This window comes from Scleropages formosus, chromosome 4 (assembly GCF_900964775.1).
Source record: "Scleropages formosus chromosome 4, fSclFor1.1, whole genome shotgun sequence".
Classification (NCBI taxonomy): domain Eukaryota; kingdom Metazoa; phylum Chordata; class Actinopteri; order Osteoglossiformes; family Osteoglossidae; genus Scleropages; species Scleropages formosus.
The window spans coordinates 21,530,086-21,798,804 of record NC_041809.1 but is presented as its reverse complement, the minus strand read 5'-3'; the positions used below and the strand labels follow the sequence as shown (position 1 = coordinate 21,798,804).

At 45.5% G+C, this 268,719-nt stretch overlaps 12 protein-coding genes across 22 annotated transcripts; 8 read left to right on the top strand and 4 right to left on the bottom strand.

The window, feature by feature from the left end:
- Positions 1–11,171: 11,171 nt before the first annotated feature.
- phldb1a (pleckstrin homology-like domain, family B, member 1a) lies at positions 11,172–84,600 on the bottom strand. 6 transcript variants are annotated; one of them, XM_018755408.2, is made up of 26 exons: positions 83,794–84,600; positions 74,258–74,359; positions 66,127–66,250; positions 64,269–64,439; positions 51,426–51,551; positions 42,331–43,832; positions 33,017–33,253; positions 32,668–32,814; positions 32,076–32,213; positions 29,346–29,474; positions 27,483–27,638; positions 26,527–26,637; positions 26,072–26,161; positions 24,827–24,952; positions 23,820–23,957; positions 22,858–23,013; positions 21,266–21,418; positions 20,851–20,964; positions 20,521–20,623; positions 20,113–20,163; positions 19,087–19,372; positions 17,958–18,048; positions 17,091–17,237; positions 16,351–16,570; positions 15,250–15,335; positions 11,172–13,510 (listed from the first exon to the last, which is right to left on the bottom strand). In XM_018755408.2, the coding sequence occupies exons 1-26, from the start codon at positions 83,884–83,886 to the stop codon at positions 13,370–13,372; spliced, it is 4,938 nt and encodes a 1,645-aa protein (XP_018610924.2). In that variant the 5' UTR covers positions 83,887–84,600; the 3' UTR covers positions 11,172–13,369. The 6 variants fall into 6 exon arrangements, with proteins under 6 accessions (XP_018610924.2, XP_029106769.1, XP_029106770.1 ...); XM_029250936.1 differs by lacking the exon at positions 20,113–20,163; XM_029250937.1 differs by lacking the exons at positions 23,820–23,957; positions 24,827–24,952.
- Positions 84,601–97,746: 13,146 nt separating this feature from the next.
- Positions 97,747–105,270, bottom strand: arcn1a (archain 1a). The gene is made up of 10 exons (XM_018755602.2): positions 105,120–105,270; positions 103,750–104,013; positions 103,396–103,575; positions 102,786–102,991; positions 102,523–102,687; positions 101,514–101,679; positions 101,228–101,375; positions 100,384–100,492; positions 99,844–100,048; positions 97,747–99,747 (listed from the first exon to the last, which is right to left on the bottom strand). The coding sequence occupies exons 1-10, from the start codon at positions 105,120–105,122 to the stop codon at positions 99,658–99,660; spliced, it is 1,536 nt and encodes a 511-aa protein (XP_018611118.1). The 5' UTR covers positions 105,123–105,270; the 3' UTR covers positions 97,747–99,657.
- Positions 105,271–108,095: 2,825 nt separating this feature from the next.
- On the top strand, positions 108,096–117,125 carry hmbsa (hydroxymethylbilane synthase a). Of its 3 annotated transcripts, none has more exons than XM_018755606.2 (14): positions 108,096–108,278; positions 108,897–108,950; positions 109,688–109,760; positions 109,898–109,947; positions 110,107–110,162; positions 110,373–110,450; positions 110,724–110,801; positions 112,134–112,209; positions 112,532–112,618; positions 112,759–112,797; positions 113,022–113,141; positions 113,403–113,456; positions 115,812–115,898; positions 116,116–117,125. In XM_018755606.2, the coding sequence occupies exons 1-14, from the start codon at positions 108,258–108,260 to the stop codon at positions 116,272–116,274; spliced, it is 1,032 nt and encodes a 343-aa protein (XP_018611122.1). In that variant the 5' UTR covers positions 108,096–108,257; the 3' UTR covers positions 116,275–117,125. The 3 variants fall into 3 exon arrangements, with proteins under 3 accessions (XP_018611122.1, XP_029106911.1, XP_018611123.1); XM_029251078.1 differs by having other exon boundaries at positions 112,505–112,618; positions 116,116–117,124; XM_018755607.2 differs by lacking the exons at positions 108,096–108,278; positions 108,897–108,950; positions 109,688–109,760; positions 109,898–109,947 and having other exon boundaries at positions 110,248–110,450; positions 112,505–112,618; positions 116,116–117,124.
- A 644-nt stretch (positions 117,126–117,769) lies between these two features.
- LOC108936082 (histone H2AX) lies at positions 117,770–118,439 on the bottom strand. The gene has a single exon (XM_018755141.1). It carries the CDS (start codon positions 118,322–118,324, stop codon positions 117,896–117,898), a length of 429 nt encoding a protein of 142 aa, XP_018610657.1. The 5' UTR covers positions 118,325–118,439; the 3' UTR covers positions 117,770–117,895.
- A 1,435-nt stretch (positions 118,440–119,874) lies between these two features.
- c2cd2l (c2cd2 like) lies at positions 119,875–138,756 on the bottom strand. 2 transcript variants are annotated; one of them, XM_018755409.2, is made up of 15 exons: positions 138,342–138,756; positions 137,169–137,594; positions 126,877–126,972; positions 126,574–126,693; positions 126,301–126,411; positions 125,996–126,109; positions 125,389–125,491; positions 125,167–125,299; positions 125,008–125,072; positions 124,347–124,468; positions 123,727–123,898; positions 123,530–123,631; positions 123,285–123,418; positions 122,590–122,836; positions 119,875–122,474 (listed from the first exon to the last, which is right to left on the bottom strand). In XM_018755409.2, exons 2-15 carry the CDS (start codon positions 137,535–137,537, stop codon positions 122,248–122,250), a joined length of 2,115 nt encoding a protein of 704 aa, XP_018610925.2. In that variant the 5' UTR covers positions 137,538–137,594; positions 138,342–138,756; the 3' UTR covers positions 119,875–122,247. The 2 variants fall into 2 exon arrangements, with proteins under 2 accessions (XP_018610925.2, XP_018610926.1); XM_018755410.2 differs by lacking the exons at positions 137,169–137,594; positions 138,342–138,756 and adding an exon at positions 127,147–129,055.
- Positions 138,757–140,013: 1,257 nt separating this feature from the next.
- On the top strand, positions 140,014–145,360 carry hinfp (histone H4 transcription factor). Its single transcript, XM_018755135.2, has 9 exons — positions 140,014–140,708; positions 141,190–141,419; positions 141,691–141,802; positions 141,956–142,108; positions 142,225–142,302; positions 142,598–142,718; positions 143,023–143,161; positions 143,512–143,636; positions 143,741–145,360. The coding sequence occupies exons 1-9, from the start codon at positions 140,549–140,551 to the stop codon at positions 144,150–144,152; spliced, it is 1,530 nt and encodes a 509-aa protein (XP_018610651.2). The 5' UTR covers positions 140,014–140,548; the 3' UTR covers positions 144,153–145,360.
- Positions 145,361–154,404: 9,044 nt separating this feature from the next.
- Positions 154,405–170,783, top strand: LOC108936254 (ATP-binding cassette sub-family G member 4-like). Of its 2 annotated transcripts, none has more exons than XM_018755531.2 (15): positions 154,405–154,428; positions 162,628–162,862; positions 164,465–164,582; positions 164,745–164,877; positions 165,171–165,221; positions 167,343–167,488; positions 167,820–167,943; positions 168,029–168,143; positions 168,276–168,421; positions 168,560–168,658; positions 168,755–168,923; positions 169,184–169,284; positions 169,371–169,529; positions 169,625–169,743; positions 170,017–170,783. In XM_018755531.2, the coding sequence occupies exons 2-15, from the start codon at positions 162,637–162,639 to the stop codon at positions 170,240–170,242; spliced, it is 1,932 nt and encodes a 643-aa protein (XP_018611047.1). In that variant the 5' UTR covers positions 154,405–154,428; positions 162,628–162,636; the 3' UTR covers positions 170,243–170,783. The 2 variants fall into 2 exon arrangements, with proteins under 2 accessions (XP_018611047.1, XP_018611048.1); XM_018755532.2 differs by lacking the exon at positions 154,405–154,428 and adding an exon at positions 155,968–156,059.
- A 10,590-nt stretch (positions 170,784–181,373) lies between these two features.
- Positions 181,374–191,095, top strand: LOC108936256 (ATP-binding cassette sub-family G member 4-like). Of its 2 annotated transcripts, XM_029250753.1 has the most exons (15): positions 181,374–181,543; positions 185,201–185,435; positions 186,827–186,944; positions 187,107–187,239; positions 187,728–187,778; positions 187,935–188,080; positions 188,431–188,554; positions 188,639–188,753; positions 188,876–189,021; positions 189,115–189,213; positions 189,322–189,490; positions 189,726–189,826; positions 189,920–190,078; positions 190,161–190,279; positions 190,545–191,095. In XM_029250753.1, exons 2-15 carry the CDS (start codon positions 185,210–185,212, stop codon positions 190,774–190,776), a joined length of 1,938 nt encoding a protein of 645 aa, XP_029106586.1. In that variant the 5' UTR covers positions 181,374–181,543; positions 185,201–185,209; the 3' UTR covers positions 190,777–191,095. The 2 variants fall into 2 exon arrangements, with proteins under 2 accessions (XP_029106586.1, XP_029106587.1); XM_029250754.1 differs by lacking the exon at positions 187,728–187,778.
- Positions 191,096–192,067: 972 nt separating this feature from the next.
- Positions 192,068–203,328, top strand: LOC108936058 (Na(+)/H(+) exchange regulatory cofactor NHE-RF3-like). The gene is made up of 10 exons (XM_029250863.1): positions 192,068–192,081; positions 195,725–195,789; positions 196,355–196,566; positions 196,919–197,123; positions 197,353–197,489; positions 197,588–197,792; positions 200,554–200,750; positions 201,106–201,324; positions 201,975–202,199; positions 203,320–203,328. The coding sequence occupies exons 1-10, from the start codon at positions 192,068–192,070 to the stop codon at positions 203,326–203,328; spliced, it is 1,488 nt and encodes a 495-aa protein (XP_029106696.1).
- Positions 203,297–218,419, top strand: ube4a (ubiquitination factor E4A (UFD2 homolog, yeast)). The gene is made up of 20 exons (XM_018755551.2): positions 203,297–203,388; positions 204,955–205,124; positions 205,632–205,802; positions 207,346–207,458; positions 207,660–207,812; positions 208,533–208,692; positions 208,846–209,048; positions 209,304–209,495; positions 209,854–210,187; positions 210,334–210,460; positions 210,692–210,999; positions 212,206–212,338; positions 212,448–212,638; positions 212,788–212,888; positions 213,057–213,170; positions 213,618–213,792; positions 213,992–214,172; positions 214,624–214,771; positions 216,019–216,176; positions 216,478–218,419. The coding sequence occupies exons 2-20, from the start codon at positions 204,998–205,000 to the stop codon at positions 216,611–216,613; spliced, it is 3,225 nt and encodes a 1,074-aa protein (XP_018611067.1). The 5' UTR covers positions 203,297–203,388; positions 204,955–204,997; the 3' UTR covers positions 216,614–218,419.
- A 1,024-nt stretch (positions 218,420–219,443) lies between these two features.
- Positions 219,444–220,845, top strand: atp5l (ATP synthase, H+ transporting, mitochondrial F0 complex, subunit g). Its single transcript, XM_018755211.2, has 3 exons — positions 219,444–219,585; positions 220,119–220,279; positions 220,641–220,845. Exons 1-3 carry the CDS (start codon positions 219,447–219,449, stop codon positions 220,737–220,739), a joined length of 399 nt encoding a protein of 132 aa, XP_018610727.1. The 5' UTR covers positions 219,444–219,446; the 3' UTR covers positions 220,740–220,845.
- Positions 220,846–225,960: 5,115 nt separating this feature from the next.
- Positions 225,961–268,310, top strand: kmt2a (lysine (K)-specific methyltransferase 2A). The gene is made up of 35 exons (XM_029250904.1): positions 225,961–226,247; positions 241,467–241,539; positions 241,809–245,263; positions 245,737–245,914; positions 247,302–247,554; positions 247,777–247,841; positions 247,937–248,440; positions 248,761–248,834; positions 248,993–249,232; positions 249,459–249,605; positions 249,853–249,948; positions 250,057–250,177; positions 250,264–250,377; positions 250,626–250,810; positions 251,622–251,795; positions 252,225–252,335; positions 252,455–252,528; positions 253,517–253,716; positions 253,884–253,990; positions 254,232–254,369; positions 254,623–254,781; positions 254,896–255,013; positions 255,214–255,292; positions 255,864–256,045; positions 256,145–256,309; positions 256,420–260,917; positions 261,021–261,083; positions 261,179–261,261; positions 261,357–261,521; positions 261,834–261,908; positions 262,011–262,185; positions 262,307–262,414; positions 262,545–262,628; positions 262,904–263,033; positions 263,416–268,310. Exons 1-35 carry the CDS (start codon positions 226,002–226,004, stop codon positions 263,689–263,691), a joined length of 12,915 nt encoding a protein of 4,304 aa, XP_029106737.1. The 5' UTR covers positions 225,961–226,001; the 3' UTR covers positions 263,692–268,310.
- Positions 268,311–268,719: the final 409 nt, after the last annotated feature.

The window sequence follows — 268,719 nt, the reverse complement described above, 5'->3', positions numbered from 1 at the left end:
AAATACGGAAATAAAAGCACAAAAGTCTGTGGACTAAAATATATAACAAATGTGAGGAAAAAAAAAAGCCGACAAGTCAATAGCATTTGTCAGACATGTGTCATATCTTGGAGTTTACACCGCTGTATGGGTACAGTACATATAATGTTTTCTAATACTTAGAAGAAATTGGGACGACCAAGATTAAGACACTTTTTTACTCAGTTTATCGCAGGGATGTTTGGATGGACAAGGATGGACACTTTAGTCTGAGGCCAAGGCTCCTGCTGACCTTTACAAGCTTGGCCTAATCCTGGGCCTGATCCCTTACCGTAGTATACCTGACCCACGTCACAGGGATATTGTCAAGAAGCAAACATTTCTACAAGGAAACCTAGTGGAAAAAAGAAACAAATTAATTTCTTTTCTTTGTACGATTTCAGTCAAACTGGCACAAATAATTAAAAGACTTAATTTGCCAAAAGTGAGCTGTGACTCCAATATGCGTCTTTTTATAAATTGCTGTATAATTATGAAATCTGTGCTATATAATCCAGATGTTTTTTGGCAGCTATCAACCTCTCACCACAACAGCCTGCCACGGACTTTCTCGCACGCGCACCTCCGCAGGAGCAGAATGTTAATTACCAGGAAAATAAATATGTACTCGCCACCTGAGTAAACAGAGCCACGTGACCCATCACGTCGCATCAAATCGGGGACTCCTGGCGACGTGACGTCCGTGTAATAGAACGACACTCTGCACGAGGCGTCGACGTGGCGCGGTCCCAGGCGGAGCTCGAGCGGTCTCGAGCGGTCTCGGGACTCGCGCCGTCTGCGCGCTCTTCAAAGTGCGCGCGCGGCACGTGCTCCCACAGGCCTCCGTGTCTGGCTCCGGCTGCAGGCTGTGGCGTCCTGGGCTGCGCTTCTCGAGAAGCGCGAGGAAAAGGGCTGTTAACACAGCGAACGCTTTTAGAATAAATAACACTCGTGAAGAGTGATTTGGCACTGGTATTATTTGCCCCAGCATCTTCATTCATTGTCTTTGACGTTATACATATACATATATAATATATATATATATTTTTTTTTTATCAAGAGTTGGCTGCAGTGGTGGAGCAGCGCTGGGCGTTCTTTGATTAAATTCCGGCGTTTGTCATGTCGTTTCTTTCTGAGCAGCCGTGAAGCCGTCATAAACGAAGTCTTTTGAACCCTGTCCTACACTAAGGGAGCAGTAGTGTCTGTATTCTCAAACCACCCGAGCTCTAGGCACTTATTAGTTTAAATGTTTCTGTTTACTCTGCCGATATTCTATTATGTTCAAAAAAAAGAGCTTGCCTTTTTGCCTTTACGCTTGGCTAAAAAAAAAAATCAAATTTCTGAAGTAAAAACTGGATTTTTTGTTTTAAGTTCAGTGAGGAATAAATCAAGGGGTGAAGTCTATTTTAACGTGCCACCACAAATTCGAAACCTACACGTGAGGGACACATCCGCTGCTGTTCAAAACACAGTTGTTTTATAAATTTACCATTTTTTGATTATTACAGCTGTTGCTGGGGAGATGAAGGTTTGTTCCTGCCTGTTCAGCCAGCTACCGCTGCCCCCCTCCCCTGGAAAAGCTCAAGGAGACAGAAGTGAATTGGTGAATTGAACAAGTGTTTTCTCTTATTTGTAACAGGCTGTTAATCCACTCCTTCCAGAATTCAAGGATTTAATTAGTTTCGAGAGTAATTTAAGTAATGTGGAGAAATGCAGAAAAAAAAATTCAATCACTAACTACATTTACTTAGCCGATGCTTTTCTCCAAAGTGACTTTTAATGGATACTATGTAGTGTTTTCAGCCCACACATCTTTTTCACCAAGGTGACTGATACTGCTAGATACACTACTTACAATGGGTCACTCATCAGTGGAACACACTCTCTCTGTGTCACTCACACACACTATGGGGGAACCTGAACAGCATGTCTTTGGACTGTGGGAGGAAACCAGAGCACCCAGATGAAACCCACACAGACACAGGGAGAACATGCAAACTCCACATAGACTGAGTCGGGATGGAACCCATGTCCTCTCGTACCACCCAGGTGCTGTGAGACAGAAGCGCTACTCACTGTGCCACCATAACGCATAATACTGTATTTTATTTTTTGCACATTTTAAATTTGCTGTTAGAAAGTTGAGCAAGGCTGTCTTTGTCTTGTTGTGATTAAATTCTAAAAGGACACATGCTGAGTAAGAGGGCCTCACAGTGACAGGTCAGTCAGAATCAGAGGTCACCTGCTCACCTGTACTGTGACCTGCGCTGTCCATTTGACCTCGGGGACGTCGGCCTACCTTGGGTCATCTCCCACATGATCCACGCAGGCGTTCTGACCACATTTAACGCTTTGACTCTGCAAGGCAGCGGCAGGTTGCTATAGTTATGGTACATAAACTTTGTGCCTGCCCAGATGTTTGTTTATGATCGGACAGTCCTGCCCAGGTGCCGCCTGGACTCCCTGAGCCGTTCAGCCGCTTGACTTGGCAAATGCTGCCCCCTTCCGAGCTCTTCGCGAATTGCAGCGCAGCGACGTGCGCCTGTTGAGAGGCATCGGCCGCTCGCTCAGCGCGGCCTTAGCGCTTCTCTCATTTTCAACAGCACAGATGTGACCAGAACACCACAGGAAGGACTAGAACGGAATGCACCTATTTCACCCGTTCCCTTTCTCTGCGTTAAGAACTGGTGGCTAAACGGCGGCACGTTCTGCGTCCACACATTTTGAGTTTAAGCTTTTCAGCCTTTCTGAATTTGACTAATTTATGATCTTGTGAATGATAACAAAGGAGGCATGACTTGACATTCTTTATTTCCCTTTATATTAAGAAGCACAAAATGATACATTTCCACTTATGGAAGTATTTATTTACTGAGTAATTCGCAGTAAGACAAAGCGAGAGGCAGGAAAAGTACCACATTCAAGGTACGGCAGCAGTGAGAGTGACGCTGATACCAGAACGTTCACCTCCAGTCCTTTGTGTTTTACGTTACCTCCTACCCCCGAAATATAGATATCAAGCACGGCAGCGTGTAAAAATATATTCAAAAAGAATAGGCCTAATATTACATGTGTAAAGCGGTAAAATCTGAACCCTTCAGTTCACAGAGGTTAAGGAAATTTGAGAAAAAATAAAAAAAACAGGCTTCATAAATACTTGGGGAAAATTCTGAAGAGGAAAAAAATGTAGAAAAATGTAGAAAGTTCTAGACTCTGTGTGTGTGTGTGTGTGTGTGTGTGTGTGTGTGTGTGTGTGTGTGAGGGCGCGCGCGCGCCCTGATCGGCTCCCTCCGCCGGGGCAGAAGCGCAGCGGTCAGTTCCCCTAACTTAACCCTTTGCCAGAAAACTATTTTCTTTCAGAAAGGGCGATTCGGTGATATTGAGCCTCAGTTTATGACCAAACAAGGTCGCAGTGACGGTGAGCGACAGCTCGCGTGAGGCTGAGCCGCGCACTTCCCCGCAGGACTCGGACCCGAGCTCACAGGACTGTTAAATCGTGCCACGCGGACAGGTCCCTGTTGTACCCTGAAGGAAAGTGCCGGGAAAAAAACCCCGCAATAAATGTGTGGTCTGTACTTTTTATAACGAAGATTCACTGTAGCTATAATATATTAAATTATATTAGGATAGGGTTGCTTGTAACTAAACGTACTGTGTACGTTGTCTCTGTTTAAAATCATGGGCTCTGAAAACCACTTTTCTTTTTCAAAATGACAGTACTAGTTGTTCTTTAAAACAGATCGGTGTGAAAATGGGGTTAATTCTGCATTTAACGGTGTGTGTGTGTGTGTGTGTGTGTGGATGGCCCGGAACTGACCTGCACCATACAGCCTTGCAACAAAGCAATTACAAAATCTACAGACAAGGGATATCTGATTTTCATCTTGATTATTGCTTAATAAAAGAAGCCAGAGCTGCTTCTGAGACGTTCAGAGCAATAAATATGAAATCCTTAATCAGAATATAATTGAGGCATTTTATGAAAACAGTACATCTGCACTGCAAGATTTCGGTAATTTATTAAGGTAATTCTCTACAGACACACCTACCAGTGTTTAACTTTATAATGATACTCCACAATTCATGTGTGAACTGTTGCAACAAACTGTCATCTGTTTTTTTTTTTTTCTCGGTTGTTTCTTATACACTGTGTTGAAGATAACTCAGTAAAGATCCAGAAAACATTGTCTCAGAAGTACCATTCCTGCTCCTGGTGCTGTGCAGAGGATCCTCACTGTCTACGGCCTGGTCCACGGGCCTTTACATACACAGCATGAACAGGCCGACAGAAATGTCCAAACAGCACAAAATAAAAATGTATTATGACAACCTGTAACTGACACACTGGGTCACAGCTGGCAGGCAAGCAAGAAGCTTTAAAGTTTGCTACTCCAGAGCAAGAAGCTGTTCCTTTCTATACACAGAGACTACTGCATATCACACACACACACACACACACACACACACACACACACACACACACACACTGACTGAAGCCACTTGTCCCAAGCAGGGTCGCGGCAAGCCGGAGCCTAACCGGCAGCACAGGGCGCGGGGCTGGAGGGGGAGGGGACACACCCAGGACGGGGCGCCAATCCATTGCAAGGCACCCCAAGCGGGACTCGAGCCCCAGACCTACCAGAGAGCAGGCACAGGGCAAACCTGCTGCACCACTGCACTGCCCCGCTGCATATTTTCTAGTCAAATTAAACACATGAATCTTATCCCACAATTGCCATTCGCACTGTAGATCTGCATTTTGTGAAGCCAGTTCTCTCAGATGTGTTTGCCGCGCGTATCCTTTGTCTCAAATTATCATAGTCGTCCCTTTTCGGGATGTGCTCGGTGACTGTGCCCGTCAAGGCAGTTGGTGGCAGCACTGAGACACTCAGCGCCCATGTTTTCGAACCAGGGGAACCCCTTACTTTTAGTCTCCCTGGATGTGGGCCATACCTGCAACATCCTTGTCTAAGAAAAGGTGGCGACAGCTGAGTTCTAGTGCTTTCTGCCGTTTTAGCTAAGATCTTTTCCGCCACTGCTTGAGTATAGAAATGTAATGGCAAAATGATGACTAGAAGATGACTTGAGGGATGAAATGTGTTATCAGTGCTTAAGCCAATGAATGTTTCAAGGCTGGAAGGCTTTTCTCAGAGATCTTATTCTCTTTCATGCACAGTTTGGCTGTTTCGCCACTGTGCTGCAACTGTTTGATTGACAACTGATATTCATTTACACATTTTTGTCAGGGGCTATTTATTCTCCTTCTTAAGTGACACAACAACCATCTCAAAACATGATCTCCTTCCTCTCCAGGGGTTTCTCTTGTGCTCCGTGAAACCAAAGCAACAGATCATGTAATTTTCTGTGGAGCAAAGGAGACTACATGAATCAGAGGCAATGCTTAACAAGCCTAATAGCTTTCTTTCCATCATATAGACCAACAAAAACCAATACAAATTAATCTAATTCATAATCTATTGGTTAATATTTATTAATCTTATAGTGAACAGTAACTATAATTAAGTGTTTCATATGAAATTATACATAAGACAGTTGCATCATACCGAATGAGGCCATTCAAGTAAATGAGATTTTGTGAAACGTGATGGTAAATTGCGAAATAAAATTAGGAAGTTGATAATCAAAATTGCTATTTATATTTATCATTGCCCGTGTTCTGAATTTCATTAAAGCTACACATTTTTGTTCTGTCTTTCAGCCAGTTTCAGAACTTTCTTGCTGACATCTGAATCTGTGTCCCACAATCAAGTGAAAATAACTTCTAACTGGGCAGGAATAAATAAAATAGGACAGGGTAGAATGTGCATCAGTAGCTGAGCAGCAAGATGGCCAGAGAATGCAAGGCAGAACGAGAACTCAAATCAAATAAACAGAGCGAGAAGAATTATTACCTGGAGAGAGGGGAAATGAGGTTATGTGTCCACTAGGATTCAGTGCAGTGGAACCTTTGCCCCACATACAGCCTCCTTTGTACTGCTGTAGAGAGCAGGTCAGTGATGGCAGAAGCAGTGATTTTCTTGGTTCAGCTCTCCTAAAAGTCGATGTGCCACCTGCTGGGCCTCTGTCTGAAGGCGGAAGGAGTTTTTCAAACAATTCATAGTAGTATTTTGACGTGTGTATGTGTGCGTGGACTGGCGTCCCGTCCTCGGTGTGTCCCCTCCCCCTTCGGCCTTGTGCCCTGTGTTGCTGGGTAAGGTTCCGGCTCACCTCGACCCTGCTCGGGACAAGTGGTTGTTGACGATGGATGGATGCATGGATGTGTGTGTGGTACGGCTGTAACTTCTTTGCTCTGAATGAACACCACATTCTGCCTCAGAAAGACGATGAGCATCATGAAAGATCACAGTCACCTCACACGGCACTTTTTTCTTTTCTGCCCTCTGCAAAGCGGCTCAGGTCTATTCGAACCCGCACTGCTAGGTACAGGAACAGCTTTTACCCCAGTGCTGTAAGAGTGTACAACACTCACCAATGTGCCACCTTTAGTAACTAGAGTTGGACTGCTCCACCCAAGCACATTGGTAGATCACATAGTCACTTTAAGCATTCTCATGTTCTGAGTTCTCTGGCTGTCTAATGGTATTATTGTTATTGCCATTACCGTTATTTATTGTTATTGCTATTTGCATTACTCACTGTCATTGCCATTGTCATTGTTTTTTTTGTGCAGTATTTCTATTGTCTTTGTCTTTGTCCATAGCCTGTGGAGAAGCATTCAAGAAAAGAATTTCACGATACTTGTACATGGTACTTGTACCTATGACAATAAACTTGAAACTTGAATTCATGGACCACGTATCTGAAGTATCCAAAGCAGGGTTTCCAGGTGCATTACTCTAACCCTATGAGCTTGCCCATGAAATCCATATAAACCACGTGAGTACACATGCACTTGGGCACAGGGATGCAGTAAGCAGGAACGTTCAGACTGACTTGAGTTGCACACAATGGCTGTATCTGTATAAAACAAACCACAAATCGTCAGGACAAACAGATCCTTATCATTCATGTTGAACTTAGAAGAGCAAGCAACTCTTTCTGCAGGATATTGGAAGCATGCACAAAGAAACAATACAAGAAGCACAAACAAAAGATTTCAAGTTCTCTGTCAAGTACTGGTCAAGAATCATGAATAAAAAGTGTTCAGGTCAAGCAGGAGGACATGAGTTGGAAGATTTCTGGATCTTGGGGGAAAGGGCTGTCTGAAGATATGTGTTTCTTTGAAGGGTCGAAGGCATTCTGAAGTTCTGAGTGAAGTATGAATAAAAAAATTAAATCCCAATGAATCATGATAATAAGACAACCATGAACCTGTAAAATGCTGCTTTTCTCTGTCCTGAGCTTGTCCTCTTGGAAAATATAAATTTATTAAAAATCCAGACTCACATAAATAGTCTTGTTAGACACTTGCTGTACCGTGAAACTGTCCAGTAATGACATTCCCTCCTGATTCTTAGGAAGCCTTTGGATCAGACATGTTCCCGTCTTTCACTTAAGATTTTAAGCTACATTTTCTTACATGCACTTTCGTTACAGTTTTTTAAAAAGTTCAATTTATTTAAAAAGTAAGAATAAAGAAACGTAAAATATGACACCGTTTTCAATTTTTTCACAGCTCGCATCGTCTGCTCTTCAAAAGTGTTATTCTGGTAAACTGCAACTGTAGGTGGCAACTGTAAGGTAGACTGTATATAAGGGGGTGTGAATATATAACGGATTAGACAGGGACATCATTGTGGTTACAATGTAAACCTCTTCTGAAGAACAGGTAACACTTTCGTAGTACAAGAATGAAAGGTATTCAACTTTGTTAATCCTGCTCCATGAAGAAGAGTGACATAATTGTCTAACCCCTTTTTACTGACTTTTATTTCCCATAAATATTGATACTGACAGACCCTCTGCACCAAAGTCAGTCATGGGGTGGTGTTCACTGGACCGTGTGAAACCATCTTGTGGTTCACTAATGCACTGCTGCACTGCGCTCAATCTTTCTTAGTAAGGATCCCTGGATGAAGAAGACAAAGTCCCGTCCAAAGGCTGCCCCCGATTGGCTGCAAGGCATCCATACCCTGTGGCCACACTTCTTCATCCAAGTCGGCAATCACGATTTCAGGAGCAGGGCAATCATCCTGCAGAGGCACCATTCTACACGATATGTGGTTTTTCTGTCATCGCCTGTGTAGTGTGAGATTCACCAGAATCCCAGGGGTAAGACAACATGTGGATCCGTAGTGTGTGGCAAAGGTCCATCAAGCATTGATCATGTTTTTGCTTACATTAGAGGCCACAAAAGGAGGCAACTGTTGGCATGGTGGTTAGCACTACTGCTTTTGGACTAAGCAAGTGCAGGTTCAAGTCCTACCTTCTTCTATATCTCTCTTGAGCAAGGTATTCACCCCGGTTGTGGAAATGGGTAAATAGTTTTATGTAGGTTAATGCTGTAATTTGCTTTGGACAAAAGTGCCAGCTGTGTACGTAAATGGTACCTTTAAAACTAGACAAAAAGCTCTTTTGTGATTTGAGTTGTACTCCAGATGACATAGAGCTCAAGTTACATTTTCCCATGAAATTAGACAACAGGCAAAGCTTCCGAAAGCATCTGCTGTTTACAGGTGACCTCTGTCAACGAGAGTGATCTGGCGTTTAGATAACCTCTTTTGTGCTGGTAGCATCTGCTTTTTGGTCCCCTCTCATCCAATACCTCCAGAAAGGGAGGATTCCTGTACACAGGAGCCACTGTTGGAGGCTATGCATGTGGGTTCATCCTCAGCAAATACCAGAGGAGGACCAGCTGAAGGAGGCTCCCGGGGAAAACAGTGTACAGAGTGGAAGGTCTGGAAGGTTGTTTCTTTGCTCTACGTCTGTGTTCAAGCACTCTGTGTCACTGCGTGAGAAGAGCGCTCTATAAAAAATAAATTGAATTGAATTGAAGGTCAGAACTGCACCTTTGTGCAGGTGAACGCTTACCGGTTCTTACCCTGCAGAAGGGAAAACACATAAAAGATGTAGATGTCAGGATGATCAGCATGAAGATCCTGTCTGAATTCCACCTGGACAGAAACCACCTCAAGAAGGTGAGTTACTGCAAGAGATTGCCCTGCTTTCTTGAACTTTCCATCTATGAAGCATAGCTCTTCCCAGGGTGGAGACATAAATTTTTTTCCTTCACCACTTTAGTTGTAAAGTTAAAATAGCATGAGATGTATTGGACTGGAGAAAGAGGATGTGCACAACCACCGGAAAACACTAAGATCACAATTTGCAGTAAAAACGACATGTGCTGCACCCCGTTAACTGTATAAAGATCGACAAGTGTCCCCCATCTGAATGAATTGCACCACTTTAAACTGGAAATAAATCATTATTTCAATTGGTTGGTCATTTCATGGTACCTTCATGGCACCTATCAGGAAAATGTTTCCCGATACCTTCAGCTGAAGAAAAGGGCCCAAAGACGCTCTCTGGACAGGAAGTGCCTTTCTTCCAGCCAACTGTGGGAACCCCCCAGTCAATGAATTAACTCAGTCACACTCCAGCTCTGCACTCCCCAAGACAAGGCGTATTGAATAGCGTGATCAAACAGCAGAGAGCAGAAAAGGACCCCTATGAACAGAATGGTTTCCTTCATTTTCCCGGGTAATGCTTCAGTGAGCTGTAGTGAGTGTCTGCAGTTTTGAAAATGGGTAACATGTCATGTTCGGCAAGGTTGAAGGTCAGCGCAACTGGAAAGGTAACGGATCGAACAGCTACGGATGCCACTATTGCGACGATTCTCCGTCTCGCTAAAGACTGAACGCATTTCAGGTCACCTATCCACAGAGTCGCCATGAGTCGATGGCTCTTAGAAAGAGCTACTGCAGCGCTGCCCACCAGCCGCATCTATTGAAACCAAGCTCCTTTCATCATTTAGTTCTCTTAGGAAGTCTCTTGGGTTCAGTGGCCAGAACCCTTAATCCACTCTGAGCGGCTGTCAGGTATTAAGTGCCTCTACTTGACACAAGTGTGTGGCTTTCAAGTGGCCACCCGTGATACGGGCACATATTCACACCCTAAGATGCAGTGACTAATGAGCATGTGGCTCAAAGTGTCCCAGCGGTTCTCCAAAGGAGAAGGGAAAACGGCATCCATTACATTCCCCCCGCTTGGGAACGACTCACGCTGGGGAGATTGATGTGAATCGAACAGCCATGGTGGAATAATTTACATCCATCCATTAAGCATAAATATTAAACATACCTGTAGGAGAGCGGGTGATTCTAAAGTGATGTTTTCAGCCTGACGCCCTGACCTGAGTCTGCTTCCTTCCAGGTCATGAGGTAAACTAAGAGCGAAAGAGCAGCTTGAGAAAGTCCTGTCACATCACTCGCCCGCCTGAAGAAGTTCCAGCTGTGCATTTTTTTTGAACTGGAGGTCCCTCAGAGGTTGTACAGCAAACCAAAAGGCTCATTTTTCATCAGACAGGAATCTGAAATGTTGATCAGAGGAACGTCAATGGTAATATATTTATTTAGGTTATGTCTTCTTAGTAGATTCTTTGATCCATAGCTATTTTACTGGACAAAAATTAACTCTTCCTACGCTATACAGATGGGGGTGCGGTGGCGCAGCGGGTTTGGCCTGTGCCTGCTCTCTGGTGGGTCTGGGGTTCGAGTTCCGATTGGGGTGCCTTGCAATGGACCGGCGTCCCGTCCTGGGTGTGCCCCCTCCCCCCCCCAGCCTTGTGCCCTGTGTTGCCGGATTAGGCTCCGGTTTGCCACGACCCTGCTTGGGACAAGTGGTTTCAGACAGAGAGAGAGAGTGTGTGTGTGTGTACTGTATACAGTGACATAGTTATTGAACCAATTCAAACTAAACGTGTAAGTTCCACTATACCGTAGCAAGCAATAAGAATTCAGAACCCCACTTGAGATGGGCCCTTGGAAACATGCCTTCTTCAATCTCAGAGGGGGTATTGCTGCGTTTGTTCTTATTGCTTTTATTTTGGGTGTGAGCAGAAGAATTCCGAGAACGTCGCAAACCATTTTTTTTTTTAAAGCTCGTACTCTTGACGAAATCACCAACGTGACAAAGTGAACACGCTCCACAGAGGCTCATTTTTGTAATCGTTTTTTTTCTTTTTATTTGTCCTGGGAGTATACATACGATGAGCGGGCTCCGCATTTGCGTGACGGGGCAAACACATGCCATTAGAGACTAGAAAAAGTTAGCTGTCGCAAAGTTTCTGTAACAGAGCCAATCTGATTCTTAGGAAACACGCGGCCTGCGGCACGGCTGCCGTTCACGCCAACCAAGGCGGATGAGAGGTAACGGGACACTCGGCACCATCTCGCGGCGAACGGTCTGCCCCTTGCCAGCATCTGCCTTGACACAAACAACAAACGTGACACACACAGAAAGGCATCTACCTCACAGAGTGTTAACACTGCTTAAAAACGGAAAAAAAAAACTAACACTGGGTGTGACTGGAAACAGCTGCGATGAACAGACACGCTATAGACCACGTTGTCTCCGTGTGACAGTACTGGGCGGAGCGGAGGAAGTACCTTTGGATCGGACGGGATTAGGATTAAACACACTCCGTGTTGGGATCGCCGACCGGTGACGGTGCGAGGATGGGCTGCACGGGGGGGGTGTCCTCCCGCAAATCAAGGAGGAGAGGCGTAAACGAAACCGCGACAGCAGAATTCCAAAGTACAAACACAGAGGCTAACCTCGACGTTCCAGCTCGAAACAGCCTCACAACTACAGATAAAATATTCACGTTTTCAAAAATACTTTCTTGGTTCATTCTTCTCTTCCTCTACACATGCTCAGTAAGAGGAAACCCCTGTGTAAATTGACTCCTGCTTGCTTGGCGGCGCTACCCTTGGATGGAGACGCTTCTCTTTCGTCCCGATGTGCCCTTGGAAGGGTGAACGTTGGAGCTAGCCGGTCCCGCGTGGAATTATTAGGCACAGCAGCAATTCCCAAACGACTTACGCAAGTGCAACTGTCGCTCAGAAAAAGCCAGAAAACAACATGAGAAGTTCCCCGGCATTGTCATTTATACAAAATCCAAGACTGCTAATCCACCTGCTTATCCGCATATTGCACTGCAATTTAACCATAATTAGAATATATATATTCACTCGAGACCCCCGCCCCGTAAGCCTCAGCTCAGAGTCGACGAAAGTTTTCAAAATAAAAACGACATTAACACATAGAGATGCTAATTCCAATAAGCTTTCCACAAGTAATACAGTTCTTATAAATCCCTGGAGTGATATAAAGGCACATACATATATATCTATCTATTGAAATAAATATAAAGATTATTTTTCCTATGAGGACTTCTGACATTACAACAGCGCTGCTGCCTTTCTGTGTATAAGCAGGTCACCGTGGCTGAGGTGGAGGTGCAGGCTGGCAGTGTTTACGGTAAAGGATAGAGCTCCGGTTTAGGAGTTAAAGCAGTGCGTGTGTGTGTGTGTGTGTGTGTGTGTGTGTGTGTGTGTGTGGTTTCACTGCGTAACTGCAAGTGGGCAGCACTCCGAGACGGACACAGTGAACCGGTGATCCCGAAAGCCGCACCAGTGCCATTTCCGACAGCTTCCTGAGATGGAGCGGAGCTTTGGTGTCAGCGCAGTCATTTCAGGATTCGTGTTTTGTTAGTTGGTTATCCGGTTAAAAAAAAAAAAAAAAAAAAGATGAAATTTGTGAATTTATATAAAAAGTGATATAAATTGTGATTACAGTCACAATGATGTAGAATATTGTGGTCATACATATAACATCCATGTTCTGGCAAACAAGTGACTCGGTCTCACGAGAAATGTCTGACGGGAAACGGGTCTGAGGTCGTTGGCCCACTGCTATATCCCATTCGACTAGGAAAACAAGAGCGTAAATCATTTCTAATAACAATTTCCACCACGTAAGTGTCTTTATTCGAATGGGTCCTTTTCCGAACGAGGTCCTGTGAGCTAAACGGAATCTCTCCGTTGGCAACGAAACAGCGGCTTTGCGTTTTCCCGCAAAGCCTTCAATTTAAAGGTTTGGCTTTTGGCAATTTTTACCATCCTCAGTAAATCCCTTTTTCCCCAACTTCAGGCAGAAGCAGACAGATAAAGGACACAGATGAACAAACAGGACTGCATACTGTTCCGTGAACATATAGTTCTTAAAAATTATTTAAAAACCGCAGGATTTAAAAAGGCTTCCCCAAAACCGGGAGTTTGAGGCCCGAGCTGAAGGCTTGAGTTCGATGCCCGAGTTTCTTGATATGTTCCTGCCGAAACACTGTCCTGGGCAGGTTGCACCTCAGCGCCCACGACAAGGGGCGTTCGCATCAGTTCATGAACTGAGTGTAGCCCTCGGCGCCTGTTACTATGACATCCATCCAGATGCGCATGGCTTCCGCAGAAGGGGCCACCATGTAGTAGAGTCGATCGTGCGTCTTCACGCAGAAGGTCAGCGAGGGGTTGGGGCTCTGGAAGCAGAAGGAGGAACACGTCATCACGCGTCGGTGCAGAGTCCCTCGAGGGCGCCCCTTAACCCTCACCCTCACCCTCACCCTAAACCACACACAAAAGTGCTGTATTTGACTTGTCGGCTGCACAGAAGGCGTCAGGGAAGCATCAGCTTTGGACTGCGTACCGAACACAACTTGAACGAAACTACAGCGACTTTACACGTTCCCTGTGCTGGGACCACACCTGCATTCAGTGCAAAACCACACGCAAACGCTGCGCAATGATGCCAATGTAGACATCCAGGACGAGATGTTACAGTGCGGTTAGATACCGGAGATCCTCCAGGAATATAGGAATATCCTGCACAACAGCTGACAAGCAAAATCTGAATTAGAAGGTCTCACACACATATACTTGGACACTAATGGCACCCAGGCAGAGCAACTGGACCCACCTCTCTGCGAAACTGGGGGGGCAGCAGGTCTGAGAGGTGCTAGAGGGAGGGAGAGGGACCAGAGGACAAATTCAAGGGGGGGAGGGGTGAAAACACACACACACACACACACAATGGCAAATAGCCATGCAGTCACACAAGTATCACCACATGCCCATAATTGCATCTTCTCCTGCAGGCCTGAACACACAAACACACATACAGACACACACAGATACACACGTAGACACACACACAGAGTAAGAAGGACCAGCACCTCATGTAGTCACTAATGACATGACAATAGCATTGCTTCAATTTGTCAGAAGGTCTTCGATTCTCAAGCTAATACAGTGCTGCAGAGTTAAAGGGTGTAAGGGTCCCTCTACCATGGTAAACCTCTTTCATCTCTATGTTTCCATCTGGCTGCTCTTTGGGAAAACGCATGCTGTGAGGTGTGGGGTGAACTGAGGGGGAGCTCTCATGCCCGTTCCCTGGAGGCGATACATACATTGGCCAAGTTCAGGCTGAACAATCCCTTCTGTGAAGGCGGTCAGTGAAAGTGGAGGACATGTGAGCAGGTCAAAAGAGCAAGGGAAAGACATGAAAAGAGAGAAGAGCCAAACCGAAAAGAAAAAATGTCAAAAAAAGACAATGGGAAAAACAGAAGGCACTTTTTAATGATGAACAAACAATGGGCAATAAGTGGATTCCGATAAAATACCTATAGAGTTTGTATGCGAATGACCGCTGATTAGCAGAAAAGAAGTTTAAAAGCAACTTAAGGTTAAAAATGAGCTGATCAGTAATTAAATGGATATAAGTGGATAACTAATGAATGGGGGATATAACTGCTCTTGTCAAATCTAATGGTCGCAGGTTTGAATCTCACCTACTGCTATAGTGCCCTTGAGTGAAGTACTTTCCCTATATTGTTCCAGTAAAAATGACCCACCTGTATAAATGGGTAAATAACTGTAAGTAGCTTAATGTTGTAAGGTGCATTGGAGAAAAGTGTAGGCTGAATGTAAAAACCTTGTATGCATGACAAAAAAAAAAAAAGTAGTGCAGTTTTTTTTTTTTTTATTATTTTATCAGTTTTTGAGTTAAAAGAATTTACGAGATCCTCATTTTGGAGTAAAACGGAAACCAAACTAAAAGCAATTTGATAAAGCAGAAACACACAATAGGGACGCCGTCGGAACAGATGGAAAGACATTTCAACTTGTGTTTCTCATTCAGTGTTTTCGGAGCGTCGCCACTCGTCACCCTGGTGGAAAGAAGGCCGAATTCCAGCAGGTGCCGCTTTGCACGATCCCGTACCTTGGTGGCGCTGCGCAGGTGGTCGTAGTAGACCTCCTCTATGGCCTGGAAGTAGATGACCCCTTTCAGCTTGGTCTCGTGCTTGTCTGGGGAGGGAGATCACAGGAGGATCACAGTCGGGTTCTTTCAGGCCCAATTTCACAAACTAAAGAGAAAAACTGGACCGTGGTGGGTTCTTTCCTCCAGGTGGTGTAGCTAACGGCTTTTGCCCGGAGATAAATTCATTTTAATTGAATTTAATTGACGAGTGTTCGTTAGAGAGTGTTGCTGGGATATTTACAATGCCAACTCCCTGGCCAAGCCAAGAGGCTCCAGAGCTGTAAATAAGAAGGACATATCAGCAGTAAGAAGATAGCCAATCTGTCACGCTTTACTACGATGATCAGCCCCCGCCCACTTTGTTTCATTATGGCTTTTGCTTTGTTGTGTCAGTTTCGCGGCTCCACAGCCAGGCAGCGGACTCGACTCGATGCGGATCCGCAGCTGTGTGATGCGAGTTCGCACAGAGTACGTTCTCTCTTCAGGGGACGCCGTCTGAGAAAGAGTTGCAGCCTATTTCATCAGCATCAGACGGAGCAGAGGGAGGAGGTTCAAGGGTTATTCACACAAGCTGAAAGTGGAGAGCAAAAAAAAAAAAAAAAAAAAAAACTCCACGAAACCAAACCGTCTCGCTATGTACACAGGGAGCCCCCATGTATTACACACAGCTATTTATCAAATTTGTTTTTCTGACACTGCCAGCGTTGTAGGATTTCAAAACATGGAGCCCACAAGCAGCTCCTTCTGATTTGACCATTTTTGATAAGATCGATGGACTTGTTCAAGGCAATGTGAAACTTCACTGGGTTTTTCGCTCCAGTCTCACATGCAGTAATATTTGGCATTTCTTAGGTTTATTAACGGAATGGTTTACTAACGTTGTCTTAATCTAAACCATTTTGGAGAACTGAGAATTTTTTTATACTGGAAAATATACGGTTCATTAAAAAAAAAAAAAGACTGGATATTAGAGTGAAAAGACTGGTTATTCTGGTTATTAACATTGTGTTTGACAGAAGAGTTAAAGGGGTCACAGGCAAATTCAAGGAAAACCTCACTTACCTACATAGTAGGAGAACGTCCTCTTGAGGCGGTCAAAGACAAACCAGCGCTTCTTCCATGACTTGATCTTGCCACCCATCTTGACAAGGTAGCCCTTACACATCTTCTCCGTGAGGATGACGTGATAGCAGGTCTCCACGTTGTGGCCGGATGACTCGATGTGGGCCCGCAGGTCAAACTCCTCCTTCCGGATGGGTAGGTAACGGGTCATTGGGCGTGCCTGGAGGGTGGCGAGGATTTAAGATGCTCTTAAGCTCCCCGAAGGACTCTAAATGTTGTTCAAAATTGACATCTTTGGGGGACCGAGGTTCTTCTTCAACAAATGGCACTATCCATTGACACCAGAGAAGAGAACCCTTAAGCATGAGTACAGACCAATATTTAAATACAAAGTCAAGGTGAATATAACTGCAGTGATTTAGTTTATGAATCCCTTAATAAATTAGTCCATGTCAACATGCTATACCCAAAATGGTACTGCTGTATCACGTCTCTTCTGTGCTCTTAATGTGTTTCACATCTTGCTTCCATAGTGAGCTTTTAAAGTGATAGTTATCACAGCAATTTACGATTTTGAAATGTTGCATTCGATTGCTTGGTCCTTACTGATGAAAATCAGGACATCAAGGGTACATGTAGACGTTCCCCTCTAGCGTTTTGAGCCTTGCTTCTTCCGATCGCAGATACAGCCATGTAACCCCTGCAGCTTGACATAGAGCTGCATGATTGGTCACACCAACCTGAGAGAACTGCTTCTCCCGCAGCTTCACCTCCTTCTCAATGAGCTGCTGTCGGTGCACTGCCTCATCCTGGAGCCTCTGCTCTGCCTCCTCTCGCCTCCTGCGCTCCTCCTCTAGCAGCTGACGGCGGGCCTGGGTCTCCCTCTCCTGGGGAAACCGGGACAAGACCGCATGAGATGGAGGGAGATTGGGGTGAGGAGTCCGGTGGATGGTTTTAATACAACGTGATCCACGCTGAGTGAAAACCTCTGCCTATGTGGTAATTTTTTTCCCTGCACACAACACCAGAATTCTGTACAAGGCAAATGTACCTTCCCTCTAATACTCCAGTATTTCTGATGGTCTTTCATATTGCTGCCATTGATTTATGGTATCCATAGAGAAACTGCATCACAGGTAGCTTCATTAAAAACAGAAAGAAAACATGTTGATGTTCCCATGGACCCTGCTCTGCATCTCCTAAATGACCCCCGCCCCCCAAGTTCCCCATCATGGAAAGAATTTGAAAAATATGGCAGTCGAGAAGTTTACTGTTCAGCGCTGGATACATAATTTATCATTAAAACACAAACCACCTTTATTATTGGACATCCTCTTTTTACTGAAGTGAGCATCAGTCTTCTTTTGTTAAGGCTCTGTTTTATTTTACCAGTCCCAGGTTAGAAGGGGATGGTTGTTTAAGGGATACAATTATTTGGTACGACCTTTGTTCGTTGTAAGCCGTTACAGTAAAAATAAAAAAAAAAAAATTTAAAAATTGATCGCAAAACAGAGTTACAGAACACAGAAACATAACACGTGCACGTTCAAATTTAGCAGCGTATGTATACCCACACAAACATCTACTTGTAGGTTAATGGTGTTTACCCGACTCTCTATTAGCCTGGCTTTCTCCAGCTGAGCCTCCTTCAGCATCTTCTCCATCTCCTCGATCTTCAGTGCGTCCATTCCGCTAGCACTGTGAGGCATCCACAACATGGTAACAGAGGTCAGCGAAGCTCAATGAGACACAAACATAGGGCCACAATATCTCAACACAGGGTGGTGGCACATCTGTCCATGATTGCATGTATTAGTGTGAACCAAGAGCAACAGCGGCCCCTAGTGGCCCCCGAGTGGATGACATCGACCTCCATATTCTTGAACCCTGTCATCCTCCGTAAACCCACTGCACTTTCATTCCAGATTTAACACAGGGTTAGATACAAATATCCTCAAAAAATTGACCTAAATTTGTTTCCAGAAATTCCTGAAAAATTTCTAAAAATCTTGAAAAAACTACCTAAATATCCCATAAAATTTTCTAAGTATCCTCAAAAATGCCAAAATATCTATATAAATAGCTATATTATTTTACAGAATATGTGTTGTCTACGAAAGGATGAGACTGACAAATAAATGCATAAAAACAGTTTTATTACATACTTGAAATGACTTGAATCTCAGAACTTTCATGCCTGATTCAGATTCCAGTGCCCGAGTGGGTTGGCAGAAAAGTTATTAAAGTTTGGCGAATCCAAAACAACAAAGAACTTGTTTACAGATCCTGGCTATTGTTGGATTTATACACTAAGGATCAGCATTCGACTAATCATTACTGATAGGCTAATAATCATTACAGCAGTAGTCAATCATGTAAGTGCTTAGCGGACAACTAGAGTGAGTCCCGTTCGAACAACTGTTAACTCGTAGCGTCAATGCCTCAGTGGAATCTTCTAGAACCTCATTCTGTTGATCGCCAAACATGGTGGCCAGTAACGAGAAAACTCTCTCGAAAACCCTCTCGAAAACCCTGGAGCTTTGAGACGATCTAAAAGGGACACCACTTTGTTCTCCCTCACTGCTGTACTAGTACTGGAAGTTTGAGCTTCGGGGGGTTTGCCTGTCATCACGATCTATATCCTCCACATTGGATTGCACCTGGCATTGTGGGTACATTATGAAATAGTAAAGCTGCTGGATGGTTAGCTTGCCGACTCCGCCTTCGGATTCTGACCTGGACATGTTGTCAGGGGAGCAGGCGGAGTTGTTTCCCGTGGAAACGCTGGTGTCCATGCTGTCTGAACTTTCCAGGCTCACTGTGTCGTAAGCGCGCTCTCCAGCCTGAGGTGGCTGGTGGTGCAGAATGGAGTGGTGCACCATGGGAGGCCCAGCCGAAGGGAGGGGGACATTGAGCTGGGTTTGGGAGCCGTGTAGCGCCTCCCATTGGCACTGCGCCTCCACCGCTGCCTTCTGCTTGAGCTCTGCCAGGCGCCGTCGTTGCTCCTCGATTACCTGGTGGCCTGAGAAGTCATGGAAAAGTGATGAGGTTCTTCATGATCATGAGAACACACACACACGCACACACACACGTGGGCTCTCAGGGACGTACAATTAACTTTATAGACTAAGTCAAATAACACGTCAGGCAGTGCATGCAACAAACCACTCAGTTCACGTCTGCACGCATCACAAATACATGCCGAGACAACGTGTTCCTTCCCCAGCATTAGAACACACTCTGCGCTGGCTACAGAAGAAAGCAAAGCGGTTTCATCTCAGAAAAGGTGAAATCAGCTACAGCTTCAACGGCAAAGCCACGGCATGCATTTGGCCCGCAATCATCGTCGACGCCACAATGTCCACGCAGAAACAGACCGGCCAGCTGCCTTTTTTGGCATTGTCGTGCCCCACACATACATAGCAGACCATGTATGACCAAGGGACTCGCACAGAAAGGCCACAGTCCAACACATCAAAGATGTGTTCCAAGAATAATGTGATCTCATTTCCACTACACGCAGCTGCAGGTTCATCACCTATCCATCAGCATGGGGTGAACTCTCTTGAAAAGACCCCAGGATGAAAAGAGAAAGCAACTAGAGAGAAATTAAACGTGGGCCAAAAAGATGGGTGATACATGCAGTGTTTGCTTTCTGTGCAAGGATTTGGTCTGTTCCTTTCTGGTCCATCAGGAGGAACCACCAAAAAGGGTACAAGCTGAGCTGCAAGGCAGGCCCACTCCCAGGCCAGGGGGGTCTACCTGTGGGACTGTCGCTGCTGGGGTGAGGGTCAACCGAAGTGGGCAAGGGCACTGAGAAATGGGCGTGCAACCATATGGTAGGACAGGTGGAGAGACGGGGAGACAAAAACACTGGTTACAACAGGAGGCAAAGGCCATACAGACTGATGGTGGACCTAAATGGAGGGAGATGGAGATGAAAGGCCTGGTTCTCAGCTAAAGGGTTGCCAGGAAAGGGCCCTCTGAATTCTTCCCACAATGACACCATGGCTCAACAGGGTATCAGCAGATATCCCACAGTCAGTACGATGCTGGGATCCATCAACGGGTCCATGTGGGAAACAGTCGCGCCACAAGCCGAGTTCTAGGGAGAAGGCCGAGGATGGTGCCGTGGGGCACCTCAGTGAGCGGGACGAAGAAATGGTTTACCTTTCTGCTGCAAAGCCAACTGTCTCTTGGTCTCGATGTCCTGCAGGGTGGCTGCCAGGTTCCGGGGTAGACTGCCGGTGTTATTAGGTAGCGTCATGGGACTCTGTAAGGAGAGGAGTAAAGGAATGGAGCCACCACCTTTGGCCTGGAAGTACCCAGGTTCAAATCCCACCTTCTGCTGCAATACTTTTGAGCATGGTATTTCCCCTGAATTGCTCCAGTAAAAATTACCCAGATGTATACATGGGTAAATCAATAAATAGCTTAACACTAAGTCACTCTGGAGAAACATACATGCAACTGTACTTGAGTTGATTGTTTCCATCTCACCTTGTTTGCTGTACTTCGACCCAGTGTGGAAGCACCGTACTGCGGTGAAGCTCCGGTTCCAACTTTCGTACGCAAGGCTGCTGGCCCGCTGTCGTCCAGCTTGGACCGGTACACCTGACAACGTAAGTGGTGAACCTTAGCAGTCGCGAGCTTTTGAGATACAGTTATGAGGTTTTCTTGACCCGTTTCAACGAACACCCAGCGAGAGGGAGCTGTAGATTAACTCATCGGGAGTCTCCCTCCTTACTACAGCCCAGCCACTTACGCAGGAAAAACATGGTGCAGTCCTTAGAATGACATGACAATGATGTCTGCTGGTCACTCCGTGGAAGTGTTCGGAGAGGAGAACGACAGATAAGAAGGATATAAAAAGAAGAGGTAGAAAAGGAGAGTAGGAGCAGTCGCTAGGAATTACCTGTGCTGTCCGGCGAGCAGACAGCGATTTAGCTGGGAGAGGGGGAGGGCAGGGCTGGCTGGTCGAGAGAGGGCCAGGCTCCCCAGTAGCCATGACCTCCTGGTACCAGCGCTCTAAATCCAGAGCGGGGATCTGAGGCCTGCCCCAGTCGGGCTGTCAGCCGAGCGGCGCAGGGTGTCCGAGGACGAGGGAAAGGCGGAGAGAGCAGGGAAGGTGAGAAGAAGACAGGTGTCAGGAAGCAGGAGCAGAGAGAAACAAAGTGTTTCAGTGAGGAAACAAGAAGGTTTGTTCGCTTCCCGATGGACTGTGGACCCAACATGACGTTTTTGTCGATAGTTTGCACAGCACAGTTATACTCCACGTTGCTACTACACGCCAACCTTCGGTCAAAACCAAGCAGTAACTGCCAACATTAGAGACACTTTGATTCGGACGCATATGAAATGAACCAGAGCTTCTAATTATGGTCCTGGAGACCACGATGTCACGCTGCGGGTGTAACCGCTACACGGGGCTAAACTCTCCTCCGGCTGCACTAGTTTAGTTTGCTCTCTCAGTTCTCGGGTCGTTACTTGCTAAGAAAGAGAGGCGGAAACTCCACGACTAGGAACGTGTCACGCGAAACACAGGGACCCAAGGGCAGCGTCATTCGTCCGGAGTCGAGGGATGAGGCGAGTTCACGGTGTCGGGGACAGGCGAAGGGTCGGTCGATCGGCGGTCAGGCCTGACTCAGGGTCAGAGCGAAGATTCATGAGCGAGGTCAGGGGACTTAGCGAAGGGTCGGTTGAGCGGCGAAGAGGACAGGAACGAGGATCCGTGGACGTGGTCGGGAAACGAAGCGAGGAGTCGAAAACCTACGGAGAACGTGAACCGAGAGCTAGCGAAGCGTCACGAAGAAGGGCGGTCGTCCCTGACGAGATTCCGCAAAGGTATGGGAACTGAGGAGGGTCTTTTAAAGGGTGAGTGATCAATCAGGTGCAGGAGCATCATCGGGCGCAGTCGGTTGCGTTGTGGGCGCGGACGTGAAAGTACGAGGATCTCGTGCGCTACGTACTTTTTTCACCATCAGCCGAAAAGCCTGCGTAACCGTCCATTTTTACGACGTGTTTATCGAAACAAACTGCAGCGAGCTGTTGTCTTTTTTGGCACAACCGCTGAAGTGCAATGCAAGGTTTGCGGTCATCTGAAAATGCAGCGAAAGCATAACGAAGCCTGTCATTTCACCAACCATTACTGATGGTGGGACGTGCAAAGCGGGCACACTAAATGGCACTTAAGAAAAAAAAACATTTGAGCCTGCATTTGCGTAACGGTTCCCACTGCTCGGCGTGAGGGTGCACTCGTCCGCGTACGCAGTACAGAACGGCGACTCCATTAGAGGCCGTGGAGGGAAAAGGCACCGAAACACACAGAGCGAGACCCTATTTCCTGCTGATCTGTGCCTCCCGATGACATACACGCTCAGACTCGACAAAAAAAGCTGGCTGCGCTCCAAGAATCGGCTGCATTCGGGCCGGCGGAGATGCGACGTCAGCCTGTGGAAGTCTACACGGGTGGGTTTTAGGGGGAAGGACTGGGGGGGGGACACACACCTCAGTGGAGAGAGAGAGGGAGGAACCACGGGGTGTGGCGTGGCAGAAGGCGGGGTCTGCGGCAACAGACTGGAATGACTGGATGGGAGAGGTGGGGGAGGAGTCGACCTTCGGCATCCCGAAGATCTGGTTCACTTGGCTCAGGGTGAGGTACTCCTTTCCGCAGGCAGCCAGAGGGGACAAAGCGTGCAGGGACAGAGAGCAGGACAGATTAGGGTGGACAGGTGGAGGAGAGAGAGCAGACTGTAAACAGAAGGAAACAAGTCTCTGCAGAAGAAGTCTGCTACACCACGTTTTCGAAAAAGTGGCCAGCAAACTGACCGCTTTAAAAAAAAGCCACACGATGGCGTAAAGCAAAGAAAAGACGGCGCTGGAACGAGGCGCGTCGATGCCTCATCAGCAGAGTGTCTTTCGACAGCTATTGAAAAACACCACGAAAACAGATCCGAAGCAAAAACAATCACAATGCTTTGCAAACACACTCGGCATTAAACGGAAGTACAGTGCAGCAGTTAAAGACGAGGCTCGGTAACGGAAGGCTTCCGGTTGAAGTTCGACCCCCTGCTACTGCTGCAGTACCCCGGATCAAGGTAAATAGCCTGCTGGTACAGTAAGAATACCCTGCTGTTTAAGAGGGACAAATACTGTAAAATGATTAGGACAAAAGCATCCTCTAATGAAGAAGATACTCTCTTTGCGTTTTATATTACAGGATTAATCAGATCTACTCGACTAACAGAAACTAAGAGCACGTTATCTCCATCGCACCACACGTACAAGACGACAGCCGTCACGCCCGCGTCACACCTTACTCTTCCTCCAAATCTACAGAAACAATTTAACGCCAGCAGGCGAATAACGCATCAAAATAGGTAAATAAAAAAAGCAAATTCAAAGCACGCAGGCCAGGGTAGGCAGAGTAACAGAAAGAGAGCACAGAGAGACAGTAAGCACAGATGTACCTCGCGGGGGGCAGCTGGGGCTACGGCAAGCGAGAGGCAGTGCGACGCGGGGGCAGTAGCGGTGGTGGCGGCGGCGGTCGGGGCTTCGAGACACCTGCTCCCATACATCTTATAGACGTCGGAGAGCTTCAGGTACTCCTGAGAGGGCAAAGCCCCATGCAGCGGTTACAGGACGAGAGGCTGTCAGTTCAGTCCTGGCACACACACGCTTTCCATCACTCAAACAGTGCATTTCAGAGGTGCATCACTCAGCCTCACTCTCAGAAATTACGATAGAGCGTTAAGCACTATTACCCGCATGCGTGTTTTTCATACAGGCACATACCACGTGCACAAGACACTTATACGTGCGAGCGCAGCACACAGAAGCAGATGCACAGCATTCCGAGACAAACAGACCAAGGCGTTAGAATCGCGGTTACGAAGCTTTTCCAGCGGCACAATAATCTCTCCGTGCCGCACGGTCGCGTCTGCACGCAGAACCCGGAGTAACGTTAAGGCCGGAGGTCCTGGGTTCTGAGACGACGCGCAGCTCGGTCATTACGGATTTCGTGAAGTCCCACAACGGATCACAGCCGAGCGCGTCCGCCTCAGAGTCTGAATCCGTGGAGAGGTCTTCACCGCTCGTGACGCTAAAGCGGAGCTGCTTAGAGGCGACATGCAAGCGACAAACGGCGAAAAATATTCAGGCAGGACGAGAAGCGGAAGCTGAAAAACAAGCAAAGGGGAAAGGATCAAGCGCAGGGCAGGAGATTCCAAACTCAGAGCTATGCGGTGAAGGAGCAGCGTGGGCAGGGACACGTTTTCACGGGATGTTGGCCGCGGTTTCGGGGCCTTCACACACACACACACACACACACAGGGGACGGCATGCGGGCGCCTCTCCGCGGCACTACCACACACCGATGGATGCGGCAAACGGCCAACCAGGAGAGGGGCCACACGCTGCTACAGGTGGTCAGGAAACTCGGGGAGCGCCTAGGCTGCATGCAGTAACGTCAAATTACCTCGTGAGGCCTGATGGGATATATCTGAGAGGAGGACGTTTGCAAGTAGGACGTGGCGGGTCGGCAGAGGGAGTTCTGAGAATAGGCTTCCTCGAGCTCATCGCATTCGCTGATGTGAAGTATTTCCTGTCCAAAGTTTCCACAATCAAAAGCTACTAAGATCTACCTGCAGATCAGCTCGACGACTGATGTTCCTTTTAAGAAAAGACACGTTCTTTTAACATCCATAATGTAACAGCCAGTCGGCGACCCTTCCCGAGCGTCCGGCAGCGTGGGCCGCTCATCCGACACTCCGTCCGTCCGCGTTCGGAAACTGTCGCTCGTGGCAACGTTGAAAGGTAAGACGAGGTAAACGCAAACCGAATTTAAGCAGCATTAGAGAAAAGTTTCCTAAATCGCTTGGTGAGCAAATTCACAGTTTTATGATGTTATTGCAGTTTTAGTGGCCACATTTACTAAGAAGGGACCTAAAATGCTGCACCGAGCCCCATTTTTTTGGAAACATCAGACATGATCCCGCTCCCTTCTCCCATTGTCCCACCAATAGCGCACTGTGGTTACTTCACACGAGTGACATGTACGCTGCTCTCAAGACACCGACTATTCACACGCCAAGTCGTACTGCGTAAATAACCCCGGCAATAGAATTCAAGGGTGTACAGCCAGCGCTCCGTCTCGTTCAACTTCCGAAAGGAAGCGAATCCACCTCCAACTTATCAGATACAGTCTCCGAGAACAAATGTCCCTCCCCTTGAAAAATTACTTGTGTTTGCTTTGGAACCATCTTTTTAAAAGTCTGGAAAGCCAGGCACAGGAAAAGTTTCTTTCCTCAGGTCATCTACCTCATGAACAGCTAAATGCCCCCTAGGAAGGAAACTGATGCAATAAACGACGCTATTTATATTTATTTTTCACATCATATCTCTTACTTTCCCTTGCATTGTATATAACATACCTGTACAAATATATAATGTCTAGTGTCTATTTTGTATATTGTGTACTTCATACTCTATATTTTTTCTTTTATTAGCCCACTCTACTTTTATTATCTGTGTCTTTTCACTGTCATTCTGTCTGTGCTGCGGAAGTTCCTGTCACCAAGACAAATTCCTTGCATGTGTAAACATACTTGGCAATAAAGCTCATTCATTCATTCATCCATCCATCCATCCATTCATTCATTAAAACAAATACCGCATTTCTAAGCATAGTGCTACGAAGAGAGAGGGACTACGATCGTCTCACCTCCTTCATGGTCGTGGAGCTCTTAGGGAAGCTCCTGCCGCCGTTGAGGCGAAGGTATCTCTTCTCGAGGGCAGACAGTCTCTCCCTCTCCTGTAACGCGGCGAAGCGTGGAGGTCAGTGTTTCGGAAAGGGCGCGCGGCGGGGTGTGATGCCTACCAACACAAATTCTCTTCCGCAGCATATAACACGGGGTACCATCTTTGTGCCCTTCGATCATGGTACTCACAGTGCATTAACAAACCCATTCATGTTTGATGACATCACCTCATACGGAAGAAAGGATAAAGGAGCATTTTAAAACAGGAAAATGAAAACTGTGTAACGTAAACTGGCAGTGATGTGGCAATCCTCTCGATGTGGAGACATAACATGCGGAAATCCGTTGCGTGTCTCATTAGGCCATTTCAGATAAAGGGAAAAGAAATAGAATTATCCTGCTCCTTAAGGGGGCGTACCTTATGAAGCAGCTGCACAGTGATATTCCTCTCCTTGGCCAGCCTCTCACACTCCTGAGCCGCCTGCAATCCCAGCTGGTTGGCCTGACTTTCCAGCGCGGCGACCTTCTCCTGGGGACGTGGGAGACAAATGACTTCTGATGATTCCGGCAGACAAAATTCACTAAGGGGAAAACGCTTCCTTGGCAGAAGTCTTAATGCCTCTTCTCAAATTGCTTCTGTAACCTCAGAGCATGTTCATCCTCTGAAGACCTCAAAGAGTGCAGCGTTCCTCAGGATCTGTCTTTTTCACCTCTTGAAACGTACTCTGCGTGTTATTCTCAATACACACACGCGGGGTCGCGGCGAGCCGGAGCCTACCCCGGCAAGTCAGGGCGCAAGGCCGGAGGGGGAGGGGACGCACCCGGGACGGGACGCCAGTCCGTCGCAAGGCACCGCAAGCGGGACTCGAACCCCAGACCCACCGGAGAGCAGGACCCGTCCAAACCCGCCGGCGACTGCGTCCCCCACTATTCTTAATACTATTTGCAGTATTGTAGTTACTGTCAAAGCTCTGAGGTGTCTGCAAGTTACAAGGACCGGGTTATACAGCGTTCACATTGACCTGGTAGAGTGTGTGTGCACTCTGCAGGTTTGCGCCACGCTCCCGTTTCATTCCTGCTTCATTCCAATCGATTTCCATTCGCGCTAATGCTACCCACAGATGGTTGAGACCCCCTCCAGAGAGCCAACTGGAACTGGGCACAGACCATTTCTCATGGGCAAAAATGCTTTTCTGTACTGACAGAGGAGAACATGTTTCTGGATACACAGTTGTGTTTGTGCGTGCATGTATGGTCCTCACAAACCAAAAGGCTGGTAAGGTCAATGTCTGAAACTTTTTTTTTTTTTTCCCTGGAACCCCCTCAAATGAGGAAAACAAGCAAACAGGGCACCCATGTGCAACAGCGGCCCACCTTCCTCTTGGCCACGCTGTTGTGGTACTCGGCTCGCTCCTGCAGCAGCTGCTGGCTGATGGTCTCCCGCTCCTCCTCCAGGCTGCTCTCGCGTTCCAGCTGCTGGAACTCCATGTCTTCGAACCGCTTGGTTCCTGACTCGAGGGCCTCGGCTTCCTGCAGATAGCCCGGCGTGAAGAGGGAGGTGGGCATTGGTATGGATGCCACCAAATAACCAGGCTTGCCAGAGACCACACATAACCAAAGGTCCCAGAGCCCCACTGTGCCTCTGCGGCAGCCAGAGCTGTGAAACTGGGCACTTCAAACCTCCAAGACTGACTGTCCCTTCAGGACACTGCTTTGTTCCTTAAGGTAGTACTTCTCATTTTACTCAAAGGGCCCCGAAATCGAAAAAGAAACACCGGCACACTAAGACGATACAGTTCTGCTCCTTCATGTCAAGGACTCTGCTAGGTCTCCGGGAACGAGGTGGCGCTGAAGAAGCCGGAAGAACGCGGACTTCCGCGCCCAGGTGGCATCTGATCGCTCCGTTCACGCCCTTCCCAGCCACTCCCGAAGAGCAACGCTGCGTCTCGCCTCTCAAAAAGTCCGGCAAACAAGTCACATGACAGCTTCCGTAGAGGCACCTTTAAGCGTCAAAAACGGCAGCTGCTGGGGGAAGCTGCGCGACTGTGTCGAGGCAATTAGGGAAAATTACTGGCATGTGCCCTTGCGTTTCCAAAACTAATTTTAGAGAACAAATAAACGGAGGCATCAATAACCTACTCCAGAATATTTCACTGAACTTCTGAGTTTTGTGCTCTGCGCAACTTCAGAACAAAAACGAAGAGCAATCAAACAAGTAGGTATCTACACGGACGCTGGCATCTCATCTCTTCCTTGGAAAGAAACTGGAAAGCAGCACTTTGAGACAATTTTCTCTGAATAAAACCCGATTCCTCTAACCGACTTCGGTACACTGACAGACAGCGTTGCCGCTGTGATGCAGGATCCCCCTGTGGTTTTCAGAGACCTAATCACAATTATACCGTACCGTGCGCTTGCATAACTACCGACTCCATGTTTACCACAGTGACATATTTTCATAACCAAAAGTTGCACAATTTATGCTACCAATAAAAGCAAGGCAAAGAGAATAGGAAATCAACTGCTGCACCCAACAGTGTTAGTTATTAGATCAAAAGATTAGCAGCAAATTGTTATAATTAGGAGCTGGCACAAACAGCAAGGACTGAGACGGGAGCAAAAACAACCCAGAATACACTCATGTACAGATGGAGGAGCTACTCCGTTATCAGGAGGAGTGCAGAGAACCGCTGCGATACCACTCTCCACAGTCGCCTGCTGGGTCTCTGATTCCCACCTTGTTCTACTGCTCTACGAGGGGCAGCGAGAGGGGGGTGGGGGGCAGTGAGGTGCGCGAGGGGCGGAGATTTGAAAAAACCAGCAGGTTATTGCTCTTCATTGTGCGCGACTGGTAAAAGCAGTCATCAACACCAGCAGGGGTGGGGTCTCGCTGCACTGCTGATGATGGTTTTAAGGCACACACCAACAGTGTTATGGGAGAGAAGGTGGGCTTCACCATTATTTCACACAGCAGTGCCTTTCACATGCTGCTAAACACACTTCATATTTAAGTGTAGTACTGTGCTCTATATTGCAAGACTTCTGCCAGGCGGAGATCCACGTGATGGTCCAGACATGGGGAGTAGGGGGCAGCAAGGGGGGGACCGTCGCAGCCGAGCCATTGGTTCTCTGGCTGAATATACGTAACACTGGGAGGGTTGGGGGGTCGGAAGGCATTGAGGATGGGTGTCAACGGGTCAAACCAGGGACTGGGGTTGGTGGGATGGGCAAACTAACCCTTCGGAGCTCCTCCTGCAACTGCTCCCGCAGTGACTCAGGGCAGTTATGCACCTGGCTCTTCAGCTCATTGTACCCGTCCCGGAGCCTCTCCAGGGCCTCCCGCTCCGCGTCAACGTGTGCCCTCGCCTGGAGAGAACACAGACCATCCAGGAAGGAGTGGAGAGGCAGAGAGAGAGCCGAGAGACAGAGAAAGAGAGAAAGAAACACACTGCTCAAATCCACGCCATGCAAAAGCTTCAGAAGTTAGAGGTTACACACCCATGGGAAAGCCAGACTTGAGGGGGCAGGGTGGGCCATGGGGGGTTGTGCATTACACTGATCTTTAATGAGATTTGGTGGCCAGTTTGGTGACAAGCTGGTCTTAAGGGTAAAGAGACCTGGACTTTTCTTAATGTTCATCTCCGGTTAACAGTGGCTAAGGTCACCACAGATTTCTCTAGATGAAAACACGGAAAATTTTCAGCGGACGCAAGGCAGGACCTTTGAATACACTGGATAAGGTGTGGATTTATGAAGACAACCCAGTCTCTTTGGCAAGCCCAACAAAAGCATTGGGTCGTATTTCATACTGGAGCGCAATGTTTAAAAAGTGCTGTTGGCTTTAATGTGTTCATATTGAATTTCAACAGATTTCCAATCTCTTCAACAGAAAATTGACTTCAAATTTTAGGAGAAACTTACGGCTAATGCTGTGTGTGAAAATTAGGAGTATATGGAATATTCTTGCTTCCTTCCATCAGGAAAAGCCTTTATTTCCTCATCTATTAACGAGGCACATTTAACCATATTTTCAAGTCAAAGTCTTCATGCTGTAATAGCGAATCGATTTATTTTCCGGTCTTACAAAAGTGTTCTCAGTTAGCCTAGTGAGCACCGTTACAGAAAAGAGGCTCAGGTGTAAATCGAGAAATGCTATCCCCTTCTGGGGCTGCTGTGGTTAAGAGGAAATGGGACAATCAATAAAAATGCTGGTAGAAATCAAGTCATCTACACGAAACACCAACTTCATCACTTGAGATGGAAGGCTGGGAAAACATCTGATTCATTTCATTATATATTTACATAAACAGATGCTCACATCCTGTGCTGAACAGCTGACAGCAGGACACTGATCTCATAGAGTAGAGTCAATGAGAAGAATGCTGTTCATCTTCATGAGAGACTGAGGTGTAGTTATAAAAACCAATAAAGGTAACCGTCCTCCTCGGTGGGAGTTTGCGTAACTGGACACCCCATCTGCCCATCGACTCATCTGACTATGTTTATGAACAGTACCGGTGTGTGGGGAGGGAGGGAGAACCCCTGAGAGTGTGAAACCTCTTCCATCGATTATTAGGGGTTTTTGGATTTACTGTTGGGTGTCAGTAAGGAGTTAACAGTCTGAGCTGAGTCTCACACGCACGCGCGCACGCACGCACACACACACACACACACACACACACGCACGCACGCACACAGAGTCATGAACACCAAGGGCCCTCTCATTACCTTTAACACCCTCACACAAGTACATGGCAGGATGTGCACTATGTAAAGTTGCCCATGAGCAATAAATGACACAGAAAAACACCAAAAATACCATAGAGAACAATTGTGAGAGTGCGTGAAAGTGCCAGGCAGGTTCACTAAGCCTATGTTAGTTAAATCCCAGTGTGACATCAGAGTAATTCCTTTAACTGAGTCAGGTCTTCAGCAAAGAGGGTGAACGTTGTCTGAGACAGTAAAGGGTTTGTGGTTCATTGGGCCACGGCTTCGGCGTCTTGACTCGGCTGGACTTGTTACACACAGAACGCAAGAGAGGACCCTTGAGGCCACCGTCACACACCGCAACAAGCGTTAGAGATTAATGGAGGTAGGTTAGAGGAGCCAAGCGACAATGGAGCCCCAGTCAGGCACAGAAGACGAGAAGACAGGAGCAGAAGAGGGAAAGGAGACCCGGCCGTGTGCACAAGAGGAAACACCCACCCGAACCCCCTTTTCCAACTTGTCACACAAACACTGGTCTGTCACCAGCAGCGGTCTGCTCTAGTTTACACAGCACCACGGATCCAAACGAAACAGGTCACGGCAGACCGACACACAGCTCCATTTCCAATCTACAGTCTACACCCGTTGGATGGCGAAGCCAACTAGACCGGGTCGTAGGGGCCATCCTGGACAACGAACATCAGAGACCAGAAAAGGGCCCTCGTGTCTCAGAGGCCGAACCCATAAGAGAGACGTCCAGTTAAAGGGCTGCTCGACAGTAGGTGACAGTAGACGTTTTAACGCCCTCCCCCAAACCTTACTGCTCTTTCGTGAGAGGACAACAAGGTGTATAAGCCTGCTAAACGTTACCTTCACCGGTACAGGACAAGCAAAAACATCTGTAAATACCATAAAGAACAAGAAATCAGTAAAATCCATTCTTTGAAGCATTCAATGTCCTCTTAAATTGTAAGACGGAATAAATCCAATGCAGATCATTCATATTTTACAGAAGTGATCCTCTTAAATGGAGTACGTTTTGCGCTTTCTTCGTTTCCACAATCTGGATGTAAATTAGGACTTTCGACACTGAAACTGTTGTCCGAGGGCCAGACTTGGTGTGCATCTGTGTGCAGGTGTGTATGCATGTACATATTTGTATGCAGTAGGCAAGTGTGTGTGTGTGTATATATATATATATATCAATGTAGGTATGCATGTGGCTTAAAACAGTAGGGATGGGACTGTGTGTTTGTCTACCTTGTCCTTTTCCCGCTGCACGGCGTTCTCCAGCTCGCTGAGTTTGTGCTGCAGCTGAGTGATGATCTCCGTCTCGGCCTCAATCTGCTCCAGCTCGGCCTGCCGCTCGCCCTGCAGTAGCGCCCGCTCCATCTCCGCCTGGGTGGTAGGACACGACTCAGACAAGACCCAGGCCTGGAGAGGGTGCTCGCAAGCTTCCACCGAACTAACTTACGCTCACTCGCTCACTCACTCGCTTGCTCGCTCACACTTGGTAGAAAAGTTTCAGATAAGTAAAAAGGGCATCGCATCATTTATGCATTTATTAATTTAGCTCACACTTCCCTCCTCAGAAGCTCACAATGGCCTACCGGTTCATACAGCTGAGTAACTTTTGCTAGAGGAATTGAGGTTAAGCACCTTACGCAAGGGCACTACATCAGGAAGCGGGATTTGGACCTATGACCTCCGAGTCCAGAAACGGCAGGTCTAACCAATTTGGCACCTGTTGCCATATCGCACCGACATGGATCATGGATCACTATTGCAATAGCCCCGACCTTCCATTCCCGATTTAACGCTCAGATTTTTTCTTTGCTCCTCTGACCCTCACCTCCTGCCTGGACTCCTGTAGTTGCTGCTCCAGCTCCGTGACACGCGCCTTCAACTCATCGACCCGGGCGAGGACCCGAACCCGCTCTTCCTCCAGGTAGGCCAGCTCCTGTCGCCCGGCACCGCCCGACACGGAGGAATCCTCATGCTGCAGGGAAGACGAATTGAGAGAGCAGGTTCTGAGACACTGTAAAGCTTCCCTTAATGTTCTCAAATCCAGGGATGGGAAGGAACATCCCAGCTGAAGGTCTAAAATCATTTATTTTATCTTCAGGTGTTTAATCCATAACTCAGATCTATTTCCTCTCATTAGAGCTCCAACTGGCGGCAGTCTGAAAGGGCAGGCCCACCTCCTGGTGCGTGCTCTCCGTGCTGCTGCACTCCTCCTTGAGGTTCTCCTCGTCGCTCTCCCTCTGCCTTACCGGGCCCCGCGGCGACACCCCTGCAATCTCCATGGTCTGCCTGCCGGCCCCCACCTCGCCGCCCCCCATCTCTTGGAAGGCCAGCCTCCCACCCTCCCCGCCGGGGACGTCTCCCTTGTTATACTCGGCGCACAGGTTCAGGATGGTCTCCAGCCGCTGCCGCTCCTGCGGAGACACGCAAGCACAGGCTGTCAGATGGAGGAAAGGGGGGAACAAACAAACTATCACTGCCCAAAGGATCCTGCTCTCTGGGTTTACCTAAGAACATTCATGAAGAAACATGGTTCACCTGCAACCGTCAGAAACACTCAAGTGAATGCTGTAGAAAGAACAAGAACCAGGCAATCTTACCGAGTACAGTCTTAGCGTTCATGAATATTCATAGGAATGTGCTTCCAACTGAGCGTCCCAGGGCCAGTAATGAATAAGCACAACTCTCCATGTTTAGCGTGCAAGGAGCCTTTACGCATCATCAATAATCAGGCCTCCTGCGGTCCTTTGCTGCATTTATGACCTCACTCAGCTTTATCTGGGGGACGTGAACTCGATAACCCACTGCCTGATTCCACACCACCAGACTGGAGGGGCTTTTCAAGGTGATGAACCTTATAAAGACAAACATGTGATGTCACTAGAGGTTCTCCAAGGGCATATGGCAGCCTGTAAGCTTTCCCTGTTCCACGAAGATGGCAGGACTCTCTTTTGAACAGGAGGCTTGTAGACTCCTTGCTGCTTACACTGAGGTTATTGTTGTTGCATCTGGCTTCTACTCTTTGATGTCTCAGCTCTCCCATCCTCCACATACCCCCCAGAGATAGGGTGAAGCAGCTGCCTTTGGGAGATCTCCTCTCCTCAGATCAGCTAGAGCTTCGTGACCCCTGCTCTTGCCCTAGCTGACCCTCGGTACGTTTGTGTCAACTGCCGTGTACAGACCGAGAGCCTCCACCTGGAGGGGACAGCTGCAGGCTGGCACGGTGGTCAATGGCTGCCACTGATTCAGCCGTGACATTTACGGGTCTCTCGGACCAGGAGCCTTGCCAAGTGAACATATGCGGTTGACAGTCTAAAAAACTGCCCTGCTGACAGTCTTCATAGTCATGATCAAAAGTGTCATCAACACCCCGTTTGTCTGAAAACATTTACACTTAATCTAGCTGACACCTTTTCCAAAGCAAATTACAATGATTTCACCCATTTACTCAGCTGCGTAATTTTTACTGGAGCAGTTCAGCGTAGGTTCCTTTCTCAAGGGGATAACAGCAGGAAGGTGGATTCAAACCCAGTTCCTTTGAGTGCAAAGCAATGGCTGTAACCACTATGCTGCCTGCTGAAACCGAAACATATGCAAAAGCATAACAGAACATGCGGCTGAATGATCACTCAAGGTGAATAAAGGAGGGCAGGACGAATACGGTCACTACTGGCCTGGTGTGAATAACACTGTGAGTAATACTATTAGTAATACTATCCGGAGCACTCCGTACGGGCATATAGCACACATGCAGAGTTATAGCAGTTTCATCCAGCCATTACACTCAAAGTCTCCTTCCAAGGGTCATCTGCTTTCAACTGGCACCACCAGCTGTGCCGAGGAACAGAGACACACAATCCGGGCACCACAATTCCCGAGGGTTAAACTGGATGGCTGTGATCATAATGCAAATATAGGAGCTTCCATCTCTGTCGTGGTAAGAGAAGAATCCCCTCCCCTCCCGAGGCAGAAAAACAACACCTCCGAGCCACGATAACACACGCCGAAGAGTCACTGCTTTGATTCAATTCCCTTCCCTCTTCAAGTATGACTGAACACCAACAACAGACCGGCTTACTAAGCTACAACTTCTTTCCCTCCGAAATGTACGCACACGAGTGTGGATCGCGGCAACTCGCGTCACCGGCTCGCATTTGCGCGCACACTTGCGCTGATCAGAGCAGCAGGATACAAAACACTTGCACCATGTTGGCCAAAACATGAGCCGGTTTATCTCGCGGTGGCGAAGAATTTACTATCAGCAGAAACCACCCAGCAGACACCGCCCGAGTTCAGATGATGTTATTCTCAAACAGCATGCTGAGCATTTCATGTACACAACAAAATCAAAGCGCTCAAGTGTCGCCATGGTAACACATTCACTCCAAAACACAACACGCACGTTTCATCGAGTGGCATTCCTTCCTCACGCTCGACAAGCTGGCCGCGACCCACCGATCGTCAAGTTAAACTCGATGAAAAACCCACGGCGCATTTCACACTCACCAGCATCCCGACCACCCTGAGTAAAACACTGGTTCTGACAAGCAACCTGCTGTCATGAGCATCTGGAGAAACAGATGAACAAACAGTGCTCACCAAAAGCCCCGCCCCCAACAACCATCCCTGCCCAGCCCCGTTTCAATCTGAATCTGCAAAGTTGGGCACGATGGTTAAGGACTTGTGTACGTAGCTCATCTAAGCTGTGACAAAACCTCGCCTGGACTCCCACACGTATCTAGCCCTCCTTGTGCATCTACCCACAGCCTCCATTTCTGCACATGTGTCATTACTTTCAAGGCAAATTTCAAGCTCATGAAAGGATCAGAATCTAGCTGATACAAAAAGATTCAGTGCAGTTATTCTGTTTAATGATGATGAAAAGCTCCTTCCTTTGGCCACGGGCTTCACCCCGTGTCTGATCAGCGGTATGTAAAAGTGATTTAAGTTCCACGCCCCACAAGATACTGCACTGCAGGCATGTCCATGTCCCTCCATCTGCAGAGACCATTTATCACCAAGGCGAAATCTAGTCGCAGCTCAGGCATTCCAGGCTGTTCTAGAACGACAGTGCAAACACGGCAGAAAGGAGTCTGTCCCAAGAGGGGCACTGACCCTAAAGACAGCAAAATATGTCTTTAGTATGTGCGTATTCTCTCTGCACCAATCACAATAATGTCAAGATTTCCTCTGTCTGCAAGCAGCACCCTCTATGGACCAAGCAAGTGGTTTTGTTAAGCTGGAACGGTCATCAGGGTCTGATAAAAGGGCCATAGGTATGAGATAAACTCCTTCTTTCGGGACAGCAAGGACTGGTTTAGATGAAAGCAAGATCTCAGTGCACTATTGTGACATTTGCAGGGTTTACAAGGGCCTTCAGGTTCCTTCGAGCAGAACATGGAACATCTACTGACCGTGACCGTGTTCAGATTGCCTCTGATGTGGTGCTCAGAGTAACACAGCTGACGCTGTTCATGCTATTCGGGTTCGGTTTATCTAGGGGTGGCAATTTCGTACCCTTGTCTTTATCTCCATTCTCAAATGCAGAGCCCGAAAGAAAAGGAACGTTACAGAAATCCCGCAAAAATCAATGCAAGACAGGACACATCCTTCAGACAGGCATCACCCCATGTGGAAGAAGGCCTCAGAGGAGCCCGATTAGTTTAAAACCATCAGTGAAATTGGGTGGGGGGGGGGGGGCTATTCAGGGTTTTCTAGTCCTTTGTTTCCCTGGTAAACAGTGGAATGAATGGCACCACACGCTCACCAACTAGTGTATAGAAGCACATAATCTAATGATGTATGGAGTCCAACAAAGATGTCAACATCTTTACAGTGAGTTACTGAGCTTCATAGCACAGTTATTCATCTTCATCTAGCAATTTTACTCATTCATCATGCTGTATGGAAGGAATCAGGGTTAAGTGCCTTAATAACCATTACAAATTCTGTCCATCTTCTAGGATTTAAACTAGCAAGCTTGTAGATGGCTGGCAACACATTTACCATAACGCAAGAAACCGAAATACAGGTTTGAGTAAAACTATACAATATTGTAAATGTGAGAATCTGTTAAAACGAAACAACGCCCAATGCAAATTCAAGAGTACTGATGTAAATGATGCCTGACTCTGCATGTCACTGAGCTGAGAGTCATATGAACAGGAAGACCTTTAACACACTGAGGACTAAGGCATCCACTGTAAACATCTCGAGACCTGAGGGACGCTGAGCAACTGAGACATGATCTCAAACCCAGTTCCCAGGAAGGACATTTCAACAGACATCCCCTCGCGGGGACTGTGGGTGACTTCAACCCCTGGGCTGAAACCTCCGACCTGATCTTATTACACCATTAAAGCTCGGTCATATTCTGGTAAAATAACCAGTAAATTAAAGAGTGTTGAAACCTGGGTGCACAACAGCAATGGAATTAAAGAATTTCCAGTCATTTAACAGCCCCTCAATAAGATTTCGTGTTTCACGCCGTTCGCATAAATCTCCGCACATTGATACAATCCTGCTGAGCGGCACCAAAACTGGAGCTTTTCCACTTCTTCCAGCTGAAAACAAATCGAACAAACAGACTCTTTGTATGAGCATCTATCTGGACAAGGAAGGGCTGCACAGCAAACTGGTTCCGTGTGATGGGGACTGTAAGATCTAGGTGTCCCGGTGAGACCAACTGGTCCTGGAAGAGAAACTTTGAGCTGCTCCTCAACACCTACTGCATCCTTACAGGACTGATGCTTACATTATCCCCAGAGTTAAACTCAATAGACAATGGAGTCATTTATAGTGATGCATCTATGTGCTCTTAGCACATTTCCAGAGTGTTATATATAAAAAAAAAAAATCTATAGAAACACTTCAGAACACTTTGGTAGTAGAATGGTTCTGTTTTACCTTCAGTACGGTGGAAAAGTTGTTTAGAAAGCTTTGCGTTTCCTGGGTCAGAGCCAATAAATAGGGTATGTTCTGTTCTCTGAGTTGGTCCATTCTGCGTGGCACCAATCCTGCTCAGCTCGGTTGCAACTGATTCCTCCTCCAATTGCATCTGAACACCAGTTCTACAAACTCTGCGACAGCATCCAGCTCGTATGTCCTCACACGGACAGGAGATCCTACAACTGACACTGAGAAAGACTGTCTGGATGGGAGGGGTTTTCTCTCCATGGGGGGCGGGGTCAGGACTACAAACAGGGTCTATGAAATTCACGCAAAGGGTCTGAGCAGGATTAAAACTGACAGTTGGCCCTTTACCTTTAGAGTGTTGCACATATTTTTCATTCAGAGCAGATATTAGCTCATAGTGAATTAATGTTTTAACTGTGGCCCAAGTGAAACTTGAAAAATTCACTTTTCTTCAATCTCACCTAAATAGATTTTGGCGATACAGTGGCCCCTGGTGGACAAACACCTAACTGCAGCTCCTCGCAGGTCTAAGGATGCAGACCAAGGTGGAGCCTTAGAACCTGGTAGAAGGTTTAACAGACACTTGTTCCCCATCCAAGTACCTAGACGAGCCCTACAGAAAACAATTTACAAGTCGCCAGCCTCTGTGACAATGTGACTGACTGCTCTAGCAATACTTAAGGCTCTAGTGCAAAGTCAGCGCTGAAAACACGGCATCCCGTTTAAAGCCCAAGTCGTTAAATCGGCTTCCTAAAATACGAATCAGAAAACAAATTAACCCCTGACCCTGATTATTTTCATTTCAGGACTAAAGACAGAGAAACCAAATCACGTTCTCTTGCATTTGACCTCCCTCTTTCTCAGTCACACCCAGGACCTCGCACTGTAACAATTGCTGTAATTTGGACAAAACATTACATTTAATCAGACGCTGACACAAAGCAAGCACACGCAAACACAGTAAAATGTGGTTTTTTTCCATGTGCCCAATCCATAATTATACATAAATGACATTTTTTCACCAACGCAAATAAAATGAATTGGCTTTTCTTTGTAAGGATGCCAACGATGTGGGCAATGGCTGTTGAGCGGTTAAGCAGCCGGAGCTTCCATTCATTTACTAGATTTTTCCATCCCATTCATTTAAATAAATAAAAATAAATTCCACCCCTGACTTCGTTCTTCTTTCAGGACTTGGCGCACGGGTGGAGTGCCTGCTCTGTGAGGTAAATGTACCCAGACACAGACAAAGACGGTACTCATACTCTGGTCCCTAAGGGAGGGGGAAGTATCATGGAAAACCATGCCAGGCATTCCTCCTCTGAGTAAACACACACACACACACACACACACACACACACACACACACACACACACACACAAACACAAATAAAAAAACCACAACCTTTGCATTTCCCCATGACAACTACCCATCTTCCAGTTTGCCAGCTCAGCACATCCAAATTTACAATCAGAGGCTGGGAAACAAAGTAAATACCCATATCCCAGTACAGTATTCCTGGTCTCACAATACAGTGTGACATAATACATTTTAACCCCTTTTTCACAGTGTAAACATTAGTCATGAGTGCAGGACCAGGGAGGGGCTGAGACTTCAGTCCAGACAGGAGGTTTTTTTGGCTGGACGTAGATGGCAGGGACGTGCTGCCCCCGAGCAGACACATGAGCTCACGCGTTGGAGCGGCGCGGAGCTGAGCGCTGATGTCACGGCTAAAACGGCCAGCACGGCAGCGAGGCTATTAGGGGAACGACAGGCTGGCGTCGCCAGCGTTCTGCTGTGCTCTGACTGGCACAGGGCAACTCTGTGAGACGGATGCCACGTGCCAAGTATGCCGGCCAAGGCCGTCGCTCAGGCAACGGCGCGGAACTCGCCTGTCTGGCCGCGGGTTAGATATACCATGTTGCGGCTGCTGGCATTTCATGGTTCCGCTGCAGATACAAGAAAGGTTCAGAAACACCAGCGTTAACAGAAAAGGTCTAAAATAGAATGTAAAATAGAATTTGACATTTTAAGAAAACAATATTTTCTAAGAAATATCCACCCATGCAATTTCAATAACTGCTTGTCCTGAGCAGGGTGGCGGTTAACCGGAGCCTATCCCGGAAGCATTGGCGCAAGGCTGAGGGGGCTACGCCCTGGATGGGATGCATAAGAAATACATTACATTGGAAAATATAAAAATGAACTATGAATGCAGCTATTGTATGCTCTGAAAGTCCCGGTGACTGCACCAATGCACTGTGTCACGATCGCTGTACTTCTGCGCTGTTCTTGCAGCCGTGCTCAAAGCCCCAGCTCCCAAAATAGCACTGCCAGCTGTCAGGGTATGGTATGGTATGGTGTGGTATGGTTGCCTGCTTCAGCCCCAGAGAGGCAAACAGCTGCCTCAGTGCGACGGGGAGCTAAGGAACTGTAACACAGGTGCTCTCGGGTAAATATAGCCCTTTAGATGCCTTTCTGTGGTCGGAGGGCCTTTAGACACCAATCGAAATCCGCAATGCTGTGTCACTATGCCATCCGCTACAAGGAGGATCACTGCAGGGGCCGCTTAATTTCTGCGCTCTTCCATAGCGCCACATATTGGTGGGAGGCACAACAAGACAACAGCGCCACAATTCCGACTGATGCCGAACCCAACGGACCGACCGTTCCCCCGCGGTCCTGTCCGGCGAGATCCGCACACGAGGGAAAGGGTTAAGCCGGCGGTCACTTTAAACCTCCCTCGCTGTGGGGTCTGGAACCTCAGTAATCAGGTGTTCGGACTGAAACGGACGACCAGCCCCCGAAGACGCAAAAAAATGCCCACAAGAAGCTACAGCAACCCATCAAGGTCCCGGCCTCCCACCATCCATACCGTAGGCTCTCAAACTGAAAGATGTATAAATAGCGATATTCCCAAACCGTCAGAGTGGGCATATCGGCGGGCACGTAGACAAACATGCTCTGGAGTTTAAAAATGTTCATTGGGGACATAACGGCTAATAAAGCTCCCTTTTAAGGCAGAGACTAGACTAACAAGATTCGCTCAGCGTCGGGAGTGTACCCATTATATCTTAATGTGTCCTGTTACTCTTTATAAATAGCAACGCGCTGAGCTGTGGCAGACAATAACTGCCACGAGTATGTAAACGCATCACAACAAGTGCCATGCCTGTGGCTTCTGACCAGGTCACGGACGCAGTGGGGACGGGGCCGAACCCGCAGATCGCTCCTTCGCCTCGTGCATTCGCATCCGGCTTTGACCTCTCCGGGCCGTTCCCATTGTGTCTGCAACTGAGGCGTGTCGGAGGCTACCCTAACTACCTCCTCCTGACCTTTCATTCTACTTTGTCCTGGAACCAACGAGAGGAAACAAGAGGGTGTAAAGAGAAAACGCTGCGGGTCATCTCATCCCCACACCACCCACTTGCGAGGTAACAGGAGGAGGCTATACTTGGCTCAACGTTGCAGCACACCTATGCACAGGTCACATTAACACACTCCGGTGCCTAAATTGCCCTTAGTGTGTGTACGTGTGAGTGAATGAGTGAGCGTGTAATTGCGCCGTGATGGGCTGATATCTCGTACAGGGTGTACCCTGCCTCACGCCCTATGCCTCTAGGTTAGACTCTGGATCACCATAACTCTGCATTGTACAAGCAGTTTTCGACAATGAATCGGATGCTATACAGACCAGAAGTACAGCAGGAGACCTGTTCTTCAACATGAACGTGGTCCCTATTGCTTCAGAACTCAGATTCCTTAACCATCATGCCACGCACTCCATTTTCAGTGCCAAAGCCCTGAGGAAGAACGTACGAAAGCACGCTGTGATCAACGGTGAGCATCACTGATTTTCAACGGCGAATAGAGGGTCCCCTGCCCGTCAATCCAGAGGGTAAGGGCCCCTCCTAAAAGCGCACGGGGCCTCTAAAAGGCACACAGATACAAAAGAATTCTGGGACAGTGTCTCAGTCACCAACAGGCTGGACGTGACTGCCTACTTTCCTCTTCCCTTGCCCCACCTCCCTTAAAGCGAGACAACAAAACAATATGTTGCCATGGAAACGCAGTGCCTCCTGCCACAGTGAAATTCTGTTCATTCTGTTCATTCCACCATCCCTCAGAAGGACAATGAGAAAGGGACTGGCGGGCTTCTACATTCACGCTACATACTCAGTACGGCCTCCTCTTCACAACGTCTCAAGACAGGCAGCAGTGACGGACACTGTAAAACGGGAACGAAATGGAACTAAAAACATTTTACAGGATGAAAGCCTTTTTTGTGCCATTTGCATTACTAAATCTAAGGTGAGGCCACACGCAGAATAATGCTGTCAAACTGTCTCAAAGAAAACAAAAGTCAAGATTTTCAGTTTCTCAGAGAAATTTGAATAATACATGAATAAGTACATACCCTCCCCCCCCCCCACACACACACACACGCACACACACAGACACAGATGAAACACCCAAAGCACATGTATAGGACACCTCAATATTCAAGCATCTAGCTCATTGGCCACTGTATGTGGGTCCTTGGTGCTGATTGGCTGTCAAGGCCACCTCACTCACCAGCCTCTCCATCTCCTGCTCACGCATGCGCTCCTCCCGCTGTCGCCGGTGGTACTCCAGCAGCTCATCTTCGTTGTCGCTGATTTCCGTGATGCTGTTCTTGCGCTCTCGCATGCCCATGTAGCTGGGCCTCCCCCCCTCCACCGACGCCTTCCTGTGGTTTCGGGGGCTGGGCAGCGGAGAGGTGCCAGGCAGGGTGCCGAGGACGAATCCCGGAGCGAGGCCACCCGCGTAGCTGGCCTTCCGTCCGCCGCTCTCCGTCAGCAGGCCGGAAGTAGGCGAGGGGCTCCGGGCTCGCACCCCTCTGCTCCCATAGCCATCCTCTTGGGGGGAACTGGCCTTGCGCCGTAGCCGGGGGCTCTCTGGGACAAGCTTGTTCGCAGTTCTATCTGCCGGACGTGGCAAGGGCGAGGTTCCGGGCAGTGCCCCCGGCAGCACTGGCACCCCACGCCTGCTCAAGGAGGGGCTCAGAGGGGGGAGTTCGCGCATGCTGCTCCCCCCACTAACAACATCCTGGTTCCTGCGGGCTAGCCGAGGGCTCTCCGGAGGCTGCAGGGACCGCTGGGGCACAGCTCCCTGGACAATGTGGACAATGGGATCCAGAGGGGGCTGGTAGGCTCTCTGGGGCTGGGGCTGGGAGAGCTGCCTGGAGGGACTGGAAGCCAGCGAAAGGTCAGCTGACCCTGTCTCTCGGAAGGGGCTTGGAGGGCGATCCTGGAGGAGGGCTGCTCTCGGGCCGATAGAGACCGGAGATTGAGAAGGGCTAGAAAACTTCGGGGCGAGTCTCGGACTGCCGGGGACCGTATGCCTGTCCGGGGACCCTATATCCCCAGGAGCCACTGAAACGGAGACTGAAGGCAGTCCTTGATTCAACCTGGGACTGCCTGGACCTCTATCCTGGGCCAGGCCCCGGCGGGCAGGGGTGGGACTTGGAGGGGTCTCCAGCAGAACCTTCCTTTGAAGCCTGGGACTGTCAGGCACCTTCGGCCCTCCGCCAGCACCCCCTGTGTAGCCGGGCAGTGTAGTCCGTGGCTGGGGCACGGGTGGCTGCATCACGTGGTTGTAACTAGAGGAGCGGATGGGCACTGGGGGCAGGGCAGGGCTCTGGTCCGGGCCACCACCTGGGGAAGGGCTGGTATAGCTGCCGCTGCTGGCTGCCGACGGCGACGAAAGTGGGGAGAAGGGCGGCGAGGCATTTTCGTAGCTGGAGCCCACAGACATGGCCCCTGGGCTGGTGGGAGGGGAGAGCAGGTACCGACCGCCACCATTCACCACGGGGGAGACGGGAGACTGAGCGGCGGCGTGCTGGGAGGTCGGCTTTTTGGGCCGGGTGGATGAGGAGGGCTGGGGATCCTCCATCGCCAGGGAGTCCATGATGTCCTGTAGGTCCTTCTCAATGGAGTTGACCAGTGCACTGTGCTCAGGGCGTACTCGTTCGCGAGGGACAGGATGCGAGTCTGGCAGCCCCGCGTGATGGTTCCCATTGACCAGGCTCTCAGCATCTGTCAAGGGAGATAGCCATGTCAGCTCTTGGATACACACACACACACACACACACACACACACACACACACAAATAGGTCTACACGTGAACAAGGACATACACCCACTTTCACCACAGCTCTATGAGATACCGATCATGCTTTGTGTGCATTGCTTAATGCAAACTGCTTGGGGTTTCAAATGTAACTCAAATGCGAGCTTCCTAAGAAATAACATTTAACGCTAACTACCACCTACGAGCGAGCGAATTCAGAGCTGCACGATTATGTACGCCTTCTCCGCTCAACCCTCGAGCATTTCCAGAGCAGAAAGCTGCACTTTGCTTTTGTTTAGATTTTCGGCTATACGGTACTTTAATCCTCCGCTGATCTGCAGCTGCTAAATTTAAAACAGCAGCTCAACTCCAATTTACACCAGATGCAATCTCTCTTCCGGAGGGGTTGGGCACCTTGCAGACGACCAGTAGCCAGAGGGGAGCGATAGACGAGGTCCAGCCGAATGGAAGGGCACCAAAGCACAGCTTGCACAGAAAGAAAGGCAGGATGTAGTGAAGGGCAATTTTTACCACACCTTATGTTTTGTCACAAAAGCAGCTGAGATATAGAGCTGCGCATGACAAGACCTGGAAGTCGCAGGGTCGGGACTAAGAGGGCCAGTTTTTCAGTTACTCCTTCATTCAGGGTGTCCATCAATCAATCAGTTATGAATCAATCGCATCACTGTAATATACTACCACCCCCCTGCGTCCTGACCCGACCTGATGGCAAGTGATCCCTAACTGTGCCGGAGTCCATTCAGACATTCAAGCACATCCGAAGCTTTCCAACCACAGAGAAGGAAAAACGAGAGACACTCGGTGGTCCGGTGGGTCACATTTCACACGATCATGTGCCAAAAATGGATTCGGGCCACCTGCTTCGTGCAAACAACACACTCGACTCGCGAGGAGGGGTCTTTAACCGTGATCTGGACTGGAGTGCTCAGTCAGCACCGTATCTTCACAAACTCTCTCACACACACACACGCACACGCACCGCTCGCGCTCACGAGTCGCACACTGTGTACAGTGTAAATGATCATGTGTCGCCGGAGACACACGGCGGAGTGGGGGGGGGGGGAACTCGGCGCAAAACAGCGCAGAAACGCGGCGCGATCGCCGAGCTGCGCGGGAAGTAACACTGACTCGGAGTCCCGCTCGCTGTCACGCGGAGACGCTCCTTTGTTCGCGAGGCTAAATGACATCTAACGTCGCCGATCGGGCTTCGCCAGTCCGTCGCGCTCGCGCGGTACTAACACGCGCGTTCCGTTTCGCCGCGGGGGGCAGAGCTCGGAGTCGGATCGCCCTGCTTCGCTTCGCTTCGCTTCGCTTCGGATGATGATGATGATGATGCGCAGCGCGGATGCCCAGTACTTACACGCAGCCAGGGACTGGAGGGAGCAGCTCCGATAAAGCCCTGTGTTTAGGCTGATACTGAGACCCCGGAGGAGGAGCGATGTGACTCAGCGCCGGGACCTTCGAGGAAACGGCGTAGTGACGGACAGGCAGGGCACAGACAGGGCAGAGCCGCAGGCAGCGCGCGGCCGACGACGGGAGCCGGGTTCCGCTCTCCGCTATCCGGCCTGCGATGTCCGGGTACCGGGCGCAGCTGCCCTGACGGAGCGCTCCTTTCTCCCTCCCTCCTCCTCCTCCTCCCTTCCCTGCTGCTCCCGCTCCTCCGTCCGCGGTGCTGATGTGACAGACGGAGGCGGGAGCGAATCGCCCGGTTCCCTTTTAAAGGGCCCCGCAGCGCATTTCCTCCGCGTCCGATTTACATCTCACGCGACTTACATTCGTTTAGCGGCCCTTTTCTCCAGCTCCGGGTAAACGAGCGTGTGTTACAGCAGCAGACGGACAGAAACTGACTCAGACAAGTCAAGTAGAGTCCAAGAACAGTCGTCTGATCCGATAGCGCCCTTTTTGCGAGCTACAATGTCGCTGAACGTGTGGGTGTCATCATCATGTCACTTTCAGAAATGTTCTGCTCGGTGACTGAGTGTCATAGAGCATATGGAGTCTAAAGCAATTTGTAGGAGCTCTTCAACTGCATATTTGTAAGGGCAACTACACATTTAGGTATACGCACGAAAGGTGAAGCGCGGAGGTCTCGGTTCTGGCCCTGTTGTGGTGGAACGACCTACCCCTCTCACTCAGAACTGCTGAGTCTTCGTCCACGTTTATAAAGGGTCTTACAGGTCATCTCTTCCGGACTCACTTCGCCCACGATCTCCTAAGCTCGTGTAAGGTATAACTGTTCAAGATCACGCTCGGATCGATTCTTTACAGAGCCACTCCTGCAATGTAATGTAAATGTTTACATGTATCTAAAAAAAAAAAAAAACTACTGGGAAGGTGATTAGGAATCGGCGATATTCTGGTAAAGTTTGATGAAGCTACTTGTCTGACGAACATCAGTGCATATGGTGAAGACAACTAACTGTACTTAATCGTATGGTGCAACTATGTCTATTTTTCCTAATGTAATGCACAAATTGTATTTTCTATGAGATGTACGTCGCTTTGGAAAAAAGCGTCTGCTAAATTAATAAATGTAAACGTAGGTACAACCTGCATGTTGATGAGTAATACATTTTCGAAGTTTTCAGGTCTTTCCCAAATCACCCTGCAGAACTGATAGGGAGTATATTTTTAACTCACTATGACGGGCAAGTTTATGGCGCACAACGGACACTGAAGGGAAGTGGGTCCAAAAGGCATGTGTTTTGAGAGCCTTTTCGAAAGATGAGGTGGATTCAGCAGTTCTGAGTGGGAAAGGGAGCTCATTCCACCTCAACAGAACTTTTGATCTTTTTGTGAGAAATAGTGACACAGCAGTACATCCCAGACATAAAGACCATGTGAGAGAGAGAGCAAGACAGTTAATGTGTCTGCTTTGAGAAATGAATGGAGGGCAATTAATTTGTTTTATATATGCATTAAAGTCAAAGGCCAAAAGCTGTAACCCCTCTCTTGAGCCACTAAGTGAGCAATACACTGAAACATTAAAAAAATAAGATATTACTTAACGCAGTTATATATAAATACTGGGGTACACACTAGGCTTACAGTACTTATTATCCCTCCTTTGTTACCTCTGAAATCAGACACAAAACATAGCTGTACCACAGAGCAGAAATGATTATATTCAAAATCAGCCAAATTCTAGACTAATATATTTGATCATTTTCAAATCTTACAGTCTAAAGTTAACACGATACACACAGTTAAGACAAGGGCCATAACGACAGGAGATACTGAGGGAAAGGAAATAAATGCTGAGAAAATGTTTGAAGATTAAATGGAGGAGAAAGCAACATAGAACTGGTTCCAGGAAAACCAGTACAGCTAGTAAGTAAAAATCTGTATTGTTATTTATTCATTTAGCTGACACTTCTCTTCAAAAACACTTACAGTGTTAATCTACTTGCAATTATTTCTCTGGTTATACAGCTGGGTAATATTTACTGGAGCAATTCAGGGTAGGTACCTTGACCAAAGGTAGGGACAGCTGGTAGCATAGTGGTTAGTGGTGCTGCCTTGGACCCAAAAGGTGTAGGTTTGAATCTCACCTCTGGCTGTAGTACCCCTGAGCGAAGTACGTACTGTAAATTGCTCCAGTAGAATTACCTAGCTCCATAAGTGGGTAAATAAGTGTAAGTTGCTTTAGAGAAAAGTGGCAGCTAAATTCATAAATGTAAATAGTGCAGGAGCTGGGATTTGAACCTAGGGCCTTCTGGTGCTAGTCAATAGCACAAGCTACTATTTTACCTGCTCCTCTATTAGCATCCCATTTCTTAATCATGTTAACTGTTCTAAAACCCAAATTTGTCCATTGTTTCATTCGTTTCAACTGAGCTGCCTCTTTCTTTGAACAGCCCAGAGGGAAGAAAGAGGAGGACAAGCTGTGGACGAGTCCAAAATAGACAAAGGAAGGGCACATGTCAAATGAGAGAGCAGCAGTGTGAAATCCAGGAGGATGTGCAGAATACCAACAAGGCAAAGGAGTTACGGGAGGGTCTGCAGTTAAAAATGACTCCACTTCTTAGGCAACACTGAGCCACCAGCCCATAGCACTCGCACCCCCACCCTCAAGTCCTACCCCTCAGCTGTCACAGGCCTCATTTCAGAGATGCCTTTGACTCCTTGGGATTGCTGCTCCTTTGCATGTTATCAATAACGAGAGAAAAAGGTAAAGTTAGAATCGGTGTCATCTATCAAGAAATGAATACCCCCCACACACACACAGGCTGAAGCTGCTTGTCCCAAGCAGGGTTGCGGTGAGCCAGAGCCTGGCCCGGCAACAGAAGGTGGAGGGCTAGAGGGGACACACCCAGGATGGGACATCAGTCCATCAGAAGGCACCCCAAGCAGGACTCGAACCCCAGACCCACCAGAGAGCAGGACCAGGCCAAGCCCACTGTGCCACTGCATCCCCTACAAAAGGAATACCATGGAGAGGTAGTTTTACTGAAAACGGAGAAATCGTTACTCAGTCAGGTTACAACAGAGTATACATAACATGCTCCTAAAATGATTTTTCTGCTCATTTTAACCAAAGCTTGGGTGTGACAGGTGTGTTGTCAGCAAGGGGGAACAGAGAGGTAGTGAAGGAGAAAATTGGCCCAGCAGAGACTCCCAGAATCCCCCTCCATTTCCTGGCAATGTGATTAATAAACCATCTAGGGGACCAGGGCACTTCTTTCCCACCAAGTGCGTTTCCCATCCACTCTCACCCTGCTGAAGCCAATCAATGAAACAACTGTCCACTTCATGCACTGGACAGTTCAGTACTGAACTGTCCAGTGCTGCCCTCTACTGGCCAATTGTGTACTACAGCATGTCTCCACACACACACACACTTTCAGAACCGCTTGTCCCTTACGGGGTCACGGGGAACCGGAGCCTAACCCGGCAACACAGGGCGTAAGGCCGGAGGGGGAGGGGACACACCCAGGACGGGACGCCAGTCCGCCGCAAGGCACCCCAAGCGGGATTCGAACCCCAGACCCACTGGAGAGTAGGACTGCGGTCCAACCCACTGCGCCACCGCACCCCCAGCATGTCTCCATTTCCACCCAATTCAGGCCTCTCTGGAAAACAGCTGATCCTTCTCCTTGTCCCTCCCTCTCCATCTATCCCTCCTTCTTTGCCTGGTCTGCCACGTAGAAACAAGTCCCCATTTAATTAGACACCAGGCATATGCTGCTCGGTGATCTGTAATTAAATGTGACGTCACGTAGGTGCTCGTATTTCTCATCCGCTCCTAGGTCGAATGCGGAGCTTATATGCATTTGTGAACCAGGGGGTTTGGATGTTTGAGCCTGGAGTGCATTTACATTTATTCATTTAGCTGATACTTTTCTCTAAGGTAACTTGCAATGTTAAAACGACTACTTACCCATTTGGACAGCTGGGTAATTTTACTGGAGCAATTTAGGGTAACTACTTTGCTGAAGGGGGGCCGCAGTGGCGCGGCGGGTTTGACCGGGTCCTGCTCTCCGGTGGGCCTGGGGTTTGAGTCCCGCTTGGGGTGCCTTGCGACGGACTGGCGTCCCGTCCTGGGTGTGTCCCCTCCCCCTCCGGCCTTACGCCCTGAGTTGCCCTAGGCTCCGGTTCCCCGTGACTCCACTCGGGACAAGTGGTTTCAGACAATATGTGTGTGTACTTTGCTCAAAGGCACTACAGCAGTAGTAGATTCAAACCAGCAGCTCAGACCACTACGCTACCAGCTGTCCCTGTACAGACTGTGTGTGTTTTCTTTAATAGCAGGGGTCACTGACACACAGCAGTAAGCAGCCTATTTTACACCTCAAGGAGCTTTATGATTGTGTTATTTTGCCCATCCTGTCAGTACAGTGAAGAAACATGAAAATATTTATTATTAAATGCTTCCTTGTTAATGTTAAAAGCACAAAAAGGTCCACTGTTCACCATCTCTGCACATTGACCCTATAACCCTCAGAGAATTGTAGTTTGCATCTACAAAACAGACCTGCTGAAAGATTTGTAAAACTTCCAAATCCGCCAATAGAATTTCCCATACCGGAGCAGCTCTCTAATTACAGGCTGAGCGGCGCAGAAGGAAATTATATGAGCGCACAGAGCGAAGAGAGCTTGTAAACAATTTATTGTCAAAAAGGAAAAGCAAACAACCCACAGCCTGGCTCTCTATCACAAGGTTTGCCTGCACACAAAAGAACTAGTAGGGGAGATCTCAGCCATCGGTCACCTTGGGTCATTGCACCCTGCCCTCCCTGTTTGCACACCGCACCCTCCCACAACAGGCCCAGAAAGTTCTGGGGCACACAATCTCATTTGCCAAGTGTGGACAGGCTGCATGGTGTGACGAGAGCAGAGCACACAGAGCAGATGGCAGCTGGAATTCTGTTTTTCTATCACTGGGGTGTCCAACCAAAGGCCACAATCAGTACTGTGAAATGCTCCTAGGACCGCTCGTATAAAAATCATTGTAAGCGACATATTGAATCGTAACTGCATAAAGCAAAAAGTTATTTATTTTATTGCATTTTATTTAGGTTCGGTGTATGTCTAACTGTAGCTATTATTGTGTGATTTAATGTATTTACTAGTATTTATGGGAGGCATAGCGCAATATATATTAAAAATTTTACAAATGTTCTTGCAGGCTGCATTAGGTGAAATGAGTGCCCCTGTCCTAGGAGACCCATGGTTTGAACAAAAGTTTCAGAGAAGGGTTTGTATGGTGCATGCTCTTGTCTCTTTTTCACTTTTCATTATGCACGTTCGCTGGAGTCAAAAAGTCAGGTCAATTTGTCCACACACACAGACAGACCCCCCCACCCCTTGGTCACTCGGCTGTCCGACAGCTAAGACTGCGCGCTTCCCACAAAACACCGTTTCTTCCAACGCGCAATGGTGCCCTTGGCTTATATAAGTGAACCCATTTGATCATGTGTCTGAAGTGTATATTTAAGTATTTAAAACATCGAAACATGGAGATATTTTCTCAAGATGTCATTGAGGTGTGATAAATATTTCAGAATGTTTATCGTGAAATGAAAATAAACATAGTCTAATGCCAGATGGTTAAAAAAACTCTGCATTTCATCCCTCTCAGTATAAACCCTATAGTCAGATCTGAAGTGCCATAGAGAATATAGACCAGAATGATGGATTACGACACTTCAAAAGTCTCAGTACATTGAATTAAATGTCCTCACATGTCTACAGTAATCTGTACCCATAACTTTGTTATGTCCTTCTGAACAGTAAGCAACACAAGGTCCAAGAAGGGTTGATTTGGAGATAGCCCCTTAATCTGAGCTTAACGCGCAAACAAGTGCCGAAATGTTTTTGGAGTCCCTGGGTTGCTGGTCTAACCACAGTAGGATGCGCCTTTCCCTGAGAGGAAGGAAATGTAATGAAGCAAACACTTTCCTTGGGGCACAGCGGAGAGGGACACTAGGGGACACATTATTACATGATATATATATAATGAATGGCTGCAGAGTGAGAGGGACTTGATGATGGGTGCAAATTTTTTTGACAGCTAACAGCAGGCTACAGTGGTTACCTGAGTGGGTCCTGAAGCCCCCACTGGGGATCTGGCTTGCTCCAGGCATCATGCTCTTCATCCTGAAGGCCTCCTCTGGGTGGTTGAATCGGAAAAAGGCCGACTGACCGAAACACAGCATACAGCCTGGCCAGAAAGAGAGACAGAGAGGGAGGGGGAGAGAGAGAGAGAGAGAGAGAGAGAGAGAGAGAGAGAGAGAGAGCGAGAGCACAGCATGTTAGGGACAGTAGCAGCCTGTGGCCAGAGCTCCAAACATTACGAATGATTTTAATCTGAAGAATTTTGATATGAAGACTACAAAGCGGAGTAGAAAATCTGCCATGGAAGACTGTAAATGACTTATCTGCTCTCCAGTACATTCAAACAGGAAATGAGGGGGAAAGAATACCCCGGTATTTGACAAAATTCTGCTCAGTGTGTTGCTCACATGTCTCACTAAGCCGACGATGATCACTATTATTAGTTCGGATATCATAAGGTGGGTGAACTGTGCATCTCCTCTGAGTGAAAGATCACATGCTTTGCAGTCAATTGCGGAAGCTGTTGCTTAGCTGACTGGCCATGGGAGACTAGAAGGCGCCCCTTGGCAGCCACATGCACCCTGGTGTCTGTCTCTGAGCTGGAGACAGACTGCCAGTGAACCCCGTCACGACATCTACAGAAGACATTAACACCCATACCTTTTGCTTCTAGCGAAACACCAGCCTTTACTGAGAGGCGATTATCATTTCAACACCATCTGCATGGCTGTAACTCCCCACTAGGAGGAAAAAAAAAAAAATGTATTGCCAAGGGGTGCTAACCTGGTCCTAAATGCGCTAAAAGATGATCCCGTGGCTGTCTGGTCGGAAGAGTCTGCAGCCTCGCACACGTAAGATGGACCGGAAAAGAACCTGCTGCGCACGCTTCGGTAAAGGTTACACGGAAACTCAGCAATCAGAGAGGACGTGTTATGGAAATAGAGACGGCAGATGTCCTTTTATTCCCAGCTGCAGACAGGTCGCCCGATTGCCTCACAGGGCCAGGCAGGAGATAGTGTCCATGGTACACAGGCAATCAAGCATCTGTGTCAACTGGCAAAATCGTCACTATGATGCACAAGCAATCGTCAGCGCCATAAAGAGTCAAAAGGCAGGTCATTTTTAGAATGTATCTGTTACATCTCATGTTTATCTTGGAAAGATCAGGTTGGACATGTGGGATTATTTGTCAAGTCAACTAGTTTCCTAATTATCCTTTCTTGCAAAGAGAAGCGAATGACAATGTAGATGTAGACCGTTCTATTCACCAACACACAGTTACAACAGATTAAAGCCCTCAAATTGAGTTTATATGTGTTTACTTGTGAAGCCGGGATGGTGTGAAGACAGGGTGTGTTATGTAAACAGACCCATTATGAGAAGCAACCACATGTACCTGGTGATGGATAGGTATCCCTTGTGGTGGGCAGAAGTAAATTAAATCACTTTCAATGGAAAGGAAAAACTCCAGTTGACTGTTGGCATGGTGAGGGTTAATGAAACATCTCACAACTTCAACTGGAGCAAGAAGCTGAAATGGAGTCTAGTGGGGAAGGTCTGTGCTTCTGCTGGCACTACCGTTGACAGTAGAAGCACAGACCTTCTGGGTGTGCAGACGTGGCTCCATCTACCTAAACACGACCGGAGCTCAGGCACATTTGGTAAATGACGTGTGTTCATCTGACAAGCTTAAGGGGGACATATTTCTAGCACACACACACTCATGCCTATTAACTGTACTCTAAAATCACATGTCTACATCCAAATCTCTCCTTCTGTCGATGTAATGCACTCTTCGTATTTTTCTCTGAGATGTACAACGCTTTGGAGAAAAGAGTCTGCTAAATGAATAAATGTAAATGTGTAGTACTGGAGAATCTCCACAAATACATCTGCTTAGGTTTCCTGGGTGTGGGAAAAAGATTTACATACCGCTTCAGTAAGATACCATTAATTAAATACTTACTACCCTTTAAGGTCACAATGTAAAACAAAGACCTTACTCTTAACAGAATTAATTAAATTGCCTTCTCTTCACATGGAGGGGACAACAGAGACCTCTTGGTCAGGCATAAATGAAAAAATACACGTAGCAGAGGTCGGAGGAGGTAGGTCACTGTGGCATGCAATGGTTGGACCAACTGACCTATAGGACCAAGATTCGAATGCCCCTCCTGCTACAGGACCTTTGAGCAAGGTACATGTACTGATCGCTACAGTAAAAATTACCCAGCTGTGGAAATAAGTAAAGTATTACAAGCAGCTTAACAACATAAGTCACTTTGGAGAAAAGCATGAGCAAAACATATACCTAATAAGTAAAATTTGGCCCGGGGCCACCACATCCAGAGCAAAATGAAATCAAAGCACTCCTCTGTAGGGTGGCTTAAAGGAGTCAACATATGTGGGATAGCTGTCAATGGTCATCAGAGATTTACGAACCACCGACACAGGGCTCAGGCACTATCCTGCAGCATGACGGATGCTGCTGTTGCAGAAAGCGCTGTGTTGCCCTTGAAACACTTGCAAGAATGAGCTGTAAACCAGAAATTCTGTGCTTCCGGTAACAGAGGCAGGGCCGAGCGCTGGAGGCCGCATTGTTACGGCGCACTTAGCCCTCTAAGGGCACTGCTGGGGCGCCATGCATCTGTACTCATACAGTGCCACCCTTGCAGCTGTCTTTTCTGCTGTATTATGAAACATATCATTTTTTGCTGGCCAAGCAAACCAGCAGCACGCACTGCTTTTCCGCAGTTTTACAAGAACCCTGGGCAAAGAAATTTGATCGGTGACAAATTTTCAATTCCGCATCTGTAACAGGAGCCAAATCCCAGTGAGAAAAAAAAAAGCGACGAGGACACAGTTTTCCCCGCAGCGCTACGGAGAATAAATTTAAACACGTTAACGTGTAGCTTCGTTTAAAAAAGCAATTCGTTAATGAGAATGGCTGTCCTCTGGTCCTCCTTGCCTGAGGCAGGAGGAAATATTGTCCCCATAGATCTAGCCCAGATCTCAAGGCTGTTGTTTACAGTCCGCCGGCAATTTGCACTGGTGACGTGATCTTTTCTGACTGTGGTCTCTGAAGGTCTGCTGAAGACAGACCAAACAATACCCTGTCATCGGCAACTTGTAGTCCAGCAAGGTGTGAGCCACAGGGTATCAATCTCAACATTCACACACACACACGCCAACTGCAAACAGGGCTCAGCATTCACATCTCATGGGCCTCAGGCCCTTATCTCCATGAGGATATGAGCGTCAGGCTGGAAAAAGGCTCAGTAAAGCAGGGTAGCAACAATTTCAAAAAGTTATCACACACATACACATATGTAAAGATGGCATTCAGCACACGACAGAAGGGCACTTTGTCTACCCTTTATCTATTTGTGCTTCTCTGGCTGTATTAATTTAGACAAATTTCACCGCCGAATCCGCTCTCAGGTTGCACACATTGGACATGTTCCATCTAGCAGCTGTAACGCAGGGAGTAACAGTGCTACAACAGCACTGTTACCGCCTCTATTGCTAGCGTGAATAGCGGCGCCACCACAACCGCTTCTTTGGGTACGCACACCTTCAACAGACAAGACTGCTGTTACAGCTGCTAACGGTTTGCAGTGTGAAACTATTGTTGTCACTATGGTCACTGGCACTGCTGATCCCACTGCTTTACCGCTGCTTCAGGTACAGTACTGTAGCTACCACCGCTAACACAACTTAGATAATAGCCGTTGACCTGCTAGCGCTGCTGGTGGCTACAATTAGCACTTGTGCCTACTGAACACGACGCTACTGTGACCCCAAGGGACAAAGGCTTCTCGCGTTTTTTTCTAATGATCCGAGACCCACGTGGCGAAACGAATCGGTCCAATGTCACAACAACGGGCACTCCCCTCTGGAGCAAAACGGAGCAACAAGGCTCAGCGCTCAGAGAGCGTTTTCCTTGTTTTCACCCGGCTCCCGCGCCATTCATCTGGCTCGGACCCGAGCGCCGCCCCCGCGTTTAATCAGCATCTGGCTCTTCGGAGAGCCAAGTCAACAAGGTGAGTAAAATACGAGCCTTTTCCAAATTAAAATTCACAAGGCCGTTTGCATGCCGACAGCTAAAACAATGAAAGACTGAGGAGCTCACAGACACATAAATCTGTGTGGGCAGCAGAGCGAAATACCCCGAGATCCAGTCCACTTCATCTGTGCTCACGGGCCACGTCTATCCACCCAATTACTAATCCACACACAGTTACTCATAACAGTCAAAGCCAGGATGCATTTCAATAAATCAAAGTCATCTGGCCCTTCTTTAAATAACGATTGCACATAAAATATTGCGGATTCGATTATATTAATATGCAAATAATATTTTATAGTGATAATTATACCACTCACCTTAATAAGCAGTGGGAGATTTATGACTCTGATACAAGAATGTGAACGTGCAGCCCTGTGGTTCTCTTCTCGTTTATTACTGTAAACTGTTTCTCTTTCTGTTGGCAGGTTCAAATCTCCACTGTTACACTTATCTTTCAGCGCTTCACAGAGTTCCTGTGATACCTTCATCAGTATCAAGAAATGTTAAACACCAACACTTTCACATCGAAGTTTTCTTTTCCTATATTTTAATGTAAACAGCTGTCATGTCTACAGTCATTTTCAGTCTTGTCAAAGAATATGGCACGAGATGGGTAGGGGTCAGTTGTTACAGTCAAGGGTCACTGGCTTGATCACAATAGTAGCCCAGTCTATACTTTGCATTTATTATCAGTCTCTCAAAAACACACACACACACACACACACATTTTCAGAACCGCTTGTCCCATACAGGGTCACGGGGAACCGGAGCCTACCCGGTAACACAGGGCGTAAGGCCGGAGGGGGAGGGGACACACCCAGGACGGGACGCCAGTCCATCGCAAGGTACTCAAAAACACTGAAATAAAAATAACCGATTATGGACTCCATACCTTCAAAAACACTAGTCCAATGGATCCAGTATAACAAATCCTAGTAACTCAACATATGAATACCCCTACTTACATTTCCCCTTCACCGCGCAATGTGGAAAAGATGGTGCAAGCCCTAAAGTCAGATTAAGCACGGATGGCAGAGGACAGAGGAAAAACAACACTAAACAAGAAGACCACTAAAACAAATGAATGCCTGAAGGTATGCGGCCAGTTACCATGTCATCTGCAGAGTTTACTGTGGGAGGAAATGTCCTGGAGCTGGAGAGGTCCACTTAAATCACTCCACCCTTGGGCCAGTCGAGTGCGCGTCCAAGGTTGCCGCAGTGTTCCCAGGAGAAAGCACAGAGTTTGAGCCAGTGGGTCCAGATTTAGCTCTATGCTCTATTGGGACATTCACACCCTCTGAAGCTGTCTAGAGCAGTGGGTGTTTCTCCTTTAAGGGATGCCTTTCGTTAAGATCATAAACCCTGAAATGGCTACCATGGCACTTTCTGACAACCACACCCTGATCTGTTTAGAAATCAAACCATCTACCATATCATTAGGATTCCATATCACAAGATAGCTTAGAGTAATTTCTGGGGATATGGCCTGCCCCAAATTGTAAATCTGCCCACGGTGTCATTTACCTAAATTTACGCACTTCAAAGTTAAAGACGTAACCTACAATAAGTTTCTGTATATTGGGGAGGCCCTTTAATTTACCCCCTAAGAGGGTTTCAAACATGGTTCAAATCTCATCTTTACTTTTTTCCTGACGGCACAGGAAATGAAGAGACCACCAATCAAGAAGAGATAGCATCCCCCAACTCCCACATTTGACTTCCCCCTTCATGTGTTTCTGGAGGCTTCCTGTCAGTGTTATCTGAAGCCCCTGTTATTAAAGATGGTAGATAAATATAGAGAGTACACAAACACTGCAAACATCCAACTACCCAAAACTGAAGAATTAAAATACACAGATACTTGTTGATGCAGACTGGGATTCATTCATGGGTAAATTTGGAAGCTATTCCTAAAAAATATGCTTAATAGCTTTTTTGGATACTGATAACTTAAAAAAAAAAAAGAAATCAGTAAGCAGCAGGAGGATTTTAAAAATGAGGCAGTGGAAATGTGAAGTGAAAATCCTGCTGGAAATAAACATATGGATAAATCTGAACAAGCAAGTGCTACTTGAAGAGCTAAATCAGTGTCCAGTCTAACAGATGTCCAAGCGCAGCATCTTCCTGAACTAAATAAAAATCTATTCATGTTTACAATGGTCTCTGCAACAGATGGCTGGATTTAAACATAACAATCACATACCCTAATAGCCTATATTAACATTTACATTTTTAATACAGCTATGACACTGACAGGAAGCCCTGAGAGGTATTTGTATTCGAGTTACTGCCACAACCTGGAAAGCTGGCCTCGGTAAGAGTCGATGATCCATCTCTGGTACAGTACAATATTTACTCAATGTGTTCTATGTTTAGCTGGACAAATGCAGTCAGTCTGCTGGAGCACAAGAGTGTGGCAGTAAATGGCAGCAGACACTGGTGTTATACAGGGGGTTTTTACAAACAACCGCAAACGATCCTAGGAGCTGAGAACATCTGTGGAATAGCCCAGGTTGGAGGAGCAGGATCTGAGGATATCACCTAACCTTGCATTTCAGCTGTATGTCCAAGAAGGTAGCAGATTAGTCGTTTACAAAAATGACGGTAACTTGGTGCCACTACTATGGACTCACTCAAAGAATAGGCAGCAGGTGGTCTCCTGGTTAGCATTATCACCTTGAAGTCTGAAGGTTTCCAGCTCAAGTCCCACTCTTGTTGTAGTGCATCTGATAAATGTACTTTGCCCCAGCTGATAAAGTAAGAATACACTGTTGTATGAAGAGGCAAACAATAGTGAGACATCAAACATACTAGGCTGGCTTGGACAAGAGGACAGAGAATACTGTAAAGACACAAATAAACATTACTCTGAGACAAGTATAAAAGAGTACAAACTGAAAGTGTGCAAATAAATGAAGGTAAACAGTACTGACAGCTCAATAGCACTTGGGCAAAAAGAGGTCAGTGTTACCCTAACAGCAGGAAAACTCATTATAAAATATTTTCAGGCAGAAGGGGGGGGGGGGTTCAGTGTGAGGCTAGTCAAAATAATATAGTTTAAAAACTTCAATTAACTAGCACCACCCTGATTTGAACACTAGCTAAGCAAGATCCAAACAACCAGGGTTTGAACCAGTTAACGCAGGGGTGTTCAACCTTATCTGGCCAAGTCACAATTATTATTGGGCCAGAGGTATAAAAATCATACTAGGGGACATACTGAATCTTAAATGTCTAAAATAGAATATTATAATTTCTGTTATTTAGGTGTCGTATGTGTTCAAGTGCATGTCTGACTATAACAGTATGCAATTCCGCAGAATCTATAGCATTTATGGTAGGTATAGTGAAGTGTATGAATTTTACAAATACCCTTTTTAAAAGAATATTTTATTGGGCTGCATGTTGGACACGCAGAGTAAGTGAAACCAGCAGATCAAGCTCCACACCACCAGATGAGGGTTTATAATGTCATCAATAGGGTCAACGTTCGTGAGGAAACCCGAGGAATATATCAAAGCAACTGGGCCAAAGGGGTAAAATGGACCACAAGCCCAACAGTTCAGAAGGTGTTGGACATCAGACCCACTCCACACAAACCCAAACACACACACTGTCTGAAACCGCTTGTCCCAAGCAGGGTTGCAGCGAGTCGGAGCCTAACCTGGCAACGTAGGGTGCAAGGCCGGAGGGGACACACCCAGGATGGGACACCCCAAGCAGGACTCGAACCCCAGACACACCAGAAAGCGGGACCCAGCCAAACCCAGTGCACCACCGCACCCCCTTCCAAACAGCAGAGCTTAACCTCATGTCCTCACTGAAACGATCAGAAAACAGAAGAGTCCTTAATAATCGTTCGCATCAAGTTATTACTGAAACATGTCAAATCCTCCGAACACTCCTATGGATTCCGGGCCCCGGGTGCAGAGACCATGGTAAGAATGACGTCACGAAGGGAAGCCGCTCAGAGAATGAATGCACGTCTGTCGCTTTCTTCCCACAATCCCACAGTTCTGCTGACCCCCCAACTGCGAAGCCAGGGGAAAAAATAAAGCACGCACGAAGACAGGTTTGACACGAGTCCTTAGTCACCCTGCCAGGAATAGAAGTGTAATAATATATTGGCTGGGAAAGAAGGAGGCAGCGAAAGGGGCCCGCGGTCCACGCCTCCGTCCCTCCGCCGCACCACTAACATAGACATGGGCTGCTTGACCTCGCAATGCGTTTAGAGGCGCTTTTCTCCCGGAAGAGGAAACCATTCTGGACAGAAAAAAAATGTGAACTGATCGCAGAGTCTTTTGATGTTCGGCTTCAAGAAGAATGGCTGAGCCAATTAGTCATCGGTCAAATGAATCATCTTTAGTCGGGAGTCCAACACACCCTGAAGGTACATAATAAAAGCGGTCCGGGACATGATCCTGGCCTCACACACACATCACTAGTATGTGATTCACGTAAGTTTATATAGATCGCGACCTGCAAGGTTGTAACTATTTGCTTCGACTTTGTTTTTTACTCATCCAGACTGCGGGGGCCCTAAAGCAAACCTAAAATATGACTAATTCATCCTGTGCTCTTTGTCTAGTGTATTTAACTGTTTATAAAGCTCCAAAGACATAAGCTGCCCTGGATGTTTGGGAAGATCTAACAGCCTTTTTCTCCTGCAATGTTTTTCGCCACCTTAGCATCCTAACAATCAGTCAGACACCATGAAGTTGTCACCTGTGAAAGCAACTATTTAAAACCTTCTCGAATCGACTAAATTTAATTTCCATTTTCGACAAGTTAGACAAAACACGCGGCATTGATTGCAGTGCTGCCTTATCGTAACATTATTATTGTTTATTATCCTATTTGGCGGACTTCTTCGTCCAGTGCGACTTACGTATAATACTGATTTATCCCTTAGAGCAGAACACCGCATTTGTTAAGGATAAGTACGATCTGTGGGGATTCGAACCAGGAACCTCCGGATCATAAATCACAGCCATAATAAAAGATCACGCTTCCAACCGCCACCCTCCCTGCCAGCACTCTTCTCGCTATTATAAACACTAGAGGTGAAAATACTCACGCTCAGAAACAAGGAATGGAAGTCGTGGCGTCCTCCCAAGTGAACATCTCACGTGCCCTCATTCCGAAAGTACTTTTTCTGCTCGCATTTTGCCCGGAGAGATGGCCGTGCGTGGTGCAGCTCGTCCGCGCCCTGCCCGTGTCTTTGTGATGATAATGCCACTCACCCAGTATTCTCCCTCAGCAGCACAAAACAAAAGAGCGCAGATGTCCACCTGTTTCATTGTAACACGTCCCCCTTTTGAAAAAACACCATCCGCGCGCAACTGTCTTTATTCCCAACGCGGCGGAACAAAACTCGTTTCAAAACCGTGCAGTCCGAGGAGGATCAGCGAGTTCGCGGGATCCGAGTCTCCACGCAACTTTCGCGGGGAAGCGATCCGAGTAAATACACCGCCGGGGTGTAATTATGAAGAAACTGCGGTTTCCATATGCGGCTCGATCTTAACTTTTGCACGATTTTAAAACGGGGTGTGTGTGTTCTGTTGTTTTCAGTGAAGGACAGAGTCAGGCGCCTTGCTTGACCTGCGGATCATGTGCGCTCCGGCGGTAAGCTGATCGCGGTGCCACAAGCTTCTTTCTGCCTCTCCGCCACACGTGTCCAATTTAATTATTTTCACAAATCAATTTATCGGCGGAAAAGAGAGGGGCGACGACTGCAGCAGGACGAAGCGGGATCTCGGCTCCTGCGCGAGCCCGGCGTGGAGCGGGAGCGCCAGGGAGGAGGGGCGAGCGATGGCTCGGTGGGGGTCCAGCGCTGGGTCAACACGCCCCTTCGCTGAAGAAATAAAACCTGTATTGTACTACCTCACACGCAGCTATGACTGACTGTGTCCTAGGTGTGTTGAACCCCTCTCTCTTCCGCTTCCCTTATGATGATGGGGTTACGCACTGAGTTTATTCTCCATGCATTTTTATGGCTTTTAAGTTAATAGCTTCCATTGTCAAACATTTTTGCAATGACTGTCCGTTTTGTCCCTGGTCACATGTCGCTCAACACTGACTTGTTCATATTTGCACCCTTCCCTTGTACACTGCAACCTACCGTCCTCACATGTTCTGTATTCTGATTAAAACCGATTTCCATATAATTGCTGTATTGTAATCTGCCACAGAGAATCTGCTTATTATACGCCTGAGACATGTTTGTTTCTTAAAATCAGTATTTAGAGTTAGATGAGTATTTTATATTTTTTCGCACTTTCACAACAGTATATTGCGCCTTCACGTTCCTAGGGTCATTTTAGAGATCTGTACGGCCAAGCAGGTCGCAGTTACGCAAATCAGTTATGCACAAAATAGGCCAGTTAACCATTTATAAAAAGCGGTTAATATTTAGAAAGTCGTCAAACATGCGATGACGCTACAAAGAGGCTGACGAACGCTTTCTTGCTGTCAGCCAATTGCAGGCGCCTGCACGTGGAGACGGAGGCCAATAGAAATGAAGAACGAGGAGCGGGATTCTAATTGTCTTTGTGAAGTCTGGACCACGTGCCAGGTCGCCATGGAAATCCCTTTCGACCGTTATGTCCTGGATCTATGGTGGGAAGTTAAGTCACAGAGCTAAGAAGTAACAAAACAATTATTCAATTACAAATGGTAGGTCACATAATATCAATAGTAATGTGACTGGAAGAACTTTATTAGAAACAATTCTCCTTCAGTACTGCTACTCTGTACCCACTAGTAGTATGAGAAATGGCTACAAACATTAAAAAAAAAAAAAAAAAAAAAATCTACCCATCTTTTCCAAATGCTCTTCCATCCTAGCCGAAGCGATAAAAGTTTATATCCCATGATTCCCAGTTAACACATTTTATATTGGGCAATGAAATTTGGGCTCTGCGGAATAGCTAAATGAATTAATTTGTGGGACAAATTAACTCGGTAACTTGGCAGCCCTGCGGGTAGCGCGGGTTCCTCACAGGATGTAGGTCTGATCATCACTCAGTGTGTGACGAGTCCACATGTTCTCCACATATTTATGTAGGTTTTCTCCCACAGTCCAAAGATGTGTTTCAGGTGGACTGGTGACCCCAAATTGCCCGTGTGTGGCTACCCTACAATGGCCTAGTGCCAGGGTGTACCATCCCTTGCACCCAGTGCTCCGGACCCCCAACACTAGACAAGCAGCTGTATAGATAATAAATAAATGAATGACAAAAATATGTTTTGGCTTTTAGAAGGCTTATCGGTTATAATCAAATAAAAAGTCAATTGAAATTAATACCACACTATTTTTGAGGGAGGACTAGCTGGGTTAATCTGTTATTACCATTACTTTTTTGTTCAGTTAATGGATTTAATGTTAATTGATTTGAATTTTGCTCAGCAAAGAAATCCACAGTGTTTGAACCTTTATATCTAACAGATATAAAATAATCTCCCTCTCACTTAAATCTGCTGCACTATAATATCAAGCCCAAATGGTTAAACACTACCTGTTGCCCAGTGGTTAACAATAAAGATAAGCTAAGGAAATTGCTCTGTCTGGTATGTCTGTGAGTCAGGCTGAGGCTGGAAGAGGGCAGATGGACACCAGCTGCCTCATCTCATCTCAGATGGGCCTCTTAACTCAAGCAACCATCAATTTCATAGGTGGCTAAGAAGTGAAGGTGGTATTTTAGGGCTAAATAAAAATAGTATCCCAGGCGCTCAGATTTCCAAGAGAATCCAGGTTCCACTAGCAGGACCGAGCATACCCAGCCCTTCTGTGGAAAACAGTTCATCCTGTTCTGACACAGGCAACACAATGAAGAATGTGGTTAGAGGGAATTAGCATGCTATATATGTACCCAAACCTGGGAAGAGCATGATACCTCAACTGCATGTACTGTATGAATATATTTTCCCTTAAATTCGGTGAATTTTACAGTGTGAAATACCAGCCTTTCAGAGGTGCTGAACATTTTTCTCAGAACTCATCTGAATCTCAAACTTATATTAGTTCACATGGTGCCCCCAGATGACAGGCAGTGCCCCCTCCCCTTGTGAGAGAGTCTTTGTTCAGTCATCCCAGCCTCCTGAACTGCTTGCGGTTTTAAATTCATAAAGGACCCAAAGAGAACTCAAGGTCATTTTTCATTCAATAATATGGGAGGAAAATGCAGAGGCACTTGCAAGCCAGAGTACTCTGATTCCCCAAAGTCGCCCTGTATTGATCTTGGGACTAGCAGTGCTAGTCTCAGCATGGAGGATGAACATTGATCCCATAATAATTCACAACATTTGCACTGGATAGACCAACATTACTTCCAGTGAGTGACTGTAACAAAATTAAAGAACAGAGGCTTCCTCTAGATTTTGCATTTAGGAAAAATAGTGGGGGAGTAAGCACATCCTTCCCTTCCCCTCACTTGTCAAAAATGTTTTTGGTCCAGGGAATAGAATTGCAATGATCTGCATTCTATGCCAAAGCTGGCCCGATGACTGACAGGTTCACATATTTGGTGCCAGAACTAACAGCATCACATGGTACCTTGGTGTCTATTCTTTGACACTGACCGACAGTTCTGGACTGTGGCCTAAAAAAGCTAGCATTGTGTCAGAGTACGTTGTGTCAGTGTTGCTAGTAATAAATTAGCTTAGATTTACATGCATTCATTTAGCTGACTAAGTCTGACTAATATTAGACATTTAATGCATAAAGTTAAAAAAAGTCTGTTGGCAGATCCATACCTTGTGACAGCTGGACCGGTTTCGTGACAGGGAGACCGTCAATGGCACACTGGTTTCCACAGGGGTGGAGGGTAATGACTGCAGCTCGGTTCTCAATAAAGCAGTGCTGAGCTGCAATGCCTGGTCCCTGGATGCTGATGTCTGTGTTTCCACTGCCCAAACTCGTCCGTCCTGAAAGATCAAACCCCACAGAAAGATGAAAACTGATGTCCTAGAGGGACGTTTATGTATATAACTCTGTCATCACAACTGGGGATTGAAAAAACTGCTGGGACTATAGCATTTGGGGTCTGTAGTCTACTAGAACAAGGTCCGCACAGATCCATGATAGCAAAACTTGAACTGCGAAATAACAGAATTTCCACTGGAGTCATCCCTCGCCTGCTCCACAGTTAGAGATAAGATAGAACCTTCTGGAATGTCTCAGCAGGATGCAAGAGGCCTTTTCACCTATGCTCTCCACTGAACCTTAACTACACCCACACATTCATTCCACCATAGTGTCAATTCCTCCAGAGTGTTAGAGTTGACAAGTTCTACCCAAAGACAACAATAGAAAACCAAGATGATCACACTGATGTAGGTGATAATGTTACCTGTGGGAGGAATGATGGCGACTACACAGATTTAGGCTTAGACCTAATGAACCCATTCCTTCCTCACAAAGGTACTGAAGTAGGGGTGACCCCAGGCTGTTTACCTGGGCAGCACTTTAACATATGTTCAAAAATCCAGTATTCTGTAACCCTGAATCATAGATTGTACCACAGAGGTAAGATTTAAGACCCACTGTACTGCATCAGCTGTAAATTCTTGTCTTTCTGCTGACAAAGTGTGTCTCCTAATTTCTTACTTTGAAATACTAAACTCCTCTCTTTATCATCTTTGGGTTGATGAGATGTGGCAGAAAGTGAGCTCCAAAGCGTAGTCATTTCATTTCCCCTTTCTGCCCCGATCAGTGCTGCGCATCACTTAGCGCTTTGTTCACAAACATTTCCATAGTGCATTACATTTTTCAGCATATGGACATTTTTCCATTTTCCCTTATCTTCTCCACTATCTTTTGAAATGAATAGGCAGTACTGTTAATCATTATTTGAACAGTCATATTATTGTTTTAATTGTGCTGCAAATGAATGGAATAACCCTAGACACATTTCTAGATCATGTCAAGACAGCTTGCCTTTATTTACTGAGAACTTTGAAACACTTACATTTTACATTTATTTATTTAGCAGACACTTTTCTCCAAAGCAACTTCCAATGAAATCCATGTTACCAGCCCACACACCTTATTCACCAAGGTGACTTACACTGCTAGATACACTACTTACACTGGGTCACTCCATCAGTGGAACACACTCTCTCTGGGGGAACCTGAACAGGGTGCCTTTGGAGTGTGGGAGGAAACCAGAGCACCTGAAGAAAACCCACTCAGACATGGGGAAGAAGATGCAAACTCCACACAGACTGAGCAGGGATAGAACCCACATCCTCTCGCACCACCCAGGTGCTGTGAGACAGCAACGCTACTCACTGTGCCACCATGCCACCCTTCACTTGTACCTGAAGCGTTACAGCTGTGTGGGCAGGGTTTCAGATCCACTTTTTAAGCCCTTGAGTCGTTTTAATTAGTGCTTCATTCACACCTGAATCTTTCAGGGATGCAGAAAACTCATTATTAACTTTAATGGAATATGGTAGAGCTGAAGTTAAGCGAAAACCAGTAAGTCCTGGGCCCCTCAAACTGGAGTTCAGTAGCCATACTTTAGGTAGAGGCCAGCTCACAGTCACCCAATTCTGGTTCAGGTTCTGGTTACCGGAAACATAGCTGAAGTAAAATCAGAGTACTGCTCACCTTCAGGAAGGGGCAGGAGCGTGATGGCGGTGCTCAGGCGGCCGCTTCCCAGACTGACCAGATGAGGGCGCTCTGCTTGAACCTTCAGCCCCTTGCCAGTCTCAATGAGATCCAGGGGGGTACTCTTGAGGGGAAAAGAACAGAAATTTCACTACTCCACGAACCTCAAAATCAGCTTAAAACTTAACATCTGTCACACAAAAATACTAATTTTATCTTCAGATTGATAAGAACAGGTGGCATCAATGTACTGTAATTCATAAACACACTCGCATAATTTTGCCATATTTTGACTTCACCTATTCTTAAATATGTGTTGCGTAATATACATAAAGAGAAGAGAACGTGAAAATCACGTTTTTGGTTATCCACAGTGGATTAAAAGAAGGCAATTAACAGTCTTAGGAGTATGAGTGAAAACTCAGCTTTCTCAGTATATCAGTGAAAATTACACTATGGTTTTACAGTGTTTTAAAAAAACTGCTGCCTTTTCATGGTCCATAAAACTGAGTCTCCATGAAGCCTGCTCCTGGTCAGAAATCCTGGGATTCTTTCCTGCTTGAGATCCCCATAATTCTGCACTCAGACCAACATGCCTTCCAGAGCACATCACAGAAGAAGTGTCAGCGCAAAAGTATTTGCTGTAAACCACTGGAAAACTTACGCCGATGTACACGTGTGCCTTAATGCCAATGTGAAACAAGGGTGGATGGTTTTATTTCTTCTCTGATTTTGTTCATAAAAATGACCAACTTCTTTTATGGAACAAACGTATCCATTTAAAAAATAACACATGATTTACAAAATTATCAGGCTCTGCCTTATTTTGAAACGGAACAAAGATTTCCTTAAGAGTCAAAAAATTCTAGGTTTTAAATCGATGAATTCAGTGAATCTTCTGTGAAATTGTTTAAGAATAAATGTTGTGACCATTACAGTGTACTAGTCAACAAGGGATAGTTTTAGGGGATCATTTAGCTGCACTGGCTCTGCATTTTGGAACCGCTGCAATTCTTTGTGACGTTGACCTATTTTCTCAGATTTTCTGTCTTTTTGGGCGCCGTTCATTAAAGCCGTGGATATGACAGAAGCGCAGATCAGATGCACACATGACTCGAGTCTTGTTCAACCATGTGGAGTGAAGATGTCAGGATTCCCATTGCAGACTGATGAAAAATGCGCTTCAGAGCATGTCTGACATTCACATGTCCCCCTTCTGAAGCTTCCCAGCTAGTAAAGCACACTTCCCGCTGGATTTCTGCTCGTAGCTTCCGAAAACAGGATTATGCGGATCCAATTAGGGCGATCGGTTAATGCGAGGAAGGGCTAAGAGGATTTTATGCAAAGATAAAGTCCCTGGGCCAAGGGTGATCTGTTACTGAGGGGTAAAAGGTCTCCTGTGGGCCACTGTCTCATCTCCTCCTTCTTTATTTCCAAGCCGAAGTTCGGAAACACCTGAAGACTTGCTAGCGGATACCTTCATGTCCTTTCATTGACATTGTGAGTCTTTGTCAAAGCAATTCAGACAATGTCCTCCATGTGCATAAATCCCGAGGCTTTATGCTCCTTGTGACACTTGATACTCAAGCCTGAATACTTACCAGTCACCATGAAAACTGCTGTTGCTGCAGTCTGGTCTCCTTACTTTTTTAAAGTTAAAAGTTCATGACAGAAAGGGTTCTGTATGTCTTAGGACAAGCTCTCTCTTATCTGATCAGAGGCAGAAAATATAACCTGGGGCAAGAAAATTCTCTAGAGTAACCCTGGAAATTCCAGAGAGTCTCAAAATTCTGCAAAACGCTCTCTGCGCCGTGGTTATTTTAAGGAATTTAATTAATTTTAATGAAATTAAAAGGGCAACTCAATCAAAGCAATCAAACCAATTCTAAGGAGACACATTTTTTTTGAAGGAAATAAGGAAAACTGGAAATTTGGCATTGATAATGTAGGAACACAAATGTGTTCTGTGCTACTGATAGATAGATAGATAGATAGATAGATAGATAGATAGATAGATAGATAGATAGATAGATAGATAGATGAAAGGATCCTTCTGCTCGGGGGGAAGGTCTACGATCAAAGGTAATTCAATGCTCATGGTTTCCCAAATTCATTGTTCCACACTTACGGTTGGGTGTGTCCTTGCTGTCGGGAGTTTGACTACAGGTCTTGTTCTTTGCTGCTCAGCTAAGGACCTCTTAGAACTTCTTCTGCTGGGATTGAGAGTCAGGGGTTCCTGTCCACTGTCAGTCCCACCGGCACCATGGTTTTTTCTATAGCCTGTTTTTCCACACCCGAGATCTCCTGACATTTGTGGCCATATTATTACTGCCTGACATTTAGCTTTAACTTTGTTTATTGTCTGCCTGGGAGCTTCTCTTTGCCAAATTGTTTTTAACCTTGACCTTTTTTCTCAGTTTATGAACTGCAGGACGCTTCAGCCCTTGTGTTTCCAAGACCTTTACCTGAAGGCTTCCTGGTGAGTGTAGCGTCCGGACAGGAGTCCGACACGGACGCGCGTTGCTATTACGTCCAAACACAGACGAAATATATAATGACTTCACGTGCAGTGTGAGGTTAGACGTGTACGGTGAGTATTGTAAGACACTCGGTGGAAGTGAAACAAGAAACACGAGACCAGGAAACACACACGGTGTTGGAACTACGGTGAACAGTGAAACGCTAATCTGTGAGTCTGACCGCAACCCTGAGACGTGACGAAATACCGGACAGGAACGATGGACCAGGACTGAAGAACAAGAGGCAGGAACTGACGGGACGGGCACTCGGGACTGGAACATGCACACCTAGGAAACAAACTGAGGGAACAAGAGACTACCAATCGCCAACGAAGCACAAGAGAACTGCTGATTAAGAATCCGCGACTAGTTCTGCTCCGCTGGCTCCTTTTATACCTCCATGTCCTACGAGACTGTGAGGTGATAGGTAAGCGTTAGCTAGCGGCACTGAGTGGCGCCGCCTCTGACCAGGAGGGGCAGTGACCCCGTGGGATGTGACAGTACCCCCCCCTCCAGGGGCGGCTCCAGCCGCAGAACGCCGGCGGGTAGGCGGTCGCCCCCGCCGTCGCGGAGCAGGCCGATCTGGATGACACTCATGGAAGTCCTCAATAAGAGCTGGGTCCAAGATGTCCCGTGCTGGTACCCAAGACTGCTCCTCCGGCCCATAGCCCTCCCAGTCGACCAGATAGTACAGCGTACCCCGTCTCCGTTTGGAGTCCAGGAGGGCCCTGACGGAGTAGGCAGGAGAACCATCCACATCCAACGGTGGAGGTGGAGAGACTGCTGGGCTCTGCAGGGCGGAAACACAATGGGGCTTGAGGCGCGAAACATGAAACGTGGGACAGATACGATAATGCGAGGGCAACTGAAGACGGTAAGAAACCGGGTTGATCCTCTTCAGGATCTTGAAGGGGCCGATGAAACGGGGGGCAAGCTTCCTCGAGGGCAAATGCAGTTTGAGATCCTGGGTGGACAACCATACTCTCTGCCCTGGCTGGTACAATACAGTCCTACGCCTTTTGTCGGCCTTCTCCTTTTGGTGGGATACCACCTCCTGGAGACGGACATGTGCGGATTCCCACACCGACTCACTCCTCTTGTACCAGTCGTCCACAGCTGGCAACCCACTGGTCTCCATCGTCCACGGGAACAGCGGAGGCTGGTAACCGAGCACACACTGGAAAGGAGTTAAGTTTGTGGACGAATGGACCAGGGAGTTCTGTGCGTACTCTGCCCAGGGGAGGTATCTGCTCCAATCCGCTTGATTCTGAGCACAGTAACTCCGCAGGTAACGTCCAACCTCCTGGTTGAGGCGTTCCACTTGCCCATTAGACTGTGGATGATAACCAGAGGAGAGGCTGACTGAGACTCCTAAGCGGGCAAAGAAGGCCTTCCAGACTCTTGAGGTGAACTGGGGTCCCCTGTCCGAGACGACATCCTCTGGCAGGCCATACAGCCGGAAGACATGTTGGAACAGCAGTTCCGCGGTCTCCAGGGCTGTAGGTAGACCTTTCAGAGGAATCAGTCGACAGGCCTTGGAAAAGCGATCTATGACGACCAATATGGTGGTGTTTCCATCAGAACACGGAAGATCAGTAAGGAAGTCCACCGCTATATGGGACCATGGACGGTTGGGAATCGGGAGTGGCTCTAAAAGCCCTGCTGGCAGCTGCCGTGGGACCTTGGCCTGGGCACATGTGGTGCAGGCAAGGACGAAGTCTCGTACGTCCTGTTTCATGGATGGCCACCAGAAGCGTTCAGCGAGAAGCTTCAAGGTTCGGTTGACCCCTGGGTGTCCTGTACTTGGACCATCATGGGCCCAGTGTAGGAGCTCGGACCGAACAGTGGACGGGACGTATTCTTTGTCTTGGGGCTGCTCGTTGGGACCGGGTTCTTGACGTTGGGCTGCTTGGATATCGTCCAATAAAGCCCAACGGATAGGAGCCACAAACTGCGTCGGGGACAAGATGGTGTCTGGTGGGGAGAGCTGAGGCGATACCTCGAACAAACGGGACAGGGCATCGGCCTTGCCGTTCTTGGAGCCAGGACGATAGGTCACCGTGAAACGGAACCTGGTGAAGAACATGGCCCACCGCGCCTGTCTGGAATTGAGCCTCTTTGCCTTCTGCAGATACTCCAGGTTCCGGTGATCAGTTAACACTAAGAATGGGTGCGTAGCCCCCTCTAACCAATGTCTCCACTCTTCTAAGGCCATCTTTATGGCTAAGAGCTCCCTGTTTCCTACATCATAATTCTGTTCAGTAGGCGACATCTTGTGTGAGAAATACGCACATGGATAGAGCTTCAGGGGACTTCCCTGGCGCTGTGAGAGCACTGCCCCTACCCCGGCCTCAGAAGCATCAACCTCCACAATAAAGGGCAGTTTGGGATCAGGGTGCTTCAGGATTGGGGCAGAAGTAAAACGCTTCTTTAGGTCTTCAAAGGCCTGACTCGCCTCAGGAGTCCAGGTCAGGCGCCTAGGGGCTCCTTTTAACAGAGCAGTCAACGGGGCTGCAACGGAACTGAAGTTCCTTATGAAGCGCCTATAGAAATTCGCAAAACCTAGGAACCGTTGCAGGTCCTTTACTGTCTTTGGCTGGGGCCATGACAGAACTGCCGAGACCTTCTGTGGATCCATCGTGACCCCGTTGGGGGTTAGGATGTACCCCAGGAAATCCACAGAGTGCACATGGAACTGGCACTTCTCCCCTTTCACGTACAGCTTATGTGCTGCCAGCTTTTGCAACACCTCCCTGACATGTCCAATATGCTCCTCACGGGACCGAGAAAAGATCAGGATATCATCCAGATACACTAATACTGAGCGATTAATTAGCTCTCTGAGTACTTCATTAACAAAAGCCTGGAATACGGAAGGTGCATTCGCCAGGCCAAAAGGCATGACCAGGTACTCATAATGGCCGAGGGCGGTGCTAAAAGCGGTCTTCCACTCATCCCCTTCCCTAACGCGAATCAGGTTATATGCGCTCCTAAGGTCCAGTTTCGTAAAGATGGTAGCACCGGAAACCTGTTCGAGGGCCGACGTGATAAGAGGCAAGGGGTGCGGGTACTTCACAGTAATGGCATTTAGCCCCCGATAATCAATACAGGGGCGCAAACCCCCGTCCTTTTTCTCAACAAAGAAAAAGCCAGCGGAAGCTGGAGAGGTAGACGGCCGGATGAATCCGGCTTCTAGTGCCTCCGTTATATAAGCCTCCATTGCCTGATGTTCAGGTTGAGAAAGAGGGTATACCCGCCCCCTAGGGGGTGTAGTGCCCGAAAAAAGATCTATAGCACAATCCCAAGGTCTATGAGGAGGCAGTTCTGCAGCCTTGTGTTTGCTAAACACCGCCACTAGATCTGCATACTCCCTTGGAAGCTGCAGGGGCAGATCTGCATTAGGGCTCTCTATGGATGTGGAGTTACAAGACGTCTCCAGGTGTTTGGGACACTGCTGTCCCCAAGACAGCAGTTTCCCCTCACTCCAAGAGATAATAGGGTCATGGGTGCATAACCATGGATACCCCAAAATAATGGGGTTATCAGGGGACTTAATCAGATAGAACCATATCTGTTCCTTATGGAGTGGCCCTACCTGCATAGTAACGGGCTCTGTGCGCTGTTCTACACGCCCCGACCCGATTGGAGCGCCATCAATAGCTTTAATAGCCAGGGGTTTTGGGCATCGGGCACAGGGCAAGCCCCAGGACGCGGCCATATCATGATCCATGAAATTCCCTGCAGCGCCACTGTCTACCATAGCTTTCGTCTGCTGCTGCTGGAAACCCCAGGATACTGTAACTGGTAATGTCAACAGGGAGGTATGGAGAGATACATCACTCACCAGTAAGTCGGTCCGTTGGGGTCCACGGGGTGGCCGCACTGGACAGGAAACCTGAACGTGATCCGCAGCTCCACAGTAAAAGCACAAGCGTTGCAGAAAACGGCGCCTCCTTTCCTCCTCTGTCAAACGCCCGTTACTGAGTCGTATTATTCCCTGTCTGACGCACTGTTCTTCGAGCCCTGCACAGCTGACAAGGTTGCGTGCTTGAGCCGGCTCACTGTCCACAGGGCTGTAGGGCACCTGCTGCCCTGGCGGCGTCGGGGTCCGGCTGGACCCGGAGTTGCTCCGGTAATCCGGCGAGAACTCCTGAGAGAGTGGTCTTGACAATCGGGGGCTGGATGTCTTCTCCACTGGAGACCAGGAACGCGCCTGAAAACTCCTGGTGCTGGGGAAGAACTGTCTCTCTGTCTTTCTGTCTGGGCTAGAGGGTGACTCAGGAGAGTAGGGCCCTGGGAGCAGAGAGGCTGGACTGGGGATTGAGTATTCTGTGTAATTCTGGTTCTCACCTCTGCTACCTTGCAAAGCCTCCTGGAAGGGAACGGACAGCTGCTCAGTAGCGCTGATCCCATTGGTCTGCACAGGGCTCGTGGGCTCCGCGCGAGGACCCGAGGAAGCATAAAGACGATCAAAAAGACATGTCCGCCAATCATCATGCGTTTGCGAACTGGTCGGATCGGCGCCCCGCCCACCGTGACTGAGGAGTCGTGTCAACTGCTCAAACTGATCTGTGAGGCGGCTAGCGGCGTTTGTGCAAACCAGGAGTCGTTCTTGGTTCGCCTCTGTCAGATCCGCCAGCTCACGCCATTCCGCTGAAGTCATATTAGCAGGCGGATTCTTCTGTAGCGTCCGGACAGGAGTCCGACACGGACGCGCGTTGCTATTACGTCCAAACACAGACGAAATATATAATGACTTCACGTGCAGTGTGAGGTTAGACGTGTACGGTGAGTATTGTAAGACACTCGGTGGAAGTGAAACAAGAAACACGAGACCAGGAAACACACACGGTGTTGGAACTACGGTGAACAGTGAAACGCTAATCTGTGAGTCTGACCGCAACCCTGAGACGTGACGAAATACCGGACAGGAACGATGGACCAGGACTGAAGAACAAGAGGCAGGAACTGACGGGACGGGCACTCGGGACTGGAACATGCACACCTAGGAAACAAACTGAGGGAACAAGAGACTACCAATCGCCAACGAAGCACAAGAGAACTGCTGATTAAGAATCCGCGACTAGTTCTGCTCCGCTGGCTCCTTTTATACCTCCATGTCCTACGAGACTGTGAGGTGATAGGTAAGCGTTAGCTAGCGGCACTGAGTGGCGCCGCCTCTGACCAGGAGGGGCAGTGACCCCGTGGGATGTGACAGTGAGGTAGTGTGTCATGTCACTTAAAATGAGTTTGAGCCTCTGCAATTTGTGTTCCCAGCGTAACATTCTTATAATCTTAGTTCCAGACCATGCAAAAAGCTCAAACGGGAAAAATATAAAAGGCTTGAATTTTTAAGAAAAAGAATAACAAAAATCAGCGTGACAATTTCCAAGACATCATCTAACATTTCACAACAACAGTGCTTTTGTTCACTGTCCTTGGTGACTTTCAATACCCTCCCTCCCTCCCCCATCTCGTTCTTGGAGAGAACGTTCAGGTCCAGCTCTTAGACCGCAATGCTGAGGATGTTCACTTCGGGTCGGGTCTCAAGGTGTGGGAGAAAAGCGTTTGACAGCGGGAGGGCCGATTCAGGGCTCCACTGCACAGCTCACCTGTAGCACCTGATGGGTCTGCCGCCCACGCTCAGGCAGGTTGCTGTTCAGACGGTGCATGTCCACGGTGTTGTCGATCGGCCCGTCCGACGCATGAAGGTCCTGCAGACAGAAAGCGCATAAAAGTGACACCCCGATGGTAGATGGCTCAACGTGTACATACTTAATAGTCGATGGAGTGGCCTAGATCTTGCGTGAGCATTACTGTTTTTCTTTTTTATTGCCTCTGGCTACATTGTCAGACGCCTGCCAACCGCCCTCGGAGACTGTCACACCTGAAAATACATCTGAATTTGATTTTTTTTCTTTCTTACATTTCAGAGAGTTGCCAGAGAGAGAGAAAGCAAATTAGAAACATAAAATCCTTCTGCTAGTTTGTGACCCGATACTCCGCAGACAGAAGTTGTGCGACCCATTTTGTGCGTCTCTGGCACGCAGCCCTGTCTGGACTGGATTAAACAGATGAATCAAGTACATAGAGGAAACCCATTTATTGTCCCTCGGGGAGTTTTTTTGAAACTTCTGAGGTACCTCTACAGCCCCCCGTCGCAGTCAGCCCAAACACAGTAAGCACGCTGCCAGGATACGGATGCTCAAAATATTTAGTTTGCCAGAAACAAAGAGCTAAGTTACTGCGTGTGTCGGCTCACTCGACGGGAAGTGCTCGGATGGCTGCAAACGTGGATGCGAAGTCTCCTGAGCGAAGCGCTAAATCGCAAGCCGTGGCGAAGCATCGCCGGCCAGCTCACGCTCGCCGCAGGGCTGTTTCGGCAGATAACTGGGCACATCTGCATCGGCGGCACGGGGAACAGAGCGGGTGGAGGGGGGGTGCGCAGACCCAGCTGGTTTGAGTCACGCTGACTCACACGTGTCGGGTAGTTTGTATAAACAGATGCAGCTGAACTCTACTCACCAGGCAGCACCTATGATAGGGGGACCTTTACACTTACTAGGGAGTTCCCAAAGTGCACCTAACTGGTCTTTCTCCCTGGGCTGGACCATTAAGCACATCTCTCTTACTCATTGGTCTTTGCCAGTGAGATACAATCAGACATGAAATATCTTGCATGGGTTTGTTACAGTGCAATTTGTGCACATTTTGGATGTTTCCAGATGCAAATATCTGTGCTGGGGCATCTCCATGTAAGAGTATTTATCCATCCATCCAACTATTATCTTTAACCACTTGTCCACTGCAGGGTCATGGTGATCCTTAGCTTATCCTGGAAGTATGGTAGGTGACACTCCAGTCCATTGAGGGGCTGTCACACACACTCATTAAGTAATATATACATAGACTAATGGCAAATCACAACCACCAGTTAATCTGAAATACGTCTTTGTACCATGTGAGAAAACAGGAGGATCCAAAGGAAACTCATGTTCACATCGGGAGGACATGTAAACTCCACAGACGCTGAGCAAGACTGGAACCCACATCTCAACCTACAGCACAGAAGCTGTGAGGACCCAGTGCTACCCATCTCCCTATCATGCCATCCCGCGAGCATTTAGACGCCCAGGATTTCCCTTGACTCAGTGCCACAGTTTAGGCTAAAATCATTCATTTTAAGCCCTGCAGCATTTTCTCCTAGGATTTGAACACAAGCCCTTGGTTATAATTCTAGTTCCTTAACCACTAAACTATTTAATTTGCCTTTTTTGTGTGCATCACTGTTTACATATCATTATAAGGTGCCCCAGAAATGTGTTTGGATGTCATATTACATATCTGCTTCATCAGAAATCCAAACAAAGATGATTAAATAGTTTCTTCAGTAATGACAGTTTGTCCTATAGCGTGGTTTTCAAAAACTATGGTAATGCATTGCTGTTGGATAACAACAAAACTTCAGTAAATTAATTACCTTTTGGCAGTTGTCCAGCATAGACCTGCTCTCCATTGCTGAGCTCTCTCTGGCTCAGCACACTGACAGTACGAATTTGATATGTAAACAGAGTATTGTTCCTCTTCTTTTCCCACGAGTGCAGCTACACTGAGTTCTCAAGCAGGACAAGCACAACTCGAAGTCTACTAATTCTTTCTGTGCCTGTCTCTCCGTGAAAAATACCTGCTCCCCTTCGCAGAGCTTACCTGTCTCCGCTTGCTTCAAGAAGCATAGTTTCACATTCCTGCAATATCACTGATAAGAGATGAGCCAGGAGAGAGAGGGCTGGGGTATGGGATAGAACGTGAGAAAAGCTGGAAGGGAGAAAAGAGCTCAAACGCAGGAGAAAAGCTGCATACAAGACCATTCTGCTGTATGTAGGCCAATCCACATGTGGATTAAACCAGTGTTGAATGCATTGTCTGCTTAAATGAATGCATGTGACTTCACTTGCTTCAGCTGGTCTCCTAAACCACCTGCCTTTAGCCTCAGAGTTCCAGAGTGCATTCTGGGTTGAGGATCAAGAAGAAGAGGGGACTCAGAGGGGACTCTGCCAGGGATCATCTGCCTTGACAGCGAAGCAGACTGGTCCAAACCGAAGTCCAGCACACACATTCCGGGGGTAGCAGAGCTGCCACATGCAGCTGCTGTGTGAAGGCTGGCATTGTCCGTTGTTCGACACGGAGACTGTGGGACTGCTGTCTTTGTGGCAGATCATTGAGCACGGACCCTGACCACAAGGAAAAGACAGCATACCCCATAGAGAAGGGTGCGGTGCACATAAACCTGAAGTTCCATGAGCGCGCTGATTGCGGACAATAATGCCGTATTGAATCTTCATATTTAATGAATTCATGCTGTATTTAATCATCACCATAAATTCAACAGTTTAGCGAAGGTGGGGATATACATTTGTCTTTGGTTACTTCTCCTCCAGGGGGTGCGGTGGCGCAGTGGGTTGGACCGCAGTCCTGCTTTTCGGTGGGTCTGGGGTTTGAGTCCCGCTTGGGGTGCCTTGCGGCGGACTGGCGTCCCGTCCTGGGTGTGTCCCCTTCCCCCTCCGGCCTTACGCCCTGTGTTGCCGGGTAGGCTCCGGTTCCCCGTGACCCCGTAAGGGACAAGCGGTTCTGAAAATGTGTGTGTGTGTGTACTTCTCCTCCTCAGAGAAGAGACAGTCCTGAAAACGGACCCCAGTTGAACTCCTCATGTCAGCGGTCATTACTTCCCCTTTTATATGATTTTGTCATATACTTGCATGGCCATTTTCTCTAACTATTATATAAAAAATATGGTTTCGATACTATTCAAAAGGGTTATTTTGTTTAACATTTGTTCCCGGGATGAGATACTAAATCGTCCTTTCTGGTGTGAAGTGGGCGGGGGGCTCAGTGAAATGCACAACAGCCGAGAGGTAACTCTATTGCTTCCTTTTTCAATTTCTATCTTTCTATCCGTCTTTCATTTGCTTGTCAGTCATGCCATCCCCCCCGAAAGCAACACAACAGTTCCGTGCACACAAAACAACCATTCCCCAAGAGCACGCTGGGGTTGAAGCGTGCCAAAAAAGACTCCGACCCCAGATAGCACTGGTGTTGTGTGCTGCTGTGTTTTGTCCCAGGAGGGGGTGGCTTTGTTTACTCCCCACTGGCATTTCCTACCCCCACATCCGAGAGTGCGTTGGGAATAGGCACGGAGGGGGAGGGAAAAAGAGCAATGCAGAGATTTTTCTCCCACTGGTTATCTCTCTGAGCCAGAAGCCTGCTCTGTTACTCCCGCCCACCCTGTCATGGAGGAATGTTTGAGGAATCCCCCCAACACTATATCAGAGGGTGAAATAATAATACCCCACTCTTCTGTCCTCCTGTCAATCACTGATACTCTTCACTCCAATTCCTTGCACTCCCTCCCCCTCTTTCTCCCTCAGCTCATTCCCTGATGTCATCTCTCTAACCGGCAATTGGCCCGAAAAGACTTGGGAGAAGCACCGGGGAGAACCAGTAGGATCTCTGGGAAATGAGGTAATTGTTTCTCATTACCGCTGTTATTATTGCTGTTATTAGTAGGAATTTCAGTGGAACTATCAAGAGCTGTTGGAGTAGCTATAATTGTTATAATACCTATTACTCCAGTCTTTATTTTCATATCTTTAATCTTTATCCATGGAAACAAGATATTAAAATTTAGCAGAAGCTAAAGCTGTTTAACAGCTGTGCTGTTTATAGTATCTTCATATCAGAGTTTTTTTTTTTACCCAGTAGACCTTGTGATCTCAGCCATGTGTTATGGGTGTCAGTCCAGATCCTTAGCTATTATACACGGTACCGACCAAGGAACAAGCACATAGTCAGTTGACAACAGGGCAACTACCACTGCTGCTTGTACTGCAGTAAATTAGTGCACATTTTTTTTGGATGTATCTTCATGTCTTATGCTGAGTAATAATAATATGGAGAAACTATAACAGTAATAGCCATTGTTATCCTAAGAACAAAAGGCAATTAAGTGTCACAGAGCCAAGGACGTAAGGACTGGGCTATCTCATGCTCCTTATCTGAAAAGACACAATAAAAAAGGACGTCCATTAGGCTGCTGGCAGCGGCTCCTCTATCGTACCAGATGACTCGATGGCATGAGTCCAGTTATACCCTGGAAAACCGCCCAAGCAGCCCATCCCTGTCCTTCACTATTAGTAATACACTGCCCTGGGATCTATGCACAGAGTACATCATCCCTGCCATGGCTTGCCCTGGGTCAGTGCTACATCCTCCCAGTCCTTTAGGAATTCTGGGTAATCGGAAGAGAGGGGCTGTTCTTCGGTCAGCTCCGTACCATGACAACATGGATTCAAACAGCGAAGAGGCGTCTCGCTAGGAGGCAGAATGGGTGAGAAGTTCAACAGTCCTCCACATCATATCATCACAGCTGCAATTATACCCCGCAGCGAGTCCTGTGGTGGCAGGAATAGATGTGGCTCACCGCACAAATCTTTCCATTTTTACATTAAATTACATAACCATGCAAACCAAATGCCCTGTGGGAGTATATTTAGGGTTCCCCATGTGGAACATCATAAAATCTACCAGAGAAAATGCATCTTCCAGCATCTAAATAAAATTGGCGGGTTTTGGGAGATAAATGAGGCAAAGGTTGAGGTTTTATTTTTAGCAGATCCTTGAAATATTTGTGAGAGATCCAAGTACTGTAATAGCAAATATGACTCATGTTTGAGTTAAACACTTGGTTCTTTTGGGGGTGATAATCTTTTATCTTTTGTTTGACACACTCCATGGTTTCTCTCCTTTCTGGGAATGAAAATGACATCTATGAAGGAGGTGAGTTAACAGCAGTGATTCTAGAATGTGGTCATACAGATTTCGACAGAATATCATGCGCACCGTCAAACCCCAACGCTTACTGAGGCCCAGGGAGGAGACAGACAGAAGGAGAGAATGTTTCTTTATGTTGTATAACAGCTATGGAACTTGTTTAAGATGGGCATTTCTTGAGGAAACATTTCCAACGTCCACTTCTATGCATGTAATTCACTTTGTGTAGAGTACTATGCAAACTTTTCAATATACCTTTCAATTTAAAAAAAATCACCCATTTTGAAAAATCATGCATAAAATGAATAGGCTATTTATGTGGTTCTTCCACTGTTTATAGTTATAGTGGATACAGTTGCTATCTTTAAAACTGGTGGTAGAACATTCATCTCAAAAGTCAGGGAAGCCACATGGCCTGGAATGGAAATCAGCTCAGTTCTAATGCTCTTGGCTAAGCAATTTCTTTGTGGGCTATCAGCATTAATTCACAATTCCAAGCAGGGAACTGGGGGCCATGACGTCATGACTGGTTGTTTGAATGAGTCAAACTACAACTCCAGCCAGACATTTTGGCGGAGATAAACCTAATGTGGTGAGATTTAAAAAGAGAGCACTTAATCTGTCAATTTTCTGTGCTTATTTATAGCAAAGCCAGGGCAAATGTTGCAGTGCCCTTGCTCGATAAACTACAACGGTGCCAGGAATCCAATGAAAATGCATTTCTTTCCAAAGAAAAGGAAATCAAATTGGCCTTGTTCTGCCATCAGTTAACCTCCTATGCCTGGAACTGGAAATGTTCACAACTGCCTCAGAAGATAGAACGACCAATCTGATACTGGGATGTCATTAGAGGCCCTTTGTTATTTTTCCTTGATAAACATATTAAAGAACATGTATTGTGAACGAAACAAGGGCCAAGAAAGAGTCGTAGTTGTGCTGCTTAGTGTTATGGTCGCCATCTATCCATTGTCAACAACCGCTTGCCCCCACACACACACGCAGTTGCTGAAGCCGCTTGTCCCAAGCAGGGTCGCGGCAAACCAGAGCCTAACCCGGCAACACAGGGTGCAAGGGGGTGGGGACACACCCAGGACGGGACGCCAGTCCATCGCAAGGCACCCCAAGCAGGGCTCGAACCCCAGACCCGCCACACAGCTGGCACCGGCTGAACCCACTGCGGTATTATGGTCTTTTCATAAAAATTTGATTATAACGTGTCCCTTTTCTGTTTTTCAAAATCCCTCCATTACAGGAGTGGAATTCCACAGGGTTACTTCCCACTCTGACCTGGCATTGTGACCAAGGTCTTTTCCCATCGCATTTTTTTCAAATGCTGCACGTGCACAAATGTTCTATTTATGAACATCTTAAAAATGGCATCTGCTTAAGCTATCACAACCCACCTATTGATGTAAATAACAAGGGTTGTCACGTTTGTAGTGATACATACAGCATTTTTGCGACATATGAGTTTATTTTAGAAGCACTTTTATACTGTTCAAGCCTAACATTAAATTGCATTTGAAAAAAAGGCATCAGCCAAATAATCAATGAAATTACTTTTAATAATGATGAACTGAAGTGAAATTAGTCTAAATTTTGATACTTCTTTGCCTCTTACTTTAATCAAAGGTCTCTTGTTAGCTTTTGTAAGATGAATTGCATGTACTTCAGTTTCTCTTAGTGTCTCAGTAATTTTGAAGAGTGTAACAAGACTCAGGGAAGAGTCACTGGATAATGGAAAACAAAAAAAAGTGCTAATTATTACCATACAGCGCAAGACGCATCAGTCTCATCTGTCTGGAGCAGGGAAAAAAGGTAAACAGCAGGGGATGGCCTTGAAAAGACACACATATACTAGATCCACAGAGGTTTCGGGGGAAGGAAAGACAGTGGGTGAGAACACAGGAAATCAATGACAAACAAAAAGAGATGCAGTGATTAAGAGCTCGTCCGCAAGGGAGTTATTCCTCTATGCGTGGACTTCCTACATGTCCTACAAAGCATGGGTGTTTCCTGTGGGCCGAGGCCTTGGCCCAACAGGCCTCTGAGGGCTGCCCTTCCCGAAATGGAAACACTTTCATGATCTCCGCCTGCTGTCCAGGAAATGAGTCGAAAGGATACTGATTGACAAACGAAAATTCCAAGGGACAATAACCAGAGAGAGACAGGCTTCTGCAAAGAGGGCTGAATGGAGATTCAGGCCACACAATGACCACCTTATTATAGTAGTCTGAATGAAAATCACACCTCCCGCTGTCATTACGATCATAGATCCATCAGAATTTCAGAAGTTTTGAAAAAGTCTTGAAAAGTTTAACCCCATGCTAACAAACTGACACACTACTAGAGTGACAACATCACGTGGGATGGCACGGCCCAAAGTGACAGGACTGCTACAACAACTCCAGCTGGCACATGAACAACCTAAGCCATTCTGGTAATCAAATATGATACCAGTTCAAAAATCAATTTTTGGCAATGCCAAAATTAAAGCTATATGGACATGCCGAAGCAGCGGGTTTGGCCTGTGCCTGCTCTCTGGTGGGTCTGGGGTTCCAGTCCCGCTTGGGGTGCCTTGCAACGGACTGGCGTCCCATCCTGGATGTGTCTCCTCCCCTTCCAGCCTTACACCCTGTGTTGCCAGGTTAGGCTCCGGTTCGCCTCGACCCTGCTCGGGACAAGCGGTTTCAGTCAATGTGTGTGTGTGTGTGTGTGTGTGTGTGGACATGCCGAGTATTTACAAAAATGGAAAGAGGCTCCCAAAGCACCATTTCAGACATTTCCCATCTTATGCAAACTCACATTAAGACTAATCCCAAGACTAGAACCAAAACCAAACGGAGCCTTTCCAACCAGGAGTCCCAGGGACCTCGACATCTTTGTTTCTGTTGGGCACGACAGAACGCTGCATTTCAGCTTTCAACATCCGCCACAATACATGTGGGTCCCATCAACTGGAAAGGACAGATAACTAAACAAATAACTGCAGTTTCTCCAAGAATACAAGCCCAGAAAGCATCAAGCTCATCCAGAACCCAAAAGCCCTGGCCTGGAAAGTACAACTCCATGAGTCACACTTTCTTTGGCACAAGCTGTGCTCTGTGTTGTTATTCAAAGGCGGAGTGAGGGGGGGGCGGCGGCGACTCTACCGGGAGTGGGGTTTGTGAGGTGGGAGGTGGAGTGGCGGCAGAGGAGGGCTGGTCGGTGCGAACACAGTATTCTGGGACACTTTTGCTCAAATTAACACATGCATTCCGTTGACTTTGGCCGGTCGTGTCACGGCGATTCAGGACTCGGCCGGCATTCCATCCCACCCCAAAGAGCACAAAGAGCTCTTTTCAGTGTGGGTAATCCCAGCCTGGCGGTTTCCCAGTGCACCTTACCGAAGGCCCAACGACGGCAGCGCTGCACTCAGTAGCTCAACTAACCGTGTTTGGATGCAGGGGCCCAAACTAATTGGCACCTGTCAGAAGGATGAGGCCACCTGCGCTACAGACAGATGTGAAAAGAGACCTCGACTGCTGACTGCAGAAAACGGTGCCGCGGTGCAGTTCGTTACCTTGCCCCCGCTTTCTTTGTCACTGTTTATGTGTGAACTATATGGGTGCTTTGTCACCTTGCTGAGAGGAGCACTATATTAAATTGAATTGCTACATGATTCTTTATGTCTCCGTACGGCTGATTTTGTGTTAACAGACTGGCATCAGCTGATATCGCTGTTCTTGTGTGACCTTGTGAGCATGTTTCGCTTTGAATTAACCTAACCCTGTTAAGTCACCTGTAAGGTGTCAGCTAATTAATAACACTAATAATAATCCATCCATCCATCCATCAATCCACCCATCCATCCATCCAATAACTATTATCCATTTCAATAACTATTTGTCCTGATCAGGGTCACAGTGGAGCTTATCCCAGAATCACTGGGCACAAGGCTGACAGTGGAACACCCTAGATAGCACTAGTAATAATAATAATAATAATAATAATACAGCAAAGACTACTTCCTGTGCTACATTTTAGTGCAGCATTTAAACCACATATCATTTTAAGGTGATTCTTCTCGTTTAACCACAATCTAAGACAAGTACAAGTCCTGTCTACGGTCTCTCAATAGCACCGCTATGCCCAGCTGGGCTGGAGGTAATAAATAGCATCTGTTCAATCCGAGGTGAGTGGCGGAAAGCAGGAAAGCCTCAACAAAAGAGAACGGAACAAACTGCACCATCCGCTTCTCAGCTTTCTTTCACCTTTCCCTGCGGTTTTAGGTTCCTCTAACTCTTGCCCCCACCCTTCCTCTCCTTTTCTTCCCTTTTACCTCTGGGATGATGTGAATTTTTGTTTTCAGCAGGGAGGCCAACAGGATTCTGACTCTGGGGTCGCCTTGGGCCGAGGGGAAGCTCTGGGTCATCCCCGGGGTCAGTCCATTTCTGCTACAGCCAGCTGCTCTCTCTCGGGGTAGACAGCCGTCTTCGGCTTTCCGAACGCCTGCGAGCGAAGTCCGCAAAGTAGCTCCGAGTTCTCCTTCAGCTCACAAAAAATCCAGATGACTAAAAAGTTCCTCTCTGCGGGCACTGATGGGAGCTCAGCAAAGAAATGGAGAGCGAAAACCCTCCCGCCCTGTGCCCCAGCAGCATCAGGTGACCCCAGGCTGAGGTGCAGGGCACTGCCAAACACACTGCTCCTCAGTGCCAGCTCAGCCTTGAAAGGAAACCCTTCTCCAGATTTTTTCCACCCGAGTACGAGGTCGACACGCTAATCCCCCCTGCCGCTTGCACCGTCCCGGTTCTTTTCCTTCTCCTCTCCCAAAAGCACAGCCAGAGTCAACCCGGCGACAAAGAGCGGCAGCCGCCTACGCTTGACAAAAACAAAGCAGGGCCCTTCTCCTTCTCCTCGGTCGTCCCGCCGTGTTACATGGACCCTTTCACCTCGCCTGGCAGCCGGCAGACTGCCGCCCTGCTGTTGCCTCCTTCCACTCCCCCACCCCCACCGCTGCGTCGCTGCGCCTCCGCGTTCCGCAGACTCCGAAAAGCAGCGACCGTTAACGCTGGGAGAGTTCAGAAGGGGTGACGTCCCCTTTTCTCCAGTGCTGACACGGAGCCGGGTTCCCTATGTCTTAGGCAATGTAAAAGCAGGCACCGTAAGAAGGAGCCTGTCTCTGCGCAGACTGCCCCGTGCGGGTACTGTAAGGGGAGTGTGTGTCGGTGTGTATGCTCTATTTCAGACGGGGAGGAGAGGAAGTAACAATGGAGGGAAATCCACAGTGGAAAGCAGGCCAAAGTCCTCCTTCCTCTCGAGTTCTGCTCCCCACCGTGACTCTGGTCCCGTCTCCTCCTCATGCTGACACGCTCTGGGTGAGGAAAATGAATAATCTGAACTGTATGTAAAGTGGAGAGTGTCTGCTGGCCCCAAATAAGTGACTGACACCGTGTGAAACGGGAGATCGTTCACTGGCCTCACAATAGTGGATGGCACACGGCTCAGTGCCAGGCACCATCGTTAAGGGTGGGACGGCTTGTTCCTATGGCAACGCTCCTGTAAACACTGCTTCAACCAGCACCAGGCACTTCTGCCCGATCACATGCGCGCAGAAACAAACGAGGGTGTCCAGTCGCTTCAGTGGACTGTCACCGATGACCGCTTAAAATACCCCTGAGCCCATTTCAGAAGAGCCTAACTTTATGTGCTAACATATGGTATATGCCAGTCCATTGACATGAAGCGTTCGGCAGGATTTAAGGAACCAAAACGTCTGGTTTTCAGAATGAGAAAAAGATGCAGTTGTTATGGCGGGGGGGGGACAAAGGAAATGAAAATGAAAAGGCAGGCTCAGGCCTTTGCTGACCTAAGCATCCAGACCCAAACAGCACGGAATGCAGATGTTCCCAGCGGCCGAAAGTGTTGCAAACCTTACAGAGTCTAACAGCTGCGTGAGCAACAAATAGACGCGCCCACTCCAGTCTGGGAAACAATTCATTTTAAAAAAAAATAAAAACAGATGTGGAAGAAATAAGCAGGGCGTTAGTGGGCCCATGGTTTCAATCATCCCCATGCACGACATCCAAAATAGAAGTGTCCCTTCAGAGAGCTCGCCGCATTTGGCCCGCAGTCACGCCAAGCACTTTAGCTTCAGTCCTCAGAATCCAAATTCGACCCGAAATGCGCAACAGTGTTTTTTTCCTGCGAACCATCCGTTCAAATCTTGTGACTGTTTTCTGGCTCATGCAGCAACATATTATATTTTAAACAACTTTTTGCTGTTCAACTTATATATAAGGCAGCTGCTTGTTTCAACCGGCGAAATCTCCCGGATGTAAGACGTGCTGTGTGTGTGCTTGGTAAATATGGATATCTTAGCGAGGCATAGCGAAAGAGCCCAAGCGTGACAGCTTAGGAAAGGAATGCTCGATGACACCTGTATGGCACGGGAACTGGGACACAGGAAGCTCAGTCCCCTGATGGCTGCCAGTTCAAATACCCGACAGGATTATTTCCTTGTGCCCCTCTGGAACGCAACCTGAATTTCGCTCGTGAAATATCCAGTTTAGGAAATGATGGAAATTGGAAGTGTCACCTTCGATAAACCTGCTGGTTAAGCAATGAAATAAAAACAATGACAAGAGAGGGCCAGTGTCTCTCCATGGCTGTTTCCACTGTTCCTTGACAAAGAAACCAGGCTTCAGAATACAAAGGCCCAATTATTGAGATGGAGCCCAGAGGGCCGCTGTGTTGCCGTTGACCTCAGCGGTGCCTCTGACCACAGTTCCGTCACTCACTGTCATCCTCCCTCTCTTCGGTCCTGTTCCGCATTCTGCATGGCTTAGTATGGTTGACGTGATCTCTTGCAATCTGTCCCAGAATTCTCTAGTGCACCTCTGACAACATCACTCAGGAGAGGAGGGATGTGGTTTTGTGGAAACCTCCAATTAGACACCCATAAAAAAAACTATAGTGAATCTCAAGCAAGAGAAATATTAGCAGGTAATAAATCAGAAGTACAGGTCCAACCCTGGAAGAACAGGAGGGGAGCGTAAAGGAGGACTCTTTATCCAGTGAAGGTAATCACCATATTGTCAGAGTAACAAAGTTTGCGGTATAATGGCAGAGAAATATGACACATAAGCCGCCCTGATAATCACTAATCACAAATCTAGACTGACATTTTAAAATAAGAGCTGACCTGCTTTTACCTATAGAGCAATGACACGCTGTGATTTAAATCCAGCTGAGCATACACAGAGCTTGAGGTGCGCTGCAGCGCACACACTTCTGCTGCCACACACAAAGGTACACTGGAGTAGTACATTACCTATAGGGAGACCTTCAGTCACAGGTGAGATCAGGGATTCAGTCCAGACAGAGCATATGGTAGGGTAAAAAAGTGATCGAACGGACAAATCCAATGAGGAGGCAGGAGAGCGGTTCCGGGTGCGTGGCTGTCTCACTGTGGTGCCTGCAAATCTCCCTGGAGCTCGTCCTCAGACTGGGGGAAACAGACAAAGGGATGAGCCTTGGATGGAGATGGGGTAGAGTCGGCCTCCCCTCTTCGTCTCCCTCCCTCTCTCTCTCCCTCCCTCCCGCTCTCTGCCTTCCTGGCTGGACACAAGGCACTCTTTCTTCTTGGCTGAAGAAATCCTTGGTTGTTCAGAAGCCGGACAAGACTCCCAGGCAGAGCGAGCCAGAGCGACACTGTTCTCTTGGCTGAAGACGCCGAACAATGAACAAAAAGCTTCAATATTAGCAGCGCTTCAAACTAAGGAAAAAAGGGGTGTTCTCTACAGAGGCAATGTGTGCCACATATTTGATGGGGAAATTCTGCTTCTCAGCAAGTTTCTCGCCCACCAGAAGAGCCCGTCCAAGGCGCGTCCACCGGGACAGCCACCCAAAGCGCCTCCGCTGCCCCGGACTCACAGGTGTCCGCGTCTTTGTATAAATCTCCTTCCTGCTGTCGGTTTAAATCACATTCCAGCAAAAGCTCTCCCTCCCTCTCCTTCTCTCTTCCTTCCTCGGTGCTAAAAAGTGCAAAAAGCGGTTCACTTTTACGACCTGCTCCTGGCTTGGAGGCACGGGGCACCCAAAAATGCCCGACACCAGGCCAGATTTTAAAAAAGGTAAAAAAAAATGCACCATCACATCAAGCTCAAAACACTCTGCGTTGCGGTTAAAGACTTCGGACTTAAAAACAGAAAGAAAGTGCAAATGCAGCCCAGAGATTCTTATAATGTTTTTTTCCTTCTTTCTTAAACGGAAATTGCAGGCTGCTGTTGTTTTTGGACCCATAACCTCAGCTGTTATAATTGGTTCAAGCTGCTGTGATTTGGTCCAGTTAGGCCGCTTGTTGTGCTGCCTTTGCTGCATGTAAAGTAAAACCACATGTTCCATAACACCTGAACACGTGCCCATAACACACGCACACACACACACACACACACACACGCGCGCACCACTCTACCTCCTTCTAGCGACCAAACGCATCTCCATCCTCCTATTCTGCTGTGTGAAAGCGGTGAATTTAGGTGGAAATTTGACGAGCGGCAGCTCTGGAAACTAAAAAACATTTGTTAACAGATGTTATTCGTTTCAAGAGGGTACAGCTATAAAGCCCGGCGAAACTTGGCACTGCTGTCGGTTAATTCCCTGGCTTCGTACCACCGTTCCTCCGTTCCTTTCCAACAGGCGATGCTCTAACCAGAAGGGCCTAATAACTACTGAGAACAGGAAGCGGCGTGATGTTCACAGCAGTGGCCAGACATCTCATTTTCTGAGTCTTCACCTGGGGACAGCACTTCTTTTTAAGTAGTGAGAGATTTAAGGATACAGCAAAACACAGCTGACATGGGGGAAAATAATAATCTCAGTTGTAGATACAGAATGTGGTTCTCAGCCTCTGTTCCGTCTATTAAGCGGCTCCCTATGAGGGCTGCGCTGCTCTTTATTAGAAGGAGAAGTGGGCATTTTTCAAAGCCCACATGAGGCACACTGCTATCAGAACCGAGAGAAGTATTTGTTTATTAAGTGGGCTGAGAATTTGAGTGCAAAGGCAGTCAGGCATCATGGATGTGTAGCCTCTTTCTGCTTTAAGTATCTGTTAAGCGCAGCTCCTCATGGTACGGCGAGCTAAGCACTGCTCCCTGGCCCAAGCGGCAGTGCGTACGGCTTTCCGTATATAGAGACTTTAAGGGCCATATCTGCCTTGCATATTTCAATGAATCCTGCTCATGAACTTTGATGCATAGACTTTGGAGTTTACGCTTTGCTTTATAATATTTTTGCATTAAATGCATGCAGAAAATTGCTTAACTGAGGTGGGCAACAGGTGACACATTTTATGGCTTATGCATTGTCATATACTGTACAGTGTTATATGCTGAACATTGTCTGGTGACATTTATTCCTTGTGTACAGAGAAAATATTATAGCATTTTGCACATTAGAGACTTAAGAAGAAAAGTTTGGGGAAAATATGAGTGATTAAAATCAATTTGCTCTGATTTGACTCTCATTTAGGGAAGTCCAGCATGGGTCACTCCAAAGGTCACATGCAGAGGTCACCGCAGTTTGAAATACACAGAGATGGACAGGTTGTGGAACTGCAGATGTATGGAAATGAGGTGTATGGAGTTAACCTGTCTCTGAAACTGATGGCTTGAGCAAACAGCGACAGCATGTTGACAGCAGTGGTGTGTGTGTGTGTGTGTGTGTGTGTGTGTGTGCATTGAGGCTGTCATTTATAAATACTTTTCAACAGAAGACTTCATGTCCATTCAGCAGTTTTTCTAAGCCTGTCTCAGCTTGATCAGCAGGCTGTTGGGAAGAAAAGGGGAGCGACGCAAGTGGAGAGTTTATGCTGGCAGAAGAAGATCAGTCACAGAAGGACATCCTAGAACCCCTCTTGTCCCTCTTCAGTCTGCTGGCTACAGTACAAGTATTAGCAATGCACACTTCCAGGAGCTATTGGGGCGAACATGTTCATTAAGAAACACAAAAGACAGGCAAGCTGGGAATGGGTTTGATTACCGCTGCTGATGTGAGTCTTTTGCAGAGCCGCTGTCTGTTTCTGCTGCGCTCCCCATTCCAGCACGGAGGAGGGGTATTGTCTCCAGTGAAGAACACTCCAGCGACAGAACTTAATTGACTCCATTAATCGCACTGCAATCAGCGTTTGCGTCAGCTTAACAATAAAGCTAAACTTTTACAGATACACAATACGTCTGTACCAGGGTTGAATGAACGTGTCTTAAGCAGATGGAGGTTGCTGGTAGTGTAGTGGTTAGAGCTGCTATCTTTGTATGGGTATGTTGGAGGTTCAAATTCCAGCTCTAGAACCCTCACCTCCACACACATGCATTGGCTGAAGCTGCTTGTCTCAAGTGGGGGTCATGGCAAACTGGAGCCTAGCCTGGCAACACAGGGTGCAAGGCTGGAGGGGACACACCCAGGACGGGATGCCAGTCCATCACAAGACACCCCAAGCGGGAGTCGAACCCCAGACCCACCAGGGAGCAGGACCTGGCCAAACCCGCTGTGCCACTGCATCCCCATTACCCTCACCTACTCCAGTAGAATTATGCGGTTGCATTCATGGGTAAATAATTGTAAGTAGCTTAGCATCGCAAGTTTCTTGTAGAACATCAGCTGAATGAATAAATGAACTGAGACTTTGTCAGATCTCAGTCACATCTGACTTTTCCCACACTGAAACATGTTGTGCGCAACGATGAAAAGATGAGCGAATGAGACACAAGTCAACAGCAGAGGTCCTGATTACGCATCCTTTTTCAGAGCAGACGTAGGGTCGGCACTTTACAAGGTGTCTCACAGACATATCTGGCACTCATAGCTGCCGCTGTGCTGAGAAGACGAAATTCACATTTACATCGAGTCTTCAAATGGTTTTCTTCACAAACCAAAGAATTTGGCAGGAAAAAAGTTTCATTTCCAGTCAGAGTTATAGGAGTTATAGAAGTTCTCAGCATCTTCTGAAAATAATAAGGATCAAAGCTCTTTCCTAAGTGTCCAGGTCAACCAGGCAGCCAACCGATTTTCCAACATCTCTGACCTCCAAAAGACCAGCGGAGGCAAACGAAGGCCGGCAGAGGCATGAGACAATACTGTCCTCTAGTGGCCTTCTCTGCATGTTTGTTGTGAACTTCTACCCAACTGGTACCTACTGCCCCGCTTTGTCTCCCAACTGCATCTGTCTACAGCACAGGGGCCCAATGTTAGGTTCACACCGCATCAGTCACTTTAACAATCAGACATAAAACCTCACACTTGAAGGCGGAATGGATGAACCATCCTTAAGAGTGCACGCAGCTTCTCACCTTCCCTTTGACACAACGAGTCAGTCCATCCAGAGAGGGGCCCTTATTTCTAGGGTTATTGCAAAGGCCAAGAGTTCAAAAGGTGGCAGGAGGTCATCGAGATGTTCTGTGGTCCCCTGGATGTGTCGGCATGCTCGAAAGCTCCAAAGTGCCCTTTTCAAAGCTCTATGTTTGTTTTACTAACTGAGGTTCTCTCTCACACCTTGGTGAGAAGACAGAATCACAGTTTACTCCAAAACTCAGGTCATTTGGAAAAGACACAGTTCCCACGCCTTCCGTTTGACTTTTAAAGCTGAGGCATTTCCTGCAAGGATTCCTTCTGTATTAAGCTCAGGCCTGAAAGGGTTAACAGCACTTGTGTTTTCTTTTCGCTGGTCTTTTCTTTATGAACTCGGAGAAAAATAGTTAAAATACTCAAAATAGTCCAGCAGGATTCTTCTTACATAATTAATTGGTGTATAATTGGAGTATTGGCATTTTAGAGAAATTTTGTAGAGGTCCTCCTGAATTAACTGCAGCTGCATTTGTGTCATAAATTTCATAATGATATTCATGTAACTTACATATAAAACAGTGCTGCTTGAAAACATGCCCTAAACCCTATAAAGATGGGCATTATTCTTGTATAACATATTAAAATAAACTTATGAAATCTAAATCATAAAGCTTCAACATATAAAATGAATTAATGGTTATGATTTACAGTCCTGATTCTACTCACCTACTTGGTGTAACCAATGCAACTTGGGTTTCACTCATTTTTGCACCTGCACTACTTCTGTTTTTCGACTACACACGATTTCCTCTAAACCAACATATGGAATTGATAGTTACACACCAATTATGTTAGGTAATAACGACTTCTTCTCATTAAATAACCTTGTCGTAGCGAAACTAGGGGACAAAGAGGGTTCACATAGTTTCGAGCAGCACTGCGTTTGACACAAAAATGATAGTACTGCACTAACACACACACACACACACACACACACACACACACAGAGTGACTGAAACGGCTCGTCCCAAACGGGGTCCCGGCAAACCGGACCCTAACCCGGCAACACAGGCTGGAGGGGGGAGGGGACACACGCAGGTTGAGACGCCACTCATCACAAGGCACCCCAAGCGGGATTCAAGCCGCAGACCCACTGGAGAGCAGGACCCGGACAAACCCGCTGCGCCGCCATGCCCCCCCACTTTTTGCACTAACATATAATTACTGTACATTGTTTACTGTGGAGGTTAATCTCCCGGGAAGACGCCGCCGTAGATTACAGCACAAAACCTCTGCTTGGCCTCTAACAAACAAGCACAGAGCCTGTTGCTGCCACAATGCAGAACCTCAGACCTCAAAAACTCAAGCAGACCGAGAACATTTCGTTTTCTATTTTTGCGTGGTAGTGGCGTGATAGGGTGCAGTGTTTGCAATCAAATTGGATCTCAGCTGCCTTCACTGTAGCCGCAGGACCCGGGTCCACGTACCGCTGGGCTGGACTCTCTCCACTAAAAGGGTTCTTTATGAGAGCCCAGCCCTGTAGGGCAACTACACAGCCGCCTTCCTGAGAAAAATTTCCACCGGAGTCTGTTTCTCAGCAGGTAGAAGGACCATGAATGTGGCACTTCATGCAGCAAGAAAACAAGGAGTCATAGAGGCCAGACTGGGCCGGCTTGGCTGGGCGTTTGGGCTGGACTCTCAGCCCACAGAAACAAGCAGGGCATTCACACACTCAGCAAAACGTGTCATGCACAGTGTCATGTACAATGATGCTAAAAAACAGATCGTGACTCAACCCGAGGCAAGTTACCCTGGGTCTTGCTATTAAGATTCTTTCTTGTCACAACATATTAAGTAGAAGTACGAAGGACAACGCTAGTCTTGGCTAAATGTTAACCAGGAGCCTCCCAGTTCAATACGGTTCGGGTCATGGGTTTGACACGAGTGGGGAAACAGAGAGGAAGGAAAAGTCTAACATATCTGAACTGTACAAAACGAGCGTAAAATGATGATAATCCAAGTTGGGTTGGAAACGTACATCTCACAGTGAGTTACACTCTTGCTGCCAAGTTTCACACTTACTTTCTGCACAAGTTAGGCACGTGGTACGTTATTGAATGTGAACATTATTGAGACGAAATGAACTGAATTGAATTGAATTAGTGCAGTGGGCTGCGCAGAACAAGTCCCGTAATTTAATAAGGTGCTGTGAAAAACCATCAGACACACATACCTTAAATCTGACCTTCTTAGGCATCATCTCGGGTCACTGATGGACTTCTTGACTGTAACTACAGAATCCCTGGATGGTCATACACCTCTGGGTGCCCGCATGCATGTCATTGCAGGACAGGAAACATCGAGATGATCTCCAGGCGACGTGGGAGCTTCTCTCTAAGAGAGCTTCCTGGCCAGTGGGTCACCACACAGCGGGCGGGAATCGCGGGTTTGAGGGTGGACAGCGATTTGGACGGCCTCCTGAGGAGCACAGGAGAGCGAGCCCAGGAGCCGTGATGGAAAAAAACAACAAACACAAAAACCCCAGCAAAGTCCAGCTCAGCAGCGATGACAGACCTGTCTGCTGAACTTATTGTTCTTGCCTTGTCCTCTGAGTCCGTCCAGCTCTCACATGAGACACCTCACGAAGCCAGAGCCGGGACCTAACAGGAGACCCATTCATTTGGAAAACAGCAGAACACACCCTCCTCCCCTCCCTCCTCCCATATAAGGACATTCTCACACACTGGTGGCAAATTCTCCTCCCCAAGTCATCCTGTCCTCTGTCCATCTGTTCTCGCACTACACACACATTGTTTGAAACCGCTTGCCCCAGGTGGGGTCGCGGCAAAACGGAGTCTAACCCAGCAACACAGGGCGCAAGGCTGGAAGGAGAGCGGACACACCCAGGACGGGACGCCAGTCTATCACAAGGCACCCCAAGTGGGACTCCAACCCCAGACCTCAAACCCACTATAGTCTTTTACCATATGAATCCTTTTGTTTTGTTTTCAGTCTTTTCACTTTGTCATGTCTAAATACCAGCTCACCCCCCTTCCTCCTTCCTCAGTTTCCCAGTCCCCTTCCCCCCTTCTCACACAGCCCACCCCATGGCCTTGCCCCTGCCACTTACACACTCTCATCACCCCAGATTGCATGCTATCCAAGTGTAACGCGGGTCAGGGAATTAATCTTTTACTTATTCATGCGGCACTGCCTTCACGGCCATCGGGCACAAAGTTCAGAGATGAAAAAGCCGTCTCCTGTCCCTCCCCCAACTGCTCTGCTGCTTTAAAAATCTCTTTTGTCGCGTAACAAACGAGATCACGAGTTATTTACCATATTCGGTCAGCGTTGCACCGCGTTGTACTGCCTGGAAAGATAATCAGTTGTGACATACAGAGGTCATGGGGTCAGGAAGCGAGAGCGCAGTGAACACACACAGTGCACCTCGGAGCCCCAGGAAGGTCAAAGGGCGTATGTTACACACGCCGATAACAAGCTCCGCACTAATGTAACCCTGTGTGAACGAACGTTTGGACATTGTTCAAGCCAGTTTTATTTGCATTGATGTTGTTGATCAGTATAACATGTCCGGTTCGTACAGTCACACCCCGGACACGCACATTCGAATTAGGAGAATTTCACTTTGCAACAACTTTGATTTAATACCCCTACTTCATCTAAAAGGGCATTTCTGTGCATTAACTGAATTCAAATTTTGCACACCTCCTCACAGCTGAGAAGCATGAGACATTTACAGTTTTTGTTTATAAGATGCTTTTCTTCAAAGCCCGGTGGAATAATTAATTTGTTGTAATTATCTGACACCTTTGTCCAAGGTGACCTACAGTGTTAGATAGACAGGATTGAAATCTTTACAATCATTTACACCTCTATACATCAGAGCAATGTAGCACACACACGCGCGCACACGTGCGCACATCGTGCCAGAAGGGGAGGGGACACACCCAGGACGGGACGTCAGTCCGCCACAGGGCACCCCAAGCAGGACTCAAACCCCAGACCCACCAGAGAGGAGGCCCCAGTCCAACCCACTGTGCCACTGCGCTCCCCTGACAACAGGTCATTTAGTTCAAATTAAACACATCTTTGGACTATGGGAGGAAACCAAGACACGTGGAAGAAATCCATGCAAACACAGAGAACACTGAGCGAGATAAACAGCCATACAGTATTTTAGAGTAAAGTGTAAAGAGTGGAGGGAAGCTGCCCTGTTGCATTGTGTTATGATAATTAAATATCAACTATTAAATAATTGTGTCCACTTTGATGGAATCTATTGATATTTTTGTAGAAATGGGTGATGGTTTTGGATCATCAAAATTTTGTTGAGTTTTCAGAATTCACCTTACAAAGGGTTTTTCAGGAATTAATTGCATAAGGTGGGGGGAGACTATTTTCATCATCTGTTTGATCATTTATTTATAGTCCCTGTGTCCGGAAAACTGTCCTTTAACTGCACAGTACAAGTTAAGCTGCAGAAAAAAACATTTTCCCATTATATTATATTTGTTACATTATTTTACAATGATTTCCACGTAAAAGTGACAAGAAAATACACAAAAGGAAAGAAAGTATATGTACTGGTAGGCAGGTGAGGAGTGATGCAATGTATTCACCCACTGCTCCATCCATCATCAATAACCGCTTGTCCACTGTAGGGCCGAAGCCTAGTCCAGAAGTATAGGACATGAGGTGGAGGGGGCTACACCCTGGAAGGGATGCCACAAACTCATTCAGTCACAAATACACACATTACAGACACTTTAAAGTCACAAATGTATCTGAAACATGTCCTTGGAGTGTGGGAGGAAACAGGAGCATCTGAAGGAAGCTCACACGAATACGCGGAGAACATGTAAACTTCACACAGACTGAGCTGGAGTTAAACCTATAGCCCCAGGAGCTGTCAGTCACCAGCGTGAGCCACTGTGTTTGTACACCACCCACAAAATGTTCTTCCATGCCTATACTTAGTAAGAAGATGGAAACGTTAACAGGTGAAAACACTTTCCTCACAAAGCCCACCAAAGTGGTTTTCATACAAGCTGCAGCAGAGTGTCTCTGCTGCTTCTTTGTTTAGATGCTGTATTTTTTGTTATTTTTATTTTGATTTTTCTGACAGCACTGGGTAGAGGCAGCGCAGTACAAGCAATTGCAAATAGGTCCACATACAGTATACAGAGCGAGGGCTCAAAGGTTACAGTAATCACAGGTGTGATCATGCAGAACACTGTAATAACTTCCAGAACGCAAACGTTCCATAATTTAAAAAAAAATTGTAATAGAACTCAAATGCTAATGTTCTCCAGCAGCAGAAATTCTTAACACTTCATTGTTTGGACACTTTAATAGGAACTTGTTGCTGAATGATGGGAATTAAAGGCTTTAAAAAAAAATTAAAATATTTTTAAAAATATTAAAAAATAAAAATAGGCATGTAAATCAATCATTTATTTTACGTGTTTATTTTAATATTTAGCGTTTTTGAGTTTATCATAATATTTTGTGCAGGAATAATGACCATCTCTATAGGGTTCACATATCTTTGAGCAACACTGTACCTCTGATATGAAAAACCTGGACAGTTGTCTTATGTTTCTCTACTGTCTTATGTTCATCTTTCAATAATGCTGGCAGGTTGAATATAAAGTAAAGACTGAAACAAATTCTTTCTAGCAAAGGTGATTTTCCAGGATATAAAATGTGAAAAAAAAAAAAAAAAAAAACATGTAGAATATGGACATTAGCCTTGGTTCCTGGACAGGAAAAAAATTTCCAAGTGCATTCATAGAATCGAGCTTATTCCTGTATGTCTTCATAAAGTATTTACAGGGACATCTCAGTTGTGTTTTTAATGTAAGGCTTTTTTTCTGAGCACTTTGATGCATTTATTCTGGGAATGTGTTAAGACACTGGAACGGTGTTCACTCAACATCTTAAAAAAAAATCTGTAGCAAAGTTTTTCTTCTTCTCTAACTGCTCTGACTTTACGTTAAAGCACAACCCAAATTGTTGCTTTAGAAAGTTATGGAACATAAGCTGATTATTCTTACATACATGGCAAAGAAATGTACTGTATTATGATCTTACCTGAAGTTCCTTTTGTAAAAGTCAAAATTTTCTTCCGTTTGAAGAATTTGACTTGGTCTACATGACACTTCAAAGGAATTCTAGGATATCTGGACACCCTTCTGGATCTTATGAGACATTGCTACGTGATCATACTTGTGAAATATTGCAATCTTTTGACCTTCCGCCCTTGCTCTCTGTATGAGGATGTATTTGCAATTCCTCATTGTACTGTTTCTGCCTCTGTGTTGCTGTGACAGTGCTGTTCATAAAACTAATAAAAAAGATTTATTGGCTGAGCAACTGGAACCCCATAAAGAAGTCTTATTTGTTTCTTAGTATTATTTTACGTACTTGGTAAAGCAACAAAAAATGCATTCAGATATAACCACAGGAGATGTGGGGCAGTTGTGCAACGGGGCTATTTGGGAACTTTCAGCAGTTATACACATGTGCTCCTCTGCTGCCGTTTGATGCTCGGAATGAGAAAAAGCTCATGTGTACACTCATTTATTGGTGGACTAACCATAGCTTCATATTTGTGCGTTTACTGGAGCATTCAGATGGTGGGTACTAGAATGATCAGCCATAGGACGGTTGCTCCCAAGTTTTTATTTGTGTTACGTTCTCTTGTTGATCAGCTGCAGGCCAGGTCTGGCAACTAGATGTGAGGACAAGAGCCCAGTCTGTGCCACTGACTGCCAACAGAAGCAAAAATGAGTCTCCATGGTAAAGACTATCAGGCACATGTCTGGCACAAAACAACCTGGCCTTGGATGAAGTACTGAGGCCCTGAAGGTGATGCTTAATCTATATATTATGCTGTTTAACCAATACAAATCACACAAACAGTCATTGGTTACTCTATGAGGTTTTATTATACACTTTTAAACTTATTTTTACACTGGAATGTCATTAATATCCCACTATCTTTTACAGGGTAACAAAAGATTCAAATTAACCTTCCACTGCCCCAGCGCTGTCCACGCACTATCCCAAACCCCAACATTCTGAAAATACAAACAAACATTTTCATATAGTTCCTCCAACTAGACTGACAATCAGCGCTAAAACAACTCTGAACAAAGTCAACGGAACAGGTGCTGAGGTGTGTTGCTATTCACCAGACATGGGGAGGTTGGGTGGGGCCATGGGCCTGGGGCAGATTTCGGAGGCACTAGTCGCCCGTGTTCTGCATGAGAAAGTGCCTCATCGACTTGTGCTGTTAATTACCTTAGGATATACACTGATCAGCTGGGAAATTCTGGTTGAGTGCTATACTTTTGAGTTGGGTGCAAGGGAAATATGGAAAACCATTCTGATACTGAAAAGGCAAACGATTTTTGTTAGATGCTTAAAATGAAATTACCAGTTCACAGCAGTTGAAAACTTGCACAGATGCTTTAAAAGTGGCACAGTATTTAAATTACTTTTACCCTCGTAATACTTGCCTAACACGTGTTGAAAAAAACAGACACGACAGGCTTTTTGAACTTCATATCTTGGAAAAGGAGCAGATGCCGCATCTGATATATGTCCAATCACACTTGTATGATGTTCGTGAATGACGACTGACATGTAACGCGGTCTATCCTGAAGGTCATTTAATTTACTCAGACATCCAGACCCAACGGACTACAGATGGCCATTTAATTCACATTAAGTCCTAAAGCTTAAAATTTTGAGATTTAGGTATAACAAGCTCTGCTGGAAAGTTAATTTTTCAAGGAGGTGAACCAGGAATAAAATACACATACTGAATCTATTTTGATTAGGATACCATAAAGAAGTACAAAGGGACCATCAAGAGCTTGTGGAAAGACTGAAATCAGCCCAAAATTAGACCAACAGCAATGATTCTTCACCTATATGAAGCAACTTTTCTGATGTCAATCATTGCAGCAATTTGCTTATTTCCCAATTTCCCCTATATAAAACTATTTCAAAGGAAGAATTTTGCACACAGGCCATTTTAAAAGAACTAAAATTTAACAAGATGTTATATTTAACAAACATAATATATACAGCACTACTTGAGAATTCTTTTTGCTTTAAAAAGCTAAACAGACACTCAAGTCTCGGTAGGTCAGATTATTTACACAGAAGGAACACAACTTTTGCGAGCACCCTAGAAACAGCTTCTGAAGTCTGGTAATATCCAACAGAGTGAGGCAGCACATATTCTAGTACAGGTCCTAGTCACCATATTCACTGTAGTGTTTTAACAGTAACATCATATGTTTACCTTAGGAGGGCACAACTCGCTTAAATGAGGCCACTTTCTGCCTGAGGGCTGTGTCTGGTGAAACATGTGCGCGTGATTTTTTTTTAATGCTTTCCGACCAAAGCGAGAGTTAGAGAATTTGGAGAATGTAGTGACTGGTAATTTTGTTTCCCTTAAAACGGATTCCGCATGGCACACGCTGGGAACAACGTGTTGCACCCAGTCTGCCCCATTTGCATTAGCACCAGTGCCCCCCCAACCCCCATTACTTTCAGGAGTGATCCTCACAACCCCCACAATCTGGTTATGTTTTACAGTCCCCTCTTTGCTGATGCAGCACATTTTCTTGTTTCCTGTTCACTCTTACGCAGCATGTATATTTCATAGTTTCCTTTTCATCATATAAAGGTATAAATACACCAAATACTGTACACCATAGAGAGGAGGGCTTATGAAGAGCTCACTTCCATGGGTGTACTGTATGAGAACAGGCTAGTATCAAATTCTCCTCATTGATCTTGCTCCCCTGGGTCGATGGCCTCTCCTTTACAGTATCTCATACTTGTCAACGACCAAGGATGTCTCCATAGAGAATCTCACAGGGCTGTCTCCATCTACTTGAGCCACTTTGGTAACCTGAGGAGCAACCAGATAGGGAGAGGTTAATGGTCGTCAGGCACGCAAAGGACATCAAAAGGCCACACAGATCATGAAGAAGAATGCTGGACTTGCCTGTATGTCACAATAGTTGCTCTTAGAGACAAAGGAGACCTGGATGGGGAAAAAGTCACTAGGCTGACCAGCAACACTGAACTCCAGACTGCCCGTCTTGTTTTTGACATCGATGACAGGAAGACACCACTCTAGGATATTGCGACGGCCATCATGCCGGTACTCTCCATCCAAGTCACCAATCACTGGGGCTCCCACTCCTGACCTGTAGGGGTGAGGAAGCACATGTACATTAACACAATGCAGTGGAGTTTCAATAGCTGTCTGTGGAGGTCAGATTATAACTGCTGGTTTAAACAAACATTAAGCCCATTTTAATGCATTAGTCAAATGTGTTGCCATCCACACACACACAAACAACTCTGAGCCTGATCTATACTTTCCAAAAATATTCCCAAAATGCCATGTTCTTGTAATACATGAAGAGGGGAGGGGAGGGGAGGGAGGCAGCACAGGCACCACTCTTTTGTGGATGGAGTTTAACATCAGGAGTTCAGCCTCACTGAAAGTGTGCACATGATATGAGAATGCAGTACTCACGGAACTGGGATAGCAATGACAACGTCGTTGAGTTCCAAGCCTTCTTCTTGCAGCTCATACTCAATATTCACATCGCAGCCAGTGCCACTTTCAGAGGGCCAGCAATTTACTGCAGAAAACAGGGACAACTTAGAGATGTTCAGCTGAAAAAATAGGTTGCCATTACTTTATGTAGGGCTCACAAATGCACATACTATATACAGGACTACAGGAGCAAACAGAGTTCAAAATAGAAATTTAAGAACTGGACATTTTCCATGAACTCTTAGGCGGGACTGTAACAGACTGGAAATTAACTTACAGATATAAAACCAGTTCCACCTGCTGCCCACTGAGAGAGTACTGCTGCTCATTAAGCAGGCAGCTGCAACCTTTTTGGCAAACCTTGACCCCCAGTACAACGTAGCACCAAATAATAGAGAAGTGCTACCAAGTCTTAACCCAATGTGACAAGTTTTTTGATCTGCCACAGAGCCTCTTTTGCCCTATATTGTCCCTTGAAGTCCTAGTGATCTCTGGAGGTGCAGGCATGCGTGCCAGTATGTGTTGGGGGCCAGACTGGCTAACACCTTGCTATAACAGCATGATGATTGATGGCTGCCTCTGCTGGGCTTTCTGCAGTGGTTGTTCTAGCAAAGGAAAGAATCCAAAAACAACAAAAAAGACACACAGCGTTAACTCTGTCTGCCTCAGTAGCCACTTCTACTAATGGACTGTGATTCAGCCAATTCCCAGCCACAACTGGGAGCAAAGGGGCATGAAGCAGAATGGAAGGCGGGTTGGCTGGTTCACATTTTAAGGGGGGCGTAGCAATGTTGATACATAAGTGACAGAAGGGACTAACTTGTGAGAGGTATGAGGGACTCATCTGTGGTTTGCAGCCTCCACTTCAGCACTCCCACGTCATTATGGAGGGGGAAAGACTTGTCAGGGTTCTTCAGGCTGATCACGGACTCTGTTGTGAAAAGCTTCTTGTCCACATTGGGGTGGGTCTGGCAGAGCAAATTAGACCAAAGCAAATGAAATCACATTGCTGGGAAGGACACAGTATGAAATTACCTACAACAACCAAACTTCGATCTTAGCTGATGGGGGGGACTGGCTTCAACTACCCCCACTTCAGAACGCACCTGCAGCTGAATGCCCTTCTTGTCATTGTTGTTAACATGGAGTCGAATGCGGCCATTCTTCTCATCCGCTACCCTTAGGGTGATCATGCCCAGGACTTCCATGTTCTGTAGTCCCCCATCCCGCCCACAAGTCAGGGAGATCTTCTCTTCTATTCGCATGTGAACGCTGATTGACAAATGCACAATATAGGAAAAATTAATGCTGCTAAAAAGCTTTTTGGGCTTTGTGTTCAACACCTTATCAAATTGCCTTTTCCATCCAATGAAATAGAGCTGGAAGAACTATTTGAATAATTTGTAGATTCTTATAACAAAAGAACCAAGTTCTGTTCAGCTCTGCTTCATTTACATTTATTCACTTAGACGCTTTTGTCCAAAGCGACTTACAATGGATAATATGTAGTGTTACTAGCCCACACACCTTATTCATCAAGGTGACTACACTGCTAGATACACTACCTACAAGGGGTTACTCATCCATGCATCAGTGAAACATACTCACTCTGTGACACTCACACACTATGGGGGAACCTGAACAGAATGTCTTTGGACTGTGGGAGGAAACCGGAGCACCCAGAGGAAACCCACGCAGATAGGGGGGAGAACATGCAAACTCCACACAGACTGAGCGGGGATTGAACCCACATTTTCTCGCGCCACCCAGGCGCTGTAAGACAGCAGCACTACTCACTGTAGCGCCATTTCACTCTTTCCTTCAAAAGGATCTACCACCTGTTGTAAGCTGGTAACCTTTCAGCCATCTGTTACTTGATACCTTAATTTATAGTCTTCATACACTACCAATTCTCACAATGCAGTACAAAGGAGCTCCTTATTTCTGAATGCCAGTGTGAAGAGGACAAACATGAAAATGATATTATAAATGATAAACTGCTACAGCTTTGAGGATACCACAAGGGCAGCAAGGAGAACAAAAAAAAGTAGAAACAAAATACTGCTGTGCATCATTCAACAAGATGCATCAGGACACCCCTGATGCAGTGTTTACCTTTCCGTGTTGACTGGGGGAGCAAGGACTTTGGAGGCCTCAGATGGTCTCTTTCCTGCACTGGGCACCATGATGTTTTCTCCTTCAGACTTCAATTTGTCCACAAAATCATCAACCTCCTTACCCCTGGCACCCAGTTTTAGAGCCTTACTGGGAGCACTAGGTCTACAAGAGAAGCACATCAGTTCAATCAAAGTCACACTCCAGAACTGCTAACAAAAACATGCACATTTTACACAGTATTTCGCCAAGTTGTTGCACACCTTGCGGGTGCCGATGCCACCTTGGGCTTCTCGGGTTCAATAAGCGTGTCTGTGATAATGGTGGCCGAGTTGCTGCTAGTCATGCCTGAACTGCCAAAGCCTCCAAACCCAGGCGCTTTCTTTCCAGAACGCTCTGCATCACGACGTGCTTGCTGCAGCTCCTTGGCTTTCCGACGCATTTCTGCCTTTGCCTCACGTTCCTGAGTCTAGGGGATAAGGGGGTCATTTAAAAATACTGACCAACAGCAGTCTTCACTTCAAGACTCCCAGTGGGGTTAACTTTTATATAATTTTCCTCAGTTAGCAACAGTTTGCATTACACCATGATCTTCGTAAGTCTACAATTATAGTCATTAATATTAGCTTTAGTTGTCACTTCCCTCTAAAGTAACTTAGAATTAAAATTTAACATTTTGCTCAGGCCACTTCATAAAGTAAAATGCCAGTAGAAGCAGCCATTGCCATTTTATAATAACTATAAATGTATTTGGTTGTGCCCTGTGTAACTATAACCACTTGACTCATTAACTGACAGATTAACAGTATAAAGCAGTCTATATGTTACCAAGATTACCACCTATTAAATTCACACACTGATTTCAAGACTTACCTCCCTAACTGCACGAAACACCTTCTCCTCATGGGAGTCCATCTCCGTGAAGGTGCGAATCTGAGCCAAATTCACGTTCTCCCTGTAGCCCAGAGCTACAATCTCGTCAAAGGCAAAGATGAGGTCAAAACAATGCTCCGAGATCTCCCCTTCCTCCAGAACTCGACAATACTCAGGGATCTGCAGAGAACACGGACGGCTAGAATGACATCGCTGCAGTAAGTCAACAGATCTTTTCCGCCGCTCATGTTCATCTCGCTTTTCAAAAAGCGAAACCTTTACTCACATTGTCAATCTTATGGAGCAACAGACCTAATTACTGTCAGTACCTAACGTACACTTGAAGTGTCTTACCACACGGGAGAAGAGTCTGAGCGTTTCCAGGTCCTCCAGGATGTTGCTGTTCTTGGTTGTGATGAGCACCATGTACAGCTTTTCCAAAGGCTGGTAAACATAGCGCACGCTCTCCGTCTCGACAAACGTGTGCTGCTTGCCCGTGTTCATGAGCTTGGGGAAAGCTGCCAGCAAGCCTTCGATGCGCGTCCGTGTCATCTCGACAAACTGCCGCGACACAATGGCCTTACCTGCCTTGGTGCACACCGCTGCTGCCAACAGCACCTGCATTTGAGGGAACGTAAAGGGTGAGGGTTAAGAAGTCACACTCGAGAGGTTAGGGGTCTGGAGAGGTGGAGGATTGGAAGTTATGGTAGCACTTAAAAGATACATCAACTTATGACAAATGCATAACCATCTCCATTTTTTGTTACTGAAAAATCCTGCAGCTCAAGAATGATTTAAAAAAAAAAAAAACCAGCAACAGATTAAAAATATAACATGATTCACTGAAGTATCAGATATTTAAAAAGGCAGATAATATTCCATGTGGTCTTTCTTAGGAGAAATATGTGGCAGCAGCAGGGACTGTGGCATTAAGTTGTGGTCTTACAACCTCAAGGTTCCTGCTTCAAGTCCCCTTCTTGATCATGGAACGTAATGTCAAGTATTACAGTAAAAATACCCCGATTTTAATACGGCAAACCATGATGATCCAGTTGGTTGGACAACAAAGCTGGTGTGAATTTCCAGGTATATATATGCTGACCCATTACCAAATAAAAACAGCAAGCAAAATACCATTCCGATTCTCTCAACCTCCTCATGTGCAACACGAACTCCCTGAGAAACTTGAGTGAATCAATGAACACAGCGAGAAAAAGGCGGTAAACACACGGCTGTCGGTTCAGTCAACAACAGATTAGATGACAGACAATGATTTTTTTTTTCCCATACGACACCTCAGACTGTCTCTGTCACAGGCACAGCGGAGGCAGACAACTTGCTTCATTCAGCCCTAAGAGTGGCGGAGAGCCGGGCGGACCGCGGTGGCCGCTACACCACACGGCTAACTCAGCTGCTCGGCCCGGGCCGCGGCGGAGCTCCGTAGCGGATGAGCAGGCTAGTCGCTAAGCTAGCATTAGCACCTAGTGACTAGCCACAGCCAACCCATCGCCGGCACTGCGCGTCGCTCCATCTATAAACAACCCGCGCAGACAGACACCGAACTGCACCCGAACACTGACATGATAGGTTCGTTTTTTTAACCTACGGTGTTGTCACAGCGACTTTTATTTCCCTACGGAACCACCCAAACCGGAACAAAAAAAAGAATGGAGTCGGTCATTTTCTCGTCGTTGTTAATAACTACAGACCATACCAATACCCACCATGTTCGGTCCAAACGGTCGATTCTGTCCTTAAAATGCTGGCTTCGTCGGCCCGATTCAGTATCAGTGCTTAGAACTCCACTGTTTGGCAATATTCCGTCTGCTGTATCCGAGGAGCTCCGCCACCAGCGGCTCCAATATGGCAGCAGTCCACGGCCACGTCTTCAACCGGAAGTGACCAAGACATGGGTCACGGGGGCGGAGCCAACCGCACACAGTGAACACGTGGAAGTTGGAACATCAGCAGCGGCGTATAGGGCGTTGTTCGGTGCTGTGTTACCACGTGGTTCTGGGGAACATATATGCGTCTTACATATTTTTTCATTTTTATTACTCATTTAGGTTGGTACATATTTGTGCTTTATCTTAATTAAATCATCTTATAGTAGTTAATAAAAGTGTATCCACTAAAGGGGCAGCATGGTGGCACAACGAGTAGTGCTGCTGTTTCACACAGCCTGGTTATCGATGGTGGGAGAGGACATGGGTTCGATCCTCACTTAGCTGAGGGGAGGCTGTGTGGAGTTTGCATGTTCTGCGTGGGTTTCCTCCTACAGTCCAAAAGGCATGCTGTTCAGGTTCATCTATAGTGAGTCTCAGCAAGAGTATGTTCTACTGATGTATGGATGAGTGACCCCCCCCATTGCTGAAAGTAGTGTCTCTAGCAGTGTAAGTCACCTTGCTGAATAAGGTGTATGGGCTGATAACACTACCTAGAGTTTACTTGAAGTTGCTTTGGAGAAAAGTGTCTGTTAAATAAATGAATGGGAAGTGAAACATCTTTCATTTTTCTCCCAGGAAAAAAAGAAAAACATACGTTAGAGATAGTTGCAAATCCTGCTCCCAGATGATCTGTAAAAAATAGTGCAGCAAAAGTGAATTCAGGCATAACTTGAGGCATGGTGACATCAGAAAGTGTCACATCCAATTGTTTATAATCATAGTCCATCAAATTTATTTGAGATGTTTTAAACAAAGTCGTAAGGGGGTGCGGTGGCGCAGTGGGTTGGACCACAGTCCTGCTCTCCGGTGGGTCTGGGGTTCAAATCCCGCTTGGGGTGCCTTGCGACGGACTGGCGTCCCGTCCTGGGTGTGTCCCCTCCCCCTCCGGCCTTACGCCCTGTGTTACCGGGTTGGCTCCGGTTCCCCGTGACCCTGTATGGGACGAGCGGTTCTGAAAATGTGTGTGTGTGTGTGTGTGTGTGTGTGTGTGTGTGTGTGTGTAAACAAAGTCGTTTTCTCCCTCCACCTAACAAATTCAGATATAGTATGTGGTCGGGTATATTTTTACATTTAATCCGTCTTATGGTTCGTAATGAAACTTAAGTTAGTAATAACTATACCATTTAATAAGAATAAATGCACCATTCTTTTGAGAAAAGTGATGACTAAATAAGTGTACGAACAAAAGTTGTTGTTTCTCATAGTCTGATGGAAAATCTATCAAATTGTCCATAAAAATAAGGTTATTTTACCATTTAAACGTTAAAAGCGGTTATTTTTACGTTCTACGAAAAGGGCTGTCAAACTCGTTTCAAACTGGCCAAATATGAATCATGGCGTCTGCGGTGGCCTCGTTTAATGCATCACATTTTGTATAATACAGACAATGACTAGCAGTTATTCACTGGTATTTAAAAGTCATTAAACCTATATCCAGGCATAGTCCAGGACGCAATATTGTTCTTTTATGTTTGCACAAAAACAACCTCTGAGAAGGTGGTGGTGGTGGTGGTGGTGGTGGTGCTGGGGGGGAGGGGGGGTCCTTGAAAAATCGTCTATTATTATTAAATGTTTCGCTAAATCATTTCTGGAGGTTATTAATAGATTGAACGATTCAGGGATACCTGCTATGCCGCAAAAAACCTTCCGTATGGTTGACATCCCTACAATTATCCACTTGTGTTTATTTCACTCATCTTTGTTATTTTTACAATTACATTTACATTGACATTCATTCACGTAGCAGATGCTTTTCTCCGCGACGTACATCTCAAGAGAAATACAATGTGTGCATGATGACATTAGGAGAAAGAGACATAGAGCATGCAGATGTGTGACCCTTACGTAAAGTTAGTTTGTTTCTTTCTTTCCAAGGGGGTGCGGTGGCGCAGTGGAGCAGTGGGTTAGACCGGGTCCTATTTTCTGGTGGGTCTGGGGTTCGAGTCCCGCTTGGGGTGCCTTGCGATGGACTGGCGTCCTGTCCTGGGTTTGTCCCCTCCCCCTCCGGCCTGCGTTGCCGGGTTAGGTGCCGGTTCCCCGCGACCCCGTATGGATGAGTGGTTCAGAAAGTGTGTTTCTTTCCAGTATATGCTGCAATATTCACCGCACGAGCAGCTGCGTAAAACTCAATAGACGATTCCTGATCACCTTCCGACAATATTTTTTACTGAGATACACAAACACGTACAATACTAGGAGAGTAACGACTGTCTGAGCATCATAATCATAAAGTTATGGTGCATATTTACACCTTAGCTGAAGAGGTGAGTTTTCAGACCCTTTTGCGTCTTAACGACCACATTGTGATGGTAATGGGGAGGATCAGGCATTTAATTGTTTAGTGATCTTTTTTCGTGTTGCCGGGTAGGCTCCGGTTCCCCGTGACCCTGTATGGGACAAGCGGTTCTGAAAATGTGTGTGTGTGTGTGTGTGTGTGTGTGATCTTTTTTTTCTTTACCCGATTTGAAAGGTCAAAAAATGAACCGAACGTTCACCCCAAATTCGTAGAGCTGATGAGACACACAGCTGTTACAGCTAAACGATGTGTTTCACGCACATATCTCTGTTCAACTGTGCTCTACCAATATTATACCTCCTACTCTCACAAGGATGAGCGGGGGGGAAATGCGATGTATTAAAACGCAAATATTGCGCTCCTCACTACACGACGAGATGACGTCACAGCGAAACGTCAGCTGTGAGCGTGTCTTCGCCCGTCGACCTCCAGGCCTGCAGGTGGCAGCATAGAGTTAAAACAATTCGGCTGCGTGCGTTTCGCAGCGACGATGAAGGCGAGCTCTTTCGCACGTGCTGTACGCGCAAGAGACCAACTGTCAGAGGTCGTAACGGGGAGACGTGTGTTTAATCGCAGACTGGGGGCGCAGACACTTAATAGCGGCGCAGAGGTGCGGAGGGATGTCAGTTCACAGCGCTCAGGTGGGTAAACCTGCCTAACTAGAGCCCGCCCACTGTGACGAAAAACGACCGATTCTCATAAATGTATTTTTGGCAGCTTAACTTAAGTAGCGCTGCGGACGACGATGAGCAGAGCCGGGCCGCGCCGTCGAAGCGCTGGTTTTAATTAAGACACTGACAGTATTACCAGAAGGGAGAATAAAACAGGCGGATTTCAGTGCGACTTGCTTAGTTTCTGTCATGTGGTTGGTAAAAAAGACACGTAATGTCATTAATAGAGCTGACTGGTGATCCTACATGTCAACACTTAGACCTAATGACGTGACCTCATGTTTTTGTCACAGTAGCAGGAGCCCAGCAGCAGTAGCTGATCGGACTCAATAGGGAACACCCCCACCCCCACCCCCCCCCTTCCAGCCCATAACCATTAGATAGTTTCTGTTGGTAATACTATTAGTTGTTGGTCTCACCATGATCCAGATTCTGTCCATGTTTGGGCCAACCTGCTGGTTTTTACTGTTGGCTGAAAAAGCTCTTCCTTTCCTTTCAAACTGTGGTTGTGTGTTTCTGGTACTGTAAGAAAGAACTATAGTTTGTTAGAGTCTTCTTTTTTAATTTTAATACTTTTTTTTTCCACAGGAGGGGAATGGCAATGTCAGAAGGGTTATGAGGATTGGGACCAGGAAGAGTCAGGTAGGATGGCAAGGGATCAAGTGTTCTGAAGGACCAGTCCAGTTATATCTCTCACACACACACACATACACACAGTGACAGAAACCGCTTGTCCCAACTGGGGTCGCGGCGATCCGGAGCCTAACCCGGCAGCACAGGGCTCAAGGCTGGAGGGGGAGGGGACACACCCAGGACGGGATGCCAGTCCATCAAAAGGCACCCCAATCAGGACTCGAACCCCAGACCCACCAGAGAGCAGGCAGAGGCCAAACCCACTGTGCTACCGTGCCTGTCTTACCAGTCCAGTTATTCACATTTTAATGATTTCTTATAAAATGTAGTTAAAACAAGTCCTAGAAATGTTTAAAACTATTAAACGTTGGTGCTCTGCATTGTACTTGAGCTCATTTAAAATCAAATAATTTAATTTGTACTGGATAAATCTTTATTTGCTACAGGATGTAGTGTAATGGTTAGAGCTGCTGTCTTTGGACCCAAAGGTCGCAGGTTTGATCCGCACCTCTAGCTGTAGTACCCTTGAGCAAGGTACTTACCTTCAATTTTTCCTTTAAAATTACCTAGCTGTATGAACTGTAGGTTGATTAACATTGTAAGTTGCTTTGGAGAAAAGCATCAGTAATATGAATAAATGCGAGAAGTGTTGCATTTTAATTTGTTCAGTGTCTAATACATTTGTGTTTATAAGGCCTTTTTGTATGGGTATGGTTTTGGTTTATTCACCAATTTCTGTATTCCAGCTGGCTCGCATACAAACTGACAGTGTGGCAGGGAAACTGAAAGAACTGTACCCAGATGTCCACCTCGAAATAGGTGAGAAGTGTATGGTTCGGTTTTATTTCTGAGCAGAAGTAATTGGAGTGTAATGAAGAGGTCTAGACGTTTTTTTAAAGCTCAGGTGGTATTGCAGTTGAATCTTTTATTTTATTTTTTTTTTTTACGTTTCCTAGTTGCCATGTCCACAGTTGGGGACAAAATCCTGGATAAAGCCTTGTCAAAGGTAAATTAGGGTTTTTTCAAAAATAGCAGTTATAAGTGAAGTTGAAGTGGTGTATATATCTTTACAGGGGCATTACCACATGGGTCTTTATAATGAATGAAAAATGCAATGTTCACCTGAAAAGGGAATTGTTAGAGATGTTAATTTTGCTTCCTTTAGATTGGAGAGAAGAGTCTTTTTACAAAGGAGCTGGAGAATGCTCTGGAAAGGAATGAGTAAGCCTTCCCTCAGCACACAATCAAACCAAAGACATGTGAAATACCAGTTCTCTAAGATCCACTTTTCTCTTCTGTTTGGTAGGTTTGCATCCAGCTCTTTTCCAGATAAATGTTTGAGCTCTTTACAAGGACGTGTATAATTTTGACAAGAACTGGGCTTAGTTATGATGTACGGCTCATGCCTCCTGTGTGGTCCTTGCCTCTCAGGGTGGACCTGGTAGTTCACTCTCTTAAGGACCTGCCTACCTCGCTGCCACCAGGATTTACTATTGGAGCTGTGCTCAAGTGAGTAGCTGCCCCAAAGCAGTTTGTCCTCTTTCTGTCTAAGCTTAGGTTGTTATTGTTTATTGCAAGAGGCTGCTATTTATAGATATTAGTTTTAAGAACTGCACATTAAACTTCTGATGTTGCAATGTGCACAGATGCTCATAACAATATCATAAATTAATATAAAAAGGATGTAAATTCTCATTTTGGAAATTGATTTTTCATCTTGGTGGATGTCCATGAGTAATTGCAGCCTACTCATTACTGTAAAATGGAAATGATTTTGTTTAGGCGTGAAACTCCCTATGATGCTGTCATCCTACACCCAAAGAAAGCAGGACTGACGCTGGACACTCTGCCAGAGGGAAGGTAAAAACAAGCACACAAGAAAGGCTAATGTGTAGCACACGTGGATTAAGACACCATACTGGTGACCAGAAAGTTGTACATTGAGGGAAAAAAAAATGACTTAATTGTAATTATTTGTTTTATTGCATATGAAGCTGTATCAATAAGTAAAATTGTTAACTGTAAGCAGCACTTTACCCACACACACACACTGTCTGAAACCGCTCGTCCCAAGCGGGGTTGCGGCAAACCGTAGCCTAACCCGGCAACGCAGGGCACGAGGCTGGAGGGGGAGGGGACACACCCTGGACGGGACGCCAGTCCATCACAAAGCACCTAAGCAGGACTTAAACCCCAGACCCACCAGAGAGCAGGCCCTTGGCCAAACCCGCTGCGCCACCGCACCCCTGGGTAATACAGCTAATCAAATAATGAAAAACGATGCACATGTAGCCCTTGAGTTATGAAATATACGATTTACTAAAATCTGGAAATTTCATTGGCCGTTACATTAATTGTATAATTTTTGCTTCCTGACATTTGGTTTTAACGTCTAAAGACGACTGCTCCTTGTGCTGTACGAAAACAGTAGCTGGCCACGCTGTCACAAGGCACCGTATTTGTTACCGTTTGGGTCTTTGTCGGTGTTTGGGTGTCTAGCATTGACTGCATTTTAGTTTTAAAACTTTGTGATCAAGTTACTTTTTATTTAAACTGACTAGCAAGCAAAAAAGTGAATACTCTGATAGTGCTGAAAGTAGAAAACAAAAGACAGTAGATTTAGAAATGAAAGTGAAAATAATTGTTTGGTATGAAAATATAATACTGTACTCTTATATCCTGCTGGGGGGTGCGGTGGCGCGGTGGGTTGAACCGGGTCCTGCTCTCCAGTGGGTCTGGGGTTCGAGTCCTGCTTGGGGTGCCTTGTGATAGACTGGCGTCTCGTCCTGGGTGTGTCCCCTCCCCCTCTGGCCTTGCGTTGCCGGGTTAGGCTCCGGCTCCCCGCAACCGTGTATCGGACAAGCGGTTTGAGATGTGTGTGTGTCTGATCATGGATAATCAGTGAAATTAGCAAAATTTTTTTTTTTTTTTTTAAAAGGCCATTTATCCAACATGGCAGTTATGCATGTTAATTGGTTATATGTCCTTATAGTTCATAAAATATAGTATAAGGGAATTTTCTACTTACAATGAAGTCAACTTACTAAAGGGTGATCAGAGTAGAATCCTCTTGTAAATCAAGGACCACCATATATGATTAACTTTTGTGGCTAAGTTGAGGTGCATTTAGTTTAAAGAAATAAGTGGCTTGATTGGTTTTAAATTTTCCCACACCTTTACCTTACCTTGTAGTGTGATCGGCACCAGCTCCCTGCGTCGGGCAGCTCAGCTGAAGAGAAGGTTTCCTCACCTCGAGTTCAAAGACATTGTATCCTTTTAAGATGTTTTTGGGAGTTGAGACATTTACATTTATTTATTTACCAGACACTTGCATTACACCATCTAGATCTCTGTCTGTTGCTGTAATATTAACCTTAAAGGTTTTTAGCTTCGTGCTTGATTTCTGAGCTGTTCTTTGGCACTGAGTGAATTAGTACTTCATTTACAAGGTACTACCTGACTTTAGAGTATTTAACAGTGACTGAAGGCTGCGGGTGGCTTAAACTAAGTTTGAGAGGTGTCATGTTGATGTGCGGGGTGTAATTGCTTGACCTCAGTCTTAGAGAGGGAACCTCAACACACGCCTGAAGAAACTGGACGATCATGATGACTATTCTGCCATCATCCTGGCTGCTGCTGGACTGCGTCGCCTGGGGTGGGAAAGCCGGATTAGCCAGGTATCTTCCATCACATCAGCCACCAGACCTCACATTTTAAGGAGAGTTTATTCCAGCCGCTTTCCCCTTGTTTGACAAAACTTGGGGAAAGTCTTTCCTCTCGCTGATCCTCTTCCTCTGTTTGTACTGCTGTCTCACAGATCCTGACACCTGACGATTGTATGTATGCAGTCGGACAGGTGGGTAAATTTTGCCTGGGGATCAAGCTTGTGAGTGAGTTTGAGGGCCAACGGGGTGGTGACCTCCTGCAAAATGTAGGCATAAGAGGAAATGTTTATCATCACGCCTGTGTGTCACTGTCTTTGTTAGTATTCCGTCACGACAGCAGCCTGGTGGAGAGTGTCCTGTTCACACCCTTTTGGCAAAGTTGCGAAGCAGGCATCTCTCTGGGGTTCTCTCGCAGGGTGCTCTGGCAGTTGAGGCGAGGGCTGGAGATGAGGACATCCTGAAGATGCTGTCTGTGTTGAACGACACCGACACCGTGTTACGCTGCGTCGCCGAGAGGGCTTTCCTGAGACACCTGGCAAGTCTTCCAGCTTCCTTGAGGCAGAATCTCATGGGTCTCATACATAAGTAGACACACACATACACCTTCTGAAGGAATGCTTGGAGCATTGGACACTCGAATGGACTGGGTCTTTAAATTTCAAGACCACATCTTTACCAACTTTGTATATAGCTGTGTTGTTTGTGACTTACTGGCATTGCTAGCGGAACAGGTGTTTTACTTTAAAAGTATCCGTTCTCATAGTGAAGTATGCTTTACTTTCCTTTCCTCTCTCAGGAGGGGGGCTGCAGTGTGCCGGTTGCAATCCACAGTGAAGTGAAGGAATCCCAGGTAGTCATCACCTCCTACATCAAAATCCACGTTGCTTCTGTCAGAACGCTGCATTAAGCACCTGTAATGGAGTGCGTTATTTCCAGTTTCTCTACACTTTCCCAACGCATGGAAATGCTGAGTTGTCAGTTACACCTTTAATGACTTTTAGTAGCCTTTATTTATTTTAATGTGTGTCATGATATTATAACATAGGGAAATGACTAATTGTCTTGTTTTAACTTTGACATTGTACCTTGAGGCACCTACTGAGTCCTTGTTTAACTAGATCTGCAGAAGCACCCCACGGATGCTGTGCAATGACACACTCTTCCCTCACTCTCTGCTGCTTGGTTAAGCCCACCTGACCTTTCTGGGTCAATAACTGGAGAATTTACCAGGTGGCTACAGCCATCTGTTCTACCGCACCTGCGCTCAGAATCCTGCACTCCATAGCAGGACCCATATTCTGTGTTCTAAGTACACTTCTCTTTGTAGAACTAGGTGCCACATCCGTTACACAGTCCGTTTCTTGCTCTGTATACTTTCCAATTTGTGACATGAGTTGTGTTTAATTTTATACAGGGTATAATAGTTCCAGTTTGCCACACCCACAAAATATCCCAAGTCAGTACCTCATCGTTGTCTGCAATGATGAACTCCCCACAGTCTGGGCTGACCTTCAGAAAACTTACAGCACCAGTTTCTGTAGCTGAGTTCCAACTGGGTTCCACATAAGGGCAGCATGGTGGCACAGATCTGCATTCAGTCTGTGTGGAGTTTGCCTGTTCTTCCTGTGTCTGCATGGGTTTTGTCTGGGTGCTCTGGTTTCCTCCCACAGTCCAAAGACATGCTGTTCGGGTAGATAGGTGACGCCAGGTCACCCGTAATGGGTAAGTGGACAGAGTGTGTTTCACTCTGTATGAATGATTGACCCATTGTAAGTAGTGTATTTAGCACTGTAAGTCACCTTGGTGAATAAGGTGTGGGTTGATAACACTGCATAATGTTCTTCGGAAGTCACTTTGGGGAAAAGCATCTGCTAAATGAAGTAACATAAATGTAAACAATCCCCAAAAAGAAAAGGCAGCAATACTTTTTCTTTCTTTTTTCTTCCAAACTTCCAAAATAAATTTCCTTCAGTGAAAAATAAATGCAATAACATCGTACAGAATACAGCACCTGGAAACAACTGAAAACAAATGGCTGTTTACACACCAGTGTGTTTCACACTGGCCTTTCTAGGTGTGCAGAAAGAAAATTACATTGACACTCCTTATATGACAAACTCCTGGCAACTATTCTTCATAAAAAAAGCACTACAGCTCTCTTAAATATTCAAAGGCTCTAGTTACACAATACAGTTAATGACACTTATCATGAACGCTGCTACCAGAGCGTGCTCCATAATGTGCACGCAGCGACCTTGGATAGCTTAATTCTTTCCATTATCTTGTCAAAGTTAAGCACATTAACCATTGCATTTTCTTCCAGAAATGTGCAACAGATGCAGTCTCAGAATATTGGCAGGATGGTAAATTGCAACCGAATTTTACTTAAACGGAACTGTGTAACAACAGATGACTGTGTGGAGGGCATCCTGCTAGTTTCTCTCTACTGAACAGTAATCAAAGAAACGATTGCACGATTCATTGAACTGTTTTACGGGACCAGTGGTTAACGCTTCAAATAAATATACGTAGTCCCTGATGCGATCGTCGTGAGCCCCTTCAGTCATCAGATTGTTCAGTTATGGTGCATAAAGATACCCTTTTAAGGGGCCTGTTAGTAACTCCTCAACAAAGTGATGCACAGGGTGTATTGAGTACCTTGAGTCATTGCACTATTTTATCTTTTTTATTTTTGTTCTCTTGTAGCTTGATTTATTTTTTTTTTGTTTGATTTATTTTCAAATTATTTATTATTATTTATAACTGTGCTTTATGTTGAACTGTTGTGTGTAAATTTCCCTGCAATGGTTAATAAAATATTATTCTATCAGAACTTAAGTTTAGAACTTGTTGAGCTTTTGATCTTGTACTGATTACTTATTTCAGAGAATAACACACAGTTTTCCTCTCTGTCAGTCATCTGAATGCATGTATAATGAATGGAAATCCTGTGTAGACTGATGGGGGGGATATAATTAAACTTGGAATTCATACCAATCCCCTTAGTAATGTAAGCAGAGATCTAGATGTAATATTCTGTATTCTTGGAGAACACTGGAGAAGCTACTTCCTCAGCACCAGTAACAGATTTCTATTCCACTTTAACATACCCATAGTCCCTCTCAGCAAATTACAAAGAGAGCAATCTGTGGTTGAGTCAATCTTGGATTTTTATGCTGATAGTTGTGCACTTTTGTTTTCTCAGCTATATTTGACTGGAGCTGTATACAGCCTGGATGGCTTGGACAGCCTGAAGGAAACCATGCAGACCAGCTTCACAACAGAGAACCAGGTACACTGGACCCTTGAATTTCTTTCTTTTCCTTTTGTAACTAATAATGTTCTGAACAGGTGATAAATTATCTGTAACATCACAGAATGATTCTGCTGCTGTTTATGGTTATGAGACTGGTATTTATGCTTGTAATTCACTTTATTGTTCAATAAGACTGAGTGCATACATATATTTTGGTGTAAATCTGAGCCGTACTCTTGTTCTGCTGTGCAAGGTGGAGGAGAGAGTTCACGTGGGCATCACGGCCCGTACCGTGTTAACATCTGCCCAGGATGCCGCTGAGAAGCTGGGGACAGACCTAGCAGCACTGCTACTCCATAAAGGAGCCAAGAAAATCTTATCTGTGGCCAGGCAGCTCAATAATGCCCGTTAAAATTCCTAAAGCTCTCATGGAGAGGAACAGCATGACACTGCAACCTGCAGGAAACCGTAACCCAGCTATACTACAGATGTGGGATTGGGATCCCTCGAGTCCCCGATGTATCAAGGTGACAGCAAATCTGTTGTGTATTTGTCTTCTCAACCTTGAAGCCTCAGTAGACATAAGCGGAGATCTCTCTGGCATTATTCTTCAAAGACCCACAGAATGTTTCTTTTTTTTTCCATGTTTATGAAAAAAAGTCATCTAAGGCTAGAGTACCAACAGTGTGCCAAGAGCAATAAAATGTTTTTGACTATGACTACAAAGAAAAAGTAAAAATGTAAGGAGAAACAACCTTTTGAATTTGGTAATGCTTATGAACTGAAGGGTATAAAGTGCTACTCAGGTATAATATGCAGAACGAATGTATGAAATAACCTTTTCTAGTTCTTTGTTCAGGAGATTGGAAAATGAGTAATACTTAAGTCAAAAACTTTTAATTTACTATAGAGTTGTCTGCTCAGGATGTACCATGAAAACCTTGCATTTGACCCAGTATGAGGTGCACAATTGGCATCATAAGTGGTTTACTGAGTATTCAGTGTTTTGGCAAAGCTGGTGTAAATAGCACTTTGGAAGAGTTCATGCAAACTACAATTAATACATTATCTTGTATTTTTGGGCAAGTTCAGATTGTGTCATAGTTATAAATCAAAATATTGCTTGAAAGTCATTGTATTAGATGTTTGTACTCTTTTCTTAACTCCTAGCAAATTATCTGAAAGTTTTATGTTGTAAACAATTCCCCAAAAATTGAGTTTTAAGTGTTTTTATAACCCTTATTGTTGCATCCTCTGGTATTGTAATGAAATCACTTCTGCTGGAATAAAATTTTCTTCTAAAGTTTTATCATCTTTGTATTTCTAAGTTGAAACTTGGTGCTGTAAACATTCACTGCAGCTGGTGACAGTTGTAAAAAAAAAAAAAAAAAAAAAAAAATGTGCACACCTGCTTTGTGGTTGTTTAGTAGGAAACATCTGTGTCATGATCCATTTACTTTAATACATCAGCCACAGAAGTGTCCTTAAAGTGATCAGCACTTATGTAGTATACATGTCACCATTTTTATGGTCATGTGACCTAAATATGCACCAAAACTACCCCCTATTATATTCTATGCTTAATCAGGGCAACTTGGAGAAATTCCCTCCTACAGTAGTGGTCCTCTTCAAGCTAATTACCATAGTATGACTACCTGCTGTAGAAATAGCTAAATATCTTTGGAATAATTTCAACATTCTATAGCCTCTCCTTAAAATTTAATGGGTAGGTATGACAGAGCTAGCTTTGAGCCTTTATGGACACACACCCCTCCTTGCTCCTGTTGCATCTTGCTACTTGCCCTCCACTACTTACACTGTTTTAACAGATACAGCACTTTAAAAAGCTAAGTAAGTGTAGTAAAGATTGTTGAGCAACACATACATACAGAAAACACGTTGTCCACAACTCTTTATTGAGCACGTGTGACCCCCCTCCCCCGCCCTCCCTTCTGGCGGAAATCTGCCCTCTACAAAGAACACTTGGGTGGCCCTTAAAAGGGCCTTTGTGTGGATGGAGAGTCTCCGGGCGCTCAGTACTCCTGCGACTGCTGGGACGCCTTCTTGCCCGACTTGCCGGTGGCGGGAGCCGCCTGGCCGGTCTTCTTGGGCAGCAGGACGGCCTGGATGTTGGGCAGGACACCGCCCTGGGCGATGGTCACGCCGCCGAGCAGCTTGTTGAGCTCCTCATCGTTGCGGACAGCCAGCTGCAGGTGGCGGGGGATGATGCGGGTCTTCTTGTTGTCCCTCGCCGCGTTGCCCGCCAACTCCAGGATTTCGGCGGTGAGGTACTCGAGAACGGCGGCCAGGTAAACCGGGGCCCCGGCGCCCACTCGCTCCGCATAGTTACCTTTCCTCAGGAGACGGTGAACACGGCCCACGGGGAACTGCAGTCCGGCTCTGGAGCTGCGGGTCTTAGCTTTAGCTCGGGCCTTGCCACCGGTTTTGCCTCTTCCGGACATGTTTCCGAATCGCAGCTCGTCCGAAGCAGCCTAATCGCACAAGGAAGATCTGCAATTATAACCTGTGTCCTGCTACTGCGGCTTATATCCTTTTCCCAGTCAGTAACCCCGCCTAAAAATCTTATTGGACAGTAGACTGAGAGCGCTATATTGTTTCGCTGTAGGTGATTAAGCCCTGCCTCGTTTTAGGGCTCATTGGCTGATGATGGCCATCCATAAAAAAACTCAAGTACAGCGCACCAATCACAATCTTCAGCGCTGGAATGCAAAAATTCATTGGATACAAATCGGTGGGCCTGTGCTGTGAATGGAAGGTAATGTTGTCCATCTAATTTAGGCGGCCTACATTTGGCCAGTTAAAATTTCTCCCTCAAAAATTTAAAACAAGAAAGTTTTTTGGCGCAAATTCAGTGACGAATGAACGATGCAAGTTTTACACATTCCAGTCTGTTTAAGGTAGGTGTCCGTCTGATTACCAGTAATACACACATTGTGAGATACTACCGGGTTAGCTGAATTAAATGAACATGAGGCTCCGAGACTATATTTTTGTATCTTTATGTCCCCGTGTCTCATTTTACCGACGATGTAGGTTTTTTTTTTTTTTTCCCCTTACTTCCGTCCATCCATTGTAAACAACCGCTTGTCCCGATAAGTAATTTTAGTTAAACATAAAGTTTCTTCACGCGTTCCTGAATCGTTTGACGTGGGTTCACCCATCTCGAAAAGTAGTTACAGATCTATTTCTCCGTTAAAAATGTAATCATCAGTATTTATGGTTTCGGATATATAAGCTGTGCTGTATTATTTAATGTTTAACTTCCCCCCCCCCCCCCCCCCCCCCGACGTTTAGTCCCCTGAAAACGAAGATGGCACATGTGATGCATTTAAGCATTACTATTCACTCAATTCTCTCGTCGTCGTCCATTGTGACCGGTTTGTTCTCCACATCCGCTTCGTTTCCCTCTTCAAAAATATGTTGTAGTCCTCGTCTTATTAATTTTCTCTAGAAATGTGATTTAGAAAGCCACATGTCCATGCCTATTGTACCACGGCCATGATACCGTATTAAAATAGATCAGTATTGATGGATGAACAAGAGCTGAATGTCAATGTCCCGAAACACGTGGCCCCGGACCGGAGTATCTCCGCTGGCTGTTTCCTTCACACACGGTCAGCAAGGGACAGTAAAATATATGAAAGTCAAGTAAATGTGTATTAAAAATAAGAATGGGCTTTATGTGAGCTTTCCAGACTCATTTCTACTTAAAAGACGATAAAATGCACCGAAACGTACGACGATATTATATACTGGAGAAGCGTAACTGTAATTCTTCTCCCGTCATTATTACTCTTTTGACCAGAGATATAAAACCAAAAAAAAGTCGTGGCATGTTTTCTGAAATAATTTATTTTCAATAAATTAACAATTCAAATCATTACAGTTCAATATAAAGCAGACTTTAAACATTTGAAAGAGGATACCACTTTTTTTTTTTTTTTTTTTTTTTTTTTTTTTTTTATAAACTAATTCCAGAAATAATGAGTGATCTCCTAGAACATCCAGACTGTACTACACTAGTGAGGAGGGAAGGAGAGGGGGTCCACAGCCAGTGGAGGAAAGCACATTTCCCAGGGATGTTCAAGCAAGGTTCCACCATGCAAGTCTAAGAGAGCCCCTTCACCAGAAAATGCAAATAACAACAACAAGAATGATCCGGAATGTGTGGAAATATACTGGGCACCAGAGCAAGAAGCAAACCTTACAGGGAGCACAGAGGACTCTGCCATATTTTGAATGCAGGAAGGGGCTTCTGCAGCACTTCTGCAAGAACTTCAGCTACAGCAGAAAGTCAGAAGCGATTCTTCCCTGCTGCCAAAATAGTTCTATCTACAGTGGAGTTGGCCAGATGAAGCTGCACACTGGACTCCTCTACCAAGCTTGCACAACTGAAACTGAGCGATGACACATTATTGCCTCCCTTCTTAGTTTTATAAAATCTTACGAAAACCATTTTATAATCACAATTGTCTATACATTACTCACGAACCTCATTAATGGCCAAACAACAAAAAAAGAAGCAAAACTGCACAGATTGAGAGAACAAAGGCTTTTCTGAACCGGTATGTAAAACATTCTTGCAGTTCCTTTCAAGGTTTCCTTAAATCCCCGTTTCTCAATACAAAGCTTCCCAAGTGTACATGCAAAAATGAGTTCAGCAGATCAGAATTAGAGCAAATTCCAGTTCACATTCTGGTCTTTTTTGGAACTTCCATTTTGATTGCGAAATGAGTGCAGTTTAGTATTTTAATTAGATTATACAGTCTTACGAAGGCATTGAAAACAATGATTGTGAGGTCAGAGGGATTGTCTCGCATTTAAATATTTCAGAAGCAAGAAGCCACAGCTAATGGTTGTGCTAATGCATTTTATTCTCTGTATGTTATTCTTCAGTCCTGAACACATCCTCTATCTGCAGTTGATTCAAACCACATTTACACTCCCCTCTGCAGCAAACTAAACTGTACATGCAGAACTTTCATTTGGATCATGCCAAACATCACTGAAGTACTGTTTCTTCCTCTGATTTTGCTAAAGTCTGCATATGTGCATAAACTATGTGATATGCAAACATGAACAGCATTCTTAAACAAAACTGTGTATTTTGACAAATTAATAAATTTGCAAGAAACGCCTAAAGCAACACCATCATCCCAGATTGAAAAAACCTCTTTTTTTTTGTCCATCTTTAGTGCTGCACAGAATTTAACAAGTACAGGAGATAGAAGTATAGAAAGGTATGTCCCATTTTGTTCCACATTTCATTAAATGCACTTTGTTGTCCGGGGAATGTAGCATATTATTTTAGTGTGCCACTCAAGAATGACAATAAATAGTAACAGTAACAAAATTAGCCTTCCACTATTGTAAACATCCTGATACAGATGGAAAGTGCAGCCTTTTAGAAAAAATACATTTAAAAAAAGTAGGCTAACTTGTCACACCACTGTCCCCTTGTGCTCAATGGCTCAAACAGTTTGTTGCATTCCTTTCCTGTTTTATTTCCAGTTACCCTTTGCCAACTCCATTGCCCTTCATGTCACAAGTGTGGCAGGGCCTTCCTAATAAATTATACGTTCAAACAATCATATTGTCCTTGCAAAAGAAAATAAAAAAAAAAAAAAAAAAACAGGAAAAAAGTTCTTTTGACCTATTCTACTCTACCGCAAATGTTCACTGAGACGCGGGCAAAGCCCTATGTACAAAAACAGCCAGAAACTCCAGAGGCCTTAAATAAAGTAAGACTGCTTACAGATGACGGTGGAGGAAATAACAACACAAAGTGCCATAAAATCAAAGGAGTTCTTTTCTATCCATCTGAAGAAAAGCAGAAAATCCTTTGTCTACAGTGGTGGAAGGGCATCTGCTGTTCAAAATTTATGGCAGGAAAGGAGGACTCGTGCAAGTTAAAAGTGCTTTATCCCTTTGCTGTACCCAGTTCCTGCCTGTCCTACCCACCAATTGTAGTGCAACTGAACAAGTCTTTTCAAACAGTCCCTTGTGTTTGTGATGGTGTTGAACGTGATCTTCCAGGAGAAGCGAAAACTCTGAAATCACAACAGAGATAACATCCATGGTTGCTGAAAGTAAAAAAAAAAAATCAGCATTCTGTCCTACAGTAAGAGTCCCATGCAAGAAATTCAGTGTAGGGGCTGCCACGCGTAGCAAGAGGGTGAAGGCATGTGGCACGTGTGAGCAAGGGAGCCAGAGTGTCAAAAAGCATTGCCCGGCGCAGCTTGCCTCCCTCCACCCTATCCTACCCTTCGCTTCTTTGGAACTCCAGGTGCAGAGCATAATGTCTAACAGGGACAGCAGACCCCAACACCATCTCCTGCCCTGGCCGTGCAGTGGTGCTACTGCTTTAGTTCTCAGAGGTGCCAGCCTCTCCGTTAGCGCTTGCTTTGCCCTTCGACTTGGAGCGGAAGGAGAAGCGCTTTATAAGGCGGCGAGAGAAGCTGCCAGACTTCTTGCGCACCACAGAGCCGTTGCCCAAGTTGGAGACATCTTCATGGGACTGACTGTGGCTGGGGTCCTTCTGCCGGTGCCGCTTACGAAACAGAAGCTTGGTTCCACTGCGGAGGAAGCCCACTATAAAGTGAAGAAGGGACAGCGAGAGAGAGAGAATGAGTGACCATTTTCATCATGTTATTCATTCTGTTTTATGGTGTAGCCAGTGCTCAAAGTGAAAAATGATGTCTGGCACCCTTATGATCCTTGAGGCTGCGGGTCTCCAGGGCCCCTGTTGACCCAGTCTCAGACTCGACATCATCCACAGAAGGCCGTTCGGAGATATCAGAGGGTGTTGTCTCATCTGTCTCCTGCTGCATGTGTCCATGGGCACCAGCTCCATGGTGGTTACCAGACCCTGGAGAGTGTTCCCCTTGTAGGGCAGCATCCATAGCTGCAGCATAGCCCATAGACAGAGCAGATTCATCCTCTGCAATGGGAACCTAATGACCAACAACATGGGGGAAAACCATTCAGCCAAAAAGGTCAGGAACACAAGGCTCACCCAAACAAAAACCTGATAACTGCTTCTGTTTGAGACATTTCCCATTAGCACACACACGAGCGGAATAGGCTAGTATAGTAAAATACCATGCCAAAAAAACAGCTTGCACAGCTGCATGATATTTAGCCTCAGTTGCTGTGAACCAGTCGTATCTTATTTTCTAAGTGCCAATTTTTCTGGGTTTCTTGGAGAATATGAGGTACTGCAGAGAGAATCAAGGAGTTACTGTGTTTTTTCCTTTGTGTTTTATCACCTTGAATAAAAAATGAATAATATTTGCCTCTAGCTCCTAATTACAGTCATGGTACTAGATGGCCACTTTGAAGAAGGGAGATAACGTGAGTGAATTTATGACAAGTGAACCATGATGTCATGGTGACAGTGACCTTTGAAACACCGGAAATGATGAGCGTGCTCCTCTTGGTGGGCGTCTTCCTCACGGGCTTGCTGGCTGATTCTGTCAGTTGCCTGATGGCAGTTTCAGCTACAGGGTCCAACCCATTGGAGAGCTGGCTGCTTGCTGCAAGTACACAAGAGAGTAAAGGTTCCCCATTCATTAGAGAAAGAGGCTTTCCAGGGTAATAAATAAATTTCTGACAGAATGACAGGAATGCAGTCCATCTGGTCTTACAGCTGGGTGTGGGACTGATGCTGTCCTGAGAACTGTCTGGGAAGATAGTTGGCTTCTTCTCTGTTACTTCTACCTTAGAAGGAGAGCGCGAAGGGGACTCTCCTGAGGAAACACAGAGAAAGAACCAGAGTTTCCCGCTGCACTGCTCTGCATGAGTCCCCCAGCAGCTTGGAAAACCTCCAGGTCCACGTCCCCACCTAGTTTGCGGTCTAGTTTGGGTCGCGATTGAATCGTAGTCACTGTGGTGACAATGGTCCCATCTGGCATGACAGTGCGGTCCATCTCCACTTTCTTGGTGGGGGTCAGGGAGGACCGTAGGGGTGTAGGGGCTGGACAGGCACGAGGGTCACCTGGCTCCAAGAAAAGAAGCTGAAGACAAAAAGAACACACAGCCAATTACGGTATTCTCCCCAATGGGCCCAGCAAGGTACTTCACCCTGTTTCTGTTCAGGAAAATGAAGAGATTAGACCCAACTAACTTTCTCCATGCCATTGCAGTAGTCAGGATACTTACAGCAGAAAAGTGAAACATGCAGAGAGACAAATGCATGAAGTCATATGTAGCATGTTATCAAAAGGGAAGCAAGAGTGTGTCATGATATCAGTATATTTTCAGGAATTTTTTTTTTTTTACCTGAAATAAACTGATCACAGTTTAGTACTATAAACTATTACAATTACTAATTTTTACCGAATAAGATGTAGTTAGAGGTATGGATAGGAATGTATTGTCACAGTGCGACATCCTGTATTTGGGTGATACAGCATATATAACAGATGTCACAAATGTGTCTTCAGTGCCTTGGCTGTCACCTACCTCAAAGGTGACGGTGCCAGTAGGTGACAGCCCGTGCCCTGGACTGATGCTCAGCACTTGTCGACCGGTAGGACTCTTCTGCAGAGGATCCAGTAATAAGGATGCATGGCCAGGCAGGGGCTCTAACAGTGAAAAGGTAGCTGTTGGAGAACTCGGAAAGAGCAAGGCAGACTGCAGCGGGGTCCGTGTCCACTTTAAAATGTGGCAGAAGGGTCATTTCAAACTGAACACTGTGCCCACGCACATTTCCTAATAATAAATGTGGTACTGTAACACTCTTCCACAAGATGTGTGAATACAGCTGGTAAGTCTGGTTTCAGTCTTAAATACGATATTTCACACACGTGCGCATGCGAGCGAGCACGCCAGCACGCGCGCACGGGGGGGTGCGGTAGCGCAGTGGGTTTGGCCAGGTCCCACTCTCTGGCAGGTCTGGGGTTCAAGTCCTGCTTGGACGCCTTGTGACGGACTGGCATCCCGTCCTGGGTGCGTCCCCTCCCCCTCCAGCCTTGTGCCCCGTGTTGCCGGGTTAGGCTCCGGTTCGTTGCGGTTTCAGCTAGTGTGTGTGTGTGTATGTACACACAACACACAGACAAATATTTGGTATGTACGTGACGCACAAGCACGGTGTCTGACAGGTTTGTAATACAAAGTGCCTTACGTTCTCCTTTGCTGCTGCGTTCCACAAGCCTCACTCTAAGCTCCTTTGTGTCAAGGCCCACGTCTCTGAGAACACAGATTGGTAGCGGTTACAAATGGACAGGTGGAGATATGCAATCCAGATCTGAGAACAATGGCTGTTGACGTTCAGATTCCTTACAGCGCGATTTCCTCATTCCAATCCAACCCTTTCCCAGGGCTGGAGGGATGAGGCAAGAAGTGTGTCCTCTTTTCCTGGGCCGGTGGATTCAGGTTCAGGGCACAGCACAGCTCTGCCCAGCCACCCTGGCTCCCTGCAGACACAAAGCAACGGCGATCAACGCAAGGACGCTCCCCCCTCCCTTTCTACCCCTGCAACTCTGCACCCCCACTGAATACACACCTCCTTGAATGCTGGTGGCCCTGAGCTGGCGCACCAGGAGCCTTCGAACTGGGCTACCTCGCAATGCGGAGTTCAAACCCAGGATCAGCTTCTCTCCAGAAGACTGAAGGGATAAAGACAGAAGTCAAATCACACAGCCCACAGCACTGATCCAGCCACTATGGAAGACCGTTCATCCCCCCACAACAAATGTAGTTAAGAAGTTAAGGACTAGGACAGCATAACCTCACCTCATGCACTGCTAGTGTAAACCTTTTGAATCCTCACCTCATGACATATGCTTCTATGTTTTTCCCCAGGGCAAAGCATTTATCGCACCCGGCGTGCTAATGAACATACCTTATAAAACAGGCACCGCGATGTGGACTAAGGCATGTAAAAATGGAGCGGCAGCTAACGTAGTGGTCAGCGCTTTCGCCTCGCACTCGAACGACCCAGGTTTGAATTCCTCCTCCTGCTGTTGAACCGCTTGAGCAAGGTACTTACCCTGAGTTCGTCCATTTCATATTTCCCAGATATAAAAATTAGCAAATCATTTTCAGCAGCTTAGTATACAAGCCAAACAAATTAATAAATACGTGATAGAAGCAGGATTCCTGTCACTCACAGCAGGGCTGGACATGCAGGCTTTCAGGTTGACGATCATGGCGGGTTGGGTACTGAACAGCGTGTCCTCCACCAGGTCCCTGATGACACTCAAATCGGCCTTTTCGTCATTCCCCTGGGCAGAACGCATCAAACCGCAAGAGAGGTCCTCAGCACAGCTTCGCTAACCAGACCAGTGACAATAAATTGACGCTTCCTGTTGGCTAACCCCTTCCCAACCCAACTGCATATCTCTCTCTGCGCACAATTCAGAACCACCACATCTGATGATGCTCTCTGATAGTGCATCCAATTCAGTGGCCTGACCTCTCTCTGCACCTTGCGGGGGGACACAGTCAGTGAGAAAAGAGGCTGTTGGGAGAAGTTCCAGGACACCAGCAGACCCTCTTCCTCCACCTCCTCCAGACACACCTTGAGCTATAAAGCGAGAGGATCGAGAGGGACGGTGTCTTCCTACTAAATTCATCATCTCAAAATTGAACACAAAAGTAAGTTTAAGCTTTAGCTGGTTCCCTCTTGTAACAATGACTGTGGAACACATCCAAACTCTCAAATGCAAATTCCATCCGCTGGTGTTACCTGGGCCTGCATCGGTGCTATAGTGATTTGGTATGTATCCATGGAAACGGTTGCAGGTGACTGCTGGGTGACGGTAACTGGAAATGTTACTGTGTCAAAAGAACAATGGCACTGCAAAACCTGAGGGAAGGCGGGGGAAAGAGAAACTGATGTTTAAGTGAAATATGCAGTGTACGCCTCTACAATATGGTAAGACTCAAAGCGCTGAGTCATTGTTTTGAAGAGAAAGGGAGCACTGTATTATTACTTTACATAACAGGGTTTTCGTGAGAACGCGCTGGGAACCGTACTGCTTGCACTCACCATGCTGTGCGCCGACTGCTCAGCGCAGGTCACCTGAGTGATAGAGGCTGAGTTTGTGAAGGGTAGACTGTCATTGAAGGTAATCTGGATTGAGCTCTGCAGAGAAGGCAAAAATCTCTTAGCGAGGATCAGCCCAGCGAGCATAAAAATACAAGAGATGGTACAAGATCAGCCTTATTTATGGGTTGTATAAAAAGCTCTCAGTCATTAAATACTGAACACTTTGCATTAGATGAACATCGTCAAATTCTGAAAACACGGCTTTATTACCTTCCCTGTCTGCACCGCCATACCGTATGGCGTTCGGATAACAGTGTGGTGGAGGAACAGGACGTTATGTGTCTTTAACAGCAAGGGGTGAGGACAGAAGCGTAGTGATTTGGTTGAGGTCATGACTGGCCAATGAATGAGCAGCACCGTTTCGAGCCCAAACTAGCTCAGCGCCGGAGCTCCAGGCTATGCCAATCTCAGTGCCACAGCATATGGTTCCTCATCGCCTTAACTCCGCCGTCGTCGCATAAAACCGCGTGGATCCGCGAACCGACACGAGGAGGGTAGAGAGACGAGCCGTGAACGGAGCGGCGCCGTCCAGCTGCGGGACTGGGTCCGCCGAGATGAACGTCTGAGCTAAAGCCCATCTTTCGCAAAGCACCGCTAAAACGTGTCAAGAAGCGCTCGCTCGTAAATGATCCTCCTCATCTTGCCAAACAAGCGCTGCATCTGGCCGCTCGAGCAACCGCACGTCGAGCGGTTCAGCAGCCCGGCGGTTACCCACACACCGAACGATTAATCTGTTTTCAGGATTTTGATTTTGAGATGTGCAAACACATGTCTGCTGAAGCCGGCACCATCCGGGCGTTTGGGTAAAGCCGATTCAAAGCAACGTCTCGGCATTAGCGGAACTCGGCTCATCCTTTTCAGATGATCGATAGTCTATTACAGCTTCCGTGCCAATTTAAGCACTCTGCGGTCCATTTATAAATCCTAGAGGAAATTCATTAGTCCTAATCAATAGTACATATTTGTTAATTGCTTGGCAGACACTACCACGATATTCACGCTGTAAAAAAATAAAGGCCCACGTTATTTTTTGTTTGATTAGCTACGGTTTAAGAAACTGCTACGCTGTGAGGAAGCCACAAGTAAGATGGGTTACTGCAAGTGAGTACTAGTAGCGTTCGGTGTGTTTTCCTAAGATGGACCGTCCTTCTACGTCAGTCCCAGAGTCGCGCCTTTCCAAAGCATCGGGCAACGCGTCTTTCTCCAAACGGACGCTGGCGATGTCGCTTTATGTTTGTCAGGGACCCGGAACACCCCCCGCCCCGTGCCTGTTTTCATGCTGAACAAACTCAAACAGGCAGGCAGACCATCCAGAAATATCCCTCTGCTTTCGGCAAACTTCGTTTGGCAAGCGCACACCCCCCCCCGCAACAGACACCCCTCTCCGGTGTCCTGAGGGTCAGCGCGAGTGCTCAGATGTAATGCCTCTTACGCAAAAGCTGCTCTCGAAAGAGCTACATTTCTCACCCGCCTGGAGGATGCTTTCGACAGAGCGCACAAACACGGACAGGGGCGCGCAACCCAACAGGAACCCGCTGTTGCCTTTTCGCTATTTGATGAGTGGTTTAGGAGCGGCACAGCTTTGAAAACAATCCAGCGAAATCACAGCAGATAACGATGCTGCGGACGCGAACTATAACGTGCTTCGCCGACTGCAGAAATAACACACGCTCTCCCGCAGCCAACGTACTATTGCAGATTTAAACAATTTACCATGGTAAAATTTGTCTTCGGTTACAGGTTAGTTACGATATTACGGGCGAGCTGCTTCGGTCTCATCGCCATGGCTTTCGTGGGACGGCGACTCCACGGAACGGTTGAAATGGAAACGGACCGTGATGTCTAACGCTGTACCCGTACCCAAGGCGTACAGATGAGAGGTTCTTCAACTTGAAGACGACCTGACTGGTCAAACAATCAGAGCGAGGTCAGGCAGCGTGACAACATCCACAACAGCCGTTCCTCCATGGATGTACTTATTAGTACATGCGTGATCATGTGCGAAGAGGACTTGGCACACTGTGGTATACAGTGCCGTCTGAAGGAATGTGAACCGCTCGTGCAATTATGGATCCCTCCTTTTTTTTTTTTTTAAACCACGAATTGGTTATGTAATGAGAAGCAGTCTTTCACATCTGACCCAACAGGTGTGTAATGACCAATTCCATGTGTTGCTGTAGAGTAAATCATGTGTGTAGTAGAAAAATGGAAGTAGTGCAGGTGCAAAAATAAGTGAACCCCAAGCTGCATTGGTTAAACCGAGTAGGTAAGAAGAATCACAGTGGCACAGCACCTGGGTGGTGTGAGAGGACATGGGTTTGATCCCTGCTCAGTCTGTGTGGTGTTTGCATCTTCTCCCTGTGTCTGCGTGGGTTTCCTCCGGGTGCTCTGGTTTCCTCCCACAGTCCAAAGACATGCTGTTCAGGCTCCCCCATAGTGTGAGTAGTGTGAGTGACACAGAGAGAGTGTGTTTCACTGATGTATGGATGAGTGACCCATCGTAAGCAGTGTATCTAGCAGTGTAAATCACCTTGGTGAATAAGGTGTGTGGGTTGATAACACTAGATGGAGTTCATCGGAAGTCACTTGGGAGAAAAGCATCTGCTGAATAAATAAATGTAAATCAGGTGTGCAAATCATAAACTTATAAAATGAATTAATTATTTTTATATTTTAAACAAGGATGATGACCACCCTTATCTTTCTTCTTTAATCCTCCTCACTCCAGTAGTAAAATAGGGCCTTTACCGCATGTCTCCAACAGACCATCCCCATAGGGTTCACATACTTTCAAGCAGCACTGTATGCACTCGACACATAGCTGTTCACCACAAGATGCCTGCAAAAAATGCTTCAATAAGTTTATACGTTTATAAGCACTACTGCCTCACGGTGAATCAAATCACCCTCAAATGCAGCACAAAACAAACTCTGCAGCATCTTTGAGAGTTACCATCTACAATTCATAATTCATATGGTGAGGGGTGCGGGGCAAAGCGGGCTTGGCCGGGTCCTGCTCTCTGTTGGATCTGGGGTTCGAGTCCTGCTTGGGGTGCCTTGTGATAGACTGGCGTCCCGTCCTGGGTGCGTCCCCTCCCCCCTCCAGCCTTGCGCCCTGTGTTGCCGGGTTGGGCTCCGGCTCGTTGCGACCCCGCTTGGGACAAGCTGCTTCAGTCAATGTGTGTGTGTGTGTGTGTGTGTGAATTCATATGGTGCTACAAGGCAATAAGTGACGCAGTATTAATTGAAAACCAATTAAATCACATTACTGAAGGTAGCCTACTGCATGTCTAATGCATCAGAGTCTCAAAGAAAAACTCACTTTTCATGCGTAAAATTTATTTCGATCAAACTGATTCACAATTTCACATAACCGAAAGCGTGCTACACGTAAATTAGTAACGGAGCCGTCTCCGGGCTGTCTCCCGTGAATAGTAAACACGACAACAAAGAAATGTTTTAATTTTAAAAAGTTACGAAGAAACCTACGATCCACAGGGGGAGGATTAAGATTGTATGGAAACGCCGTTTAACGGTTTGGTGTTTGATTCAAAGAAAACGGTATTTATCCCATTTTAAATGGTTCAGCAACAAGACTAATATTTCAAAGCAGATGTATGAGGTAAAAATAAAAACATCCCTGTTGTGTATCAGCAGGACAAAATCAGATTCCATGGAAAACAGGGTAGAAATATTTACTCAACTACAAACATAAGCATTAGTTTCAGGTGAACATTCCTGCCTATACTTACTTCTCGTAAATGCCACCATGCAAATCCACCAAGTTTATTTGAAATATGGAGTCGCTTAAACAGCACATCAGGCCAAATCCAGATCCAGCTAACTTTGAATGTATTTTTTTTTTTAGGAAAAACAAAACTCTAGACTGCCTGTTTGCATTTAAAATCAACTGGAAGAGAAATCTGCAGAGGTTGGCACCTAATGAAGTGGGAAGAAATCTAAAACCAGCACATCATGGGGAAGTCATTTGTTTCAATAGGCTAAATAACAAATAAATCTAAGCCCAATGCACACATCAATTGCTACCTTCAGTTCAGCTCTATTACAGATCAGGCCAAGCATAGATACCAGATCTCTCCACTGCTTGGCAACCGCATGGCCCCAGCGACAAATCATTTTGCATGTGCATTCAAATACACAGGTATCGCAGCGTGGCCTCCGTCTCCCCACCGACCACACACAACACAAACACAAGACGACAAACTATAAAACTGCAAAACTATAGACACTATTTTTTTATTTTTTTAAATTTCAACACATTTCGATAAGAAGTGAAACCATCATGAGTTGCATGGTAATAATTATTTTTACTCACTATATTTAACCTGATGTGACAATACCTTATACACTATACTAAGCTACTGTATTACGATATCTACCCATCAACACAGCAGAGTAATGTAGCATAAACACACAGACGCACGCAGGAATGGCAATTTAGAGTCACCGATCCACGTGAAACACAGCTCTTCGGAGTGCGGGAGAAAACTGGAGGAAACCCATAAAACACCCGAGAGAATCCGTCGGCTCCGCACACGCTAGGCTGGATTCGAACCCGTGCCTGACGCGACGGACCGGGAGCCGGAATGCCTTTTTTGCATCTGTGGTGTCAGCACGCATGAACTTGTTTTCTCACTGCTGCAGCAAATTCAGACAGTTTTCCTGTTGTGCCGGTCAGCGATCGGTGTTTCTACAGATCTGTGTAATGCAAGAAAGCATCGCTGTTGTAATGCTTTAAAATCACATTAGCGTAAGTGCAACCGCGCGTGTGTGCGTATGTGTGCGCATACCCCGGAAGAGGGCACCGGGTTTTGATGTCCATGTGCGTGAACGAGGGTGTTCGGAGGGCGTCCTTCTGCTGACATCGCCGCACGTAACACATCTGCACTGCCACCCTCCGCTAAATCCCAGGATTACGTGGATAGAAAGCCTCTTAGCGGCCCACAAATCACAGCCTGGCGTGGGAGAGCGCACAGCTGCGGCGCTTAGCGGCGTTCCAGCATGCTCTCCATCACCCTCCCTCTCGCCCCTCTGTGTGCGGGGACATCGCCGCAGCTTCCAACCATATTGACGACACCAAAGATAATAACAGCAATTAAAGGCTTCGACCCGAATGCCGCCGCTGCCGCCGCCGCTGAACGGGGAGAGAAAGAGCAGACGCGCACACGCCGTTTTGCCAAAGCACATTGCACGCAGTCGGGAAGGTTTTCAGGGTTGGTCTTGGCTCCGGTTTGCGTTTCCTCAACTGCTGCGTCAATGCATCGACAGCAATCGGAGAGAGATCAGATCATGCACATACCTCACTGTAATCTGACTGAAAAAAAAAAAGCATCGTGGCCTTTTTTTACACCGTGTCGAAATGTAGCTCTTCCACCTCTCGCCCCGCCTCCACCCGGTTACACCACCATCCCGCAATCAGATGCTTGCCGGAGCACCGGTGGGCCCTCGTCCAACCGTCTGAACAGACAGCACCTCCGCCGGGTGTCAGAGCGACAACCGAAGAGCAGAAGGCGATGTCGCTCCCATCGTCGGTACCTTCGCGCATCTGGCGACACGTCCTTTCCCTAAGGAGAGTTCTGAACGGCATCTCAGCGGCCCGGTATGGAAGTCCAGGTGGGATCACCGGATGCGCAAGATAAACCAACTTTGACAGTTCTCCCCCTCGTCGGAGGACGACTTTATTCTTTATCATCAAGCCGAGGATCCGTTCCCTGGTAGCTCAAAGGCCCGTCTGTTCCACAGCTCGGCTTTATTTGCCCGCGTGTTATATTTTACATTCCACAACAGGTCTGTTCAAAGGCCGTCACCGTGGTCCATGGGGGACAGGAGGAGGCCGTTTAATTCATGGGGAGTGACACGCAGAGTATAGCGTGTGGCAATGCTGACAGGCAGGGAGGAAGAGGGGCCGAGAGACAGCTACCAGCAAAGCGGTAACACTCTAGTCATTTTTATTTCGCCACAAGGCACTCAAGCTCACATGCCGCGAAGCGGCGAAATCACCTTATGCGCAGCGCCGCCCGAAAGTATGCGAACCCATTCTTTCCCTTCGTTCATCTCGTATAATAGGATGAGAGGTGTGCGATTACCACAACTGCGGGTTTACAGGAAATCGCGCGCGTCGTAAAAAAACGAAAGTGGCGCGGGTGGGAAAAAATAAGTGAACCCCAGGTTGCATTGTAGAACCAAGCGCATAATCATTAATTCGTTTTATAAGTTTCAACATTTCGATTTTATAGGTTTGATTTTTATATTTTACACAACAGTAACGACCATTCATATAGGGTTCACATGCTTTCAAGCAGCACTGTAGATAAATAAGAACTTTGTAGATTCCAAAGGAAGCTGCACAAGGATGCAGCAGCATTCATGCAGCAGAGCAGCGACAGGAGACACAGTGAAGACGCAAGAAGAGGCACACATGACACCTGGGAGACCGCAACAAATAATCAAACAGCGTGCAGACACACGCAAGTCAATACTGACATCGAAACTAGACAAGTCCGCCCTTTCAAAAGTATTATTCTGGAGACCACACGGACCGCGCTGGGGAAATCTCGCAACTGCGGTGTAGACGGCGTCACACGTCGTCTCCGTGCTTACAAGCAACACAGCGTTCAAAGCACACAGGGGACACGGTACGGGCTCACGGCAACTGTAGTCAGCTCAAAGCCCGGACTGAGGATCCACTCCCCAACCGCGGTATGTGCGCAGTTACACCCCCCCCCCCGTGCTCATCTTGAAAGGGGACGTGCGTGCCTGCATCTTAAAATTTGTGTCTTTAGTCTGGATAAGCTTGGCGACTTCACCGATTCAAATATATCACTTTAGGCAAGACTGCAAACGAGACCACAGTGTATCACTAACGTTGGATTAGTGCTGCACAAGCAGAAGTGGACAACTGCATTGCCAAGATGTCTTAGTTCATGAACTGACACCAATGGATGCAGTAGAGAAGAGAAAAAAAAAAAAAAATAGGGCAGAGGAGGAAGATCGACTTTCATTTACAGACTGCATTCTAGGGCAGGTTTTTCAAGTTCACTAAGTAAAGGTTGTTACGGCGGAAGGCGGTACACCCGGAGCCTTGACCTCCGTACGCACTGAAACATGGCTAAGAGTACATGGCGCCAACGAAACGTGAAGCCGCGTGATGTCACGTCCTAATGCAGTAACACGACAGTCCATAGATGCTGGAAAGATAAGTCAAGCTCGTAAAATGACACCCGTCATCGGGTGACTTGTGACAGGTGGCTTTCAACCAGAGCGAAAGAGAAAACAGCTTCTGCAGAGTATGCCTGCGCTCCCTCGCTCCCGGTGCACAAGTCACGTATGAGCTTTCAATTAAGTTCGCGCTGCTAAATTACATAACGTTCTCACCAATGACAGAAATAGAAATTGTTTGCCAGGCATTTCCATTAGCGCTTTTGCCATTAAGTTCCTCCCACTACATTCATAATGTATCGATTTTAGTCATACGCATGGAGAGCATCGGATTGTTCGGGCAACGCTGGGAGACCGAACGAGGCACATTCAACGCCGCGCAGTTAGTACTCCCTTTCACATGAACGTGATGCGTCACCTTGCTGATGAGGAGCACTGCCCACATCGGATCAACCAGGACGACGGCGATTCAGACAGACACGCATCACCAGGCCTGCGACTCCAGGCCTGACTCAACCTCTCTGCTGCACTACTGACAGAGGAGAACGTGGGCAGGAGGGACCTTGAAGATCAAGCAACCCAGTTATTCATCAGGTGTCGTGAGGGAACCTGCCTTTACACCTCAGAGAACTGTACTCACCTCAAACTGGCTCAGTGAAAACATACGTCTGAAGAAAAGGTTAAAAGCGTCAATGCATTTGATGATTTTTACGAGTAACATCTGAGAAACCGAACGTTAATTACAGTTGCAATAGCACGGTTTCGCAGCTGCAAAGCCGGCGCCTTGCAATGCCTGAGCCGCGCGTTCCGACGCAGGTTCGATTTCGGCTCAGGGTGTGCCCAGTTTGCATGTTCTCCTCACGTTCACGATCCAAAAACATGCACAAAAGAAGGCGAAAAGCACTTCCGTATCCTCCCTTTCCGTGGAAACCATGCAAGCGGTCGCTATGAGTACAGTTCAACTCAACGGAACTTATCCGATCAACTGTAATAACTCGTGGACGTAATTTGAGCTGACATTAAAGGGGTCTTTAGAAATGACTGGGAAACGGGGAACATGCTGTTGTTCTGCGCCTTGTTGGATGGCCCGTAGAGATTGGCTCTGGGGTCAACGCAGGGAACTGAGAGTCCGGGTTTTGACACCGTCCTCTTTCACCCCAAGGATGAACGACAGAACTCTCTGAAATCTTGGAAGATGCGGGGGAAAACGAGCCATCGTTTAATAGCCTCCGCATAGGGCAACTGCCATGCTGCTTTGAGAAGCACAGATCAAACACAGGAGTTTCACAAGGAGGAACACCTTGAGAGGGTTCCTCCAGCAGAAATCGACCAGGGAGACGAGCAGTTAGAGATGCGCTAATGAGGCATTGTAAACGCTTGCCAGTGAATGAGACCAAGTGCATCATCGCAGGCAGTTAAACAAAAGTCTACACCTCAGGGGAAAAACAGGTATATTAACAGTGTGCACAGACTGAGAGCGTGGTAAACACTAGCAGCTCTACAAACACTCCACAGGGGCCTGAACCAAAGTCACACAACACTTGCTTTCCAACAATTCATTTGGTTCCATGAGTTTCTTCCATTTTCCTCTTTGTTTCCATCATATAACTACTTTAACTTTAAATGCACCAAGTACAACCATATTCATTACATTAAGTCATTTTTTCCTGGTAATCAGTTTGGAAACTCTGCCAATGCCGGTCCAAGCCCAGATATAAAAACAGGAGGGTTGGGCGTGGGGCAAGCAGCCCAACCCTGTAAAAAAACTGTTACAGAAACACCAGCAGAAGTGATCCAAAGACCTCAGAAATGGAGGAGAAAGAATCTTCATTAAGAAGATGTTATTACGCCGTGTAGTGAACGTCAAGCATGCAGAAGTCATAAGGCACATTCTCCCTTTCACGTGGAATTAACTCTAGAAGACGGCACAGGATAGAAGTCTTCGGCGAACTACTATTGGTGGCCTTTACCCCACTCACGGTGACGGGCAAAACTAACTAATCAGCTTGGAAGATGGAATCCATCAAACCCATGTCCTTCAAAATAGATGGCAAGGCACACCGCGAATACTTGCATGCGAGCATCATGATGATCACAAACTACTCTCATCTTCTGCCAAACATTCATGCCAGTTTGGTAGCAGCATCTGTACAAGTACACAATGACTTGACTAAACCCTGCGTATCCTCACTCTCCAGCTAGATACATTTACATTCATTCATTAGGCAGACGCTTTTGTCCAAAGCGATGTACATCTCGGCAGAAGTACAATTTATGCATTACATTAAGAGAAAGAGACAAAGCTGCAGACGTGTGACTCAAGTAAACCTAGTTTTTTACCTACCACTTGCTGCACCGAGGTTCATCGTTCGAGTAGGTGCATAAAAACACAAGACAGACAAATCATGATACCCTCCTGCCAAAAATGTTTAAAAAAATCTTAGTTATTATTAGTTATATTATTATTAGTTATTATTGATCTATTTGTATTATTATTATTAGTTATACTAATTATTATTATTTCACTGTCAAGTACCTTGACCTGAATTCCAGAGCCCACACACACACACACACACACACACACACACACACACACACGCCGTCCACATGCAAACCTGCATAACCAGCCTACGATACATAATATACTGGTCACTTTAAATGTTTGAGAGGTTTTTGCATACTGACATAACCAAATCAACCAAAATGCAAAGGAACACATAAAAACCAAAAATATTATTGTGTGAATCATGTTTCTGTTAACTAACTCACTTAAAATAAGTGTTAATTTTGGGTTTTATCTACTGGGACACTTAGACTGAAGGTGATTTTTTTTTCCATTCTAAAGAATGCAGGTTAAAGTTTTAGAAAACCAGGCATGAGATAATACATATTTTCTTCAGGGAGAATTCGATTCTCTTCCTTCGGGAAATGTTTTGGGAACGCTGTCCAGGTTTATCATTTATCATTCTTTCAGATTAATTATGCAACACCTCCTATTAAACTGTGTTAATATGACCAGTTCAGACACTATGTCCACATACAGTGAAACTCACCCCATTTCTGCATGCCTGCTCATTAAGAGCTCGAACCCAAGCTCGCTGCCAGTTCTCCCTGAACGATCTGAAGGAGAACAGCGATGACAGCAGTCCCTTCTCCGCTGTCTCGCAGCTTCCTTCGGCCCCATCTCGTCGCAACCTCAGCCTGAGCAGCGATCCCCAGATGCCCGCAGCCCGGATGTGCTGTGACAAGTTGTCTTGCAGTAAGGATGGACTCCGGCGGCAGTCGTGGCCAGCTGAGCTGCGGCTCTGTCTCCGCACACGCAGTACGGACTGTGAATACTGGACCAGCCAGAGCAGTACGATGAGCAGGGAGGCGAGGAACAGCAGCACCAGGAGTGCCCAGCTAACGTCGTGTAGAACCATCACTGCCACCGGCCTTCATCCAGAAAAATCTCCAGCGGTAAGGGTTAATCGGCAGCGCTGGAGAAAACGACAATGTAAGTTTAACATTAAAACACAGTATTCTGAAAAGATGGAATATTTGTCCAAGAGACTTGCAATGTTAGATATTCAATTTTCCAAAATTTGCACATCTTTACAGCGGGGTAATCTTACTGTGGCGGTTCAGTGCAATATATTGCTGATTGCTAGAGCAGGACTGGGATTCAAACAAACATCCTTCAGATCCCAAGGAGAAAGAACCAGGACACTACCTGCTGCTCTTATTACTGCCCAGCCATCATCATATTTATGGTCTATAGTGACAGTTTCACATCGTATGAAGCTCTTACTGTGGTATTTTTAGGTGCTACCACAGCGATACACTTGATGATGACGGCTCACACTTTTCAGAGTGCCAGCATGATCATCATTTGTTTATTTATTTAACATTCCGAAAACTGCGCGCACCGACGATGGCGACGCGCGCTCCCAACACATGACGATGGAAACAACTAAAACCCGTCCTTCTTTCCACCTGCTTTTTACTCCCGTTTTTCACCCCATCTGACGCCTTAGGCTTAGGACGATTCTGTGCACGTTTGCTGTAATAAAATAGTGGAATTATTTATTACTATCGCATTCACACGTCTGCGTCCTCTTAGGCTAATAAATGCTGATGTCCCAGTCCGTCGCCGCGCAGCGTTTACACACACACAGTCCTCGGTGAGTTCAGCGTACAAACACCCAGCAACGCCGCCCGGTATGGATGAAGGAAACGCTCGTTACCGGTTCTTCTCTCCGAGGAGCGCAGCCGCACCGTGAAGCGCCCCGGCCCGCCGTGCCGCGCTGCGCCGCGTTAACGCCGGAGAGGCGCTCCGCGGTGACACATCGCTGGCGGACTGGGCTCTGCACACACTGTTCCAGCGCGATCAGGGGACGCTCCGCTCCGTCCTCTCACTCCTCCTGCTGCGGCTCGCGCTCATCGTCATCGGGGGTTTCCGTCATCTACCCGCACGAGGCGCGGGGTGAGGAAAGATTCGTTGTCTTAACTCCGTCCAGGAAGAACGTCGCTTGTATATCGCCGACGGTCGCCCCTGTCAACAGCAGCCCCGGAATAGCGACCGAACTCCTCCTCCCAGCATCGACAGCGCCATAGTGGGAAACACGCAAGAAGGAGCGAGCTGTCAGATCGCGGCGCGCGCACTGCGAGGCGCGCGCACGGGACGGATCAGTTAAAGAGACAGAGCGTGTTTTTTTTTTTTTTTTTTTTTCCCCCCCTTCTCTACGCCCCCCCCCCCTCCCTATCGAGCAGGGAGCTCGTCGGAGGCTTTGTGCCGTAGGTGTAAAAGGATGAACTTGTCTCCTAAATATTTGTACGTTTGTATTTTCAACATTGAGTACTAATCATTTTTTGCACCCTCCCCAAAAACCGAACATGCCACATTATGTGGCCCACATTCATTGCTTCTGTTTGTACGGAAGATACGTAGGTACGTAGATTGTCTGAATCGGGCTGTGCAAAACAGGGTGAGTTAACTCGCGTTCCCCTTTTCAGCTTTTTCGTTGTTGCCAAATATAACGACAAGAGCTACACTTTGCTGGTCACGTAAACAGGACATTATATAAACAGTTTATATGATGGCCCCCCCCTTTCCCCCTTTTTTCTCACTTTTCCTACGCTGATGATGACAGGACGACGTCGGTTGATGTTGAAACGTTTCAATGAACCTCTCACCCCAGCGTGCTCCTAAGGCTAAGAATCAAAGCTAATCCTCTGGGAATATCAGTATTCTTTCTAATTTCTAAAACATTAAAATGCATTAATTTAATTTTAATGATTAAAATGACTTGGTCGCTTGACACATCATCATGATCGGGCTAATCGACGGCATTTCAGTTAATCATTATCCTTGTCAACTTTGCTTAAGTGAACAATCGTGTTTTATAAAGACTTTAGGAATATGATTTAATTTGGAATAAGCAAGTCTTTATCTGTGTTCGAAATCACAACCTGATGACTTCAATTAATTTCGGTAGAACTTAATTTCACTCAGTGTTTTACTTAGTTTCATCATCATGTGCATGTTCCAGGCATGATATAGATATCTTATACATTAAATAAATGTATAAAAACAATGGTTAATTTTTCTCCAATATTTATTAATATTACGTAGGGCGGTCGTTCTTCCACAGTCCTTTGCTTTAAAATGCACGTCTCCAGGGGCACTTTACAAAAATGAAACGAAAACGGGACTAAACAACGGACCTACCGCAGATAAGAAAACCCGGACGAAGGCATTTTCTTATTGGATGACATGCTTGTCACTTAAGGTCTTGTTTCCTTTCATTGGCTAGCATCCGTAAATTTCCATATCTTTGAGTGCGGGAGACATATTAGGACCAGGGAGTCCTCCTAGTAGCCTTTTATTATTGGATGGTATGCTTGTCACTTAAGTTCATGTTGCCTTTCATTGGCTATACTTTTTGAGAGTCGTGCGTAATTGGTTATTTCTCAGAGTGCGGGAGACATACCAGGATGTACCGGAGAAAACCTTGCTTTTGGTGTTGTTAATGGTTTCCTTGTGTTTATCTAGTCACGTTCACGTTTCTGGAACAGTCTCTACGCGGGATTCTTAGCTGCTGGCGTTACTTTAACACGCTCGGTGCTCAAAACCACCTAAACGGTTCACCTGGGGCCGTTTATGAAGAAGCTAGTTTGTGTGAGCTAACGCACAGCAGATAAACTGTTGTTGTTGGTGAAACGGAGTAAACATTCAGTCAAACATCACCAGCCTTTACCCTTTAATTTAGCGCGGGCTAAGCGGTTAGCATTAGCATCTGTCACCACAGGCAACTCGCGGCTGGAGTCGAGACTCCTGTGACTGTGAGTGACTGTCATGGACGCGCTCGGCTCGTTAGCTTAGCCGCCGGTTTTGTGGGGGAAAGCTGTGTTTTGGCTGCCGGTGCAATGGTGTGACAGCGCTCCGGGGTCCATGGCTCCGAACAAGCGGACGCGGCGGGAGGACGCGCCGCTGCAGCTGCTCTGCGAGTGGGGCTCCTGTGAGGAGTCCTTCGGCAGGATGCAGGACTTCTGCCAACATGTGGACGAGCACCTGAGGACCCTGCAGCTGGACGAGGAGCCCGACTCTCTGGGTTAGTGATGAGTCACAGCAGTGACACCACGCACTTCTCTAGTCTCTTTTATCTCACACGTCGGTCTGATCATATCTGTTGTTTCCGAAACCTTCGTCTCCTCCACACACGCTGCTTAGGCCTCAGTCTGTGTGGGAGGAGGAAACTTTGACAAAACTTTTGAAAACGACCGCTGGTGATGAATAACCCTTCGGAGTACGCATGGTTTTAAAAAAAAAAAAAAAATCAAATTTGGCAAACAAATTCATCAACAGAGTAGCAGAGCAATAGTAATGTTGTCTAGGCGCAAAGCATGCTGGGAACGGCCATCACTTCCCATAGTAATTTGTCAGACAGAATGTACAGTAGGCTCTACATGATATGGCACATAGCATTTAATTGCATTTTGATGTATTTAACTCGGTGAGCTGTTGTCGTGATTTTTAGTCGCATAAGGGATGAAATGGTTGCGATCGAGTCTGAGGTTCTTTGTCCCTGTCAGCGGAGGAGCAGAGCTGCCTGTGGCGGGAGTGTGGCTTCTGTGCGGTCGAGAGCCCCGGGGAGCTGCTGCGGCACGTCTACTTCCACTGCTACCATACCAAGCTGAAGCAGTGGGGCCAGGCTGTGCTGCAGAGCCAACCCGATCTGGGCTCCTGTGCCCTGGGCCCGCAGAACCGCAACGTCGTGCCTGACATCAGCGACAACTTCGTCTGTCAGTGGGAGCATTGTGAGGTGAGCGTTGAGTCCCGAGTTACAGCAACCTGATACTAACCCATCCCATTTTTCCCAAATTCCTCCTCCCCCCCCCCCCCCCCCCCCCGGTTCAGCTGTTGTGATTTTACTCGGAAAACCACGTCAGCATACTTCGGAATCCCATCCAGTACTGTATGGACTTGTTGCCTTGACGTGTCTGTGTCCGGGCAGCTGTGTTGTTTGTTTTTTCTAACTTGAGAAGGCGCAATTTGTTAATCCTGTATGGGCATATCTCTGTATTCTTTCACAGACTTCCCTGGAGAACCCAGAGTGGTTTTATCGACATGTGGAAATGCACGGCCTGTGCACGGAGATGAAGTCCAACGGCAGAGAAGAAAGTGCGCTTCACTGCGGCTGGAAGGGTGAGTGAGGCAGCAGCAAACTGTAGAAAAAGACAGTGTGGTTGTCCAAGACAATTCCAGGGCCACCTTTATATATCTTTGTATAAGATGATGAGCAGTTCTTTTTTTTTTTTTTTTTCTTCTTCCTGACTATGTCCACCTTCTGTGCCTCAGACTGCGAGGCGACTTTCAAAGGTCGGTTCAAGTTGCGAGAGCACCTGCGCAGTCATACGCAGGAGAAGGTTGTGGCCTGTCCCATCTGTGGGGGCATGTTTGCTAACAACACCAAATTCTTTGACCACATCCGCCGCCAGACTGCTATTGAGGGTAAGAGATGGCAAGGCAGACACAAAGTTTTTATTTGTGAAGGCAGCAAGAAGAACTTGTGAATTGTCTGCCCTCAATGCTACTAGCTCCTTTGTGTCTGTGTGTGTGTGTTTCAGGCCAAAGGTTTCAGTGCTCTCATTGCTCCAAGCGGTTTGCTACAGAGAGGCTACTACGGGATCACATGAGGAATCATGGTCAGTGGTTGTGGAGCCTTTGAATACTTAGTCTGAAATGTATGAACTTGTCAGCAGCATGCACATTGAAACACCTGAACACACATCTCATTCCACAGAAGTCTAACAGCAGCATTGTGGTCACCTTGCATAGCACTGGAAAGTCCTGGAGTTAAAGTTTAAATATTGACATTCAGTTTAAATTTAGGTGTTACCCAGTCGTTAACCTAGGAGTGTAACTACCATAGAGTGATGACAGGAACGTTGAATGATTGCTTCTGGTCTGATCAACCTCCCATTTCTCTCTCACGGACAGTCAACCATTACAAGTGCCCCCTGTGTGACATGACGTGCCCCTCGCCCTCCTCCCTGCGGAATCACATCAAGTTCCGCCACAGCAATGAGAAACCGTACCGATGTGAATACTGCGAATACAGGTAGGGTCCACAGCGAAGCCCAGCTATGTATGTGTATCGGGGGTAGTGGTTAGAGCTGCTGCCTTTGGACCCAGATGTTGCAGGTTTAAATCCTACCTCCAGCTGTAGTGCCCTTGATCAAGATACTTACCCTAAATTACACCAGTAAAATTATCTAGCTGTGTAAATGGGTACCTAATAGTAAATAGCTTAACATTGTAAGTTGCTTTGGAGAAACTCGTCAGCTAAATAAATGAGTGTATTTCATGCATGAAATAGAAACATAAGTTAACCTGTCCCTCCCACTGCCAATCCCACAACCTAGCTGTAAGAACCTGATTGACTTGCGAAAACACCTGGACACACACAGCAGTGAGCCTGCCTACCGATGTGATTTCTCCGACTGCGACTACTCAACCCGCTCCCTCCACTCTATCAAGTCCCACTATAAGAAGGTTCATGAGGTATGTAACAGGAGGCGTGTTTAAATAGCTAATGAAGCAGTTTTTCTTCATTAACATTTCAGAGCAGCAGATTTTAGGTGGATAATTTATGATGTTATTAATTGGCAAGAAAAGGAAAAATAGAAAACTTTCTGGGAAATTCTTATCTGTGGCATGGACTTAATTTTTACCTGTATTCCTGGAATCATGTCTGCTTCTTGTAGTACTTAAAACATTGATTAGTGCTGTTATCAGGTCATCACAAATCTTGAATTATGGTGGACTTTTGGTTTAAAGGAACGTGTTTAAAGGCATCTTTCCTTCTTATGTGATTAGGGTATAGCGGTGCTTTACTTTTTGATTCGCTTCAGGGGGACTTCATGCCACGCTACAAATGCCATGTGTGTGAACAGTGCTTCACCAGGGGCAACAATCTGACCTCACACCTCCGCAAGAAACATCAGTTCAAGTGGCCCTCAGGGCACCCACGCTTTAGGTGAGTGCTTGCACTGCAGCAGCACAATCTGAACTCCCAGTTTAAATGTGTACCTGGAGCATAAGCAACCTGTGCAGTTGTATTAAGTATGTCCCGCCCCTCAGGTACAAGGAACACGAAGATGGATTCATGCGGCTACAGTTGATTCGATACGAAAGTGTGGAACTGACAGAGCAGCTGATGAAGGAGAGGCAAGAGGCCCGGGACAGGAATCCAGAAGGGGAGGAGATCCAGCCAGAGGCCCTGACGCAAGGAGTAGCAGAAGGTGGAGCAGAGGAGGGTACTGAGGGGCTCAGGGGCATCTTGATTGACAGCGGACAGGCTGGCGGGAGTGACTCTGGGGCTGTTGTCAGTCCAGCTCTCCATGTGAATGAGCAGGGCAGCGACGTCTTCTACATGCTGACAGATGGCTCCCCAGAAGCAACCGGTCCCCAGGTGGCCTCCGAGGTCAGGGAGGATAGCGTCATGTTGCAGCTGCAAGACACGGCCCAGCAGTTGGGCATGGAGGTGGTGTAGGTGTCCACGCTCTGTGCTCAGTGTTTTCCTGCCACCATCTGACTGTTATACATAGTTTAAGGGAGAACTGAAACTGCACCAGAGTGTAAAACACCCCTGCTTGCAGATGTGAGACTTCTGAAGGCCAGACAAACTTTCTGAAATTTGGTACAAACCTTCCTCTTGGTTGCATTTAATTTATGAAATGGCCTACAAAATGTAATTTCTTCACTTTCGCAGTTCACCGTAACAGTTTGGTGTGTTAAATGGGACATCTGGCCTGCATTCACTGGCAAAGGATGGAGGTCTAATTTTACTTCCGAAAATAACATTCATATTTATACAGGCTGTTGGACCTAATTGGTGATATTCACCATCAATCTCTGTTACTATTTTGTACAATTTGCCTTTTCTGTGTACAAGAGTGCTATTTATGACACATTTGTATTCACTCAGATGTGTAACATTCCAACACTCTGCGTTTGCCTATCATTACAAGGTGCTGAGGCCTTTAAATTCTGAAACATCTCATTCTCGTGGTTTAGGAAACAAAACATTTCTTCATCAATCCAGGAAAGCCTGTACTTTTTAGGGTTAACGGAAGCTGATTAGCCGGCTTACGTCCAATGCTAAACTTCTGAAAGAACAGTTTTTTTCAGGTGGTTGTGGAGTTCTTTGCTTGCTGTTAGGTTTCACTGCAGCTTCTGCATCCCTTCGTACGTATTTGGTACAGCACTGGCCGTTTTTCTCCACCAGGGGGCAGCAGGCTTTTTTTTGCAGTAGGCCTGGATCACTTTGAAGTGCATGAATAGTGTTTCACTAGATTGGAAAGCTAGGAACAGTATGAGGCCGGACATCCCCCTGAGAAGCTTTTAGCTTTTGATACACACACTGTCCATGTGTAAAACCTTTGAGCAATTTTCTGATTTTGACATAATCTGGAAGGCCTTCCGTTGCATAAGTAAAGAGGACAGGAAATAATTTTGGTGCCTTTACACTCTTATGTCCCGTCCTGTCCCCCCCTCACAGAGGCCAGCAAATAAAGTTCACCCTTTGCTTGTCACTGTCCTGAATCCAGGCTCATGTTCATTTTGAATGAATGCAAGGGTGTGAGACACATTGTCATCTAGTGTGTATTTTTTTTAAAAATTATTTTAAAGTTAGTGTAGCATCTGACATACACTTGGTGTTTCTCTTTCATTCTGTCTTTTCGTAATAAATTATAGCTTGCAAACATACCCTGTATGTTTATTTTTCTCATTTATAGAAATTGCTATCAGCTAATGAAAATATGGTAGGTGAATCTGTATTTCCGCAGTTTAGCTAATACAGATGAGGGTGCAGCCGTTACACTGCAGCTAATCCACTTAGTGTATCAGTGACTTAGCCCCTTTAGGTAATTCTCCAACATCCCCTCCAAAAATCTGTGTCCTTTGTGTAGCACAAAAAGGCAGCAAACCAGAACTGTGAAACCTGGTTCTTGTAAGAAGTCAACCCATATTCTATACCTCCAGTTATTTGCCATTAACCATGGTGATTGAGAGTCCGCTGTTTCAGCCCTCAGGAAATCACAATGGATTTCTGTAATTTCTATTATAAATGTAATGTTGGGTTTTTTCAGAAACCTTGTTTAGAACCCTAATCTCATTCAGTGCTCAGTGCCACTTTATAAAAAAATTTACCCCTCTAAAATGAATATTCACAAATTTTGTGTGTGAAACCCAAAGCAGGGCTCTTATCAAAATACATTGTGAACTCAATTTGCCAAAAAAATGACCAAAAATATTTGAACGCATCTAAGAAGGTAGAGCCTAGAATATAAGCCAGCACATCATGTCTGCCAAGAAGGCATTTGGTAACTGCCGGTCTGTATGTACCTCTTTCAGTGTGAAGAACATAGAATAAAAAAATCTATTGTACGTACGCACCCATATATATTCTGAAACTGTAATGAATTTTCCAGTGTTTGCAGCTTACTTTGTCCTTCCTCGCACTCCTCATGCCACGTCAACATTCTTTAAAAGATTAACGGCCTGGAGGCTTAGCATAAGCAGGTCTCCCTCCAGTTCCTCGAGGTCCCGACCAGAAGGCCCTACTAGTCACAAGCTGCTGGTCCGCGAAAGGTGAAGACAGGCAGAGGAGAGCCTCACGCTGCTTTATCTGGCTGCGGAAAGCCCATGACGTCCGAGGGGCCCTTCAGCCGAGCCCCAAGCCCTTCGATGCTGCTCTGATGCCTGGGGATGGACAGGGAGAGGCGCAGCATGAGGTTGGAGGTGCTGCTGGTCCTGCTGCTTGGTTCCTTACACGGGATGTTCATGCAAGTGCCTGTGGAGGAGGATGCTGAAGAGGGCAGTGGTAAGATGGCTCTGTCCACCGTATTTCACTGCGAAATGTGTTACCTGCACGGTAGATCCTGCGGGGGCTACCACAAAGGTTGTACTGCTGTACACGGACCTTGAAATCTGAATTATTTTTAGGAAAACATGTTAATGTGGATGACTCAAGGGTGAAATTGCTCCCGTAAATGCCAAATGCTCAAACCAGTTTCTTCCAGTTTTGCCCCTCTTTCTTCTCTTCACCGCGTTTATACTTCTCAATCCCTTGCCAGCGGTAATTACCTCTGGCATCTAAACCACTGCTTTGAATGTGGTCCAGGTGGGGGGGAGGAGGAGGAGGAGGAGGAGGTGGAGGCAGAACCTGACACGTACTGGTCCGGGACAGCGCCCCTGTGCCTGGGGGGGTGCCGAGGGAAGCACCGTGAGCTGAAGCGGGACCGTTGTGGAAACTCCAGCTGCTGTTGGTTCGGCTACAAGTCCCTGTGCAGAGGTAGGGCCCCTCGTCACTCGGGCCCAAGGCGACGTGACCGAACGAGTTCCCATCCAGGCAACTCATTTTGTATGCTCTTTTTGGAGTGTAGCTTTAAACAATTTTGAAATCGGCAAGGAACAGAAATCAAGACAAGAATGTGTATAATGCATGACCCTTTGGGCATTTTTATTTCGACATTTCCTTCGGTATTTACTCTGTGCTGTCATATTGCGTGTATGCATGTATTCGTGTTATTGTACAGTTTCTGGTTCAAACAGGAGAAGCATCATCACCCGCTGGAGCAAGGAGCTTCTGTGACACCAGAACTTGGTTATTTTCATTTTTTTACTGTCATCTTTGAAAGGGGCATGGTGGCGCAGCGGGTTTGGTCAGGTCCTGCTCTCTGGTGGGTCTGGGGTTCGAGTCCCACTTGGGGTGCCTTCTGATGGACTGGCGTCCCATCCTGGGTGTATCCCCTCCAGCCCTGCGCCCTGTATTGCCGGGTTAGGCTCTGATTCGCTGCAACCCTGCTTGGGATAAGCAGTTTTAGACTCTGTGTGTGTGTGTCATGTTTGAACATTAGTAGCCAGTTGTCATTTAATCTATGAAATCTTTGTAGTTAACCACTGTCAGATGTAATGAGTTACATTTACTCTCTGATAGTTTTTATATTTACACAAGCACATTTATAAAGGCAAAAAGTATTTTTACAATATTACACTTCTTTCACCCTCTTCCTTTTTCTTTTATAACATTTCACAATCCATTTTTAATATTTTTTCTACCCGAAATCACACACACACACACACACACACACACATTGTTTGAAACCGCTTGTCCCATATGAGGGCACAGCAAACCAGAGCCTAACCCGGCAACACAGGGCGCAAGGCTGGAGGGGGGAGGGGACACACCCAGGATGGGATGCCAGTCCTACGCAAGGCATCCCAAGTGGGACTCGAACCCCAGACCCACTGGAGAGCAGGACCCGCTCCAACCCACTGCGCCCCCGACGCAAAATCAGTCAAGTCATTGAAGTGCAGTGTTAGTAATTTACATAAATTTTTATATCATTAATTTGTCATTTAGCTGATACCTTCATCAAATGCATCTTACCACTAAGTATTCATTTATACAGTGTGGTTCTAAATGTATATTGAAACACTTCAAGATACAGTAAGTGCACTGTAAAAACTCCAGTGCCTCATCCCTGATGTCCAGCAGGAGGGAATCCGTTTACTACGTTTACTAAGTCCAAGCTCGCACTTTCTGCATGGGAGTTCGAGTCAAAGACTGCTCTGCTAGAAGCCGACTTCTCTGGAACCCCCGACGAGGCTCTTCGCTAAGACCCCTTAGCGAGGAAAGTGCCGTCCAGTGTGTCCGGTGTATATGGTACGGTCCTTGTGGGACAGCTCCCGGTGCTGAACTGCCTGTCCCACTGGGGAGCTGTCCGGGGTTCTGATGGTCGACTGCCCTCTCCGGGTCACGCTTGCCAACTATTCACTAATTAGGAAACAAACTCTCTGTGCGTTCTCACCAGAATGTGGGTGTGAACATTACGAAGGTATCATCCCCTAAACAGCTGCCAGATGACATTTAGATAACTGCTATTAACTCCCTGTATAACGTGTTCAAGGCAGTGATTTTGCAACCATCTGATTTTGAGGTATTAAATGAGCCATTGTCTAACTAAGCAGATGTTAGATCAGCTAAACTCACCGAGTAAAGCAAGTGTATAAAACATGTCTAACCAGCTGGTTCACTAGAAGACTGTGGTCTTTTATGCAGCTACTCCTGTGATGAACGTCAGTGCATATGGTGGAAAGAAACAAATGTAACCGTACTTTAGAATCATGCGTCGGCATCCAAGTCTCTACTTTCTCCTAATGTAATGCACACATTGTATTTTCTATGAGATGCACATCGTTTCGGAGAAAAGCGTCTGCTAAGTGATTAAATGTAAATGTATTTCCTTTCTACTTGTTCGCTTAGTCTCACGTATAACATCAAATCGTATCGCAGAGGCAGATTTAATGTACTGAAAAGATATATACAGTACAGGTATATTTTTTTATAAGTCAAAACTGTTAATATTGCTTGTGGGAAAACATTAGAAAGCCTCATCTGAATCAAAGTAATCTGGTACTTTTTCATCCTAATTGTCACACCTTGTAATGATCTTTAGTTCAATCACAGCATTTCATTGGTAGTTCATTTTCTTCCTAACTGGCTGTGGTACTGCAGCCATACTTACATTTATATTTACATCTCCCTCCAAGGGATCACTTTTTGTGTTTGTGTGGCAGTGAACTGCGGTAAACCAGACGCTGACTACAACAGCATCGTATACGGGAATGACTGGTGGGTGGGGTCAGTGGTGAGGTATGACTGCCGGCCAGGATTCATGCTCATCGGGGACTCGGCCAGGGCCTGCCAGTCTGACGGGAAGTGGACTCCGAAGCCTACGTGCCTCCGTGAGTACAGCTCTGTCTGAAAGTGTGCTGACAATCAGACTAAGAGTTACTCACGTTCATCAGAAAATATCTTCAAGTTCTAACCTCCTTTTCTCCCTCTTGTTCTCAATGAGGGGTGTGTCAGCGGGGCCGGCTGGAGATAAACGAGAAGGATATTGACGGCACCTGTTCCTCTACCTGCCCGGCAAAGACGTACGCTGGAAAACCAAACCACGGCTGCATCCGCATCGACAACTGCATGACCAAGCAGTCAGGCTGGAAGCGCTGGTTTGTGCGCTGTGATTTCTGTGAGTGCGACTGCTTAGTCCCCTGTGGTGAGTGCCCTTCTTCTTGCTCCCTTACACTTTACATGTACAATATTCTAATACTGATCTCTTATCGTTTATTCATTTGCCACGGAGTCGAGTGACTGCAAATTTTTTGGTGGAATAATAGAGACCTTTTAAAACTTTTTTTTTTTTTTAAAAAACCACAATCCCGTGTAATGTGTGTCTTCACAAACCATTGTCATGTTTTCAATATGAACCTTATCACATTACCTTGACGTTCCCCTTTCATCTTTTCCTTTCAGCTTCTTCGGGTTAAATTGGTACATTTCATATTTTGACCTAAATTCCTGTGATCCCCCCCAAAAAATCACTAGAAAACCACAGACACAAAATACCTGGCAGTACTGCTTGATCACTTGCTGCATTAGATGTTTCGTATTGGGACTCTTCATGTAAAGTTCAGGAACCGTGCTGAGTACCTTTCCTCTCAAATCTGCTGCCCCTGACGTCTTACCTTCATTCAATGGACTTCACAGCCAGCCTTGGCTTTGGCTTCTCGGACTCCCACCTCCAATCTAAGGGTTTGCATCTGAAGAAGAACTGGTCCCTTTTCTGAATGCGGCCCACGGCGTTTGATCTGCGGAGACAGACCTGGAAGACTTTGCCATGGACTATGGCCATAGGGAATGCAAGTGCAGTGCTTATTGGCTGGTACCCTCTTATGACGGAGCACACTTTCCATCCATGGAGCTGAGCAGCTTCTCTGTGGCACCAAGTGTGAGAGGTGTTCACACAGGGTTAAGACTCCCATAGTCCTCACCCCACCTGTGGACTGAACCCTTTTACGTGTAAGCCTTGCATGGAGCTAATGTAGTAATCCTGTTACTGCTGCAGGAGACTGGGGAGAGAAGGAGGCACTCACTACTAGTGAATCCCAGGCTGGGAGACTAAGGAACTCTGATTTGTATAATGCACACGCATTACACACACGTCGTCTGAAACCGCTTGTCCCAAGAGGGGTCGCGGCGATCCGGAGCCTAACCCGGCAACACAGGGCGCAAGGCTGAAGGGGGAGGGGGACACACCCAGGACGGGACGCCAGTCCACTGCAAGGCACCCCCAGTGGGACTCAAACCCCAGACCCACCAGAGAGCAGGCACAGGCCAAACCCGATGCGCCACTGCGCCCCCCTCCGTATAATGTCTCCATTTGTATAATGTCTCAACAAAAATATATTTTATTATCTATATACATCCTCCACCCATTTAGAATTACTGTATACTGTTGACCCCGTGCTGATTTCAGTTTAATTTTCTTAAAAAAAAATTAGTGTACATTTTGCTGATAAAGCTTGTTGTGTAAGTACAAATTTCCCACATATGAACTCGTGTGATAAAAATGCTTCGGAATATTTTCTTACATACAGTTCAGGCACTGTGATTTTCTAATTATTCTCCTTCAGCTGTAGAAACAAAGCAAGACTCGCCTTTCTTTCAAATACAATTTTGTACCTTTCCGAGAGTCTAATATCATGAAATGCCTTTCGTAAAAACTGATGGGGATGACCAAAGCGATGAAAGGATCCTGACTTTCAGTAAGATCAGTAAACTGATTTTTCTGCGGTTATGTTAGGTTATTACTATTTAATAGAGAGTGCAGTTTCATGATTTTAGCTACCCAGTTATATTGTTAGTCAACAATGTCCTTGGGACAGGAGACGATCTGACATTGATTCTGTAGCAAGTTTTCTGTTGACATTATCAGCTTATACATATTTCTAGCCATTTTAACTACTGGGCAGCTTTGTGTGCTATTGAAAGTGAATAGATCCACCTCCATATCTTACTTTAATTTATGATTTTTTAGCTCATTTCTACCCAGTTTTCATACATTATAATGACTCCTCTTTCAAAACAACAAGAGAAGACTAAAGATATAATTGATATATCATTTATACTTTTTAGATATTTTGTTTGAGTAGTTATTTGACAGGCATGCTGTTCATTTACTTGTTCTGTTAAGATTACAAGAAAACTGGAACAATAAAAGTGAGTTTTCGGATTTTTTTTTCTCCAGTGCTTTTGCCGTAAGAGCTCATCAAGATAGAAAACAACAGGAATAATTTTTTCAGATACAAAAAACATTTACTGTTGATTTATTTTACATTTTATTGCATCATGTATTGCTATTCCATTTTGTGTTTGTGCATAAAAATAAGACTATACACCAAAACTTTCTTATTCCATGAACAAGGTCAGGCGTTCGCCCAAGTGTTGAACTTCAGGATGTTTTTCTTTACTTTTGGGACAGTCGCTCTACTCCTACAAGGACAGTCCCACAGCTGTTAACTACAAGTGCAAGCACCAATTTCCAAGTATAAGTAGTGTTATAATCACGGTTATGTAACTGCTTAACTACTTAAAAGCTGAGTTGATTTTTTCCATCTTTGTGTATTATAACTTACAGGTACTGAGATTGCTGTACACAAACACATAGTAATTAATAGAAAGGTGGCACTGAGAGTCAGGTTTACGCTTGTTGCACATAAACCTAACAACGAGCAATTTAATAGTTGTATTATAAAGAATCACTTTATTACCCTTGGACCAGTTTGGTTACAACTGAATTACATTTATTCATTTAGCTGATTCTTTTCTCCTGCGCAACTTACAACATTGAGGAACCTACATTTTTTTACCCATTTATACAGCTTGGTAATTATTACCAGAGAAGTTTAAGGTCAATACCTTTCTCAAGGGTACTACAGGTAGAGATGGGATTCAAACCTGCCCCCTTTGGGTCCAAAGGCAGCAGTTTGAACCACTACACTACCTGCTGCTCCTGTATAAATGCAATGATTTCTTAGTTGAAGATTTTTCCATTGATGTATTTTGACCATTTTAAGAGCTCTGAGTAATGTTCATTCATCCTGCACCTCCACATTTACTGTATGTTCATCAGTACTATTCAGTTTGGCTGGCAGGGGCTTGTCAGCAGTTTCCACTGTGTGCAACTCGATTTATGCTCTCCAGAGAAGGGGCTTCAAATGACCCACATGAGAAATACTACTGGAAACGTGCAAGAATACACGCATCCTAATGCAAAGTCGTTGCTGGTCTCCAGCAGCCTCTTTGGGTCTCTAGCAGTCTCCACCTTCTTGGTTCTGTGGATTTTTTTCAACAAGTAACTTGAAATTGTTGCACTTTTATCAATAAAAAGTACTTTTTGTAAATGTGTTCAGCGTACTCACAGTTCACTTGTACACATATTCACTAATGCTGTTATCCAAGATGTGACTTCTGTCTCAATGTTCAATCTGAAGATATTGAATTTGACAAGGCAAATGAATAGAATGAAATAAATTAGCCTTTTTTTTTTTTCATTTCCATAATCATGTTGAGAAGCTTGGCAATGGTACAAATGCTATACTAAAATATTGCTTGACAAGCAGAAGTTAATGGAGAGGTTGGGTACGTGACTTTGAAATATTTCATATGGCCTTTGAAAAAAAACTATTGTCATCATATCTATACCACAGAATTCAAATTATGTAAAGATCAATGAAAAAATGGGTGTTATTTTCTTTTATAATAAGTATTTATTTACAACAAAAAGACACAGTTATGTATATTCAGGGAATGAATTTAAATATATTTGAATTATGTGTTATTTTTTTTGGTTTTTTTATCAATGAAACCAAACAGTGAAAAGCGAGTCTAGCTGTGCTGTTTAGTTATTGTTTCACTTTCATTTTGCTGTTTCATTCATTACATGTTTGGACTTTTACCTGAATTTCGGTAATGAGTTTTCACGAAGACGATGAGTTACATTTTATTAAATAAAACATGACAAAACAGATTGCTTACATTTTTTGTCACTCACTCGCTCGCTTACTGCAGAGATCTTTCAAACTTCAAAGGTGCATTCCTTACAATTTCTAATACCTCTTTTTTTTCCCGAAGGACTGCTTACAACTTCTCAGTGAGAGACCTGAGAATGACATATGATATATTTCGTTTGAAATTACTCGTCTCGTGTCGTTGCCATTGGAGTCGGGTTTGGTGACCTGCCATTAGGCTGTGAATAGAAATAAACTGTGAGGGGGCCGCTATTAACGCGGTACATTTGGGGGGGAAAGGTGCCAAGTGCCAGTTATTTTGAAACATTTTACATGACTGTTACGGTGGGAAATACAGAAATCATGATCGTATATATACTGTACTTTTCTGTAAAAGATATGCGCAAAAGCAGAATATTCTCTTTTAGAATCACGAGACAACCCATGATTTTAAGCAAACACATCATCATGAAAACATTTTTGTTTGATGACTTTCACAGCTTCTAGTTAAAACGCCTTCTGCCGCGCGTCTAAAGACTTAATATTTGCGAGGTGAAGCGGGTGTGTAAAGCCAGATGCGGTTGGGGAAAAAAAGGGGGAAACATCTGCGAACAGCGCGATCTCCTGCACATATTGATTATTTGCGCGTCGTCGCCTTTTGCACGTGAATTACGCAACAAGAACGCGATTCGCCTCCTCCGCGCTCTTTAAACGAACGCGCAGAATCCAACGTGTCGCCCCTCGCGCTTCTCTGAGCTCCCCGGCGATGCAGAGGAGCCGCGCGCTGAACGCGAGTAACCTCGCGCGTTTCACCGAAAATAACCCGAGCACTGCAGCATCAGCATCACCAGCATCACCGGCAGCATCAGCAGCTCCGCGGCGGCGGCGGCGGCGGGGCCGCGGCACAGGTGCGGCTTTTAAAGAGACAGGCGTCCCCAGAACGGCGCGTTCTCAAAACGGCGACGCGTTTTCTTTAAAAGCAAACGGAGACGTTTATTTCATTACCACTTTTTGACGTTACGTCTCGTCCCTCGGCTTGTTCTCCGCTCTCGGACCGCGATTTCAAAAGGAGGGGTAATTGACTCTCGCGGCAGGCTTGGTGGCTCGCGCTCTAGCTCATCTCCGAACGCGACCCTATTACAGAAATACACCTTTAATGGGAACGTTTACCCCCTCTGACTCAGGTCACTGATAGACGCTCTTGGGACCGTTACTTCATGTGGACAACCTAAACATTCTGATGAGATTCGTGTGCGAAAACGGCGCGTCCCTTTAAATATCCATCAAATACTAAGCACAGGAATGATTCAGTTTTCATCCCACCCGATAATCATGTGCGTTATACCAAAAAAAAAACACAACCCCACACCCTTGTGTAAGTCTAGCCTACAATGATTTATGTGAAGTGAAATCGATGCCTTAACATGCTCAGTTTCTGTCTCCATCGACAAAGTCCACTTGACTTCAAAAAAAATGTCCAAGGACGTTTTTGGGGGAGGAAAAATTCTATCGGCAGTATTCAGCGGAGTTATACAGAAATGTCAGAGCCCGAAATATATTATCAAAAGCGCTGCGGGGAATTATACAGAAATATCGGGGTCCATCAAAACATCACGAGCGCCGGGAGTCAGTTGTGCACAAATCATCGTGTACATGTTGTTGTGGCCCTGCAAAATATTATCAACATCACTGAGCAGAGCAGAATTGTTCACAGGTATTAGGGAACCCCCCCCCCCCAACCCAACCCTGGTGTAATTGCAAATGTGTAGCCTAGGCTTAATAGGAGGTCATACGTGTACGCTTGACTTATCCATGCTTTGAATTTGGGTTATCAGGGCGGGCGATAGGTGCACATCTGCGTGCGAGTGGTTAGTAAAAACAGCCTCTGGCTCTTTAATTGGCGCACAGAGACGGAGCCCCCCTGCAGATGTATATGCGCTCCGAACGGAAGGGCTGCCAGTAACGCCCTGCGCCGGAGACCGGCTCACAGCGGACGTGCCGGCGGGCGGGCTGCTCAGCGAGCCTCCGTCCACTGCCTGGGGTCGGGACCAAACCCTTACACACCCACGGTGTCACAATGACACGAGCTTCGCGGCTGAGGGCGTAAAAACGCTGGTTCCGTGCCATCCGGGATTTATTATTAACCTTGAATGCCAAGCAATAAACAGACAGTCCGACTGCGATCTCGAGCCCTGCCTTCGTCCTTCCCTCGAAATGAATCATCATCATCATCATCATGCAGCACTGATTTGGTACTTCGTTGCAGCCGGCGTTGCGGGATTTTGACATTTTCGCGCGAAAGCCGCCTTTCTTTCTTTGATCTTTCTCCGTGGACCGGGTCGTGCGCCTTGCTTGCCTGCCGCCGGGCTCCGGACTCGGGATAAACGCGCGTTCCGCATCGCCCCGCCCCGCCCCGACACCGCGCGGACATGGACCCGCGCGCGCACTGACCGCCGCGGCCCCCGCACGACACGCGCCGGTTTGCGGGACAGAAGTGACAGCAGAGGGACAGCTGAGCATCACTGCACGATACTCACAAGTAATACGACTGTTTCATATGTGCATGTCTTTTATGAAGGCTGAATTTTTTTTTTATTTATTATTTATATATAATATATATGCTATGTATGTATGGAATATACTAATAATTACTAAGTAATAACATTGTGTTGAATTATTTTCACCTGATGTTAATTCTTGCAGTGACATTCAGTGTACCTTTAAAACTGTGTTAATTACGTAAAGCTAATTTGTAATGTGTGTTTTTATTTATGATCATTTTTGAGAATCTGCCACATCATGTTTTTGATGTGGACAGTCAGTGTGTGAACAAGGTGAGCTGTCGTCTCCGTTGTCTCTGGGTCTGGAGGAGAGCGGATGCAGAGCAGACAGGTCCTGATGTAGCACTGGTCTCGCTGTGTGTTCCAGTGCTGTCTGCTTCACGGATCTGTAAGCTGATCAAGATCCTGCATTTTGAAAAGGTTATGTTGCGCAGAGGCCTCTCATCCGGGCCCTGGTCCCCCCCCCTTTCCACAGTTTATTCTTCCTGACAGATGTAGTCTGCTCCATTTATGACTACTGTCTTCAGGCCGATAGCTTACAAGTGCCCAAGTGCCAGAGCATCGCCGTTCAGTGAATTGAGTGAGTGCACAACGCTCTCTAAAATAATTAACAGGTGTCCTACAATAAAAAAAAACCCCTACCGTTTTGTTAGAAGCAACATTACAGGGCTAAGGCTGTCATACATTTTTTTTTTTAAACATTAAGGCTATCGAAAGTTGTCTTTTTGTTCTGTCAAATGTGTTTGCTTATATTACGAGGAACTGTTTCTTGGAGGGAGATTTACTGTAAGTCATTTCCTACGACAGAATTTTACAAAGCAGAACAAATGAGGGCAGTTTGCTAATGACTGGGTACTGATGTCTATACTCATTCTTAATTGCTGGGAAGAATGAATTTAGAAACATGAGAGGACTGTGTCATGACGGCCTCAAGAGACCTGATATCACAAAAGTTGTGATGATTTTTTTTTTTTTTTTTGGGTGGGGGGGGGGGGCGTATGAATTGATGAGGTAATGCAGTTGTAACAAAGCTCTTTCCATCACCGGTGTATATGGACGTGGCACTCTTTGTTGTCCACTGCTTGTTTCTTGCAACACATTCGAAGCCCATATTTACTGTGACACCTTAGACGTTAAAGATATGGCTACATTTTGCTGCCGTGTGTCATCTTGTGCAAGTTAGCGGTGCACAGCCGTTGATCTGATGCACACGGGCGTGGTGACGTTTGGAGGGCAGTCGGCGATTGCGAGCTCACAGTGTAATTAATTTTGCACTTTTCCAACCCGCAGCACTGTATGCGCTGATAGAAGTCGTTCTAATTGGGTAAGTCAAAAAGTATCCGTGATATTGTTTTTTGACGTTTTTACATATATATTGCGGATACTTTGTGACTTGCTGCTTGGTGCATACAAGGGTAATATAGGCCAAAATGCAGTGCTCATCTCAGATGCTGTGGGGTCACAGGAACCCAGCGTGACATGAGACCACAATTCAGAAGTGGCTCTCACGCCATTGTGTCCTGTCCCTGTTTCCGTGGGATGTATCCTGCTAGGGGTTTTTGCAGAGGGAGGTCCAGAACTGTGCTAGACAAAGGAAGAGGTATAAAAAAGCAGCGGAGCTCGACCACTCGGGTGGCTGGTGTCAAGTACCATCTACGGCTGACATCACCACCACGTAGGCCAGCTCCAGCAGGGGAGGGGGGGGTGAGTGTGTTCTAGACTGGGCATCATAAGAAATGGTGGGGTGTATAAGTGCTGCCTGTGGACCGTGGTAGTTGGCACACCAGTATTGTACTGAGGATCTCTTGGGGGTGGCCTGTTTCAGGTCAGCTTTGGTGTGTGAATACTCTGGCTCAGCAGGTAGTGCTGGTGCCCCACAGTACTAGGGCTGTGCATTTGAACATGGCATGGGTGACAATCTAGTGGCTTTTGCACGTTTTCACCATTTTTGCACGAGATTCCTCTGCGTGTGTCTGTTTCTTCCAATGGTCAAAAGAAATGTTGCAAGTAAATTGGGGAATCTAGAACTGATCTTAGTGTGTGTGTGTTACATGACTCTGCCGTACAAGTGGGTGAATGGCATTAGAGATTTTCGTGCAGTGTATCAAGCATTGTAAAACACCTTGGACAAAGACGTGTAGTATCAGTGAGGAACATCCGAAGCTGGAAGGAATCACGAGGGCTTCCCAGTTACACTACAGCGGCCAACACGGGCACAGTACTAGTGGAAACGAATGTTGCATGGCTGGGAAAAATGTAATAACTGCTGGCTTTTTGTATTAGACTAAAATGAGCGTTGTTCCGTATAAGCAATTCATTATTTATTTGCGTTCAAATGGACTTCTTATCCGGTTATCGTTCCATTTACTAAATTATTCGTGCTAAAGTGAATTTGATTAATGTGAAGATGTTTCTTTCTGTGCATTTCAGTGACACAAAGGATATGGCAATAAATCCACTTTATTTAGGTATGTTTCTTTTGTGCCAGTGCTGTTGAAGCAGACATGTAGAACTAGGTGTTAGCATGATGTAACTCTTTCTCAGCAGGACTGTTGTCAAAAAATATATATGAATTGTCACTATAGTGAACTAGGGGACCAAATTGTGTGTTTCTGATAGGCTGATTCAAAATAATGCTAATACAACAGGAGGGGTGTGGTGGGGCAACGGGCTTGGCCAGGACCTGCTCTCTGGTGGGTCTGGGGTTCGAGCCCTGCTTGGGGTGCCCTGCAATGGACTGACATCTCATCCTGGATGTGTTCCCCCCCCAGCTTGGTGCAATCCCGCTTGGGACAAGCAGCTTCAGACAATGTGTGTGTGTGTGTGTTAACACAACAACACATGTATTTGAAGGTGTGGTGGGTTTTGTGAAACTTGAGCTTACCTTTGACTTTCATTAACAAACAGTATATGTAATGTTGTAGATGCTTAGCATCCCTCAGGCCGGGGTTCTACAGACTGTCTGTTTTTGCTATGCTTAGTATGCTAAGTCTGTTGTGCTCCTGTCTCCCATGTCATAACTTTTGTCTCCTCGCACTGACATCCAGGGAATTGCTGGCTCGCAGACATTTTGGTGATTCATCATAATGTTGCATCTTATGTGAAACAGGATCCAAGCGCAGAAGTAGACTGGGGGTTGTGTGTTGGGAGTGGGTATGTGGCAGAGAAGAGCAGAATAAATGGGTATGTGTGTGGCACACAAGTGAGGAGTGAACACATGCAGCTGGTTACCATTTCTCCCTGACACATGTTCCTTGCTACAGTAAACAACCATCTAGTGGCCATGACTCCCATTTGCTTATTTAAACCTCTGGTACACAGTGAGAAGGTACTGACTTACATAGACCGAAAAAGAGAGTGACCAGAGACCACCAACATGCTTATGAACCGTTTATGGTATGAAATCCATCATGAGATCTGGTGTGAAGGAGTTGGACCTAATGATATCCAGAACTAGGTACTATGGCTATGACTCCCTTTTTATTCATTTGGCAGATGCCCATTCAGATTCAGTAACTCATATACTGTGCTGCTTGAAAGTTTGTGAACACACACACACACACACACACACATTTTCAGAACCGCTCGTCCCATATGGGGTCGCGGGGAACCGGAGCCTAACCCGGCAACACAGGGCGTAAGGCCGGATGGGGAGGGGACACACCCAGGACAGGACACCAGTCCACCGCAAGGCACCCCAAGCGGGACTCGAACCCCAGACCCACTGAAGAGCAGGACCCGGTCCAACCCACTGCGCCACGGCACCCCCCAGTTTGTGAACACCTTATGCAATTATAGATTGCCTTAGTTTTACCACGAAATTGTTATTTAATCAGAATCAGTCTTTCTCAGATAAGGTTATGGGTGTGTAATTTCCAATTCTGTATATTGGTTTAAAGGAAACCATGCGTGTAGTAGAACATTGAAGTAGTGCAGGTGCAAAAATAAGTGAACCCCAAGTTGAATTGGTTACACCAAGTAGGTGAGTAGGTGCGTAAATCATAATCATTTTTACATTGTATTTAGTTTTTTTGATATATATAAGTTCATTTTAAGATTTAACATTTAGATTTTGTATGTTCATTTTAATATTTTACGTGAGAGGAATGACAATCCCGTTAGGGTTCACTTACTTTCAAGCAGCACTGCACTGTCAGAGTGTCAGCTTTGAGTTCACAGTTTCATCCCCCGTTTTACAGTTCTGTACCAAAAGAATGAAAAACCACACTGGCTTGGTGAAAACAAGCACAATATACAAGTCCTCTGCTCTGTCTGAATGTAGCTCTCTGTGGGTAAATGATTGATTGATTATTGACTAACAGAAGTGATGGGGTATCACACAGATGTTGCTCTGACTGAGCACAGGAAGGGATTATGTCCTCTCTCTGAAGACTCATAGGCCTGGACCATAACTGCTGTCTCCATAGACTCCAGCTCTGTGTTGCCCATTGTTCCAGTGTGATATAGACACATCCACATAGGCCCTCTGTTCTCACATTAGAATTCCCAGGAGGGGTGGGCGACCACTGGCACTTGGATGCTGAAAAATTTATTTCTCTCCTGTTATCCGTGCCTGGTAGTTTTTTTGTTTTCCTCCCCTCGGCTGCCAGCTGGCTTACTTGTCCAACTTTGTAATACATTTGCGCAGTTTCTCTCACTATCCTCACTGCTCTACATCTCTCTGCTGGGGAGAGCCCTCTATAAAAATAAATTGAGCCGAATTGAAAGTCCATTAGAGCCTTCCAATAAATGGTTGTCAGTAGACAAATGCTTAGACTTTTTCCCCGCTGCATCGTTGCATGGCCGTCCTCCCATTATCAACAGATTAGGAGACTGGAATGAGACACAAGCTGATCCATTGCATTGAAAATAGCTAAATATTAACAATTTCATCAAGAACTGGACAAAAAAGGCTACATGGAACAGAAACCACCTACTCCACTCCACAGTCTGAATGGAGACGTGATATTTTCAAAATATTCCCATTTATCAACAATAATATATGTTGGGCATCATTACATTTCCTTGTTTAGCTGACACTTTTACCCAAACCATCTTAAAATTACTTACCCATTTACTATACAGCTGTGTAATTTTTACTGGAACAATTTAGGGAAAGTGCCTTGCTCAAGGGTACTAGAGACGGAGGTGAAAACTGAACGCGCAACCTTCAGGTCCAAAGGCAGCAGCTCGAACCACAATACTGCCAACTGCCCCCTGTCATGCTGAACTGTTTTTATTTTTTGTTTGTGCAAATATTAAGGCTACAAGAATGAGACAGGCAGGCAGCAGACTCCCTTGTAGTGCAGCATGCCTAAGATGGGGTGGGTAAGTGGCAGCCCTGTATTAATCGCACATCGGTGCCCTTGGTGTCCCTCTGCTGCACAGAAGCAGATAGACAGCAGATAGTTTATAGAAGCGGGTCTTTGGTTTTGATCAGCCGTAATCTGCAGTGCTTTGCCAAATTGATGCACGTGCCTCTGTGCTCCTAAAACATGCATTTATCCAGAGAAAATCTGCATTTTACAATATACTATCCCAGGCTGAAGGAAATTCTTGACAAAGTTTTCAGACAATCATCCCAGAATAAGGGATATGGAGATTGTGTAATTTTTCATGGTCGAAGACATACTGCAATAGTTTGTTCTGTTTTTTGATCATTTTGAACCATAATCAGCATGTATTCTAGCTTTTTTTTTCTAGTGAGAGCTAATAACATATTTTAGGATGAAAATGGTTTGCTTTCATACTGTGTAAAATGTATTTTCTGAGTGAATCCATTGCTGAGTGTCTGATGTATGTGATGAATCTTTGGTGTCATATAAGGGGATACACACACACGCACACATATTCTGCCACCCATTTCTGCCAGGGACACTGCTAAATCTACAGTGTAACAGAGAAAAAAGGCAGTGAGACTTATACAAGCATCTGAATCATAAAGTTACAGTCCAAACTCAATGAAATGAATATCAAACATATGCGCAGAATATGTTGCACTCGTCAATAATCACCTTTTCAACATAACACACAAATCTGTAGACATGAGCTGCTGTTTCTCAGTCTGTTGCGTGGAAGAATTGTGGAATAATACAGATTTAAATTTCTTTTACTGTCTGGAATAAGTTACACACGCACACTGGCTGAAGCCACTTTTCCCTAGCGGGGTCACGGCGAACCGGAGCCTAGCCAGGCAGTGCAGGGTGTGGGGCTGGAGGGTGAGGGGACACACACAGGATGGGACACACCCAGGACGGGACGGCAGTCTGTCACAAGGCTCCCCAAGCAGGACTTGAGCCCCAGACTCACCACAGATCAGGACCCGGCCAAACCCACTGCGCCACCGCACCCCCCTTGGAGTAAATTAATGAATTAAAATATATTTTCGCTGTACACCCGTGGTACGAGTTCTAAAGAAATTATAGAAAAACAATTCTATGCCGTGTATCTTAAAACTGCATACAATGGAATTTCAATCTGCTCTATGGCATTTTTATGAAATCTGTCAACATAAGAGTAATTATTCCCATTTCTCCTCTTTTCTAGCACATTGGTATGGCTGAGAAATCTCTGGAGCCTGGAACTGTTTCCATTCCCATGGAGGAGACTATACGCAATGGGGGAGGCCAAGAGCCACCGCTGCTGACGCACCTAAAGAAGGTGGAGAACCACATCACAGAGGCCCAGCGTTTCTCCCACCTCCCCCGCCGCTCCGCTGTGGACCTGGAGTTCATTGACCTGTCCTACACCATCCGTGAGGGGCCCTGGTGGAGGAGGAGAGGTAGGACGTCCTAGGAAGAAGTCAACGCTTTAAAAAAGGAGTTCCACTGGTGGCTGTGCGTAGTATGAGTCACTCTACAGAGGAGTCGTTGTAATACCTCACCCGTTGTTTGCTGTTTTTTTGGCCTTGCGTTTTTGGGATTGTTTTCAAGTAACCTCCCAATGCAGTAAAAATATAGAAGCATAGAATACAGAAAATAAAGAACACTTCATATAGAAAACCTTCTATATTTGTCACGGTGTACTCAGAAAGCCAGTTGATGGACTCGATAGCAGGTGCGTCTTTATTAGTCGAGGGCAGGCGAGAGAATGGTCAGGGACAGGCGAGGGTCGGTGGATCTTTGTACTTCGTTTCGGGGAACACACGGAAGCCAGAGTCAGGAGAACGTAAGCGGAGGGTCAAAAGAGCAGGTGAGCAATCCACAGGAACAGAGGGGAATGAGGGAGGTAAACTGGGTACAGGACTGGAAGCGATGTCGAAGCGCTGCATTTTCTCTCGTTGAGGTTCCGCGGTGTGGAGTGTCCGGGCGGCCTCTTTATACCCTGCCTCCTTGAGTAGTCACAGGTGCAATCGTTGGGTATGTGGTTGGGGGCGTAACAATATAGAAATTCTTACAAAAATGTATTTGTGTAGATGGTCATCTCAAATAGGTATTCTTTTTCGAGTAACAGATTTTGCATTTTGGATGGATAATTTGTGGTTTATTATTACTTTATGCGGTTATCCAAAGCAACTTTACCCATTTGTACATCTAGATGTATGAACTACATCAGCAGCATTTCAGTCTAAGCAATTTTCTCCTCATCCCCTTCTGAGAGATTAAGTATCAACCACAAATTCTTGTCCTTAACAAATATGCTGTTATTACTGCTACTAATGGTGTAATAATGACCTCTCCTCTGAGATTGGCGTTCTTTTTCCCTTTGACACAATAAAATAAAGGACAAATCAGAAACATGGGGAGATTACTGTTGCTTCTTGTCTTTGTCTTCACCAGATTATACTTTTCCCTGGTAGAGCATGTGTAACCACTGTCATAATTTCCTTTTACCCAGAAACCTCCAAGCCTATGTAATGGGCATTCCTTCCCACACCCCCGCATGCCCTGATGCATTGTCACCGCTGCCTTCTTTTGGCAATCTTCTTCACGCCAGAAATGTCCAGTGCAGATAACTACACCTACAGACAGGAGCTGTAACTGTAATCCCCAGTCTCCTCTGCACTGTCACAAGTTCTCCTGAATCTGCGTTCTTCTTGAGGGTCTTCAACAGAAAAAAATGACGGCCTTAATGGTTCTGTGTGAGAAAGCTGAATAAGCATCTCTCTTAGATACTTATTTATGGGTCTGTTATTACTGTTTGTTTTCTTTGCTACATGAAAGAGCATTAGATGAACATTATCGCTTGCAAACACACAAAAGTACATGATGGAATGTTAGATAATGATAAATAATCATTTTTGCAGACTATGTATAGTCTGAATTAAAGGTGTTTCATTGCTATTGATGATCTCCGGCACAGACACTGTACAGCATTATCAATAACTGTTGTGTTGGGAAAGTATTGTTGGTTATATCTGTACCTGCTCCTCCAACCCTCGCAGGCTACAAGGCCTTGCTCAAGTGTCTGTCGGGGAGGTTCTGCAGTCGGGAGCTGATTGGCATCATGGGGCCCTCGGGGGCCGGCAAGTCCACCCTTATGAACATCCTGGCTGGGTACAGGTGAGTTTTGGGGCCACGATGGACGCTCTTTAAAAACTACGCTTCAGGACTACAGGCAGTGAAGGTAGAGTTTGATCCCAGCAGGCTGGCTGGTTTTTGGTGAGGTCTATTCCAGAACAAAGGTCACCACTGGGGTATTGATTGTGATGTGTTCACTGGCAGGGAGACAGGAATGAAAGGGCAGATCCTGGTGAACGGGAAGCCCCGGGATCTGCGTACCTTTCGTAAGATGTCTTGCTACATCATGCAAGATGACATGCTGCTGCCACACCTCACCACACGAGAAGCCATGATGGTAAGATCCCTTTAATGAGATCAGGATTTGATGCTCATCAGTCTTTTGCATGCAGGAGAGCTGGAACTTTTATTGTCAGTGATGCTGAGAATTATGTATAACAAGAAGTAGACTGTCCTCTGCTGGTTATATTTGTGCACATCATGCAATGTTAGTTTAGTCTTTTTTTTTAAATCAGTATTATTGTGATGTAATATAGTGTTTAAGATCTGTAGTCTGTTTTTGCTAAGTTGTCTTAGTGTACTTTTTCTTACAAGATATGCAATGAAATGTAATTTCCTTCTTACATTCAGGTGTCTGCTAACCTAAAGCTTAATGAGAGCATGGATGTGAAAAAAGAGTTGGTAAGTTGATGGTGAATGAGCAACTGTTACACTGTAATCCTTCATACATTGGGCAATCAGAAATCTCATCTTATGTTTTTAAGGCTAACCTATATGTAACAATCAAAAAAACCTTAAAAATACATCCTTCAATGTATTCACTGGCTAGATTCTGTGAAAACATCAAAAAAGGCTATAATGAATGGGAAATTAACAGGGACTTTTGTTTGTTCTGTTTTCATCAACTGCTTATACAGTGCAGGGTCTAAGTGGTCTGTAGTCTTTATAAAAAGTATCAGGCACACAGTATGATACAGCATGGATGAGATGCCAGGCCATCACAAGATTTTCATTTCATTGTCTTTCATTTACGTGAAACAATACTAATGTTCAGCCTACTTGATAATGACTGAAAATAAAAAAAAATGAAATTTCCACACTCTCTGCAATGTGCTCTGCTTTATACATGCAAGATAGTTCCTTATTCCTCCTGCACATCAGGTAAAATAAGAGAATGAAATGGTGAATGAATGGAATGTGTCTCATTTGGAACTGGCAAGACAACAAAACTGGTTACAGGGATGGGACTGAGTCATCACGTAAGCGCAACATTCGTCTGCATCTGGGACTTTTTGGTGTGCTTTATTACCTATAAAATGGAAAAAGAGTAATAATAGATATGTACCTCTGTTTATCTGTTGGGTAGTTTCTGCAAAAGTCTCAGATATAGCCACTTCCGGAGCGATAACTGGGAATTAGGACTTCCAGGTGGGTCTGTTAGGTTTTGGCTGGCCAGACTGAATGTTGCCTGCCCATGCCAGCTGGCCGGCTGTCGTAAAGCATTCAGGTTTCACTCACAGCCTAAATACTACATTGCACAGCCAAGTCTGTATCTGCAGTAATTTTGGGAAATGAGTGTAATAAAATAGACATCGATGTAAACATGAGCCCAGGTGCAGAGTTTCATTTAAAAGAGCGAATAGTGCAGGTGATGGGTGGTGAACTTGAGGACAAACACTGAAGGTGTGGTGACTTGGGAACGAGAAGGAGTGTGAACTCAGAACGGGAACATCGAGGACATGGGCGTGCTGTTGTATTCACGGTGCTTCTTGAACACAGGTTAGTAGGTGTGTATTGTCTTTTGAGATCCTACTGCGTCTGTCTGTGCTGCTCTCCTTTTTGTGGGGTGAGCTGATGGTGAGCAGGTACCAGTGATTGAGTGGAGGTATGAAGGGAGTTGTATTCATGAGGAAAGGCCTCTTTCAATTGGGTAAACTTGTAATTTGTCACGTGGTGACTCTATGAATTTGGATTTTGAAGTGAATTTCACCAACAGACAGAGAGACTTAGATGTCCACAGCATTATTAAAAGTACATATGGAAATAAAATATTCAGTGTTGACAGCTGTGGGGCAGAGGAGGCCACATGCATGGGATAGAGGCCCAGGACCTGGATATAGCTTTAATAAAAAAAAAATAGGTTCTAAGACTGTTTATTTTAACATTTTATTACCTCTGAGCTATATTAAAGGTAACTTAAAGTGACAGCATTCATGGTTAGCTGATACTTTTCTCCAAAACAATTTACAATGTTAAGGTACTGACAAATATTTACCCAATTTTACAGCTGGGTAATCTTATTGAAGCAATTCAGGGTCAGTACCTTCCTCAAGGGTAGTACAGGTGGAGGTGGGAATCAAACCTGCAACCTGTGGGTCCAAAACTATTAGCTCTAAACACTATGCTACTAGCTGTCTGCCTAGCAACCCCTCTTCACTTTTATTTCAGTGCCAACTGTTGTACACAAACATGCATCAGGAGGCAGGAGGTGTAAAAACTGTGAGCTCAGAAGCATAAGGAGTCAAGGAATCCTGTACTTCTATTGGGATTTCTGTTCTGTCTGATTGCATTGTGCTGCCAACTAAAGGCAGAAGCATGAAGAAGATGCAATTAAAAATAGACATGGGAAATACAGGCAATATTCATAACTTCCAAAATTTCAACGTTCATAGCACGAGGTGCCAGTGTAGCGTCATCAGCTCTGTCACATGTGAAAACTCAGATTCGTACTAGCCAATGTCATGTATCCAAAAGAGTTTCTCTCCTGTTCTGCAAAGTTGTCTCAGTGCATGTTTCTGCCAGGTGAAGGAAATCCTGACAGCACTGGGATTAGAAGAGTGTGTTCACACCCGCACCACCTCGCTTTCGGGGGGCCAACGCAAGCGTCTGGCCATCGCCCTAGAGCTGGTCAACAATCCCCCTGTTTTGTTCTTTGATGAGCCTACCAGGTAAGAAAAAATAAAACATGGATTTGGCTATTAGGGGACCCAGTGACAGAGGAAGTTTTCCTTTGTAAATGTGTGTAAATTTGTGTTCAGCTCTCAACAACTGAAAAAAATTACCATTTAAAACTTGACAAAATATTCATGATGCTTCATCAGATATGTAGGGTCCATTGTACAACAATTCTGAAAGCCTAGAATTCAAGGCTCAAAAGAACTGCCTCTTACCCTCTCTATATTGCCATACGATTTTGCGAAAGCTCATACAGCGTTGTAGTACTGAAATGTACTTGAGTGTGTCCTGCATCCCCCGTCTTTGTGTCCTGGGTGATCTCAGCGGCTTGGACAGCACCTCCTGCATCCAGGTGGTCTCCCTCATGAGGTCCTTGGCCCAGGGTGGACGAACCATCATCTGTACCATCCACCAACCCAGCGCCAAGCTCTTCGAGATGTTTGATAAGGTGAAGGTCACCCCCCATCCTTGAGTACTGTGAGACTCTACGTCTCCAGTGTCTCTGTCTCATCCCTGTTTGTGTCCACCCCTAGCTTTACATTCTGAGCCAGGGCCAGTGCATCTATAAGGGGACTGTACCATACCTCATCCCCTACCTGAAGAGTCTGGGCCTCCACTGCCCCACTTACCACAACCCTGCTGATTTCAGTGAGTGGACCAGGATGCATAAATGATCTGAATATGTTCGTAAGAAGCTGTTTGAAAGGAAAAGAGGTTACCTTGTGTACGGCCTCTGAACTAGTGAATTCTTCATTGTTTTACTCCTTGTCTCCTGCTAAGTCATTGAGGTGGCCTCAGGCGAGTATGGAGATCTGAACCCTGTGCTGTTTGAGGCTGTCCAGGGAGGACTCTGCTCAGGAGAGGGGAAGAAAAATTCCAGTGATAAGAATGATCCTGCCTCTTCCAGCCTTTCCCAGTGTCACAATGTGAGTTCATTGAAATGACCCTGCTTCCTCCAGCATCGTACTGTAAAAGCTCGTAACATACATACTGAAGTTATCTTGTTTTCCTTTTGTTACCTCACTGTACTAACCAGACCTATCACCCTCTGCTTATCTGTTTAGGATTCAGGGTACATTGAGAAACATACATTTACAACAAGCACCCTGACTCAGTTCTGTATTCTGTTCGAGAGGACTTTCATCACCATCTGTAGGGACACGGTATGTGGTCTTAGACACATAAGTTTGATTTTCTCCAATATATTGACCTTGTAAAAATGCTCCTATTGTAAATGACTATTTAATTTTTGTGTTCAGGTGCTGACCCACCTCAGGGTGATGTCCCACATTTGCATTGGGGTGCTGATTGGCCTGTTGTATCTCAACATCGGCAATGATGCCAGCAAGGTCTTCAATAACACCGGATTTCTCTTCTTCTCCATGCTTTTCCTCATGTTCGCCGCTCTGATGCCCACTGTGCTGACATGTGAGATGCAAGGGTGAATGGGTGGGGCCTAAAAGAGAGGGTGGTTTCTGTGACTGGAAAAAGGCAGCATCTAAACAGAAGACACAGTAGACAAGAGGTTCACAAAAAAAGAGCAAGGATGACAGGATTTTTCCTTGAACTCCTTTATGTACTGCATGTAAAAAAATGACTGTCAAGTGATATATCTCTGAAGTTATACAGCTCTTTCCAAGCTTAAAATGTTATATATTGATGGAAAGCAAAATGTTATTTTTCGGCAGTCCCCCTCGAGATGTCTGTGTTCTTAAGGGAGCACCTCAACTACTGGTACAGCCTGAAAGCCTATTACCTGGCCAAGACAATGGCAGATATTCCATTCCAGGTGAGCTGGAACCAGAGGAACACGCTAAGTTTATCTGTTGCATGGCTCGTAAATTCAGGCTAACCCTCTCTTTGGCTCTTCCTCAGGTCATCTGTCCCATCATGTACTGCAGCATTGTCTATTGGATGACTGAGCAGCCCCCAGAGGCCAGCCGCTACCTGCTCTTCATGGCTCTGTCCACCTCTACAGCCCTTGTAGCCCAGTCCCTGGGGCTCCTGATTGGAGCAGCATCTACCTCCCTTCAGGTAGGCCTAGCTCACTGACTAAATACTGACTTTAAACCATGTGCTTGCTGAAGATGCCCCTCAGGAACAACACCTGAGACATTTTCTCTTTTCAGGTGGCTACCTTTGTAGGTCCTGTCACAGCAATCCCAGTTCTCCTCTTCTCTGGCTTCTTCGTAAACTTTGACACCATCCCCAAATACCTCCAGTGGATTTCGTATGTGTCCTACGTCAGGTGTGTCTAAAAGCAAAAGTTTCAGCCTTAGTTTCATTGCATGGAGTAACAAGGGATTTCTAAGAGCTCATCAGCCAGACATCAATGGAACATGCTGCCTTGTCATTCACCGTTGTGCTTAATCTCCTAACAGCTGAAATCCATTTACATATTGACATGAGCAAGGGATGCATGTATCCAGGACCAGTGTTATTTTTGAAGCCGAAAAAACAAACAGAAAAAGAGCTTAACCCCTACTTCCACAAACCTGAGCTTCCACTGTCTTTTCCCCAGGTATGGCTTCGAGGGTGTGATCCTGTCCATCTATGGAATGAATCGCTCTGAGCTGGAATGTCCAACCAAGACATGCAAGTTCCAGAAACCGGAAGAGGTCTTGCAGCTGCTTGATGTGGAGGACGCCAAGCTTTATGTGGACTTCATGGTACTTGGCATCTTTTTTCTGGTGCTGAGGCTGGCTACATACTTAGTGCTACGCTATAAGGTCAAGTCTGTGCGATAGGCCCTCCACAGCTCTGTCCTCTCTTATCCAGGCCTTGTTCACATTGGTAGAAAGCAGTCAGTCACCAATGGTTTCCATGTTATCTTTTATACCTTCAGTAAGTGGGCTGTCACGTTTTGAACACTTCCTCAATTAGTGTTTGATTTTTACACTTGTGGACTCTGGCTGGACTCAGATGGTTTTAGGGGGAGAAACTGAGCAAATCATCAGAAACTTATTTCTTCCTGGCAACTTTCATTATGTTCAGCATCACTGAGACCAAGGCTGAACAAATGGAGCTTCTTTTAGAGAACGGTTTAAGTGGGACTATCTAGAGGAATAAGTGATGGTATGGAGAAGCATCAGTACAATCATTTAATGTGCTGCCAATCTGGTACAGAGAATTGTAGTCACTGGTTCAAAGAAATTTATGCCTTATGATTAAAAGATACTGCATTTGATCAGTGATATTTCTGTATTGTATCTACTGTCAGAACCCTAAATATGTTAAAAGACTAACTGCTTGAATACTGACTGAATATGAGTAGTCCTTGAATAGTCCTCCCACTTTTAAATATATTTTTAGTATTATTAAATTATCAGTCACTTTAACAGAAATTTTATTTTTATTTAAAAAGAACAAAAATACTGACTTTTAAGTTTTTTTTTAGAATTTCGCCTTTCAGAGAAAATCTTCACATACTGAAGTTGTGATCATTTAGTTATCTTGAAAAAGTAATAAAAACTGGACATCTTGCCGATAATTTTTTAGAACAGTCAGTCGGACTGCAGTAAATGCTCATTTCAGAGTTGATTAGAAATGCAGAGATTAAGACCACTTGCGGTTTGAACCTGTTATCCCCTTGCAAACAGAATGACGGACTCCAAAATTCCTCTTGTAAATGATCTTGTGAATCACAACTTGGTATTAACTGAAGGTAAATGAATGTGCAGCAATTATTTCATGTCATTTTTGTTTGTCTTTTTGTATGATGATGTACAAATAGCAAAGGCTGTTGTATTTAAAGGGAAACAAATGTTGCCAGACTAAGCAAGCTAGCAAGACAGCATGTGGACTGCCCTGCTATTCCCATTTGATCACCTCCAGCGCACCTCAACGTCTTGTTTCTGCACTCACATTCAAACACATGCAACACGTGGACACACATGCACGCACACACACATGCTGTGCTTATATACATACGTCCCTATATGCTTCAGCGCAATGCAGACATATTGAAAACCAATAGATTTTATTGCTATGAAAAGATTATATGAATTCATATCCCTCATTAAAATGCCAGTAATGACATGAATATATAATGATTGTACAGCAAGTATGTTATGGTCTAAACATGTACATAGGCACTTTTGTTTTGCCTTATGTGTGTTGTATTTTTTATTTTTCCCTATTAGCTGTCAGCTGAAATTAGCTGTGATTGCAGGGTAACTATAGAAGGTAATACTGTGTAATCCGTTGAACGGTTGGCAGATCTGCAATGACATGTTAATTCAATAAACATGTTGTATGTAATTACAAAAATCAGTTAACAACGTTGTTACAAATCTGATGCAGAATTGCTAAATCTGAATTACATTATAGGTCTAAAAAGTTTGCGTTTACATTATTACCCTGTTTTTAGCTGATGCATTTTTCTAAGGTGACTGACAATGTTGAACGATTTCACAGTGACGTTTATGCAGCAGGATTTTACTGGACATTTTTACCGGATCAGTTGCGGGCAAGTATTTTCATCAATGGTACTACAGCAGGAGCAGGATTCAAACCAATGACTTTCAGAGCGCAAGGTGACAGTCCAAAATGCTGTGCTACCTGCTGCCCGATATGTTCTACACAGCCATTGTATCAGCCCATCCATTTTCTTGAAGAACCTCTCATACTAAATTTAAGTATGAGAAATAGGTCTGAATAGCTTAAAAAAGGACCGCCAACTCCAAATGATTCTTCCTATAAATTCCAATTAACCCTGTAACTGAAGGTATATAAGAACCAGCAGCCTGTGTTACATGGTTAAGGAGTTTGACAGGAGAATTTAACAGCAGCACTCCCAGGGAGTTTAACATGTTCTAATGAGAGCACAGTGGAAACATGCTGAACCACAGGCATGTATCACACTTTCCAGCATGCTCTAGCATGCGCTCCCATGCACTCCCATGTCTGTTCACGAAAATAACCGAATGTGAAAGTAAGTGAAATAATGTTATCTGTACTGTTACAAGCAGCTGTAATACCTTATTCATTTTTAGTTGCAAAGGTGTGTAGTGGTCTTCACTTATGACCATGTTTGTTCTTGTTAGTACGTGTTAGTATTTGCTTCCAGATGGATCAGGAGTGTAGATAGTTTTATGCTATCTTAGTGCAATGCCCACTTTTGAAACTGTCATCCTTAAGCAATCTAAATGATGATGATGATGATGATGATGATGAAAAGAAATAACTCTTGCTCATTCATTGTTCTGTTCTTTTCTGGGAAAAGATCAATAGCCCGCTGTCTGAAAAGAAAATGTGCTATGCTGTCTGACTGTTACCTTACAGTTTGACCCACTATCTGCCAAGGAAGAAAACACTGATGTATGTATACAATCTGCTAATTCCCTTTGTTGGTTCTTTGAATAACAGTAGAATTCGTGCAATATGTCTGGAAGGACAGGACCTTTCAAGACTAATCTTAGCGGAGGGAATGACACTTGAAGCAGGAGGTATGAAGGAAATTTCAATAATTTGGGAATATATTCAATAGTTATAAGACAGTATAATAAAAAAGCCAAAGTATCTGTTGTCAGCTGGTGTCACCATTTGTCTTTTTGCTATGATAGTCAGAAAACTTCTTCGGACTTGAAATATTCACAACTGCTTTTAAATTTGCAATATACTTTGCATTGTTGCATGTGTGCGCTGGAAAACTGATACCAAAATGAAACATGGCTTTGTGTGGTATTACTGTTATCATTACTGTTGTTACCACCATTACTCTTCTTTTACTGCATTTTGCAGTGTTCGAATATGGTTGCAGGTCATGTGCACGCTAAACTGCAGACAGCCACCCTTCTAGTGGTTATTATAGATACAGACTCGCCTCAAGAAATTGATAAAGGAATTGCATTATGTTTGTCACATGATGTGGTGTCTTCATTAGAGCTGCTATGTCGAAGTGGTGATTGAGTGACACCTGGTAGAACTGCACCATTTGCACAGTGTGTGAGGACCTTGCCCCCCCAGCACAGCGGACCAAGCACACAAGCTGGCCTGAAGTTCCATTCCATAATTAACCATTGCTCATCTCTTTCCTCTTCACGTTTGTCCAACTTTCTCATCCACCAACATGCAAGTTCTATGTACTGAATTCTGTTCAAATGGTTACAATAAAGGCATATATTTATATGGTAGACCTGTGTCTTTGAAATTAACACCTTTTCATTCCCAGTTATTGGCTTGGCTCCTTCAGTTTATCTGTTACAAACCACACACCACCCTGCCTTTATGCCTCAGGAAAGAAATACATGTATTCTTAGACTGTTAACTGTCTCTTGAGTAGGTTCCCACCGATATGGCCAGTGCCTCAAGTGGCTTTATAACCCTCTCCCAGTTTTATGAAGCAGCAAAGTTTTAAGTTGGACAATTGCTCAATCTCAGTGCTGGACTTGTTGACACGGCAGTCTAGACTGTTGCTGGTGGGTCAGTTAGGTTTTCTCTGACTGCACAGAAAATTGCCGACTGTGGGTAGGCATTGCACATTGGGGCGTTACCTGCTGGCTGTGTGAAACTTACTTCCTGTACTGCCCACAGTATCTTTGTTCTCAAGCCCTGTTCTGAAGACAGCAAGGTTGTTGGGAGGTATCAGTTGAGGACAGCCCGGGCTGCAAGTGGACTGGCCGGGGACCATAAAAGGCATAGCTCGAATGAGAGGACCGAGGGAGTTCCTGGAGACCTTCTTGGATATCTTTGCAGCAAGGGTCAAGGACTGTACCCGGACTGATCTGGTGCAGCATCACATCAACTCTAGCGGCAAGACCCCAGTCTCCTAAGTGCATCACAAGACATACTGTGTGTTATAAATAAACTAGTTGGGATGCCCCCCTTCTTCCACAATCTCGTCACATGTACTCTCTGCAGCAATTTCTCAAGACAGCCATATAAATTTTGGCTGTATATTTGTTTTGAGTTACCACAACTGACAGAATCCAACATGTCTCGTTTCAAGGACGATAAGGATTAATTGATTTTTCTCCAACATGTTCTCTGAAAGAGAAGAGACCTAAAACAAAATTATGTGACATGTACTGCATCAAAAAGAAGATTGACCATGTAATTTGAAACAATGTTGTATATATGAAAAAGGAATTTACTACTTGTTTCCAGGTGTTCTTACATAATGATGGAGATAATCTTGATGATGCTGAGATATGGAATAATTTCACTGCAGAACAACAGGACAGATCAGATCATTCTTCAAGAACAAAATCAAAAAAAATTAGTGTTTTCCTCACATTCTTCAGCTGATTGTTGGATGTGGGCTTAAAGAGACTAAAGTAGAGTTCAGCTTTCTCCAAGGTGTGAAGAATCAGCTCTGTGCCTTGCCCAAGTTCTTCATTCAAAGAAGAGTCTGTGAAGGAATTTACCCTTTATCGCAGCTTCTCCTGGTACCCACTGGAATTCAGCATTGCAACAGCTTAAAGAAGTCCATGTCTGCAATCACCAGAGATTGTCTAAAGCACTTGAAGCTGGGGGATACAACAAAGCTGCTAGAGACTGGAGTCAAACTGAAGATCAGGGTGGCATTTTAAAACCTTTTGGAGAAGCAGCAAATCTCACATTTGGTAAGAAGGAAGTAACGGTAAGTGCTGTTGTCCCCTGTGTGCTCTCACTTAGAAAAACACAAAGAGCAAGAGTGCTACTAAACTAACTTTGTCTTTGGTTTTCAAAAGTCGCATCATTGGATATTCAAAGGCATATTTGTTTTGTGAATGTCAAAGTGGCTGAACACAAGGGTGGCAAAGAAGCATCACCCTTTTCCAATCCTGCCTTTGTCAAGGCTGCTGTACTGGATCTCTCATTTGGCTCCAACTTTTTTTTTTTTTTTTTTACAGAGTAGAGTAAGCTGATATACTGCCTATTAACACATTGGCAGTGAACTTAAGATAATTTTCTCCAATTTTCAACTATTGCCTTTCTAAGTATTGTCTTGAAATACACTCTAATTTCAATGTTTAATAACATTTTTCTCTGCAATGTAACTATTTTCTATATTTTTGCTTCTAGTCACTAGATATGGTCCTAGAAGAGGTGGTTGAGGTTGAGCACACCTAAATGCAGCATACTACATCTTTTGACAATGAACCAGATGAAGAGGATGCTGGTGAGTCAGGGCTGTTGCATTGTATCAGAAATAATAAAATCACTTGCAGTCCTGTAGCTCAGCTATACTGCTACATGGACATTTATGATGACCAGAGCAGTCTTCTGTTTTGGGCCATGAACAAGCAGACTCTCCCAGCATTATTCACTGTTACAGTTAGAGTATTGGATGTATCTGCATCCAGATCATCTGCTGAGCATGTGTTCTACCATATTGGTGTGATGATGCAGCTGCATTTGTCTCAGCTTAGCAACAGAATGTAACGATGCAACAAAAGTTCCCAAAATACAGAGAACATTTTCATTTTCAAGGATTTTTATTTGTGCTTTTTATTTTTTTTATTTCCATTTTTAAAGGATTTTTTGGCGGCCACTTGGGCCATGTTCGACAAGCAAGTAGTGTGCTTCATCCTAGGAGCCGCATTACTAGCAGACTGCTGCTCCTCCTCTGAACATCCACCCGGGGCAGCAGGGCTCTTCTCGGGCCTGGCCGCCTCTTCTGTAGGTGAGGTCATCGTCGCTTCCACCCTTACAGTTGTCATCTCCTCCCTCGTTGACTCCGCCGCCACGTTCGGGTTCGCCACTGCCGCCACCTCCACCACCAACCCTCCTCCAGCCGGCGTCGGCATTGCAGCTCCCTCGATGAGGGGCTCCGACGTCTCTTGATGGTTCTTCTGCTTGAGGGGAGCGCTTCCGTGTGGGCGACTCCTCAGGGAGAGCAGCATAGTGCTGCTTCCCTGGAGGAGATGGCCTCACCTGACCCCCAGCGATCGTCTTCATCCTCGCTGTCGTCTTCATTCCCGTCGCCTGCATCGTCGTCGACCTCCCCACCAATATCTGCGATGGCTTCATCTCCCGGTGCAACCCAAGGGCAGGTTGAAAGTGCTGTAGAGAGCCCTTCACAGGGCTGTGCTGTGGAAAAGCTCTCTTATGCCCCCTGACAACAAAACCACAGTACTGCACTCGATTTTAGCCGAAAGGCCAAGAAATGAGATATTACGGGCATTGACAATAGGTTCCGTGAAAACGTAAACTGAGGCTTTCAGTAGCTTAGTGCGGACTGGGCGTAAAGGACAGCTAGTAGTACCTTTAATGGTGGAAATTAGCACGGTGGTTTCCGCTACAGTAAGTAAATGGGAGCTAATGAAACGGCGCGGACAGAAAATTGTGACGTGCAGCACCATGGATTTAGGATTGGGCGAAGAAGAACGCAAAGGCAGCATTTATCTCGAACGTTTTAATGAACATCAGCACACAGGGAAATAACGCTCCCGGTCCCATTAATCTCGAACATTTTAATGAGCCCCGGCACACAAGGAAATAATGCTCTCAGTCCAAGAACTCAATTTGTTTATAACTTCAACTTCATTAAAATAAATATCATACACAGTTAAAAACAATTGTCAATAAGTTTACAAGTAAATTAAAAATAACTATATTTCCTATGGCTGATCAACAAAACTTACCAAGAAATCATTATTAAAAAACAACACACACCTCATTTCCTCCAGAACCTACACCTCAAGCCAGCATTTTGTTACCCTGTCATTTCCCCCAGAAATGCCCCCAGTGGTTGTACGCCTACATGCCACATTTTTCCCATAATGCAACTATTTACGCCAAACACATCTTCCCGCCTAAAGAAAGTAATGCGGGTCATTACAATATCATCATTGCCAGAGGTCCTTACACTGGCCTTAGTAATTAGTAATTAGTGGCAAAAAAACAAGGATTATTCCGATTTTCACCATTTATAGTTAATGCGTGTTCGGATCTGGCATTAGTGCTTTTCTGTTTTTAAGGCAATGGGACCAGGCTACATGCAATTAAATGCAATTTACAATCTAATTATGGCATTCTTTGTTACACAAGTTGATTCGTTGAGCCACGGCGAATTTATTAAGTTCGAATAAGTTTTTTTTTTTTAGTGGAGCCACAGATTCTAAGGCGAATTTTACCACACCGTTATATATAGCCATTTGATCGAGATCTGCATTCATTCCAAAATCAAATTTTCTCATGTAATCGATAAATTTAGCACTATTTTCATCAATATGGTGCACGATTTTGGTCAATATTGTCAAACGGCACCAGCAGGTATAGATTATAACTTGAGGAAAACTGATGGATTTGAGAGACATAAAACAAAGAGAATCCGACTATGCCGTGAACAAAATCGCCCATAAGATTATTTTAGTCATGAGTAATGACTAAATCGGCTATAAAGTTACTAAATTCATCAAGAAGAGTGGCTCTGGTGGATGGTAAATAAATACAATTCATTTTCGACTTCAAACCAGGCAAATTGTTACGCTGTCTGTGGGTTATTTGTAATCCATTGTTGTGGAAAAGAACGCCGACTCCATCTCCACGAGAGCAGAGCGAGATTTATAGAAGTAATAATCCAGAGCGGTTTCAATGATCGGGATATTATCGTCGTGTCGGAGTCGCTGAGCCAAGTCGCAGTAAGACAGAAGTGCTTGAACTTGTCACTTAGTATTAAATCGTTTATCAGAACAGCTTTATTTGTGAGTGAGCGGATATAATAGACAGAATTTTAGTTTATTGTTTGAAGGTGGTGGTAAATTGAGAGTATTTGTTCTGATGTATTTTACCGTACTGGTTTGAGCGCTCCTACCACTAGTCTATAGTTAAACGCGTGATCTTATGCTAGTTTGCCATTTGACTGCAAGTACCACTTGCATTTATGGAACTAAGGTCCACACTGGACAAGGCACAGGAAACCCCATCACATGACATCACTACTCAAAAAGAGCTAAAGGAGATGTCCTGCAAGTTGGCTGAGTCAACCTTGCATGGGTCAAGTTCTGGGACAGCACAGAAGAACTCCCTCCAGTTGAGGTGTACACCATCACACCTGGAAAAACCCAGGCTTTCCCTAGAAATCATCCCAGTTGAGGGGGCATGGTGGCGCAGTGGGTTTGGCCAGGGCCTGCTTTCCAGTGGCTCTGGGGTTCAAGTCCCCCTTGGGGTGCCTTGCAACAGCCTGGTGTCCCATCCTGGGTGTGTCCCCTCCCCCTCCAGCCTTGTGCCCTGTGCTGCTGGGTCAGGCTCTGGCTCACTGTGATCCTGCTTGGGACAAGTGGCTTCAGACAGTGTGTGTGTGTGTGTGTGTTAATGAACAATATGTGATTAGAGTGGCACTGTGTCTCCAGCCACCTGTTAGAGGACACCAGTCTACTGTACACTGTCCCATATGAACAGTCTAGGTAAAAGACCAGACGCTACCAGATTCCCACACTTATAGCTTTATTTCACATAGGACTAAAGTGGCTCTTTAAGACCTCAAAGTGCTGATAATGAATATTATTATCACCAACATGCACCATTAGAGCTGACACCGTATTATCAGCCAGGGAACTTACAGAAGCGTTGATGCTGGACATGTGTGTGTGGGGAAACACTTCACTTTTACACTTTGATCCCCATGCCCTGAACTTTAACATTTCAAACAGCTGACTCTCCCAAAATAAGCACATCCCTATTATCATTATTATTATTCTCAAGCTCAACAGGCAACTGCTAAGAGCTGAATATTGTTTTTTGGTTCAGACAGGAGAATCAGGAACCCGTCTCTTAGACTTAGCTTTACTTAATTTACTCCAAAGGGTAACCCAGTTGCCATGAGAGTGTTCCAGGGTCCCAGTCTTCTCATTAACTGTACTTGGGCCTATGAGTGTCAACAGAGTTTGACACCCTGGTGGCATCGGGACACCAGTAGGGTTCAGCCAGCTCTCCGTCTCTCGAATACAAATCAAACACTTAATTTGCCCTTTTAAATCATGGACTTTCTGCACCAAGTCATTATTTGTCATGCATTTTGAACAGATGAAATTGTCAACATCAGCAGATGCAACTAAGCAGTTCATGCTGCATACGCAATACATAGGTTGGCCGTCTGGTGAAACATTCAGCATGGAACATAAAACGGGGATTCTGCCATTCCTTAGATGCTGTCTTGACTGACAATATTTGACTCGTCGCTGTGGACACTCTGCCTTGCTGCGCATGTGAAATTCTTATCTTTGTTTTGATAAACACACACACACACACACACATCTTCAGAACCGCTTGTCCCTCACGGGGTCACGGGGAACCGGAGCCTACCCGGCAACACAGGGCGTAAGGCCGGAGGGGGAAGGGGACACACCCAGGACGGGACGCCAGTCCGCCGCAAGGCACCCCAAGCGGGATTTGAACCCCAGACCCACCGGAGAGCAGGACTGCGGTCCAACCCACTGCGCCACCGCACCCCCCGTTTTGATAAACAGTATATGCAAATTGTAATTCCACAATAAAACAGTTAATTGTAGCACTTGTGTGTAGCCTTTTATTCCCTTTTGGATTCTGTTTTCAGTTAATGTACAGAATTATTTTTCACATCCAAGTTCAAAATATGATGCAAAGCAGTAGCAATATAGTAGGTACAGGTAGTACAATTGATTAATTAAAGGCAATATAGTGATTTTTGGCCACCATGTGCTTTTTTAGAGAAATATGCTTTCTAGAGGAAATGTATTCATGGCTCTGTGTAAACATGTCATTCTTTGGACTGTTCAGATGGATTTCTTGTCCAGGTGTAGTACAGTTTTTCCACATTATTCACAAGTGAATGTAATTAATTTGAATGTTTTTATTTTTTTATTCATATTGGTAATGTCAAAGATATGGAAATAGAGCTTTTCTCATTCATTTTCACAAATGCCTTGTCCTGATCAAGGTCGCGGTGGTCTGGAGCCTATCCCGGAATCACTGGGTGCAGGGCAGAGGGGGTACACCCTGGATGGGATGTCAGTCCATTGCAAGGTAACCACACACACACACACACACACACACACACACACACACACACACACACACTCATCCATTCGCATGCTATGGGCAATTTATCTTCACCAACCCATCTCAACTGCATAACTTTGGAATATGGGAGGAAAGTGGGGGAAAACCATACAGGCACAGGGAGAATGTGTTTTGAAACCAGATAATTCTGACAATCTCATTAAAACAGAAGTGGTGTTAACACCTAGGTGTTAGTATTAACTCTTACTCAGCCAGCCATTGAAGCTCCCATACATAAGAATTCTCTTTCCTGAATTAGAGGATCACACAGTGTTTCTGATAAGCAGATTAGACTAATTCATTTGAATGTGTGGAGGGTTTTTTGAAACTGGAATATCATTTTGACTTTTGTTAACAGTGTACAGGGTGTCCCATCCTGGGTGTGTCCCCTCCCCCTCCAGCCTTACGCTCTGTGTTGCTGGGTTAGGCTCCGGCTCCCCATGACCCCGTATGGGACAAGCGGTTCAGAAACTGTGTGTGTGCGTGTGTGTGTACAGGGTGTGAATGTTTAGCGTGCCATGGGCTGGGATTGGATGGACTGTGCGTTTCTCACACAGTTCTGTCATCCTGTCGTCACTTTTGTTTCCCTCTGACCGACATCCAGGGAATCACTGGCTCGCTGACATTTTAATGATTCAGCATAATACTGCATCTTGAGTGAAATGGGATCCAAGCACAGAAGCAGACTAGGGAGTTGTATTAGACGAGTGGATTAGTGGCAGAGACGAGCAAATGATACTGATCAGCGTGTGGCACTCAAAGGGGGAAGGAACACATTAAAACCTGTAGCTGGTTACCATGCCTCCCTAACACATTCACTTAATTATTGCAGTTACTGTAAACAAACACTTGTAACTGGTTACCGTGACTCCCTAACACATTTGCCTGGCTACAGTTAACAAACACTTAGTGGTCGTACTTTCCACCTGCATACTTAAACTTCCAACCTCGCGCAGTGACAAGGTGTTGGAGAGAAAGAGCAAGTCTGAGTGTTTGCTGCTTGTTTGCCCTTTTTCCCCCCATCTTTGAATTAAAAAAAAAAAAAAAAAAACATCCAGAAGTCATCCAGAGAGAAGAGGCAGGTAAGTGTCACACCTGTGTAGTTGTGTGTATCAAGTAACCCTTTCAGGATCTGAAGCTGAAAAGCACAGCTGGACATTATGGACTTACAGTAAGGGTTTACCCTTTAGGGTATGGGCTGTAAATCTCAGATGTTACGCATTTTCCCTGTGGCATACCAGGTGCTCTGGCACTGGGTTCTTCAGAAAGCAGGCTGCATTCATCCAGACAGACCACCATATTTCAGTAATTTTGCTCTTTATAAACACAGGAAGGGAATATATGTCTTCTATCAAAAAAAAGTTTCTACTAAATGGTGATCAGTCTTTTAAATGGCTGTTGAAGGTTTCCCCCTTTTCCCCGCTGCATTGTTGTATGGCCGGCCTCCCGTTATTACTTGAATTATTATTAGGAGACAGTCGTCATAAAATCCTGACTATACTGGCCATGCAGACGGGACCAATTTATCGCATAAAGATGTTCGTCAATATCTGCTCACTTATCCCCAAACATCAAAGAGTATAATAGACATGTATGACAATTCACTGTAGCTTCTGTAAAATTTTTCATATAGCTATAGTAAAAATATGTTGGATGAAATCACTCCTGCACAGCTTCAGGAAGATCTTTCCTGTCAGCATGTTTTTTGCAGTCATTGCAGCCAGTATAAACAATATTTTCACGAAATTATAGGAAATAGAACACTGAAGAAAATGCAATTTAAAATAAACTTGTTAACAAAAATGTCCGTATCTCTTTTTCATTGATTGCAAACAGCAACGCTGGAGGGAGGGTGGGGTGCAGCAGGTAGTGCTGTTGCCTGACAGTGCCTGGGCTGTTCGGGTATACGTATGAATTGAACGTCATCTGTGTGGAGTTTGCATGTTCTACCTCTTGTTGTCGTGAATTTCCTCTGGGTGCTCTGGTTTCCCAGCAGAGTCCAAAAAGATGCAGTCCGGGTTAATTGGTGACTCTAAATTGCCTGTAGAGTGTGTGTGTTGCCACCCTGAAATGGACTGGTGTCCTATGTGGGGTGTTCCCCCCACCACCTTGTGCTTAAGTGGTTAACAGAAGTTGAGTGAGCGAGCAACACTGGGCCACCACAACCTAGAAACAGCAATCCGGCAAAGTTATGAATGTGTCCAAATACATAAGGCATGGACAAAAAATTACAATATTCCAAAAGTGTGATCAAATACCTTTGAGAAGTCTACTATTCAATATGAGTTATCATACATATTAAATGTTAATTTTTTAATCCTTAAGGTCATGAATACACTTGTTAGTGGCCTTCAGGTATGAACCACAACAAAATACTGAACAAAATGCTACTGGATGGTGAAGCTAAAGGAAATAATCAAATTTCATCCTACTTTAAAGTATAACATTGCAGCTAGTCATTTTAAATGCAAATAATTTTACTGTAAATCTAAAACAGGAATGTAACCCCAGTAGTGCAGTCATGAAAATGAAAACCTGAACACATGACCCAATGAAGTAGAAACAATAGAATAGAACCAAAAATCCAAGTGTAAGCTATGAAGAAAATTTCTGTCCATCCCCCCAGGGAGCCTGTTAGTCACCAATTCTTTTATGGGTACCGGGCAAGGATCACACCTCCCAACTCCTCACTAAATCTCCAACTGCACCCTTTCTCCAGGACCCCTCACATATAAAGTAAAAAGTGTAAACCCCCATGCAAGTAAAAAGCACATATAATAAAGAGTAAAGTCCATTTAAAAACAGAAACCAGAAAAGAAAGAAAAACTTGAAAATAAAGCAGCAGAAAAAGAACAGGAAGAAATTGAACTCCATCAAATGCTTTTATGAACCAGTCAGCATTCAGGAGTGAAGAGAAAAGCAGCGCTAGATGCTTAGCAGTCAAACAGGTAGATCTTCCCTTTGTGTACACTTCTCGGTCAACAGGGGAAGCAAAAACATGGTACTTTGTGTTCTTTAAAAGATTTTGCAATCACTGAATCATCATTAAAAATGATATTGTATTTCTTTGCTGTGGATTTTTTAATGTCTTTGCCACTGTGGATAAGAATGCTCCTCAGACATGCTATTGGTAGGCAAAATATCAGGAAAATTAGCCGATATTCTAGGAAGGTAGCTTGTCCTGCACATGAGAGCAGCGTTTCATTCAGCATTCTCCGGTAAGCCATAATTCTTAGATTAATGCAGTGGTTTATATATTGCACTTGGTCCAATTCAACTTTTTGCTGTTGACCGAGCCTGTGATTCAACCAAATCCTTTAAAGTAGAGCTCAACCAATCAATCCCGACAACACAATTTTCACAGCCATTAACACAAATGGTTAAATTGGTGAGTTTTATTTCTATAGCTGAAATGGAGGGAAGTTCAGTACTGACAGCATCCACTTTATTCAGCTTTTGCACATTGTCCCACTCATTCGGTCAAACACCTTTCATAGAGCTGATGTTCACTAGAACAAGTATCGTTTTACCAGATAACTCTCATCCATGATACCAAATCTGAGCTTATCTTTAGCACTCATTTTAGAAATGGCAATGTGACCAACAGACCAATTTTTTCAGATACTAAGAGAAAATCATGGTTTCTTCAATGTGACACTAACCTCCCGTATGATGGCTGCAGTTGCCTTGAATTTGAGTTCTTTTTGAGTTCCATGATTTTGCACCTTGTGAAGAGAGTTTGACGGGACAGGAACCAGGATCGATTCTGCACTGTTTCAACAATCAAGGAGTAAGCCTCTAACTATGGTTCATTTGAGGATCAGAGCCTTAGAAACAGTTATGTAAGAGTGACAAGGCTAATCGATTTTTCTCCAGAGGTCTTCAGAAATTTCCCTAGTACATCACAATGTGCCCCTGAATCCGCTTTGGCAACTTGCCTTATTGAACTGAAAAAGCTGATTCTAATTACATTGATTAAAATTAGAAGACTTAGTATTTCACACCTATGATTGCACTTTTTTCTCTCTCAGGCTCTATTTCACTAGAACTTATAGGAAGATCTGGTCAAATTTACTATCAAGTAGCTCTAAAGTAAACTAGAAAGGGGGCAAAATTTTGAAAACCAACCAGATGTGTAAGAAAATTCCAGATATACACTTAACCTACCAACCCTCATTGAAAAATCAGTAGAGCAGAGAAAAAAGGTAGCGACATCACTTGCTTAACTCAAAAGTTGTGGCCCGGATTCAGTGGTCACAATATGAAAAAGATGTGCCTGCACCTGCCTGCAATTAACTTGACGATGTTACACAAAAATCTGTAGACATGTACTGTACACTGTGTGGAAGAATTGTAGAATAATGCAGATTTGAGTTTTTTTTTCTACTGTATATTGTAAACCTACTGCAATAGTATTTGATGTCTACTGTATTGCATATGGGGGGCGTGCGGTGGCGCAGTGGGTTGGACCGGGTCCTGCTCTCCGGTGGGTCTAGGGTTCGAGTCCTGCTTGGGGTGCCTTGCGACGGACTGGTGTCCCATCCTGGGTGTGTCCCCTCCCCCTCCAGCCCTACACCCTGTGTTGCCGGGTAGGCTCCGGTTCCCCGCGACCCTGTACGGGACAAGCGGTTCTGAAAATGTGTGTGTGTGTGTGTGTGTGTGTGTGTGTGTGTGTGTATATTGCGTATTTATAAAATCTGTCAATTAATAACAATTATTCCCCTTTTCCATCTTTTTAGCACATTGGTATGGCTGAGAAATCTCTGGAGTCTGGAGCTGTCTCCATTCCCGTGGGGAAAGCTATACGGCCTTTGGGTGGCCAGGAGCCACCGCTGCTACCACGCCTGAAAAAGATGGAAGACCACATCACAGATGCCCATCGCTTCTCCCACCTTCCCCGCCGCTCCGCTGTGGACCTGAAGTTCATTGACCTGACATACACCATCTGTGACGGGCCCTGGTGGAAGAAGAGAGGTAGGATGCCCTAGGAAGAAGTCAACGCTTTAAAACGGCTTCCATTTGTGCCTATGAATCACTCTGCAGAGGAGTAAGGGCTCACCCCTCGTTTGTCTTTCATCTTGAACTTTATTGGAAGTGCTTTTAAGGAATCCGCCAATACTGTAAATGTCTATATATGAATAAATACAGAAAACTCTTACAAAAATGTTTTGTAGTCTTCACAAATGGACATTATTTTTTGAGTATTAGGTACTGAACACATAAGTTATGTTTTATTTTTTGTTTAATATTTTTCCCAAAGCAATTTTACCCATTTATACAACTGTTTGTTTTTCCTGCAGCATTCAGGGAAAGCACCTTGCTCATGCCTGGGCTCCTTCTGAAAGATTATGTACTGTATGACAACTGCAAGACATTGCTTAATATTCTGGCACTGCTGCCACTAATGGTCTTATAATGACCTCACCTGTGAAAGCAAAAGTTCTTTCTCCCTTTGACGCAATGAAATTGAGTCCTCTGAAACATGGAGAGCAGGGGTGGAGTGGTGCAGTGGGTTGGATTAGGTCCTGCTCTCCAGTGGGTCTGATGTTTGAGTCCCACTTGGGGTGCCTTGTGATGCACTGGCATCCCCTCCTGGGTGTGTCCCCTCCCCCCTCTGTCCTTTCGCCCTGTGTTGCCGGGTTAGGCTCCGGCTCCCCGCTACCCCGTATGGGACAAGCGGTTCCAGATTATGTGTGTGTGTGAAACATGGGGAGATCTGCTTTTGTTTCCAGTCCTTATGTTTTTCCATGACACAGCAGCATGTGTAACCGCTGCCATAATTTCCTCCTGCCCAGAATCTTCAAAAATCTATTGCTGTTACCTCCAAGTGTTTATAATGAGCATTCCTTCCCACAACCCCCTCATGCCCTGATGCATTGTCACCGCTGCCTTCTTTTGGCAATCTTCTTCACGCCAGAAATGTCCAGTGCAGATAACTACACCTACAGACAGGAGCTGTCACTGTAATCCCCAGTCTCCTCCACGCTGTCACAAGTTCTCCTGAATCTGCGTTCTTCTTGAGGGTCTTCAACAGAAAAAAATGACGGCCTTAATGGTTCTGTGTGAGAAAGCTGAATAAGCATCTCTCTTAGATACTTATTTATGGGTCTGTTATTACTGTTTGTTTTCTTTGCTACATGAAAGAGCATTAGATGAACATTATCGCTTGCAAACACACAAAAGTACATGATGGAATGTTAGATAATGATAAATAATCATTTTTGCAGACTATGTATAGTCTGAATTAAAGGTGTTTCATTGCTATTGATGATCTCCGGCACAGACACTGTACAGCATTATCAATAACTGTTGTGTTGGGAAAGTATTGTTGGTTATATCTGTACCTGCTCCTCCAACCCTCGCAGGCTACAAAGCTTTGCTCAAGGATCTGTCGGGGAGGTTCTGCAGTCGGGAGCTGATTGGCATCATGGGGCCCTCGGGGGCCGGCAAGTCCACCCTTATGAACATCCTGGCTGGGTACAGGTGAGTTTTGGGGCCACGATGGACGCTCTTTAAAAACTACGCTTCAGGACTACAGGCAGTGAAGGTAGAGTTTGATCCCAGCAGGCTGGCTGGTTTTTGGTGAGGTCTATTCCAGAACAAAGGTCACCACTGGGGTATTGATTGTGATGTGTTCACTGGCAGGGAGAGGGGGTGGACAGGGCAGATCCTGGTAAACGGGAAGCCCAGGAACCTGCGTACTTTCCGTAAGATGTCTTGCTACATCATGCAGGACGACATGCTGCTGCCACACCTTTCCACACGAGAAGCCATGATGGTAAGATCACTTAGATCAAGCTCTGATGCTCATTATATTATATCTATGTGTGTGAGTGACAGAGAGAGTGTGTTTCACCGATGTATGGATGAGTGACCCATTGTAAGCAGTGTATCTAGCAGTGTAAGTTACCTTGGTGAATAAGGTGTGTGGGCTGGTAACCCTCCATAGAGTTCATTGGAAGTTGCTTTGAAGAAAAGTGTGTGGTAAGTAAATTAATGTAAATATAAATATGTCTTCTCCATTGATGGGTGGTGGCATTTTTATTGTCTGTGATGCTGAGAATGTTACATAACAAGAAGTAGGCTGTCCTCTAGTGGTTACATATGTGTACCTCATGCAGTGTTAATTCAGTCATCATTTTATCAGTACAGTATTATGTGGTACAGTGTGTAAGATCTACAGCCTGTTTTGTTTGCCTGTCTCATGTTGTGATTTTTCAGTTTTACAAAATATGTAGTGAAATGCAATGTCCTTCTTGCATTCAGGTGTCTGCCAATTTAAAGCTTAACGAGAGTATGTCCGTGAAAAAAGAGCTGGTGAGTTGAGAGTGAATAGCATGTATGCTGTAATACTGTATCTTATCAGCATTGCTTCCCATGCGAAGTCACACAGCTCTGTTCTGCTGAATACCATGTATGCAACTGCGTCCCTTTTGTCTCCTGCAAAGTTGTCTCAGTGCATGTTTCTTCCAGGTAAAGGAAATCCTGACAGCACTGGGATTAGAGGAGTGTGTTCACACCCACACCATCTCGCTTTCAGGGGGGCAACGCAAGCGACTGGCCATCGCCCTAGAGCTGGTCAACAATCCCCCTGTTTTGTTCTTCGATGAGCCTACCAGGTACAAAAAAATAGAACATGGATTTGGCTATTAGGGGACCCCATGACGGAGGAAGTTTTCCTCCATAAATGTTTGTAAAATCGTGTTCAGCTCTCAACAACTGAAAAAATTGCCCTTTAAAACTTGACAAAATATTCATGATGCCTCATCAGATATGTAGGGTCCATTGTACAACAATTCTGAAAGCCTAGAATTCAAGGCTCAAAAGAAGAGCATAAGCACAAACATACTGCCTCTTACCCTTTCTAAATTGCCATATGACTTTTCCAAAAGCTCATACAGCATTGTAGTACTGAAAGGTACTTGAGTGTGTCCTGTATCCCCCATCTTTGTGTCCTGGGTGATCTCAGCGGCTTGGACAGCACCTCCTGCATCCAGGTGGTCTCCCTCATGAGGTCCTTGGCCCAGGGTGGACGAACCATCATCTGTACCATCCACCAACCCAGCGCCAAGCTCTTCGAGATGTTTGATAAGGTGAAGGTCACCCCCATCCTTGAGTACTGTGAGACTCTACGTCTCCAGTGTCTCTGTCTCATCCCTGTTTGTGTCCACCCCTAGCTTTACATTCTGAGCCAGGGCCAATGCATCTACCAGGGGACTGTGCCATACCTCATCCCCTACCTGAAGGGTCTGGGCCTCCACTGCCCCACTTACCACAACCCTGCTGATTTCAGTGAGTGAACCAGGATGCATTTCCTATCTGAATGTGTTTGAAAGAAGCTGTCTGAAACCAAAAGAGTTTACTTTGCATACCTTGTGGCATCTGAGTTGTTTCTCTTTTTGCCCCCTGCTAAGTCATCGAAGTGGCCTCAGGCGAGTATGGTGATCTGAACCCTGTGCTGTTTGACGCTGCTCAGAAAGGATTCTGTGCAACAGAAGGGGAGAAAACCTCCACTGATAAAAATGACCTCACCTCCTCCAGCCTTTCCCACAGTCACAGTGTGAGTGTCACTGAAATGATCTTGCTTCCTCCTGCATTGCACTGTAAAAGCTCTCTGTACTAACAAGGCATGTCACTTACCCTGTCTACCAAGGATTCAGAGTATACTGAGCAACATACATTTGCAACAAGCACCTTGACTCAGTTCTACATTCTGTTCAAGAGAACTTTCATCACCATCTGTAGAGATATGGTATGTAGTCTTAGACAGACACATGGTGTAATCATCCACATTATAATGACTTTATGACCAATGCACCTGTTTCAAATTATTTTAAACGTGTTAAATGTTTGTGTCCAGGTGTTGACCCATCTCAGGACGACATCCCACATTTGCATTGGGGTGCTGATTGGCCTGTTGTACTTCCAAATCGGGAATGATGCCAGCAAGGTCTTGAATAACACCGGATTTCTCTTCTTCTCCATGCTTTTCCTCATGTTCGCCGCTCTGATGCCCACTGTGCTGACATGTGAGATGGAAGGGTGGATGGGTGGAACCTAATAAAAAAGGGTGGTTTCCATGACTGGGGTTGGGGGAAGAGTTCAAGATTTTAAAAAGCTAGTTAAGACATCAGGATTTGATTAAAATGAAGTTCTGGAAGTACTATACATGACCATGCTTGTCAGATAATATATTTATTTATGAAATCAGCCATTTGAAGGCTTAAAGGTTTATATTGATGGAAGGAAAAATGTTTTTGGCAGTCCCCCTCGAGATGTCTGTGTTCTTAAGGGAGCACCTCAACTACTGGTATAGCCTGAAGGCCTATTACCTGGCCAAGACAATGGCAGATATTCCATTCCAGGTGAGCAGAGAAACCCCTTAACTTGACTACTGCATGGCTACAATGGTACCTTCTCATCAACACAAGCTTAGTGTATTTATGGCTCCTCCACAGATCATCTGCCCCGTCATATACTGCAGCATTGCCTACTGGATGACTGGGCAGCCCCCAGAGGCCAGCCGCTACCTGCTCTTCATGGCTCTGTCCACCTCCACAGCCCTTGTGGCTCAATCTCTAGGGCTTCTGATTGGAGCAGCATCTACCTCCCTTGAAGTAGGTCTAGCTCACTGACTCTAAACCATGTGCTTGCAGAACGTAACTCCTAAGAATGACACCTTTCTATTGTCTTTCTCAGGTGGCTACCTTTGTAGGTCCTATCACTGCCATCCCCGTCCTTCTCTTCTCCGGCTTCTTTGTAAACTTTGACACCATCCCCAAATATCTCCAGTGGATCTCATATGTGTCCTATGTCAGGTGTGTCTAAATGCAAAAGTGTCAACCTTGGTTCCATTGGAGTAACAGGGATTTCGAAGAGCTAATCAGCTAGGTGCCAATGATACATGCTCCCTTCTATTAACCATTTTGCTAATCTCCAGCTAAATTCCATTTACATATTGACATGAGCAAGGGATGCATGTATCCAGGACCGGTGCTGTTTACAGAAAGGAAGTAGCTTTTGTTAAACTTGCAGATGTGCCCCTTCTTTCATAGACAGGAACTCCCTCTATCTGCTTACCAGGTATGGCTTTGAAGGTGTGATCCTGTCCATCTATGGAATGAACCGTTCTGAGCTGGAATGTCCAACCGATGCGTGCAAGTTTCAAAAGCCGGAGGAGGTCTTGCAGCTGATGGATGTGGATGACAGCAAGCTTTATGTGGACTTCATGGTGCTTGGAATCTTTTTCGTGGTGTTGAGAGTGCTTACTTCTCTAGTCCTACGCTATAAGGTCAAGTGGGCCGTCACATTTTGAACACATCCACAATTAGTGTTTGATTTTTACACTTGTGGGATTTGGTTGTCTTGCTCAGATGGTCGCTGGAAGAAACCAAGCAAATCATCAGAAACGTATTTCTTCAACTCGACTGTCCTTATCTTAGACAAAGGTTGAGAAAAAAACAGTTCAGTGGGACTGTATCGAGTAATATGTCATGGTATGAAGAAGCATCAATACAATCATTTAATGTGCTGCTGATCTGGCACAGAGAATTGTGGTTGCTGGTTCAGAGTTTATACCTTAGAACTGAAATATATTGTATGTAAGATAATGTTTCTGTACTGTATCTGTCAGAACCCCATATATGTAAATAAACTGTTTTGAATGTTGACAGAATTTGAATATTTCTTGGAGACCAATTTATTGAATTAATTATTTTAAATACATGATAATGATGTATTTTCTTCCCACTTATATTTTTTTCTAATCAATTTAAATTCAATTTAAAGTAAAAAGTACTAACATGTTTTCTAAGTATCTTGCCTTGTAAAAATTCTTTTATCTTTAGAATCGGAAGTGCAGAGATTAAGACCACCTGTGCTTTGAAACAGTTAACCTCTGACAATCATATACTTCGATATTCATAGACAGTAATTATAATCATAACTTGCTACTCATAGAAAGTAAATTGAATGTGCAGCAGTTTCATGTCACTCAGTGTAAAGACATTTGTATATTTGTATATTTTGTATGCGTTGCGGTGGCACAGCAGGTTTAGCCTGTCTCTGGTAGGTCTGGGGTTCGAGTCTCCCCTCCTGCTCCAGCCTTGTGCCCTGTGTTGCCGGGTTTGGCTCCGGCTTGCCACAACCCCGCTCTGGACAAGTGGTATCAATGTGTATGTATTTTTTGCTATGGAGAGAGTGTAGAAATTAAATTGCCAGTAATGGGACAGTCGGTAGTAGTTGGAGCTACTGTCTTTGGACCCAAAGGTTACAGGTTCAAGCCTCACCTCTGGCTATAGTACCCTTGAGCAAGGTACCCTACAATTGCTCCAGTAAAATTACCCAGTTGTATAAATGGGTAAATAATTGTAAGTTGCTTTGGAGAACAGTGTCAGCTAAATATAATAATAGATAGATTTTACAGTTGTTATGGTCAAACGTTGCATATAAGTTCTTTTTTTCTGGTTTATGTTCTTGTATTTTTTGTTTTTCCCTGTTAGCTGTCAACTGAAATTATTTATAATTGCAGGGTAGCTACAGAAGGTAGTACTCTATAATCCTTTAGCAGCAGATCAACGATCACGTTAACTCAATAAGCCAGTTTTATGGATATACAAAAGTCACTGAGTTGACAATATTATATAAACAATTTCACAATCATTTTCTTATTTATAAGTAGGTTATTCTTGTTACTATAAACACAATCAACAGTTCTATGGCACCAGCCAGATTCAAACCAAGGACCTTCAGACTGAAAGGCAATAGCCCTAAAGCCTTTTACACCTGCCCCATATATTTTTGACATCAATTCCATCAGTCCATCTATTTTCTTGAAGAACCAGTATGTTACCTATTTCTAATTTTACGCTGAATAAGTCAGAATAGCTTAAAAAACCTCCAACTCAGTGAATCTTCCCATAAATTTAATCAACTGACTGAAATGACATATTTAAGAATCATCATCCTGTTTATATTTACATGTAATGTGGTTCAAGAGGGGTGCACGGTGGGACAGTGGGTTGGACCGAATCTTGCTCTCCAGTGGGTCTGGGGTTCGAGTCCCACTTGAGGTGCCCTGCGATGGACTGGCATCCCATCCTGGGTGTGTCCCCTCCCCCTCCAGCCTTACGCCCTGTGTTGCCAGGTTAGGCTCCGGCTCCCCACGACCCCGTATGGGAAAAGCGGTTCAGACTGTGTGTGTGTGTGTGTGTGTGTGTGTGTGTGTGGTTCGAGAGGTTAGCAGAAGAATGTTACTGCAGCACTTGCAGGGAGTTCAACATGTTCTAATTGGAGAACACAGCAGAAGCATACTGAACCATGTGTATATAAAAACTTCTCAGCATGCTCTAGTAATCAATTCCATGTCTGTTTAATGAAGTATTTTATTAATCTCTACTGCTGGAGTTAGAACAGCGGCGATTGATAAATCATTATTAGCAGATCAATAAATGGTGAGATTCACCCTCTCAAGATATAATCACCAACACTACAGAATTCTATAAAATACCTGCAACTTCGACATTTTTTGGCAGCTCTCGAAAAGCCAAATTAACTCTTTTTTGCAATGGACTTGGATAATGGCAGTTGATCACTTCTGAGAAACCCTGTAATCTGCAATCTTTGATTTACACTTGGAGTTGTTTTCATGCTCTATTCTAACTTTTTATAGTATACACAGTATTAATGGCATCTTTGTACTTAATTTTTTCATTCCCAGTTATTGTGAAATGATGACTACTTGTTTCATTTTACCCATTGCAAACCTCATACCACCCTATTTTTACTCCCCAAGACAGCAATACATACATTGTAAGGTTGTTGATTGCCTCTTAGATCGGTTCCGACCAACATGGCCAGTGCCCCAGGCAGTTTTATAGCTATCTCACAGTGCAACACAATTATGTGCAGCAGTAAAGTTTTATAAGGGCTCGACTGACTGGGACAAAGAGTCCAGCGGCTCCGGTTAAACATTAAGCTCATTGTGGCCACCTTACACAGGCGGAGTCTCGGCTCTGCTATTAAGTATATGAGAATAGGGAAGAAGTGGGACAAACTTCGGAGCCATCTCCTGACTTCCCTTCCTGCCATCCAGCTGTCCCTGGAGGCACACTGCCACACGGACCACAGGTAACAGAACTCTGCCTTCTTGTCTCTCATGTCCCTCTCTTTTTCCATACCTCTGCCTGCAACCATATTCCTCCACATTCCTCAAGCACTTATCACTGTTACTTCTCAACTGTTCTGCGTTTTGTAATCAGTAGAAAGGAATGGCGTTCTGTCAGCACTCACTCAGGTGTAAATGGGTGGCTGTGCTCAGCACTTTCTATTTTCCTTAAACCACTGATTAACCAGAATGTCACAACTCATACAAGCTTCAGCGGCAAAGAGAAATTTCAATTTAACTGGAAAGCAAAGAGTATGGATTGATGTGTATGTGCTGCATAGCTGGTCCCAGGGTTTATTCTGGGTAGATGTTCCAAAGGTCACGATCAGCATCTCAAAGCAGCTGGAGTAGCTCGAGGTCTATGATGTCAGTGTTGTGAAAGCAACTTCGTCTGTGTCTTAATGTTTGTTGGCCTCATAGGCAGGCCCTACGAGAGAGGGATCAGCAGGGCGACTTCTGCTGGGCCTCACCTCACAGGGTTCGCACCTCAGCCAGGGATGCAATATTGTACTATATAATATACAGACTCATTGAGGTAGAGAGCTTAACGCTAAAGCTAAATAAAATAATATCATAATTTATTGTATTAATAAAAAAGTTACATGTCATTCTTCACCTTGAAGTATTTTTACCGCTCCTCTTAAATGCACATGCAGTATGCACCTCTCCAAACCTAGGCCCAATGATTCCTGGATAGGCTCTGGACTGCTGCAGTTAATGTGAGTGAGTGAGTGAGTGAGTGTTTTTTAGGATTAGAAAAAATTTTTCACAGTCAGGTTAACAAATTTTAAAATATCTTGAGTTTCATGACATTCTAGTATTTCTGAAATACCCCCGGTATTGTGGACTTGAGTTGCTCCCTCCGGGTTAGGGGGGAGCTCCTCCCTCAAGTGGAGGAGTTTAAGTATCTCGGGGTCTTGTTCACGAGTGAAGGAAAAATGGAGCGGCAGGTTGACAGACGGATCGGTGTGGCGTCCGCAGTAATGCGGTCATTGTACCGGTCTGTTGTGGTGAAGAGGGAGCTGAGTCGTAAGGCGAAGCTCTCAATTTACCGGTCGATCTACGTTCTTACCCTCACCTATGGTCATGAACTCTGGATCATGACCGAAAGAATGAGATCGCGGATACAAGCGGCAAAAATGAGTTTCCTTCGCAGAGTGGCTGGGCGCACCCTTAGGGAAGGGTGAGGAGCTCAGTCACCCGGGAGGAGCTCGGAGTAGAGCCGCTGCTCCTCCGCATCGAGAGGAGCCAGTTGAGGTGGCTCGGGCATCTGTTCCGGATGCCTCCTGGACGCCTCCCTGGGGAGGTGTTCCGGGCATGTCCCACTGGGAGGAGGCCTTGGGGCAGACCCAGGACACGTTGGAGAGACTACGTCTCCCAACTGGCCTGGGAATGCCTTGGGGTTCCCCCAGAGGAGCTGGAGGAGGTTTGCGGGGTGAGGGAAGTCTGGGGGGCTCTGCTTAGACTACTGCTGTCCCCGCGACCTGGTCCCGGATAAGCGGAGGAAGATGGATGGATGGATGGATGGAGTTGAAAATCCAGTATTAACTGGCTTGAGATCAATACTGGAGCAAAATAAATTGATTCATAATCTTAAACTCTGGAGTAATTTACAGTATTCTTATTTCAGGCCTGCGTGATGCAATGGAGTTACAGTAAGTCACTAAGAATAATTCCCTGTACTTTTTCTGTTGTTTCACAATAGTGACAAATTTTAACATTCAAACCAGCACTGTACATAGCATGTATGATCACTGAGCTGTAAAATAACAAAAAACCTAAACCATAACCTATCATTATGAAATTGCTGACAAGCAAATATATAAAAAATTATGTCTCCTACAGTGAAATCTAACCATTTGCTACCTCTGTGTCGATAAGGCTTCATGTGCCCTGATAAGCGCTCATTTCTCATAAATTAAATTCACTGTGAATCATCCATGATTCAGGAAGTAAATGCCAATGATGATGTTACCTGTTAGAGCCGGGATTTTTTAGCCGTAAACAGTGTGTGACAAATTTGCTATAATTACAAAAAACAGCACTCAGTTTTGGTACATTGTGATGACTCTTAATAAAATAACTTTTATATCTTCAGGAAGTTCACGTTCAACCCCAAGGAAGGGATTGACAATCCTGCCCTGGTGATCTCAGATGATACAGGTAGATTTGTAAGCTATGCAGCATGGAGAGCAGCTCTTACTGAGCTGTAGGAGCCTTAGATCTTGCTTTCTTTCATTCCTTTCTCTCTTTTTGCAAAATTGTATGTGAACATTTCAAACAGTAGCATTTCATGTTCCTTTTATGGTCCATCCTATCTAACCTTACCAGGGTCCAGATTTAATTTGAGAGCAAAGAGCATTGTGGCAAACCAGGGGGTCTCATGGTTTAAGGACTTACACACACACACACACACACACACACACACACATTGTCTGAACCGCTTGTCCCATACATGGTCGCTGGGAGCCAGAGCCTAACCTGGCAACTCAGGGCGTAAGGCTGGAGGGGGAGGGGACACACCCAGGACGGGACACCAGTCCGCCGCAAGGCACTGGTTTAAGGACTTATTCAGACCAATCCAAATCCAGCCCTCATGCTGCAAGTATAACTTAGGAGAACTAAACTCTAGGTATTTTTGCACCTGATTGAACCTAGAAGATTGTTACAGAGAGAGTAAAGCCAGTTTGTTCCTCTGCATCTGACTACAAACCCTGCACCTCTACAGAATCAGCTCTGGGGCCCACCCCACGCTTGTGTGTACTGAGACGTGGTGAGCGTGAGAGCTTCGGCTTCCAGCTGTGCAAAGAGAAGGACAGCCGGGACCATGTGGTCCGCCAGGTGGAGCCTTGGAGTGTAGCGCAACGCAGTGGCCTAAGGGATGGGGACCGGCTGCTAGAGGTCAACGAAGAGTTTGTGGGGGACGTTGGACACCTCAGGGTGAGGGAATGAGACGGTGCATATGACAGTACAATCTAATTAGTCATAAAGTTTAAAAATGAAAATATTTTTTGCAGCTGTACACTTTCTGAAACAATTCATGCTTCCTGCCACACTCAGGGATATATCAGCTCTTCTTGATTTTACATACCCTACCTTTGGAATTACATATGTACCCAGATCTACTGTGGCATGCAGGGACCTTTCCACTACTGACAGATCACTCCTGCATTGTGCATCCACTTCTCTCAGCTTGGCTTTGTTCTGTAGCTTGCAGCAGTATCAGTCTCTCTACTGCTGCCTGTATTGAAACCAATCCTCTTTTTTCTGCCTTTCCTTTGAGTAAAACCAGGTAGCCCAGAAGATACAGGTGTGTGGGACTCAGCTGTGTCTCCTGGTTCTGAGCAGTAAGGACTACCAGTGGGCTATGTCAGAGGGCTATGACCTTCGTGAGCTGGCCAGGGCTCACCATGGAGAAGGCTACACCCGTCCACGGCTTTGCTACATCCCCAAAGACCCCGAAGCTGGCCTGGGCTTCAGCATCACTCCCGTGGAAGGTAAGCGGTTGAAGATATTGAAATACTAGTTGGAGAACAGCTTGGTCGCCATCTATTTCAGAGTAAAGCATCCACATCCAGCTACGATTGATTGATGAGTCGTACGGTGCCATGATGGGCTAGGTTAATACTGCACCTGTTTTAGTGTTATTAACATAATGAATGGTGTAAAGTCAAGGAACTGGGGGTGGGGATTGCAAAGGAGTGCTTCATATGACCCTTCCTGCAGGAGAAAAGGGTCGATACTGGGTGAACACAGTGAGTGGTGGCCCTGCAGAGTGGGCTGGCGTGTGCAGGGGAGACCGGCTGGTATGGATCAACGGCACCTGGGCATCAGCACTCACCTACTGGGCTCTCAACAGGATGGTAGGGCTAGAAATGCAAGTAGCGCCACCCTGTCCCATCTTTACCTTTCCACTTTTGTTTCCATTATGCTCACCTCTTGCTGGCTGCGTTCTTCTCAGGTAAAGAAGTGCGTGAACCATGTGACAGTTCTGGTTATTGACCATGAGAGTGAGTGCAGTTACATCCGTCGCCAGCTACCCATACTGCCTGCTATGGCCACCACCCACAACTTGCCCCATCAGCCCACAGACTTGGACCTGGTACAGGGGCCCAATGGCTACGGCTTCTTGCTGAGGCAGGAGAGGATCCGTTCAGTGCACACCGGTGAGGAATGTATGTGCACATATAGACATACACATACGCACAGACACCACATATGCTAACTGGCCATTTTATTAGGTGCACCTACTTTTTACCAAAATAACTCACCTTTTGCCTCCAAAACAGCCTGAATTTTTCAAGGTGTGGATTTCACCAATGTGCTGGAAATATTCCTCATGAATTTTGGTTCATGCTCACTCAATAGCATCAAGCAATTCATGTAGATTTTTTGAGTTCACATTCATGCTACGACACCTCCAGTTCCAAATCATTCAAAAGGTATTTAATTGGGTTGATATCAGAGGATTGTGCAGGCCGCTGCAGTACACACAATTCAGTTTCACGTTTCTGAAACCACCTTGAGATAAGGCACGTTTCGTGGTATGGTGCATTATTTTGCTATAAGTATCCATTTGAAACAGGATATACTGTGGAAAAGAAAAGGGTGCATAAGTACACTGCTTAGGTATGCTGTGGCCTTCAAACGATACTCTGCTCACATCAACGGGTCTAATGTGTGCCAGGAATCCATTGCCCCTACCATTATACAGTACCACCAACCTGCACATTTGATACAAGGCAAGATGGATGCATTAATTCATGCTATTGATGCAAATATCTGACCGTGCCACCAGCATGTTACAGTAAGAGCTGATATCCATCAGACCAGGTGACATCTTTCCACTTCTCATTCATCCCATCTTGGTGATCGTGTGCCCACTGTAGCCTCATCTTCTTGTTCTTAGCTGACAGGAGTGGAACTCAGCATGGTGTTCTGCAGCTGTAGGCCATCCACTTCAAGGTTCAACAGATTGTGAGTTCAGACATTCTTTTCTGTACACCACTGTTGTACTGAGATGTTATTTTTCCATTGATGGCCTTCTTGTTAGCTTTAATGAGTCTGGCCATTCTTCTCTTCTCTAGTCTTTCTCATTAAGAAGGTGTTTTTGCCCACAATACTGCTACTGAGTGGACACTTTTGTTTATTGTACCATTTTTTGTAAACAGTAGTCACTGTAATGTGCAAAAATCCAAGGAGTGTGGCTACTTCTGAGATGCTGGGACCACCTCATCTTAACACCATACTATATTCAAAATTGCTGAGATCATGCATCTTACAACATCTAATCCTTAGTCAAACAGAAAATGAAATGCTTAAACCTGTCTGCATGTTTAATGTATACATACTGAATTGCAGTCTGTAATGTCCAAGTCCAAATGGTTTACTAGTGGGAAGCAGGGAAAGCAGTAAACCAGGCTGAGATGCAAGGAAATAGCTGAGTGGACCCAAACAGGAAGAACTGGCCTTAACTGGGAGCATCTAAGCTATGGTCTTCAGCTTCCAAAAAAGAGAGGAAAGAGATGGTTGCCTCAGAAGTTGTCAGGATGGAGAAGGAGGAGTGTAAAATCATGACAGACAGACAACAGCAGCAAGGCTCCTAGACAACTTGAGAATATATGATCAAAAATGTCATAAGCTGGTCTGACATGTGGCGAATACACAACTACAGGCAAGACTAAGCTTACTTATCAGGGCTTCCTACAACACCCTCCCTAGCTCCAGCAACATGCACTGGTGGTACAGCTCCAAAGAGAAGTTCCCCCTCTGTGATGCCCCAAATGCAAACCTCCAACAGATCCTGTCTAAATGCTGGACTGCAGTGTCCCAAGGTCAGCATAGGTGACAGCATGATAAAGTCCTGTAGAGGCTGGCAAATGTGCTGGAGATGAGCAGACAGGAAGCAAGCAAAGGTCACCCTCTCCCGCAAAAATGCATGATACACTTTGCCAAGCAAGGAGAAGTACCACATGGCATCGCATGGAGGAAGAATGGAACAATCTTTTCTACTGAAGACAACTGGTCCATCAGAGTAGACCTTGATCAGCAGTTCTGGTTTCCCACCAAAATTATTACATCCCTTCTTGTTTCAAATGTTGTGGTATGGTCTACGACAGTCAGAACACTCAAAATGATTGAGCTGACCATCCTATGGGATGCTTATAGACAGCCCACCAGAGGAAGACACAGAAACACTCAGTGCTTGTGGCCAAATGCAGGGAAGGAGGATGGAGGGAAATCATCAGTCTGGTGGAGGTGGGATGTCAAGGCACAGTGGGGACATCTACTTAGCGTTTAGTGAAGCAAAACAGAATGACAGGAGCGAAGCTCAGGAAAGTACTGAAGAAGCTGGCCGAGGAGGCCGAAAAGAAGAGCTTCTGTGGTCAGAGAGAAAGGACAACACCGGGAAGTGATGGATCCTAAGGTCAGCTACAAGGTGTGGCAGGGAGACACCACGTTACCACCTGGAGATGTTTCAGGATTTAAGGGATGAAACATTGATGAGGACTGGCTCTGCAGCTGGTACGAAGGCACTGGTGGGGGTGTGACAAGCAGTATTGCTCAGAATGAAATACACCCAGCTGTATGCATAACAACTGTATACTGAGTTGCAGTCACATGATTTGCTTCTTGGTGGATCAGGCTGTCCGTGTTAACAAAATGGTGTACCTAATAAAGTGGCCATTGAATGTATATTCACGTCACTCGTATACACATACAAAGAAAACTTGTGCTTATACATACATACATCCCTAATCAATGTGATTTTAATTCTATTTATTGTTCTGCTGTGCTCAGTTGAATTAATTCTCCATTTCAGCAATAAGTATTATTCTTTTCAAGCTAATAATGAAGCCAGTGTCACTCAGCTCACATATCTTAAGTGCATGTGTCTGTGTCATTGCGTGTGTCTGTGTGTGCCAGCCCACCTGCTGCGTGATATTGATGTGGGCAGCCCTGCGGAGGAGGCTGGAATGCAGGAAGGGGATATGCTTCTGGCGGTAAACGGTGAAGCTGTGGAGACCCTGGAACATGAAGACATTGTTTACCGTGTGCGTCACAGCGGTCAGCGGGTCACCCTCACCATCATCCATGCTCAGGGCAGGGACTTCTACTTAAAAGTGAGTCAAAGACAAACAATCCACAGCCAGCCAGGCATCACTGCTATATTCAAAACATGGTCAAACTCTTATTGTCTCTTGAAGTATTAAGAGGAAAATTCTCAGGAGAAAAAAATCTGCTTTGATATTATATACTGCAAATGTTCTGCGGAAGCATAGCTTAGACATTAGAGTTTATTTTGGAAAGTTCCGCATAGCTGCTTTAATATTTAAATGTGTTTATTGAATTCTAAAATATAGTCATTGCTTATTATCTATTCCCTGTTGTAAATAACAAAAAGATCGCTGAATAACATGTAATAATAATGTACTAAATACAAGCGATAACATTCCAATTAATATTTTTGTTTTACAGCTGGGACTGTCTCCTCTGCTTTTTAGCCATGGCAACCGTTCTGAAAAATACAGGAAACAGATGGAACAAGCTGAAGTGACAGCCCTTCCTACAGAACTCCCTCAGCAGTTTCAGGCCAGCTTTCCCTGTCCGAGACTCTGTGTACTGGAGAGAGGCCCGAATGGATTTGGCTTCCACCTAGGCTGTATTCCACATGAGCCAGGGACCTTCGTAGGTCAGGTACTGTCCCTTTCAATGCCCACAGTATGGCTATACCAGTATGGCACTCATATAGTATAGTAAAAGAATTAATATAATGCTTACGGGGGCACAGCAAGTAACGCTGCTGTCTCACAGCGCCTGGGTGGTGTGAGAGGATGTGGGTTTGATCCCCGCTCAGCCTGTGTGGAGTTTGCATGTTCTCCCCGTGTCTGTGTGGGTTTCCTCCGGGTGCTCTGGTTTCCTCCCACAGTCCAAAGCCATGCTTTTTCAGGTTCCCCCATAGTGTGTGAGTGACAGAGAGTGTGTTCCACTGATGTATGGATAAGTGACCCATTGTAAGTGGTGTCTAGCAGTGTAAGTCACCTTGGTGAATAAGGTGTGTGGGCTGATAACACTGCATAGTGTTCATTGTAAGCCGCTTTGGAGAAAAGCGTCTGCTAAGTGAATAAATGTAAAGAAGTGAATAAATGTAAACGCTTACAGACTCACAGGACACATTTTCAAAAGCAAGAGGAGGTAACAGTGGCTATTCTGGATTGCTTCACCTTAACATTTTGACCGCTAAGCAGCATCAAGTGCTGAGAAAAGGTTTGAATTCTTTGCCCTTTCTACTCGTTGTCAAGTGTGTTAGCTGAAAAATGACAGAAGTTGCAACACCCGTCACGCAGGTGGCTGCAGGAGGTTCTGGTGAAAAGGCTGGCCTGTTCGAGGGGGACGTCTTGGTGGAGGTTAATGGGAAGAACGTCGAGGAGGAATACCTGGAGGATGTGGTCATGTTGGTGAAAGAGGGCGGAGGTTCCCTTCAGATGCTGGTGGTGGAGAGGTGTGGGTACGAGAGGCTGAAAAGGAGCGGCACACCTATAAGACCCGGCCTTGTTATTCGGAGCTCTCAGGTAACGAGCACAAATACACGAAAACGTCCCCAGAATATACGCTGTAACATACACAGCCGACGCACTGAACACTGAAAAAATAGACAGTATACACAGAAAACAAACAAGCATATATACAGTACATATAAGATAAAAACTACTTCCTGTAATACACTACTATGTCATATAAAATTTTTACCTTGAAAAACCATGTTCCTTCTGCTGCTGTTTTCTGAGGGTTGCCACAAAATTTCATCGCGTTGCATACAATGACAATGATGTATCTTATCTCTTATAAAGAGAGGGATCAGAATAAAGCGGCTGACTGACTTCATTGTGGTTTTCCAGGTGGAAGAAACTACACACAATTCCTCATTGTGACAGAATCATTATTTTTTTTTTTTTTTGCAATGAAGTTAAAACACCTTCTCAACAACAGCAATGGTTCATCTGCTCTAGAAAAGGGTGTCACACAACTGCGGTGACTCTACTGGGCTCCTGTGGGGACGCAGACCCAACGTTCTACTTCTGTGAAGTCCCTCTGGGTGCTCTACGAACGAAGATGCAGATTTCTTAATTTACTAAACACTTTTGAGATAATGTAGATATTTCCTTATTGTTCTGAGGGGAAAACATCATGTTCGGGTTTCTGTTCAACATGATTTTCTTGCTTTTTAGTTGTTTGTTCCTTTATGTCTGCTTGTAACTTTTCATTCTTGAAAAACATGCTCTTCCGTCTGAAAGATGTACAAATAAAGTTTATTGTTGTTATTGTTATTGAACTGAAAATGTCTTCTCCCCATGCATTTTTTTCCAGAAAAATGCACTCCAATAACCTAAAATATAATAATACTTAAACTTAATAGTGTGAGGTTCACACTTTTACTGAAGTATTATGACACGCATCAAGCATGGCAAAGTGTTGGGAGTACACATATAACTAACTAGATATTCATACAATAATTCTCCCGCTTCTTTCAAACGCTGAACGACACCATCTTTGCGAAACATAGCCGCGTTGCTTATTTTTCCCAAACCCGTTAATTTATCGGCAGACACCGCTGTGACGTTTTAAACATCCCCTTTAAAGACCCTTTGCCGTCCACTATTGATGACGTTTGACGCAGCTCTGTCTGTTCAGGAACTGTAGACGTACCGAAGCCGCAAAGAGCGGAGAAATATACCTGTTTAAAGAGAACACAACAAGCAGGTAAGGCGACGAACGTTTTGAGACACTCGGTTTTCTATTAATTAGGTGTTATAAATTGCGTTGTCACTGTTGTTTGGACGGTTACGGGTTAGTAAGACACGGGAGACCGTCTTGTTTTGGCGGTGCCGACTCAGTCCCCCCCCCCGAGCCAGCCAGCTGCAGCTAAGCAGCTGAGTTCTCGAGGGGAAAAAAATTTGAGTGTGACGCGGTTTGTTTTCTTTCGCGGCCGTCACTGAGGAGATTTAGAGACGAATTCAGACTGTGGTGTCATGCTAGTTGTGCCACAAACTAAGGTCCCGCGTGTGTGTTCCGGGAGTGCCCTGCTGTGTCGACGACTGGTGACAGCCTCAGACAGGCCGACGACGCAGAAACAACGTGTTCGTTGGGACACGACACCGCACTCCCTTTCGCAGTACTCTGTGACTGTGTTTTGTTACACACCTCCTGATCGGGGGCACTCGTCCTGCTTATGTTTAATGATACATTCATGTTTCCCGCCGTCCCGTGCCGGCTTAATTCATGTCCAACAAGTTCTCGCTGCACAGGACTGAGGACAGAGTTCATCATGGCTTCTTGTCAGAGAGTTGTTGTTGTTGTTGTTGTTGTACACACAGTATCAGCGTCGTCGCTATACAAGTTATTATTGCAGCGAAACGACATGTAACTGATATAATAATAATAATCTTCTTCTCGTAAGCCTAAGTAAGGTAGTTGAAAATGTCTTAAGTTAATGATTTGAATTGAGCGAAGCTGATTTTCCCGCCGGCCCGACGCTTAACGTCGTCGTCGTCGTCATCATCATCATCATGTCATGATTTTGCGCTAAAAAAATTTGGAGCAAAAATATCACAATTAAAACATTGCAATCTAAACATTTTATACCAAAATACCTGTATTTTATTTATGTAACTTATGGTTTTGATAGTAAAACGGTACATATTAGGAGCACAAAGAAAGAGTGGGAGGCAAACACGTGTTCATCGTCATAAGTCAGTGTAATTGTAGAAAATATCAATAGAAAACTGGCTTTTTTTTTGTTGCTTTCGATTTTCAGTGTTCTGGGGATAAGTGTTGTATAGCAAGACATGATGGTGGTCATGTTGGGAGAGAGATGTATAGCAGGGATCATCCATTGCTGTTGTGGTGACTGGTGGTTTTTTTAACCTTGGATCGATGGAACCTTTTTATAAATTGATTCACGCAGATTGTGCGTGGTTTGAATTTGTTCATTTTGTCATTCGGGTCTCTTTTGTAGACATGGCTAAACGCTGCGTTTCACGCGCGCCAGACGTTTCGTGTCGCAGGTAATGACAGCATTTGTGTCGCCTAGGAGGACAGATAACCCACAAATTTGTCCTGGAGAACAATGACATGTGTGTTTTTTCTTTCCCTTCTGGTTTGCTTGTCTACCCTGTGGTCAGTATGTAGTATGTTATCAGTCTCAACACAAACGGAGGAAAATTGGCACCTTTCCTGCAAGGCTGTCTTTCTCATGTTGACAGACAGTGACTGCACAGAGAACAGGTGCTCGCATTCTGAGTAGTCTGTGCCTGCCTCTCCATCCAGGTTGGTACATGTAACCTGTTAATGGAGGGCTGGTTCCAGTGAGATGACTGACCAGGGCAACAACAACCAGAACATCTCCAGCAACCCGTTTGCGGCCCTCTTCAGTTCTCTTGCCGATGCCAAGCAATTTGCTTCCGGCCAGAAACAGCTGGAGCACCCGGGGCTTCCCTGTGAGTATCCTGTAGGAGATTTCTTCCTCCACTGTTGTCATTCAGGTGAATCGAATTCCTGGGCTCAGGTGCAGCAGCGTAGGGGAAGGTTACTGAGCTCTGTGTTCTCATAGCAATATATGCAGGCTCTTGTGCTATCCCTTGTGGGATCTGTTGCATTTCATGACGCAAGTCATTGTTTTGCTCTCAAAGTAAAAAAAAAGTGTATAACAAGTTCCAATAATGTGTGAAAACTAAGTACTTTCATGTTCACAAAGTATATCTAAACCTACCCTTGTTATTGAAATGCTTTTTGTCATGAAATTGACCAGTTACTATTTAATGCGGATGTATGTTTGAAAAATGCTGTTAAATGGTATGTAAGAAGGAGAGTCTGGTACTTCTGATCTATTTCCATTGTGTCCTTAGTGATTTTATGTGTTTATTTCACCAGACTTTCTTTTACAGTGTGTGTAATTGATGTCCATCTAACAGTCTGACAGTAGTTTGGTGGTATGTGTGTTTCAGCGGACGACTCGGTGGAATCAGAGTCGGAGGACTCTGTGTCGGACAGCATCGACGACTACGATGACTCGGTCGCGGAGATCAGCAGCTCCTTCCGCTCACGGCAGGAGCTGTGCGAGCAGCTCAATGTTAACCACATGATCCAGAGGATCTTTCTCATCACACTTGATAACAGTGAGGGCCACTCTTCCAGCAGAAGCTGGGTTTTACAATCATTACACAACTGACTAGGAGGTAGATAGATGTGTAATAATAACAAGTTTGGGTCTCATCAGTGGTGCTGGTATTAAATTTTGTGTCATTTTCTTAACCTGATAAACTTCAGTGGAAATGTGTATTCTCATAACCAGATACAAAGTTAAAAAATGCCTTGCATCATTGGGCATCTATTGGTAGTGTTTTAGTCTTAACCACTGGTAAAGTGTCAAGCAGAATGTCATCTTTTTTACAAGCTTCTGGGAAACACTACCCTTTCTGGCAATTATCAGCTGTTTTATTTTCATAACTTTGTGAAGTGGAAGCGTAAGCTTGTGCAAACTTAAGCCTCTTAAGAGCATGTCTGCAGAATGTCTTGTGGTTAAGTAGCAGCATTCCAAAAGGTCTGTAATAAGTCCCTTTGGGGTGCAGAGAATGTGTTATCCAGGGTTTGTACTGTGCTGCAGGCCTCAGTAAAAAGAGAATATAACTCAATATGTGCTCTGGTAAGGTAAGGACTCGGTGAGTGGTTAAGGAACTGCTGTTGTTACCTGGAAGTTGTTGGTCAGTGTCCTGGGAGGAAAAACTGTTCTTGTATTCCATACTGAAGTACTTCAAACAAGTAAATTTGAGTAGATCTGTAATAATATTAGAAACATATTGATGTAAAAAACAGGATATACTCTCACAAAGTGCAGTGACGATAATAATAGTAATGATAATTCTTGCAGACACTGCATGCTGATGTAAGTGGGTGGGTTCTGTCTGAGCTGTCCTGCAGTCAGGCAGATGATGTAATCCTGTTCAGAGACAGGAGGGGCTCCGAGGACCCACTCTGCCTGGCAGGCTGTCACCACGCCAGTGAACTGATTGGGTTGCTGAGCAGTGGGTCGCTAGTGTCTGACTACGACAGTGCAGCTCCTGTGGGCATGATACCCCCCATCTGTGTCAGTCCAATCAATATAACACACCAGCACTTCTGAAAGCCTTTATTTATACTCTCCTCCCTCTGTCCCCTCTGGGAGATTATGAGTAGAGCACTCTGACAACAGGCACAGGGTCCAGGAAAGCACTCAAGAGAATGTTTACTCAGTACAGCCATCATATCTGGTACCTGACACTAGTGATTTATTCTGATGCTATTGCTTTCAATATAAAAGACAGGCAAACCCCTGGAGCAGAAATTAGCATAATGAAATGTCAGGAGGTATGCAGATTTAGGGAAGTGACAATATTGTGTAATAACCTCTGTTGTTCAGACCCCAGTAGTGCTAATCAAGCTTTCATAATGGTGGTTTTTTAACTGCTTTCTTCACTGTACAGTTTTAGTGCTCGAATTTTCAGAAAGTGTCTTTTTTGTTTTGTTTTTTTTTTTTTTTGGCTATCGCATAGTCGGGTACTCGAGTACAGCCTGTGGATGTGCTCAGCTGTTGCTAACAAAATTTTTCTAGGAGTCACTGTCTGCACAGCTCTCTTTGTAACCTGGCTGACCATGTGCCCTTGTTTGTGTGTGTGGGTGTAGGTGACCCAAGTCTAAGAGGTGGTAATGGGATCCCACCCCGCTGTGTCTACTTGGAGGAGATGGCAGCTGATCTTGATGGACAAGACTGGCTGGACATGGATAACATTGAGCAGGTTGGATTGAGAAGCAAGTAGACCTGTGTGAGATGTAAACCAGCAAATGCTGAGCAGAGACCTCTCTGGTAGAACACATTTTATGTTAGTGTTATATCAGCTTTTGTTCATTCCTATCTGCTTGTTATAGCAAGGCTCTGTTAATGCTGTGCTTATGAAATTCCAAACAGGGCTGACTGTGTTTTCTGGACTTTGTTTCAGGCTCTTTTCAACAGGTTGCTACTTCCAGAGCCAGGGAATCACCTCATTTACATGACCTCCAGCAGTGCGGTTAACTTGTCTGCTGATCGAGATGCTGGGGAGAGGTGTGCTGTGCCATACCTATATGCCTGCTTTCAGAGAGCCAAGGAAGAGGTGAGCTCTGAGCCCAGGGTAAGGGTGGTCTTATTCAGTCAGGAGGTCTGCGCCCTAAGTTAGGTTTTGTGTTTTTCCTCTAACTGGCCAACTAAGGAGCTGGAGCATTCTTTAAGTAGCATGTTCTTCACAGCATAGGTGGCAAAAACAATACTGATGTAATTTTTTTCTCTGACTCCATTCATGTACTACTAGAAATGACAAAAAGGTCTGATCAAATTTAATGTCATAAAGTTGCAAAAATACAGAGAATTCAAATGGAACAAATACTTTTTTCCACAGCGGCAAGCCTTCTTAAATAGCTGAACGCTGACTACATTTACATTTATTCACTTAGCAGATGCTTTTGTCCAAAGCGACTTACAACGCATACTATGTAGTGCTACTAGTCCACACACCTTACTCACCAAGCTGACTACATTACTAGGTACACTACATACAAGTGGTTACTCATCCATGCATCAGTGAAACACACTCACACTATGGGGGAATCTGACTATGTTAACATAAGCCATCCTGAAATCGTGTCTCAATTATTTACCCAGTTAGGGAGCTGTTAGGGACCCCTGTTGGATACAGCACCATGATCCAATGTCTCAGATACTTGAGAGTGGCCCATAAATGTGAAACTTATTAAAAAAATGGCCTTCACTGGGTTTCTACTGAAAACAGTAGGAGAAATCTGTTCCTAACACTGTCCCAAAACTTCATGACTTACAGATCACCAAGGTGCCAGAGAAGCTTCTCACATACGCTGTACGCTGCAAGAACCTGACGGTGTCCAATGCTCGCACTGTGCTGCTCACCCCAGAGATCTATGTCAGCCAGAATGTTTATGAGCAGCTCCTTGACTTGTTGTTGGAGGGGGTCAGTGGAGCACGTGAGTGTCCTCATTATAACCCACATTGAACTGGAGCTACACAGATGTGGCTTTCATCTCTAACATGTACAAGAAGGGCTCTCTCTGAGATTTTTAGAAGTGCTGGGGAAACTTTATGTGTGATGCTCTTAATGTGTGCTGCTGTCCATCCAGAACTGGATGATGTGCTGGAGTTTGTGGAAGAGGTTATTGCCGCTCTTGTGGCTGACCAGGAAGTTCGCACCTTTGGGGAGGTCATAGTGCCAGTCCTGGACATCTTCCAGGGTCGCGTGAAAGACCTGGACCTCTGCACGCTTCTTCTGTATTCCTACCTGGATATCTTGATCTTTTTCAGTCGCCAGAAGGATATTGCTAAGGTCAGAGGTTATTGGTGGGCACTGCAGTTCATTTTTAAACTGTCCAGCTTTGTATTCTTAATATTCCATAGCCCCCCACCCCCCTGTAATCTGTCTGCTCTTAAATGAGAGCAATTAGTCACACATGGTGATTTTACTTTATACAGCATTATATGTAGACACCATTTGTCTCCAGTGCAACTATGCTATTGAAACTATTGAGAAAATGTATTTGATTTAGTCAATAAATACCTGTTGCGCTGTTGGAAATCATAGGTGCTTTTGGAGCATATTCAGCCAAAAGAGCCCAACAATGGACTGCAGTACCAGAAGACTGTCCTGGGCACTGTGTTGAACATCTCCTGTCTGCTAAAGACCCCTGGGGTAGTGGAGAACCATGGCTACTTTCTGAGCCCCTCCCGCTCCAGTCCGCAAGAAATGAAGGTCCAGGAGTCCAACATACACCAGGTGAGAGCACTGAAAACAAGGCTTTCATTAAATGCTGCATTTAATAAAACAGAAATGCAGGGATAAGTAGTTAACTTTCCTTGCCTGAAGTTTGCTGAAAAGCTCTCACTACTGCTCGTGGTTGTCATGAATATGCAGCTTATTATGTTGAATTTCTTGGTTATAGATCATGAATGTTAGAAGCAAAAATTGTAGTTTTTCAGATTATTTGTTCTTAAAGTGGTAATGTATTAAACCCTGAACCAGCCTTGTTGAGATCAGTACATTGATGGGATAGTATCAAACCAAAGTGGCCCTTTAATGGTGCAATGCTTTCTGTCCCACCTCTTCTTCCATCATCCCCCTCTTCATATGGCAGTTCATGGGCCAATTTCATGACAAGCTACACCAGGTCCTGAGGAACTTGTTGCAGCAGAGTGGTGACACACGCCACCTGCTACTCACCTGGCTGGGTGGATGCCTACATGCCAATGCTGGACGTGCCAAGATCTGGGCCAACCAGATGCCTGAGGTCTTTTTGCAGACATATGCTTCCGATGCCTTCTTCCTCAACCTGGGTGCAGCGTTGCTTCGGCTGTGCCAGCCCTTCTGCCGCCCACTGTCCCCCAAGCTGCTCACCTTTAACCCCACCTACTGTGCCCTGAAGGACTTGAGTGAGGAGGAGCGTCGGAACCGAAATGTACATGCCAGAGGTCAGAGGCTCCCCCTGGGAACTCGGACTTTTGTTTCCTGAAACTTCTTTATTTACATCAAACATACGAGAGATTGTGGAGAACGTGTATCATAGTTTGTGTTTGTCTCATTAAAGATGATCCTCATAACTGCTCTGACTCCCTAGGACTGGACAAGGAGACATGCCTAATCCCTGCTCCCCCTCAGCAGCAGGTGGAATTTGCACAGTCCTATAACCTTCTTACAGAAAACCTCATCCTCTGTCAGTCTGCCCTGCACCTAGGTTTCCACAGGTACCTCCCCAGTACTGCCTTCTTTCACAACATCCAGATGGGGCAAATGGGTATGTTGCCAGCTAGGTGGGCAGCAAATTTAACCTGACACCAGACTGTTTCAAAAAGGCTTGTCTCCTCTTGTGCCTGTGCCCACGCATGGCTCTCTGGATTGGATTGTCATTTCTCAAAAAAGGTTAAAAGTCAATTTTCATTAGTTTTTTCTCATAACATTTACTACTCGTGCTGCAGACTCCATGACCAGATGGTGAAGATGAATCAGTCCTTGCACCGGCTCCAGAGTTCATGGCGGGAGGCACAGCACAGTGTGGGGCCAGCTGCTGAGCAGCTGCGTGAGCAGTTTGAACGTCTCATGACTGCATACCTGTCCACCAAGGCGGCTGCCACCCAGCCGGCCATGCTTCAGTGCTGCCTCAGCCTGCAGGCCTCCACTGCTGCCCTGCTGGTACAGTTCAGTTTGGGTAACCAGGGCTCTGAGCATGTCCCCCTCAGCTTCCCGCTGCTGCCTCTGCCGAGCAGTTTGCTGAGCTTCGTACCAGGTACCACTCGCTGCAGCAGCTTTCAGCTGGCTTCACTTGTACTTCAAACGACAGTAGTGGCCAACCCTGGTGCTTAAGGGAGAAGCGAAACAATGAGTTCTGGTTAATCACAACTAGAATACTTTGGCCCAATCAAGCAACTGCCCTAGTTATACAAAGTTTCATGTAAAAAGGTATAAAACAAAAGATTGTTTTACTGAGCAACAAAAATATTCAAATTCTGGAAAAAATATTTTTTTAAAAAATTTCAATTTAATATATGTATTAAATGCACATGTATGTTTTATTTAACTGGTGCTTTTTTCCAAAGCAACTTGCAATGTTAATCTATTTACAAGTATTTACCCGTACACAGCTGGGTAATTTTACTGGAGCAATTTAGGGTATGTACCTTGCTCAAGGGTATTACAGCTGGAGGTGGGATTCAAACCTGCAACCTTGTGTCCAAAGGCAGTAGCCCTGACAGCTATGCTTCCAACTGCCTGCATAGCACATGTACTTCAGTTAATTATAATGGAGAAATTCATTGAGTGTTTTTTGGATATTATCTTCCTAATCCCTGTTCCTCTTGCTGCTTGCTGTTGTGTCACACGTGTGATTGTAGATTTCAGGACTTCTGTTATTTTCGCCAGCCAGGGATGACTGGTATTAGGAGGCTGGCATACCTGTTCATTACTGACCACATAAATGGAGCGATCACAAGCACCATCTGTCAGTCACTATCCCAATTAAACAGCTTGATGTCCCAAATAAGCAAAGCAGATGTTGGTTATCTTCTCAATTTGTTTTTGTTCTTAAAAATTCCCCAGATAAACTACTGCCCAGGTAACCCGATTGCCCAGTTAACCAGAACCTACTGTGTTTATTTTTGGGCTAATAATTATTTGGCCAGAAAGTCACTTTGACCTGAAGGTAACATTTGTTATACTGTTTTCTGTAACACTGGTTGCACTATGGTCTTTAAGTACCAGAGTTGGCCAGCCCTGACATAAGAGGGCGATTCATAAGATTAAGTATTGTAAATGGGCAGTTTATATTCATTAGTGACTTTAAGGAAAATGTAGAAAAAAGTAATCCGACCTATCCATCATGCAGTATTGATTCACACATAAGTTATGAGCAAGTTTCTGACAGTTGTTGGCCAGTGTTAGTGGTTTTCTTAACTTCTGTATCTTAATTTTAAAGTATTTGCTATGTTTCCTGCAGAATTTTTCGCTGAGAACCTAGGAGACTTCTTCATTTTTTTGCGCCGATTTGCAGACGAGGTTCTGGAATCTTTGCCAGAATGTCTTGAGCAGGTTTTAAACTTCATCACTGTTTTCATGGGAAATGTGGAGAGGTGAGTGTGAGGCTATAAGGGAAGTGTGTGTATCTGTCTTTGCATTTAGTTAGCTACCCCTGGATCTGCTGCTGTTCTTAATGCCTGCATCTTGTGTCTTCCTGTGCAGGATGAAGAACCCCCACTTACGAGCCAAGTTAGCTGAGGTGTTGGAGGCGGTGATGCCCCACCTAGAGCCAGCTCTGCCCGGCACGGTGCAACCCATCATGTTCCAGCGTCAGAGGGTCTTCTGCTCATACTGCCATGCTGCCTACCTGGCGGAGGCCCTCATCACTGTTTTTGTGGACATCGAGTTCACTGGTAACTACTGAACAGTGGGGAATATAATTCAGCAACTACACTTTGCTAACAGAACCCAGCCAATCAGAATGTGAAAGAGTATATTTACAACTGTTTGCCATATTTGAAATTGACAGCTTTTCCATCAGTTCCTCTTTTTGTCCTTTCAGGTGATCCTCACCAGTTTGAGCAGAAGTTCAACTATCGTCGACCCATGTACCCCATTCTTAAGTATATGTGGGGGAAGGATAATTACAGGGAGAGCATAAAGGCAAGGATCTTTCTGGGAATGTTTTAAAAGGCAACCTCTGTTGTCAGTAAAACTTTTGTCCAGAAACATCCGTTGAACCAGCCCTGAACATATTCGCTGATATTATCTATCACATTGCAAAACAAGTAAATTGAAAAGCTAATGTCCTTTTGCTGTGTCATTCTACAGCACTTGGCTGACTATGCCTCGGAAAACCTTGAGGCCATGAACCCCCCTCTTTTCCTGAGGTTCCTCAATCTGCTGATGAATGATGCCATTTTCCTGTTGGATGAGGCTATACAGGTGAAAACAGAAAATGAGGAATAGAACTTGTTTACTAATGTTCTCTGAGTGGTTTTAGTTGCAGTGTTGTTGCTGTTTATAGTGTAATACCTTAACTTTTATTTACTGTTTTCCTTGACCTTTTGACTATTGACAATTCTACTTAATTGGTTACTTTTGTTTTTGAATGAAATTCATCATGAGACACAATGGTTTTAACAAGGGTATCACATTTAATATAATGTATGTGTCACATGTAATTCCACAAAATGTATTAAACCTTTGTCATGTCAGTTTGCAGAGTTAGCAAGTGAACCCTAGTAGATGTGTGTATGTGATGTGTGCTGAGGCTGCTTTTGAGTGCAGAAGTATGTCTTTGGCACAATTTTGCGTATCATTTTGGAGAGCTGCTAACAAATCCTCACTGCGTCCCCATCCATCCCGTACCTTCTCTTTGACTCTGGCCAGTACCTGAGCAAGATCAAGCTGCTACAACTGGAGAGGGATCGAGGGGAATGGGAGGGCCTCACCCCAGAGGCCCGCCGGGAGAAGGAGTCCAGCCTCCAGATGTTTGGTCAACTGGCTCGTTTCCACAACATTATGTCCAATGAGACCATTGGCACTCTGGCGTTCCTTACGTCTGGTAAGAGGCTGCTGTAGGGGTAGAAAAAGGATTTCTATCTACCCTACAGAAGCTCAGTAATCAGCTGCTTTGAGAAAAGTTTGTGTTTTTGTTGTTGTGTTCTCATGCATTTGAAGTGTGGCACTGGAGTGTTGACTATAGAGTTAATGTAATGACAGGCTGAATGGAGTTTACATTGTTTCTCTTCCTGGTAACTCAGAAATCAAGGGGCTGTTTGTCCATCCCTTTTTGGCTGAGAGGATCATCTCCATGCTCAACTATTTCCTTCAGCATCTGGTGGGCCCCAAGATGGGTGCTCTGAAGGTGAAAGATTTCAGCGAGTTTGACTTCAAGCCCCAACAGCTGGTGTCTGATATTTGCACCATCTACCTCAACCTTGGGTATGAAATCTGTGCTTGCCTTCAGCTAGGAACTTCTCTTAGTGTTTGAGGCATTTGTATATGTTGAGGCTCGATGTATCAGTTGCAAAATTACAGAATACATGTAACAGGCTGGGATTACATGGAACAGATGGATGATGCAAATGTGGGCACAGTTTATCGGTGTCAACAACAGCACAGCTGGCTGAATTTTGGGCATGTTTGGCCAGAATGTCAAGGCTTAGTCTTGTTAAGGCCTACTGACTGCTGTAACTGCAACTATAAAATAATTCAGTATTACATTTCTTGAATTGAAAATCAAAATAATTGTGAAAACAAAAGCTCCACTAAAATGAATTGTACATTTTGGTTAATGAAATACTTCTGAGTGTCACTTATACATTTTGCTAGTCACTTGCTAACTTTGTGTTAAGTGGAGCCTACTTCAGAGCTGAAATCTTCTGCTTTACAGTGACGAGGAAAACTTTTGTGCCTCTGTGCCAAAGGATGGCCGCTCCTACTCCCCTACCCTCTTCTCTCAGATCATCAGAGTACTAAAGAAGATCAACAAGCCTGGAGACATGATTGTGTCCTTCAGCCTTCTGGCAGACAAAATAAAGGTAAGCCCCCCTCCCTCCTCATTTCATTTGAATTTAATTCATTACAGATTGTCCCTGACTTATGATGGGGTTACCTGCTTTTAATACATCTAACCTACCGAACATCATAGCCTAGCATACTGTCGATGGCCATTACGGGCTTGCCACTTTCATGCTGGGCAAGTTTCTCCTCAATTGTAATTGCCCTCCTCTTCTTCTTCCCACCAGTAGCAGGAGACACAGATGGGCATTTCTGTGACATTATGGATGCACAAAACCCAAAGTAGATACAGGGGGGTAGCTATATAGCAACCGCGTGACAGACTGGAAGATGTGGATTGCTGCCACTGCTCGGCATTGCGAGAGAGTATCACGCAGTGTATTGCTTGCCCGGTGAAAAAAATCTAAATTCAAAATTCGAAGTACGGTTTCTACTGAATGTCTATCGCCAGCTCACCGTCGAAAAAATCGTAAGCACCCTACCCAACAATACCTCTAAGGACTTAATATAGCAAAACACAGGAAGACATGTAAAATCGGCATTAATAATAATAATAAGTGGTGCACTCTTAGAAACAAATGGGGAGGAAAGGATGAGAAGATGATACAAAACTTATAGCTTTCTTTCAAGAAGAAAAAAGGCCTTTTTATTTGAAGGACAACTGGCTTCTCAGACTTCTAGGCCAAAATAGCACATAGTTGGGGAAAATGGTGTTTTGTGATTTTTGTGGTTCTGAACCAGTCAAGTCAGCCAGACTGTGGTGTGTAGTTTTAGATGATCAGACATGGCAAACACTTGCAGGTCAGAATATGCTGCAGTTCACCTCAGGTACCCTCAGGCCCTTTGCGTAGAGCATTCAGAGGAAAGAATAGCTACATGTAAATACTACACAGTGTAACAGATATCAGCATGGACAGCATTACCAGTATCTATATTACTAGTTTAATAAAGAAAACTAGTAAGCTTTAAAAAGATTTGAATACTTTGGCTGAAAGGGAATCGCTAACCTTGCCTGGTAAATCATTCTGTAGCATGGGGGCCCAATAACTGAAGTCTATTCCCAACACTTGATTATTTATTCAGTGAAATTTCAAGAAAGGCTCTATTAAGTCATAAAAGATGTGCATATTAATGAGTGCAACAGTGCCTCTATAATTCTACCAGATAATCCTCTTTTAGGTTTTCAATGATAATAGTCCTTTATCCATGCAATTAATCATCTGCACTCTTAAAAAGCATTGGATTATGTTTGTTTTCTTTGTCTTAGTCACTTGCAGATAGACAGCAGCAGGAAGAGGAGACCTACTCAGATGCCCCGGATGAGTTCCTCGACCCCATCATGTCCACTCTGATGCTTGACCCTGTGTTGTTGCCTTCCTCTCGAATCACCGTTGATCGTTCCACTATTGCACGCCACCTTCTCAGGTTGTCACTAAAGTGCACTAGCCAGCCACATTATTAGATTATATTAGATTGTAGGCCTATAGATATCATTTTATCCAGCTAGGTGAACTTTTTTTCTGGGGCATGTTAAGTTGCTCAAGGGTATAATTTTTCAAGGCTACTACTTAAGAACTGCTCCAGAACCCACAGCCTTCAAGTTACAAATTCAAATCCTTATTAATCAGGCTACTTTACTTATTTGATATAAAATTGTCAGTTATTTTCCCCCCTGAAACAAGGTTCCTTGGCTGCCGCCTTAACCAATTTATCTGGTTTTCTACAGCGATCAGACGGACCCCTTCAACCGCAGTCCTCTCACCATGGACCAGGTTCGGTCTAATGAGGAGCTGAAGCAGCAAATCCGACAATGGCTGACTGAGCGCAAGCAGGAGCGGTTGCAGTTGGGCCCCAGTGGTTAGCCTGCAACTTTAGAAGTAAAAACAGTTTTAAAAAAAAAAAAAAGAGGGTGAAACAGTTACTCCCACAGCCCACACCATCTGCCAGCTTTATGTCCTCTCGCTGGGCCACCACACAAAATGATGTGACATTCTTGACTCTCAAAGACTTTTCTAGACCAGGGGACAGCATCTTTCTTCGGTACAGCTTTGAGTGCACTTTTAGGAGCCTCCACCATACATATCTTAGAATGGACTGAGAGACATTTGAATTTTCAAGAATGAAATGGAAAGCCTGGAGCTGGTTGTATGGGTTAGTGGAAGGTAGGAAGAAGATAAAGAATGTCAAACTGGACACACATCACCCTGCTACAGTCCCTGCTGAAGGCTTGTCCTGTGATTCATTTAAAAGGCTGTAGTGCAGCAGGCCAGAAATGAGGTTTGAGATGTTTTGGAGATTATGTTCTAAGCAAAATGGAGTGGAATTAATTTCTTTGGTTTCAGAAGTGACATTTGTGGATTAGTTTAATCTTGAGTAGATGTGCTGTCAGTCATTCTGCCTATCAACACACTGAGTCTGATTAATTATAAATATATTACAATTTACATAGCTCTTTTTCTGAATATTTTACAATTGAGAGAGAATGGTTTACAGAGTGTATGCAGAAACCATGGTCTTATAAATTAGTTACATCCCAAATTTAACAGCATTTGCAGTTTTATTCCCTAGTACAAAACACATCAGAATCTTTTTTTTTTTTTTTTATAACCTTTAATGATAAAGGTGATGTAGACAACATAAATGGAATGATGAAAGTGGATATCTATTCCTTCTCAAACTTGTTACACATCTAAACTGGATACAGTACTTTTTTTTTTTTTTTGTGTGCATCCAAGGTTAAGATTTTTTTAAAATATTGTCAAAACTACAACTATTTAATGGTATTTTTTCTAGATATAAGGAAATGAGAGAAACAGCAGAAATGTAGATAATTTTGTGTGACCTGTAGTGCATCCAGAATTTGTTGGTCATGGGAAATTCTACTTAAAATTGACTCAAACTGTGTTAAGGGATTCTTCTGCTATTAATTATACTTCGTGTACAACTAATGTTAAATAACATTTTTAAAATATAGATAAAATTATTTTTTAGATCTGCTTATTTAGTTATTCCTCACTTTTTCCAGTTTTCCCCTTTTCTAGCAATTTCTAGAGCCTGGAGCTAATGATCCAAAAAATAAAAGTCTATTCTAAATTCTCCAGCCTAAGCAGTCCAATAAAACTCATGTCCGTACATTACTTCTGATGTTACACTGTACTCATAGTTCCCGTCAAAGCATTTTTGAATTGATTTTCTTAATGTCATCTTTTTTTTTCAAGGTCTGTTTGTGGAAAGCCATTTCCCTGATTATTTAAATTGTGACCTGTTAAAAGACACATCAGATGCATTGTACAGAATTTAATAAATACAAGCATGATGTAGTTCACGGCTAACCTGTGAAAATAGCAGTGATACTTGCATCTAATGTTATCAACCAGTTTTAAATTATAGGTAAGCCCTGTACAGGCTGTAACTCTGACAGTGTAACTGAGAATGAGGGCGATTCCACTTGAGTTATTCAAGAGGAAATCCCCCACTTTGTTCCTGCCTGCTAGAATGTCTGGGGATTTCATACAGAAATATGCTTCTGCGTTAGCCCTTTCATCCAATGGCCTACACTGATGTGCTTTGCTTGCCCTTTTTCTGCCTTCTTGGGTGTGTAGTGGCTCACAGAATTATGCTGCTGAAGTCTGAAGGTGAGGCAGACAAAGTTTATACTGTATGAATGAAAAAATTAAATATGTATATTATATATGAAAAACTATACAAAACTATATTGAAATTAACAATAAAATGTCATCAATCCTAAGTGTGCATTTAATAAATACTCGACTGTTGTGCTAGTAGCAGGACACGCAAAGGGTAAAGCCAGTGGAAAATTGTCAAAGTCCACATGCACAAAAAGAACAGGCTCTTCAACAGGAAGAGCTGGTGCTAGGCTGCAGTGACTTGCTGAGATTTAAAGAAAACTATGCAACTGCTCATTTAATGTACTGATTTATACAGTGGCCTGTGACAAATTGTACTCAAGAATCACGTGTCTGTATCCAGGCCTCTCGAAGATGTACGTCGCTTTGGAGAAAAGCATCTGCTACATGAACAAATGGAAATGAGATGTGTCATCCTTAGGGTGGAGGAGGATGACAAAGGAAAGGGACTGAGACGGAAGAATAATGAAGGATGTGGTGTGAGGGCTTCTAAACCAGAGTAATGCCAACAGCTTTGTGGAATAGGGATCATAACTGTGCTGAATTCCCCTTCACATTACAAAAGACAATTTCAAAAGTTCAGCTATATTCTGTAAAATGATACTGAAATGTTGCAAAGCAACTAAGACTGTGTTACACGATGGTAGACTATATTTTTTGCTACAAGTAACTTACGATTTCCGTTTGAACTTTTTAGTGATATTTATGTAAAGACAATATATATATATACCTTAAAAGTTAAAGAAGTGCTTTGACTAAAATTGTGTTATAAAGTTATATCCTCCTGCTGTAGGGCGAAGAATTTGCTCAGTCTACGGCACTTCTGTCGCATCCTAATGTTAGGTGACTTGCCATTGCCTGTTATAAATATATGCGATTGTTTTTATTATGACATCTATACACTCCAAATAAACACGGGACATCTGTCTTGAAAAACTGAGGTGTTATAAACAGGAACTGTACCTTTTTTTTTGTGAACCCGGTACAAATGTTTCTGTCGCCCACTTCCGCATTTAAAATCAGGCAATTGCGTAGTCATCTACATCATATGGTCCTTCTTCGTGGAGGTGACATTCAGTGGGCTGCAGCCGGGAAAGGCAAGCGAAGTGAGGAAAATAGATACAAGCGAAAAGTCATGGCACAGACGGTACAGAAAATGGTGGCTAAGGTGCCACAAATGATAAGTGGTAAGGAATATTAAGTCTTTATTTTATTAATTGTATCTTTACCGTAAATATGTAGTGATTAGCCTACCCTTAGCTTAGCTTAGGCCGCCGGCCGTGTCCACACACTCAGCTAGGTGACTCTGACTGACCCAAAGTTTGTGATCTTAATCAATGAGTTGGGAAATTCTTACCTTTTTTCAATTGTTATGAGAGGCGATGAATTATTATCATGAATTATTTCCTGTAAAGTTTATATACTTAATTAATACTGAGAGCTGTGTCGTCGTCAGCGCATGATGATGATTCATTATCCTGCTCAATTTCTAAATTTTTGAAGGTATTTTTTTTAAAAACATACTGTTAAGTAAATAATGACATTGTTTTATTTGGCATATATTTGAAATATCTATGTATTCCATGTATGTATGTGCTTTCTGTATGTAGTGATTGTTGGTGACATTGCTGCTGCAGGAGGACTGCTTTCAGTTGAACTGTAATTTGGGTGCTGCTGCATGCAGAGTGATATTTTAATGTGCCAAATGTTTTCTTTTCAGCTACAGTAACTTATTCCAGACCAAGGCTAGCCACATTTTGGCATTATGCTCGTGTTGAACTGGTACCTCCTTCACCAGCTGAGATTCCCCAGGCCATCGAAAGCGTCAAGGGGCTTGTCAAGAGCTTCCAGTCAGGCCGTCTTCGTCAGATTACCGTTAGAGTAAGTATAAAACCTTCACAGGTGTACAACTTTCTAGTGTCAGTGGTCATTTTGGATTGTGCTTGTTTCTGTGGAATTGCAGTATGGTCTTTCTGCAAAGTATTAAAAAGTTTTGTAATGAATCACCATTTCAGTGAATATTGCATGGCTTAGCTCATGATTTTATCCAGACTGGTTTAGTTTATTATTAAAAACACCTAGATGTTTTTTGAAGCGGTTCTAGGTTAAATGCCTTGCTCCAACTTTTAATGACAAGCTGCCATAAAGAAAACTGAACGGCAGATTTCCACTGTGTGCTATACCGATATGCAACCTAGTTGTAGGTTCATTGAAGTTGTTTCAATACCCTTTTTTTTTCTAGGATGCCATGAGAAATGGCCTGGTGGCAACAGAAGTGCTGATGTGGTTTTACATTGGAGAAATCATTGGGAAAGGAGGCATCGTTGGATACAATGTTTAAACCTTGGACTTATATTGTGTTGGCTGTTGTCTTCTTTTTTGTCACTTTCACCCCTGTTCCAGATAATTTGGGGATCCAATAAATACATGGATATTGTTAAACAATGCTATTGTGAGATTTTAAATTTAATGTCCATCATTAATATCTGCTTGTCTAGTGCAGGGTCCTGGTGGTCTGGAACCTGTCATAGAAGCATAGGCCACACACACATTTTCAGAACCGCTTGTCCCATACGGGGTCGCGGGGAACCAGAGCCTACCCGGTAACACAGGGCATATGGCCAGAAGGGGAGGGGGGACACCCAGGACGGGACGCCAGTCCGCCGCAAGGCACCCCAAGCAGGGCTCGAACCCCAGACCTACTGGAGAGCAGGACCCGGTCCAACCCACCGCGCCACCGCGCCCCCGCGCCCCCCCACCATAGGCCATGAGGTAGGGAACATCCTGGATGGGATGCCAGTCCATCACAGGACAATCGCACTAATTCACTTACACATGCACACACTATAGACAATTTAGTCACCAGTTCAGCTGAAATGTATGCCTTTGGACTGTGGGAGGAAACCACCTCAAGGAAATCCACTTAAATATGAGAACATGCAAACTTTGAACAGTCTGAGTGGTATTTAAACCCAAGGCCCAGGAGTTGTGAGGCACTGTGATGCCATTAAATTTAACATTTATTTCTCTGCAACACAATCAGGCTTGACATCTATGATTTATATTTTTAAGATGGCATATGCACACTGGTTTTGAAATTGCATGTGTGAAGAGTAATTTTTTTTTTTAATTGTTTTTTTTTTTTTGGATGATAAAGGCAGTATGAATGGATTGTTCGGTTCCAAAATACTTGGCATATGGCAGTGTATTTGTTTTCAGTTTGCACAAATAATATTGCAACCCTAGCATTGGCTTAGACCAGGCATTAGAACTCAAGTAAACAATGAATGAGGGAACTTTAAGAGCCAATTAATATATATTCTTTCAGTGTCTGGAAAGGTGACTTTATGTCCAAATAATGATTTTATTTGAAAAGGCAGTGTGTATAGTGAAAACTAGTGGAACCGTTGTCAGTATTCAAGGACTAATGTGTTCCAATCGTATGATGTATTGATTTAGTCAGTAATGTAGCACTATTAACTAATGTTACTGGTCAGCAATTGTCAGTGTACACTCAACAAGCTAATGTATATTTTAGAGTTAATACTTGCCTGTTAGGGGGTGCAGTGGGTTTGGCCAGGACCTGCTGTCTGGTGGGTCTGGGTTTGAGTCCTGCTTGGGGTGCCTTGCGGTGGACTGGTGTCCCGTCCTGGGTGTGACCCCTCCCCCTCCAGCCTTGTACCCTGTATTGCCGGGTTAGACTCCGGTTTGCCGCAACCCCGCTCAGGACAAGTGGTTGTAACCGTTATGTGTTTGTGCTATATTATGTAAGCAACAATACAACTAAACTGTAGCAATTTGTGTTTTAGAATTGCAAAAATATATTTAGCTGAATACATAATGTAAGCAAAATTTTAATTGCACATTTGGTAGAAATTGCACAAACCAGAAGGTACAGTGATCAGCTAATGTAGTTATTGGAAAGCCCCAGTTCATTTAGTTATATATTTCAGCCTAAATCCTTCATATCTGGAAAAATGGAGTCATGTAAAATAATGTCCAATTACAGTTCAGACACTTGAAAAGATTTGATTGACTTGACCACACATTTGAAATATTTTACATCATCAAAGTTATCTTCTGTTGTTTATTACCTCTATTCTCAAGGAAAATTGATGTTATGGATTGTAATATGCAAGTGACTCATCCCACCGTAACAGGTAATTCAGGGTAAATCATTGCCTTTCTGATGCAAAGATACATTCCTAGGCATCTTTAGTGAAGTTATAGTTTTTTAAGTGTGCATTGCTGAATAGACAATAAAGCAGTTTAGCTTGTTTGCTCATTCCCAACATACGTAACTTCTGTAATATGCAGACTAAAAAAGTTATGTATCAAAGATGACAGCTGCAGGTACAAGTTAACAAATATTCAAATATTAAGAAACCAATTTTACAAACTACATATTGTGGTTTTAGTTTGATGTAATCTCCTTTCTGAGGTTATCCTTTCAACTAGATTTATTTCATGTGTTGTAATTTGTAATAACCATACGAGACCAGACATGACAACTTTGCAATTATGTAATGTTTTCATTGTACATTTTGACCATCTGCATATATTTCAACCATACTGGTAAATAACTAATTTGTCAATGACAATAGAGATGCTTTTTGCCTCTTGGGTGGTTTACATTTACATTTATTAATTTAGCTGATACTTTTTCTCCAAAGCAAGTTATAATGATTTACCTATTTATATAACTGGGAAATTTTACTGGAGCCATTTAGGATAAGTACCTTGCTCAAAGATATTACAGCTGGAGGTGGGATTCAAAGCAGCAGTGCTAGCCACTATACTACCAGCTGCCCCAATACTTTCTGATTTACTAAATAGTAATAAAGTAATAAATAGTAATTCACCATAGTTTTGATGTACTAATTGGCATAATACTCTTTCCTGCATGTATCAGAAGGGTAAAGTCATCATCCTAAGCTTATTTTTTAAGAGCATTTTTGTGAATTATCATGTCATTTTACATGAGTCCATTGTAAAGATAATATGCAAATATTTGTAAGGAACATCTGACATCAGCGGAAATGATGACATGTGGAAAAGGTAAATGAGTTGCCGGATGAAGACTCCATAAGGACAGTAAGTCTTTGAACGGTAGGTGTAATAAGGAAGGATGTATCCCCAATGTCCAAGGAAGTCTAATTTGATTCCCATTACTTGTGTATAGCTCCAGTATGAACTGTTGATAATATTTTTGACTCCCTCCCTCCATATCTATTCAGTGCAATTCCAAATGTTTTGGTTACCTTCTTACCTGACAAGTTATTACAACTTTTCTCTGAATACAGCCGTGTTTTCTGAGTAAACGGAAACAAAGTCGAATTTAAATAACCTACGTGGAGGTAAGGAGACCGATGCTGGTGGTGGACTTGTAGAGGCCCAAGGGTTTAGTGTGCCCTGTGAGGGCTGATGGATGGAGGTGGAGGTAGTGGGGACATACAAGTACATGGGGGTGTTGAAGTAGACATGTAATATAGAGACCCAGTACAAGAAAGGACAAAGTTGTCTTTACACCAAAAGGAGGCCTGGGGCCTTCGGAATATGCAGTCACTCTTGCTGAATTTGAAATTAAGGCCCATCAACATCTCTACTTCCTCAGGCGCCTGAAGAAAGCCAGGATGTTCACTTCAGTCCTCACCACTCTCTACAGGTTATAGTGTGCTGTGGTGTCCGTCCTCACAGAGTGTATTATATCCTGGTGTGGTAGCTGCTCTATACAGGACAAGAAAGCCCCACAGAGGGTGGTCAAAACAGCTCAGTAAATCATCAGCACACAGCTACCAGCGGTCCGGGACACCTACACCACACGCTGCCTCAGAGAGACGATGTGCATCGTGAAAGATTACAGTCACCCGGCATGGGCACTTTTCTGCCATGTGGAAAGCAGTTTAGGTCTATTCGAACCTGCACTGCTAGGTGGAGGAACAGCTTTTACCCCACTGCTGTAAGAGTATAGAAGACCCACCAAAGTACCACCTTTTGTAAGTATCCTAGTTACTGCATACTGTTCCCTCCAAGCACATCGGCACATTACTTGCACCGTCACTTTAAGTATTCTCAGTTCTAAGTACTCTGGCTGTCTATTGTTATTTATTGTTACTGTTTATTGTTATTGGCATTATTTGTTATTGTTTTTGTGCAGTACTATCTATTGTTTTTTTGTTGTTTATAGTCTGTGGAGAAGCACTCAAGAATTTCATGGTACTTGTACTTATGACAATAAACCTTGAACTTGAATGTTTTACAGTCAGTTGCAGGTGCAATCTTTATTGTGGCAGACTGATAGGGCAGTAGTGTTGCCAGGTGATACCGACAGACTCAGGTTCATCAGGAAGGCTGGTTCTGTCCTGGAAGTCACGCTGGACTCTGTGGTGGAGGTCACACAGACAGAGTAGATAAACTTCAATCCATCATGGAAAATGACTCACACAGCCTCCACACCCCCCAAAGTAAAACATAGGAAGACTTTTCAAAACAGGCTGGTCCAGTTGTGCTGCTCCAAGTGCTACCAGAGGTCAGTTCTACCATCAGGCTTTGCAATGAGTCCTCACTCCGACCTCTTGATGACCTAATGGCACTTGCTGCTCTGTCCCACCACACCCCGCACCTCAACTCATCGCGTCACTTCAGTCCACTTGAATTTAAATGTCTACCCTATTCTTTCACTTCTGAGCTTATTTTTCTATTCCTTTCACACAACTTATTTATGCATTTCGTTATTTAACATGTATATCGATGTACGTATGTCGTATGTGTGTGTATAATAATGAATGTGTTGTGCGTTCTGTGCAGCTGCAACCTACGTTAATTTTCCTGTGATGAATCATTTCTAGTTTCATTAGAAAACTCTGTTTTGGGGAATTAGATGTTTTATGCAAAACGAGACAGCACCAAAGGGGGAAAAAAAAAACAGAACATGCATTCAACTCTTGTACTACGTACGTAAGTCTTAAAAGGAACGGAACTAGGATAGTATTATGGCGCGTGTTCGTGCGCAGTTAATGAACCGTTTGGCGCGCGTATGAATGTACGCGTTCTGTCTGTTGACCCTTCGGGGCTCCACTGATGTGGTCTCGAGCAAAGAACCCGGACAACTGTGACCGATGGTGGGTCACTACCCTTTTCCGCGTTAGTCCGCGAAAACGCTGCCTTTTTGTGCTATTTATGCTACCGGCTACGCATCATTTTATAACAAAAATAACATTTTTTAAATAGACGGCGCTTTAAACGTCTTGTTTCACTCAATCCATCCGCGAGTTGATACTACTTCCTCTCCGCAGACACGAACCAAGACTGTGAAATGAACACCGTCCCTCCTTGTATATGTGCAATTTAACCTGCATGGAGGTTGTAGTGGATCCGTTTTGTTCCCGGGCCTGGCCCCGGACTCTGGGTAGGAAATAACTCGTACAATCTGGATGGCGATGTTTGAATAAAATGCAGTATCCGGGTTCCAGTATGTCGCGCCCCGCAATATGAATAATCTATACGTGTTCCCTGAGTGGCTAATCGTTGTTTGTTGAAAATACAGGTTTAGGGCCGCGCCCCCTCAGCACTCTGATCTTAGGGCAAGCAGGCAGAGTGCAAAATGGCGCACAGCTGTCGGTGGCGGTTCCCTGCTCGGCCCGGTGGGATCACCAACGCGGGCAGCGGGAGGAGAGCGGGCCGGATACGGGTCACTGCTTCCCTCCGAACTGGCACTGGGACCCACCCGAACGCGAGCGGGCTCGGCCCGGGTTTTGATGCTGCGTTGCAAGTTTCTGCTGCCATCGGCAACAACCTGCAGAAATTTCGGGATGTTTTCGGGGAGGCGAGTGGCTCGAGCAGCGGGGAGGTAAGATAACCACTGCCGGAGATGGGGTGCACAACGCGGGCCGTTCGCTTTGGCCTTTCAGCGGTTATCAGTAAGTAAATGGCTCAGATTGCTGTCGCTCTAACTTTAGCGAGTAGCTTAGCTGGCTAGTTAGCTACACAGGGCCAGTGAGATCTTGAATCACATTCACAGTGTGCAGTTTTTCTTCACAGCGCCTCAGTGAGGAACTCGTTCAATCCCCTGGCCGCAGGTCTGAGACCGTTCCCAGCCGCCCGTACTGTGCGCGCTGAGGAGACCAGTCGTACCGGCAGCTCAGGAGCGCCTGGTTTGTTTTGATGGAACCGAGACGCGCTGGAGCTCTACAGAAGTTTATTCACCCGCTTATGGGACGTAGCGGGGCTGGCCAGCCCACATCTGCTGACCTGCTGCTCCTCTCCGAAGTAGGCGAGAAAAACAAGCGCGCCGTAGACGGTGGAGGTGAACCGCGGAGCCCCGCTCCTCCTTCCTCCCTTCACACACAGAGCGTTGCTCTTTTCCATTTCGAAGTGCGTGTGTCGCTCCGCTTCCCTTCACTCCCAGTCCAGTGCGCGGCCAAAAACAAAACATGTCAGCGACGGCGCACATCCACACACGACACAGCCTCATGTGCACACACTTTTCTTAATAACAGCATAGCTAGGGCCCGTTCGTGCCATTGCTCTGGATTTACACGAGGAGTTGAGCCACGCTATTTGACGGAAGGGACCGTTAAAGTAAGCCGTCGCTTATTTTTCACTCAGTGATGTCGTTTGGTGAAGTAGCCGTGTAGCTCGCTTGGCCCAATGAAACACCACTACACCGCACGGATGGGGTTTGCTCGTTCTGTGCGGACGAACCCGTCAAATTGCGGTTAGAGAAATTGAGATGAGGCGAATTTTGTCTCCGCTCTTTTGGGGAGGGGAGGGGGGGGTTTGCTCTTGAAATGCGGTCTGTGTGTTCAGTTGGAGCACGCAGTATGATGGGAGATTGGAGATTCGCGGAGCTCGTTGCGCGCGCGCGCAGCAGCAGCAGCACGCCTCCTTCCCGCTGCCTCGCGCTGCCCCGCTCGCAGGCCACCTACCGCGCCAGTGATGCGCACCACACTAGAGGTGGACATTTTTCTTCATAACACAGTGCGTAGTAAAAAAAAATGGATGCAGAAACGTGCTGCTGCCGAGGGGGGTGGGTCGGATATGACGACTGTCTTCCCAAAATGGTTAAAGCGTGCATAGCGACCCCATAGAGTCCATATTTACGATTTTTGATACGCAGTTTGGTTCCGTTGAGTGTGCAATATACAGCGCACCGTGTGGCAGACTGGTGTGTGTGTGTGACACAGGTTTTGAGTGTTTGCACGTTGTTTTCCTGCTCACAAACGAAGACATTTGATTTGTGCGTTTCAAAACAAACACTGTCCGGTGTATTAAGAGTTGTTCTAGGCATAAAAATTTTTCTAGTTAATGAAGACAGTCAGTCACCGTCTGTGGAAAATGTCATTCGATTCTGAAGGCCATTGTATTGTATACAGTACTAGTTTAGCTGTGTTAAAGGAGTTTGGGCGGTGTTGCTGGAATGTTTACACTGTGGAACACCACTGTTTAGTACTGGGTCTTTGACAACTGATGGAAACTCTTTGCAGGGTCCTCATTTTAGTTCAAAAGTCATGCCTTTACCAAAATCTAAAATTATGTCCAACGTGGGCAGCAGCAGGTGTATTCCGGGTAGTTCTGTCATCTTTTGGGTGTTCCAGGCTCTGCTGCTGTTGTGTCCCTTGCATTAGTTACTTATTCTGAACTGGTACAGTAAGAATACCCTGCTGTGTAAATGAATGAACATTTATGTAACTTTGCACAAAGGTGTCAGGAGGAAAAAAAAAAAGGGTCAGGATATTCTGCTAATATGTATTATTTCCTTTGGAATCTATCTATGAGCATTGCTGTAGTCATGTTGAGTAAAACTTGCACAGAATGATATGCTTGTGTCTTGGTACTAGAGTGTTATTGAGGAAAATGCCTTTTTTCTTTGCAGATGTGATTTTAGCTAGCTTGAGTTGGGGAGGCAGACTTGTCACACACTGGCTATGGAAGTAAGTGAATGGAAGTTGTAATGCAGAGGTCTTGTAGAGCAATTTTATAATCTGTCTTCTCCCAGAGACATTGCATGAAGCAAAAAAGCTGTGCTCCATCTGTCTTTTGAAGAAGCCTAATCTGGGAGGAGAAAAAAAAAAATCCCAAAACATAATTTAGGATCTGCATGCACCGTGCTGAGAGGCAGACGGCCAAACCCCCGGTGGAGCTAGCTTGTAGCCTGTGGAAGTTGCGGACACAGCATTGTGATGTCATCCAAAGGAGATGTCGCGCCAGGGCGGGATTGTTTCATTTCACCACAGCCTGGTTAGCTCACAGAGCAGCCCTGGGTCTAGCATGTGTTCATGAACCAGAGGGTGCAGAACCCAACTCCACCCTGCCCTGCCAAATCCTATCAAACATCTACTGACTCTATAACATTTCTTCACTTGTGGCTTCGCTCTGTCCTTTAATTAGTTATTAAAATGGGAAATTGAGATAATTTTGGAACTTAAGAGTATTACTTAAAGTTTAGGAAATGTGCTGTAGAGTTCGTGCTGATATCTGAACTGGTGTCTGCAGTCTTGAAATGACAGGGGATGTTAAGTTGTGGCTTGCCACCGTATGACTAACAAATTTAGTTTATTTGCATTTTGATCTTCCCCCAGATGGGAAAGGGGGGAGACATGTGAATAGTTATTCCCAAATGTTTTATAATGAGATTAAATTTTTTAGTGAATGGCACTGACTTTTGGCAGACTTGGGGAACATTCATATTAAGTGTCATGCTCTGTGTCTTTAATAACTGTATGTAAATCGCAGTGAGCTTTTTTGATATTGAGAATGAATAAAACTAAAGTTAACCAGTTTTGATGAGGTGATGATTGCAGCTTGTATGGCAACAGCTTGTTGACCAGTGTTGGTGCTTCCCATACGTTGCTTCATAAAGGTCAGTGGGGCAGAAAAAAAAACACCTTTTGTCATTTATGTTGCTCTTATCTGTTTGAGAGAGAGTATTTTGAAGTCTGGAAGTATGTCTTTATTTTTTTTTTTGTATGTGTGTAATATATATTTAATATAAAATATTGTAAAAAATCTAGAAGTTTGGCTTGTCTGCTATTGTAGGTAATCTCTGAGCTTTTGATAAATAAATCTTAAGTCTTATTATTGATGAGGTAAATAAAATGGAAGCGGTCCAGCAGGTGCTAGTCTGCTATTTATGCATGGAAGCCCCCTAACCCCCGCCCCTTCGTCTCCGCCCCCCAGACAGCGTGTGGATCATAGCGGGAAGCTTTGTGTCTGCTTTTATCCTTCCTTTCACCAAGAGCAGGCGGTTGAAAGCACACAGGCGTGGGATATCAAAGGGTGGGCAGCGGACCCTGCTGCCCCTCACCCCACACCTCCCACTCCTGGGGTCTGCGCTGGGAGGAGAATTAGTCACAGACTCTCCCATCCACGGCTTTATTCTGCTCTGCCCAGCGGGCGGCGGGCTATCACCTCTGCATTCAACACTGCAGGGTTGGTGGCAACTGTGCAGGCTGGTGGGCTGATCTCCCCCCCACCCCGCATCCCCCAGCCTTTATGTGCTTCTAGTAGCAACACAAATGAGGAAATCCAACACTGTCCCATGCCAGTTCCAACTAGTTTCACTGAGCCTTAATAGCACAAACGTAAACTTTCAAGTAGGGGAATGGTGTGACTGTTCACAGGTCTGACAATGTATCACTAAGGGACCTGAGGATGCAGTCAGTGAATAGTACAGTGAGACTGATGGTTCCAAATTTAACAGCACATTATTTTAACACTGTACAATGCTAAACACTAACATACTGCAGATGAAAACAAATGATTATTCTTCTTGTAAATGCATAAAGGGGGGGGGGATCTCTTTTTGATGCAGGTTACCATCAGCAATGTGGTGTTCATCTGTTCTTTCAACACAACAAGAGCACCCTCATGACTTTTTGCTGTTATTGATACAGTAATATGTGGGAATGTCTTCCTCCTTGTAAAAATGTTTGCAAAAGCCACATCACACTATTACAGACTAAACTGACCACATCTGAGTCAGTCAACAATTCAGAAGATCCCCTCTTGAATTTTTTTTTTGAACAGACATCTTGATTTTAATCAGACTGAAACTGAGTTACAGAAAACTTCAGAAAGGGTTTTTTCCTGGGTGAAAACTCCTTAAGTTGCATGACAGTTCTAGCTTATGTTTCAGTACTCCAGGAGACATGCAAGAGGACAAGGAAACTGGAGCACACAGGATAAGGGTTTTACAGCATCAAAACAAAGCTTTTGACATCTTGAACCCTTTGGATGTTCATGTAATTTTCATGTCTGTCAAAAAGAAGTACTTCTTGAATTGTAACTCAAATGAAAAAAGTGGAGTGTTGGGCTGTTTTTACTGACTGTATCCTACACATCTCCATTTGCAAACAAAGATTGCTCATAGAAATTTAAAAATACTGAGAAAGCATTATCCAAGCTTGATAATTTAACTATTTATTCATAAATTTAATAAATATGAATTTATTAAAGGATCTGAAATTCTTCTAAAGATTTGTTCAAGAGTTCTAGTCCATACCACCAACAATCTAATCTAGTTCCCAGATATACTGTAGTTCCTTAGCTGTAGTTGCACTCAAGCGTCAGGAAGGAATCATAGAAACATACTCTGAAGAGCTCATAGAGAATGTTTCCCAATTACCTTTGTTCCAAGAAGCAAGTGCTTTGGGCCACTCTCTTCACCTTGCCTGGATAAAGCAGATCCTCACTTTTCTTGGCACTCTCCTTGCAGATCCTTATGATTAGCAGTATGGCAGATAACTCTGGGACAGGATCTTGTATTTTTTCCAGCTTGGAAATCCTTGGCCTGAGGATCTCAGGCTATTCTTCATTTATATTGACCTAGTCAGCATTCTGCTTGGCGGGCTGACTGTTCATAACAGGTTTGGTCTGTAGGACAGCTGGGGATCTGCTGGGATAAATGTTCACCATGACCATACTCACCAAAAATTTTAGGCATGTGGTTGAGTTTTCACTTTAATGTGTACTCCTGGGTTAAGGGCTGATGAATTTAATATACAGAGTATACAGTGTCATTGTTTTGATCAGCTTACACCACAAACTCTCATTGCTGTGAGACAACAGCCTCAATAGATATATGTCAAAGGGCATCAGTGTAGCTGCAGGTTGGTGATTTTTATTGGCAGACTCAAGATCAGAGTCACTGGGCTCACCCAAGATATGAAGAATCAACCAGGACAGACCAGGGAAAGAAATCCTGGGGCAGTGCTGACATGAGCAAAGTTTGTATTGCACGTGAGCTAGTGAACTTAGCCCACTAGCAAAACTACACACTCACACTGACTGAAACTGCTTGTCCTGAACGGTGATGCGGCGAGCAGCAGTCTGCCCTGGATTGCCAGGGTAAAGGCTGGAGGGGGAGGGCACACACCCAGGACGGCACACCCAGGATGGCACGCCAGGCTGCCGCAAGGCACCCCAAGCAGGACTTGAACCCCCAGACTCACCAGAGAGCAGGCACAGGCCAAACCCACTGGGCCACTGCACCCCCACACAAAACTGATTCAAACTAAAAGTAGTTACACCACCATACTTTTCTAAAATAACGAAGAAAATTAATCTGTCTACAGTTGTAACCCAAATAACTTTAAACATGAAGTTATTTGAGAAACCAAAAACATGTCTTACCCATACAGAATCCACCACACTTTTAGAGAAAATTCTAGATGGGTGCCTTATGTAGGTGCCTCATCAGTTAGAGCCCCACCTTAAACAACTGCCATGAAACTGAACTTTCTCCATACTTAAGTCTATACTAGTCCTTAAAGCAAACAACATAAATATGTGCAAACGACAATAGTTTTGATGAAGGTCATACTCAAAAAAGCACGAAAGGCAATACTGTAGTGATTTGGCAGTGCTGATGGTGCTTTGGCAGGTTGGGAAGAAGTTTAATTTTGCTTCCTGCTGTGATGTAACGGAAGACATCTCTGATCCAACTGACAGGAGTTCCCTTGTATCTGGCAGCCAGTTTCTGAGTCAAGATAACCTCAGTAGCAAAGGTGGATGATCTTATCCACTACTGAAATTTGAGGCAGAAGTTTTTGGGACTGTAAATCAGGGACAGGGTTCCTTGAATTTAACTCTTGAGTTAACCAATTTGCATTTATCGTAAGGTTATGCAGTCCGCTGAATCTGCTTAATGTTTCCTCTGTTACAAACTGTAAATGTACATGATTTTGTTAGCTATTAATACAGTCATCTCTGGCTTTCAAATAAAGGAAATGTAAGGTTCTTATAAATGCGGTGACTTATACAGTCAGTGTATGTGTTTCTTTATAAATACAACCCTTTACAATCCATCTGGCTGTCTAAGCTTTTAACTGTGATTAGTCTGGATTTTCCCTAATTGTTTTCACTTTATCACAAGGACAAGATGAGTCAAAATGCAAACTTTTCTTTCCGATTTATATTGACGAGATATTGTACTGGTGAGGGTAAATAAGAAATGGTTGCCTTTCATGCTCAACATGTGTTCTAAGAACCAACAGTGTAAGCTGTATTGCATTTATCACATTAATTCACTTTTTTTTTTTTGCTAGGTTTTCACTTTTTGCACTTATTTCAGTCATACTGAAACAAACCTCAGTAGCTGTAGACTGCCTTTGAGTGAAAGTTACTGAACTAACTAACAGTGTCATTGTGGAAATCCCTACTTCTTTTCACATCAGTCTAAGAGATGAAGGCGGTTGAGGGACAGCCCCTGTATATCTGGGCAACTTCTCATTGTACTGGCAGTGAACCAGACCTGTAGAATTGTAAGATTCAATTTCTCTTCCTGTTAATGGCCTTCCAGGGCTTTTTTTTTTTTTTTTTATTTCAGAGAAATGTGAATACTGTTTGGTTAGTTTTTAGTTTTTTTTTTTTTTTTTTTTTTCCCCCCCTTCAAAAAATCCCTCGTTATTCTGAATCTTTCATTTTGGAGCATAAAATAAGACAGAAGCATTGTTACTTAATAATCTGGGGAAAAGTAAACTTGCAGTATGTTTCTCAGACCTCTAAGAATCTCAGTCGTGCTGATCACTGTCTATTTTTTGCCATTCTAAAGTGAAATCCACCACATGTCTTTCTTTAGCATGTCCCTTTATCTTGGGAAACATGCTTTCCTGGATATTTACCCTCTGGCCAGCACTATAGCCAGCTGCTTTTATGTTGATGTATTCATTGGTTTTCTTTTCCCTTCTTACAGCTATTGTATGTTTTAACTCTTCTTGTCACTGGACTGCATTAGTAGAAATGCAGTTTTTTTTTTTTTTTTTTCCTTTCCCATTTATTTAACGGTGTCTAAAGCTTAGTTGTACAACTGCAGTTACAGGCTCCAGCTTTTAGGTTTTCCTTCCAGCTCCCTATTCCACTCACTTGCCCTCCTGGGAACAATGGCTGTTAGGAGCAGAGACTTGGGACAGATGGGAAGAGTCTTTGTAAGAAATCATAAAGCCAGAATCTGCCTTTTGACCTTGTCTCTGGACCAAATCTGGGGGTCCACACAACTTTAAGTGAACCACTTTTATTTTTTTTCCCCACTTAAGGTGCGAGTACACTTGAACATTGTTGCATGTTAAAAACGTTTAAAGATCCAGACCATTTCCACCTATTCCTGTAAGGCTTGTTTTAATGTGTTTTTTTTTTTTTTTTTTTTCCCCTTTTCCTTTCCCCCCTCCTTTTTTTCTCAGCCAACACCCCCGCCCCCCTTCAGGCTCACTAGAGTCCTGTCTGTCTGCCTACAGTAATGGAACCTCTTTGTTTCTTGTCATCATGGACTCTGTGCCAGGGGGCAAGTGATTACCAGACTTGCTGGTGTCCCTGTGCCCTCCCCCTGCATAAAATGTCTGAGATTGCATGTATGTGTGAGTACGCTCGCATATGTCCGTCAGTGTCTAATAAATTAAAAAGCTCTTCCTTCTGGACTTGGGGCAGTAAGTTGCTTGTTAAGAGTGATATTAGTCATCCTCAGTTGTAGCATGCTGTCATCATGAGAAAATATGTTCACTAATATGTTTGGGGACACGTGTACGTGGTAGCTCGTGGTCTCTTCTGCAAGGCTGTCATACCTGTGCATCTGTAGGGCAGCTGCAAGAAAATCTATAAATAAATCATGAGGTCATTGAATAGGGAACAAAGGCCAAGCTGCTGGCTTGTTGGTGCATGAACAACAAAAGCCCCTTTCACCCTGCCACCCCAGCTTCCCTCCTTCTCATTCCTTGAATCCGCTGGAAAGTGATAGTCGCTTTACTCTTACGTTTATTAATTTAGCTGACACTTTTCTCCAAAGCAACTTATAACATTAAGGTCACAATTCCAAAGTTAGTGATTAAGCCGGTTATACATCTGCATAATTTTCCTGGAGCAATTTAGGGTAAGTGTCTTGCTCAAGGGTACTATAGCCGGAGGTGGGGATCGAACCTGCGATCTTTGGGTCCAAAAGCAGAAGCTCTAACTCCTACACTACCAGCTGTCCTCTCTTACCCTCTTACATTCCAGGTCACAGATGCAGGTAGTGGTGTATGTTCTGATGTTAATTTTACCTTCAGCCTCCCTTACTGTTACATCCCCACAATAGTATGTTTACCTTGGTTGCAGAATTCCTCATCCAGACTTGCACATTTGCTGGGGAAAGCTACTGGAAGTCCAAAAAAGGCAGAGGATTTTTGAAGGATTTCTCTGCATGCTCCCCATCAGTAACTGCTTGTCCAGTAGAGGGTTCTGGTGGTCTGGAGCCCATCTCTAAAGCGTAGGTCCTGAGGCAGGGTAAGCGTGGAAGGGCAACCCAGTCTACTGAGGGCAGTCACACACACACACATACATACATTCATTCATTCATAAATACACACACAGCAAGGGCAATTAGTCACCAGTGCACCAGAAACACACATCTTTGGACTGTGAGAAGAGACCCACATGACCATGGGGAGAACATTGACTCACTCCCACATCCGCAGTCCAGGAGCTGCGAGGCACCAGTGCCATCTGCCGAGCCACCAATTCAGTCCATCCCATTGTGTAAAAGATGTATATGACCCCTATGCTTACAAAGAACTGCTGGATCCATGCTGCTGTGACAAGTTTTCAAGTCATTGTGGCTGCATGATGAAGAGGAACACTTGGCTAAATGGTATTCTCATACATTTTTTGTGCATGACCTGCAGGTTTTGTTTATAACTGAACAGTATTTCTGTGGTTTAGTGGGCTTTTTTTAAAATGAAAGAAAAATGAGCTTGAGTTCATGGTAATAAAAGGGAACTTCATAAAGCTGCGTATAGATCTCCTGGACCAGCCCGGTGAAACTGAACCTGGGATTCATACCGGCAACTTTGGTCTGACATCCGCTTTTCTTACCGTCGCAGTACAAGGGTCTATTTATTGCCCGATCCATACATCTTGCCAAGCTCACTTCTGAAATTTATTATGGCTCCAATTATCTGCAGCTGAAGTCTGCTGAGAGAACACCCAGTCTTAGCACTGCAGATGCCCAGAATTTCAACACACACACAGAAGCCACCGCATGCTCTGCAGTGACATCTGCTCGTGTGGTGGCTTTATAGTTTGATTTGTTTTCGCTATCGTGTCCTGTCACTCATTTTTCCAAGTGTCTGTTATTTCACTTAGAAGGAGCCTGGAACTATAATTCATTTCTCACATATACACATTCAGAATTGTGAATAATTTAGAAGTCAGTGCAACTGGTGTTCAGTCTAGACCTCCTCAGTGCTATGAAGTCTTCACGGAGGATGTGATCCACTCAAGTAAGGAATTTTTTCTAGGTAACAGAAGTGGCTATCAGTGCTCAGTAGCATTAAGTTAAACTATCTTTTAGCGCATAGCACTTCCATCCACACTCCCTGCTGCACTCTATGGGGGCCGGTCACCAGCAGATGGGGTAGCGGGGGTTAGCTGACGCAGCTCGGCTCTGCTGTCAGTCCGAAGGCTACGGTACGTGGATTACCTGTATTGGAAGTGTTCGTGATCAGCTCTGTGACGTGATGTGATTTAGCGACGTGGCATTCGTAGCGGGCGTGGAGCTAGGCGATTGTTGCCATTAAATGCCTAAGGTGGAGCTTCACTCAGTCCGCCCCTCCTTTGGTCTTTTCTCTCGTTGCATGACGCTATACAGCAAGTCCTTAACAGAGATGAGCGCCGTATCTTAACATTATGAAACTGCCTTTGGCTGAGAACTCACCTGCATCAAAAGTTCGTAGTTTTGTCACATAATTATCCAGGTGCATACACATCTGGAACATAAAAAAGACCGCGGAGTACATGTGGAAAGAACTTGCACGGTGAAACCTTGGTGACTCATGCAGATGTCTTGCTGATGGTTTATGCTTGGTCTAGAGGGGAAAGCAGAATAAAGCCAGCTACCTCGGTGCCTCACCTGGCATTTTGGACAAGGCTGTTGGTCTTTTTCTCAAATGAATCATCTTCATGAACACACTTTCCTCTGACTCGGCAGAAAAAGCCTTGTGTTTATGGTACGCGGTGGCTCCTGTTCTGCGCTGACGAAAGTCGGGACGGAATGCGCTCCCACCCCGTGGATATGTGGTTTTCTCAAGGCATGGAACAGTCGTTTCCAATAGATGGGAAAACCATATGGAAGTTGTGGCCGGGCCACTTGTTGCCGAAGGGCACTTTTGCTGCTGACACCATAATATGATTTTATTCTTAGTAACAATGCATACTCATGTAAAAGGGTTTTTTTTCTCCTAAATATAGCTGGGAGTGAGCTGCAGTTACCCTAGTTGAACCATTGGGTTTAGTTTGCAATATACGTTTGCCTTCACAATGACCAGGTCAGACGGAACAAATTTTTATATGATGATTGATTGATTGTTTGATTGTTTGCTGTAGCTGCATTTCCTGGATAAGTTGATATATGGGATATTGTGACATGAAGCATGCTGTAGGGGAATGTACCTCATCATCATACTGCAATGATCTCCCCTTCTCTCTCAGAACTGCTGAAACTCTGTCCACGTTTAAAAAGGGTCTGAAAACTCACCTCTTCCAGACTCACTCCGCCCATGATCTCTTAAGCTCATGTAAGGTGGAAATGTTCATGCACCATAACTTTACGATCATGCCCGGATAAGCCTTCGCACAGCCGCTACTCCTGTATTATGCCTAAATGTTTGTGTACCTTTAATAAAAAAAAATTGTAAGAAGATGATCAGGAATCATCTATTGAGTTTTATGCAGCTGCTTGTGTGATGAACATTGGTGCATATATGTAAAGATACTAACTTAAGAATCACACGTCTGCAACTGTCTTTTTCCTAACGTAATGCACACGTATTTTCCGTGAGATGTGCATCACTTTGGAGAAAAGCGTCTGCTAAATGATTAAATCTAAGTGTACCTGCTCCTCTGAGAAAGGAAGCATGGTTTTGTTATTGTTGTTACTTCTACATTCTAGCGATGGAGACTTATGAAGAATGCATTTACCTGGCGGTGTTATGTGGCTAAGTATTTTTAGTTCTGGAACAAACTCAGTGCAGCAGCAAACACCTAGAGCGTCAACAGTGGAAATGAGTGTGGGAGGACTAGGAGCAGAAGTGAGTTAATTAAATGATGAAGTCCTTTTGTTTCTACCAGATAAGAAAGGATGGGCGTAACCTTACCCAGAAGTCCCCCTCGCCGTGCAAGACAGAAACTTTGAAAATGAGAGAACTTTTCACATAGGAGAGGCGTCGTGCCCTTCGTGCACCTTGCTGGAACCTTGCTGGAACCTAGCGGTCTTCCTCGCCGATAAACGCGATCGGCGGATTAATTAGAGAATAAAGGAGAGTACGGAGAGCTGGGAGACCTGCCAAATGCGGTCACATGAGTGTGGTGTTTGTAAGGGAAGCAACAAATGGATCAGGCATGTTAACTCAAGACTGCCACAGGGCCTGAAGCGATGGGTGTGGAAAGATGTGAGGCCTACTCTCAGGATGACTCGGCAGCAGCAGAAACCGTGATGGTTCTGTGTGGCAGACGTCCCCCTCTGCCGCGAAGGGGTGAAGTCGCAGCAGTTGTCTTTAAAGCATGGCCGAGGTCACGGAGGGATTGTGTGTAGCTGCTGGGTGTCAGATGCCTTGCATACAGCAGATTTTGTAGGAGGTGCAGGCGTACGTTTCCTCCGCTCAACGATGTAATACTTACTCTTGGCTCTCACTTTCTTCTTTCCTTACGTGTTTCTTTTCATGTTTCCTGAACTGCGCTGGATGTCAACATCTGAGCCTTAAGCGAATAGAAATGCAGAAAGTGACAGGGAGGTCGGCTTGTGAAACGGGAGGCAAGTTGAGCCTCGACTTCGCGATGCCTTGGTGAACACGGTGCGGCTGCGCTGATTTTCGTGGCTGGTTCCGCTCCGAAGCGCGACGGTTCCGTGGAGCTTTTTCGAGATCTTTTACTGTCAGTTTGTTTCTTCTCCGTCTGCCCCCTGCCCAAGCGCAAGAACCTCGTCTTTACCCCACACTAACCCACAGCAATGCTATTGCATTGCATTGTTGCTGTATGCCAGGACGTGGCCTGGACCTTTCAGGCTGTTCTCTGGCCTCGGGGTTTGGGGCAAGAAAGAATAAGTCAGAAGGGGCCAGAGATGATCTCAAGGTCTCTACCTTTACTTTTTACACCTGGCTGTAGTCATTGCGGAGCTGCTCTGAAGTCTGTCTCCTTGGCTTTTTGTGTCGTGTGCCTTGTGAGATCAGGTTATTTTCATTGCTGCACTAGATGGACAGGAAGCTTTGTATGTGTTTTATCCTTTCTTTATGGTGAGGATGAGGGTCTCGGATGATTCTTCCTGGTCTTGTAGTTTCTGGAGATGTTGAGGAAAATCCGGGTGATGTTTGGCTCATTGGGTAAGCCCGTGTCCTAGTAGATGGGGAAGCGTTTGGTTGGTTGTTGTTCGATCGGAGTGGGTAGAGCCGAGCATTTTGGTGTAGGCGTCGGTGGTTTGCAAAAAAGAACCAATTTGGAGTCGTCTGAAACGGGGTAAATGCCCAACGAGGCAAAGGCATCAAACTGTTCTTTTGCAGCGTTCGCATCTATAAGCTTCACAGCGTGATCTTGTGGTTTCAAGTCACCTTTACATTTTCGTGCTTTTGTGGAATGCAGGCATACAAAGGCGGAGGGCACGGCGTCAGGCGGCGAAAAGTCGGCAGGCAGGCTCGCTCGCTCGCCGGAGCTCGCCGTTCCAAGCTGCGCAGACACTTCACGCTCGCTTTTCTTGCCACAAGTGTTGAGGGAGTTGTTCACAGCGCCCCTCCCCCGCTGCCATTTTTTTTTTTAATGTTGTTCTGGGAAGTGACGAGCGCTCCTGTGGCGCTGACCCGGCTTCGCTGGCTGTGCACAGGTTAGGTATCCTAAGCAGCAGGAGCTGTTGCTAGGCTGCGTGACGTCACTGATGATGTCACATTTTTGGCCTGGTTTTCTAACAGCTGCCAAAGCACAGGGTGGGTGTGTGTAGATGTTACCAGGACTTTGTTCTTTTTAATTTTTTTTAAACTGTATGATGACTGATTTTTTTTTTCTTCTTCTTTCATAGGATGCTTAGACCCAGGATCTGTAATCAGAAATAACTTGGATGCTTTTGTCTTTAAAGTTTAACACCATCTATGAAGCGGTTCTGAGTATTTTGATATTAAACATTGCTGAGAAGTACGGTAATGCTTAATACAACTTCTTTCACGAGCAACTTCTAGGCAGAAGTGAAACCAAGCACATGCATATTCTAGTTAAGTTTTAAGCCTACTGAATATTCCTAAGTGTAAAATACATGAAAGTGCTCCAGGCCATACTTTCGGTGCCCATTCAAAAGTTGAAAATGTTAATTAACTTTTACTTGCCCCGTTGCATGCTTTCTTCACTTACGACTGGTGTTGGAATCTTAAATCGTAACGTTCATTCATAAGAGAAGTCACTTTAACTGGATTGTATTTCAGTCAGCCTAACTCCAGCATCAGTCAGTAGCGGTTAAATGGCCAAAGTAGCACATGGGTTCATAGCTGATGGATCCGGCGTGAAACCAGATTTCTGCAACCGTGAGCATGTCCTACGCATCTGCATCATATGTAGAAAGACTGTCTAGAGTCCGCTCTTAGAACTTCGAGGGAATATCAGCAAATACGTAAGATTCACGTGAGGATTGTTGTTACAGGCAGACACTGCTGTGCTGTAGTCAGGTTCCTTCTTCTCTAGACTTTCCCACATCGCGTACACGTGCAGGGGTGCGTCACAACTCCCGGTGTCTTGTACCCAGAAGGCCAGCCCCGCGAGGTCTTTTTGCCATAGTCTCCCTAGCTGTGAGGGGCAGCTATACACCGAGCCTCCGCTTCACAGGTAGCTGGAAGAACACGTTCGCGAAAATGCAAACTCTCGGTTTTGCTATTCAGTTGTGGCTATGGGACTGGCCAGTAGTTAAATCATCATTCCATTGCCCCCTACCACCCTTTGCGGGTGTTGTATCAAACTTGTCAGTTAGTAATTGCTTTGTGTATCTTGTGTATTAGAACTCCATTGTGATTTGGTACAGCTTTTGGGTGTATTTTTGATGAAGGGAAGGTCTCTGTCTTGTCTTGGAGCCTGACCTGGCTGCCCTGCTGTTGGCTGAGACAGAGGAATGGAGGTTATTGTGCTTTGGGGTTCCACAGTGGAACAAAAGGCTCTGGCAGTGGGTCCCGCATAGTTAGGCTTCCTCACAATGGGCAGGGTTTCTGTTTAAAAGGAGAATCATTTGCGTGCTTGAGTTATTCTTGGGAAGCTGAGGTGCCTAATCTTGAACTTCAGGGAAACTGCTTGAAAAGAGTCCATTGAGTCTGCAGGCAAGATGGAGAGGTAATGATAATTCACCTGCCACAATTTGAATCATTTTCTTAATCCTTTTTCTTCCAAGTTTGAGTTTTTAATCCTAGTTGCACTAGCATGAGCATGAGCCTAACCTTTTCAATCTCATTCCTCAGATATCATTCCAGCTTTCCTGAAAGTTGTCTGTTTGAAAATTAAATCAGTTTTTGTTTGTTGTATTTCCTCTGTGTCATTCTTGCTGTGTTGCTCTCTTTATTTTTTAAACTCTGGTTCTGTTTTGCAGGAAGAGCCCTTCTGTGGATTTGGTACGCACAATGAAACTAGAAGAATACAGAGTTCAGTCAGGACCCCCACAGGTATGTTGTAAACACCTGCAAATCATACTGTTCTTTTCAAGCCTGGAACTGGCAACTGATAGTTTTTGCTCTTTGTTTGAGTATCTGCTCTATGTGCCCTGCCTGCATGACCTCTGCTGCTTTGATTCTCTGTGTAACTTGACAGGCTGGTAAGCAGCAGTTAAATATATCCTGAGCCTATTTGATTTCTTATTCCTTTCCAAAAAAAAAAAAAAACCCTTAATATAGAATTCATCCTATATATTTTTCTTTTTTATATTTCATTAAAGTCAAGTCCCCCCAGCAGAAGAAGCCAAGGGGGCGCCCTCCACGAGCCTTGGCTGCGCAAAGGATGGCTGTGGATTGTGGCCCTTCTCCCATGCCTGCCTCCACCTCCCACGGCAAGCCTGAGGGGACAGACCGGCCCCCAGAGAAAGTTAAGCGCCCACCAGGGAGGCCCCCAGGGACCGGAGAGAAGAGACGAGGCCGGCCTCCAGCTTCTAGCAGCCTGAAGAGCTGGCAACAGAAGAGCCAGTCCGGCCATGAGGATGGTAGGGACTCGGCTCAGGATGAGAGGGGCAAAAAGGCCGTGAGGAGGGCGCCATTAGCCTCTATGCAGCAGCGGCCTCAGCAGCTGCAAGAAATGGCAAAGCTCCCCAGGGGTCCCAAGGTGGGTCGTATCTCCAAGATCACCAAAATAAAGCGGCTGCGGGCAGTAAAGTTGGCGCCGCTCAAGTCAAGGCTGAAGGCTGTCGGGAGGAAAGGTGTCCCAGTCCCAGTGGTACCGAGGCGGAGGCGGGGTCGGCCCCCTTCCGCAGAGCGCCTGAAAGCGGAGGCTGCTGTTGCCGCTGCCGGTGCCTCGATCCCTCAGTCGCCCCTTCTGGATATTTCGCAGGCTGGGAAACAGAAAGCTTTCAGGTTACGTCGAGAGAGGCACTTAGGCCCCGACACTCCTCAACATCTAAAGCTCCAGGTCCCACATGCCGCTGAGGAGATGGTGGTCGGCTCTGACCCCCATAGCCCTCTGTCGGCCCTGTCAGCAGACCTGGCCTCCAGGCCAGGGAGACCTGTGGGTGTGAGGCAGAGCCCTCGACGCATCACACCTGTGCGCATAGTCCCACCTTCGAAGCGCACAGATGCCACCATTGCCAAGCAGCTACTGCAGCGTGCCAAGAAAGGGGCGCAGAAGAAGAAGCTTCTGGAAAAGGAGGCGGCAGCAGCAATTGGAAGTCAGAGCACGGCCAACATGGAGGCTGGTATCAGACGGAAGAGGAGGACTCAGCTGAAGAACATCCGGCAGTTCATCATGCCCGTGGTGAGCACTGTATCCTTGCGCATCATTAAGACCCCAAAGCGCTTTATTGAAGATGAGCCCAATTTCGGGGCTCCACCACCCCACCTCAAGATGCCTAGGGTGGATGCAGTGCCCTCAGTCGCAGGTCCCCAGCCCTCTTCCCCACCTCTCACCATGTCGTCATCCACCACGACTCCAGGGGCGTCCGGATCCGCTGGGGCTGTGGCCTCCGCCAGTGCCCCCCCTCCGCCACCTACCCCAACCCAGAGCATCACTGCAGTGGCTGGCGGAGGCTTGCTTAACAACAGCAGTTGCAACAACAGCACCAGCAACGGGCGCTTCAGCAGCAGCGCAGCCTCCTGCGGCTCCAGCGCCGTGTCTCAGCACTCCTCACAGCTATCCTCTGGTGAGTCCTCGCGCTCCAGCAGCCCCAGCCTGGACTCATCTAGTGACTCCCAAGCATCAGAGGGCACGCAGGCACATTCCGAGGAGGCTGACCGCTCCCCTTCTTCCCAGGGTGAGAGGGAAGCTGGCTTACTTCACGTGTCGAGGCCTCCTTCCCCTCCCTCGGAGCCCGAGCACGTTTCAGTAATGGAGCGGAGCCGGAGGGGGCGTCAGGGACAGGGAGTCGGAAGAGGCAACTTGGTGGCTGGCACTCGGGGAGGTCTTGCTAGCGGTAGGAAGAAATCAATCATCAGTCCAGCAACAGGGGTGCTGTTGTCTTCCTCTCGAACCGGGTCGAAACAGGCTTCATCAACAGCGTCGTCCTCCTCCTCCCCACCACCTCCCCCTCTTCACCCCCCGCCGCAGCCGGCAGCCTCCACCACATCAGCCATCAGCGAACATCATCCTCACTCGCCGTGGATTATGCAGCACCCCATTGCCCCTTTCATCTCAGCCCCAGTGCTCTCTCCCCTCCAAGAGAAGCGGCACTCCATCCTCCGGGAGCCCACGTTCCGCTGGACGTCGATGCCTCGTTCAGAGCAGCACTACTTTTCCTCGGCCAAATACGCCAAGGAGGGCCTCATCCGCAAGCCCATCTTTGACAACTTCCGCCCTCCACCCCTCACTGCAGAGGATGTGGGCCTACTTCCCTCAGGTGCTGGCGGGGGCAGTGGGGGTGTAGCAGGTAGTTTCCCTGGACCAGGAGGGGGCCCTGGGCCAGGAAACCGGCTATTCTCGCATCTACACCATCACCCCCACCAGCATCCTTCCTCCCGCTTTGAGCCACCACTGCACAAGCGCAGTCCTCTACTCCGAGCCCCCCAGTTCACCCCCAGCGAGGCGCACTCTCGCATATTTGAGTCAGTCACCCTTCCGTCGTCTTCTGGGAGCAGCGCTGGCTCTGTGTCCTCCCTGCAAGCGTCGTCCACGGCTGCGAGGGTGCAGCGCCGCAGGAGGCGGAGGACCTTCGGGCCACTGCGAGGCCAACCCAGGTCACCTTCCCACTCTATGACCACTCGGAGCAGCCAGTCAGGTGCACAGGCGGGCAAGGGCACCTCTGAACTCTCCCCCTTACCAGGTCACGCCTCCGCAAGCGCCTCCAGTTGCTCTGGCTCCCTCCCAGGAGTGGCGGTCAGTCCCCTTGCTGCCAGTGCCTTAACCCCTGCCTCTTTCAGCTCGTTCTCTCCAGGCCCCTTGAGCCTTCCGACCGAGGGTGCCGTCGATTCCTATCAGCCAGGTGGCCGCAAAGCAGCCGGAGGCCTGGGAGGAGCAGGGGATTCCTCTTCCGCCTCCTCATCACCGCTCTTCCCTCTCTTTGCTTCCAGCCCCCAGGCAGCCAGCAGTGGAGCTGGGAAAGGGGGCAGGGAGAGGGGCGCTTCAGCCTCTCGGGAGATAAGTGCCAAGGAGAAGGAAAGGGAAATGGACAGGGCTAGAGAACGTGAGAAGGAAAACAAAAAAGAGGTGCAAAAGGACAGAGAGAAACGTGGAAAGGGCGCCACTCCAGAGGGCATCTCTACTACATCATCTAGCCTCTTTCCCATGGATGAGGACTCTGAAGAGTGCCCAGTGTCCAGCCCCCCAAAGAAGACACCTGGCCGGAAGAAATGTGTCTCGGGCGACCCCAATACAGAAACCTCCCTGTCCCCTGCCTTAGGGTCTATAGATGGGGGTTCCCTCCAAGCTGCTGCCAGCCCCCCAACACCCAAGGGCCGTCTGTACAAGAAAGGGAGGTCTGCAGACAGGGGCCTGGATGCTGAAACAGAGGGTAAAGAAAAAGACAAGGAAAGAGAGAGGGATAGAGCGGGTACCCCAACCCAGCAGGGCACTCAGCCTGGGCCAGCCCGAAAACAGGGCTCTGTCCCCTCACTCGGGTCCATGTTGGCCCAGGCCGAGAAGCAGCAGGTGGCCGACAAGCGAGTTGCTGGGCTGCTGAAGAAGGCCAAAGCGCAGCTGTACAAAATTGAGAAGAGCAAGTCCCTGAAGACAACAGAGATGCCGAAAGCACAGGTCAGTCCATGACCACACCAAACGGAACGAGAAATGCAGAGCTCTTACCAGGTTGTCTTGAAGTTTCTCACTCTGCAAGGTTAAAATCCAGCTGCTACCATATTATTTTTTTCTTTATTAATTGGTCAAGGTGTCCTGGAATGCCTTAACTCGTTGGTTGCACTATAGTCGTTCTGATAAGGCTGCTTTGTGAAAACAGGGCACAGAACTTGGCTTTAAATGTACAAAAATGAATAAATGCAGTTCATGTGTTGTGCTTGAGCATTTTTACGTTAATAGAATAATTATATTGAGTAGTTGATTTTTATTTGGTCACTGTTTTGATGACTTGAGATGACACTTTTCCCTCTTGCTACGTTGACTGAGAGATGTTTGATATTGTGTATGAGAGAGCACCCTTTTTGACTGAGTTATCAGTTTATCTCCATGTTCTTGTGTGCTTTGGTCTGAAATCCATTTGGTTCTGTTGTCAGGGCCAGGAGAGTGACTCTTCTGAGACGTCAGCCCGCGGGCCTCGTATCAAGCACGTTTGCCGGCGCGCTGCTGTGGCGCTGGGTCGGAACCGGGCTGTGTTCCCCGATGACATGCCCACCCTCAGTGCCTTGCCATGGGAGGAAAGAGAGAAGATACTGTCTTCCATGGGGAATGATGGTGAGGGACCTTCCAGTTTCCATTTTCGCTGGTATTGTGTAGCGGTTTCAGGTGTCACTTTGCAGTGTGAAAGACCTGGGCTGAAATCCCACTCTTGCTGTAGTACAGGTGGTCCCCAATTTACGATGGGGTTACGTTCCGCAAAACCCATTGTAAATCGAAAATGCATTTAATACACCTGACATACTGAACATCATAGCCTAGCATACGTGCGATGGCCATTACGGGCTTGCCGCCTTCATGCTGGACAGTTATGTTGAGTTTCTCCTCAGTTGTAATTGCCCTCCTCTTCTTCTTCCCACCAGTAGCAGGCGACACAGATGGGTTTTGCGCATCTATAATGTCAGAGACGCCCAACGTACATATGGGGGGGTATGTGTAGAGCGACTGTGTCGCAGACTGGGAGATGCGGATTGCTGCTGCTGCCCAGCATTGCGAGAGAGCATCGCACCACATATTGCTTGCCTGGGGAAAAAAAATTCTCTATTTGAAGTACGGTTTCTATTGAATGTCTATCGTCAGCTTACTGTCGTAAAGTCAAAAAAAAATTGTAAGTCAAACCATCTTAAATCGGGGACCACTTGTACTTTTAATCAGGGTACTTACCCTGATTTGTAAAAATTACCCCGCTATGTAATTGCATAAATAATTTAATTTAAGAGGGGCAGCTGGTAGTGTAGTGGTTAGAGCTGCTGCCTTTAGATCCAAAGGTTGCAGGTTTGAATCACCCCTCCAGCTGTAGTACCCTTGATCAAGGTACTAAATTGCTCTGGTATAATTACCCAGTTTTATAAATGTTTAAATAATTGTAAGTCGCTTGGGAGAAAAGCATAATCTAAATGAATAAATGTAAATGTAAGTTGCTAAATACACATACCTAGCCGTTTCTAATCAAAAGTGTGAGCTGAATAATACATAAATACATTATAAAAATAACGTGATGACCTACAGTGGAATTCATGTGAAAATAATTTGAAATGATTAAAGGTATCGAAGTAGGAATATTGTACCAGAAATTGGGCATATTTTGTATTGCACTTTTGTTTATGAAGAAGTAACTTTGTAAATTGAAATCAGCTAAATTAAAAACACCTAAAGGTGGCATGGTCATATCCTAGGTGGCAGTAGCATAAGTTTACTTAAGTAATTTAAATGCTGCTTTATAATGTATAGGTCCACAAATTGGCTAAAAACGTTATTTAAAGTAAAAGGTGAGAGGTAAGAAGTGAAATAATTGTAATATAAAACTATATAATAAGTTAATTTAGATGAAATAGAGGCTAAACAAATGTAAAACACAAGATATGCAAGTTTGTTTGTCTTGGAAACTTGAGAGTGTTTCAGTCTTGAGTGTCCTGTACAGAAAGAGGTCTTCTGTCTTCTGCAGACAAGTCATCAGTGGCGGGTTCAGAGGAAGCGGAGCCCACAGCTCCACCCATCAAGCCAATTAAGCCCATCAAGCCCATCAAGCCAGTTACCCGGCACAAGACCATTCAGGAGCCACCAGCACGGAAGGGGCGTCGCTCACGCCGCTGTGGCCAGTGTCCTGGCTGCCAGGTGCCTGACGACTGTGGCATCTGCACCAACTGCCTGGACAAGCCTAAATTTGGGGGGCGCAACATCAAAAAGCAGTGCTGCAAGTGAGTCTGCTCAAAACTTACGTCAAGTAATCCTTGCAGTTTGAGGGGGATTAATACATTCGCTTCTAAGACATTTCTGCGTATAGATTATCTAAGAAAATGCAACATATACCTATGTAACATTATGTAACAGTGTATAAATAGATTAGTTTTGATACTTTCGAAAATTTTTTCCAGTTGGCAGGGTGTTTATAGCCATATGTCATGTGTTTGTTTTCCCAGGGTGAGGAAGTGCCAGAACTTGCAGTGGATGCCGCCCAGGGCAATACTCCAGAAACAGGCGAAGGGTAGGTGGGCACTGTGCTGTGCTGCATGGAGAGACAGCTCGCATCTCGACAGGGCTGGTACCCTGAACACACACTCTTATTGTCTCCTTCTGTAGACAAGAAAGACAAAAAGAAGAACAAAATGGCAGAAAAAAAGGAAGCGCATCATTCCGCCAGGATCCATTCCTCTGACAGCGACCCGAAACCTGCCCCACCCACAGTGAGGGAGGAGCTTTCTCGCAAAAGGAGTGAAACCCCATCCCCAAAGCACAATGAGGAGAGGCAGAAGCAGCAGGCCCAGCAGCCCCCACCGCCACTGAGCCCTTCCCACGAAGATCCCCAGTCTGCTCCAAGCGCAGCACCAACGCCAGAGCCAAAACAGCCCACAGCGCCTCCTAGCACCAGCTCCAGGAAGGAGCGCAAAGCGCCACTGCAGACTCCTGCCTCTACCTCGGTACCCGCCACCCCATGCCCGCTTCCGCAGCCCCAGATCAACGCGGAGCCTTCACAGACCCAGCAGAATCAGGCACCGAAAGAAGAAGTGCCAGGCAAGCCTCCCCCCGGCGAGCCTAAAAAGAAACCTCCGCAGAAGAACGTCACGGTGCCAGTTACAGAGACAGGTTGGAGCTCAAGTACTGCCAGCAGCTCATAGACCCATCTGTACTGCAAAACCTGATCCAGTTCTTTGGCTTTAACAGTGTCATCCAAGCTTTATTCTTTTTTGGTTAATCATTTTTTTCAGTTGGATCAATATTCAGTGTAGGCAAAACGTAGGCATTGTCATGAAAAGCACCACCTTTTTAATGTTTTAATTTACAAACAGGCCTGTGTTTCCGTGTGCATTGGTGTGTGAAAGAGGCATTCGTAGATTAACAGCATATACGTTACATTCTGTCTTGGTTGTAATTTGTACTGTTTGATGGTACATTTGACCCTTTAGCGCTGGAATCAAAACAGGTGAAGAAAGTACCTCCTCGATGTGCCCCACCCCCTAAACAGAAACCCAAAGAGAAGGTATGGAAGTCAACCTTGGATTTTGCACTCATCAACTGCATGTGTCAGTTTTTACTGAGAGCAACTGGACCCAACTCTGTTTAATATTGTGCCCTCTCTTTTCCCCTCACTGGCTTTTTGGCTCTCCCTCTCATTTGCTCCTGTGGTTTGACGGACAGGAAAAGTCGACATCCAGCAGTCACGAAGCTGGTTCTTTAAACCCCCTAAGCATTCCCTCAACTGGAGGCCTCGGTAGGCAGAAAACGCCCTACGATGGAGTGCATCGCATAAGAGTGGATTTCAAGGAGGACTTTGACAGCGACAATGTGTGGGAGATGGGCGGCCTCAGTATCCTGACCTCTGTGCCCATCAGCCCACGAGTGGTTTGCTTCCTCTGTGCCAGCAGCGGGCACATGGAGGTGGGTGCCCTTCTTTCGTACCCACTACCAGCGTTCCATGTTTTAGGCAAATAATGATCGTTTGTCACTGCTGCTGAACGCTGGATGACTTTTCTTGTGCAAGAAAGACAGAAAGATGCATAAAGCAAAAACATCTCCTAGCTGGTTTTTAGAAAAACATGTTCGTTTTCATTGTGCTTTGGTTGACTGATACTGACCTGACCCTTGACCTGTATTTCTGCCACAGTTTGTGTTCTGTCAGGTGTGCTGTGAGCCCTTCCATCTTTTTTGCTTGGAGGAGACAGAGCGCCCCCTGCAGGAGCAGCTGGAGAACTGGTGTTGCCGCCGCTGTCGTTTTTGCCACACGTGTGGCCATCAGCACCAAAAGACCAAAGTAAGGGGAACAGAGAAGCGTGTTGGAAAAGGAGCGGCATCTGTGCCAACTGTAGTGATAGTCCTTTCTCTCCTAAGTTTGCTCTTCCAAAATGAAAAAATATTGCATCTCAGAGCTGTAAGACTCGCTACAAGTAGGCTGCACTTTGGTGTCCTTGAACTGGTTTTCCTATGTCTCTTATGTGAAGGCACCTAATACCCAAAGACCTAACATTTGTTTGTCTTTCTGTGTGGCTTCCCACCTGCAGCAGCTGCTGGAGTGCAACAAGTGCCGAAACAGCTATCACCCCGAGTGCCTGGGCCCCAACCATCCCACCAGGCCCACCAAGAAGAAGAGAATCTGGGTAGGTTCCCCTGGTGCTAACTGCTTGTCAAGCCGCCTTGCAGCTCAGCAGGCCGTGGTGGGCGCCAAATGTGCCATCCATGTTCTCTTGTCTGCTTCACCCATGCAGATCTGTACCAAGTGTGTGCGCTGCAAAAGCTGTGGTGCCACTACTCCGGGGAAGGCCTGGGATGCCCAGTGGTCACATGACTTTTCCATGTGTCATGACTGTGCCAAACTCTTTGCTAAAGGTGAGCGGGGCATGTCAGGTGTGTGAAGCATCAGCTTTGGCGTATTGAGCTTTTCTGAAAACAACTTAATGCCACCCCCATCCCAGGTAATTTCTGCCCACTCTGCGACAAGTGCTATGATGACGATGACTACGAGAGCAAGATGATGCAGTGTGGGAGGTGCGACCGCTGGGTGCACGCCAAGTGCGAGAATCTCAGTGGTAAGTGCCCCCACACAGGTGTCCAACGTGTGAGATGAGCCTCAGCCTGACATTCTTGTCTACGCTGCTCCCTAACAGCACTGAGTGTTTTTGTTTCCACTTTGTGTCCTTGAGAGGCAGGAGTGGAATGTTTCTCAGTCAGCCTTCAGCAAACCAAATAACATGATGAGCTGAGTGTTGGAGGATGACTGTTGTCATTCCAGTGAACAGGCGCGTCGCATCTCCAACTTCACTCCATTATTAAACAGATGAAATGTACGAGATTCTGTCCAACCTGCCGGAGAGCGTGGTTTACACCTGCGTCAACTGCACTGAGCGCCACCCGGCAGAGTGGAGAACCGCGTTGGAAAAGGAGCTGCAAAGCTCAGTGCGACGTGTCCTCACCGCCCTGCTTAACTCGCGCACCTCCACCCACCTGCTCCGCTACAGACAGGTCAGTTTCCCCATCTGCACCTCATCCCCAACACAGACTGGGGAGTAGCAACGCTTGCCTCATGGCAGGGTGACACTGAGTTCTCTCAGCACCCTTGCACATGCCAGCATTCATTCATGGTAATTTCCATGGTATAAATGGTTTAGCGTGTTAATTAGCCATACACAGTCATACACCGACGCACTTTATAAATCACACAGCAAAAAGATATTGCTCGGGTCTGATATAGTCATTTCATGTTCGTCTATTCTTATCTTTTTCAGCAGTTTGTCATGTCGGAATGACTAAGTCACACATTGAATGGTTACTGTACTTTCCATAGATTTTGTTTAATCACAGTGGTCGACTATGGATAATGAATTTAATGTACATCTTGTGTTGTCGTGCTGAGAAGTGGAGGGCAGAGGCCGATGGTATTCAAACTAGCACCATTATAAGCACTGCTCTGGTTTTAAAGTTAGTCGTTTCCATTTGTATTGCTTGGGCATTTTTACTGCATCAATTCAGGGTGCATACCTTATTCAAGGATACTACGCCAGGAGGTGGGTTTCAAACCTTCAACCTTCAAGTCCAAAGGCAGCAGTGCTACCTGTTACACTACCTGCTGGACCAAGGTGGCTTTGGAAAAGTCACTTTTCTGTAGCATGTTGGTGGGTCTGGAAACCCTGTAGGTGAATCAGCTGGGAGAGGAGTATCTGTTTGCTTTTTTTTTTTTTGGGGGGGGGGGGGGGAGAATAAGAGTGTTTTCTTAAGAGGCATGTCTGACTCCATTATGTCTCCATTGTGCCATTAACTGCTGTGTTGTCTTCAGGCTGTGATGAAGCCCCCAGAGCTGAATCCAGAGCCTGAAGAGAGCCTGCCCTCCCGCCGCTCCCCTGAGGGCCCTGACCCCCCTGTTCTGACTGAGGTATCCCCACCCACCGACTCCCCACTGGACCTGGAGTCTGTGAAGAGGAAGATGGAGATGGGGCGTTACAAGGCTGTGGTGAGTAGCATTCACAGCAAGCACAGGTAGTGTCCCTTCCTGTGCTACACCGAGATAGCCGTAGCATGCGTGTATCGCACACTCGTACCCCAAAGCATAGTCCCCTGTCTTGCTGTCCTACTTCTGCTCTTAACCTGCTGTCCTTCATTTCTTCTTTCTCTGTATATTGTACCCTTTTACTTGGAGCTGTTTTTCTGTTGTCTCGGCATATTAATGTCAATTAGCTGCAAAGCTGACAGAGTGAATGATGTGTGAAAGTCAGTTTGGCTCATGCAAAAAGTTGCCGGTTATGCCTGGAGATGGCGTGGCATTGAAGATGCTTGGCTGGAACCGCTCATACTGAGTTCACACAGAGTTCACAGAGGAAGGGCTAGGTTTGTGTAAGAGGGCGGTGGTGGGGATTTGACACGACCGTGTGTCCTATTCCAGCTGGAGTTCAGCGACGATATTGTCCGCATCATCCAGACAGCCATCAACTGTGACGGAGGGCAGCCAGAGAACAAGAAGGCCAACAGCATGCTGAAGTCCTTCTTCATTAGGGTTAGTACCACGGCAGTATATTGCGGGTGGCGGGTGTGGTATAAGCGATCACGATTCCTGGAAGATCTTGCAGCTCAGTCATCGCCCTCCTCCTGTGCCTGTCCCTTTGTGTCCTACAGCAAATGGAGCGCGTGTTCCCCTGGTTCAAGGTTAAGGAGTCCAGGTACTGGGAGCCAAACAAGGTCTCTTCCAAGTGAGTGTGACTGCAGACACCCTACTAATCCGAGGGAATGAGAGATGGGGAGTGGATAAGGCCTCTGGTCCACTGCTTCCTGAACCCATAGTCTCATGTTACCTGCAGGTTGCCACTTTGAGCTGTTGCTTAAACTCAGGGCACAGATGGATTTCTCCAGTCACACTGAGTTTAGTCCCACTTCACCCTTTTGGTCGCATGACCACCTGGCACCTTTGTCTATAAACTGCCAGTGAGAAGACCGATGCTGCTGAAAACAAGTTTACTGGACTTGATACGTGCGCGTTCGTGCATGAACCGGAGAAGCTGAAAAAGCTACGCAGACTTTTGATTCGTGTTTAGAAATTAGACATCTGTTTAGATATTTAAGTAAAAACAAGTCTTTATTTCACTTTTTTTTTTGAATCCATCCTCTTGGTCCAGGATTTTCTTAGTCAGATGTAATGTTATACTCCCACATTGAGTCCAATATGGTTGTTTTGTAATTCTGATCTTGTTACATGGTCGTTACAGGTATTTAAATGAAATGAAGGTGCAGCCATCCACAAGGGCACTGTTTGTCTTTGTGCTGGGTAACAGCTGTCTCACAACAGGCTGTTTACCCCCACGCTCCGTCTGGCCTGCTTCTCGGCCTGCGGGTGGCCCGCTGGCATCAGGTTACGCAAACAAGCTCTGACTCTGCCTCCCCTTTTTGTCAGCTCGGATCCGATCCAAAGGAAACAGAACACTGTTGTTTTTAACGCGCTGTTGTGGCTTTCAGCACCGGCCGTTAAAGTACGCGACTAGTTTCTGTACTGGGAGAGAAAAATCGGAAAGTCCGTAGGTATTGGTATTAGTTGTTCAGCTATCTTTCGTACGCATACATTTATGGCCTGCAGTGAACAAAGGTTATGTGTGTGCACGCATGTGTGTGGGTTTGTAAAAATACTCAAAGTGTCATGTCAGTGTTTTAGTGATCTGTGGATCCCCTGTCTCTTTCCCCATGTAGCAGTGGGCTGCTTCCTAACGCTGTGCTGCCCCCTTCCTTGGACCACAATTACGCTCAGTGGCGGGAGGAAATTGCACGAGCTGAACAGCAACAGCAGCAGCAGCCACCACTCATGAAAAAGATCATCCCTGCCCCACGACCCAAAACTCCAGGGGAGCCGGAGTCTCTGACACCCCCTTCCCCACCTCAGCACAAACTTGGTGAGGGGAAGAGCCAGGGCGTCCTGCCCACGTATTGATTTTGTCACTCCTTTCAGCTACCCTATTCTTGGAGCTACCTCTCAGCATGTAAGCCAGTGCACCAAAGTTTACCTGAGGGTAGATAGAACAGCTTGGGTAGTGTTTTTAACCATACCCCCGCCCCACAGGTCCACACCTCAGCCGAGAGGACAGTCCCGAGCTTCCGCCTCCGCCCGATGTGAGTGACAACAGGCAGTGTGCGCTGTGCCTGAAATATGGAGATGACAACACCAATGTGAGTGTCCTGTCACACGCCAACAACACACACCGTCAAAGAAAGCAGCATTTTAACAGTAATACCGTCACTCATTCTGATGTCTACAGTTGAGTGAGATGTCTAGAGTTGTGTAGAGTTAGAATTCAGTGGTATTGGGGTGCGTAACAGCAATATTTGGTCTGTCCTGTGACTCATCTACAAATGTACTGCAGTGTAATAGAAAGAGTACAATGTGCACATTCGTTTGTGTGTACTCCAGGACAGCGGCCGGCTCCTGTATATTGGCCAGAATGAGTGGACCCACGTGAATTGTGCCCTGTGGTCAGCTGAGGTTTTTGAGGACGATGATGGCTCCCTGAAGAATGTCCACATGGCAGTGGCCCGAGGAAAGCAGCTGGTGAGCCTCGGCAGCTAGCATCGGTCAGAGGAGCCGCAAGTGACAAGGCAGATGGAGCTGACAAATACTCGATTGACACTACAAATCATTTTTGCATCGTAGTTTATGCATTACCAGTAGTTTGTGATTGAGTTTTCAGTATTGTGTCAGTGTAAGAGACCATGTGATTGTGAGGGAGACTTCACTTGTCGTTATGGAGAGACTATGTGAAAGAGTTCTTCAGTGATTGAGATGGTTTGTGACCTCCCCTCAGCGCTGCGAGCACTGCCAAAGGCCTGGTGCCACTGTGGGCTGCTGCTTGCCCTCCTGTACCAGTAACTTCCACTTCATGTGTGCCCGCATGCGCCACTGTGTCTTCCTGGAGGACAAGAAGGTGTACTGCCAACGTCATAGTGACCTCATCAAAGGGGAGGTGAGGAGATGTCGTGTTATATATTTTTAGCTTGCAGTCAGTTTGTGTTGCAGGACGTGCTTTTGGATGATGAATGTGGAACCTTGAAGCACTGAACATCCGACCTGTCCACAGGTGGTGTCTGAAACTGGGTTTGAGGTGACACGGCGGGTCCTGGTGGACTTTGAAGGAGTCAGCCTGCGCAAGAAGTTTCTGAATGGCCTGGAGCCGGAGAATGTCCACATGATGATAGGTATGCCACGTCTGTTGTCTGCGAGACTACGTGATGTGCACCTGCTCTGACAGGGCCACCTTCAGGACATTCTAACGGTGTAGCTGTGCATTTTAACCAAGCATTAGGTGAAACTCAAGTGTACCAATGCAGTGGTTCTCAAAGTAGGAGTTAGAAGTTACATCTCGCTTATACTAACTATGTTACATGTGCCAATGCAGGGTCCATGACCGTCGACTGCCTGGGCATCCTGACTGAGCTTTCTGACTGTGAACACAAGCTTTTCCCCATTGGATACCAGTAAGTGTTTAAGGTTTTTTGCTAAGCGATGGCAAGAGGACATTCTGATTGGTGGAAATTTTTCTTTTTTTTCTTTTTTTAAATGCTGGACTCACTATGCCTTACTATATTGGCAAACATGACTGACATTATGTCCTTTTCAACTGCATACATACTGCACATGTATACTATCTTACATTTCCATTGATTAATTTTGCAGACGCTTGCCTCAAAAGTGATATACAGTGCTACATATATACTATATTAAACTGCCTTCAGTCATTTACTTATTCAAGCAGCAGAGCAATGTAACATATACACACACATTAAAGGCAATGTAGTCACCAGTCCACCCGAAACACATCTTTGTACTGTGGGAGGAAATAAGAGCACTTGGAAGAAATCCATGCACACGCTGGGAGAACATGAAAACTCTACACAAAATGAGCTGGATTTAAACATACAACACATATAACAGTGAGGCATCAGTGCTAGCAGCTGTACTACCGTGCTATTTTTGACCGAGTAACTGCACTTTTCACATAGACCATTTACATTGATAACTTGAGTCTTTTATGCCTTTTCCCTACAGGTGCTCAAGAGTGTATTGGAGCACACTAGATGCCCGCAAGCGTTGTGTTTACACCTGTAGAATTGTGGTGTGTCGCCCCCCGGTGGCAGAGCCCAATTCCAACAGCACTTTAGAGCATGAAGATAACCGCACCATAGCCCACAGCCCCCCTCCTGTTGTAGATGGGGATAGTGATGTTGCAGGTCTGTGTTATCTTCCATTTTTTTTGTCTCCTTTGTATTGTACAGTGTGTAGCTTTAGATAGACAAATAATGGGGGTTATTTTCCTTTGTTTTTGACAGATGTGGAACTGTCATCACCCTCTGGGTTAGAAGTACGTTCCTCTCAATCCCCAGACCACCAGATCACTCCTACAACACCAAAACTAAAGGCTGCTGTCAGAAGTAGACATCCCAGCTACCCTCCATGCCAGAGGTCCCCCATTTCCAGACCACTCCCTTCCCCAGGTAAAATGAAGATATTTAAGTATTCTAGCTTTTGGAAAAGTGGGCTACATTCACTTACTGCATATTTTCAGAGGCTCATTGCAATTAATTACTTTTTGTACTTCATCTAGGGGGCCCCTCGAACTCCACCCATGAGATTGTGACTGTGGGTGATCCCTTGCTAAGCTCTGGATTGCATAGCATTGGGTCCCGACGGCACAGCACCTCCTCGCTCTCTTCTCACCCTCCAAAACAACGGATCCCTTCACCTTCCAAGGGCAGTGCTGTGCTGGGTCGCCAAGGAGCCTTTGCCTCATCCCCTTCTCTTTTGGCTGCCTCGAAAGATGTTGAGAAGGATGGAGACAGGGAGCAATCAGTCAGACCCATGCCAGATGGGAATCACGGTCGAGAATCAAGGGTGATCAGTTCCGGGTGTAACCGTAAGAATTTGTCCGGCATTCCTGATAAGAGAGCAGAAAATAGCCAAGAGGGCACTGGCAAGCAGTTGGGAGAGGAGAAATGTGCCATAGTCCCCCCTCTGGGCAGAATGAGTCAAGCGTTGCTTGGACGACCTGCAGTACTGGCAGGGTCCCAGAAGAGCATTAGCACCAAGGTGGAAAAAGCAAGGCAGAGCGGGAAGGACACAGACCTTCCAACTACTGGTAGTCATGTGTCCCGTCGTCCTCTTGCCACCCTGATGAAAGACGCCAGTGGAAGTGACTCTGTGAAGGATGGCAGGTTAAGTCCAGGCACTGCCTCCAAGGATGCAGTAAACCCTGGTTCCCCTTTGCCTCCACATCACAAAAGTGGAGGGAGGAAGTCCCGTGATCAACTATCCAGTCCACCCCCAGCTGCTGCCTTGAAGCCCCTTTGGTCCACTGGAGCTGCTACCGCTGAAGACACAGTGAAGCGTGGCTTGCAGGCAACCTCTGTATCGTCCACAGGCCCAGTTTCTAGCACGAAAGAAACACGCTCCAAAGGGCGACCTGCAGACAACAGGGAGTCAGGGAAAGAAAGGGAAAAGAAGTCTCAAAACAGCAATGCTCAGATAGCATTGACCTCTACTCATGTAGAGGTCAAAAGCCCTGCAATGCTAGAAATGAAAAAGTATGAGAACCAAAGTGATGAGCGACCTTTAAAAGCTAGGGAGAGGTTTTCCAGTCTTGAGATGAAAAATAATACTGGCCCTGAAGGGATGAAGGCCAGGTTTAGCCCAGAGAAAGGCTTCAGAGAAGTGCAGATTCCTACTGACACAGTAGAGAAGGAAGGATCACCAAAGGACAAGAAGTGTACAGTCAAAGTGACTTTGACACCTTTGAAAATGGATCCAAACGGGACCAAACCAATCAGCACCTCCTCTGACACAACTACAACAACCTCACTCTCACCTACCAGCCAGGACTCCCACAAGAGAGCTTCACGCTCTCTTCTCTTCTCTCCATCTGCAAGCTCCGAAAGCTCAGAATCTGATGCCCAACATCATGCAGATGACTCTGAGGAACACCTCTTGACACATCACTGCACAAGAGAAGATGTGGAGGGTACTGATGATGGGGAAGAGCACCCTTTAGAAGATGGCAACAGAGTGGAAAAACACCACGAGGAAGACAGTGACAGCTCAGGGTCAGCAAAACGGCGCTATCCTCGGCGCAGTGCACGAGCCCGGTCCAATATGTTCTTTGGTCTCACACCCTTTTATGGCGTGCGTTCATATGGGGAGGAGGACATTCCCTTCTATAGTAGCGGGGATAGCTCAGGGAAGAAACGAGTAGGAAGTGGGGGTGGAAAGCGTTCTGCTGAAGGTCAAGTGGATGGCGCTGATGACATGACCACCTCTTCCTCAGGAGACAGTGGGGATGATGAGGAGGGTGGGGTTGGTCATTGCACTGATGAAGACAGTTACTACTACAATTTCACCCGCACCATCATACATCCCAGTGGCGGAGTCCCTCCCACAGGGGGCAGGGAGCAGTGTTTAGGCACAGGGTCCCAACTTCCAAATTTCCTGAAAGAAGATGCAGCAGATGAGAATATGGTGGTTGAAGGAGCCAGAGGCCTAAGCAGGACAAGGATTGGTCAACTGGATGGGGTGGACGATGGCTCCGAAAGTGATGCCAGTACAAGTACCACCACCACCACCACCACTGCTACCACTTCATCTTCAAACAAGACTGCTAACAAGAGGAAGGGCAGGGAAAATCGAGCAGACAAGCTGGACATGGATTCAACAAAAGAGGTTGAAAACAGTAGTGGTGTAGGGGGTGGAAGCAACAACAGCAATAGTCGTGAAGGCAGGAAGAATCAGAAGGAGAATTGTCTCCCCCTTGGGGGAGTAAAAGCACAGGGCCAGGATCCCCTCGATGCCCAGTTGTCCCTCAACTCTGACCTCCTCAAGTCTGATTCAGAGAACACCAACAGTGATGACTACGGCAACATTCTTCCGTCGGATATTATGGAGTTTGTGCTCAACACGCCTTCCATGCAGGCTCTGGGACAGCAGCAAGAGGCTTCCTCCTCTGAGCTCCTTTCACTCGGCGAGGGCTTTGAGCTTGATGGGAACCGTGGAAAGGATATTAGCCTTTTCGAGGATTTCTCTCAACCGCTGCCTACTGCAGAGCAGGTTGAGAGTAGTGTAAATCCTTCCATTTCAGCAGAGGAGTCTTATGGCCTCCCACTGGAGCTGCCTTCAGATCTTTCTGTACTCACAACCCGCAGTCCATCAGTGAGTAATCAGAACCACGGAACCTTGATCTCAGAGTCTTCTGAGCGTTCCATTCTGTCCTTGCCATCAAGCGATGAAGTGCCAGACAAAGGAGGAGAGAAACAGGGGGGAGTGGCAAGTAGCTCCAAAAAGGTTCAGCAGGGAGGGACTGGAAGTGTAGACTCACAGGTTTCTGAGGGCCATATAACCCCAGAACATTTCATCCCCAGCCACTTAGAGGCAGAACGTATTACAAGTCCACCCATCACCCAAGTGGTAGAACCTGGTAGTCAAGACTTGACTAGAGCATCTGGGACTCCTGTATTGCCAAACTCCCCTTCTTTACCTCTTCAGGGACAAAAGTACATGACTGCTTCTGCAGACAGTCCAGGCTCTGCTCAGGTGTCCACCACTGCAGTTCAGACTGCTGCAACCCACCTCAAACCAGGAACAGAGAAGCTCATAATTGTGAACCAGCATATGCAGCCACTTTATATGCTACAGACACTTTCCAACGGAGTCACTCAGAAGATTCAGATAGCCCCTTCAGTGAGCACAGCTGGAGTGATGGACACAAACTCCATGACTGGAGGTTTAACACTAGCACCTGGTCTCACTGCAGGCATGCCAGGCTCTCAGCCTATATTTTCGTCTGGTGGAAAAGGTTTAGTTTCTATGCCACACCATCCTCAGATCCAAACTTTTGCAGGAGCTGCCCAGACAGGCTTCCAGCCTGGTATCCCAAGCACCACATCTAGCCTGCTAATTGGAGTTCATTCCCAGGATCCCCAGGTTCTAGTATCTGAGGCTGGCCACCACACGGAGCTGGCTTCCAATCCCACAATTGTCTCCAGTGCTCTACCAGTCTCTCCCTCTGCAACAGGATCCATTTCAGGGCATGGGAAGAAGCGTCCTATCTCTCGGCTCCAGCCCCGTAAGGCCAAAAGGCTTGCTCGGTCAGGAAGCCAGCCTGTGTTAACTCCATCTGATACCGGTCCTAACATGACCCTCATCAACTTCTCGGCATCTCAGATTCCTCCTGGAGTCCCTGCTCAGCAAGGGTTGGTTGAACTGGGAACTCTAACCACAACAACTGCCACATCTCACAGGAAAGTCCCCAACATCATCAAGCGTCCTAAAGTTGGAGTTTACTTTGAGTCACCACCTCTGCAAGGTCTTTCTACCCCTACTGTGCAGCAAGGGATCCTGGGACCTGAATCTTCTGCACACGTGGTGCCGTGCACTGTGTCTGGACTCAGTACTAATCAGCCTGTGCTGAATGTTGTGTCTGTCCCAGCTGGTGGACCTGCTAACCTCCTTGGCACCCAGGGTCTCCTTGGCCCCACTGACTTCAGCAACCTGCTACTTAAGGCCAGTCAGCAGACTCTGAACCTTCCAGAACAACAGATGGTTCTCCAGTCAGGCACCCCTATGATTGCGCAGTTGAGCACCTCGGCACAAACTCCCAGCACCAACAGTATTTGTGTACTGCCCCCACCTCAGACCATCAACATGTCTGTAAACCCGCAGTCAGACCAGGTGGGGGCCTATCACCTCCAGCACCACCCGACCAGTCTAGTGTCAGCAGAGAAGCCTCAGATTCTGGGTCAGAGCACTTCTGCTCCTGTGCTGCAGTCACCCCGGGCAGTAACACAAGAGATTGCTGCGTGCCGCCCTGCTGGCATCTCTGGTTTGAGCTCCAGGACTGTTCCCTTTTCTCGAGCCTCAGATTTGCAGCAAGCGCATAAAGTCATGAGCACAGTAGCTTCAGCAGCTGTCTCATCTGGAAAAGGGAAGCAAAAAGCCAAGCGGCCTCAGCATAGCCCAGACAAGACTAGCAGCAAGAAACACAAGCCATGGCGTGCAGGCAGCCCTCGGGAGAAACAAGAAGGAGGCAACACAGGTAGCGGTGCTGGGCCCACTTTTAGGTAAGAAACAGAAATTGTATTAATTTCTACTATTACTAATGACATTAATTGTCTGCTGATAAAGTCAAATGTCAATTTTGGTGGCTGAAATGTTTGTCAAAAGGGATTGGCGACCGGACTCTCCCAAGTCCATGGAAAAACCTGAGGAAAGAGAACTTAGGAAGGGGTAAGTAGGCTTCTTCTACACACAATTACAGTTAAGGTCTGAAGATTGTGCTTGTTGACCTGGCTCGTTCTGTCTGAATTTCTCTCCCCCTCAAGAGTTGACCAAACTGCAAAACCTGAACCTTCTGTCACATCCCCAAAGTGTACAGATACCAGTGGAGTCAAATCAAAGTCTACAGGTTGGTTAGTCTCAAACCGAACTAAACTCGTTAATTCATAGCTACCCAGGTTTCTGACTTGAACACCAACTTGTACTGTCTTTGGTTTTGTACAGTTCCGAGTCTAAAAGAAGAGGGAATGTCAGGTACCCCACAAGTAGCCACACTGGACCTGGAGAGTTGCAGAAAGAACTCCTTGCTGGACGGCAAGCCTAAGAAGGGGTTGATGTTTGAGATCTGCAGTGATGATGGTTTCCAGATTCGCTGTGAGAGCATTGAAGGTGAATCTGGGATTAGTGCTGCTGTCTTACCATTTTTATCGGTCGGCATTTTATTACAGATCAAAAGACCCTTTTTAGCTAAAAATGACTTGTGCAGCGCAAAACAGAAAAAAATTGATTCTAGGTAGCATTTAAGGAGTGTTCAGGAACTTAAGTTCAGTACCTTGTTCAAAAGTATAAACCATAGGTTCTTTCTTTAACACGCCACATTCTTTGCAAGCACACATGCCTGTCCTGTATGGTACCTGTTACTCTCTGATGTCTTGGATCTCTGTTTCAATTCACTTGGTCTGTCTCGTCTTCCTGCAACAGAGGCCTGGAAGTCACTGACTGATAAAGTCCGGGAGGCACGTTCTAATGCCCGGCTCAAGGAGCTCTCCTTTGAAGGTTAAAGTCAATGCATCAATGCTGAATGAGATGTTTGCATCCGACTGCAGTTTCACTGCCGGTCAAGAAACAACCTCTTTCACTCTTCTTTTATCGTCATAGGGGTGAACGGTTTACGGATGTTGGGCGTGATCCATGACGCCGTGCTGTTCCTTCTGGAGCAGCTGTCTGGTGCCCGACATTGCAGTCGCTATCGTTTCCGTTTCCACAAGCCAGATGAGTCAGATGAGCCACCAATTAACCCTCATGGAGCTGCCCGAGCTGAGCTGCACCATAGGTGGGTTTATGCAAGTGCAAGTTGAGGAAGGGTGGTTCTTATACCAAATGTTACACCCTTGCTCTCTATGTGGTTCGCTCTGTGAAGTGCAGTCTTACACGGCCCATTCTGTCTACCCCAGGCGATCAGTTTTTGACATGTTCAACTTCCTGGCATCCAAGCACCGTCAACCACCTGAATACAACCCTCATGATGAGGATGAGGAAGAAATTCAGCTGAAGTCTGCTCGGTAAGAAACATGCTTGTGCCTTATACTGTTAGCTCCCTGTTTTGTATCCATTGAGCAAACCTCTTGCCTTTGATATTTTTTTTTGCCTGCTCACTGGCCCAGTTTTGAGATCTTGGTATTCGTTTTGTAGGCGAGCCACCAGTATGGACCTCCCCATGCCAATGAGGTTCAGACATTTGAAAAAAGCATCCAAAGAGGCAGTTGGGGTCTACAGGTAGGAAAGAGAAGTTAAATCACTGTATAGTTCACCCCAGTATTTTTTTTTTTTTTTTTTTTTTACTTTGATGCACTAATGTTGGGAATTTTCTGGAAACTTCAGTTTACCTATTAGTATTACAGCCAGTATGTGATTGATGTATGGCATGTGATGGATCCTGCTTTTTCTGTGTAACCAGTTTGGAGCCAAGAGGCACTGATGTCAGGGCTTGTTCTGTTAATGTGACCTTGTGGCGTGCATGTTTTTGTGATTATGGTCCCGTGCTGTGGCAGGTCTGCTATCCATGGCAGGGGCTTGTTCTGCAAGAGAAACATTGACCCAGGGGAAATGGTGATCGAGTATTCAGGCAACGTCATCCGCTCCGTCCTTACAGATAAGCGCGAGAAGTACTATGATGGCAAGGTAAGTGGACAGCCAGGGGCCTAGATGTCTGGTTTGTCTGACAAAGCGGGCACTACCCTCTCCCAGTTTCTCAACCTCAGCCTACACCTTAAACCCTCACTGCCTCTCAAACAAAGCACTTCAGTTAGTACTATGCTGTTTCTCAGTTGTTTGAACTGATGCCTACATTGAGTAACTTTAGTAACAAGCAGTGTTGTACAATATAGTTCCAGCACTTTAGGATATTGGCAGAAGGAGATTTGCTTAAGTACATAGTGATACAGCAGCAGAGGCCCTCCTGAGACTTAAATCTGCTGCCTTTTCAAGTCAAGCTTCTTGGGTACCTGCAACATGCTGCTGCCTGCCATTAAACCCCAGTCTCATGAGTCTGGCCTCTTCGTAGGGCATCGGCTGCTACATGTTCCGCATTGACGACTACGAGGTGGTGGACGCTACCATGCACGGCAACGCAGCACGCTTCATCAACCACTCCTGCGAGCCCAACTGCTACTCACGCGTCATCAACATCGACAGCAAGAAGCACATTGTCATCTTCGCCATGCGCAAGATCTTTCGGGGCGAGGAGCTCACCTACGACTACAAGTTCCCCATTGAGGACCCCAGCAACAAGCTGCCCTGCAACTGTGGCGCTAAGAAGTGCCGGAAGTTCCTCAATTAGTAGCCTCCCCCAACTTCGCGTCCCTCCTGCCCTTCAGCTCTCTCTCACATAGCCTAAAGGTGCCAATGCATTCTGAGAGGCTTGGAGTGGGGGGCTTAAGTGAGTTTGCACTATGACAGGGCTGTGTGTTCAGATGGGAGTGTTTTAAGAAGCGAATGATTTATTATTGTGCCTCATGATTCAGCCTTTTTCCAATTGCATGGTATTTGGGTTGAGAGAGAAGCGGGGGTGTGGGTAAAAAACGCACAAAACGAAAATGGTTGGCAATCGGGCCTATGCTGAAGATAGCATTGTCATTCTAATGGCATTGTCATTCTGTTTACCTACATGCAACAAAGGCATAGTTACTATTCCATTCGTACAATACCGTTACAGATCTGGTTTCTCGGTTGCCGAACAACATAATTGTTCAGATTTCTATTTCAAATCTGACCCAGGACAAAAAAGCAACAAGATGTTGACATTTTATGTGGAAACAAACTTTTTTTCCTTCTTTTTTTCAAATTTACACCAAAGTGCAATTTGTGAAAGGGAAATGGTTATCTTTCTTACAGCAAAAAGTTTGGATTGACCAGTCATGACCTTTGCTTCCCTGTCAACCCCACCCTTTCAAAGACATCTCCATGTTTGAATGTCAGCTGAGGCCTACAGAGCAGCCATGGTAGCAGGAGATACACCGGGTCTGCAGTGACTCTTCCTTGCAGCTCCTTTGAAGCTTTGTAAATAGGACTCCTCGTCTAAATGACTGTCAGGTCTCGAGTGGTGTGATTGAATTTTGTGAACACTAGAGGGAGTGTCAGTCCAGGCAATGGTGTTACGAGAGGAGTTTCCCGCCGAAGTCGGACCGGCACTAATGATGGCGAACATGCTGTAAAATAACCACGTACGTATTTGTGTGACTTTGACCACGATAGAGATGCGACTTGCGCAGCCGGTACTTGCCGAGAGGAAGTTCTGGTGGACTGACAGTCGGGGGACAGAGCCGTTTTTTAAATAGTTTGGGTTTGTTTCTGGACTTGTTTTATTTTGACATAGGATTATGAGACACAAGCAGAGCCAGCAGTAGTAGTTGTTGTTGTTGTTGTTGTTATCGAACTGTGTACAGTTCCAGTAGGATCTCTGTGCGAACGGGAGGTCAGCCTTTCTGCAGCCGAGTGACAGCAGTTACTTCCTGATTCACTTGTCAAAGTGTTCCAGTTTACTAGCATTGAAAATCATTCAGCTCTCACTGGTACCACTTAAACATACTCAAAGAAAAATACCATTTTGACCTTATTTATCTACTTATTGGCCTGGATCATGTAGTCTTCTGCCTGAAAATGATCATTTAATAACGGGGAAAAATATGTCCTGCTTTCTTTATAAAATGTAAATAATATGTATATTTTTCTATTTGTGTGACAAAAAGAAAACGCACTTGCTAGTGAAAAGCACTTAACGATTGTATTTATTTTTTTAAGGAATCGAGTTGTATTTATTTTACTGGCTCCTATTTTGTAGGAAACAGATGTTTACAAACGCTTAAACTTGGTCGAGGCTTTTTTTTTTTTTTAAATAGAGCTGCCTTATTTATTTCATTTTTTTTTTAACCTATTTTAGTAGGTTTTTTTTTTTTTCTACATCTTTTGCAGCCTGAATGTTCACCCTCTGTTCCAAAGACATGCCGTCACCATCGCTCTCGAGTGCAGTCCACCAGTAACTGTTTCATAGCGCAATGCCGTTTTTAAAGTGCAGCAGCAAGCTGTTCTGGTCCTTTGCTTTTGTAGTTACGAGAGAAAAAAACCTTATTGGAATTGTGTCTGTGTTTAAGCTGTTCATGCGGACACCTCGTGTTTGTGGCCTTAATGGCAGTTGGAGGAAAGATACAGCATGCTTATTATGTAAGCAGACCTCCGTGTCTCATTCCTAACTCCTGAGGAACTTTTTTTTTAGGAGCACTTCTTTTCTCAGTGCAGCCCTTTCAAGCAAGCAAAAGTAATATTTGTTTGTGTGTGTGTTTTTTTTTTTTTTTTTTTTTTCTTTTATTTTTTGTCTGGCAAGTTTTGTGTCTTCAGTTTTTTTCAGGCATAATAATATTACAGGCTACTAGAGAAACCATAGCAACCAGATGAGACTGCGCATTTTGCAAGAGCACAGTTCTGATATTTCAGTTCGTTCATCATCGCTGATGGGGAGGCGTTTGTACGTCCCGCTGGGGAAAACGCGAGGGGCTGTTTAACGCGAGCCGTGAGCAGACGTGTCGCCTTGTTTTGTTTCCTATGTTTCGGTGAGAGTGTCGTGCCTTCTCAGTTCACGTGAGCCTTTCCGGGCTTTTCTCATTTTGACCTTTGACCCCAGTCGGTACCGCTCCCAGTCTGCCTGACGGCACCAAGTAGGGGAATCATAGATCATGTCTTTGCTGCAAAAAAAAAAAAAAAAAAAAAAAAGTCTGAGGGACTTCAGTGGCGATGTCAGGAAGGCTTGCTCATCTGCTACAAGTTGCCTCTGAAATGGAGCCACAATCGATGCTGCTGTGTGCGACTACTCCGTGGCAACGCGCTCGTTGTGTCACCTGTACAGCGGCTGCAGCATTCCTCAGAGCCCTGACCCTGGCCCAGGCTGTCCGGCAAAGCAGGTTCACCCGTGTTCTACACGTAGAAGCAGAGACTGTGCTCACGCGCCAAGGTGGATTTGTAGTATGGTCCTAGAGGATAACAGCAGTTTGACTTCACTTGACTTTCACTGAATTTCAGAAACAAATGTGAAAATCCTTCCATGTGTCATTGGCGTCGGTGACCGTATTGTTTTGTTTGGTCCGTGAGCCACCATTCCAAGTCACTCTTAAGTGCTCAGGATTTTTTTTTTTTTTCCTTTTTTTCTATCAAGACCTCAAGCACAGCTGTTTTTCTTCAGGCTGAACTCTGCTGATTCTGTTGCAGTCCAGCTCCAGCAGAACCTCATGTCTTCATTTTCAACCAGATGCTTCGGGGCCAAGGATCCTGGTTTTGCTGTCACGGGCTGGATGTAACGGTTCTTCTACACAACCCTTTTATGCAGCCTGGAGCGTGCCGTACATTCAGGGATATACAGCCTCTTCTGGTTCTCACTTCCACTATTCTCTCAACTTTGGCACAGGGGCCCTGCGGAAATCTGCAGCCTGCTCTTTAATGAATGTATATTGACAACGAAAAAAGAATGACAATGTTAACAATAACTTGATTCTGCAGTTTTTTTTTTTCCTTAAATCAAGAAAATAAGACGGTCAATTCAAAAAGGTTATAGAAACCAAACATGGCAACAGAAAAGGAAAAAAAAAATACAGGGATGAAGCTCAACAGAAGGGCTTGGTTAAGGCGGTTTTCGTCGCTGTTTTAGTTTCAATGCAATACTACTCAAGATTTGTTGCTCCATGTCCTAGTGAACCTCTCTCCTGTCAATTCAGGCTGATCGTGTGACGGCGTCTCCTTGTGGGGAACCTGGTGTGGTCTCCTGCGCCTCGACACCTGTAGTTACTGCTCGCTCATCCACTCTTGCTCTTTAAATATATAAATCTATATATACATATAAATAGCAACTTGTACTTCAGTATCTACATAATATATGGAATGGACAAACTTAGTTACAGTAGCAAAACAGCAGCTTAATAAAGGTTATTTGCATCTTTCAATGTACTCTATAATGGTTTTTGTGTTACAGTATCAGTTTAGATCTAGACTAACGTCGTACAACAGCTTTGTATATTGATATTCCAGTACCAGTTCCTCCCTCGGAGCACTGCAGTCTCCTCTCTTTATTTTCTAAATGAACGATATTTATAGTATGAAAATGTATATGTATAATGTGGTTGTGAACTTCTTGAGGTCAGCCATTTGATTATTGTGTTTTTATTGTTGTAGTGAATTTTTTTTTTTTTTTTTTTTTTTTTTCCCTTTTGTACATTTCCTTTGTACGTTTTTAACAGGGATTTTAGAAAGCTTACTTGATGTGGTATTATTCTGTTGAAATTGCAATGGTCATTGAAAGGATTCCTCCCCACACACACCCCTTCCACAATACTGACCACCAAATACCCTCTTCTTTTCTCCATTAGGAAATCGTGTTGGTACCGTACATTATTTATAACAAGTATTTGAACAACGTTAACCGTGATTTTGTATTTATCACTGCTTTGATCACCATCTTAAAATAATGGTCACAGTAACACTGCTAATAATGTAACGGTAACAAATATTCCACATTATTTATTGATGTTGTTTTTAAACTTAGTTGCCAGTACAGTTGCCATGGTGACACAGATGCTGTAACCCAATGGAGAGGCTGGAGTTGATCTCCTGGCACTGTGCAGGATATCATTTCATGCTCACATGTCACTGATGCTAAGGTTGATTGGTGAAGGGATGTGGGTGTGGTGGTGGGGGGAGTTCTCAGGACAGTGGGCAGCGGGTATTTGTGTCAGGGCTCGCTTTTTTTTTTTTTTTTTTCTTTCTCTCTCTCCCCTATAGTTTTGAATCAAACCCTCCCTTGTTGTGGTGTATTTCCATGGGCACACTTCTTCAGTACCTGAGCTCTCTATGATGGACACCATGATGATAACTCTGTTTGTTCCTCTGAGTTTTTTTTCCAGTGTTATCTCATATCACAGAAATGAAGGAAAAACCGTTTGACAAATAACGATTTTAAAAAGTACTGACACTACTTAAAAGACTGAATGTAAAATATTGAAAAAGAATTTGTACATAGCTGTAAAAAGGAAAGTTTCTAATCATGTTTATTTTCTATGCACTTTTTTATTTAAGTGATAGTTTAAATAATAAACATATTCAGTTTACGTTGTCTTCTGACTGGTTTTCTGCTTTTGTACTTGAGAGATGCTGTTCGTTTTAGTTTTCTGAGCTGCAGCAAATCCCACCTCCGACATCGATCCACAGCGAAAGTCATTGAAAAGCTTAAAATGCGTTGTATGCGAAGTATCCGTCAGGATTAAAAATGACAAACATGCTTTTATTTGTTTGAAATGGCTGCTCAATAGCTTATAGCCCACTGTATCCG

Coding starts and splice junctions, on each gene's coding strand:
- phldb1a (XM_018755408.2), bottom strand. CDS start 83,886: ATGACCCAGAGCTTCCCCTCGGCCCAAGGCGACCCCAGAGTCAGAATC. Junction 16,571..17,090: donor GGGAGAAGCAGTTCTCTCAG/GTTGGTGTGACC, acceptor GCCACCCTCCAG/GCACGCCCAATGACCCGTTA. Junction 13,511..15,249: donor ACCTGCGCAGCGCCACCAAG/GTACGGGATCGT, acceptor TTCTGCTTCCAG/AGCCCCAACCCCTCGCTGAC.
- arcn1a (XM_018755602.2), bottom strand. Junction 102,688..102,785: donor GTGGCATCGGCACCCGCAAG/GTGTGCAACAAC, acceptor CTTCTCTTGTAG/ACCTAGTGCTCCCAGTAAGG. Junction 100,049..100,383: donor GTCATTGCTATCCCAGTTCC/GTGAGTACTGCA, acceptor TCACCCCTACAG/GTCAGGAGTGGGAGCCCCAG.
- hmbsa (XM_029251078.1), top strand. CDS start 108,258: ATGTCAGTTCACAGCGCTCAG. Junction 109,948..110,106: donor TGGATAAAGCCTTGTCAAAG/GTAAATTAGGGT, acceptor TGCTTCCTTTAG/ATTGGAGAGAAGAGTCTTTT. Junction 115,899..116,115: donor GCTTCACAACAGAGAACCAG/GTACACTGGACC, acceptor CTGCTGTGCAAG/GTGGAGGAGAGAGTTCACGT.
- LOC108936082 (XM_018755141.1), bottom strand. CDS start 118,324: ATGTCCGGAAGAGGCAAAACCGGTGGCAAGGCCCGAGCTAAAGCTAAG.
- c2cd2l (XM_018755409.2), bottom strand. CDS start 137,537: ATGGTTCTACACGACGTTAGCTGGGCACTCCTGGTGCTGCTGTTCCTC. Junction 126,973..137,168: donor AGCAGGCATGCAGAAATGGG/GTGAGTTTCACT, acceptor CCTTCTCTGCAG/AGCTCAATCCAGATTACCTT. Junction 126,110..126,300: donor CCCGCAAGGTGCAGAGAGAG/GTCAGGCCACTG, acceptor CGTTCTGCCCAG/GGGAATGACGAAAAGGCCGA.
- hinfp (XM_018755135.2), top strand. CDS start 140,549: ATGGCTCCGAACAAGCGGACGCGGCGGGAGGACGCGCCGCTGCAGCTG. Junction 143,162..143,511: donor ACTATAAGAAGGTTCATGAG/GTATGTAACAGG, acceptor GATTCGCTTCAG/GGGGACTTCATGCCACGCTA. Junction 143,637..143,740: donor TCAGGGCACCCACGCTTTAG/GTGAGTGCTTGC, acceptor CCCGCCCCTCAG/GTACAAGGAACACGAAGATG.
- LOC108936254 (XM_018755531.2), top strand. CDS start 162,637: ATGGCTGAGAAATCTCTGGAGCCTGGAACTGTTTCCATTCCCATGGAG. Junction 165,222..167,342: donor TGGATGTGAAAAAAGAGTTG/GTAAGTTGATGG, acceptor TGTTTCTGCCAG/GTGAAGGAAATCCTGACAGC. Junction 168,924..169,183: donor GATGCCCACTGTGCTGACAT/GTGAGATGCAAG, acceptor ATTTTTCGGCAG/TCCCCCTCGAGATGTCTGTG.
- LOC108936256 (XM_029250753.1), top strand. CDS start 185,210: ATGGCTGAGAAATCTCTGGAGTCTGGAGCTGTCTCCATTCCCGTGGGG. Junction 189,214..189,321: donor TCACCATCTGTAGAGATATG/GTATGTAGTCTT, acceptor GTTTGTGTCCAG/GTGTTGACCCATCTCAGGAC. Junction 190,079..190,160: donor CAGCATCTACCTCCCTTGAA/GTAGGTCTAGCT, acceptor TGTCTTTCTCAG/GTGGCTACCTTTGTAGGTCC.
- LOC108936058 (XM_029250863.1), top strand. Junction 197,490..197,587: donor ACTGGGCTCTCAACAGGATG/GTAGGGCTAGAA, acceptor CGTTCTTCTCAG/GTAAAGAAGTGCGTGAACCA. Junction 197,793..200,553: donor GATCCGTTCAGTGCACACCG/GTGAGGAATGTA, acceptor TGTGTGTGCCAG/CCCACCTGCTGCGTGATATT.
- ube4a (XM_018755551.2), top strand. CDS start 204,998: ATGACTGACCAGGGCAACAACAACCAGAACATCTCCAGCAACCCGTTT. Junction 205,803..207,345: donor TCTCATCACACTTGATAACA/GTGAGGGCCACT, acceptor GTGTGGGTGTAG/GTGACCCAAGTCTAAGAGGT. Junction 209,049..209,303: donor GCCAGAAGGATATTGCTAAG/GTCAGAGGTTAT, acceptor TGGAAATCATAG/GTGCTTTTGGAGCATATTCA.
- atp5l (XM_018755211.2), top strand. CDS start 219,447: ATGGTCCTTCTTCGTGGAGGTGACATTCAGTGGGCTGCAGCCGGGAAA. Junction 219,586..220,118: donor GGTGCCACAAATGATAAGTG/GTAAGGAATATT, acceptor TTTTCTTTTCAG/CTACAGTAACTTATTCCAGA. Junction 220,280..220,640: donor TTCGTCAGATTACCGTTAGA/GTAAGTATAAAA, acceptor TTTTTTTTCTAG/GATGCCATGAGAAATGGCCT.
- kmt2a (XM_029250904.1), top strand. CDS start 226,002: ATGGCGCACAGCTGTCGGTGGCGGTTCCCTGCTCGGCCCGGTGGGATC. Junction 256,310..256,419: donor CAGACCACTCCCTTCCCCAG/GTAAAATGAAGA, acceptor TACTTCATCTAG/GGGGCCCCTCGAACTCCACC. Junction 263,034..263,415: donor AGAAGTACTATGATGGCAAG/GTAAGTGGACAG, acceptor GCCTCTTCGTAG/GGCATCGGCTGCTACATGTT.